The sequence below is a fragment of the Prionailurus bengalensis genome, chromosome C1, assembly GCF_016509475.1.
Source record: "Prionailurus bengalensis isolate Pbe53 chromosome C1, Fcat_Pben_1.1_paternal_pri, whole genome shotgun sequence".
NCBI classification, from domain to species: domain Eukaryota; kingdom Metazoa; phylum Chordata; class Mammalia; order Carnivora; family Felidae; genus Prionailurus; species Prionailurus bengalensis.
The window spans coordinates 163,565,346-163,853,703 of NC_057345.1; the positions used below are offsets into that span (position 1 = coordinate 163,565,346).

Below are 288,358 nucleotides of genomic sequence, written 5' to 3' on the forward strand. Positions count from 1 at the left end.
TTGTTTTAATTTGCATTTCCCTGATGACTTATGTTGCAGAGCGTCTTTTAATATGCTTAATTGCCCTCTGTATGTCTTCTTTGGTGAGATACCTGTTCAGATATTTTGCCCAATTTAAAAATCAGGCTGTTCATTTTCTTATTGTTGAATCTAAAATTCTTTTAAAAAGTCATTAAGTCCCAGTCCTTAAGAACTATCAATGAGATCTTGCTGATCTGCCCATCTGTATCTTATTATAATTTTGCTAGTTTTTTTTTTTCATAATCCCCTTTCTCTCTTTCACCCATTCCGCCCCCACCTCCCCTCTGGCAACCACCAGTTCGTTCTCTATTTAAAAGTCTGTTTGGTTTTTGTGGTTGTTGTTGTTCCTTTGTTTTGTTAAATTCTGCACATGAGTGAAATCATATGGTATTTGTCTTTTTTATTTCACTTGGCGTTATACCTTCTAGGCCCATCCATGTTGTTGCAAATGGCAAGATTTCATTCTTTCCTATTGCTGAATAATATTCCATTGTATATGTGCACCACAGTTTCTTTATCCATTCATCTATCAACGGACACTTGGGTTGCTTCTGCGTCTAGGCTATGTAAGTAATGCTGCAATAAACATAGGGGTGCATATATCTTTGCGGATTAGTGTTTTTGTTTTCTTTGGTTAAATACCCAGTTGTGGAATCAGTGGATCATATGGCAAATCTATTTTTAACTTAAAAAAATGTTTAATTTATTTTGACAGAGAGAGGGGAGGGGAGGGGCAGAGAGAATCCAAAGCAGACTCCATGCTGTCAGCACAGAGCCTGATGAGGAGGGCTCGAACTCACAACCCATGAGATCATGATCTGAACCAAACTTAAAAGTCAGACTCTTAACTGAGCCACCCAGGTGCCCCTCTATTTTTAACTTTTGAAGGAACCCCTGTACTGTTTTTGCAGTGCCTACATCAATTTGCATTCTCACTGACAGTGTAAAGGAACCCTTGTACACTATTGCCTTTTTAAAAAGCTTTTACTCTAATGCTTTTTTTTTTTTTAAGCTTATTCATTTATTTTTGAGAGAGAGAGAGAGAGAGCACAGGTGGGGTATGGGCAGACACACATACACAGAATCTGAAACAGGCTCCAGACTCTGAGCCGACAGCAGAGAGCCCAAGGCAGAACTCGAACCCATGAACCATGAGATCATGACCTGAGTTTAAGTTGGATGCTTAACTGACGGAGCCGTCCAGGTGTCCCTGGTCTTTCAGGGTTTTTTAATGTTTCAAATTTTTATTTAAATTAGTTAACATACAGTGTAACATTAGTGAGAATTTAGTGATTCATCACTTACATATAACACCCAGTGCGCATCACAGCAAGTGCCCTCCTTAATACTCATCATTTAGCCCATCCCCCACCCACCTCCCTCCATCAACCCACCGTTCTCTAAAGTTAAGAGTCTCTTTCATGGTTTGCCTCCGTATCTTTTTTTCTCCTTCCCCTATGTTCATCTGTTTTGTGTCTTAAACTCCACATATGAGCGAAATCATCGTATTTGTCTTTCTTTGGCTTGTTTCGCTCACTACACTGCTCTTTCAAATCCTTGAATGTGCCCAGCTCCTTCACAATGGCTGTGCCCTCTGCTTGCACCATTCATTTCATGTCCTCCTTTTTATGTAAGTAGTTGTTTTTATCCTTTAGAATTTTGCTGAAGCAGGAGTTCCTCAGGAAAGTTTTCCCCATACCACAAGGTCAAGTCTGTTACGTACTCTCAGAGCCACATGTGATCCTGATCACAAGTGTAATTATATGTTTCACATCTGTTTTTCACAGTAAAATAGAAGCTTTATGAGGTTAGGAACCCCACTATTGTGTGCTCGGTATTCAACATTGTGTTGGCACAAGTTAGAGGCTCAATAAATATTTGTTAAATGAACATTGAAGTGCTGATGGAAATAATGTACCCAGTCCTCTGTAAAGTTGAGCAAATTATTTAGACAATCTATCTGTACAACTTGGTAACCTTTGTTAAGTCTCAGGTCAACCTGTTGCTTTTTTGCATATTCAAAATGGGAATAACAACTCCCTAAAGACTGATATTATTATAAGGATATGTGAATTAATTAAGAAAGTTTAGGAGACTTTCACTATGTAAATCCAATATGGTATTTGGGTTTTGGTAATTGTGTGGGTAATTAATGCCTTATAGTATATTTTAGAAAATTTAAGACTTCCTTCCTTTTAAATGTTTATTTTTGAGAAAGTGAGAGAGACAGAGCGTGAGCAGGAGAAGAGCAGAGAGAGAGAGAGGGAGACAGAATCCGAAGCAGGCTCCAGACTCTGAGCTGTTAGCACAGAGCCCGAGCCTGAGGCGGGGCTTGAACCCATGAACCGTGAGATCATGACCTGAGCTGAAGTTGGGCGCTTAACTGACTGAGCCACCGGGCACCCTGAAAATGTAAGGTTTTCTTAAATTTCAGGTGTTTCTTAGGAATAAAAAATATAGTTTTTTTTGAAATTAAGCTTTTTTTTTTTTTTTTTTGGTTAATCCTTCAATGGTATGGTTTATTATTTACCATGATGTAATAAACCAAGGGAATAACCAATAAACTGAGTACTTTAAGAGTCTCATGCTCTACTGACTGAGCTAGCCGGGAACCTTAAGCTGAGTACTTTAGAGAAAGCTAGTTTGTTTGATCTTTGTTGAAAACATCAATTTATATATTAATCTTCAACCAAAAAAACTTTTATTTTTAATTCCAGTACAGTCAACATACAGTGTTATATTTGCTTCAGGTATACAATAGACTGAGTCAACAATTCCATATATTACTTAGTGCTCATCAAGGTAAATATGCTCTTAATCCCGTTCACCTGTTTCACCCACCCCCACCCCCATTCCCCCTCTGAAAATGATCTGTTTGTTCTCTATCATTAACAGTTTGTCTTTTGGTTTCTTTTTTGTTGTTGTTTTGTTTCTTAAATTTCACATATGAATGAAATCATATGGTATTTGTCCTTCTCTGACTTAGTTTGCTTAGCATTATACTCTCTAGATACAACCATGTTGTTGCAAATGGCAAGATTTCATTTTCTTATGGCTGAATAATATTCCATTGTGTATACACACACACACACACCCCTTTTTTTTTTAACGTTTTATTTATTATTGAGAGATAGAGACAGAGCATGTGCATGGGAGGGGCAGAGAGAGGAGGAGACACAGAATCCGAAGCAGGCTTCAGGCTGAGCTGTCAACACAGAGCCCAATGTGGGGCTCAAACTCATAAACTGCGAGATCATGACCTGAGCCAAAGTCAGACACTTAACCAACTGAGCCACCCAGGCGCCCCTACCTCATCTTCTTTATCCATTCATCTATCAATGGACACTTGTTGGCTATTGCAAATAATGCTGTAATAAACATAGGGACACACATCCTTTCAAATTACCGTTTTCGTATTCTTTGGGTAAATACCCAGTAGTGCGATTACTGGATCATATGGTAGTTCTATTTTTAATTTTTTTCTCTGTTTTTAATTTTTTATGGAACCTCCATATTGTTTCCACAGTGGCTGCACCAGTTTGCCTTCCCACCAACAGTGCAAGAGGGTTCCTTTTTCTCCACATCCTCACCAACACTTGTTGTTTCTTGTGTTTTGATTTTAGCCATTCTGACACGTCTGAGTTGACATCTCTTTTGATTTTGATTTCAATTTCCTGATCATGAGTGCTGTTGAGCATCTTTTCATGTGTCTGTTGGCCATCTGTATGTCTTCTTTGGAGAAATGTCTCTTCATGTCTTTGCCCATTTTTAATTGGATTGTTTTTTGATGTCAAGTTGTATAAATTCTTTTATATATTTTTGGATATTAACCTTTCATTGGATATATCATTTGCAAATATCTTCTTCCATTCAGTAGGCTTTTAGTTTTGTTGATCAACCAAAAATTTTACCGTAGAAATAATTATTCAGCCTAGAATTTTGGAAATTTAGTTCCTACTTGTAACGTTTATGAAAAATAGGTTCTACAGAGTGAGTGTGTTCTTTTCTTAATTAGTTACTTCAGGCTTTTCTCATACCAGTCATAGAAATTTATCATTCCGCATTTTCCTGAAGAATGGTGATGATATTTCTGATCCTGAACTGTGTTTCCAACCATCAGACATCACTTGACTACCTATGCCCAGTGGTCTAAAGTAATTTAATATTTAACATCATATTAGAATTGATGGGGCAAACACTATTCTGTATAGCAAACATGTAAAATAATAGTTTTACATCTCTCTTGCTTTTAGAAACTAACTGTCATTAGTCATTATTCTTAAAATGCCAAGCACACTTTACCTTATTCTGAAAATATTGAAGTTTAAACAAAAGCTAGTCATGGAATTATTCAGAACAAAGAAAAGAACAACTGACCGTATTGAATATTAGCCAAAAAGGGGTAGATTTGTTTTTTTAAGTAATCTCTGCACCCAACATGGGGCTTGAAACTCACGACCTCAAGATCAAGAGTCACCTGATTTACCGACTGATCCAGCCAGGCACCTAAAAGATTTTAGATAGATTTTAATCAAAATTCTATCAGATAGTTTTCCCAGCTGTGACCTTGCATATTAAAAATTATGAAATATGTGAAAAGAACCCCAATGTCATATTGATTCATTAATAAAAAGTGCTTACTGAGTGCATAATTGGGCAAGGCCCTGTGCAGATAGATCCCAGAAGGTCATGAAGAACAGAACAATCTCAGGAGACCCATTTAAGAAAACAGTGAAAACTTACAGAAAAGACCTCTATGATGGCTTCTGCGTTTTCCAGATTACTCAAAGAAGATGTTGGCAATGCAAGTTAAAATAGGTATTTTATTGAGAAACTTGCTTTGTCAGTGAGAGTAAAAGTTACAAATATTTTCATTTAATAAAATTAGCATATCCATAACCCTAAAAATATCCCTTAAAAGCCTTTGTTATCTGAAACCGCAGATCATTCTGATCCAGGGTTTTCTCTTAGTGTTTCCCATGGAAAAAGATGCTGCTTATTCCCTTCATGCAAATAATAGAACAGGTGTAGTATGATTTGTTCACAAAACAAATTCTCCAGTTTGAGTTGCCTGCATGCATGTGAATTAATATCCGTATTGTTGTAACTGTAAAAGTCTCCTGGTATAACAATGAGGCTTTATGCTTACTCCTGAGCGTTCTGAGAGTTATAATGTGGTCATAAAAAAAAAAAAAAAGTCTTGCAGCAAGACATTTCTGCTGAAAAAAATCCCCATTCCCTAATCGTAACGTAAAGTTGGTACAGGTTAATACTACACAATAAAGTGTAATTTACTTGTTAAATACACTAGGCTTCCATGCAGGTTTTTTAAAAAATTACATATTTGTTGCATTAAAAGAGCAATGATTTAAGTCTATAAATTATTTTCTAAATGGCTTTTACATGACACACTAAAAGTATGAGAAAAATAAATACTAGAAACATAGTTTAAATAAGGTAAACCAGCACTGACACCTAATAATTAAGTAGAGGTTCAAAGGTCATGTGAATAGATCTCTTTTTAATTTACTGAAGATAAAGCTTATCGGAGGGCAACACTGAATAACTTTCAAGTTTGTAGATTTTTTATACATGGACACTTTAAGAAGACTAAATTCTAGATGTAAAAGTAGGGTGTTAGGCTTAACATTTTTAAATCTTGCCTTGAACTATATAGCTTTTTCTCTTTAACTGCAGGGAAGAAGGGAATGGGGCTATCCTTCTGCACTGTGGTGCTTTATGCAAACACCAGAATCGATACGTGGCAACAGATTTGTTGATAAAATTTAAACAAATCTGCTGAAATTATTTGCAGTACAAATGTTAAAGATTATACCTCTGTGGATGGATTTTGGAGATAATATTTATGGTGGTTCTTATTCGCCTCCTAATGACACAGATTAGTACTTTGGATAGAAAAGCAGGAAAAGATGAACTTTAAAAAAATATTGCTTCTAGTTTTTAAATGAGTACTATTTGTTAAGAAAATGGGGAAAATAGAATAAGAAGGTCTTTTATCAGAATCATTAAAATTCTTTTTCAGGAGGTGCTATCAGTAAGTGCAAAGTTGTCATAATTTAAGGTCCATTTCCTGCCAGCAATATACCTGCCAAATTTGGCAATTTAAAGCAATAATAAATTGGATGTTCATCTTGAAATTATAGCAAACGGCTGTGGGGAGCAATGTTTTAAAATGTTGGCATAACTAGTTTATAGTAATTATTATATTTATTATCAGAACTTTACATTTTGATTTGGTTTTCTCTTTTTCCTGTCAGTTTCCTGTGTGTTTTACAAACACACGAAGTCACAGAATGTTAGCATGGGGTAGGAACACACCTCGTCAAATTTTACAGAAGAGGCAACTGAGGTTTGGAGAGGTTACGATTTGCCCAAGGTCAAATAAGCTCATAAGAAACAGATCTGGGGCCAGAATATGGCCCAGGGTTGTCTCCTTCATAATTTAGGTCTTAGGGGATGGGGATGAATGCTCGATCTCTTTATATCTTTCCTGTGGGGGAGTGTTGGCATTAACAGCAGGAGGACTCTGTTCAGGACTCTTTTGAAGAAATCTGTAAAACAGGTACTCATCCCGAAATTCATACTCATTGGTTATGTGTTGGATGACTCCTCCTTGCACCAGCCTGTCTCCATATATCACAGCTTCCCCACGGTCGGAGGCAAGGCCGACTTCAATGAGCCAGTTCACCAGGTCACAGCCACAGAAGGTCCCAGTAGATGTCTTTGCACCACACCTGTATGTCAAAGGAATGATTCACCCATATGTTCTGTAAACCTGGTATCAGCACTGCATGATAGAGGACAAGCAAGGAAAAACAGGAGACAGGGAAACACAGCCTGATAGTTAAAAGTGTGGCAGGAATGAAACTCTTCTGAATATAAAGGGTTTGTTAACTCATCCGACCCTAGAAAGACCCACCAGGAAAAAAAAAAATGCCGATAATGCTTGTGAAAACAGAAACATGTAAAAAAAAAAAAAAAAAAAAAAGAGACAATGTAAATGCATCTACAAAGAAGCATTCTTTTTTATAGTAGCTGGCTGGCTATAACCAGATCTATTCTGTAGACAGTTGAATATTACTTATTTTATGATATACTCTTAGGTATAATAAGTAATTGAATAGTCTCAGGAACATTAAATGATATGTTTTTACGAGCTCCTAAAAAGTGACTACTTTCACTAAACTACTCAAATCTCACTTCAATATTTTCTGTTTATCACACTGCCCACAAATAGTCTTTCTTCTTGCCTTCATCAGCAAGGCAATCTTACTGATATTTGTCAGGAATTTGGCGCATTAGGAAGGAAGGAAAGAATAAGTGTGATCTGTCTTGCCATAAATCTAAGGTCTTTAAAATGTGCTTTGATTATGAATCTATTTCTTGATTATTTAAAATTTGTCTTCCTAATGCAAATGTGGGGTGCCTCAGGTACGAATAAATAAACAAGAGGAAGAGAAGTGTGAAAGAAGCAATTAAATGAACTCTTAATATTTTCATACAAATATGCAATAGACAACATGAATCTGTCCACAAGCATCAGTCAAGCTGTAAAACCTAAAGTGCTTGACAACAGGAAACAGTGGATGAAAATCAAGACGAGATGAGAAGTAAGTGACAAAAGTTTTAAAGCGTTTAACCACTAAGGAATATAGAGTTTCACATAGAAATTAGAGAAGAGGCTAATATCCATGAAGGATCTTCTCAAGTACGTAAGTCAAAATGTTTCAACATCAGTAGTTTGCTTAGTAATAAGGTATCTTAATTTATGCTTTACAACTACAAACATCACCTGGAATATTATGACCTCTGCCTGATCCTTCTCCCTGCTTGCTGATTTTTAATTTATAGCCCAACGCCTTATATCCCTGACACCAACTGGAGAATATTTGCTTCCTGATGACTGATCAGGCAGCTACAACCACAGCCCACGGAACTGCACAGAGTGGCAGAGAATGTGCCACCCTACAGGTCACAGGGCAGCACCACTACCAGCCAGCGCCCATTCGGCCGTCTGGGCGTGAGGCAGCGTGCCAACTGCAAGCGCCATGCTTCCCACCTACGCAATCACAGTGGGCCTGGCAGAGCTGACGTGGAGCACCCTTTGTTCATCTCATCTCATCTCATTTCATTATTATTTGTTGAAGTTTATTTATTTATTTTGAGGGAGAGAAAGAGATCACAAGCAGGGGAGGGGCAGAAAGAGAGGGGGGAGAGAGAGAGAGAGAGAGAGAGAGAGAGAGAGAGAATCCCAAGCAGGCTCCATGCTGTCAGCGCAGAGCCCAAGGTGGAGTTCGAACCCACAAACCGTGAGACCATGACGTGAGCTGAAACCAAGAGTCAGGTGCTTAACCGACTGAGCCACCCCATCCAGGAGCCCCCCTTTAATTTTAAGAAGCAACTGTAAATTGTTGAAACTGTCCATTAGTGGAACTTCGAAATAATTTTGTTTGGCTCTTTAGCTAACTTTTCTTCATAGTTTACCATTTCCAGAAACCGGGCTAGGACCCTCGTACAGATTTTGCTATCCGATTCAAAAACATGCTATCTAATTTTAAAGAAGAGGAAAATTAAGGTTTAGACAACTGAACTTGCCCAATGATGTCACATAGCTAATAAGTAGCAGATTCAGGAGCTGACTTCTAGTATCAGTGCCCAGTGAGTCCCCTTTCCACTAACTGTCCCAGGCTACCTGTTTCTAAAAAAATATAGTGGCATAGGATATGTGTACATATATCATCCTGAATGGCAATTTCAAATTGGCAGCTATAGACATAAAAGGACAAATTTCATTTCATTTTCTTGACAATGTCATTAATAATATGAAATAACATACCACTAGGAGATGGAGAATAGAAAGTCACTTCTAAATCCAGTGTATCTCCCGGTTTTGTGAGAGACACTAACGGCCAACATGAAGTGAATGTTAATATTTTACCACATTTTCGTTCGTTCTAAATTAGTTTTCACATTTTATATGGAAATCGGAAGTTCTATAACTTCTAAAAAGTGTAAGAATCTTACATATGCTGTTTTAAAACAATTTTTTTTAACATTTATTTATTTTTGAAAGACAGAGAGAGACAGCATGAGTGGGGGGAAGGGAGGGGCAGAGAGAGAGGGAGACACAGAATCCGAAGCAGGATCCAGGCTCTGAGGCTGTCAGCACAGAGCCCGACACGGGGCTCGAACCCACGAACAGTGAGATCATGACCTGAGCTGAAGTTGGATGCTTCACCGATTAAGCTACCCAGGCACCCCAGTATATGCTGTTTCTTTTTTTAAATTTTGTTAAAAAGCATTTTTGTTTATTTTTGAGAGAGTCACAGAGTGCAAGTGGGGGAGGGGCAGAGAGCAAGGGAGACACAAAATCTGAAGCAGGCTCCAGGCTCTGAGCTATCAGCACAGAGCCCGACATGGGGCTGGATCATGACCTGAGCTGAAAGTCCGACGCCCAAACAACTGAGCCACCCAGGTGCCCCAGTATATGCTGTTTCTTAAACTATAAACTGACTGTTTTAACTTTTACATGTAATTGTGCTATTGAAAAAAAAAAAAAAACCAACCATATAGTTAATTACAACCATATTACTTAGCCTGTTACAAACCAAAATTAATCATCTAAAATATAATTATCTGGAATTTGTACTTGCCTTCTTTCCTTGACAATGTTTCGGATACACAGATCACGATGATAATGGATAAATTGTTGACAGGTCATTTTTATTTCCTCAGGAACAGGAGAACCCCTGTTGTCTGTTGTATCTTTATTATTCCATAGGAACTCAAGTCTAAAAACCAAAATTTAAGGAGGTCACTTTTAAGGAATGAAAAGCACTCAGAGAGAACCCCTTCCTGCTTATCACCCCATCGACACAGCTCTTCCAAAGCGGTCATCGACAACATCCACGTGCTGTTAGTGTCCGAAGCAAAGACCTAACCCGCACTTGGTTTCCTGGTCCAAGCAGGTGGAGACTTGAACATTTTATAAGCCATCCAAGCATATTTGATCTATTTCAGTTTCTACCAAAAAAATGAAGTTCTTTCCTTACTCCACATTCTGTTTTAAGTGGCAAAAATAACTTACAGAGATCAAGTATTTTATTTAATCATTCTCCAATTTCAGTACCAGAGAGACAAATACTGGGCTCTGGAATACAGCATCATTCTGTTTCTGCCAGCTCAGACGATACATGTGTTGACCATTTTAACTGATCAACATTATGAGCTGATAACTAAGTTCAATGACTTTCCTATTACGCTTTTCCTCCTTCATGAAATGAAGCAACTATGTCTTAATAGTGTGATGATGTTAATGACGACAAAAAAAAAAGTAGAAGAAAGAACGGTGACCACATACTGGGCACTTTTTTTTTTTTTTTTTTTAATGTTTATTTATTTTTGAGACAGGGAGAGACAGAGCAGGAACGGGGGAGGGTCAGAGAGAGAGGGAGACACAGAATCGGAAACAGGCTCCAGGCTCTGAGCCATCAGCCCCAGAGCCTGACGCGGGGCTCGAACTCACGGACCGCGAGATCATGACCTGAGCCGAAGTCGGACGCTTAACCGACTGAGCCACCCAGGCGCCCCAAATCTGAATCCAAAGAAACTCATCACCAAGCTAATAAAAAAAATTTAGAAAGAAGGGACTTGAGTTTTCTATAAATTGTCAGTTTGATAGAAAGAGAAATCCTATCGTCAAAGGAGAATCTATATTGTCAAATACTGACCTTTGGGGATGCACAATCTACCACTTCCATTCCTAAATATATTTTCACATTTCACTTTACTTTATGTAGTTAATGGCATAGATAGAAGTCCTCATCCATCAGGGCACCTGGGTGGCTCAGTCGGTCAACTTCAGCTCAGGTCATGATCTCACAGTTTGTGGGTTCGAGCCCCGCATCAGGCTCTCTGCTGTCAGTGCAGGGCCCGCTTTGGATCTTCTGCCCCCCTCTCTCTGTCCCTCCCCCTGGTGTTCTCTCTCTCTCTCTCTCTCTCTCTCTCTCAAAAATAAATAAACATGAAAAAAAAAAAGTTCTCACCCATCAATTCTCGTTGAAATGCAAATGACAATGTGGGAGTAATAAGAGTTTTTCTAAAGTTTTCTCTGCAATTATTTATTTGTTTAAAGTTTATTTTTCTTTATCTTGAGAAAGAGGGAGAGAACAGGTGTGAGCTGGTAGGGGGCAGAGAGAGAGAATCCCAAGCAGGCTCTGCACCAGCAGTGTAGAGCCTGACGCGGGGCTCAATCCCATGAACCATAAGATCATGACCTGAGCTGAAACTAAGATTTGGAGGCTTTAACTAACTGAGCCATCCAGGTGCCCCTTCTCTGCAATTATTTACAACAAATGTGTGAATCAACACAATGTTTGGTTTAATCTTTCTGTGGTCTAGCAATTACTATAGGTTTAAAAATATCAGTATGTTAATAGAATGGCCTTGTCATTACTTTTACAGGTATAGATTTCTTTCTAAAATTTTTTAATGTTTATTTTTGAGGGAAAGAGACAGAGCATGAGCGGAAGAGGGGCAGAGAGAGAGGGAGACACAGAATCCAAAGCAGGCTCCAGGCTCTGAGCTGTCAGCACAGAGCCCGACGCAGGATTCGAACCCACAAACCATGAGATCATGAACTGAGCCAAAGTCGGACGGATGTTTACCCGGCTGAGCCACCCAGGTGTCCCCAGATATAGATTTATTTCAAAACTAAATTTACCTTCTTTTGAAAGGTAGAATGATTAAATGTTTGTCCAATCCAAAGATGCCAAAGGAAATAAATCCCTATGGAAGAAGAAAGGTTACGGTCATGAGTTCAACAGTAGAATGTTAAGACTGAGGAATTATGGAAGCCACCATATGTTTAGTGCTGGGGGAAGCTAACCTAGAGTGATTAGAGCAGTATTTTAAATGGACCACACAAGGCAGGTGTGTTCAGTGTCTGGAGGCAGGTATGATACTTGGCTGCCTCTTCTTAGTCATGTGTCCTACTTAGTTAGGTTGGATCATTGACTTAACCCAGGGCTGAGCTGCCACATCTGTATTCTAGCTCACTGAAGAAAAATGAAAACACTTAAGAGCTTCATGTCTTTGTTTTCCCTTTTGAAAAAAGAAAATAAGTGATCTCCCGTTGTGCTTCAGTGTTTATTATATTTCCGTTAACACTTCAGCAAGTAGAGAATTACATAGTGTCTGATTACAGTGAAGTCACTGAACAAACTTTATGTGACATGAAATTGGCTAGGTGCTTAGGGAAAGGGTTTGAGGGATTTGGGGGTGACGAGGAAAACTGGCACCAGAAAGCGGCCACAGGTGAGGACGATTGGAATTGCCTGGGGAGACAGAAGGTTGGCAACTGCCATTTGCCAGGCACAGTGGGTTAAGGATCTCAGTGCAGGCTGGTGGGCGGTAGGGTGGACAAGGCGATATACTGCAAGAAGGACCTACCTTGCTTCACCCCCAGACTATAAACAGCCAAAAAGGAATGACCTTACTATAACACCTATATGGGAGGGGGTGGGGAGTGTTTGTATAACTCTCCCTCTCTCTCTCTCTCTCTCTCTCTCTCCTTTGAAACGCTTGGACCATTAGCTATGGGGGCGTCATCTCAAATGCAACATTCCTGGCATTAGCTTCTTCGTTTGTGAAGCTTTCTCAGTACCAGTCCTGGGGTGACAGCCTGGAGTGGGCTTCTTGAAATCAAAAGGCTGAGTGAGACTACGAGTTCTGAACCTAGGATTTTATGGTTCCTGGGTACAAAAATCAGATCTTAGATTCCCAAAGTGAGGCGGGCGTCATGTAGCCTGGGATGCTCAAGCCAGTCTGTAATAAACTGATTAGGTCACTTATCTATCTAGACATAGTCTTTTTGCCCCCACCATCATGGCACAAACAAACTGGAACTATTTCAAGAAATTAATGTCAGGGTAAAATGTACAGGAATGTCTACTAATAAATGTTAACTGACTCAGGTAGTCGATTATTTCAGGTTTAATAGGCAAAACCAGTGATTTCAAACAGAGTTATTTTTTTCAACCTGATACTTAATCTGTGGGACTAATATTCTTTCTTTATTAAAAAGTAAGAGATTGAAAACAGAATCACACTTTGAAATTTTCACATAAAAATATTTTCCCAATATGTAAAATGTCGTTTATTCTTCAATATCCATTTTATTAGTGACATAAAGACAACAGCACCTATCATATTAGTTATTCATGGAATTTTAGTTCCTAATTTTTAAAACCGGGAATGATAATGTCACTTGGTGGGTGTTCCTGTGATGTCTAAGTAAGAGGACTAATGTAAAATCCTTAATAATGGTTGGCATTTAGACTGTCAAGGAATGGTAACTCCGATCCCTGGCCCAAATGTATTTATCCATCACATGATTTTCTAACCAAGATTTAAGCACCTATCGTTCGAGAAACATCAACAAGTAAATGAAATGATGTTCATCAATTTAAGTGACTCGACTAAGGGACTCAGAGAAGGGAAGTCTTTTTCCCAAAGTGACTTATTAAGACCATAACAAAGTTTCAAAAGAAGTTGGGACATCTTGTCCCTGCTTAACTGATCACTCTTCATTTTAAAACCAAAGCAAAAAACGATTTGGTGTTTGTGACTGAAACACTCAATGTGCATTCTGATGACGAGAACCAACATGGAGATCGGATGCAGCTGTCAGCTGTCACGCATGCCGGCAGCTGGCGAACCAACTAAACCCTTTTGATTTAAAAGAAAACAACAACATCCGCACCACTACCCCCCAAACAACCCATCCAGGAAAACAAAAAAGCCCTCAAAGTTCTCAGTACATAAATACCTGGCCAAAGTTAAACACAGCACAGAAAAACTGTAGCTCAACATATAGCCTTCCAGGTTCTTGGTTGAATAGCCACCATAAACAACTGGAAAGATTCTGTAAAGGAAGGTGAAAATAGTATTTTAAAATGAAGCTAGCTAATCATTTCTTTCTATCCAGAACACAGTACAATAACTTATCTGCTTAATAATTGGGGGGAGGGGGGGAGACTAAAAGGAAAAACACCGAGAGAATATAGAGGCTTTGTCTTTTGAACAAGAGGTTTCAACCTCTCCTCCTGACAGATGTCACTCAAACAGCATCTAATTTGATCAGATCCGAAGCAAGAAGACATGCGCCATAATACGGAAGCTTACATAATATATCAGGACTGCCAACCAGCCTAAGACAGGACTGATTTTAAAATTAGCTCTACACAATGAAAACAATCACATCACTAAGCAGCAGTTCTTGGCAGCATTTCTTACTGTTTGATTTTTGTTCTTTTTTTCAATAATTTTTTTAATGTTTATTTATTTTTGAGAGAGAGAGAGAGACAGAGGGAAAGTAGAGGAGTGGCAGACAGAGAGGGAGACACAATCCAAAGCAGGCTCCAGGCTCTGAGCTGTCAGCATGGAACCCGATGCAGGGCTTGAACCCATGAGCCATGAGATTGTGATCTGGGCCGAAGTCGGACGCCCAACCAGCTGACCCACCCCGGTGCCCCTTTTTGATTTTTGTTCTTAAACAGCAGTTAAAATGGTGCTGGCTGACAGCATTCGATGTAATGAACGTCCCAATGTAAAAAGGTTTCTTCATTGGTTATATATATGGTCCATCTCCCATCTAGGGAGGACCCAGGCAAGGTACATTTGAACCATCTTAAAGAATTATATAATAAATGATAATTCACACAAGAGGACATAAAACTGATTTTAAAATCCCTTAGTAATCAAAGAAACGCATTTAGAAAATAAAGGGCTATATTTCACTCATAAAGTTATCAAACTTTAAAATTCATAACATTCAGGGGCGCGTGGGTGGCTCAGTTGGTACGGACCCGATTGTTGATTTCAGCTTAGGTCATGATCTCACGGTTCGTGGGTTTAAGCTCTCTGTCTCCTTCTCTCTTTGCCCCTTCCCCACTCTCTCTCTCTCTCTCTCTGTGTCTCAAATAAATAAACATTAAAAAAAATAAAATTCATAACATTCAGTGCTGGTGGGAGTCCTTTTACAAATCTATACTACTCCTTCCGAACACAATTTTGTAGAATGCATCCAGAGGCACAGAAATCGTTATACTCTTTGATCCAGGTTTCCCAAGTCTGAGACTCTATCATAATGACATACTGCATGGAGATGTTTATTTGAGCATTTGGAAAAACTAGGAATAATCATCCATAAGGAGGTGGTTGGGTAAATTACAATGTATCTCCTCTACTGTTTACTGAGGAGCCATTTAAAGTAACAGTTACGAACAACTACGTAGCAAAAAGAAAATGACTGACACAAGTGACAAAGCAGAGTATAAATCTCTAGGTACAATTTAGAACCACGAAAAATGTATGAAAAAAGAGAAGGCAGTGATTGTGCAAATATCTATGGCATGAAGTGGTTATGCTCTTTTCGTAATTAAAAATTCTTTCTAAAAGTTTATCTTCTGGGAGGCCACGTAGGCATTTAGTCACTGAGTGGCCCTGCACACAGCGTGGAGATACCCGGTTTTACCAAATTCTAGGTTCAGAGCATAGAATGAGGAAATGACTCTAAGCAACATAGGCTGTTGGGCCATTTAGGTGACAGGGTGCTGTGAATCCTTCTTGCCCCCTTCCCCACCAAATTGCTCAAGATGGGGATTCAGATTGGCCTCGCTGCCACGCCCCGAAGCAGGAACTAAGTTTCTCCCAGATGCCTGAATAAAATCTTTGCCAAACATTTAAAGAAATGGCCCCAAAACAAAATCAGAAGAAACATTTACAGCAAACAGGCCAATAATGAGAAGTAAACACAGCAACACATGTCGAGCCAGTTGCTGGTCTCCACTCTGTAGATACTGCTCCTCTTCCTGGACTAACATGCAGCTCTGGGAGTTACAGCGACTCACACAATGCTCATCTATAAGACAGTAAGTACAACAATTTGTAATCAGAGCTTTTTATTTGAATGCATTTCAAATTCATAATGACTTTCGAAGCAAACCAGCACATATGCACATTCAGCTCAGAATCAGTGTATTATTTTAGATGAAATCTGAGGAAGGCTCCTTCTTGTGGTTTCAGGAGAGTTGTACTTGTCAAGTGTTTTTATCTGAAAACTACAAGTAGTATGCCATAGTTCCCGTCTACACTATTCAACGGTGTTAATATATACATACATACAGACAGACCAGGCTTACTGTATATACTTATAGAATTTTTCTACACCAAGATATACACAAAAAATTTTCATCGACGTAGGATCATACTACACAGACAATTTGGCAGCCTGCTTTCTTTTTCCTTAGCAACACTATGCACCTCCCCCATGCATGCCGTTAGCTGTTGTTACCGCCATTAGCTATATATTATAACCCTCTATGTATCTTAATTTCTTTTTTTTAAGACTAAATTAATAACTTGTGTTTCATCTATAGCAAATCTGCATATTGGTCACGAATATCCTGTTTTGGCTAACTGTAACACAAACTTAATTATTTCCCTTTGCCTTTCATTAAAGAGTTTAAAATCTGCCTTAGAAAAGACCCTTAAGAAAGCAAATAAAAGCTGTTATACACTGTTCTGTTCACATACAGAACAAAGTCCAAATCACAGATACGAACGACCCTTGTGTGGCCTAGAGTAGAGGGGAAGGGCCTTTCCCAAGAAACCTCTGTTCTCCTGCCTCAGCTCCACCATGTACATGGTCTCAAAAGCCGGGGGAAACATTTTCTTTTTACCAAATGGATGTCTAGCCTAACACACAGTCTGATTTTAAACAGCGAAAGATGAAAAACACAATATTATAGCTCTCAACCCTCAAGGTAACAATAAAAATTTGTATTTCCCACAGCCCCTTTTTAGAAAAAGACACATGGCGTCCTTAAACACGGTCTAACATCACAGCTATGGCATGCAGAAGTGTGCTGTGCTAAGTAAAAAGAAAGCAGGCTGCCAAACCATTGCTGTGGTGTGGTCCTATTTTAATAAGAATTATTCGTGTATATCTTGGTATAGAAAAATTCTACCGGTATACATAATAAATCTGGTCTCAAAATACCGTGTACCGATATGACAAAAATGGATAAAAATGAATTTTACTATCTTCCATTTGCCCCTTTTCCACATCATAATATTGATTTTGCCTTTGTGCTGTACCGGTGTTTTGGGGATGAGGAACTAACTATACTATCAGACTCAGAATTCTCACTTGTCCATGGTCTGATTTCTTTTCCCCTTTTTTTGTTTCAGGCTTAGGAATGATACTAAATTGGATGAGTAGACAACGTCCATAGATGATGGCTTTCCTTCTATGTAAGTTTTGCAAAAGAGGATCAGAAAATGTAAGAAGCTCCTATAAAAGAGTTTTTCAGGAATCAGCCTTATTAACGAAGAACATGGCAGATAAGCAAAGCAAAACAATTTTCAGAGACAAAAGAAATGTCAAATTAAATTACATGTTGAATTTGTCTATGGACTTTACTATTAGGTATATTGTGTAGGGAGGAAAAAAAAGAAGGAAAGCCTTGGGAATTATGATGTAAAGAAACATTAGTTTACAAAATTGGCACCCCAAAACTGAAAGACAGTTTAACCGAATGCCCAATGGGGTTTCCTATCAGAAAGCCCGCGAAGGCCCAACATCTGATATATTTTCACTTCTTTCTGGAGAAACGGGAGTTCCACGATTTAAAATCCATTCCTAGCCAACAGCTGGCAGCCAAACATAAACCCTGCTGGACTAATAGCACCTGCTACCACTGCGACCGCTGTTTGCTGAGCGTTTACTATGTACCCCACGTGCTGTGCTAGGTGATTTGCACGCATGTTTATTTATAACCCTCACAGCTTTTATATAGAAATGAAATGCCTTTGGCACCAATACAGTTGACATATGCTTCATCATGAAGAGAGGGCTTTGGGGGGGTTTCCCTTTCTAACTTGATTATAAATGAGCATAATTAGTTGACAGTGCATTGCAATTTCATATAAGTGTGCTTGGTTGTTTTAAATAATTTGAATTCCATTGTGTATGCATGGGGATGGCCAAAGGCGGTGGCACGGGAAGACCCTGAACTCATCTCCCACAGACACACCAAATCTACCACCATCTATGCGATAACTCCCACCTGAAAAGAGCTGAAAACTAGCTGAGCAGCTTCCTCTGCAATGAGGGGAAAATGGCCCCATGGAGCCAGGTGGGAAAGGCAGAGCTATAGTCTTACCAAAACCCTCACCCCAGGGTGCAGCAACCCACAATAGGGAAGGCTCTCACAGGCTCAGAGCTTCTCCCTGAGGAGTGAGGGGTCTGTGCTCCATATCAGGTACCCTGACCCTGGGGACCTACACCAGACAGATGAGGCTCCAACAAAGTCTCGTTCTGGAAACCAATGGGGCGTATTGCCGGGGGACCCAAGGGCTATGGGGAGCTCAGCAGGGACTCACCCGTCTGGGGAACCAGCACTGGTTTGAGAGATGACTGGATTATATGTGAAGGAGATTCAATTGTTAAAGATTCGCTGGAATTTTCCTTGAGGGGGAGAGTGCTGTTGGAGAGTGCCAGTTTTGGCACTCTCCCTCTCTTTCTAGGGCAGGCATGTATGGCTAAAACCAAGGCATGTCTCTCCCAGAATGCTCTTCTTCAGCATCACTAAAATTGCAAGCGTGTCCCCCCCCTGCAATGCTCCTTCCTGGCACAGGCATGCCCCACACCCAACACTCTCCTGCAGCCTTGCTAAAGGCTGACGGATGAACTCAGCCCACAGAGAGGCCACTCTCGTTTGCCTGGCTCTGGTGGCCAGAGGGGGCTGTACTCCTGGGCTCTATGGGTCTATAACAATTGGGAAGACAGTTCTGGACAGGACACCATATCCTGCACAACACACAGTCAGTAGACTGAAACACACCCCCAGTCTGCACGTGGCAAAGACTCATTTATTTACCCCGGAACTTCAACCTGAGGGATAGGATTCAGGTTGGCCACACACCTAAAGGCACTCTCAGAGGATGTAGGCAAGGAGACACCATCTGCACCCACCCCCGCCCCCTACTTGGCCTCACCACAGCTTGCTAGTGTCTCCTAGACAGGATCTTTTACACTGGTCTCAAGCTCTGATTCTTGGCACCTGCTGCCCAGAGGATACCTTCAGATCTCCTGGTCTAGAGATCAGCAGGGTCTATGACTGTGGTCTCACAGAACTGTATACATTTGCATACTTGAAAAATTGCTGCCTGAGGGTCTGGCTTCCAATCAGCCTGAATCTAGGCGGTGACCGAGATCACTCCCTTTGGAATGCTGACGGGACCTACCACACCCTCAACAACTGGGACTCTCAAGAATAAATCAGGCTACTTAGACAATCACAAAGGTTCTAGAGACCACCAAGAGCTAGGACAGGGTCAAACACAGACTTGTGGTTATCGAAGTGAAGGGGGTTAGGGGAGGGTGAAAAGAGTGAAGCGGGTCAATGATGAGCAATGGTAACTAGACTTATTTTGGTGATGACTTTGTGATGTATACAAATATTGAATTATTATGCTGTACACCTTCTACTAATATAATGTCATATTCCAATTTGGGCACAAACAAAACCTTGAAATTCAGACCACAAATGTAATTCGGTCTCTTAGTCTATATGTCAAGGCTTATTACTTTTAAAGATTTTTCTTATTTTATGAGAAAGGGTATATTTAAAGTATACAGATTTAAAATGTAATTAAGCACTGGCCCTGGAGGAAATGAGTTGAGGGGGAGTCTCAGCTGCTAAAATATGAAAAACATCTGAGAAAAAAAATGGCACTTGGGGCAAACTTCTTGGAGTTATCACATGGGTTACATTTATTGGAAAATGTGTGTATAATTCTACCAGTTACTATAAGAACTTTATTTTTCTCATGAATATTCTATCTATGCACAACTTTTATCCTATTAGCACTCTTCCCCATCTTATTTGAGAATGCATAATCAGTCCAGCTTTCTAAGGAGAGGAATCTTCTGTTCCTTAAGCGCATCCTCACAGCCTGGAGGCACTTACTTTTCTCAGACGAAGGAGTCACAAGCCCACTGGTGCTTGTGTTTGCTACCGGCTCGGTGGATGGGCAGCATAATCCACCATTTCCCATGGAGCAGGAGCAGCAACCTATATAAATAAGACAGCATTCGAGAATAAGGACCAACCCCAGCAGAAATGAACAGCTTCGAGAAATGTCAAACAAAACAAAACAAACCCAAACAAACCAAAAAAACCAACCTGTTCTCTCTCTCTCTCTCTCTCTCTCTCTCTCACTCTCTCTCTCTCTCTCTCTCTCTCTCTCTCTCTCTCTCTCACACACACACACACACACACACACACACACATTTCCCACGCAGCCACAATATTTTCACATGGGATCTATCAAGAAGAATTTGCACGTGCTTATACAGAAGTTAACATTTAAATGGTGGCAGACAAAAGCTCAGCTCCTTTATATATTGTCTCCTTGTGGTATGAGACAACTCATGTTGTTTCATGAGTTACCACTATGCTTTGAGAACTAAGCATCTGAACACTTTCTTAACATAGAGCCTTTATTCCATCACTCCTTAAAAACATGCACGAATGCTCTATTGTTTACTGTAGTTAATTCAAACTCATTAGCTTGAATTTAAAAGGCTCGTGAGGACTTGGCCCCTCTCTCCCTATCCAACTGCCCCCACTACTCAACAAGGCCTTTCCCTTCTCTCGGGACAATTCTTCAGTGTCCTCCACAAATCCCATGTCTATCTGGGTCTCCGGACCTAGTTAGAAACACATACAATTCCCACTCTTATTAATTCACTGAAGTCCTCTCTTCCTTTACATTCAGCTCAAGACTCACTTCTTTCAAGAATGTGTTTTCTATGCGTCTAGAAGATGCAGTAAAAACAATTATATTCTTTTGTTTTTTCAAATATATACAGCTGAGAATCTCTTGCTGCTTTATAGGTAGCCTGGTTTACAGAAGTCACACCGAGAGACCTGCTATAGCGCTGTAACTTTTCCTCTACATAGTCAGAGAACACATGCAGTGTCCTTTCAACATTTCACACGCATATAAGACGTGGTGCTCCGTGACAATGGATTCGAATAGAATAATAACTTCAGTGATCAACTGCATTAAAATTTAATATGCTAGAAAAAGGAATAATGCCTAGGCTGAAACTTTCATTGACAATATGTTTCGATTCTTCAGTAATGTTCTTAACCAAAAAAAAAAAAAACTATCACAAGCGTCTTTCTAAATTTAAGATAATGATGCCACCTCTCAAGGTGAAAATAGAACACAGCATAGTAGAAAAGAAAATACAGAGATCATCTAGCCTGGCCCTCCTATCTTCAGAAACTGGAAGGCTTATATCAGCTAAGATAACATGGTTCAGAAGACAGGTATAAAGCCAGCCGGTTCCAGTGACATACACGTAGGGCGTGAATGTACATGCATAATATCGCAGCCACCACAGAAAGTGCTATGGCCGTTTTTATCTTCTAACATACAAAGGATGTATAACTAGCCTGTTAGCTTTTTCTTTGCTAACTAAACCTTCAAGCTCGTATTAAAATAGGTTAATTTTCCTTTCAGTCATGATTCTGCATTCATAACGTGCAAATCACAGGTCTTGGACAAATGTGTGGCAAGAGGTAGAGGTGAACGATCTATGTTGGACTACTAAGGTTTGGGAGGCCAGGCTGGATATGTAATGTGTTATGTGTTAACACTACTGGCGAAGCAGAAGATGGCAGGATTTGGGGAAGGAGAATAACCACATGGATTTTAAAACCTTTTCGCTGTGAACATCCATGAATAGGTAAATAAACACGTACTTTGCCATGGCAATTTGTAGGGCAGCTTCAGAAAATCGTGGTGTGTTTTACGCACCCATCCATCACCCCACCCATTTCGCAAATATTACTAAACACTTACAGTAAGCCTGATACCATGCTAGGTGCTGAGGCCATAACGTTGGGCAGGTCAGTCACAGCTCTTACCGTCAAGTGGGTTATACAGACTATTTGAAAGGCAATTATAAAACAATGTGATACAAGGAGAGGGAAATGTAAACACTGGGGAAGGTTTCCTATGGAACCATGCAATAGTTGTCCTCTGGCTCTTCATTTATTTACATTACAGGGCAAGTTAGTTTTCCTGCCAGAGATGATGATGACAAGGTTTAAAGAATATCTATGGTACACTTTACTAGTTATTTTTAAAATACAGGCATGCCGGCGGGTGGTGAGGGCACCTGGGTAGCTCAGTCGGTTAAGCGTCTGACTTTGGCTCCGGTCATGATCTCATGGTTTGTGGGTTCAAGCCCTGCATCAGGCTCTGCGCTGACAGCTCAGAGCCTGCTTCAGATCTTCTGTCCCATTCTCTCTCTGCCCCTCCCCCAGTGGTTCTCTCTCTCTCAAAATAAATAAATAAACTTAAAAAATTTTTTAAATACAGGTAGAGGTAGCAGCAAAAGGCTCTGGGCTTAAGACACTTGGTTTCGTGTTCCCCGCACAAGTTGTCAGGCTTTCTGTAGCCAGTTCTGAAACAGTCCTGGGGAAAGAAGGCATAGAGAGCCAGCCAGAGTGGTGGTCTTCAGGATCCTTTATAGGATCACTGAAAGAGTCCATAAAGAAAGTGAGGAAGGAAAGGGTGATGGGCAGGATCAGAAAATACTGCAGACTTAGGGAAAGCAGCTTTTAAAATGTTAGTGAAAACATAAATAGAATCCTTGAACCTCCATTTTAAAAGGAAATAGGTCAAGAAGGCTCAAAAGAATGAAATTCTGATGCTGTAATCGCAAAGGTTCTAATAAAAAAAAAATTAGTGAGCACCATTAATAATATGAACTAAATGAGTTCCCGAGTGAGGCAGGGATAGTGTGTAAGTGAGGAGTTGGCAAACTACAGTCCTGTGTGGCAGGACCCTGTCATCCTATGTAGTGACATTGGCAGCATCAGATGTGGGAGCCAAGGCACCGGGAGCTTTGCCCCAGATCAAAGAGCAGGAAACTGTGGAGTCAGGATTTGAACCCAGCCAGTCTGGCTCCCATCTCTGTTTTTAGCTACTGTGCTATATACTTCCAGTTTGGGATGGAGGAAGGAAGAGAGGGAGAAGGGGGCAACGTAAAACGGTAAGATTTGTGGGGTTTTCTTTTTTTTTTTAAGACAAAAATAGTTAAATTTTTAAGATTTTTCTCTTTATTTCTCTCTCTTTTTATTGATATTTAGAACTAATAGGTTTTTTAGAATGTTTATTCTTTTTTTTTTTTTTAATTTTTTTTTCAACGTTTATTTATTTTTGGGACAGAGAGAGACAGAGCATTAACGGGGGAGGGGCAGAGAGAGAGGGAGACACAGAATCGGAAACAGGCTCCAGGCTCCGAGCCATCAGCCCAGAGCCCGACGCGGGGCTCGAACTCCCGGACCGTGAGATCGTGACCTGGCTGAAGTCGGACGCTCAACCGACTGCGCCACCCAGGCGCCCCTAGAATGTTTATTCTTTTTGAGAGAGAGAGAGAAAGAGAGCGAGCACAAGCAGGGGAGGGCAGAGAGAGGAACAGAGGATCTGAAGCAGGCTCTGTGCCGACAGTGGACAGGATGGAGGGCACGAAAGCAGGGAGCCCAGAAAGCCTGGAGCCTGGACAGCGGGGAGCCCAATGCGGGCTTGAACCCTAGAACCACGAGATCATGACCTGAGCTGAAGTCAGACTGTGCCACCCAGCCGCCCCTACAGCTAACAGTTTTGAGATTAGTCATCCCTCTACTCCACAAAGTCTCTGAACAAAATAGGTACTGTCACTGACACTTCCTGGCACACTGTTTTACGTCTATGAAATCTCCACATGCAGCAATGAATCCAAAATGCATACTCTGTTGCTGAGTTCCCTTCATGAATTGAAGCAAATCTCACAACAATTGTTGACACTTATTAACAAAGTTACTAGTTATGATCATACTTTCACTTATACCAAGGATTGGCAGACATTTTCTATAAAGGACTAGATGATAAATACTGTAGGCTTGGCAGGCCCCTGGTCTCTGGTGAATGACTCAACTCTACCAGCATCAGCATGAAAGCAGCCATGGAAAATACACAAATAAGTGAGCACGGGTGTGTTCGAACAAAACATCATGAACACGGAATATGTAAGAACTGGGCCATACGAGAACAGTCAAGGGACCAGATTTGGCCTGCAGGCTACAGTTTGCCAATTCCTACTAACTCTGTTTCATCAGGCCTCCCTTAATTCATTTTATTACGGTGCTTGCCTGATACAAGACTGTCAAGTTAACAAATGTTTTAAGTGCTGGGTTTCCTGGAAGGGGACTTCCTTCAGTTGTTACTTTTTCCTAAACTTTCAGGTCCAAAGAAGTCTTAGGATTTAACACAAGATGATCCTCACAAGAGACTTACAAACGCGAATCTAATGAAGAACCTGCACGCTCTTTCTGCTCTTGACTATGATTCAAGTCCCTCATTTGACAAATACCTGTGATATTCCAGATAGTTCAAGGGAGTTTTCTGAAACGAAACACTCAGGATACACGCTATACAGGCATGGAAGCGTTTCTTTACATTTAAGGATCGTACCTGTTTCCGGGATAGAGCTTGTAAAAGGTTCCGGATCGTTTATCGGTACTGGACTCTCCTCAAAAGCGGTGTTCCCAGGCTCTGCTGCTTTGTGGCTCTGAGACTGGTCGAAGCCTTCATAGCGTCCCGCTTGGGTGGTGCGGTTCATACACATGAGTGATATGCCCGCTATCACAATGCTGCAGAACAGGGTGACTGCCGTGATGATCATCTGCCAGTTGTTGCAAAGACACATTAGGACACTTTGCATAATCCCATCTTTGATAATCTTAGTAGAATAGGTAAAGGGAACTTTTTCTGGTGGGAAATACAATATCCCTACAGCTACAAATGCTTTAGAACAGTTCTCAAAAAAAGAGACTAAGAGTATGAAAGGGATATAGGTTACTTGTAGAGAAACTAGGATTTGCTTGTAATCATGTAAGATTTCTAGATGCTTCTTTCACTGTACATCAGTATCTTGGTTTCTTCTATAAGTAATCTAAATGACTACTCACAGGCCTTTTTTAATTTAAAGTTTTTGCTTGTTTTAATACCTAAGTTCAAGGGTACCTCAGCTGGAGACTCTGTTATGGTAATAATACTAAACATAAATAATTCTGGCTAATACTTATTGAGTACTAACTATATGCCAGCACTAGTCTAAGTCCTTTAAATGTATAATCTTATCTATTCTCACAACAACCCAATAAAGTTCAAAATTACAAAAAAGAAAAAAAGGAGATAGGAAGTCAAAATTTTTGACGGTCTTTTTTTTTTTTTTTAATTTTTTTTTTCAACGTTTATTTATTTTTGGGACAGAGAAAGACAGAGCATGAACGGGGGAGGGGCAGAGAGAGAGGGAGACACAGAATTGGAAACAGGCTCCAGGCTCTGAGCCATCAGCCCAGAGCCTGACACGGAGCTCGAACTCACGAACCGCGAGATCGTGACCTGGATGAAGTCGGACGCTTAACCGACTGCGCCACCCAGGCACCCCTTGACGGTCTTTTTAAAAACACACATCCTTGGAGCACCTGGATGGCTCAATCAGGTGAGCCTCCGACATCGGCTCAGGTCATGACCTCAGTTTGGTTTGTGAGTTCGAGCCCCACGTCGGCTTGCTGTCAGCACAGAGCCCACTTCAGATCCTCTGTCCCCTTTTCTCTGCCTCTCTCCCACTTGCATTCTCTCAAAAATAAACACTAAAAAAAAAAAAAACAAAAACTATTTACAAACACACATCTTTGGGCCCTAGCCCTAGAAAATTCTGATCAGTAGATACATTAATCACTCTCTCCTCCAGTAGAGGAAACATAATTCATAAGTGAGTTTAAGAAGACCCAATAAGTTTTGGGGCACCTGAGTGGCTCAGTTGGTTGAGCGTCCAACTCTTGATTTCAGCTCAGGTCATGATCTCACGGTGTGTGAGTTCAAGTCCCGTGTTGAACTCTGTGCTGACGCTGCTTGGGATTCTCTCTCTGCCCCTCCCCTGTTCACACGAGCACTCGCGTACTCTCTCTCAAAATAAATAAACTTAAAAAAAAAAAAAAAAAAGAAGAAGACCCAATAAGTTTGAAGCATTTGGAAATCCTTAGCACCAATGTGATGTGCAATAAATAAATAAACAGATTTGTAAAATAACTTTTAATGTACGTAGAGCAAAACACAGTAACAAGCTAGAAAGAGACATTCCCAAGAACAGAATTGTCCATAAACTCCTCTTACCTGCTCTTTTCCATAAAAGAAGGCCGAGTCAATGCTATCCCCATTATGTTTTCCAGTTATCAGAAGAACACCAACAAGGAGAGCAGGGATTCTGTAATGAGGGTTTGAGAGAGAAAAAGAGGATGAATAGGAACTGTATATATGGAAACACGTAAGCAAACAGAAAACTATCAACTTACCCCCAGCCAGATATTATGATGATTCCAACAGGAATTTGTACACTCTCTCTCTTTTTTAAAAGAAACAAAGAAACTGCCAGAAGGCCTATGAACAAGAAATAGAGATTGAAAGGCAGACAATTACTCTTGATGTTGACTGGACTTCATAGAACTTTAACCAAACTTATTTCAATGGTAGTCTGTGGGTTTTGCCCTAGAATTTACTCTTTCTAAAGAAATGCTGTCCCCAATATTTTGAAGCAAGATTTCCTCAAAATCATTCATGTTTTCCCTCCCGTGTCATTTTTTTTGCTCAAATCTTCTTGTTTTATACATGAGGATTTTTTCAAAAGCCCAAATCATTTTATTCTTTTGACTGATATGTTTGGAATCTAAGTATATTTGTTTAAAAAAATGTAAGTGGATACAGAACAAGTCTAAAAATAAAAACACCCCCACTCTGCTGGTGGTAAGAAAGTATAGGCAAGTCTCATACAGGTTTAATTTTTGGAAAATGACCCAAGTCTAAATGACAGATCTTAATACAAATATAATATGAACTTAATACAAAAACAAATGTTTTAAAATTCTTGAGCATACATTATACCATAAATCCAATTATTTATACAAGTAAAATTTAATCAATCCTACATGGTTATACAATCTTAGAACTTGGGAGTTGGAAGGGACCACTTTTAAATTAACACCTTCATTTTATAGCTATGGAAGCAAAGGTTTGCCCAAGCCACATAGCCAGCAGAGGGCAGGGCAGGACTACAAACCCAGCCTTCTGATCCAAGGTTAAGTCCAACTCTATCAGTTTCTAAAACTCAGATCCATGGACCCCTAGGGCTCTTAAGACATATCCTGCAGGGTCTAGAAATTTTTACGGGACAGTTTAAATCTATCTGATATATTTTCATCGATAATCATCGAGATGCCCATCTAATAACCAAAGTGTAGTCTCATGATTTTAGAGCTTACATTTGGTTTTACATTAAGTTTGAGCCACATGAAGGCCAAATGATATCACAATGCATGGTCCAAGGGAAGGTTCTGTGGTAGTTTGAAGAGAGAAAAGCAGTGAGATGAACCAGGTCATAAATCCAAACACGAAAGTAAAGGCAAGCCACACTAAAAAAAACAAAAAAACAAAAACCCTCACCAGAGAAATGAGTTCCATTTTTACATTCCAAGCTGTGATTCAGACTAGCAAAACAACATCCTTTGTCATGTCAATGAATGTTGCTAATTAGACTCACAGAGTTTGTAACTGGGACTCTCATTTGTGAATTTGCTTTGGTTTTAAAGTTGTATATTAGCTGTACATAAGGAATCCAGACTCCGATCCAAGATGGTACAGATTAAGTAACACTATGCTACAATAATACAAATCAACATTTTTAACAAATGTGTTAAAAAACACATTTGGACACTCTATAGTTCTAGGTTTTCAAAGTGCCAGGGAAACAAGGTACACAATAGTATGCCAGCTGTGTTACGGTCATGAGGGTACTCTTCATCTAAAGGTCATCATTCCTGCCTTATGAAACGATGGATATACCAATAGGCCCAGGCTAGCCCTGGATCTCTCTTGAGTTTCTGGCAGAAGCTTTGAGAGTTCCTGCCAGAATCAGTTAATCTCTTGAGGCCTTTTTTAACTCATTTGAAAAACAAAGGACTTCAACTAAACTAGGGTTTCCAAACTGTAGAGACTATAGGTGGTGCAAGGTGAAATTTTTTGACTAGTTTTGGGTTGGTTTTTTTTTTAATTTTTCAACGTTTATTTATATTTGAGAGAGAGAGAGAGAGAGAGAGAGAGAGAGAGAGAGAGAGAATATGAATGGGACAGGGGCAGAGAGAGAGAGACAGAGAGGCAGACACGGAATCTGAAGCAGGCTCCAGGCTCTGAGCTGTCTGAGCGGGGCTCGAACTCATGAACCATGAGATCATGACCTGAGCCGAAGTCAGACGTGCAACCCAAGCCACCTAGGCACTCCATATTTATTTTAACATGTACTTGAAAAACTAGCACACAAAACCTGGGATTTTATTTTATTTTCATTTTTTTTAATGTTTATTTATTTTTGAGAGAGAGAGACAGAGTGCAAGCAGGGAAGGGGCAGAAAGAGAGAGAGAGAGAGAGACAGAGAGAGACAGAGAGAATCCCAAGCAGGCTCTGAGCTGTCAGCACAGAGCCCAATGTGGGGCTTGAACCCACGAACTGCGAGATCATGACCTGAGCCAAAGTCGGATGCTTAACTGACTAAGCCACCCAGGCAGCCAAAACCTGGGATTTTAATATAAGGCTCAATTTATTAAAGTAAAAAAAGTGAGTAAATTTTTAGGGAAAAATAAAAAAAGGACAAGTGGTATGCAGATATGGCAAAAATTGTGAAGATGGGAGCACCTGGGTGGCTTAGTCGGTTAAGGGTCTGACTCTTGACTTTGGCTCAGGTCGTGATCTCGTGGTTTGTCAGTTCAAGTCCCACATCAGGCTATGTGCCAACAGTGCAGAGCCTGCTTGAAATTCTGTCTTCCTCTCGCTCTGCCCCTCCTCTGCTTGCTCTCTCTCTCTCTCAAAATAAATAAACGTAAAAAAAATTGCAAAGACAGTATGCACATGAATGAAATTGGAAATGTTGAACAGATGATATACAATGACACTTTAGATTTAAAATTCTGTTATAGCATAATAACAAGGGTTAAGGGGCACCTTCACAGGGATCCAGGAATTCAGAACAAGGTCTCTGGATAGATTTTGGCATGCATGCTTAAATAGGATTTCAAGGACACTTGGGGATTTTTGATATATTGATCTATTTGCTGTTCTCCTATTCATATGATAAGTTTACCATTAATAAACCTAAGTATTCGATATCAAGTTGGTTCATCTGTATTTGTAAATAGAAATCTTTAGGCTCTTTTACTTGACATCTCATGAAAACTCTTAGGTTATGCAAGATGTGCACCAGCTGGATCCCAAGACCTGACCTTACTGCTCACATGCTTGTACTTACCCATGTTTGTCCTACATTTTTCCTTAAACTCTTCTTTCCAACTTACCTCTTAACTCAGGCAAAGGATCCTACAGGCCTAACATCCCATGATGCAAACGAAACTACCACTCAAGCAATAATGACTGCTCGAGGAAGAGCTCTGGTGACCCAGACCACCCACCCAGACCACTTTGAGTGAAACCCCTGACTCTCACTTGCGCAGATGGACCATGGAGTGACCTCTGGGATGATCAACATTTACCTTTACCTCATCATAACATTAAAATCTCCACCCAGGAAGGAGCACAGCCTCATTTACATAACATACAATGTACATATAGACACGTCTCCTGAAGGTGTGACCATGTGCCTGCCTCTACATACCATGACAAGCCTTCCCTATCTAAATTTTTTTTTTTCCAACGTTTATTTATTTTTGGGACAGAGAGAGACAGAGCATGAACGGGGGAGGGGCAGAGAGAGAGGGAGACACAGGATCGGAAACAGGCTCCAGGCTCTGAGCCATCAGCCCAGAGCCTGACGCGGGGCTCGAACTCCCGGACCGCGAGATCGTGACCTGGCTGAAGTCGGACGCTTAACCGACTGCGCCACCCAGGCGCCCCAACGCTTCCCTATCTAAATATGCATCCTAACCCTAAATAAAAGGAACCCACTCACCCCTGCAGGGAGTCACAGCTTTGAAAGTTATGATCTCCTTATTTGTTGCAAATAAAGTTTCCTTTGTGCGACGACTCACCAGGTGTAGTTTCTATCTGTGACTCACCAAGGAGTGAACTCACCTTGGTTTAGGTACAGATATACTGCCTTTAGAAAGCGCACACCTTCTCCTGTTAGCACCAAATTTTTCATTCTATACTTTCTCCTCACATTGTTGCTTCACTTCAAAAGGCTATTGACTTGGAAGGGCCCTACTTGTGATCTTAAAGGCATGAAATCAAAGGCCTGTCCCTTGAAGCCACTTCCTGACACCTGCCTCCTAACAGTGACCATAACCAGTGCTTCCATTCTACCATTTTCCTCTTATGTGCCATTTTATGGGTTCACATCTTTGGTATGAATACAATACAGTCAGACAGAACGTTTCACAAACATACCGGAATGTATGCATCCAAATAAATATTATATACTTCAAAATGACAATATGCTAAAAACAGTTGAATCCCTTTTTTGGAGCTAGTTGAAATCAGAAACCGTCTTTCTTCCCGGGCACTCTTGTATTTCCATATCCTTTTATTCCTTACCTTTTCTTGTTCTCATATAACCACTTTTCCTTCTGTTTAATAATATAGTTCCAGTTGTTGACTGCCTAATATGTAGTAGGCATAAATACCCATATGTCATTCAGTTCTCAAAGTAACTCTGCAAGGTGTGATAACCCAGTCTCACAGATGAGGAAACTGAGGTTGTAAAAGTTAAGTCATTCGCTGAAGGCAGAACCAGAATTTTTCACTCAGTTCTGTTGGACCCTATTGGTGATCTCGGGGACATACCTCACATGCCTCATACTTCTCTGCCATTCCCTCCCTCCTTTCTTCACTTGCCTCCAGTACCTGATCTCTTGGTGTGTCCAAAGGCGAGCTGTGCTGACTGGGGCCGAGAGCCAAAGATCCTGAGGAAAAAGACCACGTGACCGGAAACCCCCTGAATCCAGTCAGGAATACAGTACACCAGGAAACAGCACAGCACTGCTGACGGCCTGTGCTAGTGACAGTAGTGGCCGAGAGAATGCCTTAATCCTATCCTACTAGACTTCAAAAAGGTCAGCTCTCAGCTGAGAGCTTCTAATGACAAAAGACTTAAACTTCCATTTATGATCCAACTCACCTGTCCACAGGTAGGTGCTATAGAGGGAGCTGTACAATAGAACAAACACCAGAATTTGTCCAACAAAATTTTTTTCTTTCACAAAATTCCATATCATCATTCCAGCACAGACAATAGACTGAAGAAATAATTATGAACAAAGTCAGTCATATTCATGAGTCACATAAATGTTTTTATTCACAGCAAATATAATTATTCACTTTAAAGGACTGCTGAATAATTATGCTAGCTATACTAAAGCTTCAAGTTTTATGATAAAACCCCTTTTTACACAGTCTTTAACAATGTACATAATTGAAACAGACAACATTCTAAATACTAACCTTATAATTATTAATGGGTTACATAAAAAATGCTAAACTTTTTTCCATTATAATTTGATATATGCAACGATTTGACTAGAAGAATAAGATTGTGAGAGAATTCAACCTTTAGTGATTCAATTATTTCTATTAAAAATGTGAGAGAATTCAATCTTTAATGATTCAGTTATTTCTATTAAAAAATGCAAAATTATTACTGCCCACCATTATCAGCCTTTATATACAGTTCAAGACCTACTGTGGTATATAATAAATTAGGCATGAATTAATTGTAATCAAGTTGTAACTGACTGCATCCAGTAAAAAATACTTTTGACTTTATAACTGGAAAAACCCAGCGAAATAATTTTCTCCTCTACAGTAGAATAATCAATGAAAAAAGCATAATTCCAAATATCTATATGTTTACTAACCTGAGCGATGAGTAAATTAGTTGTAAGCATATGAGGGAGCTGTTTATATTTCTTACTCAAAAGAAGAATAGCCAGAGACCAGATCTTAAAGATAAAAGGTTCAAAAGTTACTTAGGTTTTTAAAACCTTAATAACTCCTTATCAAATAACTCATTGATTAGCTCTTTTTTGAGAGAGAGAGAGACTGGACACTGGTGTGCATAAGCAGAGGAGGGGCAGAGGGAGGAGGGGAGTGAGGATCTTAAGCAGCTCTGCATCCAGTGCAGAGCCCCATGCGGGGCTCAAGCTCACCACCATGAGATCATGACCTGAGCGGAAATCAAGAGTCAGACGCTTAACTGACTGAGCCACCCAGATACCCCTTATTAGCTTCTTTAAAGGATTCTGTTTATCTTGGTTCAAAAGAAATTCCAGTATTTTACTTACTTTAATCTGCCTAGTTCCCCCCCAAAATATTAAGGTAAATTACTATATCCATGCTATATAAATAGCATGGAGATGTAACAACATAGATGGACCTAGAAGGTATTATGCTAAGTGAAATAAGTCAGACAGAGAAACATAAATAGTAAATGATTTCACTTCCATATGGAATCCCCAAAACAAACCAAATGAACAAACAAAACAGAAACAGACTCATAGATACAGGAAACTGTTGGCCATCAGAAGGGGGAGGAGTTGAGTGGTAGGTGAAACAGGTCAGGGGGACTGAAAAGTACAAATTTCCAGTTATGAAATAAATATGTCCTGGGACTTAATGTACAGCATAGAAAACATAGTCAATAACATTGCAATAACTTTGAATAGTGACAAATGGTAACCAGTTTTATCATGGCGATCATTTCATAATGTATAGAAATATCAAATCACTATGATGTACTCCTGAAATTCATAATTATATATCATTTATACTTTGAAAAAAAAATGAGGAGATCCTATCACAAATTAACTGTTCAAAAATGACAGGGTCTTTAAGAACTAATGCCTTGACCAGGGCCATGTCCTAACTTTGCCTACTTTTGGCGGCTGGGGTAGCACACAGGTTCACCAACTATTCAGGAAAAGATCTTTAGCGGGAGATGCAGTTATAATGCATTATTCTAAGTTTTCCTCTTTTAAATCCCACCATACTGGCTCATAAAGTAACTAAATTCCAGGTAGTCTTATTTGGAACAACACACATTGCCCACCTTAAGATGAACTGTCTTGCATCCCTTATATTTAAAAGAATTGGGTTTCTATTCTCCCTCTAAAGTGGCCAGCTAAGGATGCTGGTAAATTTCCTTCTTTCTTCTGCCCTCATTTCAATCAACATTTATATCATCTCTCTCCCCAATCCTCTTACCAAAGGGCACAGATTTTAACAATGTGTAACAGAAGTGAAATGTCCTAAAAATTACATTAATCACACATTTATTTGTTGTCAGTATACATGTTCATCCCTATCTCCTTTCCCTTAACAGTAAAAGTTGTCTTCCCCCTGCCCCCCCATCCAGAATACCGCTTGAATTCCATAGGCAACGTGAGCTACAGGATACTCTAGCCGTCAAATGTTTAGGTATTTAATTTGAACTAGATTCATCCAGAAAGCTTCATTAACATTAAATGGATGGACAGATGATCCCTTCCAACCATGATTCTACAACAGCTATTATTTGTATAGTGATTCACCATTTGCAGAGGCTTTTCACATATATTGTCTCATGTAATCCTTAAAACAATCCATGGAAATGGGTAAAATTAGTATCTCCAGCTCACAGCTGAGAAAACTGAAGTTTGGAGACACACAGCTAGTTTGTGACAGGGCCACAGTTCAAATCCAGGTCTGACTAAATCTCATGACTTGTCTGCTGTATGACTAACTCTCAAAACAAAAGACACAACTCGGAAGGCTGATATGTACATTTTATGCGTAAGCTTTAGCTTTCTCTATTGCCTAAGAGATTTTTTTTTAATACATTTTAAATCCCTAACTTCCTGTTACCAAGCTATTCTCAAATTCATTCTGTGTGTTTCATTCATTTTTACACTGAGACATACTTACCAAGGAGACAAGGCTGATAATACTTATATCAAAACTAACATTCTGGATGGCATACGCCAATGGCTTAGGGTCCATAGTGGGAAAGGTTAGTAACCAGGCAGAAACGTACATGATTGGTGCAGACACAAATGTGCTTATGACCATCCCTGAGGTTATCTGCAAAAAATGAAATCAAATTGAGGGTCACGCTGTCGATAAACAATTACTCTAAACTTTAAATAGCCACACCACACGAAGACATTCTAAAATAAAAGAGTCAGTAAAAAGACATCACAAATTCCAGCATATTCTCTAATGCTGCATTCCCCATTTCTGAGAGTCCTTAAAAGAAAACACAGTTAAGTTCCTTTGGCTCTTCCAATCCATGCTCAATTAATATTTGTACATAACCAACACTAGACATCCCATGCTGATGGTAATCTTCTAGGTTCTAGACAGTAAACCATATTAATGATCTAATTAAACTGATGACCAGTTTCCTTCCACACTATTTCATAAAATATAGGGCAAAAAAATCGAAAAAAAAAAATTACCATGCAGATTGAATAATGGAACTAACCTTTGTTGAGTAATTTAGTTCCTTTGTTATATTTCAAAAACATTTAGTCTAATACCGTAAGGAACATGTACAATATGCTTAGACAAGGCTAATAATTTGGTATTAATTAATTTTAGCTATTTACTGCAATTCATTATGTGGTGTTTTGCATCTGCTGGTTGAATTATCAGTGAATGAAACATTTTTTTTTTTTTACCCAAAATTTCAAAAGTTACCATTCTGTAGATAATCTCTAGGCTTCAGTATAAGTACAACAATGAAATATTTGAAATTTAAAAAGACTAATGAAAAAAGCAACGGCTGAGAAAAGACCCTGCATTAAATAACTATTATCACAGGATGTTACACGATGCCTCCTTATTTACAATGAAGTAGCTTACACATACCAAATTCTCATAAAAGAATGCTGATTTCTGCGTTTTAAAAATTCATTTTTCTCCTAACTGGACAGTCAAACTTAGAGAACAGTGTATACATACAATCTCGACTTCCATGTTGAACTGTGTTGCAAAGATAGCCACGCCTGGCGCTACAGGAAAGACGCCATACAAAAATGCGTAATTTGATAAACTTGTATGGTTCACTACACTGTCGCCCTTGTCCAGGAGTTCCACCATTTCTCTACACAGAAGTGGCAGCACCAGCCTGAAAAAAACAAGAAATGTGTCATTCACTTGACATCAAAGCATGCTGGTCCCCAAGGGGGAGATTGTTCTAGTGAACTTGGCATTAGGTTACTCTTCTTCTCCTGCCCAGAAGGAGTATCTATTTGCATGCATATATTCTCTGCATGCCTACTTGTGAACATTTTGAAAGAACCAAGAATTCAACTTGGAGCCATTTAAGTGTAATAATGTTCTCTTTTATTTTAGTTTATTTATTCATTTTGAAGGAGAGAGAGAGAGCACATGGGGGAGAGGGGCAGAGAGAAAGGGAGAGAGAAAATCCCAAGCAGGCTCCACACTGTTAGCACAGAGCCCTGATGTGGGGCTTGAAATCACTGGCCATAAGATCAACACCTGAGCATAAGTCGGACACAACCAACTGAGCCACCCAGGTGCCCTATTTTTAATTTTTTTAGAGAGAGAGATTGTACAAGGTATGGAGGGGGCAGAGGGCCAGAGAAAGTCTTTTTTCATAAGTTTTAAAATGTATTTTTGAGAGAGAGAGAGCACGTGTGCACGGGGGAGGGGGCAGGGGAGCAGAGAGAGGAAGAGAGTGCAGGGCCCTACTCGGGGCTCAAACTCGAGAACTATGAGATCACGACCTAACCTGAAATCAAGAGTCAGACACCCAACTGACTGAGCCACCGAGGTGCCCTGCCCTGAGAATCTTAAATAGGCTCCATGCTGTCAGCACAGCCACTGATGTGGGGCTCCATCAACCTCACCACGAATTGTGAGATCATAATCTGGGCTGAAATCAAGAGTTGGATGTTTGGGGCGCCTGGGTGGCTGAGCTGGTTAAGTGTCCTACTCTTGATTTTGGCTCTGGTCACGATCTCGTGGTTCACTGGATGGAGCCCTGAGTTGAGCTCTGCGCGGACAGCACCGAGTTCCCTTGGAATTCTTTCTCTCTCTCTCTTTCTGCCCCTCCCCTGCTTGCTCAAACATACTCTCTCTCTTAAAATAAATGAATAAACATTAAAAAAAAAAAAAGAGTTGGACACTTAATCAACTGATGTTGATTAGGCATCAACCCGGATGCCCCTAAGTGTAACAACATTCTAAAAATACTTTCTGGGCACCTGGGTGGCCCAGTCAGTTAAGCATCTGACTGCTGCCCAGGTCACAATCTTGGGGTTCATGGGTTGGGGCCCCGTGTCGGGCTCTGTGCTGACAGCTCAGAGCCTGGAGCCTGTTGCGGATTCTGTGTCTCCCTCTCTCTCTCTGCCCCTCCCCAGCTCATGCTCTGTCTGTCTGTCTGTCTCTCTCTCAAAAACAAAATAAAAACATTAAAATTTTTTAATAAAAAAATAAAAATACTTTCAACATCAGAGATTAGGAGGAGAAAACTCAGTTTTTGTTCTACAAATAATTTTCTTACAAAAAAATGTGTAGAAGTTGTAGTTGTAGCTGCTGTTTCTTGTTTTCTTTACTAACAAACTGAAATGTTAAAAGAAAAAAAAGATTGATAACCTGAGTAAACTTTTTTCAAGAAAATTACTAAACTTCTTTTTGGAAAAAAACCCTGATCTTTATTATGATTTGGGGTTTAAACGTATTCAGGTATTGATAACAATGCTGTTCAATTAGATTCTGAAAGCCAACAGAAAAATAAGTATCTTACAATTACTTCTGCATCATTGTAGAGACCAAAGGGTTTGGCAAAGGGAACTGAAACAATGAAGCAGAGCAGAGAAGTGGCGAAATCCAGACTTGGTGAAGAGTCAGTGATTACACAGATCCTTCAGGATTCCATAGAAAGACCATATAAGTAAGGGAAGCTGAGCTGATGAAGCTCTTAAAAAGAACAAGGCCAGGGGCGCCTGGGTGGCTCAGTCGGTTAAGTGGCCGACTTCGGCTCAGGTCATGATCTCGCGGTCCGTGAGTTCAAGCGCCGCGTCGGGCTCTGTGCTGACAGCTCAGAACCTGGAGCCTGTTTCGGATTCTGTGTCTCCCTCTCTCTGCCCCTCCCCCGTTCATGCTCTGTCTCTCTCTGTCTCAAAAATAAATAAACATTAAAAAAGAAAAAAAAAAAAAAAAGGCCAGGCAGGTGATAACATTGTCCCAGTAGCACCTAGAGATATGCTCTATATAAAGAACTGCTCTTACATGTATTTTTTAATTAGAAAAAATAGATAAAGATATCTAATAGGGATCAAAGACCAAGAAAAAAAATTTTTTTTAAGGAAAAAGATTTTGGGGACACCCGGGTGGCTCAGTTGGTTAAGCGTCTGACTCTGGATTTCAGCTCAGCCCATGATCTCATGGTCTGTGGGTTCAAGTTCCATGCTGGGCTCCACACTGACCGTGTGGAGGCTGCTTGGGATCTTCTCTCTCTCTCTCTCTCTCTCTCTCTCAAAATAAATAAACTTAAAAAAAAAGACTTTTTAAATGAGAATATTTAAATTCTCCTTATAAGTTGAAGTTGACAATCATTAGAACCATATTTATTACTGTGGCAATACTAATTAATTCTTTATTTCCAAGAAGAATACCACACCATAAATAATTTTCAAAAGTTATATTCATTTTTATTATTTTGAAAATATAGAGGCTATTTCATATTGCACTGCTCTTGTGAATTTAACTGTCTATACAAGAGCTGATTTCAGTAGTTAAGTATGCCCCAAGTGCCTTGGGGTAGTGTCACAGTAAAATTATGTCACCCGCACCATGAAATATAACTCCATGGCCAATGAGCTAAGTAAGCTGAAAAACTGTTGACTAAGAAACTGATAAAGAAACTTTACTTGATAGGCTAGGATCAGAGGATTGGTAATAATCATTTGTACTCACTTACCTATATTTAGAAAGCTCAACCATCCACAGAATTATATTTTCCTCAAATTCATGAAAAAAAAAGCTTATATTCAAAATTATTGTTTTCCTCATGAGTAATAGGGTTTTAAAAGATTTAGAAAACTTAGAAATCCTGTAAAATTTCCTTTAAAAATATGATCAACTGGGACGTTAGTAGATATTAAGTAAATTTATATAAAAGTTAAAGAGAAACCAATAGTCTTCATTCCCTGTCAGGAAAATGGGAAGAATAATCTACACAGAATAAGGAAATAACTTTCCACAATATACCAACATCACATTTTCCTTCAAATCACAACTACTCAGTTAGGAGGCATTATTACTCTCAGATTATTTAAAGGAGAAAATAGTCATAGACACATCTAATGAATTGACTAAATAAGGCTTTCACAGAGGACAGTCCCCAAGTTAAGTAAGTGAAACTTACAGTTTAGCTGTGATGAGAAGAATCAGTACAATAAATGCTGACTTCTTCAGTTTCTTTATTTTTCCCACCATTGTAAGACCAAGATAAAATAGAGCTGATCCAGAAAAAGAGTTTGCAAGTCCATCAAGAAAATTTTCCATATATACGGGCACCTTTTGATCAAGAATAAAATTGAAGGCAATGCCAATGAAAACCATAAATACTATTGGGTTCTGTAAAACACGCAGAAGTCCAAGTCCTACAATTTTCACTTTGTTTTGAGAAGCATTTTGAGTGTCTTTCCACTTCTGGATTTCACAGAAGATAAACCCTATAGGGTTTAACATCATAAGAGATATTGGTGCCACCAAGTAAATGTACTGGAGATATTCTGGGTATGTAGTTTGATATAAGGCTTCAACTGCAAAACATGAATTAAAATTGTTTCAAAAATGATTACCACAGAAATGCATGAATAAATTATTCATATAATGTTTTCCATGATTAATTATAACATTTTAAGTTAATCTAAATAGTGCACAATGACCTCATTAGCCTACTTTGGAAAAGTAAATTTTAATAATAAAGCTGAAAAGAAAAACACATTATATTAAATGATATTTAGCTTATAAAATGATCATAAACTTTAAAAAATTATCATTAGTGAGACCTACTAATTTTTATTATGTACAGGCTAAGAGTAGTCTCGATAAAAGGACAGAATTGTAGAATTATTAACAGAAAACATCTAGTAAGAAATTAAACATTTAGGTAATAAGAGCAACAAGGTACTTTGGTTCCCTTGAGAGAGTTTCACTGGAGTGGGGAACTGAAGCCAGACTACAGAGGGTGGAGGAGAGGGGAGGAGACAGTGAACAAAAATATGAGCAATGAAAGGATAGAGTCCAAGCTATGGTGGAAAAGAAGTAAAGATGGGAGATGGCTCTCAGATAAAAAGCTGAGGAATCAGGGACTGGAGGTCCCTACGAAGTCCTAGAATGACAAGTAGTTGGAAGGTTAGGAGTTCAGAGTAAGTCAGATAGTGAGCTACTGAACTTAGTATTTCCCAGAAGACTAGGTCCCAGATGTGGCGTGGGAATTGATGGCTGAAAGGGTGTAAACATCACTGGAGACAATGAAGTCAGGGAACTGAATGGGCAGAGAACTTAATGGGTAGTTCACACAGATGCTAAAGCCAAAGAAGATAATGGCAAAACTTGGGGGTGGAGAGGATGACAATGAGCCAGATATTAAAGTCTTCACTAAATGAGGAGGAGTGATCAGAATGAGGTCGGCAGATGACAGCAATGAGGATGAACGGTTGAGACAGGCAGCATGAACCTCAAAGAAGCAGTTCTTGCAAAAGAGCAGAGAGTAATGGCCTGGCAGAGTACAAGGAGGCTATGAGAATGCCAGCTCTGCCTCCTATTGCTCATATAGGATGCAGGTGAAGAGAAAATAAGTGGTCTCCATTTGAGAGGAATAAGAAGGAATGAATGAATGCCTTTAGGAAAACCCAGTGTAGATGTTGAAGAATTAGGAATGAAAAGGTGATCTAAGGAATGTTTGGGAGGAGAATACAGTTGAGTACACAGTAGAGCACATTTAATTAACACAAATTCAACTATGCTCTCTTAGGAAAACAAAAACTTCATTTTCTCCCCATTGAGCATGTTCCCAAATGCAAACTAATCACTTCACTTCTTCATTGATGAACAACAATGCTAGAGAAAAAAATCTGGCTGTTTCAGACTTATGAGAAATGGTACAATATATACAAAGTATGTGTGCTGTATTCTGCGGGTGACTTAACAGATTTTCAAGAGTTTGACTGCATGACTTTAGAACCTAACCAGTGCAGAAAATGAGTCTCCTTGGAAGGGGGTGGGTGGGTTGGATCAGACTTCAAGCAGTTCATCGGTGATCATGAGGGATAGTGGTCCGGTTTGGGGGTGGTCGGACCAACACAGAGCCTTAGAATAAGCAACCCGGTCTCCAGGCACATATTTGGCAATGAGTTCTGAAATTCAACCTACCACATATAAAGGTTGATCCATAAATGATTTGAGGTTGAGAAAGAAAGATTAAAAAAAAAAATGAACAGCCACAATCACTCGCAAAGACAGAGGCAATCATGTGCAAAAACGTAAAAGATTAGATTTCTCAATTTACATTAAGATAAAGTTTCACAGGTAGGAAACTATATTTGTTTACTTACTCAGGATACATAAGTTCAGTTAATGTCATGCACCTTTCCTGTTAAAGTTACATAACTAGATTGTATAACCTTTAGAAGCCTACCTGGTTCTCATGAGCTAAAACCTACTTTTTTTGTAGGATTCCATTCCTTTTTTTTTTTTTTTTTAGCTAAGCACTTACAGAGGTCTATAATACCTCTGAAATGAAGCAGTGGCTAAACAAAACATATTTGATTACATAAAACATCACAAATTCTGACCACTAATTTCCAAATCAGATACACGAGCTCTATCTGTATCTCTTGGTGTTCTTTCACATTTCGTAAGATTTTATCTTTTAAGTAAAAAAAAAAGAAAAAAAAAAAGCAGCACTCTTGATAACTATTTCTAGACAGCTACACTTCTACTTAGATATTGCATCTCTAAGAGAAAGGCTTCCATACCTGCTCACCACTCACTTATTAAAACAGAGAGCATATTTTGGAAAGCCTTGTATTTTCAATCTGCATACAAGAGTTTTCCCAAGTGGCCACTAAAATGCACAAAGTGTTTCCTTTGACAACTTTTATCACACAAATCCCCTTAAGTAAAGGCCTTTTTCCAGAAATTTACCATTGCCAGCATGCTAACACTTAATCACCATAGGAAAATGGATTTTAGATTGTTTTACAAACTCAGTGCAGGGGCACGTGGGTGGCTCCTTCCGGTTAAGTGTCTGACTCCTGATTTCGGCTCAGGTCATGATCTCATGGTTCTTGAGTTCAAGCCCTACATTGGGCTCTGCAGTGGCAGTACAGAGTCTGCTTGGGATTCTCTCTCTCCTCTCTCTGCCCCTCCCCTGCTCATGGTCTCTTGCTCTCTCCCTCTCTCTCAAAATGAATAAAAGAACATTAACAAAAATAAAAACTAAGAGCTCAATACAAATTTGAGCAGCAGCTTATCATTATCTATGGCTAAGCAATGACCACGTACTTTCTTCTTTTGCAGGATCTTTTGTATTTTCTCCTCTTGAACCACTAGTCAAAAATCTCAGAATTGGATTAATGTGTTTATCAACTTATATTCTTTTTTGTTTTTTCTTGACCGCTCCCTTGATCCATTTTATTCACTGCCGACAGTATCTTCTAAATCTTATCTTTCAAAACTTAGGATTTTCCCACAGTGCTCACCTTCCACGGGAATCGCTCTAAAGCCTTTCTATTGGCATTCATAGTCCAGTCTCCACCAGGGGTCCCTTCCTCATGCAGCTCATCGTTCACTATTCTTTCGTGCAAAGCCTCCACTGGCGATTAATATCACAGTTTCCCCAGACAAACACCAGGTTCATAATTACAAGTTCTACACGCTGATCATCATTCCCCAACTTGTTGAAGTCTCTCTTTCCTTACCTAAATCCTACCTATAGTTTAAGGTCTGTCTCAGGTACCAATGCTTCCTCCAGGTCTTCAGTCTATATCCTGGGTCTCCTCTCTGGATGGCTCTGGCACCTTGTTTCATAGAAGTTGTTTCTCACCACATTCTAAGTTCCCTGAAGGCACATTGTCATAACCCCCAGTCCCCAGCATCGTGCTGAACAAATTCAAAAAATATTTGCTGAATGGAATTAACATATCAATAAATGTCAAAGTTTTCAAAGTAAAAATGTATTCTGTAGGGGTGCCTGGGTGGCTCAGTCAGTTGAGCATCCAACTTGATTTCAGCTCAGGTCATGGTCTCATGGTTCGTGAGATTGAGCTCCGCGTCGGGCTCTGCGTTGACAGCTTGGAGCCTGCTTGGGATTCTCTCTCCCCTGCTCTCTGCCCCCCCACCACTTGTGCTCTCTCTCTCTTAAACTAAATTTTTTAAAAATGCATTTTGTAACACACAGCAATTTATATCTAATTGTTATCTCTTAAACCTATTTCTTTTTGTACACAGGTTTTTTTTTCTTTTTTCTTATTCCGAGTATTTATAAAGCAGATTACTATTATTTTAAACCAGTTGAACAGGTATATGAAGGCAAAAAAAAGGTACAATCTAGTGGGAGAGAGCAAAAAATTGGGAATGAATAAATAATTGCTAAATTACTAGAAGAATAAGGTTCAACATGGAAATTTCAGTCCAATTCTGCCATTCATTTGCATAATTAAAGTTATATATTTATCTATGAACTGGCAGTGTTTTGTTACCAATTGAAAGATGGTTTTTTTGAAAGATGGTTTTTCAAATCTGAAAAACATATATGAAAGTAGTGACCTATACTAACAAATTTGATTTCTAATAATTATATCACTTATTAAGTTCTAATTAATTAATACTTACAAATAAGGCTCTTGGGCAGGAGGAGAGAATCCCACTATGAGGAACTAAGACAAAATTAGCCACCCACTGTGGCTCCTATTTTGATTCCTGCCAGGTTTCAATCCCTTGAAAATAACACTAAGACCCAGACAAGATCATTCTATTATTTAATGGCATATAGTTAAATGCTTCATTTCCTTTCTGTTTACAGCTCAAGCACTAGAGCATAATTATGATTAGTTGGGGTACTTACACTATCAGCATTGTTTAGAAGAATAAATTATAGGACTTAACTATGCCTTATTAGTATCTTGTAATGACAGAGGTAGGGAACCTTCTGATTTGCTGAAATCAACATTTCTTCTTGGTAGATTCTTGGTTTCTTCTGAGACTCACATTTCTTAAAGTACCTTTGAAAAGAATTGTTCTAAAAATGGCAAGCTTCTCTTTTAGTCTGTTAAATGTACTGTAGCATTCTGTCATTTGAATATAGATAAATCATTTTAATATAATTTCATAGACTGTTATAATTGTCATAATATACAGAAAAAGGAAACATGACTGTCCTTAATTTTCTTTCATTAACTTATACACCTTCTCCTGAATCACCTGTAAATTGGACTGATATTGTGCAACAAAAGCAGTCTTTAAAAGGACATTTTTTAAAACCTATGATGCTTATCTGTTAACAAGAGAGTGGCAATACCTTGGGGGACACCACATAACAAACAGAAAGAAAGGGTCTTCTCTGTAGAGACACAGTCTTCTCTGTTTATCCTGAAAAAGTCCAGAAGGCAGATGGGCATGAAGCAGTAATAAATAAGCCCACTGGAGCACATACACAGCCCTACAGTTCTGCATCATACCTTCCAATCTGCAGATATGTGAGAAAGCACTTTTGTTTATACTATTGGTTTCTGGAAAGGTACTGTCTACAACCCAATGTTACAAGAGATCTTATATTATTTATAATTTGAAAACAAAAAATGAGAACTCAAAATTTAGAAGGATAATCATCAGTAAAATTGGACTAGCACACTGCTAGGAACATGATTATTACCAGATTCAATGATCTAGTGTAGGACATAAGGAAAACAGTGATGAAAATAGCAGACTACATTTTTGATTGGGAGATTCTGTCTTAAAATGAAAATGGAGAACCCTCTTGCACTGTTGGTGGGAATGCAAACTGGTGCAGCTGCTCGGGAAAACATTGTAGAGGTTCCTCAAAAAATTAAAAATAGATCTACCCTATGACCCAGCAATAGCACTACTAAGAATTTACCCATGGGATACAGGAGTGCTGATTCATAGGGGTACACGTACTCCAATGTTTATAGCAGAGCTTTCAACAATAGCCAAATTATGGAAAGAGCCTAAATGTCCACCAACTGACGAATGGATAAAGATGTGGTTTATATATATAATGGAATACTACTTGGCAAGGAGAAAGAATGAAATCCTGCCATTTGTAGCAACGTGGATAGAATTGGAGGGTATTGTGCTAAGTGAAAGAAGTCAGAGAAAGATATCATGTTTTCACTCATATGTGGAACTTGAGAAACTCAACAGAAGACCATGGGGGAAGGGAAGGGGAAAAAATATTACAAACAGAGAGGGAGGAAGAAACCATAAATACAGAGAACAAACTGAGGATTGACTGGGGGGGGGGGTGGAAGGGGAGGAGAGGGGAAAATGGGTGATGGGCACTTGTTGGAATGAGCCCCCCAAACCAAGAGCACATTGTATACACTGTATGTTAGTCAACTTGACAATAAGTTATATTTTTAAAAAATGGACAAGCTCATCTAATAGGTCTTTTTCCACTGCTATTCATTTTATAGAACACTTTTAGATATATGACTATATCCACAATACTCAGGTCCTCACATTATAATACATGGTCAAATGTATCTTTGATTCTCTCTGACATTAATGGGTTACACAGGCTAGTTAGGTCTTCTGAAGATTACACGGGCATGTTATATAACTGTGTGGCATAAGAGAATGCCCCAGGATTTAGAATCAAGAGGCCTAGGTTTGGATCTCAGTCACCTGTTAGCTGTGTGACCTGGGATAAGACAATCAAATCCCTGTAAGCCTGTCTCTTTATTTGAAAATGAGGATTACAAATATCTGCCCTCCCTCAGATGAGATAAATATATGAGAAAATACTCTATAAAGTTACAAACGTTAGTTCTGTTTAGTTATGGACTTACTAATCTATGAGAGCATGAAACTATATACTTCTAGATTATAGCTAAATTAAGATAATGTAATATTTGTTAAATACTTAACACTATGACACCAAGCCACTTGTAAGGTCCTTATGCCATAAATACCTTGACAAATTTACATTAATGCTCCTGAAGAGATTGACAAACACGTTAACTCCTTGCTCTTTTATTTCCAGTTTTTATTTTAATGCTTGGTTCATCCTTAATTTTAAAATTCAGTATCCTTAAAGGAACACCTATATAGTTTCTATTTATAGCCCAGTCATCGAAGAGCCTACTCTCCCTCTCTCACAAACCTCCTGCTTTACTCACAGTTATTTAGTTTCTAAGATTTAGCTCCATTTCTGGTAAGCAAGATGAAGGAGGGCCAAAGGAGGAGAAAGGAAAATATATCCACTAGAATCCTTTTGGTGCCAGTGGTAAAATAATAACAATTTGGGGGGTGGGGAGAGTTTTAAAACTACTGAATAAGGAATCTGAAAGTTAATCGTAGTTTTCAGTTGTCTGTTTCATTACATTTCTTTCGGTCTCTGCTCAGAAGATATACCATCAGAGACGTCTTTACCGACCCCTTCATTCCTATCCAAACAACTTTGTTTTTATGGTACTTGCCATTACTTGATATTATTTTAATTTTAATGTTACTTTCACATTAAAGTGTAAATTCAATATGTACAAGAACTTTGTTGACAGGTGTATTTGCAGCAGCTGGCACAATCATTGGAACCTAACAGGTCCGTATGAATGAGTGAATGAATGAATGACTCTATCCACAATACTCAGGCCCTCACATTATGATACATGGTCAAAGCACAACATTAACTTTTAACTTAAAAATAAAAATATAAAAAGTAGCTACTAAGGAGATATTTGCTTAGTGGTAGGTGTTCTAAAAAAAAAAAAGGATATATTCAAGATAACTCAATATCCCAAATTGATATGTTTTATCAGGAAAACAAACACACATAGAAACATAAAATTAGGCAGCCTAAAGAGTTGGAAAAGTTAAGAAGGAAGAGTTGAAAAGGTCAAAAAGCCTTCACCATTTTTGTTCTTAAACAACAAGTTAACTCAATTGAGGTAAATTGACATTTTGAATAACAAGCTCAAAAACAAGCTTTAATATAAAACAATATGTATTCTAGATGGTAAGAAAAAGTCACTCATACATTTCCACTGATAACATTTAACAATAACTATTTTTATACACACATATATCTATCTTTTTTATATAATTTAAATCAGAATCTGATCCCTTCTGGACCTGAACTTCTTTCATGTGATTATTGAGAAGAAAAAGAATATATTAGAAAGATGATTTATAAAGTTTATTTGGATATGACTACTTATTTTAGGTCGACTCTTGAAGGAACTTCAAACTCTGAAGTTGAGGAAAGATACAATTAATCCTAATTTAAGAAATAGTTAAGAAAAAATATGAGAGATTTTAAAATTTTATTAAAAGATTTATTCCCTTTTGGGTGTAGGCACTGTGGGGTAGTATAAAGTACAGTGGTTTGGAATGAGGCTTTGTGATTTTTTTTTAAGTAAACTCTACCCCCAAAGTGGAGCTTGAACTCATGACTCCAAGATCAAGATTCGCATACTCTACTGACTGAACCAGCCAAGTGCCCTGAGAGATTCTTTTAGATATATGAATAAATATCTATCACTAACAAATGCTTAGATAAATTAAAGGATTAAATTTTGCTACCTCTTAAAATATTTGAATTTTTTAAAAGGTTGAAAAGTACAATAACTTACCTATAGGATATCCCAATGCAAAGTCATTACTTTGTGTAGCAAAAATAGGGAATAGTCCAGCTTTGCTGAATCGACTATCAGGACTGGCAACCAGTAAGGTTAAGACACATACGATGAAAAATACGGAAGCTTTGGCAATCAAGATACTATATAGGAAAGACCAATCCACATTGGAAAAATTAAGTACAACCATATTTTTGAATAATAAAGCTGGAAGTGCAAATCTGGAGACAAAATTTCCCAGTCCTTTGGCCTGTGTTGATGTTATGACATTGGCTCTTCCTGCTATGTAGCCACAAAGGACTATGCCAAAGCATTCTAGTAAGGCTGGAAAAAGCCTTGTTATTGACATTGAAGGTGGGTCATTAGTGGAATTAAATCTATGCATCACTGTGGAGGAAAAAGTTTTGCTCATATTGACTGCAATGGTTAAGTTCTCTGCAGGTAAATTGGAAAAAGAATTCATTTTCGTTCACCCTCCAACTCCAACCAGATCTCTGGAAAGAAAGGAAAAAAGATTCAGCGTGACAATAAATCAGAAGACGAATTCTAGTTGAAAGCCTACACTGGCAAACCGAGACTTATCAAATGGCCAAATATGTACACTTTCTTCAACAACCAACAGCGAAAAATTACAATGAAAAAACAGGGGAGGGGGGGCGAGAGTGTTTGCTAACGATAACCTCTTTACTCTCAATGGTGGGTCAGCTCAAAATACTTATGTTGCTGTCCTATTTTCAGTATCAGACATGATTAAGATAAGATCCACAAATATGAGAGCTGCAGTGATACCCCATGGCTCTCTCCCATGATCCACACTTGAGCTCCACCTAGTGGGTAAGAGCTTGGGGCCCACTGAGTCTCTCCTGAATGTCCACCTGCATCCAAATTCCCTGGAAATTTCAGTTCTCAAGGCTACATACTGGACAGGAGAGTACTGCCTAGCCTGTGGTCATACTTGAGTCCAGGACAAGAAGAAAAATATAGTAGAGTACCACATAACAACTTTATCTCTTCATCTGTGAAATGGCAATAATACTATCTACCTCACTGGGATTTGAGATGATTCAAGTCCCTTATAATCACATCTGGCACAAAGTAATCACTTAACTTTTGGTAGTACATAAAAGAGAATGAAAAAAAAAATGATGGCATCCTACCAGGCTACCCTTAGTTCCTTTTATACTAGCATCAGATATTTGCCTTCTTGAATGCCCCATAGTTCCCTTTGTGTCACAGGGACTTTGTACATGCTGTTCAGTCTAAAATGTTCTCTTCTCTACCTGCCATTCTCTATGTAATAACACCTGCTCACCCTCTAAATCATATAGTTCAGGAGTTTCTTCATCAGGTAAGGCTTCACTAACCCCATAGCCAAGTCTTTTCCAAATAGAATCAGATTCCTTACCCGTAGGCTACTTTTTGCAGTTTGTAATTACGCTATGCATTAGAGTGACTATTTGATTTATGTCTATCTCTTTCACTAGACTTTAAGTGCCACACAAGTAGGGACTCGGCATGTTCTTGCTCACTGTTGTATACCTAATGTCTAGCACAGTGCCTGGCACACAGGAGGCACTAATATATTTATACTGAAATATTTACATATAAATATATATACATATATATATAGCATATATATTACTTTGATGAATGACTAAATTATTAATCTGCTCTTAAAACTTTCACCTTTTATTTTTAATGTTTATTTATTTTGAGAAAGAGAGAGCATGCATGCGGGTGGGACAGAGAGAGAGAGGGGGAAAGAGAGAATCCCAAGCAGGCTTCACGCTCAGCCCAAAGCCTGATGTGGGGCTCGATCTCATGACTGTGAGATTACGGCCTGAGCTGATATCAAGAGTCAGACGCTTAACTGAGCCACTCAGGCACCTCAAACCTTTTGCCTTTTAGTGGACCAATGTTCTCTTTTAGGAACTATCTAGTTCATGGACAGAAATCTTTTTTTTCTGAATGATAAAGTATTCTAAGTTTTTCACTATAGCAACAGGCCATGACCACAAAATATGTTCTAAAATGTTCTAAAGCTATTCTAAAATGTTAAAGAACACAACGTGTGTTGTAAAATGTCCTAAAGATGTTCAGAAAATGCTAAAGCTAGAAAGAATTTGTTATGCTAGCATTACAATACTTAATCAGACTCCCCTCTTGCTGCCAGGGACACGATGAACATGAGGTTTGGGCCACTTTGCAACTAATCAGCTTTCATGAGTAACTCAAAATTAATATGGTGACAATTGCCAATTTCTAAGTGATTATTCTGGGTTAACCATCTAAAGTGGACTTATATAAGGTAGAAAGTAAAAATGCTCACGATTTCTGAAATTTACAATGCCCAGGGGTAAGTTTTCAAACACCCACACGACATCAGAAAGACTCAGATAGCAGGCCAGAGAGCAGCAACAACTAATACACGGGGTGTGGACAGGACAATTTTCTCTGTGCTACCCTCATATAAACTGAACCATTTAAAAACCTTACATGTAATCTGGATCCGGACAAGTGTTGTTCTACCAGGATTAGATAGGAGTGGTCAATATCCACAAAACCGATAATAATCACATACTTGAAGTTTACCAAATAACCATCAAATTATATTCTGGTAAAGCTAATGGTTGGGATAGGTACCATTAGTTGAGGTAAAGAGCTGGTAAACAAAGGTATTAAACATTTGGAGCCCCTAACAGGTGTGGACCTGAAAAGGCAATGCCAAAGAATAAGATGACAAACTTGTCCAGTCTTATGTTATTTCTTTAAAATTCCCTATATTTCTTTGCCTGGAATATTAATAACTCATACTGGTCATTACCCCTTATTTGTACCGCACTCACATATTGATGTATTACAATAATTTTGTTAACAAACAGTTTTAACTAAAATAGTGGCTGTTCTTTTTTTTAAAAAAAAATTTTTTTTTAACGCTTTATTTATTTTTGAGACAGGGAGAGACAGAGCATGAACAGGGGAGGGTCAGAGAGAGGGAGACACAGAATCCGAAACAGGCTCCAGGCTCTGAGCTGTCAGCATAGAGCCCGACGCGGGGCTCGAACTCACGGACCGTGAGATCATGACCTGAGCCGAAGTCGGCTGCTTAACCGACTGAGCCACCCAGGCGCCCCAAATAGTGGCTGTTCAATTAAAAGAGTCAAATAGACCTGAACCCAATTTTGAGCCTTTTCACTTATCAACTCTTTGGGCAAGTTAAGTGCCCTCTCTGAACCTTAGCTTCTTCAACTGTAAAATGAGAGTAAACACCTCCTTAAAGGGATATTGTGAGGAGTGGAGATTTTATTGTTCACACAGATTTTATAAGTTCACACTTCAGAATTTGTAAGTTCACCCAGCTTATCACAGTAGCTTATCACACTGTAGGTCTTCAAGAAATGGTAGCAACTGCTATCAGGAATTGTGGTCCTAAGAACAGTAACAAATTAAATATAATTCATTGTCTTAGGCCAGTTCTTCAAACTTGGTATTAAAGATTCTCCAACTAAAATAGAGAGATGGGTGAGGTTTGTAAGATCGAGCCCCGAGTCAGGCTCTGTGCTAGCAGTGTGGAGCCTGCTTGGTATTCTCTCTCTCTCTAGCTCTCTTCACTACCCCACCCCCTCCTCAAAATATATAAAAATAAACTAAAAGAAAAAAACAACAGAGAGATGGGATGGGTCACAGGTTATCAACTTTTGTTTCATACCAAACTAAGAGGAGTTCACTTTAATTCAGTTTGATCTCAAATAGTTTATAGCAGGGAAGGGAGAGCTCTTCATTTTTCTCAAGGTGATGGTCAAATAGTTGTAGCACTGCCCATGATTAACTGTCAGTTAGTCAAAAATTAAAAGAAAAACTTTGGAAAGTAATCTGCCCCTACCCATAAAGATTCCTTTAATGTTCCTCAATATTATAAAAACAATACTTGCTAACAGAGGTAAGGTCAAAACCACCAAAAAGCACTTACAAAGGTTTCTCATCCCCTCCCCCCCCCCCCCCCCCCCCCCCCGCAGTGGGAAGAGTATATGCTTTTTAAAGCATTCTTTTAAAATGAACAGGAACCACAGCAACGGAAGTTTTTAAAAAATCGCATCCAGTCTTTTCATCTCATTAAAAACAAGGGTTGCTAACAGAACAAACAAGTTGACCTGTCATAGTAAAAGTGCTCACTGGCCACTCACTGGGGTGGGGAGTGGAGAAATGCTATGCACAAACCACTTCTAGCCACTGATATTTGGTTGACAACGTGAAGGAACCACTGAGACTGTAAACAACTGCCACTATTAAGTGAAAATGGGCAAGGGGGCTCTGATTTATTTCCAAGAGAAAGCTTTAAACTCTTAGACTGTGTATTCTCACACACCCAATATCCACGATCCTGTGGGAAAAGCATAATATACTACGGTACTATTAAAGCACTCTTCAACATCAACAGTCACACCATCCACCCACTCCCACCTACTTGCAGAGGACCAAATGTCCTCCCTAGAGACCCAGGGTGGGGAGCGCTGAGCACTGCCTCTTCCCTTGTCAGCAGGCACAGACTTTGGCCCTCCAAGATAAGGATGTGGAGGGACCTTAACCAAACAGGCTGCCCAGAGACCAGCTGCCACCTAATGTCTGGGCAGACGGCACTGGAAACGGAAAGGCAGAATGGGGTCTGTGCCTGGGATAAAAAGTTGGTCCCTCAGCTTCCTCAGGACATGGGATTAACAACGTCATGGTAACTGACATGCTCCAAAAAGGGGCAAGGAAGAAAATTCGGTGCAGTGCTCTAGGTACCTGGGCAGGAGCTACCAGAGCAGATACTGAGGCCACCCCTCGGGATAAAAGGAAGAGTCCGAGAATGACAGCGTGGACGTACGTGCAATGAGGTGCTCCTCAAACTGGGGTATGGCAGTTCTGTCTGTCACTGGAGGGGACAAGCTGTCCCTTCCCCTATGTTAAGTCTTCCTGGGTGGCTCCGGAGGTCCTAAAAGCGAACGCTGCGGGACAGGCGCCGACAGCTGACTGCACGCAGCCAGGGTGCCAAGGGCGGGGCACTGCCCACCTGCCCAGACCCGAGGGGCGGGGATGGGGGCACCAAGGGTACGCAAGGCCGAGCCTGGGCCGGGCAGATTCGCGTCCCGGGGCCCCATCTCACCTGCTATGTCTGCAGCCCCTGGGCCACGAGAAGGGAGTCGATGCTCGTGGTGGGCCAACCAGGGAGGAAATCACCGTCATCTCCCACCCCAGCCCTCTCCACTGAGAGCTGAGGGCTGCTGGCGGCCGGCTACAGCAGCTCTGTCACGTTCCGAGAAAGTGAGGTGCGGGTGTGCGGTGGCCAGGTCAGCTCCTCCCCGCGCCGGCCGCGCGGCCCCGCCTCGCCCCGCCTTTAGGCTCCGCCCCCGGCCTCAAGTCTAAGAGCTGCACCGCCCTGGGAACCTCCGAGCCTCCTGACCCCTGGACCCGCCTTCAAGCCCCGCCCCTCGCCACGAGCCTCCGAGCACACGTCCTCGGCCCCGCCTTAGGCTCCTCCCTCGCCGCGAGCCTCCGAGACGCTGGGTCTCTGGTCCCGCCCTCAGGCACCGCCTTTGGCCGCCGAGAGGTGGGGGAAACACTCGGTCCTTGGCTCCGCCCCCGCGCCGTCGGCTGCTAGCCGCCCAACTGCTAGACTCCCGCGGCGAGACTTCCGGTACCCGGCTCTCGCAAAATGGCGGCTGCGGCGGGCGCCTTTCCAGTCTCGTTTTCATCGTTTCCAATTCAGGTGTGGAAGCATCTCGTCCTACCGCCTAACTCCCAACTTCTTGTGACCCGCTAATTCATGTGTTGGTTTGACTAGTCATTTGATAGCACAGAGTTTAAAATAGGACCTGGGTTAGAATCTTGCCTTTCCCCTTTCCCAAGGCAGTGCGACCTTGACCTTCCTAAATCAGAGCTTAAAATGTAGTTTGGGCACTGTGTTTAATTTAGATACAATAAGCAAGCGCCCAGTCCCTATTTGTGTTTTTGTTGTGTGGGAAAACTACATGCATATTCCCTCAGGGTAGTGAGAGGAAATTCCTTATATTGGTGGAAAACTTCCTGAGCTTGAAATGAAGTGGTCCCAAATATAGAGCTCCATTTTAAACCTGATGAAAGCTTGTATTTGTATTAGTCTTTCAGAGTCAATATTGTTTCAAATTTAAGATATTTATAATATTACATTTAATATCTCCACAGGCTCTACTTTGCATCTTTAAATTTGTTCAGTCTGGCAACTTCAGTGTCTTCCTATCATCTTGGTAGTTTTAGTGCAAAGATACAAATTTGTATGGCTCAACTTGAAAAATCAGTTAGCTAAGGATTGGTTAAAAGTTCAGAAAACTAAGCAGGAAAAGTGAGTGGAAACTGAAACTGTAGAAAAGTCATGCATTCTACTCCTGTTCTCACTTCACCTTTGTTCTCTACCTTCACTCTTAATGGCCTTGTATTTTCCCTTTGAACCTGGCTACTTTTTTTTTTTTTTTAATCTTCTGAATATACTATTTCAAGACTAAAAGGATTTCTGTTTAGCAAGTATGAAGATTCGTTCAATTAAATACATACTGAGTTTTGACTTTTAGGAGAATACATGAAGATATACCTGGAAAGGTAAGTTAAGGTCAACCTCTAGGAGGTTCCTTAGGTTGGTCTTAGAGTTTGGGCCTTATCCTCTGACCACAGTAAAACCATTAAATATGTTTTGACAGGAATGTGTCATAATGATCACATTGTTTTTGGATATGTAATCTGGAAGCTTTCCCAGGATTAGCTGAAAGACTGGAAGCAAGAAAAGCAAAAGACTTTGGGAAGAACCTAGACTCTAGGAAGTAAAGACATATGTACCCTGGAGTGATGATAGTGAAAAGAATGGAAATGGCCTGAGAGACATCACAAAAGGAGAAGTGAGGGGACTGGATTAAGAAGACCAAAGAAGAGTAAAGAGATAATGAACCCAAGTACTTACTCCATTACAGTAAGGAACAGGAATTGAGCCAGGCAGCCTCTAATAGCCTTCCTAGTTCTAAAGTTCCTTTATTTTCTATTGTTCTACTATCTGAAGATGAAAGGAAAAAATATTTCAAGTGAGAGAAGCAGTTACAAGAAGAAAATAATGAATTTGATTTTAGGTCTAAAGTCTAAAACCTTGATAAATTATCTAGTTCAGTCTCCTCTCTTGAAGGAGTTGTCATCATCCTCTCCATCGGAGGTCCTAGAGATTCAGCAGTTGGTCTAAGAACACCCAGCTAGTTGGTGCAAGGGATTGGGAATGTAAGTGCTCACTGTCCTGTAAACTAACTGCTCCTGAAGGTATCAACACATGTAAGTAGAGATTGCTGATAGACACCTAGAGAGAAAACAGAAGCTCAAGAGAGAAAAAGAATAGAGTAGGGGCCCCTGGGTGGTTCAGTCGGTTAAGCATCCGACTTCGGCTCAGGTCATGATCTCGCGGTCCGTGGGTTCGAGCCCCGTGTCGGGCTCTGTGCTGACAGCTCGGAGCCTGGAGCCTGTTTCGGATTCTGTGTCTCTCTCTGTCTCTGACTCTCCCCCGTCCATGCTGTCTCTCCCTGTCTCAAAAATAATAAATAAACGTTAAAAAAAAAAAAAAAAGAATAGAGCTAAACATGTAGTTTGGAGATACCTGTATGGAGTGGATGAGTTTTCTGAGAAAAGCAGCTTGTACAGGGAAATTCTAGGAATAGAATGTATACAGAGATGAAAGACTTCATTAAAAAATCACTCTTAGATACGTAATTACTGAATGCCAGGAGAAAACCATTCAATTTCACTTTCATATCTGCTAATCAGTCTGTAAGATGCTGACCTACATATACTATTAACTGAAAGAAGGGCAGAAAAGCTAAAAGTTATTCAAACTAATGGAGGGAAGCTGTAAATTAATCTTAATTCTTACTTACAAATAAACAGGACCTGTTCCTTCACACACACTGATATGGTAGGAAAAGACACAATTCAGTAGGGAGAGAGGGAAAGGATAGGACCTGAGGTCCCTGGGTGGAGAAAACATATTGGAACAATGCTGGGAGGATCTGACCACAGCAAAGCCCCTCAGGTGTAAGGTTCCTCTTTTTTTTTTTTTTTTTTTTAAATTTTTTTTTTTCAACGTTTATTTATTTTTGGGACAGAGAGAGACAGAGCATGAACGGGGGAGGGGCAGAGAGAGAGGGAGACACAGAATCGGAAACAGGCTCCAGGCTCTGAGCCATCAGCCCAGAGCCCGACGCGGGGCTCGAACTCACGGACCGCGAGATCGTGACCTGGCTGAAGTCGGACGCTTAACCGACTGCGCCACCCAGGCGCCCCAGTAAGGTTCCTCTTAAGAATGTAACAGACATTACCTCCTCCCCCTCAGGTTTCCCTCAGGAATTTGACAAAGAGATCTGACTAAAAAAAAGTAGACCATAAAATGGATGATCCACAAGGAAAGGTGTGGCCATAGACCACACCTCATACACTAGAAATGAGCCAATCAGGAAACAACCAGCACCTAGAGCTATCAAGCCAATAAAGGTAGAACCTTAGGAGGAACAAAAGGGAGGGTAAAGGGGGGGAGGGGGTGACCAGTACCTTATAAAACAAGGACCCTTGCCTGTAGTCACAGGCATTCACTTTCAAATGTCCCATCTGTAAAAAGAGCTTTCATACTATCCTTACTTTCTAATCTTGTACTTTAATAAACTTTGCCTGCTGCTCATTTCATGTCCACCTCTTCATTCTTCAAAGCAGCAAGACAACAAACCCTAGGTATTGAGGTAAAAAAATCCTGCAACACCAATACCCTCATTTCCCCCAACTCTGGTAGATCAAGATTGGCAGGAGGAATAAACCAAGTAGTTTGTATAATGACAAGGGTCATGTAGGATAGATGTTGAGGCAGTGTCATATAATGTAGATTCCTGGCAAATTTTGCTTTTTTCCGTAATGAAGTAGCTCTAATTTTTTTTTCTGATTTTGAATGTAATAAATAATTATGAAATATTAATATAATAGAGAAAGGAAGGAAGAAACTAAAAATCACAACACGTACAGATAATTTCTGTATGCTTTCACATACATTTTATTATGTAAGTACCTTTTTTCTATGCATATGTAGATTAAGAAAATAGGATCATATGATTTTTTTATATGCATGGTTTTTAATAACCTTTTAAATTTAATAATGTATAATTAACATTTTTATCCATATATAGATCTATATAATTTTTTTACCTATCAAGTATTCCCTATTGAAATTTTGAGTATGATCTTCCTTGAAAAAGTGGCACTCTGGGCCATCCATAGAGTCTTATCAAAGATGTGCAAAGAGGAAGACATGTCTAATATGATTTTTTTTTTAGTTTCTTTAAAACTCCATATCACCTTTCCATTTCTCTTTAGGGATACATATGATTCCAGAGAAGTGATCTTCACTTTGTCTTCAGAGGTGGTGTGACTAACCTAGGCTATCCAATCAGTACATTCCACCCCTTTGGACTCGGTGATTTAGTCAGGGTGGGCATTGGCTCTAAGGTAGTTTGATGAATGACTCTTAGGACTTTTGCTGAGAATGCTGTCTCTTGCTTGCTGGACAGGAGGAAGATGCTGGTGGCCATCTTGGGACAATGAGAGGAGCTAGTCTTAGAATGATGCGGACACCAAGGAAGGCACAGCAGAGAAAAGGAAACAAAAGGTCCTTGATGACATACTGAGTTATAGAATCAAGCTTCACTTGAAGCCATGATTGCCTGAAGCCTGTGGACTTCTCATTCATGTGAGCCAATCAATTTTCTTTATTGTTTAAGCAAGTTTGAATTGGGTTTTCTGTTACCTACAATCAAATGTGTAGAAAAAAATTCTAGAAGAAAATGTTAACAGTAAATATCTCTGAATGGTGAAAATAGCCATGATTATTTTGTGTGTGTAGAATAGTTCCCAACATTTCTACCAAAAAAAACAAAAAAACAAAAAACCACATTAATTTTATTAAGAAAAAGCATGGAATAAGTCATAAAGTGTGTATTTTGGCTATGTGGAAATGGTGAACAGTACCTAGTAGTAAATATTTTTCTAAAACAAATTTAAAAGCCACTACTGTATATTAAACTAGGTATACAAAATCCACACATAAAATAGAATAAGAACATTGATACCGTTCAATATATGAATTTATATAAGGCTAAGGCTTAATCTTTATAAGGTTAATCTTTGTATCCTTAGATGTTCCATAAATGGTTTTTGAATGATTGACTAACCCAAATGGCCTACCAGCTATCAGAATGTTAAAATGTTCTTTTATTCAATGGGAACTATTTGATATAAGCAACTGTCATATAGCTTTTTTATAATAGCTGGATTTCTTATTTTTTCCAGCTTTTCCTTTGGCCCAGGTTTATAGCCGTATTTAAATATTCTCCCAAATTGTGGGAGTTTTTTGGTTACTTTAAATGCTATAATTAAATAATTTAATTTCTGGACTACCAAGCTAAAACCCTTAAAAGTACCTTTTAATATGCACATATAAAAAAATATACACATACATATATTATGTATGTGTGTTTGTGTTTTCGCAATTACATAATAACTACCCCCCTTTCAATCTGCTAGTAAAATATTCATACAGAGCTACCAGGTTGGTGAACACGTGGAGGTGCTGGGAGAGTGGCTTTCCCAGAAAGGGCATGGAGCTTGGCACCCAGTCCCACATACCTTGTCTTACGCCTCTCTTCCAATTTGGATGTTCATCTGTATCCCCCTTTATCATATCCTTTTGTAATGAACTGGTAAATGTAAAAAAATATATATATTATATATATAATATGTATATATATATAATATATATATATATATATATATATATTTTTTTTTTTTTTTTTTTTTTTAAACCAGTGAGGGAAGTGGAATGTAAACCTCTCACCTTGTTATTGGTCTTATTTACCTCGGGTAAGGCTCAGATGTGGTTAAATAGGCAGAGGCTTTTTCTGGGCAAGCATTTAAAAAGTTAAGCAGGAAAAGGATAAAACCAGAGTTACTAAGTTATAAAACTGAAAGCTAAACTACTTAGGTAAGATAGGGTGCAGAAATCATACAATAAAAGCATGATGGCTTTGGAGGTCCATCCAACAAGAAGGACTTAGCTTCTTGATACTTGTGGTTTTGTTTCAACCACTGTTTTGTTGTTGTTGTTAAGGGGTTAGAGATCAGAAACATAAAAATGAAAAACAAAAAAGTTACACCTGTTTTTATTACTAGTTTGCTCATTTAAAAATGTTCTCATAGACAACATTTATTTTATAAACTATTATTAAAGAAAGACTCATAAGTGTGTAGAGAATTTTGTAATCTAAGTAATCTCTAAGATGAAAACCTGTAACTCTAAGCAACTTTGTAAAATATAAAGAGGAAGTGGAGAAAACTTCAGATTTAACTTTGATTTTGGAGTAAGAAGATCTTTGATGCTCGTTAATAAATATGTAGAACCTTTACTTGACACATCCCCAAAGGCAAGGGAATTAAAAGCAAAAATGAACTACTGGGACCTTATGAAGATAAAAAGCTTCTGCACAGCAAAGGAAACAACCAACAAAACTAAAAGGCAACCAACAGAAAGGGAAAAGATATTTGCAAATGACATAAGGGACAAAGGGCTAGTATCCAAAATCTATAAAGAGCTCACCAAACTCCACACCCGAAAAACAAATAACCCAGTGAAGAAATGGGCAGAAAACATGAATAGACACTTCCCTAAAGAAGACATCCAGATGGCCAACAGGCACATGAAAAGATGCTCAACATCGTTCCTCATCAGGGAAATACAAATCAAAACCACACTCAGATATCACCTCACGCCAGTCAGAGTGGCCAAAATGAACAAATCAGGAGACTATAGATGCTGGCGAGGATGTGGAGAAACGGGAACCCTCTTGCACTGTTGGTGGGAATGCAAATTGGTGCAGCCACTCTGGAAAACAGTGTGGAGGTTCCTCAAAAAATTAAAAATAGACCTACCCTATGACCCAGCAATAGCACTGCTAGGAATTTACCCAAGGGATACAGGAGTACTGATGCATAGGGGCACTTGTACCCCAGTGTTTATAGCAGCACTCTCAACAATAGCCAAATTGTGGAAAGAGCCTAAATGTCCATCAACTGATGAATGGATAAAGAAATTGTGGTTTATATACACAATGGAGTACTACGTGGCAATGAGAAAGAATGAAATATGGCCCTTTGTAGCAACATGGATGGATCTGGAGAGTGTGATGCTAAGTGAAATAAGCCATACAGAGAAAGACAGATAGCATATGGTTTCACTCTTTTTTTTTTTTTTAATAATTTTTTTTTTTCAACGTTTATTTATTTTCGGGACAGAGAGAGACAGAGCATGAACGGGGGAGGGGCAGAGAGAGAGGGAGACACAGAACCGGAAACAGGCTCCAGGCTCTGAGCCATCAGCCCAGAGCCCGACGCGGGGCTCGAACTCGCGGACCGCGAGATCGTGACCTGGCTGAAGTCGGACGCTTAATCGACTGTGCCACCCAGGCGCCCCCATATGGTTTCACTCTTATGTGGATCCTGAGAAACTTAACAGAAACCCATGGGGGAGGGGAAGGAAAAACAAAAAAGAGGTTAGAGTGGAAGAGAGCCAAAGCATAAGAGACTCTTAAAAACTGAGAACAAACTGAGGGTTGATGGGGGGTGGGAGGGAGGGGAGGGTGGGTGATGGGTATTGAGGAAGGCACCTTTTGGGATGAGCACTGGGTGTTGTATGGAAACCAATTTGACAATAAACGTCATATATTAAAAAAAAATAAAAAAAATAAAAACAAAACAAAATAAATGGGTAGAACTTTTGAGTAAATAACGAGCTCAAGAGAAATCTAACACCTCCTCAGCACAACAATTAAGCACAAACGTCAGAAACATTCTCCCAGTAGAGTATGTATTTTAAGGAGTTCTTGTCCTCTTCCTTCTTTTGATGGATAGGTTCTCTATCTGTGTTGATTTCCGTAGTATCCTCAGTGCCTGGAACAGTGCTTGGCACATAGCAGACCCTTGATAAATGTCTGTTGACCTCCTAACTATTGGAATGCCAACTGTATAAGTTTGTAAAGTTTCTGTTTTTAGAGAACCACTTCAAAGGGAAACACCTGCTCTTATTCTGCTTCTTTCAACTGTCAACCAACATAACGAACAGAGAACAAGTATCAGAACTCAAGTCTCTGTGATCATTTTCGTGACTGACAATGGCTGAAACACAATAAATCATGGGAGTATCATCTTTTGCTCGTGACATAGACTAATTATGATAGTGTCCCAATAGTGAATTCTACACAAATTTAAATATCCCCAGAATTCAAAAACTCATTTAGGAACCTAGTCAGAAAGAGGCCTGGGCACTAGATTTGGAGATGGTTGTTCTTGGAGGATAAAGTTGATAAGCGTAAGCTTCTCAGTGCAGTGTTAAGTGCGCTGCAATCTAGGCTTTTATATCTAATAGCATGATTAACTATATCCTCAAGTCTGGCTTATTAGTTTTAATGGCCTAACTCAAATGCCCTTACAGGGGTTTATTCTCAAATATTTTGGAGACAAGATGTTTATAGTAATGTTAAAATTTGATAAAATTCCCACAAGTTTCTTAGAAATTTCATTTCATATGTTGCCTCAGTAGCTGGTCAAGGACTTTTTTTTTTTTTTTTTTTTAACATAATGGTCTTCATCAAACCAAGAACTAGTATTAAGAGTTTAAGCCCAATATTTGCCATAGTGAATAGAATTGTTTATTTTATTTCATTTCATTTTACCTATTTATGTATGTATGTATTTTATTTTTGTGATATACCACTTGAATATTTTTTTTCAAATTTTTATTTAAATTCTAGTTAGTTAACATATAGTGTAATATTGGTTTCAGGAGTACAATTTAGTGATTCATTACTTACATGTAACACCCAGTGCTCATCATAACAAGTGCCCTCCTTAATGCCTATCACCCATTTAACCCATCTCCCCAACCACTTCCCCTCCAGCAACCCTCAGTTCATTTCTCTATAAGTGAGGACTCTGTTATTGTTTGCTTCCCTCTCTTTATTTTCCCTTCCCCTATGTTCATCTGTTTTGTTTCCTAAATTCCACATGTGAGTGAAATCATATGGTCTTTTTCTTTCTCTGGCTGACTTGTGTTGCTTGGCATAATACACTCTAGCTCCATCCACACAGTTGCAACTGGCAAGCTTTCTTTTGATTGCTGAGTAATGTTCCATTGTATATACATCACATCTTCTTTATCCATGGAATTGTTTGTTTTAGAGGCAAAAGAAGATTATCCCTGAGGGCAATTGAAACAGTTTTTAGAAATCTTCAAAGTACAAGCAGTGGTCCCAGTGAAGAAGCATGTTTGAATATCTCTTTCAACCACTGTAATTTTGCTCATCCAACCATGTGTGTCAAAAATTACAGTATGAAGGAAATGGCCAGTTTTCTTATTTGTCCTAAATTCCTGTGCTAACTTCAGAAGGTGGTGAGCATGAAGGGAAGGTGACCTTTGTTACAGGGAGTTTAGCCTGTGTTGGGAGGTTGGAGAAGAAAAAGCCTTCATGGGAGTAGCTAGACATTTCAAAAAATTGCACTGCATTAGTAGAGGTAATTACAAAGTAACTCAAGTAAGAGAAATTTGTCTGCTTCCCTGGCTCCTAGAAAGGGAAATAGGGAACTTTTGTATCAGTCCTACTGAGATTAAGCAACCAACAGGGCAGCTGTTGGTAAGGAGACAACTGGTGCAGAGATGGTGCTATTGGTAATATTCTACAGAAGGATGAAGGGAGGAGGGATAGGATTTGGACACTTCCTGCAATCTGACGAGAGCTTTCTATTGTTTCCTCTTTTAGGCCTCAATCTTGTGTTTTCAACACTGTGTCATTTTTCTCTTTCTCAGCATTTTCTCATGTGTTCAGTCTTCTCATTTCATTATGCTAAGCCAGAGAGTTGGTGCTAACAGGCTATCTGCTTGCTGTATACATTATTTGTTAATACGATTTGCATGTTAGTATGGGTTACTGATCAAGGACATGGGAGAGTCAAATGATCAAATAAATGGAAGAACACAAGGGTGGGGATCGGTCATAAGGATTGAGGTACAGAGTGTAAAAAAGCAGAATGTTTAATCATAGTCAGTAGTCCAAAGATCTATAGGAATAGTTCTCAACCAGGGCTTCACACCAGAACCACTTGGGGAATATGCAATATGAATCACAGGAATCTACCCCCCAAAACCAAGAGCACACTGTATACACTGTATGTTAGCCAACTTGACAATAAATTATATTAAAAAAACAAACAAACAAATAAATAAAAAATCCTCCCCTTAGGGCGCCTAGATGCCTCAGTTGGTTAAGAGGCCAGCTTTGGCTCTGGTCATGATCTTGCCATCCATGAGTTTGAGCCCCACGTTGGGTTCTGTGCTGACAGCTCAGAGCCTGGAGCCTGCTTCACATTCTGTGTCTCCCTCTCTCTCTGCCCCTCCCCCACTCATGCTCTGTCTCTGTCTCAGAAATAAACATTAAAAAAAATAAAAAAAAATAAAATTGTTATTCTCTGTACTATTTTTCAGATTCGTATATATTACTAAAGCCCCTCTCTAGATTCAAAGTGTGGAAAATTCCTGTGCAATTCAGAGTACTTCCATAGCTCCTGCTATAGAGCCTAGATCAGAAAACCCTCACTGGAGAGTAAAATGAAATAGGAATGTACAAAGAGATAAAAATCTATTAGATAGCAGAGCAGTATCAGCTAATGGAGATATAAATTACCTTACAGTCAATGTATATTTCCCTTAGCAATACCAAAGAGGTGAGGCCTTAGCCTTGAGAAGAGTGAGCAAATGCAGGATGTGTGAACTAACGGCTGCTAATCATCCTGTAGATATGCTTATCACATGTTTGTTGGCTGTCTAGCAGGGATATACTTATCTGTTTGTCAAATGTCTAGCAGGGATACACTTATCATCTGTTCGTCAAATGTCTGGCGGGGCCTTTAGGATACCCTTGAGCAAAAGTCACTTTACAGCTCCATGTCGGCTCTGTTAAAAACCCAACCACCTAGAGGAAAGTAAAATTTTGATTAAATTCCTAGGAGGTGTTCCACATCTGAACCCTGCTCTGACCTCCCATGCCCACCTACTTCCTCAGGTCCTTGGCTTCACTTTAGCACTGGTTGTTGGAATTTGGGCTCCAATTCCTGAAGTCCTTTATGAACATCTATTATCTACTGCCTTTTGCCTGCCTCCAGGATTGCATCAGACACCTGGTTCTGCCCACCTGTGATTGATTTGGCTCACTTGTACACTCTGCCCTGTCTAATCAAAATCATAGGGCCTCCATATAGGATCCTTAATATCATTTCAAGCTGATGAGAATAAGCTTCCAACCATAACCTTCTAGCTGTTACCTGTTGGAGACTATTACTTGCACTCGCAAATCCAGACCTTTTGGATACTGTGCATATACTCAGATGGTCTAATTGACTATCATCCCAGCAAACAAGGCATTTCTATTGATATAAAATACAGTTGAACCTTAACACGGATTTGAGCTATGCGGGTCCACTGATAATGCATTTTTTTTGATAAATACAATATAGTACTGTAAATGTATTTTATGATCTTTTCTCTTTTCTCGTCTTTTGTTTTCTTTTCCCTCTTCTCTTCTCTTCTCTTCTCTTCTCTTCTCTTCTCTTCTCTTCTCTTCTCTTCTCTTCTTTTCTTTTCTTTTCTATAGAGAGAGACAGAACATGCAAGCTGGGGAGAGGGGCAGAGGGGGAGAGAGAGAATCTTAAGCAGGCTCCATTCTCCGCATGGAGCCCAGTGCAGGGCTGGATCCCAGAACCCTGGGATTGTGACCTGAGCTGAAATCAAGAGTCAGTCACTCAACCAACTGAACCATCCAGGTGCCCCTAAAACAATTTTATTTAGAGAGATTGTTTCTGTTTGTATTACTAGTCATTTTTTGTGCCCATAGGGGCCAACCAATTACAGACCTTTCTTCTGTAGTCACATGCCCCTTCTGACCCCAGTTTGGGAAGGTTCTTCGCTCTTCAGGACTCATCTGATTAGATTTGGTCCACCTGGGTAATATCTTTGCATCTCAAGGTCCTTCACTTAATCACACATAGCTTTGTATACTTTTTTCCAAGTCCCTTTTGTCATGTAAAGTAACATGTTCACAGGTTCTGGGAATAGAACATGGATATTTTAGGAAGGTCATTATTCAGTCTATCATACATTTTTTTTTCCATAGGAACACTGACAAACCAGACTATTCACAAACTGAATAAATGCCATTCTGTAGTAGCATAATTACCCTTAATATATGTCTTCCCAACTAGATTATAAACCCCTATTTTTGGTTCCTAGAATTTAGCTCAGTGCCCTGTATAAAGTCAATTCTCAACAGGGTTTTGTTTATAAGAAACATATGGAGGTAAGTAGGTAGATAGATAGGGATATGGATATGTACATACACACAGAAAGCAAACATAAAACAGCCTATTTAAAAAGGATTTTTTTTAATGTTTATTTTTGAGACAGAGAGAAAGCAGGGTAGGGGCAGAGAGACTGGGGCTGGGGGACACAGAATCCAAACCAGACTCCAGGCTCTGAGCTATCAGCATAGACCATGACGTGGGGCTTGAACTCAAACTGGGAGATCATGACCTGAGCCGAAGTCAGATACTTAACCAACTGAGCCACCCAGGCGCCCCTAAAACAACCTATTTTATTTAGAGAGATTGTTTCTGTTTGCATCACTGGTCAGTTTTTGTGCCCATAGGGGCCAACCAGTTACCAGGGATCACTGGGATGGGCCTATCATCTGAGTCTATGGGGGCTGATCTAGAACTGGGATGGACCAGGAACCTGATTTCATGGAGCCAGCCTGGAGACCGGGGTCAGAGAGGCCAGCTTGGCACTAGGGTGAGCCTGGAATCTGGGGCTGCAGGAGTCATCCTGTCACCTGTGGTCTTGGGGGGCCAGCCGGGAAGTTAGGTCTACAGGTCCAGACTAGTGCTAGTGCAGACCATGAGCCTGGGTCTTTGGAGCAAGCCTTAAGGCTGATGCCTTGGGGACTGCCCTGGTGATGGGATGAGCTAGGAGCCTGGGTCTGTGGCAGCCTGTCTAGTCTAGATCCACAGAGGCCAGCATGGTGCTGGGGGTAGTAAGGGGCCTGAGGCCACAGGGTTTGGCCTGGTGTTGGGGTGGACTGAAAGCCTGGGCCTGTGCCGGTCACCTTTGTGCTGGGCCCAGCCAGGAGCTTAAGTTTGTGGGTACTCATTTGGAGCCTGGGTGTGTGCAAACTATTGGGGAGTCAGGAGCCACAGGAACTACCCAGGGCTATGGGCAGTGGCTGGTGCTGGGATATGCCAAGAGTCTGGGTTCTTAGGATCTTATCAGGAGCCTAGGGCTATGGAAGCCTTCTGGGGCCACTGGAACTGGGCAGCACTCAGATGAGCCAGGGGTCTGGGTTTGTAGCATCCCCCTGGGAACCTGGAGCCAAGGGAGTCCCCTGGGACCATTGGGGGCCTAAAGGCACTGGAGTAATGTGGGGACTTGGGTTTGTGAGAGCCTGTAAAGAGGCACCTAAGGCTGTAGGTGTTGACTGGGTGCTGGGGCAAGGTGGCTCTGGCTGGGGTCCACAGTGAAATCATATAGTCACTTCACTCACCTCCCATGGAGAGGGTCTCTCTCTCAGCCTAGGCTGTCCTGGCTTAGAGGAGGGGTGATGGGAACAATATGAATGTATTTCTTATCATCCTCAGTGAGTCTTTTCCTATTTCTCTGCTTCACCCAGATTCTGTAATCTATCACCTGGAATCCTTGGCCCTTGTGAAGGTATTTTCATACATGCATAGTTGTTTAGATTAATGCCTCTGGGATGAAATGAGTGCTAGAAATTCCTATGCTGCCGTTTTGGTGATATCAGTCTCCTCCTGGGTCATGCTTTTTATTATATGTGCTGCCGAAGCGAGCACTGGGTCATGCTTTTTGATCCACTCTGACAATCTCTGTCTTTTAATTAGTGCATTCAGACTGTTGACATTCAACGTGATTATTGATATGGTTGGATAAATAGCTATCACATTTGTTACCATTTTCTATTTGTTACCTCTTTTCTGCCTTTTGTGGTTTTAACTGACCATTTTATATAATTCCATTTTTAATCCTTTTTTTTAGCGTATCAGCTATACTTCTATTTTGCCTTTTTTAAGTGTTTGCCCTAGAATTTGCAATGTAGATTTACAACTAATCTAAGTCCACTTCAGATAACACTATACCTCTTCATGAGTAGTGCAAATACCTTATCATAATAAAATAATCCTAATTTCTTCCTCCTATTGCCATACTTATAAGTAAGTATACGTATATACATATACAAGCATATATCGTCAAATCCAGTGTTGTTATTATTTTGAACAAACTGTTATCTTTTAGATCAATAAGAAGAGAAATAAAAATTTTTATTTTGCCTATACTTATTTCTTCTCCAGCGCTCTTCCTTTCTTTATTTAAATACAAGTGTCTGACATACATCATTTTCCTTCTCTCTACAGAACCTCTTTTAAACTTTCTTGAAAGGCAGGTCACTGGCACCAAATTCCCTTAATATTTATTTGTTTGAGAAAGTCCTTATTTCTTTTTCATTTTTGAAGGATAACTTTGTAGGCTACAGAATTTTAGGTTGGTGAGTTTTTCTGTCAACACTTTATTTTTTATTTTATTTCATTTATTTATTTATTGAGGGGGGAGGGAGAAGGGCAGAGCAAGAGAAGGGGAGAGAGAATCCCAATCTCGTGAACCGTGAGATCATGATCTGAACCAAAATCGAGAGTCTGACACTTAACCACTTAACCGACTGAGCCACCAAGGTGTCCCTCTGTCAACACTTTAAACGTTTCACTCCCATTTTTTCATACTTGCATGGTTTTTGAAAAGTCAGATGTCATTCTTATCTTTACTACTCTGTAGGTAATGGATTTTTATCCTTGGGCTTCTTTCAGGATTTTCTGTAGTTTGAAACTGATATGACTAAGTGTAGTTTCGCAGGGGGATTTATCCTGTTTGGTATTCTCTGAACATCTTGGATCTGCAATTTGTTGTCTGACAATAATTTGGGGGAAATTCAGTATGGTTTAAAATATTTCTTCTGTTCGTTTCTTCTGGCATTCTGTATATGTTACATTTTTTGTACCCAGTTCTCGGATATTTTGTTGTTTCTTTTTTCAGTCTTTTTTCTCTTTGCTTTTCAGTTTGGGAAGTTTCTACTGAAGTATCTTTAAACTCAGAGATTCTCTCTTCAGCTGTGTCCAGTCTACTAATAAGTCCAACAAAGGCATTATTCACTTTTGTTACAGTGTTTTTTATCTCTAGCATTTCTTTTTATTCTTTCCTAGAATTTCCATATTTTTGCTTACATTGCCCATCTGTACTTGCATGCTGTCTACTTATCAGAACTTAGTAAATTAATTATAGTTGTTTTAAATTTCTGATGTGATAATTCCAACATCTCTCTTGTATCTGAGCCTGGCCCTGAGGCTTCCTCTGTCTCTTCCACTTATGTTTTTTGCTTTTTCATGTATCTTGTAATTTTTTCTTGGAAGCTGGGCATGATGTACAGAGTGAAAGGAACTGCTATAAATAGGCCTTTAGTAATGTGATGGTAAGGTGGAGGGGAAGGGAAGTTTTATAATCTTATGATCTGGTCTCAGTCTTTTAGTGTGCCCGTGCCTTTGGACTGTGAACCTCTAATGTGCTTCTCAGTCCTCCTCCCTCCATACCCTTAAGTGAGACAGGATGGCTAGAGGGGGCTGGAAGTGGATTTTTCCCTTCCCCCAGGCTAGTTAGGCTCTGATAATACCCCAGCCGGTTAAGCTGTGATTAAATAGTACCTTCTGAAGGCAGACCTTGTTAAGAACAGAATGCTCTGGTATATTTTTAAATGGTTTCTTTTCCTCTTCCCCTGCCAAAAATGTAGTGGGGAAGAAAGTGTGGATTTTTCTCTGATATTCAGTGTGAGAATGTAATAGAGATCCAGGAATTAACTCACAAAAGTGTGGGAGCCCCCATTGACTGGGTCCCCCTGGAGTTTTTAAATCTCAGAGTTATCCACATTGAGTGCCCAGCAATTTGTAAATTACTGTTCAGGTTTCCCTACCCTGGCACTGGTTTGCACAGTTTGTTGCCCTAGTAAGTTGTGATTCTATGTATTTGCCTGTTGATCTTTCCAGTTTGGGGAACAACATTTTGCCCTGTGACCTCACTTGTCTTTTGGATGTAAGGAGAGCTGTTGATTTTTCAGTTTGTTCAGCTTTTTATTTGTTGTTAAACTTGGAGTGACAACTTTCAAGCTTCTTGTAAGCTGGACTGGAAACCAGAAGTGTTTTATTTACCTTTTCATCACTGAAATATTAAAGACTCAGTGATTCTGTGTGAATCATTGCTAAGCTTCTCCTAGCAGTTCTCATCTGTTTTTTTGGATTCTCTCTATTATTTCACTGGGGCTCACAGAAGTTACATATCAATGGACTACATGTTCTATTGGCAGAATGTGCCCTAGTATGTATGAAAAGTGTGAAAATATGAATAAGTGGAGTGACTTGATCAGTCCTACCCTTTCTAATGAGAGTTTCCCAATCTGTCATTCAGTCACCTTACCCTTCTTCCCTTTGATTCTTAATCTGACCCCTCTTCCATTCCATGATATAACCCAAAAGTTCTCATTAGCTTATTCTATTTTCCCAGCTTTTTTTTTGTTTTTTTCACCATACTTATAGTTTTGCATACTCTTTTATGGACCCTGATTGTACCTTTTGTAGTGAGCACTTTATAGATTTTAAATACTTGTTGCTTTACATCTTTTGTTTTTAGGATGATATAATCTGTTGGACTGTGGTTAGGCTGAGGATTCAAATAAATATCTCTTTCATCTTTAATCTTTCAGTTCCTTATGTTTCATGTCTTTTCTTGTGAGTGGGTCAAACTCCTCACTTTCTGTATTCCTTATTTTTTTCCCCTTAGCTTTTTATTGTATGTAGGAATTCTGGTCAAATCAATATAGGTTAGCCTCACATATTTTTTTCCACATAAGGAAGCATTTATTTGAGGTTTAACATGAATCATACAAATAAAGTTTGTATAAACACAAATCCACATCAAGTCATAACACAGCAAAAGACAAAGTGAAAACAAAGAAAACTAATTGGTGGCTATATACAGTTGGACCCAGTGTGTCTTATACATTAGAAAGTCTTTTACAAAATAGTCATCTTAGATCAACGGAAGATCAATCGTCCTGCAAGATAGGTTACTCTAGTGATCTCCTCTACAGGACAACGTTTTCTGGTGTGTGCCTTGTGCTCTGCCTGTAACATGAGATAGACGTGGTCTGGGTGACACACAACCTGCAGTGAAGTTCCCACTGTTTTCTCCAACATCCTCCTATGGCTGGTAATTGTTTTGGTGATTGCCACCCCCTCAAGACACCTTGCCATAAGTGCTCTGTTGGCCGCTAGTCTACACATCCCTGTCCATATCCATAGTTCCCAAAGTTAAATCCAATATTACCATAGCCGCCATAGCTACTATAGTTTTGAGACCAACATAGGCACTATTATAATTTCCATATCCTTGGGGCGCCTGGGTGGCGCAGTCGGTTAAGCGTCCGACTTCAGCCAGGTCACGATCTCGCGGTCCGTGAGTTCGAGCCCCGCGTCCGGCTCTGGGCTGATGGCTCAGAGCCTGGAGCCTGTTTCCGATTCTGTGTCTCCCTCTCTCTCTGCCCCTCCCCCGTTCATGCTCTATCTCTCTCTGTCCCAAAAATAAATAAACGTTGAAAAAAAAATTAAAAAAAAATAATTTCCATATCCTTGATCATAATAGTTATTAAATCCTTGGCTCCTGTATTGGCCCCAACCTCATCCATGACCCCTAGTACCACCTCGTCCACCAGCTTCCTCCTTTTTGTTGTTGCTATTACTGCCTATATACCTCTTTGGGTTATGCAGCTTTGATTTCACACTTCCCAGAACCAGTTTGTCTTCATCTGTTACAATCTGTTTTCTAACAATTTCTTTACTGGCTCTTCAGCTGTATATGTGATAAAACAAAATCCTCTTCTTTCATTTGTTTTTGTGTCCATGGGAAGTTCAATGTTTTCAATCTTGCCAAAAGCTCCAAAATATTCCTTAATTTGTTCTTCAGGGGATGCCTGGTAGCTCAGTCAGTTAGGTGTCCAACTTCGGCTCAGGTCATGATCTCATGGTTCGTGGGTTCGAGCCCCGCATCGGGCTCTGTGCTGACAGCTTGGAGCCTGGAGCCTGCTTTGGATTCTGGGTCTTTCTCTCTGCTCCTCCCCCACTCATGCTCTGTCTCTCTTTCAAAAATAAATGAACATTAAAAAAAATTAAAATAAATAAAACATAAAAATATTTAATTTGTTCTAAAGAACTATCTAGGCTCAATCCACCCACAAAAACCTATTTGGTGGAGGGGGGTTTCTTCCCTTTTAAAGTTTTGGCCCTTTCAGGGTCTATCAATTTGCCGTCCAGTTCGTGTTCTTTCAGTTCCAGTACCCACCATCCTGACTTTTGCTCGAGTTGATCTTGGATCCCTCTGCAAATCCCTCTGTGTTGCTGTACTTGTTCATGTCCTCCATGGTGGCAGAATAAGTGGGAGGGTGGGTTGGGGGGAGGGAGGGTGCTGGAGTGCAGGCCAGGCCTGGCAGCAGCTGCAGCAGAGCATTGTAAGGAGCTGGATTTAAAATGGTGACTGAAGATGGGGCTCCTGGGTGGCTCAGTTGGTTAAGTGCCCGACTTCGGCTCAGGTCATGATCTCACGGTCTGTGAGTTCGAGCCCCGTGTCGGGCTCTCTGCTGTCAGTTCAGAGCGTAGAGCTTGCCTCAGATTCTGTGTCTCCCTCTCTCTCTGCCCCTCCCCAACTCACACTCTGTCTCTATCAAAAAATGAATAGACGTTAAAAAAAAATTAAAATGGTGGCTGAAGAGCTAGCCTCACCTCACATATTAATTTTCTTTTTTCAATGACATTTTTCTCACTGCCACCTTGTACCTTACCATTTCATGCCTCATCTTCCATCTAGTCTATCTCCTTTCAGTATCGCCCCATTCCATATTATTTTTCTGTAACAATGGAATACTTAAAAAAAACCAAAAACTCAAGTAACAGAAAACTCAAGACAGATTTAAACAATGAAAGTGATTTATTGGCTATTAAGACTAAAAAGACCAAGGTAGGATAGGCCACAGGGTTAGTTTGATTTAGTAGTCCAACCATGTCATCAAAGACCTGGCTTCTTTACCTTTCTCTGTTCTGCCTTCAGTCTTGTCAGCGTCAGTCCAAACCTGGCTTCTCTCAAAAACCAAACTAACTAACCAACTAGCCAAATCCAGAAATCTAAGTTTTATGTCTATATATACCACCCTTCCCAGAAAGGGAGAGTGTCCTCTTATTGGCTCTTCCAAAGTCAGAAGGTTGCTTTCCTAGAAGCTCCATTACTACAAAGGATACAGTGCATGTTACTGGACAAATTTAGTTCAGATGTCCTTCCTGACCCTCCCTCTATGCTGGAGAAATGGCATGCACTATGTGGCTCAGGTATAGGTTAGCTGAACTTACCCTTGCTGAATGGGGGATGGGATGACCTTAGATTAATGAATCTAACATGAATTTAGATTAATATGAGACTACTCCTAGAACTAGAAGTTCATCTGACTTCTCCCTAAACATGTGAGAGAAGTTGACATCTGACTGAAAGTCTGGAAACTGTGAGGAAGGAGGATAGGGGAAATGGATTGCTAAGTGACAAAGAAATGATCCCTACCCTTGCACCTAGTTACTTCAGAAATTCGTAAAACACTATTTTTATTCTGTTGCTCTGCTACCGTAATCCAATGACCGAATCTGGACTGCCACTTGTTTTTATAAATAATGTTTATTGAAACACAGCCATACTCACTTGAAAAGTATCATCTATGGCTGCTTTCAGACCACAGTGGAAGCGTTGAGTAGTTTGTAGAGGGTTTTTTTGTTTGTTTTTTTGAGAGAGAGAGACAGAGAGACAGAGAGACAGAGAGACAGAGAGAAAGGGTGTGCCTGTGAGTGGAGGAGGGAGGAGAGAAGGAAGGGAAGGGAAGGTGGAGAAGGGGAAGGGGAGGGGGGAGGGTCTTTAAACTCATAATCAGAGAGATCATGACCTGAGCCAAACTCAACACTTAACCAACTAAGCCATGCAGGCACCCCAGAAGAGTTGAGTAGTTGTAACAGAGACCATATGACCTGCAGAACCTAAAATATTTATTATTCGGCCCTTTCAAAAAAAGTTTGCTGACCCCTGCCCTAGAAGATTAAATTTAAACTCATCCTTGATGTCAAAACCCTCTATCATCTATCCTCACTTTACTGATTTAATTTAATTGGCATTATTCACTGTATACAAACTCTAATCCATTCAGACTAGTTTATTCACCCACCCCAAACAGTGCACATTCAATCTCTACTTTTTAAATTTGTTCGTGCTTTATCCAAACTGGAATGCTCTCCTTCAATCTTAACATGTCTTTGAAGGCCCATCTCAAGTTTATGAAGTTTTCCTTATTACCTCAACCCACTGGAGCCTTCTTTCCTGCATTTATTATTTCCATCACACTATAATGCATTTTGAGTCTATATATGTTTTATAAATATATGCATATGTCTTATCTGTCCAATTAAATGCAAAACTCCTGGATATTTGAATCTTGGTAGTATCATATTTTTTGTATCCCTTACAGAATTTCAAGCAATGCTGGACCAAGAAGACACTTAAGTAATACTTACTAATCTTGTCAAAGTCTACCTCATATCCAGAATTAGTCCACTTCTTTGCATCCCCAGAATACCACCCTAATTTGAGCTCTGCCTGCTCTCATCCAGCCTAATGCTGCTGTCTCCCAAGTGTCCGGTGCTCCTTCTGGCTCCCTACAATCTTCTCTGCACACAGTGAACAGACTGACTTTAAATGTTTAAATCAGGTGATGTTATTCTCCTACTTAATCTCCTCTACCTGCATGACATATCTCAGAGTAGTTGTGTTCTGCCTCTGCCTAAACCTACGCGCCACCCCCCCCCGCCCCCACATCTTCTTTCACTTGTCAGTGGTCACTCAGCTCCCCTTTCTCTCAGTTCCTCTGTCTGGAATATTTTCCCTCCATGACACAAATGTCTGACCCCTCGTAATGTCTGCTCTCAGTTCTCTCCTCTTTGCCTGACCACCCAGCCTAAACAGCTTCCTGCCTCCTACATTTCACTCTAGAACACATCATCCAGTTTCACCTTCTTCATAGCCCTGATCTCAACAGACTATGTCTTGCTTACTTTTTTAACTGTTTCCCCTCTAAATGTGAGCTCCATGAGTTTACTTAATTTGTTCACCACTGTATTTTCAGCCCCTAGAACAATGCCCAGTGCAGAAGAAGTATTTGGTAGCTCTTTGTGGAATAAACAAAACCGTTCGTAGCTTTATTTCCTTTTGAAATAGCAAAAGAGAACTTTTATTCACTCCCATAAAAATTGCTAACCACCTTCTTCCACAGTGTTACCACTTAGGGTTTTGCACAAAGAAACTGTTCTTAGGGGGTACATTTGTTTCCTAGGGCTGCCATCACAAATTACCACAAGCTGAATGGCTTAAAACAACAGAAATCTATTCTTTTACCATTTTGAAGGCCAGAAGTCCAGAATTAAATTGTTGGCGGGGTTGATTCCTTCTGGAGGCTCTGAGGGAAACGGTCCATGCCTCTCTCCCAGCTTTAGTGGTTGCTGGCAACCCTTGACATTCTATGACTTGTAGATACAGCATTCCAGTCTCTGCTTCCATCTTCACATCACCTTCATCACCTTCTCTCTGAGAGAAGAAGGTGTGTTTTCTTCTGCCTCTGATATGGACACTCTCCCTGGATTTAGGGCCCACCCTAATCCAGTAAGAGCTCATCTGGGTTTTCAACTAATTACATCTGTAATGATCCTGTTTGCAAATAAGGTCACATTCTGAGGTTCTGCATGGACATGAATTTGGGGGGGGGGACACTATTCATTAGGGGTTTTTATTTTTTTATTTAAAAAAATGTTTATTTATTTATTTTGATAGAGCACACGCATGCATGGAGGAGGGGCAGAGAGAGACAGGGAGAGAGAGAGAGAATCCCAAGCAGGCTCCACGCTGCTAGCACAGAGTCTGCCTTGGGGCTCAAACTCATGAACCGTGAGATCATGACCTGAGCTGAAATCAAAGTCAGAAGCTTAAATGACTCAGCCACCCAGGGACCCTTCATCATGGGTTTTTAATACAACACAGAAATTAATAGTCCACTCTTGCTGTAGTATATTGCACATAGGTTGTTTTTTGGTAATCAGCAATAACCTCCTTTCCCGGGAACACCTCTGTTTCCTAGTGGGGAATTCCCTCGCTCCCTCTGTTGGTAATCTTGGTGGGGATGTAAATTAGTATTCTTCATCTCACTGCAACTAAGGAGCCGCATGTGACTAACCCAAGGGAAGACAGCTATACTCCTGGGATGTTTTATTTTTTGGAATTTATAGTTCCTTATATTTTGGCAAACTTTCAAGATATACTTTTACTCCATAGTAAATTTCCCTTGATTTTAGCTCTAGAAATCTGTGAATGCACAGAACACATTAAGCAATATGGATCATGAAACTTTAATCTTGAGAAGAGGTACACAGGATGGGAAATAGAGGGAGGGCATACACTGGAGCTGCAGCGCCTCGGAAAGATCCAGAAGTTGTTCTTGTTGCCTGAGACTCCAGGAGCTGTCCTCATTCTGTCCTGGCCTTCCAGCCTTCCATCTATCCTGTGAGCTCCTGGCTATCGTTCTGTTCAAGGCCCTTTTTGCTTGAGTTAGTCAGACAGAATCCATTCCTATCAATTGTTAAGCTGAAACTTAATTGTGAAACTCACAGTTGTTAAGCGGAGATCCAAGATGTTTTCAGTACTGCTGCAATTTTGCATATTTAGCTCTGAGCTCTGACATGTGGAGTTTACGACTACATGAGATACTACCTTCAAAATGTCAGTTTCATCCCAAACCTACAAATTAGTGTAATTAAAAGACAGCATATTAGCATTTTTATTAATTTATTTATAACCCATCGTGTCCCAAAAGGACTTCATTATGTTAAATTATCCTACAAAGGTATAGCAAGAAAAAATACACTTAAAATAATAAGTGGAAATGAGACAAAAGAGAATAAGCATAGAATAGTAAGATGAAGCCATGAGTGAACCTAATCCATAATGGTTACCGTGAAGGTCCAGACAATAGGTAGGGGCAAGATGCAATAATATGACAGGATCTACAGGCTAAGATTGCCATGGTATTTGGCAACAATATTTTCTACTTGAAATAATACCTTCTCAACCTGCATTTTTGTTAAAAGAGCTTTCAGTCTCTCCATAGTAATGGAGACTGAGATAATGGGGTCATGAGATAATTAAGCAACTTGCCAAATAGGAACTGCCTAACCAAATGCCAGAAAAGAGAATACATTTGCTTAAAGTCACTGTGTTATCACTTTAAAGATGGTAAACATATGCCAAGACATCTGTTTTCAATTTCTTTTTTTATTTTGGTTAATATTACTCAAAAAAATGTATAGTGTCTTTTTAAAAATTAATAATTCATTTTGGTTTACACAGTAGTTGGACCTTGGGAAAGCTTTATTTTATAAAAAAAGATTTATTTTTACAAGTTGAAATGTTTGGCTTTTTTTATAAGTAAGGTCTAGACCCAACGTGGGGCTTACACTGACAACCCCAAGATCAAGAGTTACATATTCTACCAACTGAGCTGGCCAGGCAGGCACCCCACAAATTGAAATATTTTAAGTAGAAGAGCGGACCTAGCTGTTTAAAAAAACACATATAGTCAATTTTTGCAAATCAAACACTACTTTTTCATTTATTATGCTAGTGATGTGGGATTTTCACATGTTATAGAAATGTTGGTTCCTCTCACAGTTTTTATAAGGAAGTGAAGCTCAGATTTTAAATGCAAACACTGCATAAAGATATTACTCATACATAGTAACATAGTAAACACAATCATAAGATACTGATATTCATTATTGTAATGAAGATTTTCCTGTTTCAATATTTATTGCATTCACCCCCACCCCAACCAAACCTTTTCCAGAATCTGAGGTAATTATTGAATACATCACAAGTGCCACCTAGTGCTTTCTTTGAAAATAACTTTTTTTTTTTTAATCTTCAGAAACAAGAACAAAACAAGATGTAGAAGGCCTGACTGTCAGGACAGAACTTGTTTAAATAACTCTGCTTTCTAAAAAGTCTGTTTGTTTTCAGTCAAAAAAGGCTTTGAAAGAATTTTGAAATGAGTTTCTTTGACAGTAGTCAGATCTCTCAATACTGTTTGATTTTAATTTTGCATAGGTATAGATGGAATTGAGTAAAAAATGCTAAAGAAGTGGAAAATGAAGGCATTTCACTAAGGAAGTAGCAGCAATATTTTCAAAAAGTATTTTCTCCAATTCCCAACGGGAGCGGACATCTCACCAGAGCTCTGATTCTATCGTCATTATTTTATACCCCAAGTCACTCTTGCTTCCAATTCTCCTATACTTAAGGCATTGAAACGTTGTCGTCGTCATCATCATCATCGTCATCATCTCACCACCACCACCACCACCACCACCACCACCACCAGCACCCACAGTCATGATCACAAGCACTAGCTGAGAGACTAGTTGTAGCCTCCTGTGCTGGTGTCAAGGAAACAAACACAAGCTTTAATCTCCACCATCAAGGAGCTTAATATTAACTTGGAGGGAGGAAAAGAAGTAGAAAGAAGAGGAGGAGGAGGAAAAGTATGTGTGTAATAATAAAATGGCAATTCTCGATGAAAAGCTGTCACCATTTTTCCAGTTCATAGGCCATCCCCACTCTTTTACCCACTCCTGGTATCTGAGTCCTGTGCTCGGCTTTTGAAATGCCTTTCTGATAGGTTCTCTCTTCCCTCTCTATTGTCTGTTTATTCCTCCGCCTCATTCCTGGAAAATTGCAACAGACTTGTCCTTCGGTTTCCCGCCTCTCCTATTGTCAGGCCAATATTACTAAAATGCTGCCTTTAACTTTTCATTCTTTTCCTCAAGAACCAGTTATGGTTGTCTGTGCTCATTAGACTGTGGGCATAAATCTCTGAGCCTAGCTTCCCTCCCCTGCCTACCCCCCTCCCCAACCGCCCCCCACCCCCACCCCGCAGCTTTGAAGGTTTTCTGTAATTCACACAGACTTTATCTGTTGAGTATACACTCCAACACTAAATTTTCACCCCAAAGGGCAGGGTTCTGTTTACTTTAGAACAAAAAGGCAGGCTGTACTTTCATTTCCTTTTTTAAATTTTGTGGCTTTTTCTCCCTATTTCTACTTGTTTTTCCTTTTTTTCTCTTTCTTTTTTTTTGTCTCTTGTGCCATTTGTCTTTATGTTATGAATTACCCTATCACTTGTTACCACTGCCATTCTTTTCCTCCATGTACCTTTTTCTCCTGATGACCTCTCCTGTGGGCATCACATTCTCACCAGTGTCTCCTGGTTGTGCTTTCATCTTGCTCCACAGCGAGTTACATTGGAACTTCCCTTTCCTGCTCATTGGGTTTACTTCTTTGCTTCCTGGGTCAGTGGTCTCCTTTCTTTTCTCCTTGTTTTGCTTCAGAATATTTTCAAGCAACTTTGCAAAAATGAGCACGTAAGAGGTAAATGTTCCAAGTCCTTGCATGTTGGAAATGTCTTTATCTTCACATTTAAACTGTGTTTGCCTAGGTACAATATTCTAATTTAACTAAAACCATGTTACCAAAACATTTGGTAGCTGGTTTCTTATTGTGTTTTGTTTTATTTCATTCATTCATTCATTCTGTTCTTTCCAGGAAGCAACTTTATTCCTGCAGGTACCGCTCAATTGGGTTTGTACCCAAGGAACTGAGCCCCGTACACCACGTGGCATAGTTTTTTATATATATTTTACTTCTTTGTCTCCCATATATGATAACACACAAACATGTAGTCTGATTAAGTGGTCTCATGTCGTGAGGGATATTGTCACGTATGTGTATAGCCAGGTTACCTTGACTTTTTTTGTTTTTTTTTTCCTTAGGGAGGGGCTCTACCACATTTCCCCCTTTGGTGATAGGACCCCTCTATCTTATTGTGTTTTAGTACCCGGGTTGCTGAAGAGAAGTCTGATGTCAGCTTGACTCTTGTTCTTTTGTAATGTGGAAGATAAATTGTCTCAGTTTCACTGGCATCAAGTCAGATCCTCTAACAATCTATTTTTCCATAGTGAAGCTGAACCCCACAGGTCTGTGTTCTGCTTTTAATGCTGACTAATAAAATTTCAGATCCTGGCTCTGAAAATACAGAACTTCCTAATTTTTTTCAAACTCTAATAAAGAGATGAAAAAGTTGTTTCTTCTCTTCTGCAACAAAGAGAGAGATGACCTTCCTCATGGTAAAACTTGGTAAAAGGGCCCAATGAGATATGGTGTCAAATGTGAACTCTCACAAGGACATCAGTCTTGCTTCCTCTGTGATACGAGCCTTGCATAAATATTCACAACTGCTGTCAGCTCATTCTGTCCTCTGTAATACAAATATGTTGTTGGAATTATTATTTGAACAAAGGAATCTTGTAGATGCTAGATATCTTAGAAATTGTTGCCATGTTATGTGAGTATAACCTTTAATGACACCTGTCATTCTGTCTTACTTGTTAAGACTTGTTAAGATAGTCTTATTTGTTGCTCTGGTGATAATGTTGTAGTTGACACTTATGTTCCCAAGTAGTATAAACATTGTCAGAGTTGTTCTGTCAAATCAGAAGAAGATCCTTGGCTCTCTGCCCTTCCTATTTGCACAATGGACAAATAAAAGTCTACTGTGCTAGAGTGCTTCATGTAACAAAGAATCTCATTTATATTTCCACATGGATATCCAGTTGCTTCAGCACCATGGACCAAAGTGACAATTTCTCAAACCCATAGTAGTTGATTTTATAAGATATTTCAGTTCTGGGGTATCTGGGTAGCTTAGTCTGTTAAGCATCTGACTCTTGATTTTGGCTCGGGTCATGATCTCATGGTCATGGGATTGAGCCCCGCATGGGGCTCTGTGCTAAGCATGGAGCCTGCTTGGGATTCTCTCCCTGTCTCTCTGTCTCTCCCCCATTTGTGGGGGGGGGAGTGGGGGGGGGCAGGAAGATGTTTCATTTCTAATACCTGAGTGCATTCAAACATGTCATCTTTTCAGCAATTTGCAACAGTTATCATTTCAGTATCCTTCTGGAACTTTGGGAGGGGAGAAGAATATTTGATAACAGTATAAAAAGGCAAAGCGGTGATTCCTGTAATTAAAACAAATTTTTACTCTCCCCTCCAGAGAGATACCAAGGTCCAGGAGGACAGTGTCCCAGAATATTCTTCTAAATATGGTGAAAGTCTTTCTGCCACAACCAAAAAGTATTTTTTATATTAATGTGACCACAGTATTAAATCTTTACTACATCTATTGCTGTATAGAATAATCAGCTCTAGGACATCGAACAATAGAAAACAGTAATATTGTGGAAAGGAAACTTTTCTTAGATCCATATGAATGTCCATATCATCTCTGAAAGTGATCAAATGGACAATAGAACAGAATGGAGTCCAGAAATAGGCCCACACATAGAGGATCACTTGATTTAACACGAGTGTGCCAATATATGGTACAGGTTCAGAGGGTGTTTGAATTTTAAAATTGGATATATATTATCAGATTATGCACCAGAAAACTTACACTAATTTATGCTCTCACTAACATGGTTAAAGAGCACTTCATGGCCTATTCATGTAAATGTTCAAGGATGTTTAAAAAGAATGGATATTCTGTTTATTGAATACAAAGTCCTCTTTCTATGTGTGTATATAATGCAATGCATTCATTATTCAAGCAACAAGTATTTACTGAATGCCTCATATGGTTTAGGTACTGCTCTAGGCCTTGGGGATTTGGCTGAAGGCAAGTTACCTTTTTTGAAGCTTACATTCTTGGGGGGTGGAGACAGATAATAAACAGAAAATAATTTTATAGGGTTTTAGTTGCATGAAGGAAAAACCCGGGAAGGTATGGGGTCAGAGAGAGACTAGTCTCGTTCATATAGGAGAGTCAGGAGAGGCCTCTCTGCAGAGGTGACCTTCATGATGAGAAGGAGGGAGCCAAGCATAGTTTGAGGGGAAGGTGTGTCCCAGACAGAAGTTCAGGGATTGTGAAGGCCTTGGGTCAGGAAAGTGGTTGGTGTGGGAGAGACTCAAAGATGGGCCAGCATGGCTGGAGAGTATAGGATTGATGCTCAGAGAGGTAGGCAGGGGCTGGATCATGCTGGCCTTGTTGCTCATAGCAAGACATCTAGATTTTGTTATATTGTAATGGGAAGTCACGGAAGGATCTTAAGCACTGATGTGGCACGGTCTGATTCATACTTCTAAAAGATAATTTTGATTATTGTGGGGAAATGAGTGGGGGAGAGGGGGAAAAAGGAAGTGAACAGACATTTAGGTGTGACCAGAGAGACAGTAGCTTGTGTTAGGTGGTAGCTGGAGAAGTAGTGAAATGTGACCAAAACCGGGGTGTGTCTGGATGATACAACAGGACTTGCTGATGGTTTAGATGTCAGGGTGGGGTGGGACTTAGGGGAGGAAAGGATCAAGGATGGTTCCTAGGTTTGGGGCCTAAACAACTGGGTAAGTGGTGGTGCTACCAGCTGAGATAGAGTTGACCGGGGAGGGAGACAGTGGTGCAGTGGCAGAAAATGGTGTGTGCAAGTGCAACAGCCTAGTGTCCATCAACAGATGAGTAGATAAACAAAATGTAGTATCCCCATACAGTGACATGTTATTCAGCTATGAAAAGGATTGACATACTGATACATGCTACAACGTGGCTCAACCCTGAAAACATGCTAAGTGAAAGAAGCCAGACACAAAGGCTACATGTATGATTCCGTTTATATGAAATATCCAGAATAAGCACATCTACACAGTCAGGAAGTAGGTTAGTGTTTGCCAGGGTGGAGAAAGGGAAACGGGGAGTGACTGCTTAATGGAGGTTTCCATTCGGGGTGACAAAAAAGTTCTGGAGCTAGACCTTGAGGTGGTTGTTACAACACTGAGAATGTACTAAATGGTATGGAATTGTATACTTGAAAATGGTTACAGCAGTAAATGTTATGTATAGGTTCCATTGATCATTCATTCTACAAATATTGTAGGGAGTGGAGTTCCTACTGTCCAGGCATCATTTTAAGTGCTGGGATTCAGTGGTAAATGAAGTGTGATACTGAAATTTTATTTTCCAGTAACTTACTCTCTGAATGCTCTTGTGGTTTGTAGGCAAAATATTCCCAAATATTCCTGAATATACTACATGAACCCCATCCACCTTTTTCTTAAGATGAAAATTTTATTCTGATCTTATTTTCTTTCCAGTCAGGTCTGTTTGTTCTCTTGTTTTGTCTATTAGATTCCCATGATGTTGGTTTTCCTTGATGTCTGGTGATTCGGTGTTACACTTTTACAAAAGGAAGAACTAGGTCGATTACTAAACATAAGTGGCATGGATTTTATCTGCTTTTCTGTGAGTGTGCTATTTGACAGGCCTTTCCTCTGAATGCAAAATCTGACATAAATTCTAGATAGGTAGGTGAGGACTGTCCTCAGGAAGCATTTGCTTAAAGATAAATGGGTGTAGAATATTTTTTATTAGTCGGAAATCTTTTTTCTTTCATTTTTAGATTACAATTTTTATTTTATCTTTATCATTAAGTATAATTGACATACGGTATTGTATTAGTTTCAGCTGTGCAACATAATGATTTGACAATTCTGTGTATTACTTGGTGCTCACTATGATAAGGGTAGTCTCCATCTGTCACCATACAACATTGTTACAATATTATTGACTATATTCCCCTATGCTGTGCTTTTCATTTTCATGAGTCATTTATATCATAACTGGAATTTGTACTTTTAATCCCCTGTATCTGTTTCACCCATCCCCTGCCCACCTTTCCTCTGGCAACCACCAGTTTATTCTCTGTGTTTAATGATTTTAACCTGAACACCTTTATTGAATCACATCACTTTAAATTTACAAATCTAGAAGTTACTATGTAGTGTTATGAATACATATATATTGTTATGAATAAATGATATTTTTCTTATATTTATATGAAACATTCATAAAGTTTTTAAATAACTGCTTTGAATTTGTTCCTTCCAAGTTCTTTGTAGATCTCTAGAAATGTATTATCATAAATCAAATTCTAGTTTCAGAAAAGAACATGTTGCCTTAACTTATCTTTTTTTTTAATTGAACTGTAATTAACATACCATGTTGTATTAGTGATTACAGCAAAGTGATTCAGCAATCCTGTACATTTCTCAATGCTCACCACACACAGTTAAGTGTAGTTACCATACAACATTATTATGATATTATTCACTGTATTCCCTATGCTATACTTTTCATCTTCATGACTTATTTATTTTATAACTGGAAAATTATACCTCTTAACCCCCTTTATCTGTTTCACCCATCCCCCACCCACCTCCTCTCTGGCAATCACCAGTTCTCTGTATTTAAGAGAATTCTGTATCAGTCAGAATTCTTTTTTTTTTTTTTTAAGTTTATGTATTTATTTTGAGAGAGAGAGAGAAAGAGAGAGATAATGAGCAGGGGAAGGGCAGAGAGAGAGCGGGGAGAGAGAGAATCCCAAGCAGCCTCCACTGTCAGCGCAGAGTCTGAAGCGAGGAAGTGAGGTTCAGACTTCACAAACTATGAGATCATGACCTGAGCCAAAATCAAGAGTCAGATGCTTAACCGACGGAGCCACCTAGGCCCCCCAGAATTCTTGATTGTAAGTAGCAGAAATTAGCTCTGGCTAACTTATGCAGAAAAGTAATTTATTGGCTGGCTATTGAGTAGCTCACAGAATTGACTGGAAGGCTGAACATCGGGCTTGGAAAACCAGTAGGAACCCAGGGGGCTGCAGCCAAGGGTACTCCACTAGAATAGCCTGGTTAAGTCATAGCTGCCAGCCTTTGTGAGTATCACCCCAGATTCAGGTTCCAGCTAGAACAGCCAGTACTTCAACTGCCAAACCAGAAAGCAGGGTTATCTGCCAGGTACCCAATAACCACATGTGGTAGGCAGAAAAACGTGTGAACATGTTCCCTTATATGGCAAAAGCGATTTTACAAATTAAATAATTTGACAAAGGGTGGTTATCTTGGATTATGGAGGTGGGCCCAATTATAAAGGTGATTCCTTTAAAGTGGAGAAACTTTTGCAGCTGTCATCAGAAGGAGCTGTGACTATGGAAGAAGAGTTAGAGAGATGTGGCACTGCTGTCTTTGAGGATGAAGAAGGGGGCATGAGCTAAGGCATGTGGTGGCCCCTACTAGCTGGAAAATGCAAAACAACAAATTCTCAAATTCTCCCCTTGTCTCCAAAAAAGAGTACTGACACCTCAGTTTTAGCCTGGGACTTTTGACCTACAGAACTGTAAAGTAATGAATTTGTATTGTATTAACCCACCAAGCTTTAGAACTTTGTTATGACAGCAACAGAAAGCCACTACACCATACGTTTGTGCTATTTCCCTGCCATGATGCTAAAGTAAGTAAAGTAGTTTTGCTCCGGTGGCAGACTGTGCACATTTTCTTCCTTATAGAGTTACCTTGTCATCTCCTAACACTTCCTCCTGCTTTTCTGTTCCCTCCCCAGGCCAAACACTACTGATGTTTTTCTTTCTGTCAGTTTTGGGACATAGGAAGACAATGGGCCCATGTTCTGGATCCACTTCTTTAGTAAATTATCCTCATGGTTGATTCAGAGCCTTTTTCTCTATTATTGCAAATGTCTCTCTGAATTTGTAATCTCTCTGGATTTTTTCTTACCTTCCCATTCCCATTTTAATCACTTATTTAGTTTGTATTCTGTAGCCAGTTCTTGGGATGTAATTTTGCTTCATGCTTGTCAGTGTTGATTTCATTTAACTTCTATCTTCCAGATATTTCAAATTTTTTCTGATAATAGTACCCATTCTTGTTTACCAGAGCTGTGTGGATTTCTTCTTTAAAAACATTGTCCCCTTGTCATTTTCTTTTTTTTTCTTTTTTTTTTTTTTTTAAGTAGGCTTCATGCCCAGCCTGGAGCCCAATGGGGCTTGAACTCACGGCCCTAAGCTCAAGACCTGAGCTGAGATCAAGAGTTGGATGCTCAGGGCCTGCTGGGTGGTTCAGTCAGTTAAGCACCCCACTTTTGATTTCAGCTTAGGTCATGATCTCACGGTTCATCCCTTGTAGGGCTCTGCTCTGACAACACAGAGCCTGCTCGGGATTCTCTCTCTCCCTGTCTCTCTGCCCCTCCCCTGCTCGTGCTCTCTCTCTCTCTCTCTCCCAAAATAAATAAATAAAAATTAAAAAAAAAAAAAAAGAGATGCTCAACTGGCTGACCCATCCACATGCCTCCTGACTCCATCATTGTATGAAAATTGGGGTGGAACGGGACATGGTCTTACAAGCTCAGTTCACCATCTTGATCCAATCATTGCCTATTATTTAGGTTGATTATTCTGTACTTGGGGGCTCAGAATCCAAAAGACTAGAAAGTTCCCTGAAGAGTGGGCTATGTAGTCCAGTTTCAGCAGCATGTAATAGTAGAAATGCAGATTCATGATGGGTTAGCCCTAGGGAAGTCCAAGAGGGAGTAGGTGGAACACAGGTATTGGGAGGATCCAGGTAAGCATCAGGGAAGCTTCTTAACAGGAAAAGAAAAGATAGACCTGGATTCAAACCCCGATTTGCTCATTGCTAACTGTGTAATGTTTAGCCTCTGTGAGCTGCAGTTTCTGCACTTGTAATATGGGGGACAACACCATCTAGGAGACAGGGGTGCTGCAAGGATTAAACGAAGATAAGATTGGTAAAGTGCTTACCGTGGGCTTGGCATGTAGTAATATTGGGTATTTACTGAGTGCTTTCATATCGATTAATCTTGTTTAATCCTCATTATAAAGCCTATTAATATGGATCAGGAAACTGAGGAATAGTGAATTTAAGTAAGCTGCTTAAGGCTTTAACCATTAAGTGGCAGAGCAGGGATTTGAACCTGCGCAGTCTGGCTCTGTCATCTCTGCATCTACACACCATGCTACAGTTTACCCCATGGGTGAGGACTCTTGGGCTAAATGCTCTTCTCTGGCTCTTTAAATTCCCTGTGCATTTATGGGGTAAAGGAGCCAGATTAATTTTAGGAATTGGGAAAGGATTGAGTCAGTAAGAGGTCTAGTAAGAGGACCACTAAGTGGTCCCCGCAATAGGCAAGTTGGATCTAGCAGGTCTTTGTAGGTTATTGTTTTGTCTGTGTTTGTTGGCTTATTTGCTTTATTTATTTTGCAGAGGTGATATGTATATAACAGTAAAGTGCACATATCTTAAGTGTATAACTCAGTGAATTTTCATATATGTACACACCTGTGAAATCACCATCCAGATCAAGATATAGCAAGTTTCTAGCCCTCGAGAAGGCTCCCTGGGCCCCACTCCCAGTCAAAGGCAACTGTTGTACCAACCACTATCATTAGACGAGTTTAGTCTGTTTTTGAACTTCACGTAAACGGAACATACAGTTTGTGCTCTCTCATGGCCGGTTTCTTTTACTCATTCTGTTTGGTTTTTATTTTGATAAAGAACCGAATGCATTATAGGCCATGAACTTGTAAGCAGATGACCACATTCCACGGGCTTAGATAGCTAAGATCTCCAAGTGTGACCCCCAAGGGGTCTGTACACAAGGACAGCTTTCTATGCATCTTGGTAGCCAGCTGCAGGGGATGGGGAAGAAGAGGAAAAACACGGCCTGGTAGGGCTGCCGTCTGCTCGACACCCTGTGAGGCTCTCCGGACTCCCTGGGCCATGGGGGTAAACATTCCTGGTCCACTACAGGTGTAAAGTGCATGTTAGTTCCTTTTCCCTTTCTGGGGTTCCCCAGAAGTCAAGTTTTAAGATGGGACAAGTGCCTGAGTTTGCTTGAGGGTGGCATATTCTTTGCCCTTTGCAACTGTGGTGGAGTGGAAAAGTCTGAACTGCTCTATACACTCAGGTACAATAAATGTCCACACTTCCCTCCAGCCTCTGGGAGTCCATCTTCTCAGGGTAGAGCCCTGTCTGTCTTCCCTGCGAAACTCTGCCTTGCCTCTTCTCTCTTTTTAGGATAATTTAGGCTTCTTTTCTTGAAGAGACAAGACCTCTCAAAGTCCTGGTTGGGGCTTTTTCTAGGATAGCTTTCGAAACACAAAGAAGTTCTTAAAGCTCTTATACCTGAGCATAAGAGTGTTCTGAGCCTCCCAACAAAAAGCTAGGTTTCTGTCCAGAGAGGAAAAGAAGGGGAATAGTACCTTTTCTTTTGATCAAACAAATCTCCACTAGGGGCGCCTGGGTGGCTCAGTCAGTTGAGCATCCGCCTTCAGCTCAGATCATGATCTCGCGGTCCGGTCCTTGAGTTAGAGCCCCGTGTTGAGCTCTGTGCTGACAGCTCAGAGCCTGGAGTCTGTTTCAGATTCTGTGTCCCCCACTCTCTCTGCCCCTCCCCCACTCATGCTCTGTCTGTCTCTCTCTCTCTCTCAAAAATAAATAAACATTAAAAAAAAAAAAAGAAAAAGAACAGGGCACAAGTGACTACATCAATAATCCATCCTGCCCAACAGCACTGGGTCCCTAATCTGCCCTCTCTGACTAATCACAAGGAACCTGGCAAAATTACACACAGTCTCAGCCCACTTCTTCAACCACAAATTGGTGCTGATGCCAACCTGACAAGGACATCGTCATTAGGTAATGAAATTAGCTATTTGAAAGGTTGATTGATACTTAGGGTGTTGATAAGTGTATTTTATTTTCTTTTTGTCTGTAGGAGGAATTGCATACACGGAAGTATGAATATCTTGAGTTGGGTGGCCTAGATTATAGGGCTCTGAGAACAGGGAAGTGATGCACTTTGCCAGGTAGGTGGGAAGCAGGGTAGGGCCACAGAGGTTTTTCTCCCCTCCTGTATGGTTCCGAGCAGGTAAGTGGTATGACTTAGGAGGTACTGGGTGGTACCTCCTCAAAGTAGTGCCTGAACATGACTGATTGTTAGAATTACATGTGCACTGTGAAAACATTCCTACCCCAGTCCTTTACCTTCTCCCACCCTGGCTGAGGATCTGATTTAGTAGGGCAGGGGGGAGATAAAAATGTTTACTTAAAAAAGTCCCCGGGGTGTTCTTGATGATCAGTAAGGTTTGGAGGCTAGTCTTCTAAGATATATTTCTGTCTGAAAGTCCAATAGTTTAGAATATTTCCATATTATCTCAGCAGGGGCATAAAAAGAGGACAGGGGAATTCATGAGCCACCTGTGCTCCCCAGAAGGAAAAAAACTTTTGTGGAACACTCTAAATTACATGAACCTTGTCACGTGCATTGTGACAAGCCTTGTCACAAGCCTAAGGCTTGATTTTTTTTTTCATGACAAAATTTTCATCAAGAAAGAAGAACAAAACCTACCAGTACCTTGAGTAATTGGTATCACCCTCATTCCCAAACACTTTTACTAGGCTACACCTTTAATTGGGAGTTTTTATTACATTAAAGTACATTAGAATGATCAGGCATGCTTGAAACCTTTTCTCTGTATCACCTCCGTAGCTTCTGTTATTGAAGTCATCTTTTTTTTTTGAATTTTTTTTCAACGTTTTTTATTTATTTTTGGGACAGAGAGAGACAAAGCATGAACGGGGGAGGGGCAGAGAGAGAGGGAGACCCAGAATCGGAAACAGGCTCCAGGCTCCGAGCCATCAGCCCAGAGCCTGACGCGGGGCTTGAACTCACGGACCGCGAGATCGTGACCTGGCTGAAGTCGGACGCTTAACCGACTGCGCCACCCAGGCGCCCCTGAAGTCATCTTTATACCCACCTCTTGAAGATGCTCCCTCTGAGCATTCTGATGAGAGAATATATGAGGATGATAGACCCTTAGGACTGTGAGCTGGTAGCTGAGAATGTCTATTAAATGGAGTAGCTTTAATTCTAGCTTCTAGGTTAGATCAGCATGTGAAGAGTATGGGAATTAGAATTTTGATGGAAGATGGCTCAGGAGGATGGGACAATCTATCATTCTAGTAATGTTTTATTACATATTGCTGTAATTGAAACCTTGATTTGGGAATTTGTAATTGAATTTGGGAGCACTGAAAATTTAGAGAGAGGGAAGAAATGAGAAAGGTTTGGGGAAGCTAGAGGAACATGAGCATAGTATAAGCCTAGGTAGGAGATGAAGAGTGACAGAGCCAGAAAGTTAGAAGATCGTGGAGGTAGAAATATACCAAAGATAAACAGTATATCCTTCAGCCTCTTATGGGTCTTGCTGGGCAATTTGCATCCCAACTTTTCTTCACTTCTGGTCACTATTTCATCCTGGTCCAAGAGAGAACCAAACTAGTTTTTTGTGAGCTGGTTTCAAAATGACTCAAAGAAAAGTCTAGGAGCTGCTTAGATATAGCTAGGAAAATAGTTAAATGTATCAGACTACAGTTTTGTCCTATGTTGTTTAGAGGCCTTATTGGGAACAATGCTCATGGATCTTTCACAGATAGTCTGGAGCTTGGAGGTTGTCTTCATCACTCTTTTTTTCTTGGGTGGAGGGGAGTTTGAATACTGGCCTGTGCTGTTTAGTGTGTGTGTGCATGTGGGTGGGTATGTTTTGTATTTGTTTTTTTGGAGGGTTGGGATAATGAAGTCATGTTGGGTCAAAATTGGCTTATGTCTGTTAAGAGGTTTGATTTTTGGTTTTGCTGTCATTTATAGCAAGCAAATGAAGTTTAAAAAATAAGTGTCTTGGTTCTAAGTGCACTAGATTTATACCTTCTCAAAATAAACAGAGGCTTTACTGAACATGAACATACAACTGTAAGGCTTCAGACGCTAGCTTTAATGGCAATGAAACATCACTAGAATGTTATTTTTGTCTAAAAATATTTTCTTTAGGACCGCATGGGCTAGAATTAACACTGTGGCCTAATAACACTTATTTCGATGGGATTAAGTTACTTTTTGGAGGAGTACTTACTTTAGAATAGTCAGGAAGGCTTTTCTCCATTTTCTCATAATAATAATGCAGATAGCAGGAGTACTTACTCCCAGACTGCTATTGTGAGTATTCCCTGAGACATCCTTGGCGAGACCACTCTGCAGAAGCAGACGGTCCATTCCCAGAAGACCCAGGTGCATGTCACAGTCAGTTCCTGCCCTGGACCGTGAAAGCCCAGTAGAGGTTCATTGGCCCAAATGGTTGACTAGTTAGGAGAATCGTTTACCTGACCCTTCCTTTTTTCTTCTTTATACTCCTTTCTCATTTGTTGTTTTAAAAAAATTAAATATATAAAAATTTCTATTACAAACAGAGGGAACAGAAAACAGAGAGAGCTGTATAATGAGCCCCCATGTGCATATCACCCAGCTTCCCAGTTATTAGTATTCACAGCCTGTCATTCCCCCATCCTCACTCCCCACTCCCACTGGATTATTTTGAGGCATTTGAGGCAAACTCAGATATCATATCATTTCTGCTATAAATATTTCAGCGTGTGTCTCTAAAAAATATGGACTCTTTTAAAAAAATGTACCTATAATACATTTATCACTCCTAAAGGTTTAAATTTTCTTGATCTCTTCTGGATTTTGCTGACTACTTCCCTGTGGTGGTATTTAACAAGTTCTTCCATTTCATGTACTTCCTGTAAGCTGTTAGCCAAATTTGAGGATTAATACCAGTGCACCTTGGATGATGGGATGGAAATGTGGGAAGAGTCCTCAGCAAGGCATTGAGCCACTGAAATAGGCAACCACTAGCAAATGCCACACCTCTGGATTTCTTATTATGTGAGATTGTAAATTTAACCCACTTTTAGTTGATTTTAGCTATAAACAATTGATATACCAGTTATATTCAAATAAATCTCTTTTGTGTTTCTGTTTACTATTTAAAGCCCGATGCAGAAAGAGAGGGGGAAAAAACACCTATTATACACCTTGACCTTGAGTTTCCCATAAAGTCAAAGTCTTTCTTATCTATTTTAAGAGAACTAAAATGATGATACAGATAGCACAAAACATTGAATGGTCAGAATAAACTATGATGTCTTATTTTAAGTAAAATCTGCTGTTGATAAGATATAAGTTGAAAAAGTGCGTGACAACTTAAAAAGTAGAGATGGAAGCCTAGGAACTTCTATACTGGTGATAGCAATTGGAGTTAAAATATTTTCCAAGGATTATTCCTCAAGTACGTAACTAAGCGTTGACTTTGAGTGTTGGCAACAAAGGGAAGCTTTTCTCCGGTTACTTTATGCTGAACATAACATTCTTATTAAGTAGGAAAATTGGAATTTCTGAATCTCCTCCTTTGCAACAAAACAGTTCCCAAGTTTCAAATTGAATGCACGAGATTAGAAAGCAGAGTGATGAGGATTTAATTAAAAACAATAATATGATATTTGAAATCAGTTTAAGAACTGAACAAGTAAAGGACAGCTGACAATCTGTCCTGTGCTTGCCCCTGCTTCTTGTATTTTGCATTCCCAGACTGTGTCGTTTGGAAGCAAAGCTTCATTGTTTTTTGGTGAGTAGATTACACCTCTGTCTTTGCAGACAAGGTGATGACAGCAAGTGGTTCCAGGAAACCCTGGGTAACAAAGGCTCTTTGTTTTGTGTGATGAAGCTCTGGCTTGTAAATGGATGACATCAGTCGGCCTCCCATCCACTCCTCTGGATCCCTCAGTGTACAGAGACTCCTTGTTAATGACTTTCACTCTGAACAGCTGCTGGCTTCATTTACTGTGAAGATGGTGATCATACATCCCAGATTTCAAATAATCTGTTCTGTTTTCAGACCATGTGTCAGGCTCTCCATCCTGATTAGAAAAATATCACTTTAAGTATGGCATAACCCCTTCTAACTTCTCTCTCCACTGGAGCTTTCCCCCACATGTCTCATTGTTCGGGATACCTCTTCAGGTGCTGTCCCTTCTCCTTTGCCCAAAAAGCAAAATTCCACATGTATCTTCAATGGAAATATCCTCTCTTTAGGGATCCTGCCTAGAAGGGATTTCAACTTAGTCCATTCTAAAATTATATTACAATTAGTAGGGCAGGAGACTACCTCTCTGTGGAAAGCTGCCTGATCAGAATTTGAGTGAATGAAATAAAGATTAAAGCCTTTAAAAATGCACACAGTGAGGGGTGCCTGGGTGGCTCACTCAGGGCATGATCTTGTGGTTCATGAGTTTGAGCCCTACATCAGGCTCTCTGCTGTCAGTGCGGAGCCTGCTTTGGATCCCATTTGGATCCTCTGTCCCCGCCCCCCTTTCTCTGCTCCTCCCCTGCTGGTTTTCTCCTCTCCTCTCCAAACAAACAAACAAACAAACAAACAAACAAACAAACAAACTTTTAAAAATGCACATGGTGATGCATTTGAGTAGGTGAACATAACTTATCTTGGAAAAGTCACTGAAAGGAAGAAGTCAGGATTAGGGTTCAGTTTTGGAGATTAGATAACAGCAAAGAGCAACTTCAAAGCCCACTGTGGGGCTGTCTGCAAGTGGGGGCCAGGCAGTGTGCTCACCATTTACTCTGATGATGTGGCTTGGAGAACATGCCAGAATCTCTAGTGTCCTCTGTGCACTTAAAGCATGAGCCAGGTCCACCACAGGTGCTTAGGGGATACTTGCTGAACGGCATTGACCAGTAACATTTACTTAGATCGACTATGTTTGCTACACTGGATAAATGCATTTGCAACCATCTTTTCTGGTTCAGGGTATCAGACTATGCCTGAAATGCCACGAAGAATGTTTGTACTTGATAGTTTTTCAGGGAGGTAAGGCTTTGATTTTCCTGTGGCTTTTTTTTTTATTGTTTTTGTTTTTAAACCTGACTTTGTATTGAAAATATTAGAAATAAAACTTAGGACAGACAGCCCTTGGGTGTAAGGAGATTGGTAATGGCTTGGGACAGCTGAATAAATAACATATATTTATCTGGCTCCCTGGGCCTTACCCAAGCCTTTTTACAACTACCAGGTGTTTTATAGACACATTTTTCTATGAAGTAGTCAAACTGTAAACAGAGTGAATCCTGACTGATTATCACGTCTTAAAAGAGAGAGAAAGGGAGAGGGAAGAGAAGCACCACCACCGTTTTCCTAATAGAAATATCTTTTGTTTTTGTCTTTGGAAGCACAGGACCAAGGGGGTGAGGGTGGATTTGGGGCTGTGGACTGTCACATGGCCCACAGCTCTGCTTTCAACCCATCCTGATTATGGCTTCTATGTAGGGATGTCCCACATATGTAAAGATGGTGCCCTGAGAGGAAACTGCACCCACTGCACTCCAAGCACCATCCCAGAGTGTTTTGTACTTACCATGGTAGGTGCTCAGGAAATGTTTCTTGGGTAAAGCATCATGTATTGTTTAACAATATTCATGAACAGTCTAGCTTCTCCTTCATATTCATAAGCTTCTTGGGTCAAGGATGAAATCTTATGCACCCAAGTATCTCCTGGTGTAAAGATATATGTACTCAGAGGACGCCTGATGGCTCAGCTGCTTAAGTATCCGGCTCTTGATTTGGGCTCAGGTCATGATCTCAAGGTTCATGCGTTCAAGCCCCGCATGGGGCTCTACACTGACAGTGCAGAGACTGCTTGGGATTCTCTCTCTCTCCCTCTCTCTCTGCCCCTCCCCTGCTTGCTCTCTTTCTTTCTCAAATTAAATAAACTTAAAAAAAAAAAAGATGTACGCACTCAGTAAATGTGTTTAAGTGGAGGAAGGGAGCCCTCGTGAATACCAAGGGGAGCCTGTGTGTTAACCTTCATCCATACTTAGCAACAGAAATGTTCTCTCAACTTCCTTTCAGGGTATTACAGATTCATGGTAAGAGCGGGAAAAGAACCTGAGAGACTTTTAGGCCAAATTCTTTGTTTCATACATGAAAAAATTAGGTTTGGAGAGATGCAGCAACTTTCCCAAGGTCATATAGCTAGTCTTCAGCAGAGCCAAGAAAAAACTGGAATCTCCCTGAAAGCCATTTTTCCTTCTCAAGTATTTTAAAGTTTTATCTAAAAGATTTTCATTTCAGGGTTATATATATATGTCCTCAAATAGTTGTTATAATCAGTTAGTCCTTAAGAAAACTCTAAAAACTCTAAGAGCTTTTAGCTAGTTATTTCCCATATGACACATTTCAAGATATTAAATAAGAGGTTCTCACTGAGACATCAAGATAAAAAATATGACAAGCAAAAGAGAGGAGCCATAAAAGGATAGAGATCTTCAGAGGGATTATCCAAAAAGTGGTAACATGACTCAAATCCTTGGCCTACATTCAAGGTAGAAAGGGGGCTCAATAAATAGCACCTCAATAGCACCCCGCCCAGGGTCTGAACAGACTGGGAAATAAAACCCAAGGTAGCAAATAGAGGCCAATTATACTTCCTTTGTTACTAAAAGGCACCAAACTGGAGGGTAGGGCTTAGTGTGGCACCAAGTGTGGCTGTTGACCGAACCCTAGGTTTTGGCTGACCTTCTAGGCCGAACAGATACACACCTGAGGGTAGGACCAGTGCCAGAGGAAGAAGGGGGGGCCCAGGCTAAGCTTGCCCAGTGAGTGGATGTCAGTAAGTGGCTCCAGGAAAAGCCCAGGGTGTAACAGCTAGTGTAGGACTCTCCACAAAAGTGGGGAACAGCCAGTCTCCATAGCAAAATATCAGGGGGGTTGAGGATTGAGAGGGAAGACTTGTGAAGAGGGTTTTTCTCACCCCAAAGATGCTTTCTCACTGAAAAGTCTTCATTTAGAGAGCTATACATACATCTCCCGCCGCTTGGAGTAGGCTGGTGACTGAGTGGGCCAGCACTGGGGGAAGTGGGGGTAAGGGGAGGGAGGGGAGGAGGATGGCAGGGGAGAGGAAGAGCAGGGGAGGCAGTGGGCCAGGAGGAAGAGGAGAGGGAGGGAGAGGAAGAGAGGAGTGAGGAAAGGGGGAACTTAGCTCCTGCCCAACAGGGCCACCTAGAGGAGCTCTTAGGCTTCAGCAGGGAGCAGCCTGAGACAGCGGGAGAGGGTTTCAGCTGAGGAAGGAGCTTCAGGTGCGAGGAGGTCCCGGGCCTGGCCTGGGGAGGGAGGGGTCTGGCCTGGGGAGGGAGGGAAGGTGGGGCTCTGAAGCACCGTGAGAGCACCCCTTACCTGGAAGAGGCAGCCTTCAGTTTCATAGCCTAGCTAGTAAACAGAGAAGCCACCCTGAGAGGCCACTAGCAAACGAGGAACTTTTGTCCCTCTTCCCTCGCTTACTTCTCTTCCTCCTGCTGGCTTTGACCCAGGAACAGAGGCTGGTTAGTGAAATGGGCGCAGACAGTTGGAAACAGTAGGTGGAGGAAAGGAGCAGATGGACCTTGCCCCCTTCCCTGGCTCCTCGGCTGCAGAAGGCCCCAGAGGGGTAAAGGGAAAAGTGTCAGCTTTAAATCGGATGCTAGGAGTTGATTATTATGCAAGACTGGATCTCTAACTTCTTGATTGGGAATGTGTTGGAGATTTAAAATGGCTGTAGGACCTCTTATTACCAAAAAATGAATCAAAACAAGTCATGGGATTATGGAGGTTTTTCTGCAGGAGCAGGGGAAGAACTCATCCCCACTAAGTAATTCTAAAAGAGATGGAATCAAAACCAAAGTTACTGTCCAATTTGAATAGGTGATTTTCTTCTTCAAATTAACTGTCTGTTGACTTCTTTTGTTGGTTTTTATTTCTCTAGCCCACCAACATGGGCTTGTTGGTGCTGTCTCTACATTTATTAAGCACATTGCCTAAACCAGGATTGGGGACATGAAGAACATTGGAAGCTCCCAACTAACCCAGGGTCAAATCCCGCTGATGGCATTGCTACAGCTCCCCCGCCCCCCCCCCCCCCCCCCCATGGCTTGGTGCATGCACAGCAGCTCCTGGGCTACTCGTGCAGCAGGTTATGAATTCTAGAAGGAAACAATAAATGCATTCTATTCAGTAACGGTAGTCTTCCTGTGACCTCTTTCTTCCCAACAAATGGCACTGTTAATTACACCTGTTGGTGAGTAAACCGAATGAAATCTGTTGAAAGTCCCTTCTAGTCCTGGCCAAAGCCAGGCAGAGGAAGCCAACTGGAACTCCCGTCACCATCTCCCAACACCCTTTGTTGTTTGATCAGAATAGTTTCCCTGTGTACGACATCAGTGATTCCCAAGGCTGCTTTAAGAAGTTTATTTATTATATGTGAAATGATTGAAAACTGCCAATCACGAATCTGGCAATCCCCTCTCATGAGCTTAAAGACTGTTCTGATTACGATAATTACATTTTTATGAATATCCTACCTAGGGAGTAACAATTTTACTATGTCAGACTACATCACACAAAGATGCATCAATTTCATCTGCAATGAAAAATAGAGCCTAATAGCACAGTTATATTTATATGATAGTCAAACATCAAGATGCAACATAAGTACTTCAACTGAAAGAATTCTGATCATTATTTAACCTTGAGATGATGATTAAGGGTGAAGGCTTGTCAGCTTCCATGAATTATTTTTTCATGATTTTTGCTGTTTTGATTTGATTTTTAAAACTCCACAATTAACACTTATTAACATTTGGATTCTACCCCACCCCCCACCCCCGGGTAACGTTGGCAAGGCAACAACAGTAATAACAACAAAAGAGTAATGGATATGATTAATGGCCAAAGAAAGAGTATTGGGAAATCATAAGACACCATTATGTCTCAGGTACAACAGTGCCATACCAACTGGTTTTCTACTTAGCTAAGTTTCTTAAAGCTGATGCAAGCAATGGACACAGTATTTAGGTTTGATGCTATATGTACATATTAGTTTAATGCAGAGAAAAAAGTATTCTGTTATTATAAATAGTGATCAGTTCCAGTTAAAAAGTGTGGTCTAAAAACCAGTACAACCAAGCATAACATAGAACTCTGTTAGAAATGCAGATTTTCAGGCCCCCTCCTAGACTTGCTGAATCAGAATCTCCAGAAGTGGGGCACAGGGCCCTGTCTCAACAAGCCCTCCAGGTGATTCTCTGAGGTTTGAAACCACTCTTCTAGCAGGTTGTAACAGTTTCCATTGGCTGCAGTGAACCACTGCAGTGCTAGAGGCTGCATTCCCAGCCACAGTGTAGGCAGCCCCCTTAACGCCAGGAGTGTGCGTTCCAGGGGAGCTTAATTGAACAGGCTGTTTCAGTCAAGTCCCTGAGTCCAGAGGTTCCTCTTATGTGGCCTTGGTCTTCTCTTTAGATCTCCTGAGGTCACAAGCCCTAGTGTCTTCCCATTACCAGTCAGAATTGTTAGTCCATCCTTCCTGGTAGAAGAGAAGTTTGTAATACCTTTTATAATGTCAAAAGATTTCCATCACCCAGATCCTTGCTGGTTCCTTTTCTCTGTTACAACCATTTACTTAAAGTCACCTTGGGCTACTTAAAAAATGGTAACATCCAACATGGCGCTCTTCTGTATTTCTTTATGGCACTATCTGTGATACCATCTTTTGATAGCACTCTGGATCAAAATTACTGACCAGAACTCACCAGAAAAAAGTATGGAGAAAGGCCACACATTGCAAGCATACGTAATTCAAGAAAACAGACTAGAACATACATTTAGTAAAGAGTGTTGATGCTTACTGGCCAGGACTATGCAGTGCTCTTGTTACACAATTTTTTCTTTGGGTTTGGTAATAGATTAGCTAGCTAGCTGATTTTTTAAGAAAAGCATTTTTAAGACAAACAGCATTGTAATGAATCAGCATGCATGGGGGTAGTATTAAATGGAGTATTTAGTATGACAAAAAGTGGATGCCATCTCATGATTTAATTTTCATATAATATATATATATATATATATATATATATATATATATATGAATATATTCTTTCAAAGGCCCAAATTCAGGGGTAGCACCTTAGAAAAGAGATTCTGAATCTGGAATGTGCATCAGAATGACCTTGAACCTTGTTAAAAATATAAATTCTCATTCTTGGTTCAGCAGTACAGGTACTGAAATTTGAGTGATACAGAGAAGATTGGCATGTTCCCTGTGCAAGGATGACATGCAAATTTGTGAAGTGGGTCATATTAAAAACATTTTCCTGGGTTCCAAGAGATTTTTATTTGGGTAGGTCTGAGGTGGAGCCCAGGGACCTGTATTTAACAAGCACTCCTTAAGTGCTTAAGTGGTCCACAACTTTCATTTTGAGAAACACTGGAAGCCTTACTCAGAAAGATGAGGGGGGTGCCTGGGTGGCTGAGTCAGTTAAGCATCCGGCTTCGGCTCAGGTCATGATCTCACTGTTCATGAGTTTGAGTCCCGCATCAGGCTCTGTGCTGACAGCTAGGAGCCTGGAGCCTGCTTCAGATTCTCTCTCTCTCTCTCTCTCTCTCTCTCTCTCTCTGCCCCTCCCCTGCTGGAGTTCTGTCTCTCTCTGTCTTTCAAAAATAAACAAACATTAAGAAGAAAAAAAGATGAGGAAAACACACCTGAGTGTGGGGCAGTAAGGCTCAACCAATTCACAAGAGTTGTACCTTCTTTGGGTCCTGGTGATGCATTACTTCAAGCTTTTGAATAGGTCATGTATTCTCCCTTGTCCTAAAGTTATTTGTGTACTTGCCTCAGTCCACAAAGGACTGTAAGCCCCCTGAAACACGGAATTTAGGTGGTCCTGACCTTTGTGTCTTCAACTGGATTCACCCCATGCCTTCTCATTACTGAGAAGGTGCTCAATACTATTTGTCAGATGAATGCAGACAACAATGGCAAAATGCAGTTTGAAGACTGTGACTGAAGTAGTCTTGGCCCCCTTCACTCACCAGGGGTAAGACCTTGAGGTCACTTCCTCCCTCAGTGTGTCAGCCCTGCATTTGTAACATGGGAGATCAGTCTCTTCCTCCGCGACAGGGCTGCCGTGGGTAAACATGAGGGACTGTTTGTGAAAATACTCTGAAATTCTGGAGCCACTTACTTGACTTCTTTTGAACATGGCTGTCTTTTGCTTTACCTTTATTTCCCCTGTGAATGAGTGCTGGGTTGTATGACTGAGGCAAAGAACACAAAGTGTACTTCTGGCCATTATGGGAAAGCAAATTCTATGATTTGGAATTTAAACTTTTCCAAGTTCAAGGAGAGTAAAAAATAAATTCAATACAAAAAGTTTATAATAGGATTGGAAGAAATACTCCACAAATATTGAACAGTAGAAAGCAAGGGAGATACACTGAAGAGCACATTAACTATTCACATTGCAGTTTGGGACTTTCAGAAATCTGTGCTTAATGAAAAATGATGTCTGAATTTTAGTGGCTCCCCTGAGATCACCTTAAAAGGTAGCAAGTGTCTGATAAGATGAGCTGATAAATACAGGTACGTTCTTTTGAAAGTGTCAAAATGGTAGTTATGACCACTCCTTAAACTGTAAAGGAGCAAAGAACCAAAAGAAATTAGATCACTTAGCAAGAGGCAATGTGCCCCAGCTGGTAAATGGTGGGTCTGGGACTAGAGCTAGTGCATAGCCCAGTGAGGAAAATAAATGCAATGTACCTACGAACCTATGTTTGTTCAGTTGAGCCTACTATCTTTTATTCTAAGAGTTTGGCTTATTAAAATGTCCTTGCTTTTATGAAACGTCAGTATTTTTTTTAAACTGGCGTATGGAAAGTTGACAATATTATGACTTCCCATTCAAATGTATTTATTCAACCTTGAGTTTGAATTCTGGATCAATCACAGCAAGTGGCTTGAGGCAAATTTCTAATTGATTCAGGCCTCAATTCTCCACGTGTAAAGTCACATTGACTAACAATGACATATGCAATAATATTTGCAAAGACCTTAGCACAATTTGTAGTACATAGTAGATGATCAATAACTGGTGGTGGTTATATGGAAAATGAAAACAATATTTATGTTGTCATCTAGGTAAGTAAATTAGGCAATGGGTCTTGTGTTTACACTTCTGTGTTAGATATATTTTTCCATTTTTCTATGGTGGCCCCATCTGGGACCTGTCCATACCTTTGCTCTAAGAGTAAGTCCAAGCAGGAAGCACCAAGGGGGAGGGAATTTCCCTTTCATGCACACAGCCAACTAGCCTTGTGTTGGTGGTGAGGAGCATGTCTCTAGAACCAGTGGTAGAGTGGGTTTGTGCCTACTGGCTGATGTTCTTGTTAAATCTAGAATGTAGACCCTTGATTCTAGGACTAGTGCTTCCTATTGTATAATATGTATCTTCATATTCCCTATGCCTAATAAATTGTAGCTACTCAATCAGTGTTGTTTATTTGAATGAATACATGTAAAAATAGATCTTTGGGAATACAATAGCACCATAAGGCATTAGGGTTTCCCAATTATCTGATATTTGCTTCAGATACCTATCTTAAATAGATAGCATTTTGACAGTCGACCTTTAACTTACTAAACTGCTTGGAGACAGAAAACAGGAAAAGGGTGGGAGTTCCTCATGACTAAAACACATTTATGTTGAGTCCATGATGGACACACCAGATGTTCTGGCAGGCATCTTCCTGGGCAGAATTTAAGCTAAATCTGAGCTCAATGTCTAATAGCATCCAGACTTCTTTCCCAGACCCCTCAGAGGTCAAACATGTTATCTAGATGGGTCACATTGTGGGGCCTTTAAGTGACTCTAATGCAATGTGAGCGGTACAATGATTGAATTATTTTAGAAGTATCTACTGACCACTCTGGGAGTACAAAGGAGCACACACTTTTGCTGTCTTCTATTTGTCTGGGACCCTCCTGTCACTGTTATGGAAAGCTGGTGGCTTAAGAAAGCTTTTAAGATACGCACTTTGGTTGATTTCTCTATCAGAAGCTGGGAAGGGCAATAAGGCAAGGACAGGTTTTGTGGGGCTGAGCTTTAGACAATTTAGGCTGCTATATTAAGAAAATTAGTATAAAACCATGAATAAAACATTAGATGTAAAAATGAGTCCTTCCTTATTAGAAGGGATCCTTGCAAGTGGAGGTCCCAAAGCTGGAGCTTCCTTAGCTTCCTGTAAATGTGCCTCTGTAATGCTAAGGAATTCGTGGTAGAGTGTTGATGGGACATTTCAAACATTTACCAGTAAGAGAAATGTGTACAGGTATCCCCCGATTTTTTGAAAGGTTGCATTAGGCCACTTCACTTTTATGGAAGACCTACATTGTACCTTTTTGCTAACTGAAAGAAATCCAAAGAGAGTTTTTGCTTTTAGGAAAAAGGCAAAAAGTGAAAATAGCGTTCAGTGTTTGTTTTGCAGCAAGGCATTGTAGAAACAGTGCAAGCCCCACGCCGTGAGGGTGGCACCGCCAAGCCCCTTCCCTGGAAACCACACTGGGCATCTCAGCGTCAGGCTCTGTAGCTTTGAACCTTGCCTCTGAGCATCTGTGCTTTATCTCAATTTATCTTGCACATCCATTAGCAAGATGTGTCCTAAGGGACCAGAGAAGCCAAAGAGAGATTGTTTTTCTGGGTCTGAGAATGCTCAAAAAATTTTCCATGTGAGTTCACGGTAATTGTTTCTTTGCTTTATGCCATTTTGGCTTAGGAAAGTTTTCATAGGAGCGCTCTGCTTTCGGGTAGTGGGGGAATCCTGCAGCTAACTATAGCTCCAGAGACAGACATGAAGGACCAAGTGCTCAGAGTGCAGGGAAGCCAGGCTGTGGGGAAGACAGCAGAGAAAGGGGCCACTCTAAATTATATGTCCAGGAAGCCTTCAGTTAATCGGAATGTCAGGGAACTGGGGAATCCTTTAGGAATTAATAAAAAAAAAAGCAGGGCACCCGGGTGGCTCAGTCAGTTAAGTATCTGACTTTGGCTCCGGTCGTGATGTCATGGTCTGTGAGTTCGAGTCCCGCATCCCACATCAGGTGAGCCCCTGCTCCACTTCGGGTGAGCCCTACTTCTCCATCTCTCCCTGCCCCTTGTGGGATTCCCTCTCGCCCTCCCTCTCTCTGCCCCTCACTCACTTGCACCCTCTCTCTCTCAAAAAAATTAATCAAAAAGTAAAAAGACATTTTTATAGGCCATCAAAACTTTTTCTAAAACCTTCCCTCCCTCACCTCCAGTTTTCCTGTAGTTAAAAAAAATTTTTAAATCAATTTAATTTGGGGCACCTGGGTGGCCCAGTCGGTTGAGCATCTGACTCTTGATTTTGGCTCAGGTCATGATCCCAGGACTGTGGGATTGAGCCCTGCTTCAGGCTCCCTGCTGAGTGTGGAGCCTGCTTAAGATTCTGTGTCCTCCCTATCCTGCTCTCTCTCCCTCTGTGAAATAATAATAATAATAATAATAATAATAATAATAATAATAAATTTAATTCACCCATTGAGATGAAAGGAGAAAAGAAACCAAATAATCCCTTAAGGGAGGAAAATTATAAAGTATTTACTTTCTCTTCTTGATAGAAAACTCTCTGTTGCTTTGGCACTTGTGACTGGTGGGAGCAGGGGTAACTGCTACTCTGAGACCATTCCTCAGATAGAGTGGGGACACTATTTGGTTGTGGTGAGGCTGGTACATAAAAATGTACCGAATGGCTGAATGAACCAAATGAATGATTCCAGTTTTAACAAATGAGGCCAGTTTTGAAAGCAATTTTTATCCTAAGAGTGTTGCAATTAAATTTTATTAGACTCTTTTTTAAAATGTTTACTTTGAGACAGAGAGTGGGTGCAGAGAGAGAGGAAGAGAGAGAGTCCCAAGCAGGCTCCAAGCTGTCAGCAGAGAGCCTCATGTGGGGCTCGATTTCACAAAATATGAGATCATGACCTGAGCCAAAATCAAGAGTCAGACCCTCCACTGACTGAGCCACCCAGGTGCCCCAAACTTTAACAGACTCTTCTGAATGCACTGAAAATGCCTTCCTGAATATGGCCTCAGTTTGATAGCAAAGGGATTAGAAAATCGAATGGAACTAACTTCCATTGAGCGCCTGACATATGCCAGTTATTTTGCCTGATGTTCTGTATATTTAAGCACTGTAAACATTTTGCAGTTGAGGAAATTAGAACTCAGAGGGCTTAAATACCTTGTCATTGGCCTTCCAGGGAGCAAGTGGCAGAGCTAGGATCCAGATCCAAATTTGCATGTCCTGGGCTTGTTCTCTGACCCTGTAGCTTGTCATTTGGTCTTTTCTTTCCAGCAGATGTGAAAGACACATGAAGCAGAGACTTGCGCTAGAGGTGGGGAGGATCATAATGAAGGGAGCGTTGGGGCACCTGGTTGGCTCAGTTGGCGGAACGTGTGACTCTTGATCTCTGGGTTGTGAGTTTGAGCCCCAGGTTGGGGGTGGAGATTACTTAAAAATCAAATCTGAAGAAAAAATAAGGGGGCGTGTGGTGGTGAGGTGACAGGCCAGGCTGCTTGTGCATTAGTAGTATGTGATTTGGGGTCTTATATACTCATCTGTAAGACCAGAGGGTGGGACTAGATGACCTCCAAATGGGGTGACCACACAGCCCAGTTTTCCAGGGCAGCCCCAATTTGTACCTGTTGTGCCAAAGCAACAATTATCAGTATTCCCTCCTACTCTCAAAAGTGTTCTACTCGTGGATCATAAATTCTGAGGCTGCCCTATATATAGGTTCTTTCCAGGTCTTACTTCCAAATGGAATCTAATAATTTCCTTGATGACCAAAGCAGCATGAATTTTCATTTTTCAGGCCTGTGAGGTCGAAGGGACATCATGTGAGGTGTCCTCTGTCTGGAGGTTGTTTTGCATTTCTGGTACGGATAGTCTGCCTGCTATTGCCTCTTCCTCTACAGGTACACTAGGAAATTCCCTTTCAGGCAGTTTGGCTCCAGTAAATTTGGGATCATTATATAAATATTTGTTGTTTTACCAAGAGTGGCTACCTGGCTACCAGTTACTGAGCGCCAGAATAAGTCAGGCCAAGTACTGAGTGTATTATCTCATTTAATGCATTTATTAATCCTGTAAGATAGTTACTTACCTTGTAGATAAGGAAGTGGAGGCTTAGAAAAGTTTGCAACTTGCAAGTAAGAGATGGACGCGGGTCTTCTAATCTCTTAACTATTATACTGCATTAAGATACGTACACACATGTGCGCAGCAGATAATTAAAAAATTATCGGGCTCCCTAAATTCCCCCTGGCCTTTCCTGTATTTCTCAGTGTCAATTCTATTCTTTGTGGTTTCCTGGCCCATTGGTCCCACCATCCATCTGTACCTTAGAGTCTTAAAGCATCTGCTTCAAGTAAACAGACTGCAGACTTTGGCTATGATGCAGGTTCTCAGGAAAAACAAACAAGGGATTAGAAAGTAGATGTGAGGTACACACACCATGAACCTCCACCACTACCTTCTCCTTTTCTTTTCTTTGAGTTTGTCTTACTTTACCAAAGTATAAAACAGAAAACAGACGCTTGCTTTTTCATTTGTATTTACATAGACAATACTTAAATAAAAACCACCAGTTGACACTCTTGTCATTCTGCTTTTATTTATTGTCTGGCTAACTTACAAAGACGCAGATGTCTAGGGTAGACTCTACCCCGCCATTTAAACTGTCCTAATGACATCGATACCAAAATGTGCATGTTTACATAATGCAGTGGTATGAAAAACATTTTTTTTTCCTTTACTGTCCCTGACTATAAACAGGGAAAAATTAATTTCATGCCAAAAAATTTTGGCCACTTTAACAATCATCCCATTTCTGCTACTAAAATAACAAAATTGGTATTACAAGTTAAAATATAAAAGCCTAACAGTTTTTACAAATATGCAAATAATCTGCTACTTAGACATAAAAAGTCGATTTCTTTCAAATCACAAAGTAAGGCACCATTGGATTAAACATTTCTCTCGGCTTCTACTAAATAAAATGCATAGTGAAATAAATATGGAACACTGAATTTTAATACTGTAATACATTTCAATATAAAATGATATGTGAATATTAAAATACTGTATTGCATCTTGAATACATTTATCTGGAAATATTGTGGAAAAAAAAACAAATGTGAGCCCTGATTTCAGGGAAGAAAATATTCATTTTTGTGATTTGCCATAGTTGAAGATTTTAGCATAGAAATTATTCAGTTTGGGCTGCAATTAGGTTGCCAACTTTCAAAGAAAGGGCGTAGGTGTATTAATGAAACATTTACTTAAAAAAAGACCTGCTAAAACTTCTCTGTCCTGGATGAAGAGCAACTCTGTACTGTGGCTCTGTTTCAGACGTTAGGAGGGCACTATGAGGTTGGGATATACAAGGAAATTGGCCATTCTTACTGCCCCTTATAAAATTCAGATCCAAAATCCTTTGGATCAGACTTTTCTATGCCATATTTGCTATTAAGGCCAGATTCTGTCTTTTCTAAAGTGGGTCATAAGGCTTTATCATAAGGATTTGTATCAACTATTGATATCTGATCAAAGAATCCAAAATAAAATGATGCTATTACCTAAAAAAATGTTTTTTTCGAAAATACTTTGCCACTTTTATATTTCTTAATTCTCTTTGGGTAAAGGGCCCCAAATGACTGTATGACAGACAGATGAATGGTAGAGGAGAGTTAGAAAAACCCAAGTTCTCTAATCTTCTAAGCCCAAGACTTTGGCAAGGAAAGTTACAAAAATACAATATATTCAAATGGGCAACTTCATAATTTATTAGATATCCCATTTATTAGAACTCTAAGTTCTTTTGCTTTTATATAAATGAAACAATTATTTATTCTATAAATAGGAATGTGTCTTTCAAATTTTTCTTTGGATTGATTTCTCGTTAGCATCTCCCAGGAATACATGAATACACTGAAACCAGGATACAAAGTTTAGGTATACATATATATATATATATATATATATATATATATATGTGGCCACGTGCTTTTAAAAAATAAGTAATGGTAATTTTAAACATAATCAACCATATAAAACATCTAAATGGAAATACTCCCCCCCCCCCATCTATAGCTAGATTTAAAAGTCCCAGTAAAGTTTTGTAAACAAAAATCATACAAAAAAAGGGCAAGGCTGGCTCGTCCCTATGGTCCTTCCCATGGAGCTGTATTTGTATAGATCCAAGGCAAGTGATTCCCCCGGCAGAGTCAAGACAAATTCTCTTCGATTTGTAGTAGCAATGTCTCTCAACCCCATCAACATCAGATTTAGATTAGAGTTTTGCCCATCAACCCAAACCTGCTTCCTTCCTCCACATTTCCAATTTGCCACCTTTTCCTAACTTTCTCGCACAACTGTGGAGCCTATGAGCCTCCCTGCCCTGATGTGCAAGCTAGACAGGGGAGGAAATGAAGTGCAAGGCAGGAATCCAACTGATAGGTGAGCTCAAGGCAGCTGGCTCTGAGCCCCAAAGCCCTAGTTGGCTTTCGGTTTCTTTCCCATGGCTTTATTCCACATGACTGTACACCCTGTGAGATCAATTTCTGACCTTGGTATTGTGAAGCAACAGATGTTAAGGCAAGAGGGGGAATAAGGGAGCAAAATCTAAGATCAAGCTGTCTGCCAAACAAGGTGTTAGGTCCTAACCTCATTTTTAGTTACTTTTTGAATGGCTAAAGCTCATCTTGCATTTTCTTTGTTTGTCTGTTTTTGAAATAAGAGGTTTTTGTACCATCCTCTGTCTTCTGGGCCTGTGCTGTCCAATATGGTAGCCGCCAGCCACATGTGGCTGAGCACTTGGGATGTGACTAGTCGGAAAGGAGATGTACTCTCAATGTAAAATATACCTGCATTTTGAAGACTTAGTACCAAAACACAATGTGAAATATCTCCTTAATAGTTGTTATACTAATTGCAGGTTGAAATGATAATATTTTGGGTATTCGGGTTAAATAAAATATATTAAAATTAATTTCCCCTTGTCCTTTTTTAATGTAGCTACTAGAAATTAAAAAACTGCTTAGGTGGCTCACATTGTATTTCCGTTAGAAAGCTCTATCCTAGAGCTTATCTCAGACAGCCAAAGATTGGACATCCTGTAACTGAAAAATGTTACATGAGCCCTGATGCAGCAACTTGCTTCCATGGTCTGTGGTGCATGCAATCGGACAGAAAGCCAAGCATGCAAAAAGGGCATGGAAGCAAATAGCTCTCAGGGACTTTAATATTACAGTCTGTAGCAAATAAGCAGTGAATGTTTGAATTTGGTTGGTTGAGAGCTAGGACACAATTCATCTCTGCCACCTTGCCACAAAAGCCTACTGACCCCTAAGCAACCAACGCTGGCGGGCTGTAGCTGAAGCAAGCAATAGCTTGGAGAATATACACAACATAAAAAGCCAGGTGCATTTCTTTCCTGCATTCCCACCCCCCCCACCCCCCCCCCCCCCCACACACATTCCCATGTTACCCTACCTTCCTCCCTATTGCCAGTATGAAGGGGCCAAGGGAAGACAAGGGGAGGAGGGTTTGCAGCTCTTGGATAGTAACAACAGAAGTAGCTCTTGGGCTCAGATGGAGAAGAGCAGGTAAAGATCACCTCGGGATGGGAGGGAGTGGAGGGGCACCCCTTTCTCTTCGGTTGGATCCACCTTGATGAAAACATAGACAAAATACAAATTTTGGTTAGAAAGCTTGTGATCTCACTATACAAACTGAAGGATGGTTGCAAAAGTACCCACTACCTCACCCTCTATGACCAAGGCTGTAAATAACTGGCATATGTGAATGAGAAGTAACAAGTGAGGGGAAGAAGCAAGTGAGGATCTGAATGAACATTACTAGAGATGGGTGACCCACCACTGGCTACTGAGTACTTGTGAAATCAAGGGAAAAAAATTGTAAACAGTTTATTAAAGTTTCCTTATTTAGGGGTGCCTGGGTGGTTAAGTTGGTTAAGCATCAGACTTCAGCTCAGATCATGATCTTGTGGTTCATGGGTTCGAGTCCTGCGTTGGGCTCTGTGCTGACAGCTCAGAGCCTGGAGCCTGCTTCAGATTCTGTGTCTCCCTCTCTCTCTGCCCCTTTTCTGCTTGTGCTCTCTCTCTCAAAAAAAAAAAAAACATTAAAAAATTAAAAAAAATAAAAAGTTTACTTATTTATTGAGAGAGAGGGGAAAAAAACCAAAACAAAACACGAGCAGTGGAGGGGCAGAAAGAGAGGGAGAGAGAATCCTAAGCAGGTTCCATGCTGTCAGTGCAGAGTCCTATGTGGGGCTCAAATCCACAAACTGTGAGATCATGACCTAAGCCAAAGTTGGACGCTTAACTGACTGAGCCACCCAGGAGCCCCAAGAAAAATTTTAAAAAGTACTTGTCTTCTTGCCACAAACATAGTATGTATTTATGACAGATTCAGAAAATATTGATGAACAAAAACAAAACAAAATCTCACCAATGCCTGTACCACCTGGAGATAACCAATAACATTATGTAAATATTTTCCATTTATTTTCTCTATATAAACAGTTCCCTTTTTTCTTCCCCAAATAGGATCATATGTAGTTGGTCTGAATCTTTTTCAAGAGTCGTTAGTGTTTATACATATAATTATTAATGACACATTACATTCTATTATACAGTATACTATAATCAATCCCCTTTTGTTGGGCATTTAGGTATCTTCTAATTTCTAAACAATGCTTTTTAAAAAAAAGCTTATTTTGAGAAAGAGAGAGAGAGAGAGAGAGAGAGAGAGAGAGAGAACATGCGTGTGTGAGTAGGGGAAGGGCAGAGAGAAAGGGAGAGAGACTCAAACTCACGAACCGCGAGATCATGACCTGAGCCGAAATCAAGAGTCGGATGCATAACTGACTGAGCCAGCCAGGTGCCCCAACAATGCTTTTTTGATAGTAACTATCCTAAAAGGTGTGAAGTTGTATTTCATTGTAGTTTTATTTGCATTTCCCTAATGATCAGTGATTTTGAGCATCTTTTCATGTGTTTCTTTGGCAATATGGATATTTTCCTCAGAGAAATGTCTATGCAAGTATTCAACCCATTTTAAAAATTGGGTTTTTGTTGTTGCTGAATTGTAGGACTTCTTTATATATTCTGGATATTAATGTTTTATCAGATATATGATTTGCAAATATTTTATCCCATTTCGTGGGTTCTCTCTTCACTCCATTGACAGTGTTCTTTTAAAAACTATGCATATTCTGGGCTCTCAGTACCAAGTTTAAAATCCATTCACAATTTTTAAAATTCATTTATCTCAGGTACATTTTTTCTAGGATCTAACAGGTGTTAGGCATGCAGCCAGGTGCTCTGATGCTGTGAGCAGACGTAGCAGGGGCACATGTCAGTTGAGGAAGGCTGCTGTGGCCACCGCTCTGGAGAGACTTCAAGGTGGGCTGTCACTGACAGATTCTTCAGGAGGCATATCAGCAGGGATTTCTGAGATAGAACCAAATCTCTGAGCAAGGAGAGGAGTTAGAAGAAGATACTGGCACCCCATTACCTTGCCTCTTCCTTCTGCATCCCAACCACATTTTTTCTTGGGCCCATACCCAAGCAAAGACTCATCTAGATGGAAACCAGTCATCTATCATGGAGCTCTGACCATCAGCTGACATACCACGGGTGGTTAGAAAAATGAGGGCTGGCCTTATGCAAAGCTGCAATTAGGTGGCACACCTCAGGGCCGCCTGGGTGCCCTCCAGGCTGGTGCCCTACCTGGAGGCCATGGCAGCTATAGGAGCAGAATAAAACCACTCGGTAGTATTTTAGTTAAATGATCCAGAGATAATCCATTCAACACCCAGAATGCTGGAATATTTAAAGCAAATCTACAAAAACATTTTTGGGGGCAGTGGACGTTAATTCAATTTCAGAAACATTCTGAAATGCCTACTATATTTCAGGTTCTGTGCCACTTGAGGAAGATGCAATCATAAGCAGGACAGTTCCAGTCCTCAGGCTGTGTTCAGTCTTAAAGACAGAAGGGTAGGGAAGGGAATGTGTTCAGCTATTAAATTAAAAACCTAGGGGAAGGGGGTTGATTCTGTTACTGACTTAAATACACAAAGAGCACTTCAAGTAGATTAAGAGTGCTTACACGAAACCAGGAAAAATATTTAGAGTCTATGTGAACACCTCCTTAAAGTGAATTCATTTCTTAGTGCCCCCCAAATGAAGAGAAACAAGCTGTTTTCTTATCAGAGAGAAGCCCCTCTTCACGCCACACACACACACAGAACAAAGATACCTGTCCCACACAAAGGCTTATTTTCCACTCTTGTATAAATGTATTACACTTACACCTTTTTAATTAGTTATCTTCTAGGAATAGAGTATTCCACATAAATGAGTTTTTCTAGTAATTATACTTTCCCTTCCAAGCATCAGTATTCTGTTTACTTCTGGCATTTGTTCATGGAAATTTTTAAAAAATATTTTCTAGTGTGCCTGGGTGGCTCAGTCGGTTGAGCGTCTGACTTACGACTCAGGTCATGATCTCACGGTTTGTGAGATTGAGCCCTACACTGACAGCACAGACAGCACAGGGCCCACTTGGGATTCTCTCTACCTCTCTCTCTGTCCCTCCCCTGCTCTCGCTTTCTCTGCCTCTCAAAATAAATGAATACATAACATTAAAAACAAAATAAAATATTTTCTAATTCTTTGAATTCTTCAGCAGAGGCACAGAGCACAGTTTGACCTATTCTTCACAACCCCGCGGAAACTCCTGTATTGTCCTGTGCTATGATACAAAGTACAACTCTGTGCCCCTGTCACACAGCCAGTCCCTCTCAGGACCTGGGACTCCCACCTATCATGTCTCCCTGAAGCCACTGATTTTGCTTTTAACCAGCCTTGACTTCAGCTATGAATCTGCTCGGTGGCTGGGAAACAACCAACCAAAAATTATTTAAGAACTGTGTGTTGGGGCACCGGGTGGCTCAGTTGGTTGAGCCTCTGGCTCTTGATTTCGGCTCAGCTCATGATCTCATGGTTTGTGAGCTCGATCCTCAAGTGGGGATCCGTGCTGACTGCATGGAGCCTGCTTAGGGTTCTCTCTCTCTCCCTCTCTTTCTCTCTGCCCCTCCCTGGCACATGCACGCATGTGCATGCGCTCTCTCTCAAAATAAATAAACTTAAAAAAAAAAAAAAGAACTGTTTGTTAAAGGGTCAACAGGCACCACGTGTGTGTGAGGAGCTCCATCTAAGGAATGAGGACAAGGCTAGGGACGCTTTGGCATTTATCTGAAAATGCTCACTTTTTCTCCATACATTTCTGGTTTGGGAGTTTGGTTCTAAATCTAAGACTGTCACACTCTCAGCACTGAATCTGTATATTTCATGCTAATTCTTTCTGAGTTCTAACCACTTATTGTGTTGAAATTTCAGTTTCACTATTTCTTCTTGTTCACCTTTTTGTTTCAACAGGGGAAAGGAGATTCACTTCTTCATGGTGGCATTACATATTTTAGTAAAACCCAGAAACAATCTAAATGTCCAATAATGGTAAACTAATTACTGTATGCTGACTTGATGGAATGGGCAAGTGTTTTACTAAGCAAAATCATGTGAATCCCACCAAAAAACTGCACTCTATAATTATAACTACAAATCAATTTGAGTTATATGGATAAAAATGAGCAGAGGACCTGGTAAAATGAAAATAAATGTTATGTGGAGATTTTATGAAGATTATGTAGAAAGATTATGGGTGTATTTAAAATTTTCATGTAATGTTCTAGAAGCTAAAATCGTAATATATTTATTTTATTTTACTTTAATATTATTTTTAAGATTTTATTTTTTTAGTAATCTCTACACCCAAGGTGGGGCTCGAGCTCACAACCCCGAGATCAAGAGCATGCTCCACCGACTGAGCCAGTCAGGTGCCTCTTAATATTTTCATTTATTTATTTTTTAATTTTTTAAAGCTTATTTATATTTTGAGAGAGAGAGAGAGAGAGAGAGAGAGAAATACAGAATCCCAAGCAGGCTCCATACACTGTCAGCACAGAACCTGATGAGGGGCTTGGACCCACAAACTGCAAGATCATGACCCAAGCCAAAATCAAGAGTCAGACGCTTAACAGACTGAGCCACCCAGGTGCCCCATCCCCTTATTATTTTTTTAAGTAATCTCTACACCCAACATGGGGCTTGAAGTCACGACCCTGAGATCAAGAGAGTCACATGCTCTACTGACTAAGCCTGCCAGGTGCTCCTAATCCTAATATACTGAAAATATCAAAGCAGTTACAGTGAGTTTTTGTTATAATTATTAAGACATTTGGCTAGTCTCAAAACTGGTAGTAATAGAAGATGGCTCTATTTGTGCTATCTTAGGAAAATCAAAATCGGGAAGGCTGTCCAAACAAGCAAAGCAATAAAATTTAACCTATTAGCAAACCAGTTATTTTGAGCTTGTAATGACACATTAAAATGATCATTTCTCATACGCATTCTGGATATCTCCATTTTTCCCTATTGCTTGTGGAAGGGGAGTTTACCAGAATGTAGACAGCTCCATATGGGGCTCTCTGCCCCACTCTAGGCAAGAGGCCTGGATTTCCTATACAACCCTGAGTTGTATGTAACCCAGGCTATTCCAGTATGAAGCCACCAAAAGTCCTTGCAGAAATACTCACTCCGGGTTTCATTTCTTGCCAGTTTACTGGGATAACTTTTGGCCGTTGGTACATATGGCTCTGGAGGTGGCAAATCAGAAATCGGATGGAAGTAGAATCTGCTTTCCCACTCATCTGAGAGAGAGAAACAAACAGTATCTTCAGTAACAATCTGCTGTAAAGACTTATGCAATGAAAGGAGAGAACTGCAGAGATCACTTCTAGTTGCATGCCTAGAAATTTAAAGCTCAAAATGCTACAAGTCACTGATTAGCACGTCAATGGAATACAAAGCAAATCAAAGACAGATAAATAATCCAAGTGACTTTAATTAGAGTGATTAGGACCCAGCCAGTCCCTCTCAGGAGCTAGGGGCTAAAGTCGGAGATAGCATTCTTCCCGCCAGTGGGCAAAGAAGTAACTGGGGCCCTCTCATAACAAAGGCAGGGGAAACTGGCTTATGAACTGTAAACCATGGTGCCTCTTGACTACAGCCAACTGTTGAGAAAGGTAGATAAGGTAGGTAATAAGGTAAACTACAAAAAAAATTTTTTTTTCAGAGTCCTGGGATCGTCTAGAAAGTTAACCAAAATGAGACTTTAAACAACGAGAGAGAAAAATGAACTGCCTTTTTGAAAAGTGGAGGAGGGAGGATTACTCCTTTTAATTTGAAATTATAGTGGTCTCTAATGGTTACTTAGATCAGAGCAGTGCAGTGTGATAAGAATGAGGTTCACAGAAACAAGAAATGTTAACGCAAGCACACAAACAACAAACACAAATTTACCATTCAGTTGTCCCATAGCCTGAAAATGTTTCCAAGGAGTTGGGACCCCACCTTACCTTCACCTGAAGAGTCTTGGAAGCCATTTCTAATTGATGTTGATGGTGGAGGAGGGGGAGGTGCCCCAGCACCAGGCCTGTCGGGAGGAAGAGGAGGCCTAGGTCCACTCCTGGCACTATCTACTCCACTCCTGGACGGCAACTGGGGGGTGGCAGGCAGGGCCCGAGATGTGCTGCCATTTCTGCTTATTGGAGGGGGTGGTGGGAGAGGGCCTGGAACAAAAAAAAGGACAACATTTAGTGCAATACCTTACATCCTACATTACTAACGTTATGTCACCATCAATGTGCAATTATTGAACACCTGCTGGATACATGCCCTATAATTGGAAATGGTGGAGACTTTCTAAGAGATTTTCATCAAGCAATGAGTAAGCACATATAAACAGAACTGAACTTACATACACATGTTTGTGTATAAAGAGTGCATATTGATAGTTAAATGGCTGTTTTGGTTTTGAGACAGTACTGATACAGTTAGGTTGAGAACAGGTGATAATTAATCCATGTATACTGACAGCTGTATACTTTAAAAAACACTTTATAATCCTTTTAAATAGCTACTGAACTAGTTTCTGTGACAATTATGAAATAGACGCCATTTAAAAAAGAATTACTGGGGTGCCTGGTGGCTCAGTCACTTAAGCGCCCGGCTTCAGCTAAGGTCATGATCTCACAGTCTGTGAGTTCGAGCCCCACGTCAAGCTCTGTGCTGACAGCTCAGAGCCTGGAGCCTGCTTCGATTCTGTGTCTCCCTCTCTCTCTCTGCCCCTCCCCTGCTCATGCTCTCTCTCTGTCTCAAAAATAAATAAAAACATTTTAAAAAATTCTTTAAAGAATTACAAAAAGAATAAGATAGTTATGAAGTTATTTTAGGTCTCTAGAGGGACTAGATTCTTTAAATGCACACTGGTATTGCTAATTACACACGCATGTTTCCATGATGCATACAATCTGTTTCCAGACAAGTGGCATCAGGAAGCCAAATACCAATCATCCTGAGAATGGCAGGAGTTCCTTCTTGGTTCTTCCTCTTTGGGGTGGCAGACTAACAGGGAGCAACAAACAGCTAGTCCCTGTGCATGGCTACACATGCTGGCGTAGAGCCCTGACCCTGAGCAAGCTGGTTACTACATGGAACTTAATTACTATATACCTGAGAGCACCTGATAGTCATCTCACAGCACTCTTGCCAGGAATAAGTAGCCCAAAAATCAAATAAAAAGTACTCTTTAAGTATTTGAAACCATTTAAAAAAATTCAGTGGTATGGTAGAATCAGAAAATTTTAATTTCCTAAAAATAAAGCAAAATTCTTCTTTTTGATAATACAAAAGAAACCTCTCTTGTTTATCACATCTTCCAAATTCAAAGGCTATTTGGGTTATGAGTAAATAAAAAAAAAAAAAAAAAGAACTTGAGCATTCTGATGCAAATCAAAATGGCCTTAGTAATTACTCCTGGTCTTCAGCAGCATGCTTTGCTCACAAGATGCTGGCATTTTATGTAAATACATGTTATAGCTCTATAAATGTAAATATCTCTTATTAATTACAGAATCAGAAACCAACTGGAGGGCCTTAAACCGAACAACCCACCCATTGCAGGTATCCCTGCCCGAAGTCTTGGCCCAAACCCCTGATGGGGGTGAGAGGTGTGCCCAGCCCTGGCTGGCCTCTCAAGGAGTCTTCAGTGCTTTTCCCAGCAGGGTTTATTTATTGCCCCATCTGTTTGCAATTGCTGGAGTCCCAGTCAGGAGGAAATGATTTATTGGGGGGCAAGTGTCTCACATGCTGTGGGTGAACTTCACTGGTACTATCGCTACATAACTGTCACTAAATGCAAACTAGATTTCCAATATTATGGGGCCTGGTGCTATTAACTTGATCAACCTGGTATCTTTCTCTCTCTTTTTTTTAATGTAAATGTTCATGTTCCTAACTCTCCAACCTTCTAGGCCCCCTGCTCTAACCCTCGGCATGCATAACAAAAAACAGATTTCAATTTCTAATAATAAAATAATAATAATAAGCCATCATTGAATGGTACTGCGTGCTAGGGATTAAGATAACCATGATACATACTTGTCTCATTTAACTCTTACAACCCTGAGAAGTGTAGGGACAGCAGATGAGGCCTCTGTTGTTGGAAGGTTAAAAAGCTCAAGTCAGGAGGCTAATGACTGCAAGAGTCTGGATTTGGCTCCAAATATGTCAAATTCTAAAGCCCACACCAAGCCAACCCACCTCTCAAAATACAGATGGTCCCTGATGACCTCTCATGGGATCCTTGTAGGAATGTAAGTTGGTAAGAATTTTCAATTTGGCAAAACCTATGAAATCTATAATTTGTCCTGAATACCTGACCAAAATATTGCATTTCAAGGATTTAATCCAAAGGAAACACATAGAAATGTGCAAAAATATTTAGATACAAGAATGTATTCCTTGCATTGTCTGCAACAGCAAAAATCTAGAGATGGTCCATATGATTAAATAAATTAAGGTACATTTGTAGGCCATTATTATGCAGCCATTAGAAGTTAGGCTGTAGAAGAATAGTTAATCCTATCAGAAAATGTTAATGAGATTGTTAAATAAAAAACTGATTTTGTAAACATATATATGCGTATATATAAATATACACACACATTTTATTTATTTTTCTTTCTTCCTTTTTTGTTTTAGTTAAGCTCTATGCCCAACATGGGGCTTGAACTCAGGACCCCAAGTTCAGGAGTCGCATCTCTACTGACTGAGCCAGCCAGGCACCCCTATAAACCATACATTTTAAAAAGAATGAAAAGGGGCACCTGGGTGGCTGAGTTGGTTAAGCATCCAACTTTGACTCAGGTGATGATCTCATGGTTCATGAGTTTGAGCCCCACATGGGGCTCTGTGCTGACAGCTCAGAGCCTGGAGCCTGCTTCATATTCTGTGACACCCTCTCTCCCTGCCCCTCCTCTGTTCACACTCTGTCTCTCAAAAAATAAACGTTAAAAAAAAAAGTTAAAAAAAAATGAAAAGATTGAAAAGATAGTAAGAAATGTTACGAATGATTATTTCTGGGTGGTGGTAGTGAAGGAATACAGATCATTTTTGTTGTCTTTATATTTTTCTGTATTTTCCATAATAAACAGACGTGATTTAGGTAATCAAAGGAAATAATAAATAGGGGCGCCTGAGTGGCTCAGTCAGTTAAACATCCAACTCTCGATTTCGGCTCAGGTCATGACTCACATTGGTGAGTTTGAGCCCCGCCTCGGGTTCTGTGTTGACTGTGTGGAACATACTTGGGATGCTCTGTCTTCCTCCCTCTCTGCCCCTCCCCTGCTCATGCTCTGTCTCTCTCTCAGAAATAAATGAACACTAAAAAAAAAGAAAGAAAGAAATAATAAATGTTACAGCTATATGTCACAGCCTATCCTATTTAGGGGAAGAATGAATCTGTTGATTTGTCTATTTGGTAGAGTCATGCAAACAGCTCTTCAATCACCTTGGGGGAAAACCCGTAGTGGTTAGATAAGAAGAAAACATTGCACTTCATTCATCCGACTATCTGTTCTCGTTTGTTCTTTGAAGAATACTTAATGAGATGCCATGATGTGCAGGGATCGGACTGAAGGGACTACTAGTAGCTTTTCAGATTTGTAGCCTACTCTCTGTGGCAGAGTGGTTTCAAGTAGTGGTTCTCAGACTTCGCAGAACATTAGAGTCACTGGGGAGCCTCCAGATATCTTGATGATCTGTCTGTAACCCAGACCAGTGAAACTAGAAACCGTGGGGAAGGGACCCAGGCATCCATGTTTTAAAGCTGCCCAGGTGATTCTAGAACGTGGTCATGTTCACGGACTACTGGTTTAAAGAGTGTTTATTAGGTTTTTGAGGTCACAGGGCAAAAGGTTAGCTTCTCCTAAAGAAAAATATGCCCGAGCTCTGTGCCCCGAAGTCTGGATCCTGCTTTGGATTCTGTGTCTCCCTCTCTCTCTGCCCCTCCCCAACTCACTCTGTCTCTCTCAAAAATAAGTAAACATTAAAAAAATTAGAACAAAAAAAATGCCCATTTCCAGGCATCCTGTATATATAATAAGGTTAAATTTAAAATGTAGATGGTTCTCCTGAACCCATCAATAGCCACTGTGTAATATAAAGCACCTATTATAATTAGGAGAGAGTACAAGCTCTAGGGAATCCTCATTTCATTATTTCATTTCATTTCATGGTGTCTCAAAGTTCTTCCCTTAGATCAAGCTTTCTCAGCTCTGGGCAGGGCGGTGGGGGGTGGGCACAGATGAGCTTCAGAAGGGCTTTCAATCCACGAAACAGCTGGCAGATTGTGAGTTTACGCTTATGAGCATTTCTATGAACAAAGGCCTATACCTTTATCTGATTCTCCAAGGGATTAATGTGCCAGAGATGTTAACAAACAGCAAAATGGACTCTAATGTTTGTCTTTAATGAGCAGGGAGGAGGCCTCAAAGTTTGACCGATGAAGAGAGCAGTACGGGAAAAGGTCATTAGCTCTTAAATAACTGCCCTTCTTGTTGGAATAATGGGTCCCTCTTGCAGGAGGTGGGAATTTATTTGCCCAATTAAGACAGCTGAAATTCACTTTAGGAAAGGCAGGGTAGCAGAGCCATGAGCATATTTCAGAACAGAAGGTGAAGGTTCTGGTCTCTTCCAATTAACTAGCTTGTGATCATTTGACTTTGTAAGTTACTCAGTTTCCTCATCTCTAAAATGCAGACAGAAGTAGCAGCTCCCCCTCCCCGCCTTCCTCCGAGGTTTACATGAGGTCAGGATGAAATCGAACGCGATAAGCGTCACTTAAAAGATCCGAGTGGCTGGCCAGAGAGTTCACTTAAGCTTCTATTGGACTCCACTCACTTATATGAGGATTAGTGACATGGGGGCAGGCTGGGCTGTAGGAAGACAACTCACCCCGGGTGTTGCCGTACCTGATCTGCCTGGTGGGTCCCTCACTGGAGGAGGGGGTCTCTCATTGGGCGGGGGAGGAAGAGGGCCCGAACGTCCTGGTGAAGGTAAGGGGGGTGCAGACGAAGAAGTAAGGGACAGATTCCGCTGTGGGAGTCTTGGGGTTTCATCACTGCCACTGGAACCTGGAGGCAGGGGAGGAGGGCCGGGTCTGCTTGGTGGCGGCGGTGGCGGTGGGGCCTGTGAGGAGGAGGAAGGCCTCGGGGTAGAAGGCACTGGGGGCTTGCTGTTCTGAGGGGGAGGGGGTGGAACTGCCTCCCTATGGACGGAGGGCCTGTTGCCCACTGGAGGAGGCGGAGGAGGGGGTTTGTCATCCAAGGCCCTGCTGGGGGTAGGGGGCAGGGGAGGCCTGTTGGAGAAGGGTGAGGAGGAGCCTGAGGGTGTCTGACGTATGGAGCCTCCTCCAAAGGCAGCACCTCGGTTTCCAGGGAAAGGGGGAGGAGTTGGCCCAGGGCTAGGCTGCCTGGGGGCCCCAGGCACTGGTGGGGACCCTCGGTTGTGCAGACTTGATTGAATGGGTCTTGGCGTATTAGGTACTGGAGGGGGAATGCTTTCAGGCTTTGCGCCCACGTCGGGCCTTGGGGGAGGCATTCGGTTCCTCTGAGGCTCTGGGGGACCACTTCTGTGGCCTGGGGAAGGCACAGGAAATCTCCCTGGGCCACTTGGGGGTGAGAAAGGTTTGGCAGATGTGGATCTTCCTCCCGGTGGCAAAACTGGGAGTCGGCTTCCTCCAGAATCTAAAGAACAGGAAAAAAAAAATCCAGTTAGGAAATTAGGACACCTCCCCTTAAAGAAAATCAGAGAACTAGAGTGTATTCTCAGCTACTGGAAGTCCTTTCCTAGATGCCATAAAGTACAGGTAACTATCATTTATATAAATCAGATTCTGTGTGGTCCTTCCTGGAGTCAGAAAGACAGATCCCAGGTCCCTGTGTATCTGCTACTTCCAGGTTCTACAACATGGCAGCTTTCAAAAGGATTTTGGAGAGCTTTCTTGGCATTACGTGTGTACAAGAACCAGGAGAAAGTTGGGAAGGGTTCCGGAGAGATAGCCCTATTCATTATGAGAAGACGCTGCAGGTACATGGGATTTCTGCTAATGATTTTCTTTCTCTCCGTCCCCACCCCTGTCCTCCTGTGCCTGCACCTCTCCGCTTTGAAAAAATAACTTAGCCATGTTGGGTGAAAAATCAGTTTTCCCAGTGTATAAATCTCCATATGGGTGGGCTTACCTAGTCCCTTTGAACAAAATTCCCAAGAGAAAGTGTAAAAATGTAATGGAAGAATTAGAACGGAAATAAGAAAGAACTAACACAAGAAAAAGAAACTGTCAAAGTTTAATTGAAAGACTCAACACCAGGGGTTGGTCTTGATCTGCAAAGGAGGAGGAAACTACACAAGTGTTTTTCCTTACTGAGTCAACTTCCATTTCAGCAGTGGCAGGTCAGAACAACTCTATTATATCATTAATATTAAACTTCTTCGGTTCAACAAAAGGAGCCAAAGTTATGGAAAAAATTCAAACTACCACCCCAGAATTTCTTTTTTTTTTTTTTTAAACGTTTATTTATTTTTGAGACAGAGAGAGACAGAGCATGAACAGGGGAGGGGCAGAGAGAGAGGGAGACACAGAATCAGAAGCAGGCTCCAGGCTCTGAGCCATCAGCACAGAGCCTGACACGGGGCTCGAACTCGCGGACCGTGAGATCATGACCTGAGCCAAAGTCGGACGCTTAACCGACTGAGCCACCCAGGCGCCCCCCACCCCAGAATTTCTTGGAACCCAAGGTAATTCTCAAAAAATGGTTAGTCTAAAAACTTCCACCATCTCACCCATAAGCTTATTAAGGTACTAAATATTTATTGAGGACCTGCTGTATATCAGCCATTATTCTACATGCTAAAAGACAGAGGAGTAAACAAAATAGAAAAGATCCTTCTGTCCTGTGTTTTACATTCTTGTGGGGGGAGATACATAATAAGCCGGCAAACAGAAATATTTTCAGATAGTTGTAAGTATTAAAAAGAAACTAAAATAGGTTGATGAGATGGAAAGGCCAGGATAGATGGGGTGGCTGAGTGGGGATGGCTTTTCGGACAATGTCACGTTTGAGCTGAGGCCAGTCATAGAAAGGTGAGGCAGAGGTGCTTTAGGCAGAGGACCAGCAGGTGCAAAGGCCCTGGGGCGGGAGTGAGCTTCAAGGTGAAAAACTGAGGCCTATGTGCCTGCGGCACAGTGAACATGGAGAACCTAGCATATGGACCCTGAGTGGCCAGCAGGGGTCAGGTCATAAGGAACTTTGAAAACCAGAGGAGTTCAGGTTTTATCCAAGGCACAGTAAGAAACATTTGGATGGATTTATACAGTGGAGTAACATGAACTCTAGACAGAATTTTTAATTTCAACTTTGGTACTAGAAAAAAGGTGTATTTCCCTTGACTGTGTGCTATAATTCTGTGTCACCAGCTTGTGATAAATTCTGTTGGAATTCCAAGTTCAGATTAAAGCTGCAGTTATTAGCCATGTATACATCACACAGCTAGTATTCCTTATGTGGATGGTATACTATGATGATGTATACATCTGGTATACCATTTTGGGCATGAACTTAAATTCCATCTTCATTTTATTATTAAATTTTATTTATTATTTTTGAGAGAGAGAGAGAGAGAAAGCACATGAGCAGGGAAGGGGCAGAGAGGATGGGGGCAGGCAGAGGATCCAAAGTGGGCTCTGTGCTGACAACAGATAGCCCAGTGTGGGGCTTGAACTCATGAACAGTGAGACCATGACCAGGGCCGAAGTCAGACACTTAACCGACTGAGCCACCCAGGCACCCCTTCATTTTCTTATTTTATTTGCAGTTATCTTTTGCCTTAATTTCTTCACCTATTGTTAAAGTACTGAATGTCTGCATTTGTCAGCTGCCTCCTTTTTGAAGTGGGTTTTAAATAAGTAAATTTAAAGGTAAATGCAGGTCTGGCAAGATAGAATCTCTCATGTTATCAAGCCTCTTTTTCGACTTTGACCATTCAACTGCTAACTAGTCAGATAACCCTGAGGATTCAGTGGCTTTATCTTCATATGATTGTGAGAATTTCATACTTTCCCAGCAGACATTAAACAATCACAGAATTAGAAAAGCCTTCCAGCATAATAAACATTAATACAGAAAGTTTTATGGTAAAATGTATCAAGCCTCATGCACTTTGCAGGGTTTTTTATTTGGTCATGACCAGATTTTTCAATTTTTCTCTCTGCCGTCAGGTTCAAAGACAGTCCTGTAGGACTCATTTCCCTGTGTCCCTGCAGAGAATATTTAGAATCACTGGCCCTCAAATGCCAGATGTCTGTCATGCAAAACACCTTTTCAGATTTAGTGCAATATGTAATTATATTGCATAGAACATGCTCCATAGTGTGTTTGAAAAGTGGCCCACAAGTATTTACTATACTAGACAGCTGGGTCAGGCTACCTCACAAAGAAAGGTGAATTTGCCAGGTCACCAGGCAGACTTTCCAGGGACGGCAAGTTCCATTTGCTCCTTCTTTTTCTTCCCACTCTAGCTCACCCTTTAGAAAAGTACAAAAAAGTACAAGTTACCCCAAGGACACTGGGCAAATACTTGACAGCTCAATGGAGCTGTCTGATTTTGATTAAAAAAAAAAAAAAAGATGCTACATAGAGTCTTTTTTATAAAACAGTGTTAACATTTCAAGCCACCTAAAATGTTTGAAAGGGCACAGTGCCTGAGAAGGGCTGCCAAGCCTTCCAACCACCAAACTCTGCCTCATCTTGTTACTAAGTGAGAAAGAAACTGTCCTTACCACTCTCCCTGTTGGCTGTGGATCTCAGCTTCGGCATCCCGGCCTGGAACAGTCCTCCCAAACCAGGCGGTCCACCCCCTCCGAAACTGCCACCGCCACCGCCACCTCCGCCACCACCAAAGCCACCACTGCCACCAGCACCAGCGCCTTTGGGCTCTGCGGAAGGAAGAAAACACAGTCTCTTCACCATGTACGAAAACATCACTGGAGTCCTTCACAGCCTGAGTCCAAGTAAACAATAAACAATGAGGACCAAACTGGGAGCCAGCTCAAACTGGGCCTGTGGGGGCCTACTGGGATTTCATTAAAATGCAGGATTTTAAGGACTCACCCTACCCCGGTCAGAAAAGGGTGGGGTTTCTGTTCACTCCAGGGCAGTCACAGGGTCCCCGGCCGGAGAATCAGTAATAGCTGATGACTTACCCCCACACCCCACCTTGGCGAGCTGCTATAGAGTTAACATCTGTATCTTACGATTTGGTAAATAAAAGAATCTTCAAAGAAAGTCCAAAGGGGGAGGGGGGAGATACAATGAGAGGTGAGAAGAAAGGAAACTGTAAAAATAGAAGAAAATAAAATATCTCATAATTTTACTCCCTGGAAATGGAGGTTATTTTGTATTTTTTCTTGTTAGTACTTACTTCTAAGTACTTGTTAAGAAATTAAAAAGTTAAGTATTTTTCTTGTTAGTACTTATGTCTTGTTAGCTACTTACTAGTGCGCTTGTTAGGACGTATTCTTTCCTGTTAGTACTCTTCTATTTTATGGATTTTTTTCTTAAAATTAGGACCAGATTCACTAAAAAGCTTTTAGCCCGCTCTTTTCACTTAACACTTTTTTGTTAGCATTTCCCGTGTCATTATCTTTTAAAACATGAGTTTAAGGGACTGCGTTGCATTTTAGAACATGAATATATTGTAGTTTATTTGACCATCTACTTATTTGATGGCCTTATGGGTTGATTTCAAATTTTTAATATGATAAAGCCCAACAGGAGGCTTAAACATTAAAAAAAAAACAATCCCTGCAATTTAAGATGGTACAAAGATTTTGTTTTATTTTACATTTATGTCCCTAAAACTGTGGAAGATTCTGAAATGGGCAAACAAACAACAGCAACAACAACAAAGAAAAAGAAAAAGATTACTAAGTATCCTGTCTAGGCTTTTGGGTTATTTTCCAGGTCTTTGAGCTAGTTTACAACTCTTTAAATTGTAGAAAACTGATAATAATTGTCCATAGAAACTTAAATTAGTTGTATTCGGTGGCATGAAATTGATTACTGATGGATTTTGCACCTATTTGTAAACTTCCCCTCTGATCTGCCTAATGAGTGTGGTACTTTGAATTTTCCTTTGAACTGGTAATTATACTGCTTCCCTCATTAATTAATGAGTTAAATGAAATATCTGACTTATGTTCTTTAAAAATTTTTTTTAATGTCTATTATTTTTTTTTGAGAGAGAGAGTGTGAGTAGGGGAGGGGCGCTGAGAGAGAGGGAGACACAGAGTCTGAGGCAGGTTCCAGGCTCCAAGCTGTCAGCAAAGAGCCTGATGCCAGGCTCGAACTCACAGACCCTGAGATCATGACCTGAGCCTAAGTCAGCCACTTAACTGACTGAGCCACCCAGGTGCCCCTGACTTATGTTCTTTTTATATCTGTATGAGAGCCATGATTATACTCTCTTTTTAAAAAAGGATCTCATGACAAAATACTTATGTATGTATGTCTGTATTTATGAGGTTAAACATTGTTGAAAGTTCTATCCCTGGAAAACTTTCTAGAGTAGTATATGAAATCTACAAATTAGTAGGGGAGAATTGATACTTGTGTGATATTTAGACCATCTGGAAATATGGTAGATTCTCCCATGGATTCTGGTTTACTCAGTGAAGATATATAATTTTCATGATATGGGTCACATATCTTCTTGTTAGGGTTCCTTTGATACATTTTTGTTTGTTGAAATTGTTTCCCCTTTTGTAATTGGTTATCACTGGCATCAGAAAATTTCATTTGACATCTAAGAAACCATTTTGTGATATTTTCTAAATTAAAATTTATAAAACATTTATTGGATTTTTTAGTAGTTTAGACATATGGTCTGCAAATAATAAAGGTTTTGCCTCCTCTTTTCTAATAGCGGTGTATCTTATCTTAGTTCTAGTTTATGTAAGTAATAACTCTGATGACTGGACTTCCATGCAATATAAATTATTAATACTGTTAAACTAAAGACAACTACAGTTTGATTTTAATGAGCACACCTTTAATGTTTCAAAGTTACATTCTAACTATTGGTTTGAAATAGTTTTTTTTCCCTTCTAAGTATTCACAGTCAGCAAGGATTCTCTATTTTAGGTTTTTAAGACTTTCTTGAGGGTGCCTGGGTGGCTCAGGTCATGATCTCACAATTCATTGGTTCGAGCCCCATGTTGGGCTCCATGCTGACAGCACAGAGCCTGCTTGGGATTCTCTTTCTGCCCTGTCCCTACCCCTCAAATAAATAAACTTAAAAACAAAAACAAAAAATGACTTTCTTATGGCATGGAATTTTATCAAATGCCTATTCATGATCTGATATGGATTTGATATGACGGCTTAATGGACTTTCTAATGTTAAAAATGAGATAAACCCTGGTCTCGGTGAATTATTCTTTTAATATACTATTGAATTAGATGTTTTTGGTTTTAATTAGTATCTTCTCATCTATGATCATAAGTCTATAATAGGGTTTCTTAACCTTGAAACCACTGACACTTTAGGTCAGATAATTTTTTTTTAATGTTTGTTTATTTTGAGAGAGCAGAGAAGGGGCAGAGAGAGAGGGAGAGAGAATCCCAAGCAGGCTCTCTGATGTCAGTGCAGAGCCTGATGTAGGGCTTGACTTAAGACAAAATCAAGAGTTGGACACTTAACCAACTGAGCCACCCAGGAACCCCTCAGATAATTCTTTGTGGTGGGTGGCTGTGTTGTTCTCTATAGAATGTTTACAGCATCCATAGCCTCTACCCACTAGATGTCAGTAGGAACCCCTCATTCAAGTTGTGACAACTAAAAATGGCTCCAAACATTGCACATGTCCCCTGACACTGATACATAGCTTTCTTTTTGTGTTTGCGTTGCCTTGGTCAAGTCTGAGGTTAGGATCATGCTAGTCTCATTAAGTCTATCAGATAGCTCTCCATCTCTTTCTATGTTTGGGAATAATTTGTATAGCACTTGAATGAGCTGTTTCTTAAAATCTGGAAGAATTTACTGATAAAACTGTCTGGCTCTAAACCTTTTGAGAGAGAAAGTAGCCTGATAAAGTTTTCAACTTTTCTCTTGCTCAGTGAAGCTTCATGAGTGAATTTTGGTAAATTTTAATTTCTTTAAGATTTTAACATGTTTTAGCATATAAATTCATCATAGCATCCTTAATTTTAGAAAGGTTTGCTTGAATCTCTTACTAATCTACATTCTGAGTCCTAAACTTTATTCATTTGTGTTTTCCTTTTTTCTCGATTAGATTGATCATAAGTCTGTGTAGTTCTGTATATTTTCTAGATGTAGAGCTTTCTGGGCTACCTATGGGAGTTCTGCTGATAGAAGAAATAGTCTGATAGTGAACTGATTATTTCACCTAACAAACAAAATTACAATAATAATTTCTAGAAGTGTATGCAAAATTTCTTCCATATAAAAGTACACATTTTAATTAATTTTAATTATTACCAATAATAATATCATTTAAATATTATTCATTAATTAATGATACATTTTAGAATATTGCATTTACATAGGATGCCTTTACATGGCACTCAAAGAGACTGATGATCACTATCAGACATCATACATCAGTCTTCTTAACCAGAAACATTTGTGCACCTTCCAGATAGAGAAGCTGAAGTAGTTGAGAATAACTAATTGGCTCCAGGTTACTTCATTAGTAATCACACTGCAGAATAAGGTTGAATTAAGTTTAGGATGTATGGGGCACTTGGGTGGCTCAGTCAGTTAAGTGTCCAGCTCTTGATTTCAGCTCAGGTCATGATTTCATGGTTTGTGAGATTGAGCCCTGCATCGGACTCTGTACTGACAGCGTGGAGACTGCTTGGGATTCTCTCTCCCTCTTTCTCTGCCCCTCCCCTGCTTCATGCGTGCATGCTCTCTCTCTCTCAAAATAAAAATAAGTAAACTTAAAAAAAAAAAGAGTTATATACAACCATGGTCCACATTTGGACATAGGACCCACGGAAATTTCAGTTGGAAACAAATAAAAAACTATAGATGGATTTTGCCACTTGCAAAGAGCCTGTGGAACAATATAGGAGACCATTAAGTGCATGGACAACAAGGGCATGCATTGGGTTGCATCATGTGTCCACCTAGCAAAGTGCATTCATAAACATCATTGAGCAGCTGGAAAGGAGAAGAACTAATATTTCCATTTAATGGGAGGAGAAGAGGACCTTGAAGAACACAATTAGTTTCCAATAGTGGATTCAGGAATAGGCACTAAACTGTGCAGTCTTCTTCAACATCAGTGGGGAATTCACATCTACCTCTCTCGAGCCCTAGGCCCCTTCGCAGAGTGGAGAGAACAACTGAACTCTGCCCCAGAGGTTGGCAGTTTGTGGAGCTCCTCTGGCCCCACAAACAGGCACCATGACTCACACAGCTTTGGACCAAGGCTTCCCAGAGATGAGTGGTGCCGGGCTCCCCTCAAGGAGAATCTCATGGTACCAATCAAGAGGACTAAGGGGTTATAAAATACCATATCAGTTTTGTGGGCATTTTGACTAAGAGGTAACTGTGTCAAGGGTAAAATACCCCATAGTGGCTTTTGGAGATTGGTGCTCTTTCCTCTGTGACACAGAGCCTGGTAACAGAGCAACATGTAAAAGCCTTGTCTTGGCCTTCCTCTTTTCCATTTTCTCCACACCCATGTTCTCGCCTTCTTTCTTCTCTACCCATTAGGCGCTTTTCCTAGAACTTCCTCCTAAACACTTCTAATCCTCTACTTGGCTAAAATCCTGTATCACTTTCCAGTGTCTACAAGGCTCCCTCTGGTGATTTTGGAAAGTCAGTCTATTTCCTATGGAGTCCAAACGGGATGTGTGTGTAGGATGTATTTTGGGGACATCTAGCTGGCAGTGGAGAGGTCTAGGAACATGAGGAGACAGTCTCGAGGCCTGGTTATTAACTACCAGTGGATTCTAGTCATGGGTACATTTTCATTCTGTTGTAAATGTTAACAGGAGCCCTGTTTGTTTATACATACCCTGCTTTGTTCTAGAAAGTATCTCAGACTTATGATGGATAGATAAACAAAGTTGTGATCTCATTTCCTCTCTCTCTCCCAGCTCCTGAAAATCGCATCTTACACTTGAATGACACATTCCAGACCACAAAACACTTTTGCATGGTCTTGTTTGATGCTCACGGCACGCCCGCGAGAGTAGCAGAACACATATTATCTCCACTTTACAACTGAAGACAGTAAGGCTGGGAGATGGTAAGGGAAGGATGTGCCAGAACTCAAACCTACGTCCTCCGATTCTAGGGCTCTTTCCATATTGCACGCTGCCTTTTGATCTGCGGTGCAAACAGTAACGGGTTAACTTCCAGAAAGTGTTGTGAATAATTCAGAGAATCGCTGCTGTGTGTGCCTTGGACAAAGAGTTATTATACTGGCTTCCTGCAGCATTAGAGGGAACCCAAGCCGGAGCTGTGGCTACACTGAGTGATACAAGTCCCTTATTTTGCTAGCTTTGCAGCTGTTGTTAACCAAAAAAAAAAAAAAAAAAAAAAAAAATCTTTCTGGAAGGGTAGGGTTGGGTTGATGGTTAGGCCATAAATCATGTATCTCCATGGAAAACAGCTTTTTTCACTTACTGTCCAATATCGGTGCACTTCTGTCATTGGTGACAGTCTTCTTCAGTTTCTTCCCTTTGCTGATGTCAGACAGAAGGGCATTTCTCCCAGCCTGTTCGGACTTATTCAAGGTAGGCTTTTCTGTATTGGCCTAAAAGAAGAGCACGCACACTTGTATTCACCTCTTGAATTAAAAATCATGTACCACAACACTCGGTGGGGACAGCTAGAGTATTGGAAGCTTGTTATTGAGGTTCTTGGCAGTAGGCTGTAAATTCTCCACAAGTTTTAGATCCGATGTCATTCTTTTTAAGACCCAGACATTTGGGAACAGATGCAGCAATAAATTACACTCATTTTTAATGCAGGAAGAGTCAGTCCCTGATAAAAGTCTCTAAAAATTCAGACCACAGTCTGGCCGTAACCAACGGAGCCAGGGATGGATGCGAAGAGACGAGGAGGGAATTTTAAGTCTAAGAGGATTCTGCTGGATACTACGAGGCTTCACCCTCCAGAACGTGCCCTGAAGATCAGCTTCTCCTTCACATCTTTTAGAGCTAACCTGATGCAAGGGGCAAATGGCCTCTAGCACAAAGGGTCAGCTCTTTGTTCTTTAAATCCACCAAAGTTTTAGAAAATAATTCCCTCTCTCTACATTGCCGAAGACTTTTTTTTTTCTTTTTAATTTAAGCCAGACCTGAGGTATATTTTACATGTAGTAAAATCACTCTTTTAGTGTAGAGTTCCACCAGTTTGACAACCATACACAGTCATGTAACCATCACCACAATGAAGATATAGAACATGCCCATAATCCCAAAAAGTTCCCAGAAGTCCCTTGCCGGAGGTGTTTCTAATGTCCAATCCCTTTGAAAGCTTGGCTCACAGAGATTGCAGGGTGGACAAAGGTGGTGGTTTAAAATGTTTAGGTATTTTCTCCCTTTTCCAGAATTCCTAGGAAAGATTCTCGCTGTGAAATTGAGATCTCACTTTCTCAGGGTTATTTGATGGAATGTGGACACAAGAAGCCCAGCACACAGGACTCGGAAGTAGGCATGTGCCTGTGTCTGCCACATATAGAAACTGGCTTGGCCTGGCCTGGCCCCAGGGACACTTGGCTTCCCCAAACCCAAAGGTCCTTCCAGCAGACCTGAGAGACCTTCTAGGTTGGCCCCGGCCCTTCTTGAAGGATCTGACTCCAGAGGAGCCAGCGAGGGGCACAAGAGGTAAAGCTGGGGCATTTTAGCTGGAGCCCTCACCCAGCGATTTAGTATCAGAGTCGGAGGCAAAGGGAAAGCTAAGGAAAACCCGGAAGCAGGCTACATGGAATCTCTGTGTTAAGCTGGAAGGGTCTTGAAATAATTACAGAGTATTATTTGCTCATAATAACAGCAGTTATCATTTATATAGTTTTTCCCCCGGGCCAGGCACTGCTTTTAGAACTTTTATGTGTATTAATTCATTTGGTCCTCATCAACCCTGTGAGTCATTATTTCCATTTTACGGACAAGGAAATAGAGGCACAGGGAGGTGGAATCATTTGCCCCAGTCACCCAGCTAGTCAGAGGGGGAGGAGGTAGGATTCAAGAACCCTGGCTGTCTGACCCCACAGCCTTCCTTGTAACTTGGCAGAAGGGTAAATGTGGGATCAACAAATGCCCCTTTGCCCAAATTGGGCAGATGCTGTTAAAAGGCACAAAATCAAACTACAAGATGAATACATCCTGGAGATCTACTGTACAGCACAGTGATTACAGTTAACAATACTGTATTATAAGCTTCAAAGTTGCTAAGAGACTAGGTCTTAAATGTTTTCACCTGAAAAAAAGGAATGATAATTATGTGATGTGAAAGAGAGGCCAGCTAAAGCTAAGGTTGCAATTACACCACAATACATAACTGTAGCAAATCAACCCCTTGTATGACTTAAACGTACACAACGTTCCTCGCCAGTTATATATCTCAGTTAAAAAAATAACAAAGTGCCCCTTCCCCACCTGCCTCCACCACACCCCTGAAGCAAGCCTGTTAACAGCAGCTTCTCAGCGCTCCTTTCCAGATGTGCTTTTTATGTGTACAGTTCACTTTTGCTAATGGAGTCACCTTCCATTCCTCTGAAACTTTTTTTCAACTCAACAACACATCTTGGAAAGAACTTTTATTTATTTATTTATTAAAAACATTTTTTTAAATGTTTATTTGTTTTAGATAGAGAACATGAGCAGGGGAGGGACAGAGAGACAGAGGGAGACACAGAATCTGAAGCAGGCTCCAGGCTTTGAGCTGTCAGCACAGAGCCTGATGTGGAGCTCAAACCCACTAACTGCGTGATCATGACCGGAGCTGAAGTCGGACGCTTATTAACCAACTGAGCCATCCAGGTTCCCCTTAGAAAGAACTTTTAAAATTCCCTGTCTTCATTTTAAGGATGAAAAAAAAAAAAACAAACCAACCAAAAAAACAACGAAAAACAATCTGAGGCCCAGAGAGGTTAAGCACTGGCTCTCTTACCACCTTGGGGTCAGCAGTTTTCACCGGCCTCCTGTTATGCCTCCGAATTTATCTTGGTGCCCAACCTCCTTGGGTGCTACTTCTGCAGTCAAGAACCCTTAACTGAACTGTCCCACTAGATAGTGCCCTAGGATGGCCACCCCCCTTTCCCTTTGCTCATCTCTATATCCGATTTCTTCAGGATCTTGCTTTCAGTCACAGAATAATGGATGGAAATGAGTTAATAGGATACATTTCAGTCACTCTGGTACAACTTGTATAACTTGTGTATCTTAGCTACCTGTATTATTTATTTAGTATTTTTCATTAAGTCAGTCCACTATACTATTAAACTATTTTTCAGGTGAATATTTTCTTTTAAATTAACTCACTATTAAACCCTCAGTTTGAAGTGCTAGTTATAATTTTTAGAACATGCATTAAAATCATTACATGAGCATTAAAATAAAAAAAGATAATTAATCCACGTACTTACCCCGCTAGTGGTATAAAACCACTCTTTTGGGGAAATACAGATAAACAAGCCTGCTATGTTAGCCAGATCGGAACTTTTCAAACTTCTCTGAGTGAGGGACCAGTTAAAAAAAAAATTTTTTTTCCAATGCCTCTTGGACTGAAACTTTTGTCACAATTAAGTTGTAGAAACATGAATTAGTTAAAACAAGAGACACACAACAGACACAGTACTATTGTCAAATTGCTGTGTATCTTCATGCTTACTCTCAATTTCTGTAACTATCTCCTTGGGGCCCCTAACCAGCAGTCAGAGGACCACACTGAGTAGCAACAAGCCAACTAACTGTTCTTCCAACTAGGTTCCAGCTTCAGATGGACTCTGTAAATGTGTCCTGTGGAAGCCTGGGCAAGAGACTTTTCCTCCCCGAGCCTCAGTTTCCTCAAATGAGAAATGAAGGACCCATCGCTGTGAGGCTCCTTAGTGGGGAGGAAGCCTCACAAGCTGAGGGAGTTAATGGGGCGATGGGGTGTGTGGAGGGCTACCGGTTTCCTGTAAGAGGGTGCACTAATTTCTGAGGACAGGTCTATCAAGAGATGAGGAGGAGCCCAGTGAAGATATTCCATTGGAAAGTGGACATTTAAATGCAAGGACAGTTTTAAAGCAGGATATGAGTATGGGGGAAGCGGGGATAGGGGGTGGTGGATGATATCTGCTAAAAATACAGGTGGGAATAAAGGGGAAAAGGCAGAGAAAAAGAAAAGAGTGAGTCTGCAGGAAGCTTTAACGGATGCATTTCATACAGAGACCTGGGTTTCTGGACTGTCCTATCCAGAAGTTAAAGGCTAGAGGTCGAGTCCATTTGAATGGAAACAGTGCACACCGGGCAGAACCCCTGTGAACACGTCTCGGGCTGGTGTGTGGGAAGGAAACCCAGTGAATGCACATCCCACACGTGTACTTGGCATTGCCTGGGACCTTTAACAACCAGCCTTTTGGGATCTCAGGGTCTGGCTCACCCTGCACTGGGAAAACCTGCCGCACAGCACCTACCCAGAATGCGAATACACTGAAAACAAATACATGCGTGGCAGGCTTGCCTTCATCTGGCCTGCTCTGCGCACCAGTGATGGATGGTGAGGAGCTACTCACCAGAGCAAACGTTGGTGGGGGCGGGGGCGCCGGAGGGGGAGGGACGGGCATCTCGGACAGTTACACTTTCAACAGCCTTGCCGATGAATCTGTAAAAACAAAACAAACAGGAACAAAATATGGTCACGTATTAGACTTTTTATTTACTTTTATTATTATTTTTTTTTATTTTAGAGAGAGAGCAAGCAGGAGAGAGGGGCAAAAGGAGAATTAAAACAAAATTTTTTTTTTATGTTTATTCATTTTTGAGAAAGAGACAGATTGTGAGTGGGGGAGGGGCAGAGAGAGAGGGAGACACAGAATCCGAAGCAGGCTCCAGGCTCTGGGCTGTCAGCACAGAGCCCACCCGAGGCAGGGCTTGAATTCACGGACTGTGAGATCATGACCTGAGCCAAAGTCAGACACTTCATCGACAGAGCCACCCAAGCACCCCAAGAATTTTTTTAGATGTTTTATTTAGTTTTGAGAGAGACAGCACGGGGGTGGGGGGGTTGGCAGAGAGAAGGGGACAGAGGATTCGAAGAGGGTTCTTTGCTGACAGCACTGAGCCCAATGCAGGGCTCGAACTCACAAACTGTGAGATCATGACCTGAGCTATAGTCATCTGTTCAACTGACTGGGCCACCCAGGTGCCCGAGAGAGAGAGAGAGAGAGAGAGAGAGAGAGAATTTTAAGCAGGCTGCATATTCAGTGCAGAGCTTGACACAGGACTTGATCCCAGGACACCAGGATCATGACCTGAGCTGAAATCAAGAGTCAGAAGCTCAACCGACTGAGCCACCCAGGCCCCTAGACTTTTTAGTAACACTCTGTCCTAATCTTCCTTCCCTCCTTCCCACCACCAAAGTGACAGCTATTCACATAGGCCAAGTTTTATAAGGGATGGGAATTACCTTTACAACATTGCTAAGATGTTACCCTTCTGGAAGGATCCTAGCAGAGGAGGTTTCTGAGCCAAGATGGACAAAGACAATGGAAGCAAAACTGGCCCCTCACACTTCTTGATTCTTCCACCTGCCAGAACAGGTTGGGGGAATGACACCTGGAGGGATCTGGGCCTGGGGCCTGAGTGAGCTGGAAGGTGGTCTTAAAACTGCTAGAAATGAATCTTGGCAAATCTGATGTTCAAGCGTCTCCTCATCCCCACTCATTTCCATGACAACATCCTATCTTGCTCTCCTGCTCCTGCTCACTGCGTGTCTTCTTGCAGATGGCTGGCATTCGCCTGGGTCTGGGCACACACTGTGGAAATGCAAAGACCAATCTTTTTCTGGTTTTGCCTGCAAAGGTCTTACAGTCTTCCAAGAAAGAGGACAGGGATAAAGTAAAGCAGGCAGGGCAGATGGGCAAGGGGGCTGGATTCCTATCTTTGTGCTACCTGGCATTTCCTTACAGGATCTAAGTTTTTAAAAAGAGGGGGAAAAAAGAGACCAGGTCCCAAACTCTGACTCCCAGGCTGTTTACTAGAAATACACCTCACTAGAAAAGCTTTGTGCACAGTGTGACAGCTCTGGGAACAAGAGGAAAGCCAGACTCTGTGATGGTGTGGGAGAGTGCGGGGGAAAACCCGGCCAGTGGCAGTGGGAAGGGGGAAGCCTGGCAAGCATCAGGAGCTGAAGAAACCACAGGGCAAGGAAGTTTCCCAGGAGCTCCCTAGCCACAAACCCACCCCCCTCGGAGTCCCATTCCGGAGTCTCATCCAAAGCCCCAGATCCCAAGCACGGGGCCGGCCTCACCCACTTTCTCGCCCCTAAGTAATCCCGGCTTCTCCCACCCAGTCCTTGCTACTCAAGTGCGGTCCTAGGTCAGCAGCAAGGGCATCATCACCCTGTGCTGTTGGAAATGTCAAATCTCAGTCCCTCTCCCCACCACTGAATTTGTTTCGGCATTTTAGCAAGATGCCGAGGTGATCCATGTGCACTAAAATAGGAGATGCCGGTTGCAGAATCTGAGCCTTAAACCAGTGGGCAGCCTGGGACACTCACCACCTGAACTACATGGAACATGTGTCCTGAATTTCAAACACCAGAATTCTCTTTCTTTTGTTCTTGATGTCTCTCCCTTTTTTAAAATGTTTATTTACTTATTTTGAGAGAGAGCATAAGCATGGGAGGAGCAAAGAGAGAGGAGAGAATCCTAGGCAGGCTCCACACTGTCAGCACAGAGCCCGACGTGGGGCTCGAACTCACAAGCTGTGAGATGGTGACCTGAGCCGAGATCAAGAGTAAGGTGTTTAGCTGACAGGGCCACCCAGGCGCTCTTGTTCTCAATGTTTCTTAAGTGAAGAAAACGATTTATTTAGAATTAAAAAAATTAATTCCATTCAGGCACTAAAGGTTAGTGTGTAAAACTTACACCCTGAAACAAATACTTTCTCTTCAAGTATCGCTAGATGGCTTGCTTTCTGTGAGCACAAAGGGAATGTAAGAGCTAAAAGGACATGGCTGGATGTATCAGAGGCGCTGGATGGCGGGAATGAAGACAGTTTGGAACAGTTCCGTTCCAAGTGGACCACTGAGAAAATGAATTTTTAGAGCCTCCACAGCAGCAACAATAGCTGTCGGTTATTGACCATCAAGTGGATCGAAGGCACTTAGAACATCTCTAACTTGTAACAGTGACATTGCAAGCTAGCGTGATTCCGCACACCTTCCAGAGGACACTGAGACTCAGGAAGTCTAAGGAACTCACCAAAAGACAGAAATTCATTCACATCCAATCCTTTCAATCCCTGCTGTTTTTAGATAAGCATTTTTAGGCAGGTTAAGGGCTGACACCTGTAGACTAGGTCAGAATTTGTTTTTCAATAAAAGACGGTCTCAGATTCTTTTAAAATGTGTTCCTTAAATTGGCCTTTTCTGGATGACACCAGCCAGTCACCTGTGGGGCCAAGTGAGCGGCGTAACCAGTGCTGGGCGCCTGTGCTATGATGCCTGTATTGGGGCAGGAGTCCCCTTCCGAGGCCTCAGTGTCACACGTGTCTTAGCTCCAGGAGGAAGGATGGGGATCGGAAATTGGATTCAGGAGCAACTTACTGTGAAAGACACTGCAGCCAAAGCAATGGTGTTAACAGAGCCGGAGAAAGCAGCTTACCAAGGAGGGGGGGGTGGCCAGGTCCGCCCACAGGGCCCCAAAGATGCTCTCCAGGGAACAGATCATCTGTGTGCTTGGTGGATGAAATGCCCCTCAGGCCTCAAAATCATTGTATCAGACTCCCCCTTCGCCAGCTAACCTGTCATCCCGTTATCCTAACACCGAGCAAGGAAGGGCTAGATTCTGGTCAATTACCAGGAACCCTTCTTGTGAGTTGGTCCCCCGTTGCAAAGATCACACTGAACTTCTGTCCGATACCTCTCAGGGGCCAGGCTGTGGTACAGGGACCCTTTCGGGGGACTGCCACCCTGTCAGGCTTCTTTCATCTAGTTGTTTTACAACTTTCTGTTGTTGCTATTATGCTTCTGTCTGTGCACTAACTGACTTACAGATAAACCTGTGGACCACAGAGGCTCAGCCTCCCTGCTCCCCTGTGCTCCCCACCCCGGCCACCCCAGATAAATCTCGGAAAAGGGCTACATTTAGATTCAGATAGGCTGAGCGGTATCCTTAACGTCCCAAAACCTCAAACGAAGCCCCATTATGAGGTTTTCTCAGGCTACCTGGCTACTATCGAAATTGGATTCCAAACTTTTCTCCTGTGGCCCAACCCCTATATGTTTTACTAAAAAACAACAAACCATGGGGGTGCCTGGATGGCTCAGTTGGTTAAGCATCAGACTCTTGATTTCAGCTCAGGTCATGATCTCACAGTTCATGGGATCAGGCCCTGCATCGGTCTCTGCACTGACGGCATGGAGCCTGCTTGGGATTCTGGGATTCTCTCTCTCCCTCTCTCTCTGCCCCTCCCCTCCTCAAAATAAATGAACAACACCATACAGCATATACATAAATAAAAACACCAACAACAAACCTGACCCTAGTATTTGGGAAGATCAGGATAACACAGACTTGGGGACCTTAAAGAAAAGCTTAATAAAGCTCCCTGCCCTCGGATATCAGGGAGGTTCTTTTTTCCCCCTTTTTGTGAGAGAGAAGAGAATGCCCTTGGAACACTCACCAAAAAATATGCAAACCGTCATGGATCCATAGGGCATTATTATAGCCAACAACTGGACCCTCAGGCATGAGGATACCTCCCTTTTCTCAGAGTCATTCCTGCCACACTGCCTTCTTGGTTGAGGCCACTGAAGAAACAATCATGGGACCCCCTCTAACGATCTTTGTCCCATGCACCAGAGGCCCTCCTGAATTCTCACCACACAACACCTTTCAGCCAGTCGCTTCATCTCCCGTGAAATTCCCCACTAACCGCTCATCATGTACCTCTTTCTCACTGCAATATCCTTAGCCATGCCACTCTCCTCTCCCTCTTCAATGATGGAGCCTCTCACAACTGCGTGAGGCTGACACAGCACCTTTTGCCTCCCCGTGATAATTTACAGAAAACTTCTCATACCAACGCAGATCTTTCATGGTTTACTGATGGGTCTTATTCAAGGGATGAAAATGGTAAATATGCCGGGCACACTATTACAACCCTTTTTAAAAGGGTTTCTTTACCTTTACCCCAACAGGCTGAATTATAGGCTCTTTATTCAGTCTTGAACCTTAGCCAAAGGCAAACTCAACAAACATCTACACGGACAGTCAGTATGCCTTTGGGGTGGCCCATGACTGGGATGTTATGGAAACAGCAAGGTTTCCTTACCTCTAATGGGAACAAAACTAACAATTTTATTAGATGCCATACTTTTGCCAGCTGCCGTAGCTAGTATTAAGATAACTGGGCATTCCAGACTTGACTCCCTGGAGGCTGAAGAAAACCGATGTTTCTGTCAAAAATGCTGGTCTTCAGGGAACAAATAAGCAAACCTCTCATGGTCCAAAGGGATGTTCCTCCAAAAGAAAATCCCCAAAATTGACAAGAGATGCCCAACAATTGGCCCCAGAGAGGAAAACACGATATTGGAAATCTGATAATTGTTGGTTTAGTAGAAAGAGAACTCTGGCTTGAACCAAATAACAATGCAGTCCTGCCAAAGATTCTCAAATTCCCATTACTAACCACTGTACGTGCATGAAATCATTAGTCTGCTGATAAGATGATAGGCTTTATGGAACAATACTGGTGGGGAAATATTAATAAGGCTGCAAAAAGTGCCTACCTTGATTGCCCTCCCTGTGTAAAATACAAGCTTGGGAAATACGTCCATGCTGCTCCTAGGCATTTTAAACTGCCCGATGGACTGTTACAGGCTTGGCAAGTGGGTTTTATTCAGTTCCTCCCATCTCATGGATAAAAATGTGTTTTAGTCTTGATCTGTGTGTCTTCTCACTGGACTGGAAACTTTCCCTGGTAGACAGGTTATGGCTTCTTTTGTGGCTAAAATCCTATTAGAAAAGATTATCCCTACCTGGGGAGCCCCTCTCAAGCTTCACAGTGACCCAGGAACTCACTTCACTCATCGAGTGCTTCAACAGGTCTGTGCTGCGTGCCCGGTTCTATAGTTCTTCCATGGTGCCAAACACCGTCAATCCTCAGGGCTAGTCCAACGCACTAACAGCATTAGTAAGACTCGATCGGCAAAATTTGTAGAGACCTTTCAAATAACCTGGCCAAAAGCATTGCTGTTGGTCCTTCTAGATCTCAGATCCAACCTTTTGAGACTCATAAGCTCTCATCCTCTGAGAATGTCACAGGGTGCCTGATGCATCTGGCTCCCATGTCTTTTGACAGCTGATAAAAGGAGATATACTCTAATACTGTAAAGGCTTACTTGCTTCTATTGAAAAGGACCATGTTTTAATAGAACAATGTTTTTTTCACTGCATGCTCCCAGGAGGTGAAGACCTTAAACATCACACCTTACAACCTGGAGATTTCATCTATTAGAAAAAACACCTCCAAAAGTGTCTCCAACCTCACTCGAAGAGCCCCTACTAAGTACTTTTAACCAACCCTGTGTCACCAAACTTCAAGGAATAGACCCCTAGATTCTCATGTCACATCTAAAGGCACCAAACCCTGACTGGAGCTGCACACCAATTGGTCGGAAACTAAGATTTTGAGGCATGGAAGCCGATGACAGCTTTCTCAAGATGGCTGGAGCAGGCCTGTAGGTCCTTTATTCATTGTTGCTTCTTACTCTATCTTCTCCCTTTCTCCCTTGGACAGATAATGCTCTTATCTACATTTCCCAATCCATTACAAAAGGGGGAAACTCCTCTGGTTGTTGCATTTGTCACCAGAACCTTCTGTCTGTCAGGACAACGTGACTCCTTAGCTTATCCTGTAAGCAATTTTGCTGGAATCCCAAATGCCACTGCATGCCTAAACTGTTCCTCAGGTCCCTTTCATAAGGTTAGATTATTATATCCATACACCATTTCTCCCTGCCTCAATCTAACCCAATCTTTGGTTGGAGAAATGAGCTCTCTCGTATATATATGTACAGTAAAACCTTCGATTGTGAGTAACTTATTCTGTGAGTGTTCTGCAAGACAAGCAAACATTTCTAAGAAATTTTAACTTGACAAACGAGTGATGTCTTGCAATACAAGTAGTACGTGATGCTGAATGTCACATGATCACAACTGAGCCAATGGTTCTTTTCTCTCTCTCTCTCTCTCTTTCTCTCATTGTGGGATTGTGGGTGGCAGTCTCCCATGCTCAGACACTTGGTCTCAGGCCACGGTGTTTGGCAGAAATCAGTGATTTTTCAGAACGCTGGAAGGTGCCCACAAATGGCACTAGTGTATTTTTTGTCACTTCAGAGCACCTATGGACAGTCCGTTGCTTTTCCATACAAGATAAGCTTAGGAATGCTTTGCTTCATTCTAGGTCAGGCTGCCTGTAGACACACACCCTTTCCTCTGCTGTCTTATTGCCAGTTACATTAAATACAGTATGTGACAAGAGTTTGTTAATACTATACTGTAGTTAACATCTGAGGGAGCATCTACAATGGCCCCCACGCAGAAAAAGATTCCATTGAGCCAACAGATAGCAGTGATTCTGTTAGTGAAAGTGAAAATCGTCCTACACAATAACCCTCCTCTGGACTCCCTCACACCAGCCAGGAAAGTTTTCAAAGTTAAGTGCAGGTTAATTTGTTTATTTTTATTTATATTTTATATTCTCTTTATTATTTTGTATTATATTACAGTACTGTAATCATTTTTATATGAATATTTTTGGATTGTGAAATGAATTATCTGAGTTTCCATAATTTCTTATGGGGAAATTTGCTTTGATATACAAGTGCTTTGGATTGCAAGCATGTTTCCAGAACTAATTATGCCTCCAAACCAAGGTTTTACTATATATATATAATATATATATACTATATATATATAAATATACTATATATATAAGATATATATATAAGATATATATATTAAATATACATATATATATATCTACACACACACACACACACACACACACATATGAGAAAGACACTGCGGACAGCCAGTGTAAGTCAGACCATTTGTAAGCTGGCTGTCATACCCATATGTTTAGGAAGACTTTCAGTACGTGATAACATGGTATTTGAGTCTTGGTTGCTAATGCCTGCACACTGACGAATGAGTTCATAAATGCTAATCCTTATGAGGGAGCCCTATGTGCAGTCCTGGCTGTATTCACCACTCTCTTTTCTCCTCATAACAAAAGAGCAGCTTCCCAATGGTCCACCTTCCTAAACCTTCATGGCTTATTAAATGAGAACTTCTAGGGGCACCTGGGTGGCTCAGTTGGTTAAGCATCCGACTCTTGGTTTTGGCTTAGGTCAAGATCTCACGGTTTGTGAGTTCAAGCCCTGCATGGGGCTTGATGCTGACAGTGTGGAGCCTGCTGGGGATTCTCTCTCCCCCTCTCTCTCTGTCCCCTCCCCTATTCACTCTCTTCTGTCTCTCTCTCAAAATAAATAAATAAACTTCAAAACAATTTTTTTTAAAAATGAGAACTTCTAAGAGGCATGTATGACTTGGATTTGTCTCCATAGAGACAGTCTTCACCCTTTGGTTGAGTAAGTGCTAATGAATGCTTGATGAGACATCTCTCCCTAAAGTCAGGAGAGCTGCCAGGTTCCATAGTCAAAGCAGGGGCAGCCCAACAATGATCACGTAAATTGCTGGCTAAGGTAGTTTTGGATAATCACATAGCTTTCGATTACCTACCTGCTGAGCAAGGAGGCATTTGTGTGATAGCAAACACCACCTACCGCACATGGATGAACTCCTCTGGGCAAGTAGAAACCCAGTTGCACAAAATTAGGAAACAAGCACATTGGCTACCATGAGCTTTGTCTAATTCTCCACGTTCCTTTGATTTGTTCAGTTGGCTACCTTCAGGCCCAGGGTCAGCGTGCAGAATCATACAATTTGGAATTGTCACGTTTTTGTGTTTTGTATAATTATTTTTAAGTTTCGTACCTGATGCCTGTGAAAACTTTGTAGTAACGATATGCAAGAAGGTGATGCTAACCCAGTGTTGCAAGATGGTCTCCGATGTGTACAACCTTGACAAGAGACAGGAAATGCCTGTGAGTTCTCCCTCTTAACCTTCCTTGTTACTCAAATGTGGATTTAAATGGTGTCCAACTGCTATGCACTTCCCTTCTGATATGGGACACAACACCCAGGAAAGCTCCTTCCTGGCAGTGAGGGATATGGACGAGGCAACTCTTGATCAGCGATACTTTTAAGGAAAGATCTTGATCAAAAGGGGGGAAATGTGGAATCAAATAATGGAAACCTCATTTAAAACGGAGTCAGGGACACCTGGGTGGCTCAGTCAGTTAAGTGTCTGACTCCATCTCAGCTCAGGTCTTAATCTCAGGGTCGTGAGTTCAAGTCCCATGTTGGGCTCTGCCCTGGGTGTGGAGCCTACTTTAAAAAAACTAATAAATAAATAAATAAACCAACAAAATAAAAAAATAAAAGGGAATCAGGAGGCCAGAAAAGGGAGCTCTCAGACCCTACTGACATGTCCTCAATTGCAGACCCCAACAGGAAGAAGCATTTTTCAATAGGAAGAAGCCTGCTTTACTACCCCAGCAGGCAGAAGGAAGATTTTCTTGCCCAGCCAATGAAAAACTGCCACCACCTGAACTGCGACTTTCCTCCAGCGGGCTTTCGATCAAAGCAGCCCCTTCCAACTTCCTCCTTTTTCTCTGTAAAGTAACCTTCCTCTCCTTTGATCTCACGGTTTGCCTATGATTTTGCCATAGCTTGCATGTGCCCAACTGCAATTTTTCCCAAATAAACCCAACCGGCTGTTTTAGTTTCAAGAGTGACAACACAAAGATGAAAATAAAACATGACAGTTGTATTTAACCACTGAAAGAAGCGTTCGATAAAAACTAAATTTTAGGTGGGGAGCTTGGGTGGCTCAGTCGGTTGAGTGTCCAACTCTTGGTTTCGGCTCAGGTCATGATCTCATACTTCCTGAGTCCGAGCCCTGCGTCGGGCTCTGCGCTGACAGTGCAGAGCCTCCTTGGGAATTTCTCTCCCTCTCTCTGCCCCTCCCCGGCTCACATGCTCTGTATTTCTCTCTCTCAAAATAAATAAATAAAATTAAAAAATAATAATCATTAAATTATAGGTGAAAAAGCGTTGGGGTTAATAATAAGGCAGATAATTTACAGATATTCTAAACATTTTCATGTAGGTCCGTCCAGCTTACGAACACACACATATGCCCCCTCCCCCCTCTGTCTCTATATACACACATGCACATTTGTTTGACCAATAAATATTAAGTTATAATATATATAACTCAACAGTGTTTTAATAAGAAAAGGCTCTTAAATTCATATTGAGTTATTACAACCATAAAAAGTTATTGTAGAAGCATTCATTATAAAGGCAATGAATCCACTCCAAGTTACACTGTAGAAATAAAGTCATTTAGCCAACTCAAATTGCTACTAAAATCCTGAATTTTGGGGCGCCTGGGTGGCGCAGTCGGTTAAGCTTCCGACTTCAGCCAGGTCACGATCTCGCGGTCCGGGAGTTCGAGCCCCGCGTCAGGCTCTGGGCTGATGGCTCAGAGCCTGGAGCCTGTTTCCGATTCTGTGTCTCCCTCTCTCTCTCTGCCCCTCCCCCGTTCATGCTCTGTCTCTCTCTGTCCCAAAAATAAATAAACGTTGAAAAAAAAAAAAATTTTTAAAATCCTGAATTTTAAAAAGCCCATAGTGTGGGGATGCCTATCATAATTATTATGGATTCTATTCTTTAGAGACTCTTGCATGATGCAAACTTAGTTGGATGTGCTTAAGATCTGAAGACCATTAGAACTAATTAAGATGAAGTTGGCTTTGTTCTTCAACTTCCTGTAAAAATGCTCAACAGGAAAATTGATGCTCACAGCAAACCACAGCCATCCTGTTTCTTCAGCACAATCTTTTCACAGCTGCAGTTGCCTGTAGTTTCTATTTTCTGATACGAGTCACAGCGCAACATCTCTGTTGCCCCACCCCACCCTCACCCTCCAGCAGGCCCAGGCTCAGAGGGCTGTAGGCAATGAGGCAATTAACACAAAGAGGAAAAACAAAAGACTGCTCAACTCAAGAGGAAGCAAAAGGTAGAGACAAGAAACGAGCTTTAAGCAAAGCAGCAGCAGCATCTAGTTAGTGGTCTCTGTTATTCGCAATCCCAGCTGGTCCACACGCTGTCTGTACACGGAACCCGTCATTTCTCAAAATGTACTTGCTCTTTTCTTGATCATCATTTAAGACGATAAGTGAATTCTGCATATGGGTTGTCTTCTCAATGGTAAGGGTTTGTGTCTTGCTGTATTTAGAGCGTCCTTGGCTAGTTCAGAAAAACTTCCTTTAGAGTTCTTTTAGATAAACAGTTAATTTTGGAGGGGGGAGTGGGAAAGGCATTTTTCAGAGAAGACGTTTTGAAACATCTACGATGTCATTGTGATCAGTAGCACACAAATGCACAGTTTCACTGTAAGAGTAACTGGTAGGGAAATAAAGGTTGCTATGAAGTCAAGTAATTTTTTAAATCCACTGTCATACATGCTTCATTTAAAAATGAATGCAAATTTATAGACATCCAAGCCCTTTTAAAAGTGAGAAAATGAAGATAAGTTGAACGTTCCACCTGTCATGGTTTAGCTGTGGGAAAGGGAAAGGAAGCCTTTCTCTGCCTTATCCACATAACTAAAAGGTATCGAGTTTCTTCCCACTACTTCCCGTCTCTTCTAAGTTTTCTCTTTAAGGGGATCAAATTTTAAAGCCAGACTTTTCCTAAATCTTCCAGCATATTTAGTTTCACTGGAGGATTAAGATCTACCCATGTGCCCTTACCCCCAGCATATATGTCAACACACTCAATATATTTTATTCATGTTATCACTGAAATGTAGTCTTACAATACAAGCAAAAGTATCACCAAATTTACTTCTAAAAAGGCCAAAAGACCTAGGAAGGAAAATGTCTTCCTTATGGTTATTCACTTTATTTTACTTTTTTTTTTTTAAGCTTATTTATTTAAGAGACAGAGAGCACCAGTGGGGGAGGGGCAGAGAGAGAGGAAGAGAGAATCCCAAGCAGGCTCTGCACTGTCAGTGCAAAGTGAGATCATGACCTGAGTCAAAACCAAGAGCCGGACGCTTAACCGACTAAGCCACCCAGGCGTCCCCTTTAAACCTTTTTAAAAATGTTTGTTTATTTTTGAGAGAGAGACAGAGACAGAGACAGAGAAGCGAGCATGCGTGAGTGGGAGAGGGGCAGAGAGAGGGAGACAGATATCTGAAGCTATGTGGGGCTGGAACACATGACCCATGAGCCCGATGTGAGGCTCGAACCCACGAACTGGGAGGTCATGACTTGAGTCAATATCAGGAGTCAGACACTCAACCGACTGAGCTACCCAGGTGCCCCTGTTGCTGTGACATTTAAAACAAAGCATTTGTAATCTCAGTCTTAGGACTGCAAGAGGGCACCTAGTGGCCTCTACACTGCATTTATGAAAGAAGCTCTTGGAATTCTAGAAAACTTCACATTTAGTTGTTAGGTGGCCTTGGGCAAATTGCATAGTCTAAATCCAGTTTAGACTAAATCCATTTTATTCAAGAGTGAAATAAGGCAAATGCGTAAAAATATTCACTATTTTTTTAAAAATAAAAGAAGGAAAAGAGCCTAACATGTAGCAAGTGCTCAATAAATGCTATTGTCTCCCCCCTCTATTTAACCATAAGAAAGAAACCAGGAGTCGATTGAAACCTTAGCCCACATGTCCATATCCATGCAAACCTCCATATTACAAATGAATGGTGAAGGGAGATGTGTATAGAGTGCATTTTAAATTTCTCAGAAAAGGCGTACTAATTAAGGCATTCCTTATTCTAGTATTTTTTTCAGTTTTAATTTTTAGGAGTGAGGGTTGCAAAATACAGACAGAGGTATTTATGATAGTTCAAGAGAAATGCTCTTTTCAACAAGACATAAATGTATAGCAATTGAATTAAACAAAAGTGAAATGTTTCACAATTTAAACAGCCAGAAACTTAGAAAGTAAAGTGACATGTTCATGAAATGTTAAGCAGACTTCCAAAGGGCATAAAACTTGAAAGCTCCAGAAATTAGGGAGCTCACTTCCTCTTAAATTTTAGCATAGGTTGGACAACTTCCAGACTATGGGCCAGATCTAGAATCTGATTTCATCAATGAGCAGGGTGAGATTGCTGCTGGACCCCAGGGAATCCTTTTTATCACGGACAGTTCTCGGAACACTGCACTTTATCCGGTGTCTGTATGATCCTTAAAAGTTTAAATATTAGAGTAATTAAAGAGCTGTGAACAATGAACTCATGTATGAACTTCTCAAAGAACAGCAAAAAGCCTGATTGGGATTCTAGAGAAATCATTTAAACCTCTTTAGACTACAAAAGGAAGGGTTTTGACTAGATGACGTGCCAGATCAGAAGCAGCATAACTTTATGAAGTTAATGGGTAACACTTAAGACCCACAGTCCAAATGAATTGGAAGGACGTGGCTTCCACACTGACTGACTAGCCTTTCCAGCCTCTCACCTCCCTCTCTCACTATCCTGTCTTCTTCTTTCTCTTGCCTTCTCACTTATCTATCTTTCTGTATACCAAGCTGTTCTACTTTTCTTTTTTCCTTTTTAATTTTTTCTTTATGTTTATTTATTTTTGAAAGACAGAGAGAAACAGAGCACAAGCAGGAGTGGGGTGGAGAGAGAGGGGGACACAGAATCTGAAGCAGGCTCCAGGCTCTGAGCTGTCAGCACAGAGCCCGACGCGGGGCTCGAACTCACAAATGGTGAGATCATGACCTGAGCCGAAGCTGGACGCTCAGCCGACTGAGCCACCCAGGCGCCCCCTGTTCTACTTTTCTTAATCACAATCTTCCTGAACCTTTTCTCCATTTTACCACTTCTCCATTTTCTACTGCACACACTACTTATACCATTAAATTATTTAAAAGAACTTGTCCTTATTGTCCAACTAAAGTTGTATGGGCCCTCTTAATATTTTCAAGCTTTATTTTATATTTCTCCATGGGGAAAAAGGAGTATGTCAGGTCACTTTTTCATATGTGCCCCACAGGGGGGAAAATGTTTTTTTTTTATACAAAGTTTCCTTAATCCTGTTCTATAGGTCTCTAGGTACATTGCTTGAAAATGTTAAATTACAGTATTTTATGACAAAGTGTTAATCATATTAACTGTAAATAGTTATAATGAATGCTACAAAATTTGGTTAGCAGTATTTAGGGTGTTAAATAGAAAGGTTCTAAAGACAGACTGTCTTTTTCCTAAAATACTCCTCTTTGAAATGGTTTAATTTGGGATTTGAACTTAAGTGACATATCTGTAGCAACAGAATGGCAACAGCTTAGTTCCATGGTACTTTCCTTTGAAGTTTCCAATGACTCCCTTTACGTTAAAAGCACCTAACTGCTGCTTGCCAAAACGATCACTCAAAAGCAGCGTGTGGACAACTGTACCATGCACCGAAAGGATATACTTACAGACATCAACCCTTATTTTAAATGGAAAAAAAAAATTCTTGTAGATTCAAACTTGTCCAGGGGTCAGGAAAAATTCTACTGAAAATCTCGCTTATTTTTTGGCACAAAACACAAGTTACAAATTGCCCACAGTCACAATAGTGTTGAAACTAGCATTCTGTGCAACAGGAATCGATTACATGGTCTCCTACTGAGAAATCAAACTATCCCAACATACTACGGCCCACTAAAAGCCATTTAGTTATTCCCTCTAGCTGATAAAGGAAATACATTTAGTTTGAATATAATTTTTCTTACCGTTAGAGGATACTGTAGGAAGGCATGATCGGGGACACAGGTAGACAGACAAGCAAGATGTGAGCCCAGAGAGAAAACGGTCCCTGAAAAAGGCATCATCTTCTAACGCAAGTGTGGGGTCGTTTTTAAACAGCCATTTTGGACAAGTTCTGGCCTCTTGTTAAATGTGACATACTGAGTCAGAGGCAGACGTCTTTCTGTGGTTATTCGCTTCCTGTCTGATTAATTTGTTGTTTGTTCCTTCCTCCTTTGCTTCAGAAAAAGAAACTAGATTGGTTTTACTTATGAAGCAAGCAAGGAAAAAAAACAACAACCCTAAATTAAAAAATTAAATGTTTCTCTTTCCACAAGGTATAACAAATCTGTTTGGTACAGTCACAAGAGATCAGGGTGTCCATCCAGTTGGCAGGCCAATGTTATTCTGGACACCTGCACAATTATAATTGTTCACAGAGCCTGAGATTCCTTCAGGAAAATGCCGCTTGAAAGTATTACTCTCAAGGACTATATCATTCGGTATTACTCTCATTGACTCTACCATTTAGTATTAAGGAAAAGAGTCACCCAAGCACTTGAAGCTCTCAGCTACACCAATGATTAGGGTAAGTGATTCTTCCTCATCTACAGAGCGTTCAAGTGTGTAAAGAGAAAGTCAGAGATGCAGGTGAAGAGAGCTGGTCAGGTGTATGAAGGCAAATGAGTTCTAAAATGTGATTCTGGTGCCCAAGACAGGATAAATGATACTCAGCTCAAGTCCTATGAAGATCCAGAGCTTTGTGTTCAAAAATGTTTTGTTTCTGTCCTTCATACTTAATGGGATAACAATAACTCTCCCAGAAGATGCTTGACGAAAGCAGAGATAATGAGTGCAGAACAAGGAAAGGCAGATTTCTCGTTACTAAAGGTCTCTAAGAAGTGGATAGGCAACGGGCTACATGTAGAAAATACTATGCCAAAATCTTGAGTTATGTATAAATAACCTGAAAATGCTCATAATTCTTGCTTGATCCATCTGAAAGGTTCAGACTTATATTTGCAACACATAGCATGTAACTCTGAGAAAAAAAACTTTGAAAACAAAAACATAGAATCTGTAGAAAGAATGAAAAACAGAGGCATATTTCAGAAACTAACTTCATTGTAAAATGAGAACTTTGGATCCTGATTCTGCTGGGTTCAGAAGGAAAAGGCATGAAAAGACCACAAGTTGCCTAATATTCCCTTCCCTGTAAAATGACAGGACTGGGTAGACCAGTGGTTCTCAATTCGGGAGGCGGGTGGAAATGTGTGGATTCATTTTTAGTCGGGGGTGAGAAGCAGTGGGTTGGAATGGGGAGCCCTGTGGGATTCTTGGGTAGAGCCCAGGATGTGGAATTTCCTATGATGCTTTGGATGGTCTTACCCAAGATACTGACAGTGCTCCTACTGAGGAGTACTGGGATAGTTGATGTCTAAGGCTCTTTCAGACTCTAAATTCTTTGTGATATGAATCTAGCTGTATGAGTAGAGTTTTATGACGCTGGGCCGTGGCAAAATTCCTGGAAGTAGAGCACTCAAGGATTAGTAATGGAGAGTCCTCCACTTTGCCTGGAGTCATCTAAAGGCAGGAGTGCATCGGTCTTGCCTAATATAGGATCTAGAGTCCAGGGGACATGCAGTATGGGAATAAATACATGCAGGTATGGGGCACCAGACAGAGGTGGAGGCCTGCTGCTGGCATCTCCTTCCCTCTCCACTAACCTCAGGAAAATAGAAAACTTGGTCAGCTACCAAGGAAATGCTTGAGTGAACCTTGGGGAAGTCCAAGTATAGTCTAACTAGGTCTAAAAAGGGAACATGGGGATTGTGATGATTTCTCTCTGTATTTTCAGAATTATTTTGAAGGTCTCTAAGTAAGGCATCGCAAATACACACACGCACATAAATACACCCACACCCGCTCAGTACACAGGCAGTCCCGTCCATTCCCATCCGTCAGGGATGGTTCAATTGTTAGGGAGAATCACTTAGAAGGCTTCAGCCCCCAAGACGCACAAGGGAGTAGTTGTCTAGATTTCGGGTCTGTTTTCATCTTTAATGAAAACTTATAAATACAGTCAACTTTGGACACATTTATGAGGTATCTATTAGGTACCCTAGGACATAAATCAGATAATGTTCCTCCCCTGCTTAAAATCCTGCAGTGGTTTCCCATTTCACCTAGAAAGTCCAGAATCTTTCCCTGGGCCCATAAAACCCCACAATATCTGGCCCTGCCCTGGCCCTCTGACCTCCTCTCAAGTGACAGCCCTTCTTGCTAATTTACCTTCCAGTTCTTTCTGTTCCTTAAACACATTAAGCTCATTTGCATCTTGGGGCCTTACACTTGTAAGCCCTCCTCTCCCCTCTCCTACACTCATCTCCTGGTTCCTTTTCATTCTTCAGTTGTCAGCAAAAATCCTCCTCCTCATGCCCCATCTCTGTGCCTATTTTCTTTTATGCACAGCACATGTCCCCACTTGACATTCTTTTACTTAATGGTTTATGTACTTGTGCGTCCCCACTAGAATTCAAACTCCATGAGGACGGGGACCTTCTTTCCTATGGTCACCTCAGCATCTATAACAGCCTCTGACACTTGGTAGGTGCTCAGTAAATGTGTTGAGTGAAAAAAAAAATCAATATCTCCTAAAAATTCTTCCATAATATAACATTCCCTTAAGAGCTTCAGATTGTTTCCTCTCAAATAGTGAGTGAGAAATGCCAAGAGGAGACTTGCACCCTCTTCTTGGGAAAGTTCAAGTTAAAAGGGAACTTTCTGGGGTGGCTCAGTCGGTTGAGTGTCCAGCTTTTGACTTCGGCTCAGGTCATGATCCCAGGATAGTAGGACTGAGCCCTGTGTTGGTCTCCACGTTGGGCGTGGAGCCTGCTTGCGATTCTTTTTCTTTCTCCCTCTGCCCCTCCCCTGCTTGTGCACACAGGCATGCCCACGCATGTGCTCATGCGCTGTCTCTTTCTCTCTGTCTCAAAAAAAAAAAAAAAAAAAAAGACATGTAACGGGAACTTTTCCAGAGGAAGGATGCCACAGATCTTCAGGGAAGCCTGTTAGCCCACCAGTGGATGCAGTGCAGGTAGCTTATGTAATTGGGCAGTAGGGAGAGAAAAATGGGCTTAAAAAGTCAAAAGTAAACAATCCGATCAGAAAGGGAGAGGAAGAAAAAAAAAAGAAAAGAGGTTAGAGTGGGAGAGAGCCAAAGCATAAGAGACTCTTAAAAAATGAGAACAAACTGAGGGTTGATGGGGGGTGGGAGGGAGAGGAGGGTGGGTGATGGGTATTGAGGAGGGTACCTGTTGGGGAGAGCACTGGGTGTTGTATGGAAACCAATTTGACAATAAATTTCATATATTGAAAAAAAAAAAAGGGAGAGGAAGAAATAAGATAAAGGAAATGAGGCCAGAAAAGATCAGGGAGAGGTTGTGTGGTGGACTGGGGAGAGTTCCAGCTGCATCGAGGGCTACAGGAGACTTGAAGGCCACACTGCAATGGTGACACACAAGTCTGGGATGTGAAGGTGCTTCCTGCCCTTCCTCCTCAGTGAGCGGTCTCAGATGGGTATCAACTTCTTGAAAGAAGGAAATTTAAGACTGCATGAGACTGCAGAGATCGAAGTTCTCACTGTCACTTACAGATGAGGAAATGGGGGTCCAGGGAGGCTAAGCGACCTGCTCATATCACACGGCTGGCAGCAGCAGAGCAGGAGCCACAAGCCCGGTCTCCTGCTCTGCAGTCCAGTGTCATTACCGCCGTAAGCTTCATTTTAGGTTGTAAAGGAGGATTTCACTTACTTCCTTTCTATAAGCATAAGGAGACAGAAGAAAGAAAAGGTGTAGGGAGAAGGCTGTGGTGTGGAGGGAAGAAGGTGAGGGAGGGTATGATTTGTGTTGCTGTCGGGGCCATTATTATAATCAAAGGCCAAAGGTAAATGGATTAAAAATCCACAGCAAAGAAAGACAATCATAGTTCTGGACTTCAAAGAGAATTAAAAAAAATTTTTTTTAATGTTTTGTTTTATATTTGAGAGAGAAAGAGATAGAGCGTGAGCAGGGGAGGGGCAGAGAGACGAGACAATCTGCGTGCTGTCAGCACACAGCCCCATGCAGGGCTCGAACTCACAAACCACGAGATCATGACGTGAGCCGAAGTGGGACACTGAACCAACCCAGCCACCCGGGCGCCCTGAGAATTTTAAATGTGTATTTCATCCCCATTCAAAACACAGACCAACTGAGCTTAACGGTAGAGTAAAACAAAATCAATAAGCTCTTGAACCAATCAGGTAAAGAATCCTCCATATTAATGTACAGGAAAAAAAACAAAAAACAAAAACACCACCACAAACAGACAGAAGATTATAAAACAACAGCACAGTTTTTACCAGTCTGGGAAAAGCAGTAAAGGACCACAGCCCACGACCCTCCCGTGGCAACCCCAAATCAACACAGAATGAATCAGGAGAACAGCAACATGTATAAAATATGAGAAGCCTTGTTTGCTTATAATTCTGGTTTCCCAAGTTGTGTTTCCATGACTACCTGTTATAGTATAGTTTTTGCCCTGATAGTAGAAAGATGTTTTAGAATACTGGTTCCTCAATTCTCAAACACCTTCCTCAATAGCAACATGCCCTCCCTTATAGCTTCTTAGGGGGAATGAGAAACCATGCCAGGTTAAATGTGCGCATTTATTGTGTGAGGAAATCTACTTTCAAAATGTTAAAATATGAGAATTACATTATTTAAAACAGCAGAAACAAAGAAACTTCCCTCTTCCCCCAAAATAATGAGTACAGTTACACAGGTTTGATCGAATTTATTTTTTTTTAAGTTTATTTATTTATTTTGAAAAAGAGAGTGTGTGTGAATGGGGAGGGGCAGAGAAAGAGGGAGAGAGAATCCCAAGCAGGCTCCATGCTGCCAGCGCAGAGCCTGATGCGGGGCTCAAACCCATGAGCCGTGAGATCATGGCCTGAGCCAAAATCAAGAATTGGACGCTTAACCACCTGAGCCACTCAGGCACCCCAGAGGTCTGATCATTTAAAAATAATCTCAGAAACACAGGGAAATTAAAAGCAAGTTTTGTACCGTTCGACACCCTATCAATATAAATTAGTGTAATCTTACTGGGGACAAATTTGCAATATATTTCCATACGTTTTGGCAGCTTGGCATTCATTCATCCTTCTTATACTGATGCCCTTCAATTTTTGTTTGGAGACCCCTCTCTCCCTCACTCTCAGAGCTGTGGGTCTGAGGCGTGTGCTCCCACTGCAGAGACAGGAAGAGCATGTGATTCAGGGTCAGCTAATCAGAGCCTTGCATTCATTTGGCCCCACATGCTTTTTTAGTGACGGCCAGTGAACTCATTAAAACCAAGGGAGCTTGTGGTCTGAGGCGAGGCCATTTCGGCTGGACGGGCTGGAGTTGGATCTGTGAGGATACGGGGGCTGGAACAGCCACACTCATCCTTTGACGACATGAGGTCTGAAAGTGAAACCAACGAGTGGGGAACTGGGGGTGGGGGAAAATCAGCTACTGATCCTGTTGGTTGAATACATCTGTACCACAGGTTAGCCCTGTTTCTGGGCTTTTATTTTGTACTAACAAACAAATTCTCTATTTTGTTTGAGATAGGACAGTCAGGTTTTCTATCACTGGCAATACAAACACTCCTGGGATGTGGAAATCGGTACTAGAAGCGAGTATTGCATGTGGCTAACCCTAAAATGCGCGGGTACCGATTTAAGGTCAGGTGCAGGCTAGTGCAGGCTCTCCTGGGCTAGTTGGCGTCCTTGTTATGTGATGGCAAACACCACCACTGCCACCTGTTGAATCCTTGGCCTAATACGTCCATGAGCCTACTGATGGTGCACCCCTAGAGGATCTGGAGGAAACATGTAGAATGTTGGCATGTGTGGGCTGTTTCTTGCAGTCTTCAGTAAGAACCACAGAAGAGAGATAATTTAGGCTGAAGCTTACTGAAGGCACAGAGAGGCAAAAAATACAACTCTCTGTTAGAGGCCTTTTTTTTGCCTGTGATCTGTAACGAAGATGGTTGAGGGTCAAATAATCTGGAACCTTGTGGTTTGGAAAAATCAAAATTTCTATGCTATGCTAACATTGGATAAAGTAGGGTCGAAAGGTAAGAACCCTATCAAGAAATACACCTGGAACACAGAAGCCCGATACCCCAGTGTCCCTCCAAAGACATTCTGTTAGGTCCTCTCATCTGAACATATGGCCAGTTACTTTCTTTGTGATACACTGGGATCCATTTCAAGAGCGAGGAGTAAATTATGAATGGTTCTACCAGCTCAGGACATTGTTTCAAATTGTACCTAATCAGAGACTAAGATTGAGGCCACAAAGTTGGAGAGTGGAGGATGGTTCATTTGGTGGGAGACAGAAGTGCCCAGACTTGGTCCCACATTTAAAGACTATGACATGTGGCCCCTGGGTGGCTTAGTTAGTTAAGTGTCCCACTCTTGATTCCAGCTCAGGTCATGATCTCCTAGTTGTGAAATCGAGCCCTGGGTTGGGCTCCGTGCTGAGCCTGCTGGGGATTCTCTCTCTCCCTCTCTGTGCCCTTCCCTAGCTTGTGTATGCACATGTGAGCATTTTCTCTCTCTCAAAATAAATAAGTAAACAAATACTAAAAACAAAAACGAAAACAAAGACTATGACTCAACACAATCTTGAGTTTTGGTTACATGGAGTTCAGGGATTGGAGACACCTACCAAATTTTTAAGGGCACTACACTAGAGGATAAAGTCCAAAACTAGTTAAAAACAGATTATGATTGGGGTGCCTGGGTGGCTCAGTCAGCTGAGCAACCAACTCTTGATTTCAGCGCAGGTCATGATCTCACAGTTTCATGAGTTTGAGCAGGGAGGAGCCTGCTTGAGATTCTCCCTCTCTCCGCCCCTCCCCTGCTCTCACTTTCTCTCTCTCTCAAAATAAATAAATAAACTTAAAAACAAAAAACATATTATGATTGCTCAAACCCTAAGGCAATCCCTAGATTCCTGATGACAATAGGTGGGTTGAGGAATAGGGGGAGGCCTGCTCTTCGAGATGGCTCTGGAAGATGGCAGAAACGGAAGATCCTCGCAGAGAGCAGAAGCAGGGTAAGCCACTGGCTGGCCAAAGTTCTCATCCCACTGTCAGCATGGGGAGAACTTGCTTGGTGGGTTATAAAATATGCTAGAGACTGGCGACCGATGTCTCATTCTCTCCTTGCCCAAATGGGAATTTAACCACAAGATTCCTCTACTGTTCTCCCCGCCGCCATTGTACGCTGGGTATCACACCATATTGGAGCCATACAGGCAGTTCTATATTTTCTACCAACTACGTTATAAAGAGTTTAAAATGGGAAATTATAATAATATCTTTAGGGGTGCCTGGGTGGCTCAGTAGGTTGAGTGTCCGACTTGGGCTCAGGTGATGATCTCGCCGCTCCTGAGTTTGAGCCCCACGTCGGGCTCTGATGACAGCTCAGAGTCTGGAACCTGCTTTGGGTTCTGTGTCTCCCTCTCTTTCTGCCCTTCCCCCTCTTGTGCTCGGTCTCTCTCTCTCTCTCTCTCTCTCTCTCTCTCTCTGTCTCTCTCTCTCAGAAAATAAACATTAAAAAAATAATATTTTACTTAACACACTATTTCAAAAATATCATTATAACATGTCCTCATAATAAAAAGTATTAACTAGGCATTTTGCATTCTTTTCTTTGACTAAGTCTTCAAAAATATATATTTTACACTGGCAACATTTCAGATGCTCAAGAGCCACTACCATACTTGACAACACAGCTCTAGATGGTGCACCCTGGTGGGAAGGAGCCCCGTTTTACTCCTCCTTTTCCTCGGTAGGATACACTGATGACACTTTCACACATAATCAAAATCAGTCCTGGGGAAGTCTCGGGGCTGCCCAGACACAGCCCCGGACTCTAGATTCAGGGCTAACAAGAGTTTGTCCTGCTTGGAGCCATCTCTTAAAACTTCTCGGGCTTGTGGCCAGAAGAATTAAAGACCCCAGTTGGCTTCTCCTTCCTAGACTCTTAGCGCTGACAATCCTAGCACAGGACTTGAATCCTCAGCCAAGATATACTGCATATGATACCTTCAAAGTGGGGGCTCAGAAAAGATCCGCAGACTCAAAAGCCTCCGTGGCTTTCCACTGTTCACCAGGTAAAATCTAGAGTCCCTGAAGTGACTAGCAAGGCCCACGGGGACCTGACACTCGCCCACTGATCCGCTTCCTGGACCACTGCTCCACCCCATCCCCCATCCCTTGTCCTAGGGCATTTAGGACCATTTTCTCCTGGTTTTGTGGCTTGCTCCCCTCACCTGTTCACATTCTGTGTTGCCTGTGCATGGTCTGCTTTTCCAACTAGAGAAGGAGCCCATGGAGCATAGTGTTTGCCTTGTTCACTGCTGTCCCCCCAGCTGCTTTAGATCACTATCTGGCATATCACCGGGGCTTGAAAAATAGTTGTAAATGGATTTTAAAAGCGTCCAACTCCAGGGGCACCTGGGTGGCTCAGTCAGTTGACCATCAGACTTCTGCTCAGATCATGAGCCCCGCATTGGACTTGCTGCTGCCAGTGTGGAGCCTGCTTTGGATTCTCTGTCTGCCCCCCGCCCGCCCACCCCAGCCTCTGCTTTCTCTGTCCCTCCCCTGCTCGAGTGTTCTGTCTCAAAAATAAATTTTAAAACATTAAAAAAAAATTAGGGGCGCCTGGGTGGCTCAGTCGGTTAAGTGTTCGGCTCAGGTCATGATCTCAGGGTTCATGAGTTCAAGCCCCACGTCGGACTCTGTGCTGACAGGTCAGACCCTGGAGCCTGCTTCGGATTCTGTGTCTCCCTCTCTCTCTGCCCCTTCCCCGCTCACGTGCACTCTCTCTCTCAAAAATAAATACATATTAAAAATACATTTTAATAAATAGATAAAAACATTAAAAAATTAAATAAAAGTGTCCAAGTCCAAGTTTAGTTTCATCCCTCATTGAACCTAAGGTTGGGGTTAGGCTGCCACAGGTTTGGGTGTAGGTCGGGAAGCACCAGGGTGGGGTAGGTTTGTGCTGGATTTGTTCCTCCCAAAGGTCCTGGGAAGGCTCTTGCTTCTCCTGTCATGTGGTGACACAGGACAGACATTTACAAAGACAACGTGGGGACCTGCCAACACATGTAACAGCTCTTTCTCAAGCAGGGCTATTTGCCAGTGTCAGGGATATGACAGAGCCTCTTACTTAAGTGAAAAAATGGCGAGGTGACTCCCTTGGTAAGAAGAAAAGGAGAACCACATCCAGAATGGAAGAAAGAGACCCAGCACCATCCAGAAAGAACATTCCCATAATGGTTTCATATATTCATACTCAACCAATCAGTATTTTATCCCCAAGGACCAGCTGTCCAGTACATTAGGTTCTGAGGACAAAACGGAAGGCCCTGTTTCTCTACACTGACAGTTTGACGTTTTTATTTTTTAATTTTTTTTAATGTTTATTTGGGGCGGGGGGAGGGAACGGCAGAGAGAGAGAGGGAGACACAGAATCTGAAACAGGCTCCAGGCTCTAAGCCATCAGCACAGAGCCCGAATGCGGGGCTTGAACTGGGAACGGCGAGATCAAGACCTAGGCCAAAGTTGGACACCCAACCAACTGAGTCACCCAGGCGCCCCCCAGTTTGACAGTTTTATACTCAGCAAATAACAACAACAAATGCTGAAGTTGGAACATCACTGATTTTATGTCTTTGACGGACAAATGCTTTTTATGTGTGGAAAGACCATTCACGTTTCCTTTGAAAGCACTCTCTCGTCTTAGGTAATTTAATTAAGATGCAAAAATTTCCCAGTTGGTCACCAACATCCAATACAAGTGGCCCCCAAGGGGAAAACCCATGTGAAATATAGAGAGAAGTTTCTTACAACCCAAGGGGAAAACTAGTGGAAAGCCCCATTTTCACATCCTGCTGTGTATCCACTTGTATACACAATAGGGAGAATCTACTGCCATATGGATAGCCCTGGGTTCCTTTTGGTTGCTAATCATTAAGCATAAAGCCTAGGCTGGGGCCTTTATGATTATTTCTGGGGTGGGACAATAGCCATATTGTTCTTCATTCAGACTTCTCTAGATGGTTACCCAGTGTCTGTAGCTGAAGGACAGAAACCACGGGGACAGGAGAGCCTGTACTCGGGAAACAAGAGCCTATGTAACTCTGCACCTTTGGGCCTGACGTCACCCATCTGAACACTGCAGGAAGGGCTCCATGACCCAAGACTTCCCCTGGGACCCCTGACTGCACAGAAGCCAGGCCTGGCTGGTGCAGCTGTTACCTGGAAAAGGCACGCCCAACCACTCTGCATGTGGTCAGGAAATGGAGGCATTTGTGGGTGTCAAAATAGTGGGGGCCTTTGGGGACTTCACACCTGGGGACCGGAGACGCTAGACAATTTGCAGTGTCCCCGACTGTCCCACTCAGTGAAGAATTGTCCCATACAATTTTCAAAGGTCCTCTTAGAGACTGATGTAGGAAAGAAAGTGTTTCTAGTGATCTGATCCCAGACCTTGGCTCCATGTTAAATATAAACTCAAAGTAATTATGGCACTGTTGTATTAGCCCCTGAATGTTCCAGTAATGCAACCGTCCTATAAATGAAATACTAGGTTTTGCTCAGTTTTACTAACAGGTCTTCACCCCTCTTGGCAGATCACGTGCCCAAAGGCATTGCCCCTGGAGGTACGTAATTCTCTAACCCTTATCCAAGTTAGTGTGAAGGTGCAGTTGCCCACTGACGGTGGTTACAGGTGGAGATGTAAACACCCAGCCAATTACTTCATTTTGTTTGCTAATGAGTTGTATCCGATCCCTTACAAATTGAAGTTATTTAATAATAAATTATGTTCCTTTTATTTCTCTCTCCTTTATAAATAAAGTTTATGTATTTTGAAAGAGAAAGGAGAGAGAGAGAGAGAGAGAGAGAGAGAGAGAGAGAGAGAAGAGAACGAGTGGGGGAGGGGCAGAGAGAGAATCCCAAACTGACTGCGGCACCAGCATGAAGCCCCGCTCGGGGGCCTGAACTCACAAACCGTGAGATGACAACTGAGCTGCAGTTGAGAGTCAGACGCTTCACTGACTAAGCCACCCAGGCGCCCCTAGGTCTCGTTTTAATTGCAGGTAAAGATAATATAGATTTTGGAGGAAATTATCTGTCAGGTCAGATTATTTCACTGATGCAGTTTCACTGAAGGTTGTGAAGTTGGCACTGGAAAATAGTGGAGTCGGTGCAGAGTCAGACAAGGCTGAGGGCCACTGTTCCTGGGCTTATGGTCAGGGATGCAGTTTGATGGTTCTGCTCATCTAGCCCAGGAGGGAGAGAAAGGAGCCACGGGGACCACAGCCGCTCACCTACAGTCCAGGGAGGGAATTGTGCACTTATTTCCAAACAGGTCACAGACGCACGGTGCTTCCTTCTCCTGTTTCTTAGCTGACTCTGCTTCTCTCAGTGGCTTGGCTGGAACAGAATTTATTCTACTTCAGTGACCCCAGATTCTGCTACTCCAAGAACTTTCTGCCTCCCATTTGGCTGCTCTGGATTCTCCAAATGCCTGGGAAAACAGACTGTCGGGAAAACACGTCCAGGTTGTCTCTGGTGGGATGGCTACCCTACCAGGACATGGGAAAGACAATGGAAAGTGATTCCTATGGGACCAAGTGCATGCACGTAGTTCTCTCAACTCCAAATATGGGTGCAGGGGCCATAGGATCAGGAAAGGGCATGATCGCAAGGGGTGTGTGCGTGCACACGTTTTGCTTTTGTTTTGTTTCGTTCCCTTTGCTCAGTGCTGACCACATGACTCCTTCCCCTGGCTCATGGAACTGCTTAACTCAGCCTTGGACCATTTTATTCTGCTTCAGGACCATTCTGACAGTATGATTGATCAGTTGGCGGTTTATGTAAAAAGCAACTCCACAACTACATTGAAATATCGACTAGTGCACCTGAAACGGTTACAAGATTGCACGTCAATTATTTTTCAGTGAAAGAAAAAACAAGATAAATAAGTAATGACTAGTTTGGGAATAACAAACCACAAAGATTTGAGGTATAAGAACTATGTGTGGTTTATATTTTTGTAGGACACCCTCAGGAAGATAAATGGGCAGAGTTAAAAAAGAAAAAAAATACCTCCATGGCCTCTCCCTGCCTCATCCCGACCACCATTAAAAAAATAAAAAATAAAACAAAACAAACAAACAGCCAAACCCCCCCGAGCCCAGGCTGCTTGTTACTCTTGGCTCCTAGGAGGCAGTTGTGTTTTAGGCAAGGCAAATAAGTAGCTGCCTGGGGACTGTGGCTAAGGTCAAGAACAGCGTGCTAGCATAACCTCCACTTCTGCTAACAGCCCCTGCCAGGCTGAGCGCGGCCCCTCTCCAGCCCCGGGGCTGTCTTCCTTCAGATTAGCTTCTCCAACTTGACCCTGTGCCATCACCGCCTTTCTTACCCTTGACCTGGCCCCACACGCAACATCTCAGCCGGTCTTCTCAGCCAAAAAGAGAGACACGAAACAGGGACTTGCTTTCTAGAAATAAAAAATATTTTCTACGATCCTTTTATCTGCTTACACTACGTGTGTGTCCCTGCCTGCGTGGCTCCCTAGTGAGCAGGGCCATCGCTAGGGCTCCGATGCACAGCAGTCATCCAACAGAGACCTTCTACCCATCACGTGACAAGGGCTGCCGGTGACACGAGAGCGATCAAACAGACAACGCTCTCCACGCACGTGGAGTTCACATTCGTATCTGAGCTGATGACACGGTGGAAGGAAAACGAATTTATCCCCTGAATCGTGCAGCCCAGGTGTTCATTTCTGCCCGGCTCACCTTACACGGAGTAGCCTCACGAGGCTGACCTCCTGAAGGAGGCCTAATTCGGGCCCACTCCAATTTAAGTGCACAGTGCTCTGAAGTCCTTAGGTGGGGGTAGGCATTTTGGTTTGAGAACCATTTCCATACAATCATACTTGAGGGCATCCTGCCAGGCCAGCCCACAAACGTCTACTTAATTCATAGCGTGACTAACCAGACTTCATTTCCAAGCCTTCAAAGGAACGGCCTCAGAGATGATGGAGGGGTGAGGGCTTCATTACTCTGGTGCACGCTGGCCTCAGCCTCTACCCCCTGCCGCTAGGCTGCCCTGCAATTTCCCCACTCAGGACCCTGAGTGGCTTCTGTCCCTTCCCCACGATAAGATGATCTCACCAACATGGAAGGAAGAAACATGTTGTTTTGAAAGAAAGAGGAGCTGTTCACCCAAATGATGTTGAATTAGTGGGCGTTTTGTCGAGACAAAAGAATACAGAGGCACCTGCGTGGCTCAGTTGATTGATGTCGGGTCATGATCTCAGGGTTGTGGGATTGAGCCTAGAGTGGAGCCTGCTTGAGACTGACTCTCTCTCTGTCTCTCTCTCCTCCTCCCCCCCCCCCATCATTCTTTCTCTCAAATTAAAAAAAAAAGAAAAAGAATATATAGGGCTGTAGTGAGATCCTATGGCAGAATCACACTGTCTGGGGGGTAATTTCCTTAAGTTTCTCTTACCTTTTTTAGTTTTCTTCCTTCACTTAATATATCTTTTTCCTTATTAAAAATTCATACATGGAAATGTTTAGAAAATATAAATAAATTTTTAAATGACCCATAGTACTCAAAGAAACCAGTTAACATTTTGGAATTTGCTTCCAGTCTTTTTTCCTGTGTGTGTGTGTGTGTGTGTGTGTGTGTGTGTGTCTAAAATGGGATCATACTGGGGTGCCTCAGTGGCTCAATCGGTCGAATATCTGACCCTTGATTTCAGCTCAGGTCATGATCTCAGGCTCATGGGATTGAGCTCCAGATTGGGCTCCATACTGAGCATGAGCCTATTTGAGATTCTCTCTCTCTCTCTCTCTCTCTCTCTCTCTCTCTCTCTCTCTCCCCCTCAGCTCCTCTCTCCCACTCACATTCTCTCTCTCTCTCAAATAAAAAAAATAATAAAATGGGATCCTACTGTATATATGTAGTTTTATATCCTTTTTTCACACTTGCTCATATTATTAAATATTCTCCTAATGCAATTTTAATAGTTGAATATTTCATTTTATGTGTGGTCTATTACCTACGTAGCTAATTTTCATTGTTAAACATTTAAATTGCATCCAATTTCGCTGTTACAAATCCTACCAGGTTAACAGACTAAATATTTGTAGTCATTTCAGATTATTTTCTCAGGATACATGTGTTACAGTACAATTACTGGAATGGAAGATACAAAGTTTTCTCTTTTAATGATCCTGATACATATTGTTAAACTGTTTTCTCACAGCGGTAGCATTTCTTACCCCATTAGTACCTACTCCATTTCTTTTAAAAAAAATTTTTTTTATGTTTTTATTTTATTTTTGAGAGAGAGAGAGAGAGAGAGAGAGAGCGAGCACAAGCGGGGAAGGGCCAGAGAGACAGGGAGACCCAGAATCCGAAACAGGCTCCAGGCTCTGAGCTGTCAGCCCAGAGCCCAAAGTGGGGCTCAAACCCACAAACCATGAGATCATGACTGAGCTGAAGTCAGATGCTTAACCCACTGAGCCACCCAGGCACCCCCCTGGGTGCCTTCATTTCTTTTCAATATGTTCTATTATTAGCACTTTTAAAAATATTTACCAATTTGATAGATGAAAATTATACATATGGACAGTTTTGATTTTCATTTCTTTTATTAGTGAGGCTGGCAGTGTTTCATATATTTCTTGTCTTCTCCATTATTAGCAAATATTCTTCCATTAATTGTCTGTTATCCGGATTTTTTAATCACAAGGTTTTATTCTTTTCCTTATTTCTTCCATTTTTGAACCTAAAGATTACTTAAAAGTTCCACGACTTTCCATAGACAAAATAAAATGTCCTAACCTTTGAAGGACTGGATGGGTAAACAGTGACCCTTTCTGTACACCAATAAAGCAAATTTCATAAATTAAGGACGGCCTCTATTGCCGACAGATATACGCCTTCGTAAGAATTTTCTGAGATGGCGACAGTGGCTGATTTTGTGTGGCCTGTGAGAATTTTCACCATTTCCAGAAATGTCTCCATCTTAAGTCGGGAGGAGGGTGCCGGAAGTCTGGGCCCATCTCACTGTGACACATCTACCTCAAAGGCAGAAGTAGGAATGCTTGCTTATTGTTACACACATGCATCCGTGTGCGAAGCTCTAAAGTCCGAGTACAGAAAACAGTCATGATGACCCTGAGTCACCTCATTCCATCTTCACAAGACAAAAGTTCCCAGGAACTAAGGAGCGATGTGGGCTGACCCAATGAGTCTCCAAAGCTTCCTTTATCTTCACTGTCTTCACCAGCCATTAAACAAATATTTCGGAAGAAGTCAAATCTAGTTTAGAGGGACGCCTGGGTGGCTCAGTCGGTTAAGCGTCTGACTCTCGGTTTCAGCTCAGGTCATGGTCTCTCGGTTCATGGGCTTGGGCCCCGCATCAGGCTCTGCACTGATGGTGTGGAGCCTGCTTGCGATTCTCTCCCTCCCTCTCTCTCTGCCCCTCCCCTGCTTGCTTGCATTCTCTCTCTCTTTCTCAAAATAAATAAACACTTAGAAATCTAATTCAGAATTTTTTTTTCTTTAATGATTAAAAACTTGGTGACCAAAACCACTTCTGAGCATAGATCATTCAAAGTAACCACAGTTCGGTACCTCATGATTCACCCGAGGACCTGGGCTGGCATGCCATCCTCTGGCCTCCTTTCCACTGGGTCTTCCCAAGTCAAAGGCTCTTGCCCATTTCCTAAAGTACCCTCTCCCTCTCCTTGCCAACTTCCTACAGTTCCACTCAGAAGGTGTTTGATGCATCTAAGTGAGAAAGGCAGCCACTGTGGGGTAAAGTGCCTGGAGCATACTAAACACTCAACAGTGTCAGCTATCATGACTAAGTGAGCTAAGTGTCTCCATGGTTAGTGCTGCTTCATAAAGGAGGAAACAGAGCAGGAAAAGTGGCTCTTTCTGTTCACAGAGGGATAATTCAATGCAATGTGAGAATGAAGAATTTACCCTATTTGACAGTTGAGAAAAGTTGGGTACTAGTAATTCCAGTAACTCTGTTTTATATCATTCTACAGCTAGGTTTCAAATCCCCTCAGGACCATTTCAAAAAGCTGGTGTTGATCCACCTGATTTGTGACGGTCCCATTCTCATTCACCAGTGCTGCCGCATTTTTGTGCATTTCCAAACATCGCTAGATTCAAGGAACACAAATTCAGAAAAAAAAAATGCCCCAGCAACTTCCTAAAAATACTGTTTCTCCTAAAATTTAAAGAGAAATAGGGATTAGTAAATAGATTTTGTGCTCACTGCTTTGTCTTCATTCACCCGGATGGGCTCACTGCCCATCAGTAGGCTTGTCGCCATCCCTCCCAGGAGGAGGATAGGAAGCCACTTGTCTCAAAACCCTCCAAGGCAGAGAACAGGACTTCTCTTCTAGGGCACTAAGAAGATGCCCCAAAGCCCTTTGGGGTGGTCTCACCCACCTGGGGAATAGAAAACAGCGCTGATTTTCCAGGCTGCTTTATTCTCGCGGTTAAGGAGCAAACAGAGAGAACAGCAATGGTCTGAGAATGTTTTCGGAGGGGGTGCATAGTGAACTGAAAGAAAACAGGCTTTGAAGCAAGGTCTGATTTTTCTCTGAGCAAGTGAGGAAACAAAACCACGATACCTATCATTATGCCCAAGTTCGGTCACCACAAGATGAGGATGACACTGTGACGCAAAAGACAGCCGTGCCAAGAGTCAACTGAAGCTTCAGCAAAACTGAACACCACACCGAAAACACTCTGAGTATCCAGCTCTCGTCGGCAGGGAGCTCACGGAGAACCAATATGAAGATGGCCAGTGTGAAAGTTCATTTTCCAAAGTACAGTGGCTTCTGTACACACACCTTTCTACTCCTCTGAAACTTCTTCCTGCCTTGTACAAAATCCTCTGTGGAGGCACATGTTTAGCATTCTTCCCTAGCAGTGTCCGCTGAATTCCCTTCAACCTCTAACTGCACACCGCAGAGATAAGGGTTCCTTCTTTGGCTTTGTTCCCCCCTCATATCTTGAAAATATAGATGAGCTTCTAAATAATGCTGAGAGATACAAAAAGATGAAGTATCTCAAAATCTTTACAGGCATAAGCAACACACAAAAGGTTAAGCAATGGAGAACAAGAGCAATACACGTTCTACTCTGGAGTCGTTAAAGATTACTGTCGGTGACGTGTATATCCTCAGTTTCAAAAATGCCGACTTGAAGGGGTACCTGGCTGGCTCGGTCGGTGGAGCACGCGCCTCTTGATCTTGGGGTTGTGTGTTTGAGCCCCAATTTGGGTATAGTGGTTACTTAATAAAATCTTGAGGGGCTCCTGGGTGGCTCAGTTGGTTGTGCGTCTGACTTTGGCTCAGGTCATGACCTCATGCTTCGTGAGTTCGAGCCCCATGTTGGGCTCTGTGCTGACAGCTCAGAGCCTGGAGCCTGTTTCAGATTCTGTGTCTCCCTCTCTCTCTGACCCTCCCCTGCTCGTGCTTTCTCTCTCTTTCTCTCTCTCTCTCAAAAATAAATAAACATTGGAGTGCCTGGGTGGCTCAGTTGGTTGAGTGTCCGACTTTGGCTCAGGATCTCACAGTTCAGTTTGTAAGTTCGAGCCCTGCTTCGGGTTCTGTGCTGACAGCTCAGAGCCTGGAACCTGCTTCAGATTCTGTGTCTCCCTCTCTCTCTGTCCCTAACCCACTCTCATTCTGTCTCTGTCTCTCTCAAAAATAAATAAACGTTAAAAAAATTAAAAATAAAAATACAATCTTGCAATTTTTTTTTTTACTTAAAATGCAAATTTTAAAAAAGATTTAAATTATAATATGACTGTATCGTACACAACGTTACTCAGGAAAGTAACCGGTACACATTACTGCGCTGCTAGAATTTTGGGTTTTTACAAAAATAAAGTCCATGAAAGGACTAGGTCACCTCAGTGATTATTTTCCTTAAATGTAACTCCTCCCACCCCTGCTACTCCCCACAAAAGCACTCTTAAAAATATAAGTTCAGAATTTAATAAAAGTGAAATCAATTTTGTAATGCGTAAGTCTGGGAATATTAAAAATCACTATGAACTTAACAAAGTTATATATTTTAATTGTTTAAATGTTTACTTAATTTTGAGACACAGCGAGAGACACGGAGTATAAGCATGGGAGGGGCAGAGAGAGAGAGAGAGAGGGACACATAGAATCCAAAGCAGGCTCCAGGCTCCGAACTGTCAGCACAGAGCCTGATGCGGGGCTCAAACTCATGAATGGTGAGATTATGACCTGAGCTGAAGTCAGACACCTAACTGACTGAGCCACCCAGGCGCCCCAATAAGATTATATATTTTATTTTTATTTTTTTATTTTATTTTTTATTAAAAAAAATTTTTTTTTCAACGTTTTTATTTATTTTTGGGACAGAGAGAGACAGAGCATGAATGGGGGAGGGGCAGAGAGAGAGGGAGACACAGAATCGGAAACAGGCTCCAGGCTCCGAGCCATCAGCCCAGAGCCTGACGCGGGGCTCGAACTCACGGACCGCGAGATCGTGTGACCTGGCTGAAGTCGGACGCTTAACCGACTGTGCCACCCAGGCGCCCCAAGATTATATATTTTAAATCTCTCATTCTATTTTCCTTAACATAAATACAAAAGTAAAGTACTTAAAGGTTTAGGATTTACCCTTGAGATACTATAAACTATTATTATCTTCATGATAAAAGAAACTTATGAATCTATGGAAAAGGGAATAATATTTATAAAACATATTAGTAAAAGCACTGTATATGTTTGTGTATTGACATTCACAGGTCGTTCATTAATAAAAATATTTAAAGTATAATAAAAGGAAAGTTAAGAGTGGTTTTACTCAAACTTGCATTTTCCAAAAGGTATCATCTGAAAGTACCAAAGATTAAGTAGAAATCCACTCAAAAAAGAGTTCCATGGAATTCTCAGAAAGAGACAGTCGCAAAGGGTCATCTGAGGACATTATTTTAGCCTCAACTTTGAGAATCATTCAAACGGGGGAGTCAGTGCCCGATATTGACAAAGTGCAGTTTCTGGCTGGCAAGCTCAGATGCCAGCCCACCCTATCTGCCAAGATGAGTGGATGAGAAGTCATTTCATGAAGTCCTGCACAAACATGAAATGCACTGTAAAGGTCTGCGGCCATCCCTCCATCATTGCTTTGCTTGCTTAGGCTGCTGGCCAGCAGGTATAGCTCCCTCTGCAAAACTGTTTCAAAGTAATGACCCGGAGGAAGTGGTGTGCTGATACCATGAAAAAAAAAAAAATCCCTCAAACACAAAGATAGTTCAAAAAGCATCAGTATATGGCTCAGAGGAAACAAACAGCTCAGCTAATTTCAACTCAAAAGAAACCTGAGAGACCAGTTTACCTTGGCTGTAGCTACACACACACGCCGGAAAACTGAAGGGTGGCGATTATCTAGTGATTCTGTTTTGTGCCAAAGGGGATGAAAGGGCAGAGTTATCCATCCTGGGGTCAAGATGGAATAACAGAATATATCCCACTCCACAATGCTTCAGACACAGAATGACGTGTATATAAGAGGACTTCTTCACACTGTTCTCTCCTTGAGACAGGGAGGGGCGCCCTGGACCTCGGCCGGAATGGTTAAGTCTGATGTTCCTTCCTGAAGCCACTGGGAAATCAGAAGCTAATTCTGAGCCTCTCACACATGGTCTCTCCATCACTGGAGCCTTTCCATGGGTTTTCCTTCCACAGTGGTGTCTTTACAGAGCTAAGAGAGGAGCAGGGCATCTAAAACAGTTGTTTCCTGTGTGCATCGTGGGCTAAAATCCATCTACAATCTTTAAAAGATGACCAATACTGAATTTTCAACTCCCGGGCACTTAACAATACTCTTCAAATGAAGTGAACACATCATCGACAAAGATCACATTCTATTTGGTTTTAAAAACCATTTGGAGCTTTCTGTAAAAACAGCTACTTTTCTGAAAGAATAGGCAATGGTTGCTACCAAAATCTTAAAATGATCCTTATTTTATTTTCAAATAACCTTATTTGAGAAGGTCACTAGAGGTAGGTATCAGCAGAAGGCTAAAACTGTTTTCTCCGTCCTGTTTTGTACTGCTATTTTGACATCTTTGTTGCTAATTGGGTCAGGATGCCCAAAAGCCCTTTGGTTTTGGTCACTCGAGGAAATGCACCTCACAGCAGAAGACCTAGTTATTTTATTTGATTTCCAGTTTTGGGAAGGGAAGACAGGAAAGAGTGACGACCTTTAGTATCAGAAGTGTGTGTTGTTGACTTTCAGTTGGGTAGTGAGATTTTCAGTTCAAAACATTCAGTACCCAGATCACATGTGGTGACAATTAAAATGTTTTAAATGATGCTTTTCCTTCTTCCAGTGCTGGCCATAATATTCAAGCTGGGCACAGGAAGCAGAGATTTTGTCTCAGCTCAGTAGCCGACTTACAAGGGCAGCTCCAAGCTCTGCAGTTTTTGCCATTTGTCTTTCTAGGTGGTGCACCAGTCAGCAATCCTCTGCAGCTCATAAAACCCAACATAACCTTTTGGGACGCTCTGGAAAAAACACATTGGGTAATAAGGGATAGAATGCTTTCTGTTCAGTGTTTCCAGTGCTATTTTCTGGCCCAAAGAAATACCAAATCATAGGCATCTACAAAAAAGAGAGGTGGCCCAGAAATGATCTTGCATAGTCTGTGAGTGCTGACTACCCCCCCATCCCCACCCAAAGGTTCATCTACCTGTGTCCTGCTGTGTGTTTCACGCAGAGCTACACAGGCATTGGAGCACACAGCCATTTCTACCAGACTTGGCTCAACTCAACTTCTAGGGTGGTCTTAAAGTGAAAATAAAAGTGCCCAGAATGATCCTTAGCACATAGTAATGGCACAATAAATGTTAACTATTATTATTATTGTTCCAGGAAATGAAATGGCATTGTCCTGATCACCTTGAGGACACGAGGAGGGGTGAAAAGATGCAGATCCATGGCAGTGACAGTGAGACAAGTATGGTCTAGGAGAACGTGAAACTTTGACATTAATGTCCTCCCTGTGAGCTTTCCCCAAAGGTATCCTTCAGCTATGGAGCTAATCAGAAGGCCCATCGGCATTTCCATGTGTAGTTTACACACCACACTGTGGTTTCTTGGCCGGTCCTTGGCACAAAGGGAACTGAGCAAGACATCACGACGTAGACAAGCTGCAACGTGAACGCCACAGAGGTGGGAAGGTCATGGCCCACAAAGGCAGAGATTTGGTGAAGGCCTCTGAGGTTTCACCTCATCTCCACAGTTCTTAGTCACACAATTTCCTTTATGGATCTGAACAGTAACAAATGGGCCTTAGAAAACGAATCAGTGTGCCAGGTGGAAAATGCCAAAAGTCATCTTGTCTCTCCAAAGGGTTAAGCTGCTTTTCCGTTTTGTTTTTCTACCCTTTCTTTATTCTTCAAGCCCTCTTTGCTGAATAATTTAAAATTCACGGTTACAAGGGCTTCCTTTGTGCCCACATTCCCCTGCTGAGATGAGATGCAGCTGACCCCACCCCAGTCAAGGCCAACTGGATGAGGGCAGGACCCCGGCCCAAGTCTTCCTGCTGGAGAGCACGCTGTGAGATGGCCGGGTGTGAAAAAGCCTGCTCTGCTGGAACAAGGCAGTCTGTTTCCTCCTCGTCTCAGAAGTATGAACTGGGAATCGTGGGGACAGGTAGGCAGTCAGTCATACCAGAGAAATGAGAGGAGACAGGAATAGCCAGTTAACTGGTGGACATAAGAGAAGAGATGATCCGTCTCCTGGGACTGAGGGCACATCGTGATTTTTCAGGTACCTAAACTGTACTGTAGTCTTTAATAACTCTAACAGTAGCAAAGCTAATGGTAACAATAATAGCTAGCATTTATTGTGCCCTTACCATGTGCTAAGGATCATTTTAGGAGTTTTACAACTATTCATTCATTCAATTTTCACAATGACTCTTGATGATGATGATGATGATGATGATGATGATGATGACGCTGATGATGGCACTGAAGCACAGAGAAGCTAAGTAACTTGACCAAGGCTACACAGCTCATAAGTGGCCCAGACACAATTTGAACTCCAATGGCAGGGTTCCAGAGCCCATCCAGCGTGTGCCTCCCTGTGGGGTAGTCCTGAGTATCCTGTGTTCTTTATTGCCCAGCCTTACAATAAAGCTCCCCTATTAAGGAGGCCTGACAGGGGGTCTATTGCTTGCTCCCTATTGCCTCACAACTAGCATTTTTCTTGGCTCCGCTCATTATGAATCTTAGTAACGTAAGCATACATTTATTAATCCAAGAACTATTTAATGCTTACTGTGTGCCAGGAACTACTACTGAGCTCTGGAAGCTGACGAAGACTCCGCCCCGTTCCAGCTCTCAGGAACCTCTACTAAGTAGGGAAAGACTCGGTCTGCACACACCGCCACGCCAGAAAGAGCTTCCAGTAATTATACTGTATAGTCATACTTCTACGACCTTCTGCAGAATCTACGGGACATACTGTCTTCGTAAACACACCGTGTCCTATTTTTGCATAATGATATATTGTATCCCGAGCTCATCGTTAAAATAACGCCTCAAAAGAACATCTTAAATATCACCAAAATAGAAACAGACACGGCAAAGATGGCTTCTTGGAAGGTCTTCCCAGGATTCTGTGTCAGTCAGGCCAAGGGATGGCAACACGCATGCGCACACTGGCTGACCTATAGGCGGCGCTGCAGTGTCCCCCAGAGCCTGAAGGTGCCTGAGAAATACGAACCATGGCCTCCTCCTCTGTCCGATCATATTTCACTGCTGGCAACTTGTTCACGGCATCAATCCCCATTGCCGCCAAGTGGGTATTTATTTATGTCTACGGTACTTGCAAGACGGTGCTCTCAGACACCAGGTGTCACTCTTCTCATCTTTCCAAACCGACAGCACCAGCACACTGCTTTGCACCTGACAGGTCTTTAACCTGTTTTAAACGACCGTTTTGTAACAGTATTACACCAGCACCAGTCTATTGTGGGAAATGCTGAACTCAAATTTAAAGGAGAGAAATTATGTATAATCCTACTAGAAGTACACGTTAACTTTTTTGGAGTATTTCCTTCTGATCTTGATACATATAAAATGTTTCAAAATGAAGATGATGAATACGCAGTTTTGAATCCAGGTTCTGTTAGCCTTTCCTACCACTAAATACTCTTTGAAAACGTGATTTTTTAATGACTGCATGGAATTTCAACACCAATTTATTGAACATTCTCCCGTGGCTGGTCATTTACCATATTTCTTACTTTGCTAATTTTGCTTTGCTAATTTGTTAAATGTGCTAATATCAACATCCTTATACACAAATTCTTGTGTTCAGTTAGGTTTATGCAATAGAAAAAGAAGTATTGGATCAAAGAGTTTGAACAATTTAAACTCTCTTGATACGCAGTGCAAATGGTCCACGGAGAAGGCTTATACTCCCTCTGGCCTCATGAAAGAATGAATGCCCCATTCACCATACTCTCGCCAACACTGAATATTACAGTTTTAGAAAATCTTTACTTTAATTTGGTTTCTTCAGTGGGCCGTAACAGAGCCTACATTTAAACTCTACGTTCCTAAGAAAAGTGCAGATGGGTCACTTACAAACAGGAGCAAAAGAGCCTATGAGCAACAGTCCCCACCTCAAGCCCTTGAAGCCATAAAATACTTTAGGATTTTAGAAATGGCAAGTACTTTAGAGGTCACTGAGCAAACTGTTTCAGTTTATAAATAAAGTAACCAAAGCTCAGAGAGATGAAGTGACCTGGGAAACATATTTGAGTTCGAACTAGAATCTAGTTGTCTGGACCCGTGGTCTGGACGCATAAGCCATTTCTTTAGAATGGGCTGATAACCTATGGAAGCAACAAACCATTGTTATCAGAGTGAAAAAATAAAGGGAAAAATAGTATGAGAATGTATTTGAAAACGAAACTGTTGTTGGTCTAAATTGTTTTATCTTCATGACACCAAGTGAGAATAAGCTGTTTTATAGACAAAGGCAAAAACTCACATGTGAGTATTACTCTATTCTTAAGATCCCTGCTTACATCTAGAACAGATATTTTTTTTTCCTGGAACCATTAAAATATTCAGCATTGATCTACCATCCTCTCATCGAGCCAACATTTACTAAGAATGTACTGTGGCCAGGCACGGTGCCAGGTACTGGAGCAGCCAGGGGGAAAGAACCAAGGTAAGAAATGAGGGATTCATTCTGCGGGGGAAGTGGGCAGGAAGGCATGTGAACAAATGCTAATGCATGTGACTGGGAGGTGATGGGCTACACAAGGTGCCGTGGGAGTGGGCAGAGCAATGGACATGGAAGACGTCACAGAGGAGCTGACACATGAGCTATGCCTGTGCTTGAAAGTAGTCTACTGGGCAGGGTGGGGAGAACAGCATCCCAGTCAAGGCTGCTCATCGGATGGGCCTGAAACATGGCGGCTGCACACCTGAACTCATCGAACCCTCACCCTCCTATGAGCAGACTGATGCTGTTCACTGGATGTTTCTTAGGCTCGTGTATATTCTGACTGGTTAGCACTTGTGCCTATCAGCTGTTTGATATTTAGATATCACCTCTGCCTATAAAGACATTATTGTCTTCACTTAAATTTTCCAGAGGTTACAGAGCTGATTAGTTTGTGATTTGAGCTTTTAACTACAAACCCCACAAGGCAGAAACAACTATAACACCTAACATGAGGCGTTATATTTCTTATTAACTGGTCAATTTTCAATTATGAGCTTATATTTCTTGTTAACTGGTCAATTTTCAGTTATGAACTTGAAAAGCCTGATGACTTTAAGAGATAAGAACTGGTAGATTTCGGGGGCACCTGGGTGGCTCAGTTGTTTAAGCATCTGACTCTTATTTCAGCTCAGGTCAAGATCTCACGGTTCGTGGGTTTCAGCCATGTGTTGGGCTCCACACTCACAGTGTGGAGCCTGCTTGGGATGGATTTTCTCTTTCTCCCTCTCTCTGTCCCTCCCCTGCTCGTGCTTACACTCTCTCTTTCAAGATAAATAAACTAAAAAAAAAAGAACTGGTAGATTTCTGTGGTGGGGATGCATGGCATCAATATGGCTAAAACAAATGTGTTATAAATCAAAATATGTGCTTTTTTATTAATGCACTAAACAGTACGATCTAGTGGCCAGTCTAATAATGACTATGATTTTGAAGTAATAATGAGGGCAAACGATATTTGGAGATATCTGAATATTGGACTGTATAAAAGTTACTCCTACTTTTTAATTGAATCATATTTGACATATAACATTATATAAATTTAAGGTGTACAATATGTTAATTCACATATTGCAACATAACTGCCATTGCAGTAATAATTAGTACTTCTATCACATTATACAATTATCCTTTCTTTTTAGTAGCTGGAATAATTAATAGTCTCTTAGCAAGTTTGATAAGTATAAGAGAATATTGTCTATATTCACCATACTGAGTATTACATCTCTACGACTATTTACTAGTCATAGCATAAGTTATCTATTCTTATGCAACAAATTACCCCAGAACTCAGTAGCTTAAACAAACAAATATATTATACCAAAGCTTCTGTGAGTCAGGAATCTGAATACAGGTTAGCTGAGTGTCTTTGGCTCAAGGTCTATCACAGGACTGCAATCAAGGTGGCAACGGGGGCTGTGTTCTCATCTGAAGGTTCAACTGGGGAGAATCTGCTTCTATGCTTATTTGTGTGTTGGCAAGAGGAAGAGGTACTTACTTGTTGGCTATTGGTCAAAGGCCTCCTTCAGGTCCTTGCCATGTGGGTCTCTCTTCAAGGTATCTTAAAACATGGTAGTTGGCTTCCCTCAGAGTGAGCAAGAGAGTGACAGAAAGCCCCCATCATGGACACCATAGTCTTTTTATAACTAAATCTCAGAAGGATATCTTATCCTCTCTGCTGCATCTCGTTCACATGAATCACTAAAACTAGCCCACATTTAAAGGGAAGGGTTTAAACACAAGTATATTTAATTCCAGGAGGTAGGAATCATTGAGGGCCATCTTAGAAGCTGCCTACCATAGGGTTACCTGAGTGGCTCAGTTGGTTAAACATCTGACTTCGGCTCAAGTCATGGTCTCATGGTTTGTGGGTTCAAGCCCTGCATCGGGCTCTCTGCTATCAGTGTGGAGCCTGCTTCAGATCCTCTGTATCCCTCTCTCTGTCCCTCCCCTGCCTGCATGGGCACACACTCTCTCTCCCTCTCAAAAATAAATAAACATTAAAAAAAAAAAAGAAGACACTGCCTACCACCTAATGACAAAATATCTATGACTTCTATCAGTGATGATACCACAAGTGCTGCTAACACTATTGCGGTTTGTGGGTACATTCACAATTGAAGGAAATGCAAAATTTCAGTTAGAAGTTAGTGAAAATAAAGACGTTTTATTCCCCCCACCGCCAACTCACAGACTTTAGGTTAAGAACTCCTGTGTTAAAGGATGCAGCGTATCTCTCACCATCTAAAAATCAGTCTGATGCTTTGTGGATAGGCACAAGGATTCCTCACATACCCCTGGAATCCACTATGTGTGGGCATTTACTGTGTTTGCAAAAGATTCCATTTTTGTTTGTTTGTTTTTAAACCATGCAGTACTGTTAGTCCAGCTCAGAAATAAATCGACTTTAAAAACTGTTCCCACAGCTGCAAAAGGCAAGTGTTTGGCACTAATAAATCAGGATTAGTGGAGCTTGGCTTATAATGAACCCTTCACCTCCCCTGGGCAGGTGGTCACCAACTGATCTATGGGAACAAATAAGCCATGCTTTGAGGTAATGACCATTTTTCTAATGCTATGTAGGACTCGAGTAGAAAGCAAGTAGAGGGAGATATTGTATTCCTGCAAAATTCAATCTTCTTAAACTTGGAGGCCTCTGAAAACATGAATCAAAATTATGTTTCCAGGGCCACTTGCTTGACCTCTGCTTATTACTACCTTTCCCTTCATAACTACTGTGGGGGATTTTCCTTCTAGATAGTGAAGGATGCTATCAACAGGCCCATATCAGAGAATCAGTGAATGGGGAGCCCAATTATACGTTTAAATTTTACCCTCTTGGACCCCAAATGAAATTTGGCATCACCTGCTCACAGAAATGCCTTCACTGTTCCATTTTTGGGGGGTGGGGTGGGACAGGGGTTATATTCAAAATATGTAACAGCCAATAAGGCACAGTCACTAACCAATCAGAACGATGTCTCACAGTCCTGGGCACCCCATGCTGTACTAGGCACTAATGCTTAACTACTGAATTATGAGACAGGTCTTAGGGGTTGAAGGGTGCACTCAAGTTTCTGAGATCAGTGATGATTCATCAGCTGGTACTGAAGCTTGTCAATATTTTAATAACCAGCATGGCTGTACCACTGCAAAGAGTATCAACTGCTGAGGTGGGTGGGAACTGTTCCTCCCCCGGGTTCCCGTGGAGGGTTACTAGTGTGGGAGTTGACTCTGTCACCTTTCAGCACTCCATGTGGCTTCTACTGTGGGGACAGAGCCCAACCCCGCTTTCTGAGCCTTGAGCTGAGGTCTTGGAGTCTCTTGGAGTCCCCCACTCAGGTCTCCTCAAGGCTCGCTGGCTGTAGTATCCCAGCTCTCAGGCACCTGCTAGGAGCAGCCTGGGACAGCTGTGTCAAGCTGGTACTAAAAGACTTCTGTGCAAGATGGGGTTGGGTGTTTCCCTGCAGGTTTGATGGAGGCGCATGTTCTCTGTCCACAGGTGTCATACCACCCAAGAAGTCCCACCACTGTATGGGGTATAGGACAAAAAAAAAAAAAAAAGAGACTTCTTTTTTTTTTTTCCATGTATCCTCTCATTGCAAGGATTAGTTTAACAGCTACCTGAAATTCCTGATTGGAGCCCCAGTGTTTTAGGTGTATCTGGATACATCTAAGAGGTCATTCTGCATTGTCTCTTGGTCTACATTATTTTACTAAAACGCTCTGGTTTGTTCTACTTTGCTCCATGCTTCTGGAAAGTGGATTAGGGAAGGCTTTAGATACAGACAGGCTTGGGTCTGCATTCTGGCTCTGTGGGCTGTGGTCCGGTCACTTCACCTCTCTGAGGCAATGTCCACTTCATACAGTGCCTCCCTCATAGGCTGGTCAAGAGTCTAATGAGATGAAGACATTATTTGATAGATGCTCTTCTTATAAACCGAGCACAAAATCAAGAATAAAAACATTTAGCGCGTATTTGGGATAGGAAATGCCAGTGTACCAATCTAGGTACTTTAAAAATAGATCCTTGGGGCGCCTGGGTGGCTCAGTCAGTTGGGCGTCCGACTTCAGCTCAGGTCACGATCTCGCGGTCCGTGAGTTCGAGCCCCGCGTCGGGCTCTGGGCTGATGGCTCAGAGCCTGGAGCCTGCTTCCGATTCTGTGTCTCCCTCTCTCTCTGCCCCTCCCCCGTTCATGCTCTGTCTCTCTCTGTCTCAAAAATAAATAAACGTTAAAAAAAAAAAACGTAAATTAAAAATAGATCCTTTTTGTTCACTCAAGCTGACTAAAAAGCAGACAAAAAGTGAATTTAGAGATTAAAATGGAAGTTCTGCGCAGACTTACAGCCAACTCATAAGAACTCAGAATTCCTCCTATTGAATGAAGATAACATACCTTCTTTTCCCCCAGGAAAATAGCTAGCATAGGTTAATTCATTAATACTTACATAACGATCTAACATCTGTCTCAATGGCAATAAATGCAATTTCAATTATCAAGATATTTACGTAAATGTAAAAAGATGAAAACCATAATATTTTCTCTAATTATCTTGACATATATGCAAAGAAAAGCTTGATTTGTTTAGATATTGAGCATCTGAAAAAATAAACCTTGCTTTTGCCCACTTTGCTAACTTTTTTTTTTTTAAAGTAATTATGAAATCACTGGGGCTTACGCAGCGAAACGCAAGGCCTAAAACAAAACTGACCCTTCCACTCTTGTTTACCCAAGTGAACATTGTCTGATTTCAGCCCCAGAAATCAGTCACTGAATAAGTCCTTCTGCAGAGTCTCATTCTGTGTTTTTTTTAAATTAAAAAATTGTTTTTAATGTTTATTTTTGACAGACAGACACAGTGTGAGTGGGGGCGGGGAGGGGGGCGGTAGCGGTTGGGCAGAGAGAGATGGAGACACAGAATCCGAAGCAGGCTGAGCTGTCAGCACAGAGCCCCAGGCGGGGCTTGAACCCACGAGCTGTGAGATCATGACCTGAGCTAAAGTCAGACTGAGCCACCCAGGTGCCCTCCATTCTGCATTTTTAATAGGAGTTTTAGAAGCTACAGATGTATTCAGGAGTAAAATGACACCATTAAGACCATTAAGAAAGATGAATTCTTCTAGGAGTCTAACTCCTACGTTCATACGTGTATATCCAACTGCCTACTCAACATCTCCACGCGATGTCTGTTTAGCAGACCTCTCGGACCCAACAAATCCCCAAATAAACTCCATATATCTCTCCCCTACCCCTACCTGCTCTACTCACAGCCTCCCCCAGTCGGGTGGCATTTCCTTTCTTCCTTTGCTTCTTTGTAGTCTTTCTTGACTCCTCTCTCATGCTTATTATTGTTCAATTTAACAATTAATCTTGGTTGGTTCTACCTTCAAAATAATCAAACTCAAGGCACCTGGGTGGCTCAGTTGGTTGAGCGACCTACTTTTGATTTCGGCTCAGGTCATGATCCCAGGGTCATGGGATTGAGCCCTGTGTTGGGCTCCGTGCTGAGCATGCAGCCTGCTTGAGATTCTCTCTCTCTCTCTCTCTCTCTCTCTCTCTCTCTCTCTCTCTCTCATCCCCTCCCCCCCTTGTACACTCTCTAAAAAAAAACTTTTAGTGAAAAAATTGAAAAAACACAAAATAACCAGACTCTAATTACTCCTCACCACAGCTAATGCTGCCACCCTGGTCCAAGGCACCATCATCTCTCATGGGAAGATTGCAACAGCCGCCTAACTGGTCTGTACCTTCTCCTCTTGCTCTCCTACAGTTTATTCTCAGTATAGTAGCTGGAGGGTAAAGGCCAGATCATTGCCCTCCTTTGCTGAAGTCCTCCCAAAGCTCCCTCCTACAAAGGCCACAAGGCTTTCCAGAATCTCACCGTCCTCTTCTCCCCGCCTCACTTACTCTGTCCTCATCACACTGGCTTCTGTGATTCCTGGAATATGCTAGGCGCGCTCCCGCCTCGAGGCCCTTGTGTTTCCCCCAGTATCTGCAAGGCGAATTCTCTCACCTCTGCTAAGTGCCACCCCTAACCACCAGACTTTGATCCGCATGCACCACGGCATTCCTGCTTCTCCTCGCCCTGCTGTACTTCTCTTCCCACCGTGCTCATTACTTCCTCACATAACATACTATTTCATTATACGTACATAAATGTATTGTTATTGCCCACGTCCCCAACGAGAACAAAAGATCCACACGGAAGTTATTCGGTAAATATTTCTGAATTAAGGGAAAATGCCCTCCTCACAAAAAAGGCCAAAAGAAAACAACAACAACAACAACAACAACAACAAACCCATAAAACAACCAGTATCCAAAAAGGGTCTTACAATGTCCAATAGGACCCACATATTATATATCATTTTCTTTTTATAATGCTTGTGGCTTTAGGAGGAGGAATGAAGAAGTAGGACCGGCACTGGGAAGAGGCTGCTGGTTTGCTCAGGGAAGACCCTTAAGAGGGGCATTACAGGGGAGGGGGAGAGCACCACACTTTGAGCACAGGAACTTTGTCATAGAAGTCCTAAAACCTCGTTTTTGTTTTTTTTTTTTTTTAATGTTTATTTCTTCTTGAGACAGAGACAGCGTGTGAACAGGGGAGGAGCAGAGAGAGAGGGAGACACAGAATCTGAAACAGGCTCCAGGCTCTGAGCTGTCAGCACAGAGCCCGACACGGGGCTCGAACCCATGAACTGTGAGATCGTGACCTGAGCCTAAGTGGGACGCTTAACCGACTGAGCCACCCAGGTGCCCCCTAAAACCTCTCTTTTATCTGAGAGCTAGAGGCATCAGACCCAAAATGACCGACCCACATTACAAATTCACAGGAGGCTGCCAGGCACACTGGAATTTATAAATAATGGCATTTCTTTCCAGTGGCCATGTCCACTCTCCAGAATATACTCTTCTGAGGTGATGGTACCCAGGAAACTAATTTAGTGTGCAGAAGGCGGTTTAGGGATTTTGGAATCAGGGCTAAGGACGGGTAAGCCTCCCGAGGGCTACTCAGTTTGGGCCACGGTAAGCCATGGTCTTCATCTACGCTTCACAATGGACAACCCCTCTCAATCCATATTCATGTCCACATGACTCAGAGTCCCTCCTCCTGGTCAATCGTGGGCAACCACTGGGAATTTTTCCTCTATGGATTTTGCTCTATGAGGATTTTCACTGTTCACTGGGCACAAACTTTCTCTGGGTAAGCTGGATTAGTTGTTTATATATATATATATATATATATATATATATACACACATACATACATATACTGAATCTCATACATATACTGAATGACTTCCATGTGGATCTTTCGTTCTCGTACATATATATATATGTACATATACATATATGTATATGTACATATATATATATATATATACCATCTGTACTATAATACTTATATTATGCTTATCTATACACTATCCATGTTGCTCTGCTGTTTTCCAGGAATTACATAAAGGTCACTTAACTGGAGTTTTGGGAGTTCATTAACTCCTCAGTCTCTTGGTCCACTCCCACTTGGCAGGAGTGTGGTCCCTGTAGATGGTGTCCCAGAAGGGCACCGATATCCAGACTCCCCGTCCTTGGGGCCTCTCAACCCTGCAGCGGGTGGACCCACGCTGCAGTCAGGAACCTTGGTCTATGCTCACTACTCTCACTAATTAGCTATTTTGACCAAGATAAATCACCTCTAACCTTTCCGGGCTTCAGCTTCCAAATCTGAAAACAAGAAGATTGAACTCTTAAAGGTCCCTTCTATTTCGAAAAAACCCAGGATTCTATTTCTGACCTACCTCTTTAAGTTTTAAATAACGACAACGGCATCTGAAAGCCTCTTTTCCTAAACTTTTCCCAAGGCCAGATGTTCCTGGCACTGACTTAGGAGAAAAAAATAGTTTTTGAATAACCTAACATTTTTGTCTTTCAGAGCAAATTATCCTCTGGCCTTTTCAATTCTTTTTCCCCTACTGCTCCCTCCATATGAATCTTTAACAGAAGTTTTAAAAAAGTAAACTATCTACTCTTCCTGATTTGTCAGGCAGGGTTTATCTTGTAACAGCATTATTTTTTTTTCCACTTTTGTATTCCTATATAAAACCTCTCCAACATTGTTAGTCCGGTAACTGTGCCTCAGCCCCAATTTGTCCCTGTTTTGCAGGAAGGTTATTAAATGCTCTGGGGATGAGGAACAAAAAGCTGAGAGACCGGGCTGGAGAAGGAAGCAAGCTGTCCATACAGGTAAGTGCTGGCCTGAATTTTCACGAGGTGAGGGGCAGGGAATGGAAGGAGAGTGAGAGGAGAAAGAAGAGGAAAGGCAGAAGGAAGGAGAGAGAGAGAGTGAAGGCACACATTGCTGGCTTTGAAAGAGGTTTTAGGCAAAGCCCTCGTGGCAGTTCATCAAGAATGTTCATTTAGTTAAATGACTTCTGGAACTGGGACTTTCCTAAGAAGCCACACCGCAGTTAGAAGGCAGAGTTGGAACTCCAATTCCCTTCCTCCCTGTGTAGCCTTCTGCACGGCAAGCTGGCGAGGTGCAATGCAGCCCCTCTACTGACCCCACACCCCGTTTTCAGGACTCTGGATCGTTCTACAGGCCTTTAAAGCCTATAAGAAAGACCAAATCTTTCTACAGCTGGCCTGGAAATCAAAGGAGTGGCTTCCGAATCACCATGTAATCACCATTTAGGGTAAATCAGTGATTTACCCAAAGAGTAGCAGTTCGTTAGCAAACCTCCAAATGAACCTATAGGTGTAATATATGCACAACCTCCTGGTCTAAGATTAGCTGCATATTCCAAATAATTGTAGGTCCCAAGATATCATCTAATGACTTTTGGTTGAGGAAATATATGCCCTAAAGAATTTTTGCCCTGTTTAAAAAAAAAAAAAAAATATATATATATATATATATATATATATATTTGTATGTACCTGTGCATGTGTGTGTGCAAACATGTGTCCTACTGCAAAGAAAAACCTCTTTGTTTTTAAGCCACACTAGGATTACAAAACAGTACAGTGCGAGAGCTTAAAACATGACACATTATTAAAATCCAGACACAAACAAAAGTAGAAAGGAAGCCTAATTCCTACCAGAAAGTATCAAAACAGACTCTGGTAAGTAACTTCTAATTAGTATTGAGAAATTACAGTGTTAGTGATATGTAAGCACCAGGTAGTGGAACCGGCAGAGTCCTGTAAGCCAGGAATAGGTGCCTCTTAAATTGTGTGGAGTGCACCATACAAGGTTGCGTTCAAGGGCTCATCTTTTCCCAGTTTATTATTATTAATTTCTGAAGTTTATTTATTTATTTTGAGAAAGAGAGAGAGCGTGCGAGAGAGAGAATGAGAAAGAGCATGAGTAGGGGAGGGGCAGGGAGAGAGAGAGAGAGAGAGAGAGAGAATCCCACTGATAGTGTGAAGCCTGATGTTGGGCTCGAACTCATGAACTGCAAGATCACAGCCTGAGCCGAAATCAAGAGTCGATCGATGCTTAACCGACAGAGCCACCCAGGCGCCCCACCCCGTAGTTTATTATTATTATTATTATTTTTTTTTTTTTTTTTACTTTTGGGACAGAGAGAGACAGAGCATGAACGGGGGAGGGGCAGAGAGAGAGGGAGACCCAGAATCGGAAACAGGCTCCAGGCTCCGAGCCATCAGCCCAGAGCCCGACGCGGGGCTCGAACTCCCGGACTGCGAGATCGTGACCTGGCTGAAGTCGGACGCTTAACCGACTGCGCCACCCAGGCGCCCCACCCCGTAGTTTATTATTTTTGAGGAAAAGCCTTCTCTGTCCTTACATAAACAAATAAATGCAACCCATTCTTGTCATCTTCTGATGCCTTTTTGGTGGGGAGGGGGACACGTAGAGGCTTTTTTGGGCAGGGGGGAAACAGCACCAACTTTCCAACTGGTGAAGAAAATGGGAAACTGAAAGGGCACAGTGAAAAATCAAGCAAGCATGTGGGCAATCCCTTCCTCAGAAACATCAGAGTACACATAAGTGTTAATGATGTTTTATTTAGAAGACAGCACCTTCAGCCAGAGAAGACCACAGAGCAGTGCATGAGGCTGTCCATCATAACTTCCCTACCATTTCCTTCCAGAAAATCTATAATCTAAACAAACAGCATGGCCATGGCTCCAGAATAGTCTTACTGCCTTGCTTCTTTTCTGGGACAACAGGCCAAGTCGTCTTTGGGTCCTTATGACCCAGAAGAAAAATACAACATTTTGTTGGAGGCATTCATGAAGGAAAATGATACTGATCTTGTAATCTGAGGTGTCTTCAAGCCTGTGGGTTTAGAAGGGAGGATGGTATAAGAAGACATAATTACTGGATGATTCTCAGAAAGTGTGTTTATTCCTGCATGAAGTCTGGTTTAAGTCAACAGAACTGAGGAAAAGGCTTTTTCCTGAAGATTACGTAGTCAAAAAGTATAAATTATGGAAAGAATAAAAAGCATCACCCCATGCTATCTCTTCTGTTTCCTTTATTTTCCTTGCCTTCATCCTTGTCAGCTCTTGAAAACTGAACTGCTTATAAGCTGAAAATCACAGAGATTTTGTCAAGCATTCCAGAGTCAAGATAAAAATCAATGGTGTTGAAAAAAATTGCATTATTGAACCTCCTGGTCTTTTTCAAGAGTGTATACCATGAGAGCAACTGGCTCGTAGCAGATGATGTGAACATTAGAGCACATACAATACTTTAAAGAACTATTTATACTTTATAGTTCCCTAATGGCTACAATATGTAAACAACTCCTATCACTCAACAACAAAAACCAAACAACCCCATTTAAAAAATGGGCAAGGGACTGAACAAACATTTCCCCAAAGAAGATATACAAATGGTCAACAAGCATATAAAAAGATGCTCAGTGTCGCTAATTGGTACGGAAATGTGGATCAAAACTACAAGATATCATCGTACACCCATTAGGATGGCTGCTATGAAAAAAACCAGCAACCAGTACTGACTAGGATGTGGAGAAATTGGAACCCCCGTGCACTGTCAGGGGGACGGTAAAATGGTTTAGCCGCTATGGAAAACTGCATAGCAGTTCATCAAAAAATTTAAGACAGAATTACCAGATGATCCCTCAATACCACTTTTGGGTATGTATACAAACAAATTGAAAGCAGGGTCTTAAAGAGATATTTGTAGATCCGGTTCACGGCAGCGTGATCGACAAAGGCCAAAGGCGGCAATAACACAAATGTCCTCCACAGATGAATGGATAAAGAAAACGTGGTATATACACATCATAGAGTATTAGTCAGTCTCAAAAAAGGGCGGGGGTTCTGACACATGCTACAACATGGGTGAACCTGGAGAGCATTACGCTAAGTGAAATAAAGCAGTCACAAGAAGACAAATTCTGTATGATTCCACTTCTACAAGGTCCTCGGAGTAGCCAAACTCAGAAACACCAAGTAGAATGGTGGTTGCCAGGGGCTGGGGGAGAAGGAAATGGGAAGGAGTTGTTTAACGGTTTAACGGTTAACGGGTTAACGGTTTACAGAATTCCCATCTACACACTTAATGATTAAGATGGAAAATTTTAGGTGATGTCTGTTTTAACACAATTTAAAAAAACCCGGGGCGCCTGGGTGGCGCAGTCGGTTAAGCGTCCGACTTCAGCCAGGTCACGATCTCGAGGTCCGTGAGTTCGAGCCCCGCGTCAGGCTCTGGGCTGATGGCTCAGAGCCTGGAGCCTGTTTCCGATTCTGTGTCTCCCTCTCTCTCTGCCCCTCCCCCATTCATGCTCTGTCTCTCTCTGTCCCAAAAATAAATAAACGTTGAAAAAAAAGAAAAAAAAATTTAAAAAAAAAAACAATTTAAAAAAACCCACCACCTGTGGCTCCCAATATTTCCCAGCATAATTGTGATGACAAAACTGTGATACTTTACCCACATCCAGAAACATCTCTCTGAGAAGCCCGGGGGGCTGGGCCTCCAGACTTGGTGGTGACAACTCAAAAAGATGACCAATGATGAATTCAACTGTGAAAGCTGCACTCACTCATCAAAGTTTTATTTTTTCTTTTCTTTTCCCTTCCAGCGTGAATGTTTTGTATATCTCACCAGCTTGTCCTTCTGGAACCCAGGCAGCCCCATTATCCGTGGAGGCTGGCTCTGAAGTGTTACTCTACTACCCGGCATCCTGGGGAGAAGAAGCCTGCCTATATGTCAGGGTCTAGGAGAAGAGGAATTTGCAAAGTCAGTCCCCTTCTTCTTATTTAGAGAGTTCAGTAACATGCCTATACAGTCCTCCTTCCTCATAAAATTCACAATTTTCTCTCCAGATAAAAGGTGACTATTTATCTCTTCCTGCTTTTGACCTTCAAACTGAACTCAGTGTTCAACTTGGCAGGACTTCCTGCTTAAAAATGACAAGCTAGAATAATAGTCCAGGTGCTCTCCACCATCTGACATGATCTACCACCCTGTGCTGTTCCATGTCCTTTTTTTCCAGAACCACTTCCAGGTTTGGGGCTCAGAGGCACTACATCATAACCTCATAAACCTTTTCTTGCACTTACAGCACAAAGGAACACCCCAAAGGTGGAAAGCTGGAGAAGGGGGTGAGAAATTGGCTAGGGAGAGAACAGACGCCCCCAGAATAAATGGAAACAGCTTTTGGAAGGATGCATTAATAAAAGAGACATTAGGTCCATCTGGAAAATATTCTAACAAAAAAAACACAAAAACAAAAAAAAGCCCTTTTCTACTATGTGCGGCAGATTAGCAGAATGCAAAAGTCCCTGAGCAACAAAGCTCTATGACCAACTGAAAAAGCAAAGCAAAACTGAAAGAAGAGCTCCTTCTAGGGACGTCCAGCCACCACGAAGTCGTGAGCCTCTTTTTGGTCTCAGGGGCACTCCTAGTGCCGTGTGCAAGAGACCTTCCTGGTGTGTGTGCAGTTCCCCCCTGGTGTGTGTGCGTCTCCTTCAGGCACTGATTTGTGCACAGGGCTCCAAACACCAATGGCGTCCAACCTCCCCTCCACCCCCAACCCCGATGGAAAGGTGGGCTGCCTCTCCGAGCGAGTGCAGGGGTTCTGAAGCCACTGGGGCCGAGATCTCCAACTTGGAATCCAGCCCTATTCTGCGAGCCTCCCCTCCATTTTCTTGCACAACATGGTAGTAAAAAATGAAAAAAATGTGGCCATCTGAGGACATAATCAACAATGATTTTTCTCTTTCATCACTGTTCTGGTTATTTTGCACTACTGGGATGTAAACAACACGTGAGTCCTCTAACCCCTCACCCCTTTGTTGTTTTTTCAGTGCAGACACTCTGGAGAACACGGTGGGCTAGAACGACAAGAGGAACCAAGACGCTCCCAACTCAGCCTCTCTTCATTACTCTCCCCACCTCTATCAACACGCAGCCACGGAAGAAATCTAGTAGGTTTTCAAAAACATCCAGAAAAAGACTCAGCACCCTCTCTGGCCAACCTGTTCTAGTGCTTGATAACAATCCAAGAATGCAGTAACTTCCTCCCTCTAACTCAGATTCGAGACACTCTCCTTTTTCGTACAGGTCTGAAAGTATCAGGCCCTTGCGGAAGAGCCTTTTATTGACCTGACACTCTTCATTAAACTGTCCCTCACCGGCCAGAGGATGAATAACCTTGGACCACTGAGCTGTTTCTAGGCTCTAATTTCCAGTGCTTTAACCGTCCCTCTGGCTCGGCTCTAGACTCTTCAAGTCCTCCTTCGTACAAGTAGCACGGCTTGTGAAGACACACAGCTCTAGTGATGGTCCCCACCACATGGCTTCTTCGGGCGCTGTGCGGTGGGAGCCTGGGGCCATGCGCGCGCAGGCAGGGGACTTCCTCACCTCACATTCAGGCTGTCCCTGACCCCCTCTTCTCTACCCTCGCTTTAAGTTAATAGAAGAAAGAAAGGAAGAAAAAAAAAAGGGAAGGAAGAAAAGAAGAGGGCAGAAAAAATACAAAAGGGAACTAAGATGTATAAAAATATGAGAAATGCATTGTAACAGGAAATACAAGCCAAAAGATTCATTTTACCAGATGAAAAGTACGTAAAAACAACATTTTTGCATTCAGACTCGCAGCATGTTTCTACACATTTCAGTATTTTCCACCGCCCTTTGAACACCCCACGAGTGCCCGCAAACACAAGCTGATTTGTCCTGTTTCAGCTTTATGCTAATAGGTAAACGTGAGGAGAGGCTTATAGCTGAATTCCATGAAATAAGTTATTGCATGAACATCTGAAGGTTGTTTTTTAAAGGTAAAGAGGGAAGCAAGAGATTTTGAGAATTTCATTTTCACAGTAATGGCTCGATGTTTGTTCCTCTAACAAAGTGTGGCTTTCAGCTATGCCCTGGCTCTCACATTCAAAGCCAGAGCAATTTCTTCGCATTACAGAAAGACAGTTTAAGGAAAGAGAACAAGTTAGGCAGTTTAGAGTGGCTATGGAAGATTTTTCAGGGGGGGAAAAAAAAGCACTAACCTGTGTTGTTTTAATCCGCCGAAACGACAAGTTCTCAAGTTCCCCTGCAATCTTCTAGCCAGTTTCCTGTAAATGTCGCATGTGACATTATACTTCCTCACTGCACCGTCTCTGCCTGCCTCTCTAAGTGGTCAGAGGCATGTGATAAGATCGTCTCGTTGCTTGCTTCACACTGGGGTAACCCTGCTTCTAAAGGAGACTTTGTCACTCCAAAGGGGTCCCCCAGCTTGCTTGAGGCATCCCTAGGACACAGGTAAAGAGGAGATAAGCTTGGGAGAAAGGCAGAGAAGAATAATGTCTGGACTCCTGGCACTTGTGATCTGGCAAGGATCAGGGGTAAGGGAGAGACGGGGAGTCTGGAGCCCCAGAGTCGTGGGGTTGGGGCAGCAGCTGAGAAGAGGCAGACTGCTCACAGCGCAGCCCCGGGGGGCTCTCCAGTCATCTGGACAGGGCCCCACTATGGCTGCTCTCAGGACTCCCCAGGAAGGGCCAGCTTTGGGCCATGGCGCTGAGCCCAGGAGGTCCCCAGGCTCCTCTCCGGAGGGCACCACCACGGAGAAGCACACCCAGGGCTCAGCTCACACTTCTGGATCCTGCAGTGACAAGACCCACTCACCCTGAATCTCCCCAGCCAGTCTCAAGTTCACATCCAGTCTTTTCAGTCCTGCTGTCAGGCGGTGTGCCCTAATTCTTGGTTCAGCAAACAAAGCCACGGTCCTCTCTGCCTCCCGGGCGAAATAACTGGCAGACATCCCCCACTCCCCACCCCGGATTGTCTCCGAAATATGCCAGGGTTTTGGTTTCCCTGTGGGATGGTAGTGGGTTCCTGGAGGTATGTGAGTCCCGGCAGTGGGGGCCTTGATGCTGGCCAGGCAAGAGCACCAGGCAAGTGCCCTGGTGTGAACCTCTGTGCCCCCAGCGGAGGGGCGACTGGAGAAGAGCTGAGGCAGGACGGTGCCAGAAGCCAGGGTGCCGTTTCTAGCTTTCTTGTTCCTGTGGTCAGTGCCTTCCTTTCTCCTTCCATGATTCCTCTAGCTCTGTGGAGGTCCACACACATGGAATTTGTGGATGTAGGAAGTGGTGCGTGGGAGTTAAAACCATGTCCTGGACCGAGCGGAATATTCTGCAATTTGTACAACCTGACTCAGTACAGAAACCCCAAAGTTGTTTCTATTTGGCTACCCTAGCATAATTCTTTTCTTTAAAATGCTTTTAAGAGGATTTTTTTGTTTTTTAGAAAGGTAATTGTAGAAAACCTCACTGTTCCAAGTCTTGAAAATATCACCCTCTAATTCCCCAATGAAGTTTTCGATGTGAGAACACAGAGTAAGGAAACGAGTCCTGGGATCAGGACTCTGGACAACTGCGAAGCTCTTATGTCTCACCACTTGATTGCATTTCTGGCTCTGAAAACGCGCATTAACTGGCTCACCGGTGTGACAGCTGATGGCTGGTTTTCTGACTGAACTGTGCAGTTAGAGTAGCCAGTTGAGTCAAGACGGCTATAAGCATGACAGTGGTTTTTAAATGGGAATGATGGTACAATTTTGCTATCTTAGAAAAACAAAATACTACACAGATGATAAACAATGATGACTTCATTTGAACGCATTTAGAAGTGTCGCATTGTGCGTTAAACTGCCAGTTCCATTTTTCAACTAAGCAGTGACATATGTTCTACTTAAGCCATGCTGCGTGGAATTTTTAAAGGTCTTAACAAAATGCTTTATAATTTTCCTTTAAAATCCCTAACCTGGCCTCCTGTCTGTGAATTTTTTTTTTCATTTGTTTTGGCATTTAACAAATTTTAGCAGACTTTGTTTTTTAGAACAGGTGTGAATTTACAGAAAAATACAGAGTTCCCACTCATCTGCACCCAGTCTCCCCACTATTAAAATCTTATATTTAGTATGGTATATAAGTAACAATAAAACAGTACTGAATTTTTTTTTTTTATGTGGGTCACTTTTGTTTTGAGAAAGAGAGAGAGAGAGATAGTGTTCAGGGGAGGGGCAAAGAGACAGGGAGAGAGAGAGAATCCCAAGCAGGCTCCACACTCAGCCCTGAAGTGGGACTCCATCCCACGACCCGGAGATCATGACCCAAGCCAAAATCAAGAGTTGGACACTCAACTGACTGAGCCACCCAGGCACCCCGATACAGTGTTATTAACTGAAGCCCACAGTTTATTTAGATTTCTTTAGTTTTTTTTTTTTTCCTAATGTCCTTTTTCTGTTCTAGGATCCCATCCAAGACATCACATTACATTTACTCATCACATCTCCTTAGGCTATTCTTGGTTGAGACCGTTTCTTAGACTTTCTTTATTTTTGATGACCTTGACAGTTTTTTGTTTTTTTAAAAAATTTTTTTTTTCAACGTTTATTTTTATTTTATTTTTGGGACAGAGAGAGACAGAGCATGAACGGGGGAGGGGCAGAGAGAGAGAGGGAGACACAGAATCGGAAACAGGCTCCAGGCTCCGAGCCATCAGCCCAGAGCCTGACGCGGGGCTCGAACTCACGGACCGCGAGATCGTGACCTGGCTGAAGTCGGACGCTTAACCGACTGCGCCACCCAGGCGCCCCGATGACCTTGACAGTTTTGAGGAGTACCGATTAAGCAGTTTGTAGAATGTCCCACAATTGGGTTTTATCTGATGTCTTTCTCACGATAAGAATGTACTTACAGATTACTTGTTGGGTTTCTCCTCCTTCCTTACTGGATGCTCTGCAAGGAAAATCTTGAGGGTGGAGTATCTACATACATTATTTAGAATTCTTCTGCATGGAAGATTTGTCTCTTCTCCCCATTTACTAATTTATTCAATAATTTATTTATATAAGTATGGACTCAGAGATACTGATTTTATACTTTGGGTTACAATTCAGCACCACTTTATTTATTTTGTTGTTCAAAGCGTTCTACTCTTGACCACTGGGAGCTCTTTCAGTCGCTTACTGGGCTCCTCTGACATACTCCTATCAGTATTTTTTGAATTTTGTTCTTGTCTTGACAAGAGAATGAAAGAAAATACATCTATGGCCCTGAAAAGGTTTTTTTTTGCCTTCAATTTTCCTTAGTTCTGCCCCATGTATTAGTAAAAATCTTTTAACTGCTTTCATAAAATTAATCCTCGCCTCTACCAGCCAAGAAAACACCAAAACACCAACTGAGGTGAAATTCTGCATTTCCTTAATTCCAAGATGCATGTTTGTGTTGGTAGTGGTTTTTTTCCTTCAGATTTTAACATTCCTGGAATCCGAGGGTACATTAATATCATGTCTTCTTTCCCTGCCTCCTCACCTGTCATTAATTTGATGGTACACCTTATAGTTGATGGTGTCTTGGGAATGGAGAAAGCAGAGCCATCAAGTAGTTCTTGTTTGAACCACAGACATCATTTAACTACTTTCACAGATTCTTCCCCCCACTGAACAAATATTTTGATTAAAGTGGTTTGATTTGTGGCATCTAAAGATATTTTTAGGGCGCCTGGGTGGCGCAGTCGGTTAAGCGTCCGACTTCAGCCAGGTCACGATCTCGCGGTCCGTGAGTTCGAGCCCCGCGTCAGGCTCTGGGCTGATGGCTCGGAGCCTGGAGCCTGTTTCCGATTCTGTGTCTCCCTCTCTCTCTGCCCCTCCCCCGTTCATGCTCTGTCTCTCTCTCTATCCCAAAAATAAATAAAAACGTTGAAAAAAAATTTTTAAAAAAAAAGATATTTTTAAAAAACCCAAGATTTTTATCTACTCCTGGACGCATTCTAACTTTACATGAAACCACAAAATCTCATCAAGTCCTAAATACAGATAAAGGGGGGGGGGTGTTCCCATTTTTTTCTCTGGGTTTACTCTCTGACCCCCTTTGTGTTTACCATGTCACTTTTTCAAGACTTCTCAAATCCATCATCGTTCCCGAGGAGCCCAATGTTGATGCCGAGGGGTGGGAAGGACGAGGTTTCACATTCATGGTGATGATGGGTAATGGTGCTTACCGGTCAGAGGCAGGTCAGGAAGGATGCTGTGATTCTGCCTTTCCTACTTAGGGGAGCCAACCAACTGCAGAATGGAGAACTGACCATTCCTTTCTCTGTGCCTAGGATCTTCTCTCCAGCTCAAGAACCACTACTGCTTTAGCAGTACCATTCTTTTTTTTTTTTTTCAACGTTTATTTATTTTTGGGACAGAGAGAGACAGAGCATGAACGGGGGAGGGGCAGAGAGAGAGGGAGACACAGAATCGGAAACAGGCTCCAGGCTCCGAGCCATCAGCCCAGAGCCTGACGCGGGGCTCGAACTCATGGACCTCGAGATCGTGACCTGGCTGAAGTCGGACACCTAACCGACTGTGCCACCCAGGCGCCCCTAGCAGTACCATTCTTAACAGATTTTTTTTTTCCTTTTAATGGATGGAGACTTGTTCAACCATTCACCATGGGCATAGTTCCCAAATAGTCACAGGTGAAATGCCCCATCTCTTCATGCAGGTAGGCAGAACTTGGACACTCTAAACACTAGTTTCTGTCTCACTCCTGGGTGCGATGTACTAAGATACTGATGGTGCCCTAGTGATCTCAGTAGCGTCCATAAGAGACTAGAAGAGATGCTATACTGACTTTTTTTAGTCAGCCATCGACTAAGCCCTTGCCACCAGCCACTTCCCAGATCCCCACTTTACAGACAAGCTAACCAAGTTAGAAAGGCTAAATAGCCTGTCCAGGGCCCCTTGATAACTGTGAAGCCAACATGTAAATTCAGCTCTGCCTGAAGCCAGAGACTCAGGGACTAATGCTACTCTTGCCATAGACAGGTGTACCACTTATAACTCATAAGTAGGCACGTTACTCAACACAGTCCTGTTCCCTAATTATTTTCTGCACGTGCTTTTCACCTTGACTAAACCGAAGTGGCAATGAGGGCAGGGACAGGGTCTTCTATTAACTCAGCCTTCCAGCCTTAGCCCAGTAGCTTTCCTGTTAATCCTGTACTTTTGCTGTCCTGCCAATCTTTTTTTTTTTTTTTTCTAATTTATCAGAACATTCAGACTTTTTCTTTTTTGAATTTTGATTTTTTTGGGGAAGAGAGAGAGGTGGGGGGAGAGGGGCAGAGGGAGGGAAAGAGAGAGGAGAGAGAAGAGAGAGAGAGAGACAGAGACAGAGAGAGAATCCTAAGCAGGCTCCATGCTCAGCACGGAGCCCAATGCAGGGCTCAATCCCACGACCCCTGGGATCATGACCTGAGCTGAATTCAAGAGTCAGACGCTCCACCGAATGAGCCACCCAGGCACCGCTAGACTTTTTCTAATAAAGGTAAATAATTTACCTTCTATATTTCCCTCCACTACTTTGTTTTACTTTGTTTCACTTATTAACTTCTAAAATACAAGCTTGTCTATTTCCAGTCCTTTTAAATAAAATCCTTAACTTTTAATCTAAGTATATTTTTAATCTTATCTCACACATTTCAAGGCATCATATTCTCACCGTTAATTTTAGAAGAGCCTATAGTTTCAGTAGTGATATCCTTTTCGACCCAAGAATTAGTTAAAAGGGTCCTATTTTAGTTTCCAAGTGCTTGGATGGAGGTGAGGGCAGAAGCCATCTTGTGTTAATTTTCGATGCTATGTTTTTTGTTATATGTGGCTAGTACATCTACTCTTTGGTTAATTAAAAAGTTTCTTTGTGGTCTAATATTTCATCTATTTTTGTAAATGGTTCATGTCCTTCTAAATATTTGTGTGTCTTTCCTACTTGTTGGTTTAGGTTGATAATGATAATGATGTTATTAAAATCTTCTTTTCCTACTTATTTTTGCCTACTTGATTAAATTCTGAAAGCATCTTGTTAAAGTCTCCCACTATGATTATGGAAAACTTTACGTTTTGAAATTTTTATCTGTTAATTGTTTTATTTGCATTATTTATTTTTTTTAACAGATTTTGTTTTCTCTAACTCCATGCTAAGATGTTCAGTGCACAAAGGTTCATCATTATGGACTCTTCTTTGATTTGTATCTCTTATTCTTCTATGTCTTGTTTAGTATTTCTTTTTACATTTAATGCTACACATTTTTTTAAGATTTTTTTTTTAAGTTTACTTATTTGAGAGAGAGTGAAAATGCGCACGTGTGCACAAGCAGGGGGAAGGGCAGAGAGGATCCGAAGCAGGTTCTGCGCTGACAGCACAGAGCCAGAAGCGTGGCTGGAACTCACAAACCGTGAGATCATGACCTAAGCTGAAGTCGGACGCTTAACCGACTGAGCCACCCAGGTGCTCCAATCCTACACTTTTTTTTTTTTAATATTTTTTTTTCAACGTTTATTTATTTTTGGGACAGAGAGAGACAGAGCATGAACGGGGGAGGGGCAGAGAGAGAGGGAGACACAGAATCGGAAACAGGCTCCAGGCTCCGAGCCATCAGCCCAGAGCCTGACGCGGGGCTCGAACTCACGGACCGCGAGATCGTGACCTGGCTGAAGTCGGATGCTTAACCAACTGCGCCACCCAGGCGCCCCCTTACACTTTTTAATATTAATGCTATCATCCTTATTTTTGTTTTGTTAGTTAGCATTCACCAGCCTGTAGCCCTTTATCTTCTTCCTTTCTGCATAATTTTGCTATACATGTGACTCTTGGAGACAGCATATAGCTAGGTTATCTTTTTAATCAATGTGAGAGCCACTGATAGAGGAATTTAAGCTAGGCACTTTTACTGTTGTATGTTTGTCTTATTGTTGCCATTTTATCATTTATATTCTGTTACATTGTTTTCTTCTTGTTTTTTCCCCTATTCTTGACTTTCCTTGATTGACCATGCTTTTTATTATTACAGTACCCTCTACTCCTGGCTACATATGTGTGTGTTTTAATGTGTAATGGTTGAAAAATCCTACCTATAAACTTTGCTCTAAAAATCAAGTATAGATGACCTTTCCTGGTAAACATCAGAGAACTCCATAGTAGAACCCTGTTAATTGGCAAGGTCAGTCCATTGTTCTGGGAAATTTAATGGTAGTTTCATGTTAATAATAGCAATTTGTGTGTATGGGAGGGAGATAACATTACACAGATATCAGAAACCCTTCTAAAAGAGTATGTTGCCAGGTGTCCATTCATTTTCCTCCCGCCCTTCCTATAAGAAGGACTAGCTAGCCATAGCTCTCACAAATCATGTGGGGAAATGTGGGGTAGTGGGGCAGCCAAGAACCCAGTGTCTGGGAGACAGCTAGGAATATCCCAGGGAATGCTTCTGCAAATGCAGGGATCTGAGACATGCAGGCATTTTGGAGATCTGTAGAACGTTATCTATAGAAGGGAGGCTGCCAGTGTGGGTTTCCAGCAACCTCACTTCCAAGCACTGGACTTCATCATTAGCTAAGGAATCTATCCTAGAATTAGGTTAAGAGTCCAACAGTAAGATCACAAGAATGTACACATATCCTCTAAAGAAGTGAGGAATTCAAAGGAGAAAATAACGTTGTTAGATATGCATAGAGGCAATAATTCTGTTTCCTAATGTCTAGTTACAAAGCACAGAAATCAACAAGAATCTACATCTTTCCTTCTTTGAAAATTAGGTAGTTTCTACTTTTTTAAAGCCTTGATGTCAGGGCAGGGCTGATGGGGAAATTCTGTCCACAAAATATCTAAGTTGGCATTGTTTTTATGTATTGGTATATGTGTATGTGTTTGAATGAAGGTTAACATTAAAATTCCATATTTGGGGTGCCTGGGTAGCTCAGTCGGTTGAGCATCCGACTTCAGCTCGGGTCATGATCTCGCAGTTCTTGAGTTTGAGCCCCGTGTCGGGCTCTGGGCTGACAGCTCAGAACCTGGAGCCTGTTTTGGATTCTGTGTCTCCCTTTCTCTCTGCCCCTCCCCCACCATGCTCTGTCTCTCTCTCTGTCAAAAACAAATAAACATAAAAAAAAAATAAAGTTCCATATTTAATTTCTCATGGAGAAACGCAGGATAGCGTGAAGGAGGGAACAGGCATAAAGCTGTGGCAACTGTTTCAAAATCTGCCCATGACTCTCAGTTTACTGGACTAAGATCCTGGTTTGGACTACAAAAAAGTGATAAAATACCGAAGTATTTCTGTTCTTTTTTTAAAAAATTTACTTGGCTGAATTTGTTATTTAAAAAAAATGCTTAGCTATTATTTTGAGACAGAGACAAGAGCATGAGCGGGGTAGAGACAGAGAGAGAGGGAGACACAGAATACGTAGCAGGCTCCAGGCTCTGGGCTGTCAGCACAGAGCCTGACACAGGGCCTGAACCCACGGACCTCGAGATCATGAGCCGAGCTGAAGTCAGATGCTTAACCGACTGAGCCACCCAGGCGTCCCAAAGTGTTTCTGTTCTAACGTAACATATTTTAAAAAATTAATTTAGCTTCATAAACAGTTTATGAGTTAAATATTGTTTGTAATTATTCTCATAAATCAAAGGGGAGACTAAGTTCCCAAGAGTTGAAAGGATTTGTTCAAACGAGTAAATAAGTGATAGAACTGGGATTTAAACCCAAAGCTTATGACTGCAAGTCCAGTGTCATTTCCAGTATCCACCAAAACCGTCTCCTTGTTGCTCTATCTCTGAAAGAAACGTAACACATGCACACCACACGTGTGTTGTCCAGGGAGGAACTGCAATGAGGCACGCCCTTGGCAGTAGGTGTTTCACAATGTAGGTCAAGCAGTCCAGCTAGACCCCAGAGCAATTGTTTCTACACTGACCCTGGGGGATGTGGGGAGCATTATGTCATGCCAAAGGCTTTCCTCATTAGCAATCATGCAAAAAGATACCATGCACCATGTTTCTGAGCCATTGGAGCAGCTAAAGGGAGATGAAAGGTCAAGAAAGTTCTCTTGCGGGAGCACTGCACTTTGGTACGTTTGTTTATGCCACTGTAATGTAACCTAAGCCAGGATGATCAAGACCCCTGAAGATCTGTCTTCAAAGCCAGAGCCCTGCCCAGCATAGTGACTCTTCTCTGGCATACCTCAGGGCCTGATGCCAACAACCAAACTGGCCCTTTCCAACATCATGCAGTTAAATTCCAAATAACTCCTCGCTCATCTTCTTGTTGATCAAAACATTGAAAGGATCTGGAAAAATCCCTTGTTCATAAAAAGAACTGGCTAGGGACACATAGGAAGCCTTGCCATTCACCCAGGATGAATTTTTTTTTATTTTTTTAATGTTTTTTTATTTTTGACAGAGAGAGACAGAGCATGAGCAGTGGAGGGGCAGAGAGAGAGGGAGACACAGAATCCGAAGCAGCTCCAGGCTCCGATCTATCAGCACAGAGCCCGACGCGGGACTCAAACTCACAGACCGCGAGATCATGACCTGAGCCGAAGTCGGACGCTCAACTGACTGAGCCACCCAGGCGCCCCCACCCAGGATAAATTTGAAGAAGCCTCATAAATACGGAACTCCAGAGGTCGTGGACAGAACCAAGATACTCTCACACATTTGTTGCTCCTTCCTTTTAGGCCAAATAGAAAATAGAAGAATACAAGGCTATGTAAACAATTCAAAAGTGTACTAAGCGTATTGGGAGAGACCATGAATGGATATTATGCAGACTTGTGGCTGTGATTCAGGATCTGCGTTTCCCTCTCACACACACATAACATGGGACCAAGAGAACAACTAATTCATTGGCTATTTGCATGATCTTCCTATTCAGACGCATCCCTCCCTTCTACAGTTAAGAGCACAGAGAATAGGGGAGAATTGGTAAACAAGATCATGTCACTCCTAAAAGGAGGGATTCTGGAATCAAACTACCTGGGTTCAAATCCCAGATCCATTACTTACTAGTTGCAGTGAATTATGCTTTCAGGACCCAGTTTTCTCATCTGTAACATGGGGATAATTTTATGAGCATTAAATGTGATGCTGCACTCAAAGAGCTTAGCCAGTGAGGGACGTAAATGGTGGCTTCTATTGCTGTCAGTATGTGGAAATTCTATTATTAGGAAATTCTATATCAGAATTTCTCATAAGGAATGCAACTGGAGTCAAGCAATGAGCTTTATTTCTGAGGGTGCTGTGCAGGCAGGAAATAAAATTCAGGATTCAGGGGCAGTGGAGCTACAGGTCATCCAGTCATCCTAGAGAGGCACAGTCCATCCAGGAAGCAGAACAGAAAATCTAGATGATTACTTTGAGCCTGGACATGGGATAGCACGTATGCTTCTAAATTTGGAAGAGTGGGATGCATTTGTGTCTGATCAAAAATTAGGAGGAAAAGGGGATGTGAATTTTATCTCCATCATTTTTTTTAAAAACAAGGAAAGTTTCATGGCCAGTGAAAAATGATGTGGATGAGAGAGACAAAAGAGTTTTTGCAGCAGCCATGAGTGCAGGTGAAGACTAGTCCATATGGAATTTTGGAGAAGCTATTTATGCGGTATGAAGTATAAAACCTTTACGCCGTGCCTTTTAGAAAAATTTCAGTGAAAGAGATGTTATTCTTCAAGGCTTTCTGGATTTCTGATGTCTTCTTTCAATGAGACTCTGGGCAGAATCTGGACCAAGTGGGGTCTTAAGATTTATTCAGGTTATAATTAGAGTGTTGGTAATACCCAGCTGAGCAACATCAAACTCAACCACATGTGTTTATCATATATTTTCTGAATTATGATTTGGATTTTGAAGTGCCTGGAGACAGGATGAATTACAGGATTCTGTAAAGGAGGTAAACTTTCAAAAGATAAACATCTCTTAAGATTTATTGATTAATTACTCACAGTCATTCTGAACAGGTAACTCTACATTTTGTTATTTCAATATCTATTATTTTCTTTGCCTTTGAGCAACTTCTAGAAACAAAGTTGGTGCTCTGGGAGGTACCTAAACTAAAACAAGGTGCTATTTACTAAACTACCGTTGCATATCTCTCAATGATATACTGACTTACAGTGCTAAAAGCAACGTGATATCCACCAATTAACTTCCAAGGCAAATTTATGTACAAAAATGATCAAATCTCTCTGTGTTTAATAATACATGTGTTGGGGCGCCTGGGTGGCTCAGTCGGTTAAGCGTCCGACTTCGGCTCAGGTCATAATCTCACGGTCTGTGAGTTCGAGCCCCGCGTCAGGCTCTGTGCTGACAGCTCAGAGCCTGGAGCCTGTTTCGGATTCTGTGTCTCCCTCTCTCTGTGACCCTCCCCCGTTCATGCTCTGTCTCTCCCTGTCTCAAAAATAAATAAACGTTAAAAAAAAAATTAAAAAAAAAATACATGTGTTTACTGACATAGGTTTCCTTAACATCTTACATAAACTGTGATTTAACCTTAGGGGCACTGTGGATCATTAATAACACTACTGAAAGTGTAGGCTAAATAGGAATTAATGGTATATTACAATAAGTTGATTTTTTTAAAAATATACTTCCCTTTTTATTGAAAACCACCACCCAAAACTGTAAAATTCATCAAAGCATGGCTGAAATTCTTAGTAACTAGACTTCATAGGCGTGATGCCTTCCTAAGCAATAAGGATTATGCAGGGGGAAGAGGGGTTGTGACAAGTCGTGTGCTACTCATGGTACAGCTAAATATATAAATTCAGCTTTAAAAAAAATTCACCTGACTTGATACAAGACAAGGATGTAAGATTACAAAAACAAAAACAAACAAGCAAAGCAACACCACCACCGCCCTGGGTTGTCATTAATGACAAATGCCTTATATTATCCAAATTGTAAAAAAAACACAAAAAACAAAAAACAAACAACAACAACAACAAAAACCCAGGCGCTCCCAACCAGACTGCAAACTGTGGCCTGGCACACCTTGGGATTACGTCTCTCATTTGTGTGGTTGCGTAGCAGGCACATCTTACGTGAATCCAAGTCTTTATGCTTGACGGGGAAACAGACTTAGAAAGTTATCTACATAGCGGCCGCCATTTCTTCCGGCATTCTGCACCAGTGCGCCCCCAGAGTATCCTGAGATGAGAGGCATGGATCTGTGGCTGTCACCAGCATGTCACAGTGGGTGTGATTCCAGTCTTTAAAAACACGTATTTTTCATACGCCAGGGCCCATAAATGGCAGCCAGCCACTTCATCTGGACGTCAGGCAAGGAAACAGCGATCAGGAGTAATTCTGAACAGCTGCAATTTCTACCTTAGTCACAACTGTAAATCCTAACCTTACTCAACCGCACTGTACCAGATAAGTCTTTGTCTCCACATGGCTGCTCCAGCTCTGACAACGGTAGCTCAGAAACTCTGCTGCTGGAGTGACTTTAAGGCTCAGTTATAAACCACCGTTCCTTCTGCGCAGTCCCTCCCCCGCCATGCTCTCCTGCCAAGTTGATGAGGTCAAGATTTGAAACAGATTTTTTTTTGGGGGGGGGGGGTGGAACAAAACTCTTTTATTGTTGTCCAGCACCTGTGACAGTTTCAAGTCTCTCTAAAGGAGACAGGAAGTTGAAGCATTATTGGCGCGGAGTATGGCAGCATGTTGGCAGAGTTTGACATGCTCCCCACCACAGTCTGCTTTGTCATCTCTTTTAAAAAGTAGAGAACAGGGGCGCCTGGGTGGCTCAGTCGGTTGAGCGTCCGACTTCGGCTCAGGTCACGATCTCGAGGTCCGTGAGTTCGAGCCCCGTGTCGGGCTCTGGGCTGATGGCTCAGAGCCTGGAGCCTGCTTCCGATTCTGTGTCTCCCTCTCTCTCTGCCCCTCCCCCATTCATGCTCTGTCTCTCTCTGTCTCAAAAATAAATAAATGTTAAAAAAAATTTTAAAAAGTAGAGAACAATATGTAGCAAAACAAATACATTGCATTCCATCTTTCGGTACATCTCTGAAGTAAAGACTGACGCCTAGAGCATTGTCTCCTGTGATGCCAATCTTGGCCCTGGGTCAGGGGTCAGCCTCTCCCTTCCAGACTCTCCCAGATGCAGCCATGCCCCATCAACTCCACTGTACCAACTGCCTACTACATACGCCTTCATGCGCCCATTTCCTCCTGGAGAAAGGGGCTTGGCACCATGTGGGTGTTTACCGAATGAATGAGAGATTACAGCCTCCCAACAATAAAGAGAAGGGGAATCCCTCTGTCTCAAATTCATAGTCCAGCTCACCAGCTTTATAAAGGGTTCACTGTGTATGCACAAAGTAGAAGAGCTTCAAAATACAAAAATGCTATTCCGACTCCAAATTAACTAGTCTAGTAATTTATATAATCTATAAAGACGATCTTCAGGCTGAAACTGGATCTGAAACTCCTGTTGTCCCTACGTCTACAATCTCCTACAACAGAGGTGTTTCCGGGCCTTTCTATGTCCACTGAATCATGACGCCATCCTGACCGCTCTTCTCAAAACGCATGGACTCTGTTTTTTCAGTTTTCTTTTTAGTATTAAGCACACACAGCACACCTCCTGACAATATTTTTAACAGAGAGCTAGGTACCCAGACAAGAGAGAAAGTCTTTGACAAACAGAAAGCACCCAATCTATCTTCAGTCATACCCGGGCTGTGGGGTCTTTTGTTCTGGTTTAACATGCCCATGGGCTCTCTTCAGAAGGATGGGTAAGTGAGAAATCCCGAAGCAGGTATCTGCTGTGGGAACTCATGTGTGACTACTGCACAACTTGGAAGAAACCAAAACCTTGGTGAACTTAGGTGTAGAGAGGCAGCCTAATTAACTGGTGTCGTATGTGCTGTGGATTTGTTACCCTTAACCCAGGAACTTGACTTCTGACCACAGGGGGCTGGCTTCAATGTTGCTGGCTGCGCTGAAAAGGCAGCAATTGGAAAGAATAAAGATTTCTCCATACACCCTGTCAGAAGGGGTCTGCCCTGTGAACTGCCACTCCTTGATTTTAAAATTCAGACTGAATTATCTGTTCGTTAAAAGACCACTACACTGATTCCAAATGGGAGTACGAAGACTACTTACAGTTTAGTTGCTTCTACAGCACTAGCTACCTCAGGCCCTAATAATCTAACCTTTCTGTATTGCTTTGTAAATATTCTTTTTAAATGTTTTTTTGTTCTGTTTTTTTTTTTTTTTTTTTTTTAGACAGAGAGAGAGCATGAGCAGGGGAGGGGCGGAGAGAGAAGGAGATACAGAGTCTGAAGCAGGCTCCAGGCTCCGAGCTGTCAGCACAGAGCCCGACGCGGGGCCCGAACCCACGGACTGTGAGATCATGACCTGAGCCAAAGACGGACGCTGAACCAACTGAGCCACCCAGGCACCCCGTGCTTTGTAAATATTCTTTTTTATTTATTTATTTATTTTTTTTTTTTATTTAAAAAAAATTTTTTTTTCAACATTTATTTATTTTTGGGACAGAGAGAGACAGAGCATGAACGGGGGAGGGGCAGAGAGAGAGGGAGACACAGAATCGGAAACAGGCTCCAGGCTCTAAGCCATCAGCCCAGAGCCTGACGCGGGGCTCGAACTCACGGGCCGCGAGATCGTGACCTGGCTGAAGTCGGGCGCTTAACCGACTGCGCCACCCAGGCGCCCCTGTAAATATTCTTAATAGCAGAAACTATTAGTGTTACCCATTAACCTAAAATAATTACTACATTAAACGCTTGTATGTATCAACAGTGTTATCTTTAAAAAAAAACAACACCTAAGTGCTTTTTAATGCAACGTCTAATTCATCATCATTGAGGAGAGCTGTTATTTCTACTTTGGTGGTGGTGACACAGAGTTACTGCTAAATGAAAAACAACAGGAACACACCCTTCCAAGCAAACTATAAAATCAAGAGGAGCTCAGTTTGTCATCTTTCACCTTCAGTCAGTCAGTATCTGCTTAGTCATTAACTAACTCTCCCATGTTTATCCTGTATGAAAAAAAAAACCTAGCAGTAATACGGCACATTTTGATGGGAACCAGGTGGTTCTTACAGTCAAGATCTCACAAACAATATGATGTGTCATATGGTGACTACCCAAGATACAAAGCCAGCTGACTTGTTGGGTGAGTACAATAGTTACCCATTGTTGTGTAACAAATGATCCCAAAACCTACTGGCGTGAAACAACCATTTCATTATCCTCATGGATTCTGTAGGTCAAGAATTCAGAAATGTCATGATGGAGACATGTTCCTCAACACCTGTGGTCTTATCTTAGCTGGGATCATTGATAAACTAGAGGCTAGAACACTGGGGCTGGAAAATCTACTTCCAAGATGGTTTCTTCATTTATTTCTGATACAAGGCTGGGAAGGCTAAAGGAAAGGGTCAACCAGAGCACTTATGTGTTGGACTTCTTGCTTGGTGGGTCAAGCCTCCAAAAGCAGGCATTCCCAATGAACAAGGCAGAGGTATGGCCTTTTCGGGCCCAGCCTTGGAAGTTGCATGGGGCCACCCTCGTCACACTGTCTCTCAGAGTAGTCACAATCCCTTACTCCTATCAGATTTAAAGGAGCAAGACACGGATTCACCTCTCATTGGGAGAAGTACCAATGTATTTGCGGTCATGTTTTCAAACACCTACAGTGAGTCTTCAGTTTCCCACTGTCTGATGTACCAACAGTTTGAACTTGAACTTTTACTGATAAGCATGTATGTTGACAGAGTGTCAACCATAAATGGCTGAAATTATTTCTGTAGACAATCAGCTTCTGAATCGTGAGAGGTCATAGTTCCAGGGCAATAAAATGCCTATGTGGGTGTTAGATAAATATTAATTTGGGATAACAGCAAAGTAAAAAAACTGGTGGAAGATTTGTTGGCACGTTTGGCTCTTAATTTTATGAAAATTATTCAGTGGTGCAAAAAAACTAAAGACTTTTTTCCCCCATCTCCATTAAGTTTATATAGCAATCTGATGCCCCAGTTAAATTAAAACATTTAAGAAGCTAGGAAGCTTAGGGGGAAACAATTTAACTTCATAGAACTAACTCTTCAGCTTGAGGTGATAAACTCAAATTCCTGTCAGGGTTAGGAAGGTAGAGAAATGAAAGCAGGCTGGGGTAAGACAATGGAAATATTGGGGACTGGGATTAACTAAAGCACATGTGTCCTTGCCTTAGGGTATCTGAATTTGTTTTGTTTTTTTTTTTAAATACTGAATTTTCTAGAATTGGCTCTTAGACCACAGCTTATGATCTTTGATTTCGTTACGTGATGGCTATTTCCTAGGTTTATGGTTTTTTGCCCTGGTCCCACTGGTTTATTTTGCACTCCTCTGAGACTGGAAAATACACACTCAGTATATATTTCTGTAGTTAATAATAAGCATTTATTAAGCATTTACTATGTTCCAGACACTGAACTAAGCTAATGACATCTGTATCTTAATTAATGCTCAACAGTCTTTTGGGGTATTACTGAACGCATTTTACCAATAAGGAAACAGAGCTTCAGGCACAAAGGTGATAAAGCTAGTAAATGGTAGAGTGGGTTCATACCTGGATAGGTTTGACCCCCACTGCATGTTATAATGTGCTGGTTTTGATGAAGATGGCTCCCCTCAACTATAGAGGGGTGGCCCACAAGAAGGAGGCGTGCCTTTGCAGATGCTTCTTTGGTTGTAACCCATCTAGCTACTCTAATTTGGGGATGGAGATGGCAGTTTGCCTGAAGCAATGGATATGCAGGGACAGTACTTCTTCCCAGAAATATGAGAAGCTTAAGAATATATAAGAAACAGAGATCACTGTACTCCTGTGCCCTGACAAAGTTCCTCTGGATACCTGAAAAGAGACCTTGAGTCTCAGTCTTCTAGAACATGGGCAGTGCCTGCACCATTGATAGCCTGATAGAATATCATCTACCAACAAGGCACTACTCATGCATTAATCAGAGAAGCTCAAGATACAGGATCACGGAAGTTGACGTTTCTGTGCTTAACAACCTCTCCTGGCAGACCGCGACACAATTTTTTCTTTTAAAAATTGGTTTTGAAAAATCCCCTTTAAAAAATCCTCCATTTCCTTGCAGAGAAAATTCAGATAGAGTTCTCATACATCAAACATATGACAGAGGCAGTTTTTAATCATTTAAATTATTTATCCTTCATTGTTTAATGCTTTATACCATTCCTCCATGCATAATTTATTATACCATTTATGTTTATTAAAAATTGATCATGGGGACATGCTCTCTCTCCATTCTCTCAGGCTACAGATATTTCTTTGTCAGATCACTTGGGAATAGACAATTTTTTAAAAAATTCACTTAAACAATTGTATGTCCCTTTCTTTTCTTAGGGTTCCTTTTCTTCCACAAAAGGACTACCTTAGTGTATTAACTGCTCATTTCCTTTTTATATAGCAAGAAAGCTTATCTGAAGGCCCACTGAGGCTTTCATAAAAAAGGTTTACCTTACTTTCCTAGCTTTTAGAATGCAGATGTACAAAGGAGGCATGAAAAAAAAAACAGATTCCAGAATCTTCTGTGATAGAGATCACAGCCTGTGGAGCCATCTTTTTCTCTTTCCTTTTTAATTTTGCTCCTTTTTTTTCCCTTTCTTGTATGACTCATTTTCCTTGCCTTTATTATGTTGTTAGTCACTTCTTAACTTTCTTCTAGTTGGCCTGGGTCTTTCTCTCTTCTCCTTTTCCCAATTTCTTCCCAAATCCCTTGCCTTTGCACTTCTCAACCCCATGACCCGAATTGCTCTCTGTAAGCCCTCAACCCCAAATCCTGTAACTCTCCAACACCAGTGTCTCCAACCCACCACCCTCAAAGTAAAAGATTCAAGAAGGTGACATCCCGGGACACTCCTGCCTCAGACCAAGTCCATGGGATGCAGAGGAGAAGTAGAAAGGAACAAAGTGTGTCACAGAGATGTGGAAGTTGAGAAATTAAGAAGCACCTAGGATATCATTATATATTAGTCTGAAAAAGGTCCGCAGGGAACTAGGACCCAAAGGAATCAAACTTGGTATGTTCCACTTGGCTCCCCTTGGTACTTCCTGCCCATCCCAAGGGGACCCAACCCTGCCCCTCTTCCATGGTTCCCTACTGGAGTGGAGGAGACCATCACGAGCTGCCAAAGTCAAAATCCTGAGGGTCACCCTTGCCTCTTCCCTCTCACTCACTCCGGTAACCAATCAATCACCAAGACATGGAGATTCTACCTTCTAGTATCTCTGGAATCCATGCCCTGAGCTAGATACCCTTGTGCACCCATCATTCTGTCTTGCCTGACCCCCAGTTTTCTGGGGATCTCCAGCCCAGGCCCCTTTATTCTCAGCCTGCTGTAGCTGTGATCTCTCTGAAAGGCAGATCTGCTTCAAATCCTCTTCCCGTCATGACTGAGATCAAGTCTAATCTTCTTAACACGGCTTACCAGGCCTTCAATATGTGATGAGGTTCCTGCTTAATTCCCAGGCCTTTTATTTTGCAAACCCTCGGTGTGACTCCTCCTCGCCCCTACCAAACACGCCCACACAACTCTACTGTCTACGCTGCTCTCCAGCTGCACAGGACTTCTTCCAGTTCCACAGAAGGACCATGTTTCCTCCTGTCTCTTGGCCCAGGAGCATGCTGTTCCTTTAAGCCTCTTCACCCACCTCCAGGATGACTCCTCCACCCTTCCAGCCACGCTCCCGAGGTGCCCAGCCTGCCTCCCATCCTGCACTCACAGCTCTGATGCTTGCTTTCCTGTGCTCCCCACAGACTATAAACTCCATAAGGGCAGGCACCATGCTTTGTTTGTTCACCACTGTATACTCACTGCCTGGCACATAGCACGCACCCGAGAAGTATCATGTGTCTGAAGAATGACTCGCGTGGTCTGTTCCACTGGTGGCCTCCAATGAAGCATGCCTCCTGGTATTCACACGTTGTATTCCCCTTGAGTCGGGCTGTACCTGTTACTTGCTTTAACCAAAGAAAGGCTGCGGAAGTGACACCCTGGTAGTTCTGGGCCTTAAGAAGGCCTGGCAGCTTCCAATTCTGTGATCCTAACCACCATATAAAAAGTCTGGAGACTCTGCTAAAGAGACCATGTGGAAAGATCACATGGAGAGGCCACTTGGAGAAGGAGAGGTCCCGATACTATACTATGGAAAGCCATCTCTGCTTTCCAGCTAGGTCCTGACCCAGCTCACCTGCCACCTGAAAGCAGCCTCAGTCTGACCACAGCCAAAACCAGCAGAAAGGCTCCCCAGCTGAGCTCAGCCCACACTGCAGCTTTGTAAGCAATTAAATGCCTATTGTTTTAAGCAGCTATGGTTGGGGTGGTTTATTACATAACAGCATGTAATTATAATAAACCAAATATATAAGTAAAGGGGAATAAAGAATGATTTCACAAATACATTTCATGTGAAGGCAAGTCAACGTTTCTAACCGGTAGATCCAAGAATATAGCAATAGAATTTAAAGGATATAGAGGAACGCATATCACCAGCTTCCTTTTACAGCACATCACAATTTTCCTCTGCCATTTTCTTTGGTTTTAAGATATTTTCCAATGAAAAGATTTTCCTACTTTTTTTTTTTTAAAGGATTCCTGGTCTGACATTAAAGTTAAGGAGTCCAACCAAGGATGCAATGTGAATGTTACCACATGAATGGAAAGTAGCCCATGGCCAACCCATCCCACTGTTCCATTTCCTCTTAGTCACCAGCAGGGCAGATCCACAGCTGTGGATGAGTACAGGGGGGCTGCTGTGTTTAGGGGGCACTGGAATGCTGTGGGGGCTCCTGGCATCAGACTGGGCATCAAATGTTCACTGTGAAAAATCACCCAAAGAACAGAATGGCCAATTTTTACTGGTAGGCTAATATAATTAGTTGAAGTAAATAGCTACTCATGCCTTTAGCTGTAGGCATCTAATCAATTACACACACACACACACACACACACACACACACACACACACACAATATTGATGCCCCATGGAGACAGCTGACACACACTGTTACATAATCCAGGATATGGCAAGATTATTTAAAAAAAATAATAAACCCATGTACATTTGCAGAATGAGGAGAAAGACTACTAAATTTATACTGGCTTAGTGGAATTTTGGATTGCTACTTCTAATAACTGCTGCTCTTTCAGAAAGAAAAAAAAAACATTATATAAGAACTATGGCCTTAGCAAAGTATGTCTCTTGTGAAAATACAAAATGGAATGCCAATTATCTTTTCTAACAGTTTACACTGCACTAATACTTTGAATTTTCTGAATGGTTTTTAGTAGGTAAAACTGCCAATGTATTGGTTGGAATGTATCATTTCTTTTAAAACGATATCTAATTAAGAAACCTTACGTGATGGAGAATAAAGATTTAGGAAAAATCTGGCAGTGTGAATGATACATGTTTAGAAAGAGAAGGATCTGTTCTCAGTGTTTACAGAGCTCCAGACACTAAGCAGAGAGAAACAGAACCTGAAGCATAAATGTTACTGTCCTGTCAGCTGGTGACACTGACCATGAACCCCCTTTTTTTAAAAAAAAATCTTAACATTTTGTATTTATTTTTGAGAAACAGACAGAGAGACAGAGCACAAGCAGGGGAGGGGCAGAGAGAGAGGGAGACACAGAATCCAAAGCAGGCTCCAGGCTCTGAGCTGTCAGCACAGAGCCCAATGTGGGGCCTGAACTCACAAACGGTGAGATCATGACCTGAGCTGAAGTCTGACGCTTAACCGACTGAGCCACCCCGGCATCTGACCATGAACCCCTTTTAAACACTGCTGAGAGGGGTATCTGGGTGACTCAGTCGGTTAAGCGTCCAACTCTTGATTTCAGCTCAGGTCATGATCTCATGGTTGGTGAGATCAAGCTCCTTGTCTGGCTCACTGCGGATAGCTCTGAGCCTCCTTGGGATTCTCTCTCCCCCAACTCTCTTTGCTCCTCCCCCACTCACATGCTCAAGTGTGCTGTCTCTTAAACTTAAAAAAAAAAACGACACTGCTGAGAACAAAATAAAGAACTAAAAAATGGAAATATTTCTCATTCTTTTTTTTCTTCCCTAGGTAAGGGTGCTCTTTGAATAGATGGCACTCGGCAGCTTGCTGGGACCCAGCGCCCCTGGAGAATGGAAAATCTTGTTCTTAAACTTTTCCTCTTCCAGGGGGTAACTCCTGGCAGAGGCAATGGACTGTGCTTCGATTTGAGGGAGAGTAAAGGATACACAGGCAGTGAAAATGAGCCAAGCAACCCAGGGAAGAGAAAAGGCTGGCATAGAAACAATAGGATTTTGCAATAGAAGGAACCTGGGAGATCATCTCAGACACAAGGAAGGGGCACCATACTTTGCAGTAATGATGTGGGCTCATCAGTCACTAGGCTGAGCCTTCTCACATGATTTTATTTCATAGGTATTTAGTGTTTATCGGGTAAGGGGCTGAATATGATGAAGGCAGCCAAGGAATATCCAGAAAGGACACATGGTTCTGTTGGTGGTAGAGGTGGGGCTGGGAGGAGCAGGGCAAGGTGGGAAGACAAGGTGGAGAGGGTCCTGACTGAGCCACGGGAGTCAGAGGAGAGAAGGGAGAAAGAGGGAGACGATGTTGCTAGAGATGACCGTGTTCATACAACCGACACAGGTCCCGTGACAGTTAGACCAAGCGACTGAGAATCACCAAGAAGTTTATTAAATGCAACCCGTTAAGTAGAATGAGCTTCTGCAGAATCCTGCGAGCAACCTGTATGCTTGAAAGGGGCAAAGACAGCGTGAGGCACCTCTGAGAAGTGCGCGGTTGTTCGAACCCCGTTCTGGGGGAGGTTCACGGAGCCCTTCACAGGGCACCACATAGGGCGGTCCACTCCACTTCACCTAGAAAAGCTTTGCTTCTGTTTGGAAAAAAAGACTCCTCTGCTTAACAAACACAAACTGCAACCACCAGTGCAGCACAAGGACATTTGGACAAGGATCCTGCAGACAGGAGTCAGAGCCGCAGCCCCACCGCTAACTAGCTGTGGGTCCTCCCACGAGGTGCTTCGTCTCCTTGGGCCTCTGTTTCAATATCTGCAAAACGAAGACAATACCCATCTTACGCAGCCATTTTGAGGATTTAATGAGATACACTGTGTAAAAATACTTCGAAATTATTTCACAGATGCAATAGACTGTGAAATATAAAAGGTAAATTAAAAAATATTTTAAAAATTGTTATTTGAGAGAGAGGGGGGGGGATTGAGAATCTGAAGCAGGCTCCATGCTCAGTGTGGAGTCCAACACGGGGCTCGACCCCACGACCCAGGGGCCACCACCTGAGCCTAAATCAGGAGTCAGACGTTCAGTCAACTCAGCCGCCCAGGTGCCCCAGTAAATTTTTTTTATGTTTATTTATTATTTTTGAGAGAGAGACAGAGCACAAGCGGGGGAGGGGCAGAGACAGAGAGAGGGAGACAGAGTCTGAAGCAGGCTCCAGGTTCTGAGCTGTCAGTACAGAGCCCAATGTTGGGGCTCAAACCCACAAACCACAAGATCATGACCTGAGCTGAAGTCAGCAGCTTAACCAACTGAGCCACCCAGGAGCCCGTAAGTTTTTTGTTTTTTTTTTTAAAGAAAGTTCTAAGTCAACAGGTACATTTAATGGGGGCCATTTCCTGTTTCCTGTATTTACACTGACAAAATCTAGGGCTGTCTGAGAAGAAAAGCATTATTTAAAGAAGATTCTTGGTGCTTGGCACAATTTCATTGACTCTCTGCAAGTAAGCTATATAAGATCTTTCTGGCACTCTAATAATCTACCTCTAGGGCTTGACAAATAATGCCGGCAGGAGAACAGTTAAACTGACAGAGAATGGATGAAAAACCTCATGCTCCGTGTTTGTGGCTTTCAAGTGAGGATGGACACCATTGCTTGCATCAGGAAGGCTGACACAGGATCAGAGGCTTAGCACTGGAAGGGACTTCCAGATTACCAACCTCTATTTACAGCTGCGAAAACTAACAACTTGGGAGGGGAAGTGACTCCTCCAAGATCACACACATTAGCAGTTGTGGGACGCAACCTGACATCCAGCACTTTTCCACTGCAGGAAGTTTGACTGATCATGGCAGACTCCTAAAACCTAATCTCTCATCAATAATATATCTGTGTGCCATTAGCTCAACTTTCCCATAATCCACTTGGACAGGCTTCAGAAGGCATTCCAATGAATGAGATGTAGAGATGGTGGCATCTCTACCGTGGCCCGGGGGTAGGGTGAACCACATCCTGGTTTGCCTAGGACAGTCCCCATTGATGCCTGTTGTCCCAGCATGATTATTAATAGTGCTCCCTTGCCTCTCACAAGTGTCTGATTTGGATGGAAAATTATAAAGCACTCTTTGTGCTTTTCTGGGAGCAAGAAGGAGACCCAGGGTGGAACTGGCCCTAAGAGCTTGGTGTGGTGGTTTAGAACCAAGAGAGAGATGTGATAACTGTCTTCAAATATTACACGTCTGTCCTATGTTAATAAAATTACGCCGTTCTGTGGCTATAAGGACTAGAATGTGAACCACCACATGGAAACCACAGGGCTGGAATTCTTCAGTAGAAAGAAGTATACTTTATTTATTTATTTTAATTTTTTTTTAAGTTTATTTATTTTTGAGAGAGAGACAGAGAGAGTGAGAGGGGAGGGGCAGAGAGAGAGAAGGAGAGAGAGAGTCTCAAGCAGGCTCTGCACTGTCAGCGTGAGCCCGATGTGGGGCTCGAACTCATAAACCATGAGATCGTGACCTGAGCCGAAACGAAGAGTCAGAACGTTTAACCAATCGAGCCACCCAGGCGTCCCAAAAGAAGTGTACTTTAAATAGTCTCTGGAGTCAGACTGCCTGGGTTCAAATCCTGATTCTGCCATTTACTGGCTCTGGGATGGTAGGCAGGCTGACTAACATTTTGTGCTTTAGTTTCCTCGTTGGCAAAATAAGAATAATAAAAAGAGAGCCAGATACACAGGAAATGCTCCATAAACATTTGCTCCTACCATTATTACTACTATCATCACTGACTGTTATTTGGCAGGTGGTGGGTGTTCCCAAGAGTGAAGGCTGCAGAGGAGTGAGGTTTGGGGGCAACTGCCTAGGAGGGGTGAGTTCAACTCTACTGGTCCAGTGGGAGCCTGGTGTCTGGTTGGGTGCGGATGTGGCCGCGACATGAATGGTCTTCGTCTTCTTGGGGAGCCGGGAGCTGAATTACCCTGCCTGGTGCAGAGCACCCAACCTGGCCCCAAGTGGAAACTGCACATACCCGTGGCAGGAACAGGCCCACATGCTGTCACTCATCTCCTGGATTGGTGCTTCAGACCGTCAGCATCTAGCAGACAGGAGGCAGGTCAGTTGAACTTTCTTTGACCAGCACTGAAGAAAAGCTAGCACAGAGTCCTACAGAGATGGGGCTCAAACATTCTCGACTATGGTTCCGCGGAGTTTAGCCACTCTGAAACGGGCAAGAAACCCACGAGGGGGGAAATGTATGTATGGAATTATAATCATATTTGTAGCCGGTGGAGCTAATCTGAGTGTCCTGAAATAGGGCGAGCAGACAAGCGAGTTTCCGATAAGTGTTTCTATCTTCGTGTCATGTTTGATTTCTAGCCCTCCACGGCGGCAACCCGAGACGAAGCAAACCAGTGGTGCACAGGCGCTCTCCGGGAATGAGAGGTATGCTTTAACCAGAGAAGGCTCGGCACTGGAGACCCGGCAACAAAACAAAGTGTGGTCTCTGCTAAGTGTCTTTTGGCATTTCTCAGCCTACTGTCTTGATTTTGAGAGATTTTTCCAGCAAGTATTTGGAAGGGATACCTCAGATCTTTATGAGAACACAGACACAACAGCTTTACCAAAGGTCGGTATGTACATTCATAGATCCGTAATCACTCAGACCTCATTTCTAGGAAGAGCATTTCCATTTTACAAATTAATTTTTAAATGTTTGTGTCAGTGGGGGGGGGGGGGGGTTAGGCAGTAGAGAAGTTAGGGGCTGACTGAAAGGGGAACAAAAAGCATTTCTCATATAAACATGTCCTTTTCAGTAATCTCCTTCCCCAAGAATTACGGTCAGGAGTGAAAAGAGGGAGGGAGGAAATAAGGTCCTTAGGACCATTTATGGGGACCAGGGCCACAGATGAGGCTTTGTGAATAAGGTCATGCTCTAGGAAAAATCATTTTCCTGACCTGAATCTAGGAGTAAATGCCCCAGTGCCTCCAGTTTGTAAGAGTTACCACTCAACTGCTACCAAAACCCCCAGGAGTTCAGAAGAGGAACTAATAAAACATTTTCCCCTTCAAAGCACTTGGCTAATGTTTCCCACTTCAACTTTACAAAGAACCTTGAAGGCAGCCATTAATAGTCATTTTAACAGACCAGAGAGAAAGATTACAAGAAATGTGGGAACAAAACTCAGGAATTCACGGTCCTCCCCAGCCCCCAGCCTTACCCTTTCCAGGGGAGAAGGGCAGAGAGTGGCCTTTGGCTTCCGAGGAGAAGCAGTGAGCTCAACACTCATTTTGTTTTTATCGGGGTTTTATCTGTGAAATTCCCCAATCCCACTGGCACACCCCTGAGATATCAGGGAAGGGCAAATTGCAGGGACCGTTGCAGATACGACAGGGCACGGTGGTAAGAAAACATGTGCAGGTTTTTTTCTTTTTTCCACTTTCCACCACTGAGCTCCTCTGTTTCGGTTGAGCTCAGCAGCACAAGTGCCTTGGATAATCTAGAAATTGCTTCCATATGTGGGCACAGGAAAGAATGTACTCACTGGCTGCCTGAGAAGGAAGCTCTGGACAGCCTCTCTTTCCTGCCAGAAAATGTTTCTCAGGCTGAAGACAGCCACAGGGTGTTTGAGCTGAAGGAGGTCAGAGCGAGCATCTCCAACCTCCCCAAATAATGGATGAGGAAACCGAGGCCCAAGTTCATAGCGACAATGATGGAGTTAAAACTAGAATCTGGGGCTCCCTGCCTGCCTTGTGATTTGCATGCTCTTTTGCATTTACATTTGGTCTTATCCAAGAGAATTCTTTACGTTAAATACGAGTAAATAACTGAGCAATGTATTAAAAACACAGACAGAGTCTGCTAGGTGGGCCCGCCAGTCTGTGAAGACACATCTCCAAGGTCCCAAAGCCTATGTCCATGTCCCAGAGCCAAAGAGCTACCTGTTTAAGGCAGAATCCCAGGGGATCTTTTGAAAAGTGCAAATTATCCTCAGTTCCCAGCCATTCCTAGCTATTTCCTCTGGGGTTGGGCTATGTGAAACTTGAGCACATGTCTAAAATTGACAGCAGTCATCTTGGGGTTGTATCTGTTGTATTTGCTCACTTTTAGGAGGGAAGCCACCCTTTTAGAGTATCTTTCCCAAATCATATCATGTCTTTGCCTCTTCTCTCAGGAAGCAAATTCCGGCTTCCATGCCTACCTACTCCCCTCCTCCCTCCCAGAACTGTAGCTGATTTAGTACAGCGGCAGGAATGGCAAGAAGTTGGGATCTGGACCAACAGACTCAGGTCCTGAAGGCCCCCACCCGGGGCTGGAAGCTTACACGGAACCCAGCTCAGGGGGCTCCTTTCACTCGCTGCATCAGGACCCACGTCAGGGTCTCCACAGCCCCAGACCACTACTTAGCTCCGTGCTCCATTAGTGCTGGGTTGCTCTGGAACTTAAAACAGACTCCACAGAGGATCCAATAAAGAGTGGTCCCCAAGCACCCTCCTCTCTACAGAAACTTGGGTGATTTAAGCCTAAGTCACATCATCCTGGACTGCCTGACCCAAGAGGTAAACTAAGGGCAGGCTCAGATTCGCAACCGTGGAAAGTCTGAGTGCCCTCTCTCCTGTTCCCTGGTCGGCCAGGGTCAGCTTGCTCCACGCCACTTGAACTTCTCTCAAAGCCAAGAGCCAGAGCAATTCGTCCCAAGGCCTGCCTCAGAGTCAAACCAGACAAACCTCAACTTTTTAAAGGCTTGCTGTGTGGAGGACCTGAAACTCAGATGGGGTTTAGCAGTTCTGCTACACAACCCAAACTTTTCTGGGCCTTTCTTATCTGTCCTGTCCCATTTATATGACATTATGACTCAAGTGTGTTAAAGTGCCCTTCAAATAATGTTGTGGGTTTGCTTTTTTATTTTTACTTTTTTTTTTTTTTTGAGAGCAGGGGGAGGGGCAGAGAAAGACAGGGGGGGAGAGAGAGAGAGAGAGAGAGAAAATCTTCAGCAGGCTCCATCCTCAGCATGGAGCCCGACACGGGGCTTGATCTTACGAACCGTGAGATCGTGACCTGAGCCGAAATCAAGTCGAATGCTTAACCGACTGAGCCACCCAGGTGCCCCCAAGTCACGTTTTTCTAAAATACTACCATACATAATTAGGATTTTTACTAGCCTAGTTGCAAGCACTAATGAGATAACACGGTCTCTGAAGAAACATTGAATACTTAATATAAATGAGACCCAGAACTAGGGATGTAACACTGAACACAGTCCTGTAATATGGTTCCTTCTTTCAGGGAACGCGGGACGAAGGGGTGTCTCAGGCTCCTGTGTGTCAGTTTATGCTTCCACTTTTCACTACAAACCTTAGTGGACAGAAATCCTTACATGAGGACCCGTGCACTGTGAGCACGGCCGGTCCTCTCCGTGCCAGGACACCACATCGCAAGCACTCAAGCGCTTGCGGTGTGAGCGGGGCCTAACTCTGCCTCCGGCCCCTCCCTCAGCCATGACCTCCTCTCCCTTCCTTGCTCCTGCCTCGCCATCACTTCTCCACCAGCTTCTAGTGATCAGAAAAGTGAGGGAAACCTCTCCTGGGGCCAGGAAGCCAATGAGACCAGTTTCTACATGTCTGACACATTTCTGTTCAAATCCGTATTTTTCAAACTGCCGGCTGTTGCCTATTCTCGGACAGACGAGTCAACTGAGTGGGTCGAAATGTGCTTTTTAAAACACATATACATACACACACGCACACACACACACACACATAATGTATCGCATTTAGTACGAATGGGAATTGTTTTATAAAACATTTGTTTCTCTTATCTATGTATCTACGTGTACTAGATCTCAATGAAAAATGTACTTCTTACTGTGAGTCATGGTCAAACAAGGCTTCAAAACGCTGGCTCGGACAACGCTTCTTTATGTGGTGTACTCACTGTTCACAGAGAGAGAGATTGCTTTTCAAATACTGCCCAGATGCCACATCCCTTCACGTCTGTTATTCAAGTATAGGAACAGGGCTACCCTCTGAGCATGTCTCTTGTTCTTCAAACTCAACACCACTCATTGTCTCTGAAATTTTACCTTTTGGAAGTATTTTGAGTCTGGAAAGAAGGGACCCACCAGACCCCTGAATCTATACGGGGGAAGTTTCGTCACCTGTGGCTTCTGTATTAGAAATGAGTTGATTCGTGAAGTTCTTCAGCTCTGGGCCCTTGTGTTGCACCTTGTGGGGGACGAAAGGAGGAACTGGCTGGGCCGATTTATGCAATAGGGCTAGTTACGGCATACTCTGCCCCCTAGTTCCTCCCAGCAAGCAGGCCGATACTGGTCTCATGAGAGTTCATCCCTTCACACTGCTACTGGGAGAGTAAGGTCAGGAGAAAGTGGGGCCCGCTTGCCCACAGCAGCCCCCTCAGTACCCCCTGACCCCTCGGAGGAGAGCTGGAAACCACTTTCTGCACCATCTAGGCTTACAGAGGCAGACGAACAGCAAGGGGGCAGGAGTAGCCAGAGGGGTCCGGCATCACAGGAGGCTGGCTGACACTGGCACGGCACAAAGGCGGGACGTGTCACCAAAACTGTCATTCTAATCAAGCACAAGGCAGGGAAACCACAGACATGGGAGTCAGACACTTATAACTTGGTATTTTTTAAATTTATTTTTATTTTTAGAGCATGCGAGCAGGGGAGAGGGGCAGAAAGAGAGAGAGAATCCCAAACAGGCTCCACACTCAGCATGGAGCCCAATGCGGGGCTGGATCCCATGGGCCTAGGATGATGACCTGAGCCAAAATCAAGAATTGAACACTTACCTGACTGAGCCGCTCAGACGCCCCTGTTTCATTTTTTTTAATGTTTATTTATTTATTGGGGGTGGGGAGAAATCTTAAGGAGGCTCCACATTCAGCATGGAGCTCTACGCAAGGTTCAATCTCACAACCGTGAGGTCATGACCTGAGCCAAAATCAAGAGTCGGACACTTAACTGACTGAGCCACCCAGGTGCCCCCAAAACTTCTAACTTTGAATCCTATCTCTGCCTCTGGTTTCTTGCTTAATTCTAGAAGGGGGGGTTCCAGGTCATACCAGATAAACAAAAGATCCTGTTATCCTCTGGTCAAGAACAAGGACCTACAGATTTGAGGCTAGAAAGGCCCCATGGGCCTGGTGAACTGTGCCCCTCCCTGAAAACCTTTCAGATCACATCCAGCTTAAGAATGAACTTGGTTTTGGGGGCACCTGGGTGGCTCAGTAGGTTAAGTGTCTGACTTCAGCTCAGGTCAGGATCTCACAGTTCATGAGTTTGAGCCCCACATCGGGCTGTCTGCGGTCAGCATGGAGCCCACTTTGCATCCTCTGTCCTCCTCTCTCTGCCCATCCCTATTCCCCCACCTCTAAAAAAAGAAAGAAAGAAAGAAAGAAAGAAAGAAAGAAGAGAAAAGAATGAACTTGGTTTTGTTTTATCTGTTTCTGGGGACAGCTTTTTTTATTTTGTCTTTCCTGGGCTTGAAAAGATGGCCAGATAAATTGCCACAGAAGTCCCCAAGGGGACTGACAGAACTGCTTGAAGGGAGGGAAGGAATAATTTGTCCCACACCCCTTGGCGGTCCACCAAGAGGGTGCTTTTGAGAACTGCTGGTCAAGGTAGTTTTAATTCCCCCCAAATGCTCTTGTTGTGGGTGGGATCACACAAGACCAGGGATGAAATCAGCCCCAGACAAAGTTACTTTACAGCTCCCTTTGGGCCCAATTTGAGGCAGAAGAGCCCAGAAGTGGGAAACACAGCTCTGGATGCCCTCTGAGTCTCAGGTTTCTGTCTCTCCCGGATGCAGAGCTGACTTCCTCTCCATTCTTGCCTGTGGGGATTCCCAGGCCACTGCTCTGCAGGTACGAAGGTTACCTATAGTTGTCCTTGTCAGCAGAAGTGTCTGTTGGGCCCCTGTGCTTCTGACCCCAGACGTCAGCAGTCTTGCCCAGGTTGCCAGTGGTGCAGAGGTCCGCAGGGAGGCCTCCACAGGCTGCCCAAGCCTCTTCCAGGAAGGGCTTAAAATTCTCCATCTCAGTAATGTAGCAAGAGCCCTGCAGCCTGCAGGCCTCTGGGACCCAAATCCTGGTAGAGACCTGACTGCCTGATAGTCACTCTCAGCAGAAGGGTTTTGAGATACATCTTCCTTCATGGTAAAGAAGTGACCATTTCCCTCTTCTTCCCCATCCCTCTCACTGAACTCTGCTATAAACTGAGCCAGTTCAATTCCTTCACCTTCAAAACAACAGACTTGAGCAGAGTAGTGGGGACAGATAACTGCTCTCCTGGCCAGGACAGTCTAGAAGGCAGAGGCTTGGCCCTGTGAACTCCACACGAGTCCCTGCCCTGAACACTGCCTTGCCTTTCCTCAGCTGGGCTTTACTGTGGTTTGGACCTGAAGGAGGTTTCCAGCTGTACCCCTCACACTTTAGGGCAGTGTTAGCTTTGGCCTTGTCCAATAAGGAAATGGACCATTCTATGTTCCACCTGTAACTTAAAAAGAAAATCACTTAGGGACTATTTTATCCAGGGCGGGGTGAGCATCACGGTTCAGAGCGGGCTCTGAAGCCACATGGACTGGACCGAATCTGGACTCTGCTAAGTGAATGGTGTGAACTTGGGCAAGTTTGTTCCCCACAAATTCCTCATCTGCTAAATGAAGATAACAGTGCCTGCCTCATAGCATCATCATATGGATTCAGTGGGCTAATTTATTAGAGCATTTAGAACATTACCTGGTACATAGTAAGCAATATCTATGTTAGATACTATTATGATTATCACTTGTAAAAATGATTACTGGAAATCTGGAGGAATAATTCATTTTTTACTTCTGCGAGTAAGCACGCGAAAAGCAGGCAACCTCTTATTTCTGTTTCTGTTTCCTAAGGAGTTCTTTCGAAGAGCAGACCATCGCTTAGGCCAGCTCACCAAGAGTCCCTATACTTGCAGCCCCCTGCCCAGAAACCTCATTAACAGGGGACCTTCTTGGAAGGGTGGGGGAGGTTAAGGATCTCTCTCCTTTCACTCCATGGCTCCCTGCCCCAAGCTGAGGCTTCTCCCTGCAGCTTGAAACCACCAGATTCTTTTCCGTGCTGTCACTGCTGACCTCTGCACTCTGTCCACCACCAGAAGCCTCTTCCCTTTTCCTCTCCCCCTCTGTGTTGCTGGAGCCAGAGCTGAAGGGGAGCACAGGGGAAGTTTCCACTAGGACTTCATCCTCTCTTGGGCCTCGGGGCTGAAACTCAAAAACATTTTCTCCTAGTCACAACCTTATCTAAGATGGTGGTTAGGCTCTCTTGGGCACCAGTCCTAAGGTTCAGTTTCCTGGGTAGACAAGTTTGTCTAACCTCTCTGTAAAGCAGAAAGTCCACAGGGGCACCATTGACCAGCCTGTTGGCCCAGGATCTTTCCATGCATAACTGGAGATCCTGTAATGTTAGCACCAATCTCAAGAAGCAAAAGCAGCACACAGTTTCTTGGAAGATATCCAAGATGGTCTGCCTCCGAGCCAAAATAGCAACGTGTTGTTCCTCAGGCCACGAGTAAGAAATGCAAACAAGAGACTCAACCAGCAATGCTCACAACCACCAACCAATGAGCATGACAGAACTCTTAAGGTGAAGCCCCATCTGGGTATTTTTATCCGTTCCCAGGAATCACCACCATCACAGTGAAGCAACACACAGTCACCTGCATATGGTGTTTTTGTCTGAGCCTATACAAAAAGCACTTTAGTGAGCAATGACCTCTGCCTTCTAAAAAGCCACAAAGGCTGATGCATGTAACATCCCAACAATGGGGGCGTCTGGGCGGCTCAGTTGGTTAAGCATCTGACTCTTGATTTCCACTCAAGTCACATGATCTCACGGTTCCTGGGTTTGAGCCCCGCACTGGGCTGCACACTGACAGTGTGTAGCCTGCTTGGGATTCTTTCTCCCTGTCTCTGCCCCTGCCCGGCTTGGGCACATGCATGCATTCTCTCTCTCTCTCTCTCTCTCTCTCTCTCTCTCTCTCTCTCAAAATAAATAAATAAACATTTTAAAATTTAAAAATAAATAGAAAATAAGCCCCAGCAGTGGACTTTCCTAATGAAGTTTGGAACTGGTGCCTTGTGGTTATATCTGAAGTGCTCCATAAAAGGAGTAAACAGATGGGGGCGCCTGGGTGGCTCAGTGGGTTGAGCGTCTGACTTCGGCTCACGTCATGATCTCACAGTTCGTGAGTTCGAGCCCTGCGTCGGGCTCTGTGCTGACAGCTTGGAGCCTGGAGCCTGCTTTGGATTCTGTGTCTCCCTCTCTCTCTGTTCCTCCCCTGCTCGCGCTCTGTCTCTCTCCCTCTCAAAAATAAATAAAGGTTAAAAAAAAATAAAAGAAAAAGGGTAAGTAAATGATGCATGCACACGTGTATAGTAGATGGTGAGGACAGGCGGTTTCAGGGTTATGACCGTGTGTGTCCTAATGGAAAATAAGGGTCAGTATAATGGATGTGTATACGCATATAGTGAGGTAGTGTGATTTTCACTGGATGTAAATAAAACAAGATCTGCTAGGCATACCTGGACAGCGTCTAGCGGAAATCCCACCTCTACCAATGACATTACAAAGAAAATCTCAGGGTAATAGCTAATGTTCTTTCTTCAGCAAGTACACAATGAGATTCAAGCATAAAGAACTCAGGGGGTTTGCTGAAATATAACTCTATTTTATATATTACACATAACACACATACACTATTTTAGCTAAATGAGAGATGCCACTTGTTTATCAAACATATAGTCAAAACCAGGCAAGGTGAAATTTCAGAGTCATCGGGTCTCTGACTGATAAGTTAAAATGTTTATGAGTGCACTGTTTATAGACGGTGCCCAATGGGGAGCCGCTGTAAGCCCCTGAACAGGCATCCCAGACATCCTCCGAGCCTCAATCTCCCCATCCCTGCAGATTTCTCCACTCAACTTCCACATAGTGTTTTATTGTTGTCAAGGTCACAGGACTACTGGCATTCAAGCCGGAACTGGAAGTGTTGAGCTCCTATCTTTCTGCTCTGTCCACCTTCCCACTCTACTTTGACCAGAGGATCCAATGGAAAAGACATCAAATACATGAGCTGGTTGATAGCAGGACTTAACCTGAAAGTGGCTTAATTTTCAAGAGTCCACACTGCCTCTGAAGATTGAAAGGCATCTAAAGGCAGAGGCAGAGCGAAAGGAAAGGAGAGCACAGGGGCCACATGCATCAGTACATGGGGGCCCTCAGAAGATGCGAGCGTTCGCAAATCCCAGCGCTGAGACTATGGTAGATCTCGAGAGAAAAGCTGCCAATTCCCTGGGGGGGACCTACTCTCCCTCCCCATTGACCACTCACCAGCTAAAACCTAATGGCAGCTGCCTACCAAGGTTAGCCCTACCTAAAGCCACCCAGGCAACAGGAACCCAATCCCACCTCAGGATTCTGGGAGTCGGGACCAGTGGACTTCTGGCCTTGAGCACGACTTGTATTTTTAAGTGGTGGAGGGAGAGTTCAGGGTCCCTCAGATTGGGCCACGCGGGGAGACACTGGGTCTAGAGACTTCCCCGTTCTCCTCAGACGTCCTGTCTTCCTATAGCGAAGTCTCCAGCAAGGCTGACTGCGAGAGCCAGAACACGGGACTGCGTTCTCGGAACCCACTCAACTTTCATGGACCTTTGGGGCTCTGCACAAGGACACCCACCCTGAGGAACTGCTCTGGCTACATCAGGTCAGGACTCCAGCGTCCGCCTCTCTTGGGAACTCATGTCCTCTGCCCGATTTAGCTCCCTCTAGTCAGACATGTCAGTTCGCCTGTCTGGTCTGGGGCGCTTTCCCAGCATGAGGCCCTTGGCTTGTCGCAGCTCTGGCAGTTTGGGCAGAACATACAGACTTATCTTTCAGGGGACTCTGATCTGGACAATTCAGACTCGTTCAGGAGACTCCGTCCTTCGAAGGTATGACTCTGATGTGTTCTTTTTCTGAACAGGACATCCCTTTCTGAAGCATCTGAGCCTTTAAAACACTAACATTAGAAACAGAGTAAAACTTGATGAAGGCAGATATCAAGGACCCACAGGATTTCTTCATTTTCAGTTCGGACTTCTGCTGCCCAGACACAATCTTCCTGCCATCTGCGCCAGGTTAGCTACAAAGCCCTGTTATTATTCTGGGCTACACAATGCTGGCCCGACCTCCCCGAATACAAGAAATTGTGCTGATTGATTTAGTTATTCTGTTCCTATAAACGACCCCAGTTGTGCAGATGTTTCTGATTAACCAATGTACTGCTGGAGTTATATACAAATAATTTTCTAATGAACTCAGCAACTAGCAGAACAGGAGACGTGGGATCTAGTCCCACCTCCCAGAAAAACAAGCAAAAGCAACGGTGCAGGGGCTTTTCAGCAATGTTCCAGGTTTAAATTCCTATCTGCTGTGATTCACTTTTTCCTCTTTTTAAAAAGTTTTTTTTTTTTCAACGTTTATTTATTTTTGGGACAGAGAGAGACAGAACATGAACGGGGGAGGGGCAGAGAGAGAGGGAGACACAGAATCAGAAACAGGCTCCAGGCTCTGAGCCGTCAGCCCAGAGCCCGATGCGGGGCTCGAACTCCCGGACCGCGAGATCGTGACCTGGCTGAAGTCGGACGCTTAACCGACTGCGCCACCCAGGCGCCCCTCACTTTTTCCTCTTGATGTAATCCGCTATAACTTAGAACGAATGCTCTCAAAGAACCTTTGTCTTCAGATTTCTGGACTCGAAAGGGAAACTCCGTTAGCTCTGCGTGCTCCAAACTCCTTTAAAATTTCCCATCTTTTGTATTTCATAAATTTCTGTTTTTATTAAAACATTTATATTTCCGGAGACAATTTCTTAAATAATATACTTTTACCAGGAGAAAATTGGGACTGAAGAGTCTACATTGACTTTATTATAAAGAGAAATCAAGTGTTTTGTTTCACTTCAATACAGAACGATTAGGCTCAGTGGGGTTAGGCTCAAATTTTTCTCCTCCAGTTCTAGAAGACAAATCACATGCACATTAGAAAATTAAGGAAAAGACAAGACATGAATAATTCAAATGAATGGGTTTTTTTTTAAAGTAAAGATAGTGACAAGTGCTCCCTGCAGAAATCATTTGAAACAAAACAGGAAAAAGAGATTAGAAAGCTTATCCTTCTAAAATAAATTATGCTGGCAAGGATATGGGGGAAACAGATATTTTCAAGTAGTGTTAGTGGGACCGTGAATTACTACAACTTTTGGAAAGTAATACCACTTTGGGGACTCTGACAGACAAAAATAAAAGCTTCTGTGTGTTAGCTCGTTCGAATTTACACACATGGATGTTCAGAGAAGAACTGTTGCTATATATAGCACAAAACTTGAAACAACCTGAATGGTTAAATTGTGGCGTGTGAAGCAGCCATGATATAAATAAATGAGTTTTTAAATTTTTTTTTAATTTTTTTTAATGAGTTTTTTGATTTGGAGAGAATGTCTATGATGCTTTGGTATGTTAAAAAAATCTGTGGATCTCAAAAAGATATCTGCACTCCCATATTCACTGCAGCATTATTCACAATAGCCAAGAGAAAGAAACCACCTACGTGTCCACTGATAGATGAATGCATAAAGACCATGTACTATATACACACCATGGAGTATTACTCAGCCAAGAGAAAGACATCCTACCATTTGTGACAACATGGAAGGACCTTGAGGCTATTATGCTAGGTGAAACAAGTCAGACAGGGAAAGACAAAATGCCACGTGATCTGGCTTAGTGGAATCTAAAAAGCCAAACCTGTAGAAACAGAAGGTAGAGTGGTGGTTACTAGGAGCTGTTGGGGGTTGGGGGGAATGGGGAGATGTTGGTCAAAGGGTACAAACTTGTGATTAGATGAGTTAAGTTCTAGGGATCTAATGCACAGCATCGTGATTATAGTTAGCAATAGTGAAACTGCGTACTTGGAAGTATATATTTGCAATCATAAATGTTCCCCACAAAAGAGAAATGATAATTATGTGACAGTGATGGAGGTGTTAAAGCTATGGTGGTGATCATATTGCCATATATAACTGTATCAAATCAGCACACTGTACCCTTACACTTACACAATGTTATATGTCAACTGCATCTCAACAAAAAAATCTTGTAGCCTAATGTGTATGTTCCTATTTTTAATAGAAAAAAAATATATGTGCACATGCATTTGTATATAGTTATATAAGCAGAGACAGAGGAAGGACACATCCTGAACAGATAATATTACCTTGAGGAGTTAGAATCTGAGTGAGATAAGAGAAAACTATTAGCCTTTTCTTCATATAGTTCTTCCGTTTTTGTCTTAAAAATTTTTTTTTGATGTTTATTTATTTTTTGAGAGAGAGAGAGCACAAGCAGGGGAAGGGCAGAGAGAGAGAGAGGGAGACACAGAACCCAAAGCAGGCTCCAGTCTCTGAGCCGTTAGTGCAGAGCCCGATGCAGGGCTCGAACTCATGAACCATGGAGATCATGACCTGAGCCAAAGTCGGATGCTTAACTGAGCCAGAGACTGAGCATTTGGTCTGGTGGCTTTCTGAGCTCCAGGACACACAGCACTTCATCACAGCAACGTAGAGGTGATGCACACAGAACTTCTGTACAGAAAGGCATTTTATGATTTAAATAACACCACAGTAACACATTGTCCTTTAACCAGTTGAGAATTTTTTCCTTTGCTTCTCCCACTTTCTTATCAAGAAAGAAAGGAAGGAAGGAAGGAAGGAAGGAAGGAAGGAAGGAAGGAAGGAAGAAAGAAAAAGAAAATTAAAGGAGAGAGATGTTTAAATACAGAGGTTTTAGTTCCAACATCTTATAAAATGTCACTCAAGACCTGCCCTAGTTTTAACAATAATCTAATTTCTGAATGTGTCTCAAATCACAAAACAAAAAAAAAAATGTTTTTAAAACAGTGCTTAAAACTCTAGGGAAAAGAACAGTATGAAATTTTACTCAAAAAAACCTGAGATATTTTAAATTGACGCTTTGGGTTATTTCTTAACCCATGCATGGCAATCAAATCTTGGCTCTCATAGATAAGAATAGGCACTGCTCAACATAAATTGCTATACTACTTCCTAAAAAGGTTTTTAAAAGGTCTTCAACTACTCTGCCTTTTTTCCAGACCCTCAAAAACTGAATTGGAAATTTTAGTACCATCTGAAATCCTGTCTTAGTGTCTCTCAGCCTGCCTTCTGGGATGTGGGAAAGCAAACAGCTTAGACTTCTCTCATTCTCCCTCTCCACCCCTTTTTCTCTCAAATCCATACCACAGTCCTTCCAGAAAGTCCCTCCCTCACCACCTACATGTGCTGCTTATGACAGGGGCCTGTTCAAGAAGAGCCCATTTTTTTCCTCTTATATCTCAGGCTGATCTGACTGTCTCCATTATCTAAATATCCATCCCCACAACACAAGACGACTGTGGTTAAGACACTGATCTCACTGTTTACATTTTCAGGAAAAAAAATAGCTAGCGTACATGTTTTCTCAAGATCTTCTCCAAGGTCTAAAGGTTCTCTACTTTTAAAATCTATTCTGCTGTGAGAGTGGGAGCAGGGAAGTCTCAGCATTTCTTGAAATATTACTTGGTAACATGTTTAACATTTCAACATTGCATCACTCTGGGATGTGGCCACATTTCTCGTGTGGTCCTTCTCAGGCCTAAATTCTTCGGTCAACAGACATAATCTCCTGCATATGTCTATAGAAAAATGCATGGAAGGTTTCAGAAATGGGTTGGGGAGACACAAGTGGTTGAAAAGCAAGAAATTCAACCAACTGCCCATTTGGTCTGTGTATGCCAATTAAATGACTATAGTTATTCTGTTAGTGAATGATTGGTTGTTGGACTTGACTCAATGGATTAATTATTTGGGCATCATTAGCAAAAGCCAGCAGGTGAGCTGATGGTCACTGAACTGTGCAATAAGAGTGCAAATTCTAATGAGTGACTGTGGACACCAATAATGCACCAATCATTATATATATATATATATATATATATATATATACATATACATACATATGTGTATTGTATACATACATATATGTATTGTATATGTATGTATATGTATATATACATAATATATACATATAAAATACGTAAAATGTATATATATGATATATACATTATTGCTACAGTAGAATTCTATGCAGCTGCGAGAATACAGTAGTCCTAGGGGCACTTGGATGGCTCAGTTGGTTAAGCATCTGACTCTTGATTTCAGTTCAGGTCATGCTCTCACGGTTCGTGAGTCTGAGCCCTGCATTGGGCTCTAAACTGATGGTACACAGCATGCTTGGAATTCTCTCTCTTTCCCTCTCTCTCTGCCCCTCTCCTGATGGTGTTCTCTCCATCTCAAACTAAATAAATAAACTTAAAAAAAAAGAATATAGTAGTACTATGTCCAAGAAATACTAAAAAGGTAAAACAAACAAAATGCAAACAATATCCATGTAACACAGTCTCAAATATGCAAGTAGATGGTGGTGGGGGGGAAGGCAGAAGGGGGAGAATAGGAGAAATGTAACCAACTGCATTTAGGTGTTGTAACGAGGTAAGGTGTACATATTACACATATTTAAAGTAGTCAAGTATTATGAAAGAACAATTTATATATTTAAATAATATAAACATATATAGATATAAACTAAGTGGAGTATGTATTGTGTAGGTAAGAAAATAGAAAATAAATAAAAATAAACTTTTAAGTTGTAGTGGTCTCTTCTTTATTTTAGAATACTCTCCTTTTATTGACTATTAGCAAAGTCTATTATTTTTCTTCTTAACAAGTATTTGTGGCCAAGTTGAGGAATCTATAGGATTCAACATCAGGTGGAGAGAAGGGGCAGCATGGAGAAGAAAAGGCAAGGCAAAGGCATACAGATGGGAATGGAATATAATAGTTTAGATGGAGCCCACCATATGCAAAGCAGTATATAATATGGATGAAGGTGAAATTGAGGGTCAAGGGTGCAGAGTTTGGAATCAGAATGGCGCGGGTTTAAATACTAGCTCTCTCACTAGCTATGTGACCTTGGGCACATTACCTAACTTCTCTCAGCCTCGGGTTCCATGTATATGAGCAGAACCTACATCACAGGGTTGTGTAGCTACTAAATGATTCAATTAAATGACACACGGTAAGTGGTAACATTAAAGAAAGCAAGTGCAAGAAGGAGGGAGAATGGAAGGAAGACAGGGAGGAAGAAAGGAAGGAAGGAGAGATTTTTTTAAAGCTTAGGCCAAATTTAAAGAATTTGATTCCCTTCATGTAACTAAGACATACAAGAAAATTGAAAAGAAGAAACTGTGTTATACTGGAAAGATGGCGTACTAGAAGAGAAAAAAAATATATCCATAGTGAGTAATGCTAAAATGTTAAATCACATAACACCACAGTGACATGTTTTTACAATGTGAGCCATGCTTACTGAAGCTTCTAAACTAAAATTGTAGGTGACTGTGTCTCCTGTCTATCTTAGCTAAGTTCTTTTATTGAGTATTAGCAAAGCCTATTTTTTGACTTCTCAGCAAGTATTTACGACTGATCTGAGGACTGTAATGCTAAGCATGCATCCCAGGAATCCACACAGGGGCCACCCCACGGTTTTAGGTGCTATTCCTGTGACCTAAGCAGCCCAGCCTTGGGCAGGCAGTCTAATCCACTGGTCACCCTCACACTGGTGATGGCCACCATGATTGTTACTATCTGCCACTGCCTAGTGCCAAGGGACCAGGGTATAGTGCGTCTTGTCTTTGCTTTCCCACCCTTTATCTGCCCCAATAACTTCAGCAGAGTAGGCTTGACTGGGTAAGCAGATCACAGGCTGCTGGCCCCCAAACACTGAGATTCTGCTCTGTGAGATTCCTCCTTCTCCAGCTGTTAAGAGAATACACGAGGTGATTGGGGTGAAAACACTCAACAAATTACAGACTGTTAAGGGATTATTATATGTTAATTTATACAAAAGGCTGTTGCTATGTTTGGGCTGTTTTTGTATTTCCATTTGACAAAAGGAATGCCAACAGTGTTTTGCATATACTAACACTGGTAATAGTGATAATAATGGCTCACAAATACCAAGCGGCAGCAGCAGCACAGTCCCAGACAATCTGCTAAACAATCCACGACCATGACTTCACTGGACCCTCGCAACCCTACAGGATGAGGTGGTTACTCTCATTTTAAAGGCAAAGAAACAGAGGTCAAAGAACTTGCAGAAGACAGAGCTGGCACCAGAAGCAAGATCAGCCCAACCTCCAGACCCATGCTTTAACCTTGCACGTGACAGTGTATCAGCACAACCGAGGGGAGGGGGCTCTCAGAAAACAGATTCTGGGCCTCACCCAGATTTACAGAAGCAAGTCTTTATAAGCTTCTAGTGACACCCATGGCGAAGGACCAGAATATTTCGATACTAGTCCATGTGTGTTAAGCAGAACAGCATGACTCAACTAACTGTATTACTGTATCAAATAACTGTATTATTACAAAGTATTCAAGCGACAGAATTATTCTGACCTGACAGTAATCCCTACAGGGTAGGAACAAGTGACAAATGTTGGGCTGGGTGATACAATGAGGCTGAGGGATGAAGCATTAATTTGTCACAGCGAAGTGGAACCAGAACTGTTCCTCACTGGGGCAGGGAAGGGGGACCGCAATGGGAGACGGGCCCATTAGCCTTCCTATGCCTGGCCCATCAATATTTGTTAAATGGGCAAATCAGTGAAGGATGGACTCCCCCCAGCTGGAAGCAATTTCATTCTCCTCGAAATTCCTTGTATTTGACCTGTATCTTTTTTTTTTTTTTTTTTTTTTTTTTTTACCTTATTTACCACATTCTGACTTGCATTTCACTGTTTGAAAGCTGCCTCATCTCTACCAGAAGGTAAGGGTCCAGGGGCAAACTCCCATCTCTTTCTGAGCAATGTCTCCCACTCCACTGCTGTGCCCTATGGCACAGCGGCGACCCCTAGCAGGGACCCTCAATGCTAAATGAGTATCTGGCTGGATTCCAACTGAGATTGGAATCTTCACTGATGTGCGTCCTGGCTATTCTCCAGGCTATGCCTCCCAACCTTCCAACACTTGGTGTAACTGTGGACCTGCTGGGACACACTGCAGTGGGACACGCTGGCGGAGAGACCTCTGTATGGGAATCATGAGGAATTTGGTGGGCCTCACCGGAGGGCAGGCTTCAGGAAGACCACAACTCTGGGAGACAGAATCCTGAATACGAGATGCTTAAAAACAAAGGGATTACAGCCAACAAATAAAAGGTGCTTTTCTTTAGTTTTGTTCTCCTGATGTGCACTGCAGAAACCGTATGTTTCCTAAAATTACAACCATAGTTAGGAACACCCTGAAATATCAGACAGTGACACGGACCCAGGAATCAATGCTTCCCACAAAAGTAAGCTCATCCCTGGCCAGAGCACCTGAGACAGTACATTTGAAAGGTAAGAGCATACCAACTTCTCTCCCCCCCTTACCACTTGAGCTCTTTATCACTCTTTTATCTTGGTGCTATACACTGCATGGTGTCCGTCTGATGCCTTGTGCTGTGCTGCCTTTTGCTGTTTCCTACTTCATCACCCTACCTGATCCTCACACCATGTGATGGACAAAGAGCAAAGTTTATCAACCCCATTTCTTGGATGAGGTAAGTTGAGTCTCAAGTTGCATGATATGCCAAGGGCACACGAAAGTGGCTGAACTCCCACGAGAGATTTAATTGGGGAAATAAACAAATGGAAGAAGGCATGAATGTCTCCAGTTGTAAGTAATTTCCTTGTCTGTAAACGTCCCAGAATTTTATCTGACCTTGCTTACAAATCACTTTGCTCTATATTACCAAACCCAAAAGAGTTCATGTGCTGGCCAGGGAGCCAAAGTGATGGCAGGGTTGGGTAGGTCCCAAGGAAGAAGATGACATGACTAAAATGTTCAATAACATCTTCCAATGACTGATAAATGGAGACAGAAGATGTGGTATATACACATATATATACATGGTATACACACACACACACACACGCACACTGAAATATTACTCAGCGATCAAAAGAATGAAAACTTGCCATATGCAATAAGATGCATGGAACTAGAGTGTATTATGCTATATGAAATAAGTCAGAGAAACACAAATATCATATTTTACTCATGTGGAATTTAAGAAACAGAACAGATGAACATAGGGGAAGGGAAGGAAAAATAAGATAAAAACAAACCGGGAGACAAACCATAAGAGGTTCTTAAATACAGAGAACAGGGGCACCTGGGTGGCTCAGTCGGTTGAGCGTCCAGCTTCGGCTCAGGTCATGATCTCGCGGTCTGTGAGTTCGAGCCCCGCATGGGGCTCTGTGCCGACAGCTCAGAGCCTGGAGCCTGCTTCGGATTCTGTGTCCCCCTCTCTCTCTGCCCCTCCCCCACTTGTGCTCTGTCTCTCTCTGTCTCAGAAATAAACATTTAAAAAAATAAAAAAAAATACAGAGAACAAACTGAGGGTTGCTGGCAGGGTGTAGGGTCAGGGGATCGGCTAAATGGGCGAGGGGCATTAAGGAGGACACTTGCTGGGATGAGCACTGGGTGTTATATGTAAGTGATGAATCACTAAATTCTACTCCTGAAACCAATACTGCGCTATATGTTAACTAACTTGGACTTAAATAAATTTTTTAAAAAATCTGCAAAGTCTAGCCTGCACACTTCCACAACAGCTAATGGGCTCCTACAGATGGATGGGGTTTTTTGGTTCCCGAGAACGTCGACCTTGAGGGGATAACAGGCAGGTAAAGACACAGAGCAAGAGCAGAAGGCAGTGTTGTGAGCACCAGAAGGAGAGGCAAGACGCAAAATGCTGATGGCGTACAGGGCTCTCTCAACTCAGAAAGTCAAAGGGTAATTTATACAAACTACAAACGAAACCAAACAAAACCTCCTTGGAGTTACTTTATCCGTTATAGGAAAAGGCATTTTTGAGGAGGAAAAATATACCAATGACTCAAAGTGAAGCTAAAGTATTGTTTTGAAATTGCCTTGGGAGACTGGCAGAAGAAAACCCACCCAGGGTGGGACTGTGTCCAGGGACTCCGCGGCAGCACTGCCTCGACACACAGGGCCAGCGATTGAGGGTGGGGTCCAGGGACTATCCGGGGGAAAGCCGTTACAGGCAACTTTAAGAAAAAGGGACAAAGTCTACCCGGTCACTGCTAACAACTTGAGAGGGTTCCCCAGAACGGAGATAAGGCCAGAAGCCAGAGGCCCAGGAAGGAATATTCCTCTGGGATAACGCAGGACCAAGAGCGGGCACAGACACACCCTTTGTTAATTTCAAAGTCTAACCACCAGTCGAAGTCGCCTCCGACTGGGTCAGCTGGTTTCTTTTACGCTTGCAACGTTCTTCAACGGTTCTTTTTTAGAGAGAAAAATGTGTTAGCAGAAAGAGGTAGGGGGAGTGAGACTGAAGTGAGGCTGTCCGGAAAGTCCGGGAGAGGCCCCGGGCAAGGGGAAAGGCGCTGACGGGGACTGGAAGCGCCTCTAAGGTCAATGCGCACATCTAACCCGCGCGTCTATACCGACCACAGAGCGAGCAGCGAGCTGCAGGCGGGAGCCCAGTTTGGGGAGCCGCGTTGCGAGATGAGCTCGATTCCGCCAGCGGAGAAGGCGAGGCGGTTCCTGAGCATGAACCGGCCCGAGGATGCCCGAAAGTCCCCATCCGCCCGAGCTGGGGGTGTAGATGCGGCCCCAGCGCATCCCCGCCAAGCCCCTGCCGCGGGGAACTACGGCCGCCGCAGGTCCCGAGCCCCCACCCCACTCCTCCCCGCCGCGGCCCCGGGGTCGGGGCAGCCCAGGAACGCGCGCGCCCAGGCGGGAGGCGCCCCGCGCCCGCGGCCCCGCCGTCCGCGGCCCCTTCCTTCCCGGCCCGGCCCCTCCCGAGGCCGCGCGCCCGCGCCCACCGCCCGCCGCGGACGCAGCCCCGACGCCCCCGGCCGCCCCCGCCCGCTGCCGCGCGGCGCTCCCCACCCCGCCGTCCAGCCCTGCCCTCCCCGGCGGCCGCGGGCGTCTCCCCCGGAGCCGCCTTGAGACCCCGCGCCCCGGTCGCGCGTCCCTTACCGCGCAGCGGCTCCGGGCGGCTCCAGGGCCCCGCGGCGCGCGGGGCATTTTTTTCCGGGAAACTTCTCCCGGGTCCGTAGGGCTGAGCCGGCCGGGCAGGAAAAGCGCTCAGCGCCGGGAGGCTGCGACCATCCGGGAACTTCGCGGAGATGTAAACCCTCCCCCTCGACTCCCCGTCCCCCCCCGCCTCCTGCGGCCCCGCCACATGTGGACGCGCCGCGAGGCCGCCGCCGGCCCTTCGCCCTCTCCTCCGGGCGCCGCGCCCGCCCCGCCTTTCTCCCGAGCTCTGCGCCCCTCTCCGCCCCCGGTCGCCCAGAGGAGCGTGGCGAGAGTGGGGTGCTAGGTGGCTGGGGCTCGTGGGTCCCTGTGTCCGCTCCCTGAGCAGTGAAGGCACGCGGCGGTGGGGTCCAGGACGGGCTGCTGCAGAGCAGCGGGAACTAGAAGGTGTGTACGACAGAGGGCCCTTTCCCCGGGACCCCGCATCCTCGCTCGCCAGCTCCCCGCCGCTGGGGGTCCGAAGGAAAGCCTTCTCCCATCGCCCTCTCCTCTGTTCTCAAAAGAGGGGGTCCAGCTTTGAGACACCTTAAATTAAAATTGGTGTTAAAAATGAACTTCAAAAGAGAGTGGAACCCACAGGGGCCCACGTGCAAGTGCATCCGTCTCCCCGTCCCCTGTGTGGGGACAACGGTGCGGCTCTTCCCGTGGGGAGATGTCGTTCCGCCCCTCCACGCGGGTGGGGTCCTTTCAGTAGTTTCGCCTCGAGAGGGGATGGGCTTATCAGGTACCCACATCCTCAGACACGGCAGGATCACAGTAAACATTTGGAGAAAGTGAAGAAGGTTCTACTCCATCGCCAAGGCTAACTCTCTTTACCAGGCTTGGACCAGCTGAGAAAGCGCCAGGACTCTTAAAGAAAAGTTAACACACACCCAGACGCCCCAGGTACTAGAATGTGTGCATTTGAAAACTACCACAAGGTATGATCAATGTAATAACCACTTGATCATAGGTTAAAATATCAAGGTTGTGTATCCCTCTGAATAAAAGCAAAAAGGGTGGGAATATGCACTCTCAGGGATTGATGTCCTAGGCTGAGGAAGTCATTCCTCCTTGACTTTAGGCTGTTTCTGTTCCTCCACCGTTCCCATGCACACATTTGTATCTTGACATACTCTTAACAGGGACAACAGTGCTTCTGGAAAAAGGTGAAGTAACGTGTAAACCCGTCCTATTGACAAACTTTGGTTCCTAAGTATACCCGTCTTTTGAAGGTTTATTATATATTTGTCTTTCTTTTTAAGCCATTTCTATGGTAATATGCACGGGTTATGTTTTATATAAAACAGGGACCAGTGATTTCCTGTATCAATATATTATTCCAGACTTGAAAACATACCAATAGCAGTTATCACAGTGTGGCATGGAAGTTAAACCAAGGAGCTGCCTGGTTTCCTTGCAAGCTCTCTAAAGCCTCTTTTTTTTTTTTTTTTTTTTTTTGCTTCGAATAGGCATAACGAGAATTCTTACCTCCTAGGGTTGTTGTAAAGATTAAATGTGATAATCCCTCTAAAGAGGAGCAGAGTAGTGGCACACAAGTAGAACAGGAATCTTATCTTTGACTCCCCAAAGTTCAGCAGAGTACCTGTGCCCTGGGACCAATACTTGCCAGAAAAAGAACTCTCTTCAGTTTACATCTTTCAAAGATCCACGTAAATTTTAGCATTGGTATACACAAAAGGAAATTAGGAAGGTAACATACATGCCCCCACCCGTTATTTCATCATTGGAAAACCAAAATTAATGATATCCTGAATTGTCCACTGGTTTAAATCGCCCTTGAGGCCAGTGTCCAGAATGCGTCTGGCTCTCTCTCAGTCACCAATACTTCTCTCAATGGTCAAAACCTGAATAATATTTCATATTTCATCAGTGGTAATTTTCTAGATTCAATAAGTGGGCTATAATTGTGTACAATGTTAACATTTGGGAAAGACGAGTGAAGTGTATCTGGAAACATTCTTTTTTAATTTTTGCAACTTAGTTGTAAATTTGAAATACTTTGAAGCTGAAAAAGTTCCTAATATTTTTTAATTAAAAAAAAGGATGGGGCGCTTTGGTGCACAGTCAGTTAAGCATCTGACTTTGGCTCAGGTCATGATCTCACTGTAGTGAGTTCGAGCCCCATGTTGGGTCTGCACTGACAATGCAGAGCCTGCTTGGGATTCTCTCTCTCTGTCTCTCTCTGTCTGTCTGTCTCTCTCTTCCTCTTCCTCCCTCCCTTCCTCTCTCTCTTTCTCTGGCTTCCTCCGCCCCCCCCCCCCCCCCCGTGCTTTCTCTCTCTCTCAAAATAAATAAATAAACTTAAAAACAATGGGGGCACCTGAGTGGCTCAGTGGTTAAGTGTCCAACTTCGACTCATGTAATGATCTCACAGTTCGTGAGTTCGAGCCCCACGTTGGGCTGTCTGCTGTAAGCACAGAGCCTGCTTTAGATCCTCTGCCTCCCTCTCTCTCTGCCCCTTCCCTGGTCATGTGTGCTCTTTCTGTCTCAAAAATAAATAAACAAATAAATAAAATAAAAATAAAAGAGAGAAAGAAAGAAAGAAAGAAAGAAAGAAAGAAAGAAAGAAAAAGAAAGAAAGAAAACCTGAGTGCCTAGGTGTCTTGGTTGCCTGAGCGTATGATTCTTGATTTTGGCTGGGGTGGTGATCCCAGGGTAGTGGGATCAAGCCTGTGTCAGGCTCTGTGTTCAGCGTGGAGCCTGCTTAGGATTCTCTCTCTCTCTCTCTCTCTCTCTCTCTCTCTGCCCCTTACCACCCTCGAGCACTCTGTCCCTCCAAAAACCAAACCAAAACAAAAAAGAAGAAGAAAAAAAAAGAAAACCTAAAATTCTGCAAGAGATACCCTCTTCCTTGGGTAATGCCAAGGTGTAGCTTAAAATGAAGATACTGGTGTTAGTCGTAGGCAAAGGTACTCTGCTCATAAACCTTTGCCGTCATGTATGCTTTGATATAAATGCGTTAATAAGAGAAAATGGTTCGTTGAGTTTTGTTTGAAGATGAAGGTGGTCTAGAAATGTCATGGTGCGGGAAGTAGGGAGAAGGGAGGGAGGTAGAAGGACATGGAGATTGACTAGATAAAGACAAGTTTAGCAGAGCAGAATATTGTTTAATCCATATATCTGCTTACCATTTCATAGCTACCGTGCTGGGAACTCTAAACTAGGCTATGGTGGCTTAGAACTTCCCTTGTTATAACGATTAGTTAGGTACCTTAAGCACTCGTTTAACACCTGTCTTGGCCCGTAGACTGTGGTAGCCCCAGTTTAGAGGGAGAGGCACGTGGCGGGAACTGCTTGCTTCACCACCGTGTTGGCACATTCTTCGTACTCATTACCACGTGATAAAGCGAATGCCATGACTAGGCTGGGCCCTTGCACATATAGAACCTCATTTAATTCTCACAGCAACTTTGCGAAATAGATAATTGTCCCCATTTTATAGGTGAGGGAGCTGTGACTTGGAGAGCTTAGGAAACCTGCCCCAAGATCACTCAGCTGGGGAACCCCAGAACCCAGATTATCCTGACACTGACACCCTTGCTCTGGTATGCATGCCGTCTCTTGACTTGTTCCCGGGTTGACTCCACCCCTGAGCTTCTGCTGGTGTGAATGGCCTCAATTAACTAGCATCCGGACTCCGTGGTGCCAAATAGCAAAAGAAGAAAATATTATACTTACCTTTGTAGAGAATTTTTGAGGTTCAGGTAGATCTGGTTAAAGGCTGTAATGTTACCTTGAATGATTTGGGTTCTCTCTTCTGAATTAATGCAGGGAGGAAAGGGAATGCTATGTAGGATAACATGATTGGCCAGGGGGTTGTACTGGAAATTAGGGTGTATGTGGGGAGGAAAAAATCTGATTCACAGCTTTGCACTCAGTGGGTGGTCAGTACATAGTTAGTGGATTTACTGGCTTCCAGAACTGAAAGACTCAGCTTTTTTTGTTGTTTGTCTATTTTTGAAAGGGTTGGGGACCGGCGGCTCGTGGCACGGAGAGGAAGGGAGACGGAATCCCAAACAGGCTCTGCACTGTCAGGGTGGAGCCTGAGGTGGGGCTTGATCCCTTGAACAGAACAGTGAGATCATGACCTGAGCCAAAATCAAGAGTCAAGGCCGCTCAACTGACTGAATCACCCAGGCACCCCTGAAAGGATTCAGCTCTTAAAAGCTGAATATTTTACTTATTTGTACCACACCTTATTCCAAAACAATTTAAAATAGTAAGAGTTGAATATGATGAAATTTAAATCTTAGCGTGGGGCTGCAAATTTACTAGAATGTTTTTGATCTTTATTTTATTTTTAATTGAAATATAGTTAACATAGGTTATTAGCTTCAGATGTACAAGGTAGTGATTTGACTTTTATACACATTACAAAATGATCACGATAAGTATAGTTACCATCTGTCGCCATATGAAGCTGTTACAACATTATTAACTACATTTCCTTTGTTGTACTTTACATCCCTGTATTTATTTGTTTTAAAACTGGAAGTTTGTATCTCTTAATCCCCTTCACCTATTTTGCCCATCCCCCTACCTCTCAACCCTCTGGCAACTACCAGTATGTTTTCTGTATTTATGAATCTGCTTCTGTTCTGTTTTGTTTTTTAGAATCCACAAATAAGTGAAAGTATATGGTATTTGTTTTTCTCTGTTTGACTTATTTTACCTGGCATAATTCCTTCTAGGTCCATCCATGTTGTCACAAGTAGCAAGATCCATTCTTTTTATGGCTGAATATTTCATTGTGTGTGTATGTGTGTGTATGTGTATGTTTATGTATATATATACACACACACACATATAACCACATATATACATACCACATCTGCTTTATCCATTCAACTCTCAGTGGACACTTAGGTTGCTTCCATATCTTAGCCATTGTAAATAACACTGCAATGAACATAAGGGTGCATATATCTTTTTGAATTAGTGTTTTTGTTTTCTTCGGGTAAACACCCTGAAGTTGAATTTCTGGATCATACCATAGTTCTGGGGTTTTTTCTTTGTTTTGTTCTTTTTGTTTTCAAGATTTTAGTTTTAAGTACTCTCTACACCCATCGTGGGGCTTGAACTTACAACTCTGAGATCAAGAGTCCCATGCTCTGCTGATTGAGCCAGCCGGTAACCCCTGTAGTTCTCTTTTTAAGTTTTTGAGGAACCTCCATGCTGTTTTCCACACTGGCTGCACCAATTTATATTCTCATCAATAGTGCACAAGGGTTCCATTTTCTCCACTTCCTTGCCAACACTTGTTATTTCTTATCTTTTTGATAATAGCCATTCTGACAGGTGTGAAGTGGTATTTCATTGTGTGTTTTTTAAAATTTTTTTTAATGCTTATTTATTATTGAGAGAGAGAGACAGAGCATGAGTCGGGGAGGGGCGGGCAGAGAGAGGGAGACACAGAATCTGAAACAGGCTCCAGGCTCTGAGCTGTTAGCACAGAGCCCAATGCAGGGCTCGAACCCACAAACCTCAAGATCATGACCTGAGCCGAAGTCGGATGCTTAACCGACTGAGCCACCCTGGCGCCCCTCGTGGTTTTGATGTGAATTTCCCTGATGACTAGTGGTGTAGAGCATGTAGGTTGGCCATCTGTATGTCTTCGTTGAAAAAATGTCTATTTAGGTCCTCTGCCCATTTTTTAAGTTGGATTGTTTTTTTGGTGTTGAATTGTGTAAGTTCTTTATATATTTTGGATACTAACCCCTTATCAGATACATCATTTGCAAATATCTTCTCCTATTCAGTAGATTGCCTTTCCGTTTCGTTGATGGTTTCCTTTACTGTGCAAAACCTTGTTAGTTTGACATAGTCTCATTTGTTTATTTTTGTTTTTGTTGCCCTTGCCTGAGGAGACAGATCCAAAAAAATATATTGCTATTAGCAATACCCTGATATCTAAGAGTTTACTGCCATGTTTTCTTTTAGGAGTTTTATGGTTTTAGGTCTCACATTTAGGTCTTTAATCTATTTTGAGTATTGTGTATCGTGTAAGAAAGTGGTCCAGTTTCATTCTTTTCCATGTAGCTGTCCAGTTTTCTCAACACCGTTTACTGATAATACTGTCTTTTCCCCATTGTGTATCCTTGCCTCCCTTGTCATAGAGTAATTGATCATCCATAAGCTTGGGTTTATTTCTGGGCTGTCTGTTTTGTTGTATTGATCTATGTGTCTATTTTTGGTTTAGTCCCATGCTGTTGTGATTACTGTAGCTTTACAGTATAGTTTAAAATCTGGGATTGTGATACCTTAGCTTTGTTTTTCTTTCTCAGGACTGCCATGGCTACTTGGGGTTGTTTGTGGTTCCGTATAAATTTTAGTATTATTTGTTCTAGTTCTATGAAAATTGCTGTTGGTATTTTGATAGGGTTTGCATTGAATCTGTAGATTGCTTTGAACAGTATGGACATTTTAACATTATTAATTCTTCTGATCCATGAACACAGGATGTCTTTCCATTTGTTTGTGTCATTTTCAATTTCTTTTATCAGTGTCTTGTATTTTTCAAAGTACAAGTTTTTCATTTCCTTGGTTAAATCCATTCTTAAGTATTTTGTTTTTACTGATGCAATTGTAAATAGGATTGTTTTCTTAGTTTCCCTTCGTCCTAGTTCATTATTAGGGTATAGTAATACAACAGGTTTCTGTATATTAACTTTGTGTCCTGCAACTTGGTGGGGTTCATTTATTAGTTCTGATAGTTTTTTGGTGAAGTCTTCCAGGTTTTCTATGTATAGTGTTAGGTCACTTGCAAGTAATGACAGTTTTACTTTTTCCTAAGCAATTTGGATGCCTTTGATTTCTTTTTCTCATGTGATTGCTGCAGCTAGGACTTCCAGGACTGTGTTGAATAAAAGTGGCCAGAGTGGGCATCCTTATCCTGTTCCCGGTCTTAGAGGAAAAGCTTTAGCCTTTGAGTATGATGTTAGCTTTAGGTTTATCATATATGACCTTTGTTATTTGAGGTGACATTCCATTACTTTGCCATATTCTAATCATTAGAAGCAAGTCACTAAGTCCATCCAGTGTGAGGGTAACGTAGGGTGTTAATATCAGTAGACAGGGGTCATTGGGCTCATCTTTGGATCATCTTAACCCACCACTTTCATGAAGGTGTTCTAGGTTAAAGTGAATTCATTTGTGTAAAATAATGCACACGGTATCGGACTCTTAACTCAAGAAAAGCTCATTGTCGTTATTGGCGGCACCAGCAGCAGCAGCAGCAGCAGCGCGTCCATTACTCACATGCATTTTCCTCTTTGGTTTTAGTGTCATATCAGCTTCCAAAGAGTGGCATTCACACCATAGCTGCTGTTTGGCCAGGATATCAGGCAGTTTCATCAGGAGACATATCTTCTCAAATGAGATCATATAGGAAAGCCCAAAAAAGGAATTATTTACAAAGGTGTTTAGGAAGAGGAACAAGGAATGGTGCCATGCCCCAAGGCTGAAACAGCACGGAGTTATTACTGCTTCTGAGCCTGAAGGTGAAGGAATATGAGCCCGAGCCAGGACAGGGTAGTTTCGGTTCCAGGAGAGACCTCTGGCAGGAGTTGTGACCTTCAGAGGCAGAATGATGCCAAGCCGTGGTGACCCAGTGGGGTGAAGAATGAACATCCTGATTTTACTCCTCTCCCTCCAGTACCACCCATCATCTGAGCCCAGTCAGGAGCCATAGGACAAGGAAACCCACCCTCTTGCCCATACAGGTCAGCCCCTGGGACTAGAGGGGTGAATGGAAAATATCCAACATGGGCAGGCACACCTATTCTCCGTTGGGATATTTCCTGGGAACATGACACTGTGTTCTCTTCATATAAAGGAGGAACTGAGAGGCAGTCAGTTAATCATGAGTTTCCAGGATAACCGTCAGAGAGAGGTGGTAGAAGGGAACACAGTTCCAGAGGAGTTTGATGTAATTGTTGGTTTATGGTGCCCCTAAGGAGCTTTCATCTGGGTGAGTGAAGAAGGCACGGCAGTTTAAATTCATAGCTGGCAGGTGAGCTCAGAGTAAGTGTCTCGGGGAAGTTCATGTGGGCTGTAGGTTTTATTTATTCAGGGAATGAACTTAATGACATGGAAGGTGTTTGCTCTGCTCACTCTGTCTGATGGCTCTGACTGATGATTAAACCTTGCTTTATTGGTCAGGTACCAGTTCGGTTACCCTGTGAAGACCTTAGGTGCTTCCAAAGGCAAATGGTTTTGCAAACATCATTCCCCTCCTATAAAAGAGATCCAGGAATTTCACTTCGGTCAGACAAGGCAGTACAGCTGGAGAAGTGAGACCCTAATGCCATAACCAGGAAATGGGGTAAACCCAAAGACTCAGGTGGTCCTGACCCTGTCTAGTCTCTGCACCCACAGGAAACCCCTGTGGGATCTGGTTAATTGTGAATGTTTGTGTCCATGCTTTCAGCCTGCAGAAGTGGGGGACACTGGAAGGGGGCAGGAAAGGCTACATTTCCTGATTAATTTCTTTAGTTTTAAAATAAGTACTTTATGAAGATGCTGTTAAAAATATGATTGAACTGGGGGCACGTGGGTGGCTCAGTCGGTTAAGCATCTGACTTCAGCTCAGGTCATGATCTCGCGGTTCGTGGGTTCGAGCCCCGTGTCTGGCTCTGTGCTGACAGCTCAGAGCCTGGAGCCTGCTTCAGATTCTGTCTCCATCTCTCTCTGCCCCTCTCCCTGCTTGCGCTCTGTCTCTCTGTGTCTCCAAAAATAAACAAACTTTAAAAATACATACGTGATTGAATTGGAAGACCATTCTTTATTTTATTTTTTGGAAGACCATTCTTTAAAAGTTGACAGGGGTACTTGCTAAAATATCCCAAGAGTGTTTTTGAAAAATGATGATGTGTCATAGACCCTAACGAGTCACGAATTCAACATTCTGCAGTATGGTCTTAAAAATGACAAAAGTCGGGGTGCCTGGGTGGCTCTGTCGGTCAAACGTCCTACTTTGGCTCAGGTCATGATCTCACGGTGTGTGAGTTCGAGCCCGGCATCAGGCTCTGTGCTGACAACTTGGAGCCTGGAGCCTGCTTCAGATTCTGTGACTCCCTCTCTCTCTGCCCCTCCCCCACTCTCTCTCTCTCTCTCTCTCTCTCTCTGCCCCTCCCCCCACCACTCTGTTTCTCTCTCAAAAATAAATAAAACATTAAAAAAATTTTTTTAAATGACAAAAGTTAAATATATATAAAATGTAAAATATGTCAAAACAATAATAAAATTCATAAACAGAATCTAGGAGATGGGGAAGACTATGAAAATCTTTAATTTGCAAAGACTTGTTTATTATCTGTGTTAAAGTACTTAAAGATATCACTAAACTTAAAGCTTTTTAAAACATTGAACATATAGGTATGCCTGGCTGGCTCAGTGTGTGACTTTTTTTTTTTAATTCATTTATTTTTGAGAGACAGAGACAGAGTGCAAGCGGGGGGGGGGGCGGTAAGAGAGAGGGGGAGACACAGAATCCAAAGCAGGCTCCAGGCTCTGAGCTGCCAGCACAGAACCTGACACAGGGCTCGAACCCACGAACCATGAGATAATGACCTGAGCTGAAGTCGGACGCTCAACTGACCCACCCAGGCGCCCCATGGAGTGTATGACTCTTGATCTCCAGGTTGTGGGTTCCATCTCCATGCTGGGTGTAGAGATGACTTAAAAATAAAATCTTTAATAAAAAAAACCTTCACGGGCACCTGGGTGGCTCAGTCAGTTAAGTGTCCAACTTTGGCTTAGGTTGTGATATCACAGTTCGTGGTTTCGAGCCCCACGTCAGGCTCTGCACTGACAGCTCAGAACCTGGAGCCTGTTTTGCAGATTCTGTCTCCCTCTGTCTCTTTCCCTTCCCCACTTGTGCGCCCTTTGTTTCTCTCAACAATAAACATTAAAAAAAAAAAAAAAAGAAAACTTCCAATGTATACTCTTCTTTTTCGGAAAGGCAAGTGTTCTAAATTTGCTCATCTTTTCTGTGATAAGTGGCAGTTAGCACTGTGCTACCTATCCAATAGTTTAGAACTATTAAGTTCCCTTAAAAAACTAATAAGTTCCCTTAATCTGTCACTTTAACGTACAGTGATATTTTAATGTGAGAGAGAAACAGACTTTGAAAAGAAATTTGTACTATGGGAAAAGTATTGTTGAAAATACTTTAGAAATGTTTAGAAATGTATCAGCCAGTGGTTTAGTTTTAAAGAAAACAAGTTTTACTATCTATAAAAACTCCTGTATCTGTACTACTTTAGAAAGTTGGAGAGGAATTTTGAATCTGCTTGAAATCGTCCCAAGTATTTTAGAATGGGGGGCACCCATTCTAAATTGGTAAAAGTTATCAGCCTCTAATAAGCCTGTATGAGTAAATGGTTGACTTCAGGAGGAGAGAAATTTACCAGCCAAATTTCATAAAGACCTTTATATAACAGATGAACGGCACGGAAACAATTATTGTGATTTGCTAAATGCACCCATTGCTGCCCTTCCCCACCTGTAGTCGCTAACCTTTGTGAGGCCACATCTTCTATAATGCCAGTCAGGTGGTTCGTAAGCAAGGCGTGTGGGGCGCCTGGGTGGCTCAGTCAGTTCAGCACCTGACTCTTGATTTCAGCTCAGGTCGTGATCTCACGGTTCATGAATTCCAGCTATGCATCAGGCTCTGCCCCTGCTAGTGAGGAAACTGCTTGGGATTCTCTCTCTCCCCCTCCCCTGCTGAAGCTTGTGTTTGCTCTCTCTAAACAAACAAACAAACAAACTTAAACAAAAGCAAGGCATGAACTTAGAATTGGACCTTTACATCCACTTTTTCCATAAAGGGTTAACCAAGGTTTTTTAATGGAGCAAATGATTAGTGGGTGGGAGGCCGGAAGAGGGATGACTAGACGGAACCCAGGGAATTTTTAGGGTATGAAATTATTTTATATGATGCTGTAATGTAAGGAGACTGTAATGGGCATTTATCAAAGTCCGTGGAATGTGCAACATAAAGAGGAAACCCTAAAGGAAACTGTGGACTTCAGTTAATGATAATGTATCAACCTTGGCTCAAGTTTTATAGAAAATGCATCACCCTAATATGAGACGTTATTAATAGGGGCCACTGGGGAGGGGAGAGCGCTGAGCAGGTACATCTGAACTCTGTATACTTTCTGCTCAAATTTTCTATAAACCTAAAACTGCTCCCCAAGCTAACGTCTGTTAATTTTTTTTTTTAATGAGGCATGTTTAATTATAGACCTCTAAGGACATTTCCATCTTTTAGTGACAGCAGAAAGGTACCATAAATAAAAGTGTAAAAATATTGTTTAATTCATTTGCTTTCATTTATATTTGTGTATATTTAATAATGTCCGTAACAGATTATTCCAGTAATACCTAATTATAATTTGTAAGTAAATCAATCTCAGTCTGGGGGGGAGGTTGCCTTCTCAGACACTTTTATTGATAACTGTGCACATTCAGAATGTTTGTTGCCGTCCGGACGATGCTTTCCCACAGAGAAAGTAAGCGTCAGCTGGCGCAGTGAATCCCTGGTGGAGGCTTGATAGGCACCCTCAGAGGGTGGTGCTGGGGGGTGATTTACTGCGGCTGCCTTCCCGGGGCCCAGGCAGCACCAACCAGGCAGCATGACTGGGGAAAGTCTGGCCAAGCAGCAGCCATGATTAGGGGCTGCGGGACTTGGTTTATGTGGCCAGATTAAAAGAATTGGAATGCTCATGACCTGATGGAGTGACAGACAGCTGAAGAGCCGGGCTGGAGCCCGGAAGAGCCAGGTCCTCTGGCAAGACTGGCCGAAGCTTGCTGTTAATACAGGAGGTAAGCAACGGGCGACCAGGGCGTAAAGCTCCTGGGCGACCGGGAGGCCCAGCAAAGCTTTAACATGGGTAGACTTTGTCAGCAAGGTCAGTGCTGGCAGCACGGTGGGGCCTGACAATTCCCGTAGTCACCAGCTTTGTATCAAAGGTCCCTGGAGTGGTAAGACCCTGCAGGCTGGCCTGGAGAGGATGGACGTGGAGGGCTGTTGGGGACTGACGCCTGTGGGGTCCAGCGAGGAAGGAAGGAAGCAGCTCCCGCTTCCTTACTCACGACAGAATGGAATTAGAAAATGAAACAGCCACTTCCTGGCCTGTGGAAAGAGGATGTTTCCGGGGCGTCCACCAATTAGACAAAACCCCAAAGGCATCCTCTTCCTAATTCCTGAAATCCTGAGTTCTCTGAGACGGTGTCCCATCAGGAACAGATGTCACGCATGGGGCTTTTGGCAACCAAACTTTTTCTTCGCGCAACATTGTGCCGAGCACTGAATATGTAAAGCAGACATGGGGTCTGAAGGGTGGGCGCTCAGAGGTCTGTCCTTGCTTGGCCTTCCAAAATGGGCCCTGGGGCATGATTACAGGACCACTGCCTGGAGAAGCAAGTCCAAGCCCCTTTGATGGGGCATTTGGGGACTTCCTTGACATTACCCTTATTTTATTCTCCCATCTTATTTCTGGCCACTCCTTGCTTTATATTTCATGCCCCAAAGTCTAAAATAACCTGAGCTGTCTCTGCTCATGCTGTTGCTTGTGCGTGGAATACCTTTGCACCGGCTGCCTCTGACCTAGTCTTCAGAATTCACCTGTGATGGCATCTCTTCTGATGCCTCTGGGCCCCCACAGTGCCCTTGGTGTGCCTACATCTGAGACATTCCCTCTCTCTGCTGAAATTCCTCCTGTATCTGTTACCTCCGCTAAGCTGTAAACTTCCCAAGGGCAGGAATCTTTGCAATCTCTGAAACCTCTGTCCCCATTCCCTTCTCCCAGCTCCTGGCTTAACTGATGCAATTGTTTGAACTTTATCAGGCATCAGTTTAGAATTCAAAGGATCCTTTCTAAAAAGCCAGTTTCAGAAAAGAAGGGAGGAGTTCTTAATAAAGGGAGGGAGCTGATACCCAGAGGAGAGAAGACAGTAGCTGGGGACCGAGGGAGGGAGTTGAGGGGGGTCGGGTCAGGAACACCTCAGAGTCACTGACAGTTGATATCAGGCCTTGGGCTTAAGTACTTGGCCCCACTGCTGCTGAGTTGAATTAGTGGTGGGTAGCTGGGAAGATGTCCCCTGGCCTGCGTGGATAGCAGGGCCTCTCCAGGAGCCCTGGAGGCTTCTGATTACTCCTGAGATGCTTCGGGTCTCCAGGGACTCTAACCAACATAATGGCCTTTGAAAAGGGGGACAGCTGAGCCAGGAAAGTTAGCTCAAGTCCCTGGGGGATGATGATGGCTTGGTTAAGGACTCCTTCAGTTCTGTCTGAAGGAAGAAATGTCTCATTAGAATCATTTGCTCGTGGTTAAGGAAGGAAAGATGGATCTTGTATTACGAGAACCAGATGGATTCTAGGCCTCGTTTTAAAACATTGAACACTCTCCACCTGGGTGTTCTCCACAGACAAAAGGAGCTCGCAATGCCTGCCTTCTCCCCTTCACAGACACACTTCAGGAACAGGTGGAACCGGCTCTGGTACTTGCTGGCTCTGTGACCTTGAGCGAGGTCTTTAAACTTTCCGGGCCTCAGTTTTCCTCATGTAAAAATGGGGACACTAATTGGATCCTGCTTCATTAAAACAATGTTTTTTTAATCTTTATTTGTTTTTGAGAGACAGAGTGTGAGCAGGGGAGAAGCAGAGAGAGAGGGAGACACAAAATCCAAAGCAGGCTCCGGGCTCTGAGCTGTCAGCACAGAGTCCAACGCGGGGCTCGAACCCACGAACCGTGAGATCATGACCCGAGCGGAAGCTGGACGCCCAACCAACAGCCACCCAGGCGCTCCTATCCTACTTCATTTAATCAAGGAGATAATCCATAGAAAAAGCTCTTAATACAGGGCCTGATGCGAGTAAGCACTCCATGAAAATTAGCTAAAATGATTACTGCTAACACGGAGTCCTTTGGAAAGGCTTAATTGAGGATAAAACAGCTGAACTACCAAGAGGCAAGGTGTCATACTTGAAGCCATGGACCGGCAGCCTCAGCATCACGGGGAGCTCATTAGCAGTGCAGAGTTTGGGGCCCTGCCCCAGAGTCTGAACCTGCAGTTTAACCAGATTCCCCAGGTGACTCACATGCAGGTTAAGACTCTGGAAGAGCTGAGGCAGAAGCATGGACATTTCTACCACTTGCTCATTGTGTCTTTTGGGCACGTTCCTTTTCTTCCTTGTGTTTGTCATCTGCAAATCCCTACCCTGTAGGGTCGCGGTGGTGCTCGCAAGACCGTCTGTGCCCAGAGCCCAGGATGGCTCCTGCGTTTTGTAAGTGCTCTTCAGGGTTTGCTGTCCCTGCTCCCCAGCCCCGGGGTTGTGCCACCTTGGCCTCTCACGGGGCCCCGCTCCTGAGCCAGGATTCAGCAGGAGCCAGACTGCCAGGCTCAGTCACCAGCGCCCACACCCGGGGCAAGTTCTGCCTGTGCAGCCTAGGTGGTCACTTCGCTGTTCCAAGTCTCCGTTTCCCGTGTGTTAACATTGTAACAATGACTGTGCCTTAGCTCTTGGGGACGCTGAAGCATTGAGCAAGGTGTGCTGCAAGGGGCCAGGCCGAGGCTAGTGCTGCAGGCACATCTCGGCTTTATCAATGGGTGTGCATTGATTAGAGGCCACACTTCAGGCTCAAGTGTATCCCTGTCCTGCGGGAGGTCTGTGCCTTCTGCTGTCCAACCAACAGGTGCGGGACCTCCCTGGGCTAGAACTCAAGTACCAAGGAGGATGGGATGTACACCCTTAGAGGCAAAGGAGGGATTGAAGGCAGGCTGGGCCATGGGAGTAAACCAGCCTAACCCCTCCCCAGGACACTCACCTGATTCCCCGCTAGACCTTAGCCCTGTGAGGGTAGGGCCACTTCTGTCTAGCTCACCATCAAGTTTATGGAGTGTCTAGTGTTTTGCCTGCCATATAATAGGTGCATATGCTGGGTGTTGTGTAAGTAATTAAAATAAGAATACTATAGTTATAAGTGTGGTGGCCAAGGGGAACCCCTTCCCTGTCCTCTGTCTTTCCTGGGCAGCCAAGCTGCCATATTAAGACTGACGGGAAGACCAGCATCTCACTGCTGCCTCTATCTAACACCCTCTTACAGATCCTCATGGTGACTCTGCTGTCACCATGAGAAGCATGTGCTTTAAAGGTAGGAACAGTCTGCCCAGTCCCCAGCGGGTTTTTTTCTGTGAGGTTAGTGGACAATCCCTCATCTGTTTCAGCTAAATTTGAGTGGTGGGTGGGCGGAATCCATTGCTTGGAGAAGAATCTTGTGCTTAAGTTTGGTTCCAAGTCCTGAAGGGACCATAACTCGTGAAGTTATCCAATTTAAGTGGATGTGCTGTACTTTAAGAGCACTGGGTCACAGGAAGTGAAATGATAAAGGTAAAACTCCGTTACAACTAATGCCACCGAAGGATGGCCTCCTGGTAACAAACTGTTGGCCTTGGTGTTTTTCTCCACAATAGTCGCGGGTGCTATTTTGAGGCTGGTCTTTGGAGAAGGGGAAGAGCAGCCCATGAGGGTGAGGGAGGATGGTGGAAGGAAGGGAGGGCCTGGGAAAACTGAGGGAAAGGTGGCTAAGGTCCTGCTGAGGAGCAAATGAGGACCCGCTTAGACCTCCTCAGGGCCTGGAGGTTTACTTAGATTGAGGAGAGAATGATCCCTTTGGGGGGAAGGATGAAGAGGAGATTGGAAGGCTGAGGGTCAAGGTGATGAGTTGCATTTTCAGTGCCCTGGAGGCGGGAAGGTATAGACTGGTAACTGGTACCAAAGTTTGGGTGTTGTCTCTCCGAAACCCGACATTCTCAGCAGAAGTTACGCATCTGGTCCGACTTCAGCCAGGTCACGATCTCGCGGTCCGTGAGTTCGAGCCCCGCGTCAGGCTCTGCGCTGATGGCTCAGAGCCTGGAGCCTGTTTCCGATTCTGTGTCTCCCTCTCTCTCTGCCCCTCCCCCGTTCATGCTCTGTCTCTCTCTGTCCCAAAAATAAAATAAAAAAACGTTGAAAAAAAATTAAAAAAAAAAAAAAGTTACGCATCTGGAGTGGGCAGAGAAGACTGGCAGGCCTTTTTCTTCATCTTCTCTTTTTGTCAGCTCAAAGGTGATTTAAGAGTTTTCGCTCTCCTGTTGGCGTGAGAAAAGATGGTGAGAAAAGGAGGGAGATGAGCCACGGCCACCCACACCCTCGGCCGCGCACGTCTGCGAAGCCTGAGGCTGCGGGAAGGAGTGGACCCTGGGGAGGGGCCGCTGCTCCAAGGCCTTAGTCCTGTCTTTCTGAGTCAGAGGGACACCTGCCCTTTCTGGGACACAGCAGAGCCGAGACTAATGTGAGTGCCAAGGCTGTCGTTTTGTCAGAAGGGCCCTGGGGGCGGGGGGTGCTGGGGCTGTCAGCCCCTTCTGACCCCCTCCCAGAGGGACTCCCTCTCTTGGGGAGGAGGTAGTGTATGCAAGGCGATTTAAGGAGTGACCTGAAGGGTGCAAGCTATTTAAGGTCATTTAGTGCTTCTCAGTGGGTTTCTTTCCTACTGCTGCCCACAGACCTTCAACCTGGGTTAAGTTCCTGCGCGCACGCGCGCGCGCACACACACACACACACACACACACACACAGATGCAAGCATCCCCTCAGTCTGGGTCTGAGACGAGCCCCTGAGAGCCCTTCCTTCTTTCATCTGAGTCCTGGAGTGGGAGGGAGACAAAGCCAATCTCAGCCCCTTGCTGAAATCAGCCCGCTCGGTCGTGTGGAGGTGATCAGATGGAACAGCTATCTGAAAGGCTTTGAAAAAGCGAAGCATGAGGCTGCTGCACGCTTCTACTCTGCTGTTTACCTTGTGGTCAGGAGAAGACAGAAATGCCACTCCCAAAAGCAGGGCCGATCTCTTTGTCTCTCTTTCCCCACCTTCCCCTTAACCCACATGAGGCCATCCCACAAACTCCCCTTCCGCCCAGCCATCCTTGGACTTAGACACGAGGGAAGGGGTGGGGGATGGACGTAAGGGCACGTGCCTGACCCCATCTTCTGCCCTTTTCCCTCGTTTGGGTTTTGGCATCAGCTGGTTTCCATTCTAGTTCCTGTTCTTCAGGGATATGATTTCGTGCTCATTCTCACATAGTGCAAGGCAAACCTGAGAGAGAATGGTCAAATGAAAAGAAGCTCTTGAATCCAAGAGAGGAAAAAGGTGGGCAGAGGAGGGGTGTCAGGGGCGTGCCTTCAAGTCCACCCTCCACATTCTCCAACTACTTGATCCAAGTGCCTGGTCCAAATCTAGAGTTAAAAGTATTCAGTACAAAAAAATTTGGGGGGGGGGTGCCTGGCTGGCTCCGTCCATAGTGTGGCTCTTGATCTCGCAGTTGTGAGTTCGAGCCCCATGTTGGTTGCAGAGATTGCTTAAAAAGAAACTCTTGGAAAATTCTTTATTCTGAGATTATGACTTTTTTGCTTCTTGGTGTTAAAGTTCATTTTTTTCCCCCATAAAATGAAGATCATAAGTGATTTTAAAAACTATTCATAGTTAGCAAAATAAGATATTGGCAACCTCATGTCAGTCAGTCCCTAGGAAAAAAATTGTTTTTTTATGTGACATCCCAAAGTCTGGGAACCACTGGTTTCGAACACTGTCCACCCCAGATGGCTTGGCCAGAGCGACCTTTCACATTTCTGACGCGGTGCCCACAGGGAACACCTGCGCAATGAAGCATCTTTTCGTGACAGGTAGGGAAGTGATGGAGCAAACTCTTTCTGACATCATGGATTCTAGGATAATATAAGTCTTATTTTCCATTGGCATCCTTGCACCACAGAAAAATGATTAGAAAAAATGCACCATGATTTTGGCAGCAATGAAACAATGGCTGCATTTCCATTTTTGAGAGTTATGTGCATAGAGCAGCTGAACTACACTTCTCCATTAGAACCTGTTTTTAATTAGCTGTGGATCTCTATTGCTTCCTGATTCTGTTGAATTGAATTAAATTGAACAAATATGCATTTGGATACTAACTGGACCCGTGCAGAATGAGGAACACTGCGTGGATCAGATGTGGCTGCTGCTTTCAAAGAAGTTCCAATCCAGTAGCATGATAAGAAAAGAAACTGCTTGATAATGGGAAGAAGAGGGGAGAGGCATGAGAAGACTCAATCTTAGGGTGGGAATCGGGGGAAGTTCAGAGGAGACAGAGGTCATAGTTGACAGGGGACCAGAAAAAGCATGATGAGAAAGGTGGCATCTTGATGGACCAGCCCTTGTGAGCAGTTTGGGGGCAGTAACTGTTAATTACCCTAGCATCCCTAGTAACTGGCACCCAGTAAGTACTCAATAAATGTTTGAAGAATTAATTAAATATTAATGGCAGTGGGTGTTCTGGCTAAAATAAAGAGTTACTAAGTGCCGTGCTTTTCTCAGACTTAAAATATTTGGGAACAGCTCTTCGTTTAAGCAAGTTTTATGTGTATTGAGGGATGATTTTCCAGGTTTTAATTCAGTGGCTGCAGTACTTACTTTTCAGCACAAGAGGGAGCTGCTGCCTAGTTTATTTAACTGAAATAGCATTTCTCTAGATTTGCCCCTATCTTCTTAAGTTACCGTGTAGTCTATTGTGCCATTTAACCACCCTCCCCCAAATACCCTACCAACCAAAAAAATCCTATCACGATACAATACAGTTATTATCAGTGGTGCATTATTTTCTGAAAGGAATTTCTCCTAGATTACATGATTAGTAGGGGGAAAAAAAGTAACATTTAAAATGTGTTATGAACAAGATACCTCAGACCAAGCTGGAAGGTTCTTCAGAACCCTAAGTAAACTCAGCACTTTCTGGTATCGGCAGTTCTGCTTAGAATCATGCCTGAGGGCCCCATATGTCGACCACAAATCTGAGGTAACAGATATTTGCAGGTGCCCAAGTTTTCCTGAGGGTCAAAGTCTAGCTGAGATGTTGGCTGAGTCCTGGCCTTCAAACTTGGTATGTACATTTTCTGTTGCCAAGAGGTGCAAAGGACAGACTATGAGGTAGCCTAAATCCAGGTGTATATCTTGAATAAGAACACATGATATTGAGAGTTATCAGAACTTAGGGGACAGCTAGCAAGTAATGACAATTTTGAAGGAGTTTTTGCTAAAGGATGCGCTACAGAATTTTCCCCATGGCACATTTAAAAAACAAAAACCAAAAAACTTGAATTACCAAAACCGAATCCACATGGTACTTTTCAGAGACAGCATTTCTTTTTTTTTTTAATTTTTTTTTTTAACGTTTATTTATTTTTGAGACAGAGAGAGACAGAGCATGAACGGGGGAGGGGCAGAGAGAGAGGGAGACACAGAATCGGAAGCAGGCTCCAGGCTCTGAGCCATCAGCCCAGAGACTGACGCGGGGCTCGAACTCACGGACCGCGAGATCGTGACCTGGCCGGAGTTGGACGCTCAACCGACTGTGCCACCCAGGCGCCCCTGGAGCTCCATTTTTTTTTTTAAATTTTTTTTTTTCAACGTTTATTTATTTTTGGGACAGAGAGAGACAGAGCATGAACGGGGGAGGGGCAGAGAGAGAGGGAGACACAGAATCGGAAGCAGGCTACAGGCTCCGAGCCATCAGCCCAGAGCCCGATGCGGGGCTCGAACTCACGGACCGCGAGATCGTGACCTGAGCTGAAGTCGGACGCTTAACCGACTGAGCCACCCAGGCGCCCCAGAGACAGCATTTCTATCAAATACAGTGTGTGCTGTTATCTGAAAACAGCCCCTCTGTAAATGACAGGGAATAGAGAGTTTAATGTGGGAGGTGGTATTATGAAGGTAAACAGAGATCAGTGTGTTTTTAGCTGTCAGAGAATAAAATGACTTAAAGGGAAGGAGCATTTGCTCAATTCATGAGCGGCTTTTCCCACTGCTGAATTTCATCTTAAAGAAAGAAAACAAGCCATTGGTCTTTCCAGAACTATTTCATTGCTTATGGTTCTTTTTGGAACAGGAAGTCCCAGCTTTCCGCCGTCACCAATAGCCAGACTCTCCCATCTCTGAATGCCGTGTTTGTGTGTCGCCTTCTCCCTGTACTGTGGGTCCACACTGTTCACTTCTGGGGGGTGAGGATCAGGGCTTCCGGACTTTTGTGTCGCCGACGCAGCGACACAAAGGTCCAAGGTCAGCAGGGGACAATTCATTTGTGTTTAGAAAAAAAATCACAGCCATGGGTGATTGATAAAGGAGGAAGAAACGGGGTCTTCATACTTAAAGGTTGTGTCTGTTGCTTGTTTTTGGTTGGTTGGTTGGTTGGTTGGTTGGTTGTTAAATCTTAATGCTCCAGCAAAGAGGTAGCAGGAATGGTGAGGAACCTGGACTCAGGCACCTTGGGTTCAAGTGGCAGCTCAGTGGCCATGGGCAAGATTCCTGCCCTTCAGCGTCTCCGCTTCTTCGTGAGTAACGTGGCACGTGGCATGATGCCGCTGCTGTAAACTTACCACGTTGGACTTATTGTGTATAAAGGACCCCAAACAGTGACTGGCACATAGTAATGTCATAAACACTATTAGTAATTATAAAGTTGAACAATTATATTTACTGACAAATAGTCAAGATATACTTTGATTTATTAAAAGCCAAGGAGATGGGTTGATGAGAATGTTCTGCAATTGTATATCTGGAATTGATGGTCACAGAGCCTCATGAATATACTAAAAACCACTGAATTGTACACTTTCAAATAGTGAATTTTATGGTGTGTGAATTATATCTCAGTAAAAAAAATGTAATAAAGACAAATTCAATAAATATTTGTACTCAACCGTCTCCTGGGTTTGGTGGAGGAAATACCGCATTTCAGGACATAGCCTCTGCCCCGGAGGGTGTTACTTCAGGGGCACCTCCAGAGCATTGGCCACTTTTCCTAGCACCCTGGAGAAGACGTTGCTATCCACAGTTTTTACTCGGAGAATCAGAAGGGTTAAATAACTTGCCCAAGGTCCCACAGGAACTATGGGTAGCAGGAACCCAACTACCTTTTTCAGGTAGGGGCAGTCTTATTGAGGACAGACGATTTACATCCATAAAGTAATTAGGGAAGCAGACATCACGGGAGATCATCAGGCCCCTTATATGTGATGAGGAAAATAAAGGAGAGCATAGGTCTTGACCAGCCGGAAGACGGGGGTGGTGGGGTGGGGGGTGTAGGTTCCTGGAAGCAAAGGCCTTTGAGAAAGGGCCTTTACAGGTGGATTTGGTGTTAGTGTTGCAGATCAGTTGCAGGGCGGGTAGATGTCCTTAGAGATGTGTAGGAAGGGCTCATAGATCTGTTTTTCCTGGAACTAATGTATATGCTCATGCCGAAAAGTCTTATGGTGTGCATATTCACAAACATGCGTATATATAGAAATTCATAGGCATTGTGTGGGCTAGTTATACCAGGGCAGGATGTTAGGGAGTGAGGGCAATCTAAAGACAATTTAGGTTGCTAAACCTTTCACCCCCTTATCTCCTAATTGATTAATCAAATTTTTTGAGCACGTACCCAATACCTGAGAATATAAACATAAACAAAATACCTTTTGGTATTTTGTTTGGGAGGATTCCAAGGTAGGAGTTGATAGCAGACAGGTATGCAAGAAAATACTATAAAGTGGCAAGTGGTTATCTAGCAAAAAGCTAGGAAAGGGAATGGAACCATAGGCTTAAAAGCCCTTTATCAAACGGATGTTCAAGAAATAAAGGCCGCGTGGGGCGCCCGAGTGGCTCAGTCGGTTAAGCATCTGACTCTTCCTCTGGGCTTGGGTCATGATCTTACAGTTCATGAGTTCAAGCCCCAAGTCGGGCTCCTCGCTGACAGCATGGAGCCTGCTTGGGATTCTCTCTCCCTCTCTCTCTGCTCCTCCCCACTCCCGGTCTCTCTCAAACTAAAATCAATAAGTTTTATATATATATATATATATATATATATATATATATATATATAAAGGATATAAAGGTTGTTGTTCAAGAGGTTTATTTTTCTGACTAAAAAATACACTCTGTTACAAAGTACTGTAGGAGGGTCTTTGCTGGCTGATCAAGCGAGAAGAAAGATTTGGGGAAGAGATGCTCAAAGAGCACTCCCCTCACGGTAGGCTCCCTGGGTGCTGAGTGGCCACTTGCCTCAAAGTGGTTTAAATTTGAAATGGGGCAATTCCCCTGTTCTACCCGTCCTTCCTTCCTGAAGGAAAATGTGCTGGGAGTTGGTTCATGGAGGGAGCTAGGAGCCTTAAGGATGTTGGTGGAGAGGGGTGTTAACATTCCTCCAAGAGGCAACTCATTTCTCTATCAGTGCCCTGTTTTCACCCAGTCCTCACCCAGGGACCATTTTCAAGGTTAAGAAAAGGGCAGTTTGTGATTAAAAAAAAAAACAACACTTTTTATTGTGGTGAAATCTGCACAAAATGTATCACTTTAACCACCATACAGTGTACAACTCAGCAGCCCTAAGTATGTCTGCAAGGCTGTGCAATCATCCCTCCTCTCCGTTTCCCAAACTTTCCATTATGCCAAACTGAAACTTTGTACCATTAGATAATAACTCACCCTTCCCCCCTGCCCCTGTTCTAACCACTGGTCTACTTTCTGTCACTATAGATTTGCCTATTCTAAGCATCTCATATAAATGGAATCCTACAGTATTTGTTTGTTTGCATCTGGCTTATTTCACTTAGCACCATGTTATCAAGGCTCACGTACGTTGAAGCACGTGTCAGAATTTCATTCCTTTTCAAGGCTGAGTAGTATTCCATTGTGTGTATATACATTTTGCTTATCCGTTCATCGTTGTTGGACATTTGAGTTGTTTCCACCTTTTGACTATTGGGAATAGTGAACATTGGCGTACAGGTCCCTGCTTGAAATTCCTTCGGGTTTATACCTACAAGTGGAATTGCTGGGTAATACGGTAATTCGATTTAGCTTTTTGGGGAACCACCAAACTGATTTCCACAGCAGCTGCACCATTTTACATTATCAATAGCAATGTAGCAATGTGCAAGGGTTCCAATTTTTTTTAATGTTTTATTTTTATTTTTGAGAGAGCGAGAGCGCATATGTGAGCAGGGGAGGGGCAGAGAGAGAGGGAGACAGAAGATCTGAAGCAGGATCCAGGCTCTCTGCTGACAGCAGGCAGCCTGATATGGGGCTTGAACTCCCAAAGCGAGATCATGTCCTGAGCTGAAGTCAGATGCTAACCGCTAACCGACTAAGCCACTCAGGAGCCCCAAGGGTTCCAATTTCTTCATGTCCTTGTCAACAGCCACCACAGAAGAGTGTGAACTCCTGAACTCGAGATGAAAAAAGTCAAGTACCGTTTCTGTTTTGTTTCTGTTTTTTTTACTCCACTCCCTTCCCAGCTTTGCTTTTTAACAAAACTTTTATCTTGGAGCAATTTTGGATTTCCAGAAAAGTTGCAAAGATAGATGTCTACGTTAAGGACCTTATAATAAGATTATTCTGGGTTTAGGGTAGGCCCTAAATCCAATGACAGGTGTTCTTATAAAGTTTTTATTTATTTTGAGAGATGAAGAGAACGCGAGCAGAGAAGGGGCAGAGAGAGAGAGAGAGAGAGGAAGAGAGAGAATCCCAGACGGGACAAAGCCTGACACGGGGCTTGAACTCATGAACCGTGAGATCATGACCTGAGCAAAAACCAAGAGTTGGACACTTAACCGACTGAGCCACCCAGGTGCCACTCCAGGTGTTCTTATAAAGGACAGAAAAGGAGAGGACGCTGAGAAGAAGGCATGTGAAGACGGAAGCACAGGGTGGGGTTATGCTGCCACAAGCCAAGGGTCACCAAGGGCTGCCAGCAGCCAGCAGAAGCTACAAGTGAGGCACGGAACCGATCGCCCTCAGAACCTCCAGAAGGAACCAGCCTGTTAACACCCTAATTTTGGACTTCTGGCCTTGTCTGAGCTCAGGCTGCCATAACTAGATACCACAGAATGGGTGGCTTAACCAACAGAAATGTATCTTCTCACAGTCCTGGAGGCTGGAAATCTGGATTCCGGCATGGCCGGGTTTGGGTGAGGGCCCTCTTCCTGACTCGCCGACGGCCATCTTCTCACCGTGTCCTCACAAGGCAGCGAGCAGAGAGAGACAGCAAGTGTTTCTCCTTAGAAAGTACTCATCTTGGGGCACCAGGGCAGCTCAGTCTGCTGAGTGCCCGACTCTTGATTTTTGGCTCAGCTCTGTGATCCCAGGGTCGTGAGATCGAGCTCCCTGTCAAGCTCTGTGCTGACCGTGGAGCCTGCTTAGGATTCTCTCTCCCCCTGTCTCTCTGCACCCTCCCCTGCTCATGTGCTCTCTCTCTCTCTCTCTCTGAAATAAAAAGTAAATAATACACAAAGTTTAAAAAATCAATATTATTCTTTAAAAAAATAAAAAGGCACTAATCCTGTTGTGGGGATCCCACTCTCATGACTTCACCTAAACCTAAACTCCCAAAAGCCCCATCTTCAAATACCATCCCATTGGGGTTCAGGGCTTCAGTGTATAAATTTTAGGGGGACACGCTTCAGTTCACGACAGGCCTCCAGAACTGGGAGAGAATAAATTTCTGTTGTTTGAAGCCACCCAGCTTGCGGCACGTGTTTGTGCAGCCTTGGGGCACTGAGGCAAGGCTCTTCCCCGATCCTCTAGGCCGCCTCCTCGCTGAAACGCCAATCCAAAAGAAGACTTAGGGGCCACGGTCGGGGGACTACGGCCGGGGCACCGGCTCGGGAAGGCTGTGGATGCGCATGAATGGTGTGACAGCGGCCTGGGCTGTCGGGGTCCGGACTCTGTGACTCTGGGAGCACCAGAGCGGGGCGGAGGCGGGCCGGGGCTGTTGTGGGCACCGCTCACCCTTGGCTGTGCCCCTGAAGATGGGGACCGGCACCGCGCTCGGAGGTGATTCATCACCACGAGCCTTTCCCGGATTTCCTGCTGGGCTTTACAGCTGGCACCGAGTCCCTGCACCTGCAGGATGAGCTGGGCCAAGCAGCCCGGCACTTGGCAGACAGCCTGGGGAGGCGTCCATGGTGCAGAGGTTGTGTGTGGCACGCACTGGGTTGCATGGCAGAGCGTGGGCCGCACGGTGCCGGTCCAGCCCCCACTGGGTGCCCCGAGGAGCCCCTGACCCCTACCTCCCGCGGGCCCCAAACACACCCCCAACACCGACCCAAGAACCAGCCCGGAGAAGTTAGAGGAAACTGAGGAGGACCGGAAGCTGCAGTTGCCGGTTGAAAATTACCAGGACCCCCACCCACTCCACGTGGCCACCATCCTGGAAGAGGCAGACTTGGTCTGGCTGTTCCAGAAGGCCCCAGCCGACCTCAGCAAACCAGAGCCCGTGTGCAGCCTGCACTTGGCAGTGGAGGTCCACGCGGCTGACTTGCTGGAGATTCTCCTGAGGGCAGGCTCAGACCCCCCTGTCGCCATGTCCGTGGCTGTATGCCATGGGGCGGCACCACTGTCTGGCCCCACCCCATCCTCTCCGGCCTCCTGCACACGCGGAGCCCCTGAGCCCGAGGACGAGGGCAGCAAGCCTGGCTCCTGCAGCAGTGGCGACAGCGACAGTGACAGTGGGGATGAGGGTGTGAGTCAGGAGGAAAGACGGGGTGGCCCGGCTGGGGGGTCAGGGTAAACCAGCAGGCAGGAAAGGGGAGAAGAGCTCCGGGGCAGAGCGTTGAGACTGACCTTGGGCTGCCACAGTTGCAGCACTCGGGCTGCAGTCAGGACAGTCCTAGGCAGGGGTAGTGGGAAGAAATCAAGGCAATGGCAGAGCTGGGACCCAGGCAGAAGTGCAGAAAAGAGCATGGTTGTGGTGACTGGTAAACACAAGCAGTGGTAGGGGGCAGTGTGGGGTGACCTTGGGGGTCAAGAATTGGAGAACCGGGCTGTAGGAAGATAACCTCGGGCAGCAGTGATCAGACCATGGATGTTGGTGGGGAAAGACCTTAGCTAGCAGCGAGGAGGTTTGCGTGGAAAACCCAGGAAGCAGAGACACTCCCTTGGGCAAAGGACAGCGTTGAGTGATGGGGCTTGAGGAATTTGGGTAGACGCAGGGCAGGGGTGGGGGGCAGGGAGAGACCGCAGGTGGCTGTGGCTGCCCAAGAACTGGCATGGGGCTAGAGCTCAAGCAGCAGCTGTGGCGAGAAACGACCTTGAACATGGTGGTTTGAGAACCAGGAGCAGGGAACTCAGGCTTGAAGGCAAGACTGGCAGAAAAAGTTGGGCAGCGGGCAAGGGTGGCATCGTGGTCCCCAGTGGCTGGAGCCAGCACAGCTACCTCCCGACAGACTCAAAAACTCTCCTGGATGACCCCGTCTGATTGGTTTAAACGTTAACATAATTTCTAATTTTTCAAAACTTGGCGGTTCTACACAAAACAAAACTCCCGGTTGTGACAACCAGGGGCAGAAAAAGAGACCGCTTAGAGATCTGAATCCTGAAGCGTTTCTGTTTGCACCGGCAGTCATAAATGCACCCCCATCCACACTTACCTGCCTGTGTTGTGATTCCAGGATGCTCCTGACATCCCAAGAAGTCCTCCTGCTGTGCAGACACGCCCATCTCATGGATGGGGCTACATGGGGCAGGAGGGTCGAGCCCTCAGCAAACACCTGTAGGTGGGGAGACGGATCCCAGCACCCCCTGCCTTCCCTCCCACTAGTCAGTGGTCTCCTGGAGAGCGGGCCGGAACTAAGGGAAGAGATTCCAAAGGCGGAAACCTTCGGCTTGGTGACAGATTGATGGAACAGATATTTAAGGGCCGATGGAGCTACGCGCAGTAACACTGTGGTGTCCACTCAAACTAGTTCTGCTGGGCGAGGAGGGAATGTGTCACAGGGCCTTGCTTTGCGGGGCAGGGGGCGTTATTTGAGGTAATGGCAATAGCACAAGAGCAGAGTGAGGAGGTCTGGTTTGTCACTAAATTGCCCTGTGACCAGAGGGAGGTCATTTCTCTAAGCCTTAGTTTCCTTATCCTTAAAATGAGAATGGAAATGACTTTTAAGTTCCTTCCCTGAGTCAATAATCAGTCCTGGGAGATTAGGCAAGCAGCAGATTCTTTTTGGTCCTTCTAATTGTGGTAAAATGTATATATAACACGAAACTTACATTTTTACCATTGTTTTCATTCTTTATTTTTAGTTGTGGCAAAATATGCACAGAATGTACCGTCGTAGCCATTTTTAAGCGTAGTGGCATTAAGTACATTCACAGTGTTGTGCAACCATCACCACTGTCCATTTCTAGAACTTTCCCATCATCCCGATCCGAAATTCTACCCATTGAGCAATAACTCACCCCTCCCTCTAAACCTCGGCAATCTCTACTCTACTTTCTGTCTCTATGAATTTGCCTATTCTAAGTACTTCGTTTAACTGGGATCACAAGATTTGTCCTTTTGCGTCTGGCTTATTTCATCAAACATGTTTTCGGGGTTGACACATACTGTAACACACATCAGAACTGCTTTCCTCTTTAAGGCTCAGTAATATCATATGTACACACTGCTGTTCCACCGATGGACGCTTGGGTTGTTGCCATCTTTTGGCTGTCGTGATTATTGCTGCTGTGAACACTGGCGTGTAAGCTCTCTGTTTAAGTCCCTGCTTTCAGTTCTTTTGGGGTATATACCTGGCAGCAGAATTACTAGATCCTCTGGTAATCCCGTGTTTAGCTTTTTGAGGAACCACCAGAATGTTTTCCCTTGGGTTTTCTCTAAAGTGAGGGCACTCTGCCGTGCCACGGGTCTGTGCTGACAAATTACTTTGGGAAGTAGGTTGAAACCAGCTGAGTTCAGAGAGGCTGCCCAGCAGTGCAGTTTACCACTCTCCCCAGTACTCATATGGGTCAGGCGTGTTCCAGTGCTCTGAAGGCCACGATGAGCCCAGGGCGCACGCTTTCTCCTTCTGAGGTGAACTAACTACATTGTGGCTGGAAAGTGGCTCCGAAGGGAAATTAAGTTTCTGTCCTGTTCACTTGCCTGGAATTTCAGAAACGGTGAGGATATGTGCATACATTTCTGATTTCATTGCTAGAACTAAGCCCCCCACACCTGACTGGACGAGGACTGGGGAAGAGGGCAGAAGACCTAATTGGGAAGGCAGGAAGGGGGTTGGCACTAAGACTGAAGCTCTCAAAACCCTGATGGGAGTTACAGGATGGCCTGGATCACGTGGGGCGTGTCCAGGGGAGCAAGGGAGCAGGAGATCCCACCCAGCCCCGAGCTGCTGAACTCAGACTGGGTCTTGGTTCACATCTCAGTTCTTCTGCTTGCTAGTGTGGGCAGTGAACTTGAGCTTCTCGAGTCCAGCTTTCTCATTTGTAAAATAGGGACATCATAAAGTTATGAAGATAAAACAACCACGTATGGGGCGCCATTCGCACAGTGCCGGCCCTCACGCCCAGTACAGCTTAGGAAACCAGCTGGCTGTGTTCCTCAAGCCCCGACTACTCAGGCGCTGTGTCAGAGTGGGAAGCCCTTCCCTCACCTCCCAGTTCTAGAAATCTGCTTTAAAGCATGGGTTTTTTTGATGCGCTTTGCATTTTGGTGGCCATTTCCAGAACTTATATGTTGCCTTTCTACGGCTTCCTTTCTCTCCAAATCAAACGCTTCGTCTTTCGGGGACTGGCAGGTGGGTTTTACTTGTACGTACAAAACTGACTTTAAGCAAAGGATACGTTCTTTGCTTAAAAAAAAAAAAATTAAAAACAAACCAACAGAAAACCTCAGTCATTCTGGGCAAAACTCTTCCAGACGCCTTTGGACGTGAATATGTCTCATCAGTGACCCCATTTCATTTACTAAAAATGGTTTCACTCTCCAGGCAGCCAGAGCAGGATTAAAGGGAGAAATGATGTGAAAATACTTGAGGCCATAACCTTATGTAAATACGAATCATTATCATTAATCATAAATACAGAAAATGAGATGTTTGATAAGTGAGCTGTATTCTTCCTGTCTTCCCTGCCTTTCCCTGCTCTGCCTGGTGCTGGGAGCAGAGGTGGCCTCAGCTCTGCTCATCCTTGCTGATTTAATTCAATGAGCCGACCTGCAAACACAGCCAGGGTTCCAATGATACAGACAAGCATGAAGACTCCAAGGAGAATGTGGTCCATCACCATTGCAACATACTTCCATTCCTCAGCCGCCTGGGAGAGAGAAAAGTGTTAGAATTTCCTTACGATGGTTTTTGGACTCACCATGTTCATGCTATGCATCAATTATGGCCCACTCAAAGCCCGTAACATCCCTTGGCTGGCGTTGTGGTCTTTATTATTCGAATAGATTATTCACAATGTGTTGGCCCACTAAGGTGGCTTAGAGGTGGTCACCAATGCTGCCTCTTGAATGCCAGCCTACTCCTCAGGACAAACCCATCCATCTGTGTTCACGTATTGGATCATTGAAACCCGGAGGTGTGGGTTTCAAGTCACGAAGCTTACGTTATTGGACTCCTGGTCTGACTTCATGGTCTCTGCGATGTATTTGACTCCTTCAATGGCACTTTTTACCTCGGGGTGTTTGATCAGGGGAGAGTGGAAGCCCATGGGTGGAGGCCCCGGCTTCCCAGAAATGTCAGAAATATCAATGTCTTCTGTAAAAATCTTTTTGTCTTGTTTATCTCTGGATGGTCTTTTCATTGTGGAGAAGAACATGATATTTGGGATAGTGTCGATAAAAACCTAACACGAAAAAGAAATCCATGCATGAATTAATGCCAGTAGTGCAAGTATCAAACTCTGACTTTGAATTAGCCGTGTGACTTTAGGCAAATCAGTCAGCTTCTCTGGACCTTAGGGTCTTTGTCCCTAAAACACAAGGACGATACTAGATTTTCTCAAAATTTCCTTCAGACTTACCCCGTGGCCTGTCAAATTACTATGGTTAATAGAGCTGATTTTGTCATGTGAACAGTTCACCACGGGAGGGAGCCCGTGCGCAGCTGTTGGGCTCGAGAAACCAATGAAGTTTAAGCCTCCAGCCTTCAAGGAACCGGCTTCCTTCAAAGCCTTGTGTTAGTTGGATAATATGATTAAAGGAAAAGCCCTTCTGGCTAAAAAAAATATATGAGGGTCCAGCCTCAAAAACAGCCACAGTGTTTTTTTCTCCCCATTTCTTATTCCTGAAGAAATGCAACATGGGCGTTGCCAGGAGTCACGTAAGTCTTTATAGATACAGGGACTGATTGTCCTCCCAAAAGAATACATTGCAAGCAATAGTTTCTCTGTTAATTCATGACAAATCTTTTGCATTCTGCGGAAAACACCCTGACGTCAGTGTCTCTGTGAAGTTTTACCTAAAAACTGACATATTTGAAATGCTAACACTTTTTAAATTTCAATAATGCAAATATCTGAGACCAAGTTCCTCACGAAAACTCACTTTTTGACAATTTCTCGTCAAGCATCCTCTCTATCTCTAGCCCTTATTCTATTCTCAGCAGATGATTTGACCAGCAAAAAATAAGCAGTCTGTTCACAGATTGGGAGACATACAAACAGAGACCTCAGGAATTTCACAGATTCTGAATAAAAAGTGATATATTCACCTTCTCTAATCAAAGAGACTCTTTAAACGTGAATTTGGAGTGGGCTTTGTTAATTCTGTTTTTCTTCTGTGTCTGGGAAGGCTATAGGAATTACTTATCCCTAGCAAGAGGCTAAAACAAAGTTTCTTCTGGAAATCCTCTAAAAATCCCCGGAAAGGACAGTTCCTAAGGGCCCACATGCATCAGCCAGGATTCCACCAGCCAAGTGAAGGAGAGATGTTCGTGAGGGCAGTGCTGCCCCACGCGGGGGGGGGTGGGGGGGTGGGGGGTGGCAGGGCCCTCGCTCGCTCACCTTGCGTACCCAGTCGGGCATGACGTGGGTGCTGGGGGAGCGGTGGTGTGTGTTGATGACAATGACCGTGATGATGATGGACGCGATGACAAACACCATGGTGAACAGCATGTATTTCCCAATCAAGGGCACGGCACTGGAGGTGGAAGGGATTAGCTCCACGATGACCAGGAGGAACACGGTCAAGGACAGCAGGACAGAGATGCTCAGAGTCATCTTCTCTCCTGCACGGAATGAAAAAGAAATACAACCCATTCACTGGTTATGGGCTGAATTGTTCTCTTCGGTTTTCTGCATGGAAGTCCTAAGCCTCATGGCCTCAGTGGCAGTATTTGTCGATGAGGCCTGTAACGAGGCAATTAAGTCAACATGAGTTCATCAGGGAGGGCGCTCCTCCAATGACTGGTGTCCTGAGAAGTAAGGGAGATTGGGGAGCGCCTGGGTGGCTCCGCCGGTGAAGCGTCTGACTCCTGCTCAGGTCACGATCTCGTGGTGTGTGAGTTCAAGCCCCGCATCTGGCTCTGCGCTGACTGTGTGGAGCCTGCTTGGGATCCCCTCTCTCTCCCTCTCTTTCTCTCTCTGCCCCTCCCCCACTTGTGCTATCGCTCTCAAAATAAACTTTAAAAAAAAAAAAAAAAGAAGGAGATTAGGGCACGGACACACACAGAGGGGAAAGACCAGGGGAAGACACAGGGAGGAGACCGCCATCCACAAGCCAAGGAGAGAAGCCTAGAGGAAACCAGACCTGCTGACACCGTGACCTCCAGGACTGTGTGGACAAAATTCCTGTTGTTTCAGCCACCCGGTCTGTGGCACTTTATTAGGGCAGCTATAGCAGACTAATACGCCACAAAACCCAGGGGGTGAGAACCATGTGACCCGCATACAGCTGGGGGCATTTGGGGGGCAGAATTTCGTCCTCTGGGACCTTAGCACCTTAGCTCTACTGACCATGGCAAGTGACAGACACTTCCACTAGAGGCCGCCAAGCAGCCGAGGGCTGCTTTGTCTCCTGTCCCAGCATTCCACTGCTTGGTGGAACTCAGGGAGCCAGGTACACCAAGCTGAGTGACAAGCTAGACTCCAGGTGGCAGTTTTTCTGTCTGCAACAGACTATCATCAACCTCACAAAGCTGAACCACGGTCTGACCTACTCGTGACCCAGCAGGTGGATGGGCAACCCAGGAGCGCATGCTACTTTTCTCAGTATGGGAGGGGGCTGCAAGACCAAAACCGAGAAAAGGACAAAACCAGTGAACTTTGCACATTCATTTAGAGGACAGTTTGGTTTTCTTCTTGTTCTGTCTTTCATATCAAGGGACCAGGGGTTCCCCTGCCCCGACCTCTTCTCACCAGATCCTATCATTTCAGGGTGGATAATTCCCCGTTCGAGTCTCGGTATGGCAAGCCAGGAGGGTGGGGGACTGAATGGCCCTGGAATATTTTTGTGGGCACTGACGGCCTCGGAGGCAGCTCGAGAGCCTTTGGAAGGGACTTCCCTTGGGCTGGTCTTGCTGTTTGTCTCGGGAGACCCTTGTGTTGTCCCGTTCTCCAGTATGGAGCTTTTTCCCGTACTGGATGCTTCCAGATGCTAGGAGTGTATACAGGAAATGGAGCGGATGCAAACAAGAAATGATCAATTCCACCTAGTGAGAAGAAGTCTACCGAGTGGGTGGGAAAGTCTTTAAAAGTGAAAAAGAGGGGGCACCTGGGTGGCTCCGTCGGTTGAACATTTGACTCTTGGTTTCGGCTCCGGTCATAATCTCACAGTTTGTGAGCTGATAGCACTGAGCTTTCTGGGAATCCTCTCTTTCCCTCTCTCTGCCCCTCCCCTGCTCATGCTCACTCTTTCTCTCTCTTAAAATAAATGAACTAAAATAAAGATAGGTAATTTTTTTGTGAAAAAGATGTATATATGAAAATTGATCAAGTTACATCAGATTTCTTGAGTAATAATGATAATGGCTAACATTTATCAAGCATTTTCGCTGTTCTGCGTGCTTTTCAAGCATAAACCATTGCACATTTATAGAGATTCTGACTAGTTTCCATATTGCCCTAACTAGTAGTCTCTTCACTTTAAGGAGCTTAATTTGTTAGAAACTCAAAAACAAATTGTGTTTGTGATCATTTGTTTAAAAATAAGTACAGTCATAAGAACAACGGGCATTCTGTGGGGCAAGTTCTGCCTTATTCTCTACTGTATCCGTGCCACATAACAATTGTTCAACAAATACATGTCAAATGAGTGAATTCATAATCTTTTTTCCCCCTTGTTATAAAGTTAGACTTTGTGTGTGTGTGTGTGTTTATTTGTGTTTATCATTTTGATATAATTGTTCCCTGTCATAAGTTTGAGGACTGTCTGTATCCTTTCTTTGTCCCCACTTGTCTGCCCTAAATTGTTTATGAGCAGTGACTTCTCACAGGCACTTGTGTGCCCTCTTCCCCTTTTCTGGGGATTGTTGGTGTTTGTTGAAATTATGTCACAGATGTGATCACTCAGTAGGAAATAAGGAAGTTGTCCAGGCTGATATGTGAGAAAGAATTGCCACTTGGGAAGTATGGTCGTGTGTGTAAAGATAGTGCCACCTGGAAAACAGACATGCAAAAGCGATTTTCAAATGGCAAGCGGTGAGCAAAAGAGGCAAGACCTGGGAGCACCTGGGTGGCTCGGTTGGTTGAGCGTCCAACTTCGGCTTAGGTCACAATCTCGCGGTTCGTGAGTTCAAGCCCCGCGTTGGGCTCTGTGCTGACAGCTTGGAGCCTGGAGCCTGCTTCCGATTCTGTCTCCCTCTCTCTCTGCCCCTGCCCGCTCATACTCTGTCTCTCTCTCTCAAAAAAAAATAATAATAATAAACGTGATTTTTTTTTTTTTTTTAAAGAGGCAAGACCTGGCTTGGTCAGGATATAGCAAGTGGCTTCACAGGGGAAGTGGCATGAGGGGTGACCCAAGCCTTACCCAGCATGTCTCTGGGCACACAGTAGGTATTCAGCAAGTAAGCATTGATGGTTATTCGCTTTAACTACACTGAGCTGTGTCTGTGCACCTCCAGGGTCACGGTCAACTCTCTGCCTGCTCCATAGTCTGCTCTAGCTGTGAGCTCCCCCCACCTGTGACTCACCACTGAACATGGCCTCTCAGTAAATGCATCCTCCCAGCGATGATGATTTGGGCCTGTCTGCTCATCCTTGTTTGTTAGCCCATAATTATTTCTGGTTTTCCCCAAAATAGCCGCACAAGATCTGCCTGCATCAGCAGCCATGGCACCTGCACCCACCTGAGTCTGTGGGCAGGTAGAACACCAGGCCGGTTAGGAAGGAGAAGAGCAGGCAGGGAATGATGACATTGACGATGAAGTAGAGGGGCAGGCGCTGCATGACGAAGTGGTAGGTGATGTCCAGGTAGGGGGTGGTGGGGCAGCAGGCGTAGAACACCCAGTGCTTCCAGCCTCGGGACTCCTTGATCACCCATTCTCCGCTTTCCATGAAGTTGCTTAGGTCTGGTTGGTCGCTTTCCTGAGAAGATGAAATGAAACTTTGAAAACCCAGCCACATCACCCTGAGGAGGGGTGGGTTGCAAAATCAGCTGTAATAAAGCAACAGGAGGCGGTGCTGTCGTGTACCCCGGACAGGCCCCACGAGGGTCACTTCCGGTTTGGGGCCATAGAGTCCTTTCCTGTGAAATAAGGGAGCTGGGACTATTGGGATCCTCCATGTTGACTACACATTCAAGTCACCTGGGAACTTCAAAACATATTGGTGCCTTAGTCCCACCCCAGACCGATTAAGCCAAAATTCCTAGGACGGAGCCTGGGCATAGGAATTTACATAAGCTTCCAGGTGGTACTCATGGGCACACATCAAGAACCGTCCCCATATCGAGAACCACTGAACTGGACGATCCCAAAGTTCAAATGGGCGCTGAGAGCCTGTGACTCTGGAGGCGCAGAGTTGGACACCTGAATTACGCGTTTCCTGAGACCAGCCGCATCACACGAGGGCAGCACCTACCGGGTTGATGGCCACCACAGAGCCATCGTAGGTCCAGGTACCCAGCTTCATGCTGCAGTTCTGTTCATCAAAGGGAAAGTGGGTGACGATGATCTCACAGTAGCTTTTGAAGATGGCTGGAGGCGTCCACGTGATGTGGCCAGTGTAGTCCAGGAGCACTTTGGTGAACTTGACAATGGCAAAGTCACCATCTGCACTGCAATTGGGATCAAAGAGGAACATGACTCCAAGTGACGGATGAGCCTTCAGTTCAGCTCCGGGATGTTAGCAGGAGACAGCTGTTAATTATTCAGGTGCTAATTATAGACGCTTTCACTGGGACAGTGTCACTTTTTATCCGTAGCAGTGTTTCCCAGGTTTGTCTGATAATAGAATCGCTGGGGTGCTTGTTCAAAATACAGGTTTCTGAGCACCATCTGAAGCACTAAATCAGAATATCTGGGGAAGAATCTAGTTTTAAGGAAATAACAGGTAATACTGTATACCAGATTTTTTTTTCCTTCCCAGTCCCCAGTAGTATTTGTAATGTTAATTTCCATCTATTCCTCCCCCAATATATCTTGAAAGTTAACTGGGGGAAAAAAGCAGGAATTTAAAATAAAAACAGGTCCAGTGGCTCGTTACTGTGGTAAGCAGGTTAAGAAGGGCTCTGTTACCTCTTTCAGAACTATTTAGAACTCGATAGGGTGGGGCTACAAACCCAGATGCCTCCATGGCCAAGCAGGTGAGGAAGGCGGTAAGGGCAGGGGAGAGCCCTCTCTCCTCTAAAGAAGGTGACACTCCGCTTTGCTGTGGCTTCCTTGTGTGAGTGAAGGCCCCAAACTGCCAGATATTTGAATTTTCCCTCGGAAGCGGGAAATCTAGATTTTTTAATACAAAGTTTCCATATTTTTGAATGTTGGATTTTTCTAGAGAGACTAAAACTCCAGAGTTTAATGTGATATTTTTACATTTCGGAAAGTTGGCACCAATTTCTCACTACAAAAATCCAACATGGTAGATACTAAAAAAATAACGAGCCACTTCTGCAGGCCTCATTCAGTGGGCAGTCCACTTGACCCCAAATGGCCTGTGTCCTGGGGCCTTGGCCAAAGGCATTTGGAATAGATGTTGAACAAGTGGGTGGGGTCTGCCTTGGTGGGCTTTCGGGGGCATATGGCATATATTGGAGTCTCACTTCATTAACCAAGAGATTTTCTTCCCACTGATTTTTCCTTGGGATGGAGGTAGGGCTCTATCCAGAGAACTATGCAGTTTTGGACCTTCCCCAAAGAGACCCAAAGAGCAGAGGGCCACAGGGTCATCTGGGTCCATCTCTATAGATAGCGATAAGTAAAACAGGGTTCTCCCCCCACCAGGGTGTTCCCGAGCGAGTTTGTCAAAAGGAGGAACGGATTTTAATGGCTTCTCTTAGATTCTTGCTGAACGAGAAAACTAACACAAGACACTCTGCTCCATCAGCGTATTTGTCCGAAAAGGTTACACAAATGATTGGATAATTTGGCTCAAGCTTGAATCTCAGGTGCCGCTGGGAAATATGTAGTAGAAAATCAAAGTAGGAGGACCAGCCTTAAATGAGGGTGTCATTTCCATTCACAAGCCCCTGCCGCCCTCCCTGGTCAATCTGCGAGAAGGCACAGCCTGCTCACACAGACACATGCTGTAGAATGTCAGGCCGCACATCCTCTCGGCCGATGGCGAATGCTCCTGCCTGGGAAGGATGCTCTTTGAAACGAACGTTCCCTGACAAATGAAGGGCGTATGATAATGAACCTGTCATTAAACCAGAGTGTCTTGAATCACATTATAATTTCACAACATGCAGTCTGTCACGGAGCCCGGTGGATGGGCTACGCAGGCATCCCAGGCCATCAGCAGCACACGACGCCCTGGGAAGCCGTGACGACGTGATGGATAACAACCCCGGGAGGTTCAGACCTATTGGTAGGAAGGACATTTAATTCCAAGGAACTCAATTATATGAATTTGGGTTCCTTGGATGGCTGCCCTACACCCTTCAGGAGCTCTCAGGGATTAAATGTCCCCCACCCCACAGCCCTGATTCAATTTGGCTCTGATAATTGTTTCTATTCATAACATGAGACACCATATGGCACCCCTAGCATGTCAACTTGGCTCTTGGTTTTTAAGGGTTATTTAATGTGAAGGGTGGTGAGAAGCATACTGAGAGTAGCAGCCCTTCCAATAGGGCTTGGGCTCCACCTGCCCCAGGAATGTCGCCCTCCCCAGCCCGTCTGTTTTGCTTACTTGTTATAGAGAACGAGGTCTGGGCGCCAGATCTTTTCCGAAGGAATGTGAATTTTTTTCACGCCACCATAGTCCTCTGGATTCCATTTTAGGTTGTAGTCTACCCATTGCTAAAACATGGAGACGACATTTTGCTGATAAAAAGAGCTAAACACATTTTTCAAAAACCCAAGAGTTCTGATGGGTATGATAGTTCAGATGTGGACAGGAGTTGTGCTCCAGTAAAAGAGGTTTGATTCAGAATTCAGCTTGCACGCTAGTAAACGATAACACCAAACGCCTCTATAGTACTGACTACTTGTAGACACTATTACGAGCATTTTACGCATATTCATCTCGTGGTCTTCACAATAGTCCTATGAGGGAAGAGCGATTATTGGCCCCATTTTACAGATGAGAAAACAAAGGTACTTCAGGGTAGCCCGTCTACCATGCCATCCTGCCCACCCCAGGAAAGGAGCATGACCTTCTGGTAAACATTTCCCCAAGCAGGCAACATCATTTTATAAAAATGGTATATTTCTTTCCTACCTTATAAAAGTAATAAATGCCCAACGTAGCAAATTCAGATGACACAGTGTTATGACCTGAACTGCGTCTCCCCCAGAATTCACGTGTTGAAACCCCAGTTTCCAGTACCTCATAATATAACTTCGTTTGGAGGTAGGGTCTAATTAGGTTAGAATTAGGTCCTGAAGAGAGGCTCTAATGCAACACAACTGGTGTCCTTAAAGAAGGGGACACGGGAAGGCAAACATTTTCAAGAAGAATGCCATGTGAACATGACGTTGGCCAACTACACGCAAAAGAGACAGGCCTGGAGCAGTTCGTCCCTCACAGCCCTCAGACGGAACCAGTTCTGCCGAAACCTTGACTTTGGACGTTTGGCCTCAAGAGCTGCAAGAGAATAAATTTCTCTTGTTTGAGCCACCTCGTTTGTGGCTTTGGTTATGGTAGGTGGCCTAGCAAACTAACATACAAACACAAAACACGAAGTAAAAAACACACACACACATACCAACAAATACGACCCATAATCTCACTACACCAAAATATTTATACTTCCACGATGTTGGTATGTAAACCGTGTTACCCAGATTGATTCCCTTTGGGCTCAGGTTAAATTCCGGGGTGAATACCAGCAGCATCAATGCAGTTATCTAGCTGAATACCTGTTTCAGTCGCACATTGGTTGTCACAATCTGATTTACTTCATCCTGAAAAAAGAGAAGACCCCATCTTTAGGGGTAAGGACGGGAGGAGGGGGGAGGGTGCTGCAGGGTGAGAGGGGCGGGGAGCCCAGAGTGCGGCTGTCTCACCACGTTGATGAGCTGTATCAGCTGCAGACCCACGGTGACCTCCACAACCTGGCGGTGGTCTTCCACGGGCCGAACCACACTGTTGTAATCTTCAAACAGCTTTGCCACCAGGCGGGTCTCATGTTCGGAGCCTAGGACGAGGCCAGCTGAGACAGCAAATGACACACACACTGTCAGATTCTGCTCCCCGCCCTCTACAAACACTCGCATAAGTAACTGAGGCGTGACCAGCTAATGGAAGGCACACAGGCCCCCTTGTTGAAGGGCTCCCAGTGCAGCTTCTATTGCCCTAAGTTCTTTTCCAATCGCAGCTGCTGGTGCGGTCCCTTCCCTGGTGGGGTGTGCCAGATTATCCTGACACTTGTGCTCTGAGCAGATGACATTCCTTAATACAGCCTCTGGCTGAATCAGGCTTGCCGCTGCGCACACACAAGAAGACAAGTCCACACAAAAGCCCGTCTTCGTATTTCAGAGACTACTCATGGGGCGATGAAATCTCAGGTTGGCTGGCGTCAGATCTCACGATGCGCTGAACAGCCGAAAATTGATGCCGGTTCATACCCGCTGGGATGACCGCCATTCACAGAACTGAAGACGGTGAGTGTTGGTGAGATTGGGGCACGGTACAGCCACTGTGGGAGAGCGTTTGGCGGTTCGTCACACGAGGTGCATGCAGCGTGACCCTGTGACCTAGTGATGCCACTCCTAGGTGTATCCCTCAAAGAACTGGCCACACAAAAACTCGTGCACCAGTGTTCACGGCAGCGTTATACATAATAGCCAAAAGATGGAAACAACCTGAATGCCCATCAGCAGATAAGCGGATGAACAAATTGTGCCATATACATGCGGTGGAATATTATTCACCCATAAAAATGAATGAAGAGTTGACTCATGCTACAACATGGTTGAGCCCTGAAAACGTGCCAAGTGAAAGAAATTGGACACAAAGGGGCACATAGTGTATGATTCCATTGATATGAAATATCCAGAAGAGGTAAATCCGTAGAGCTAGCAGATCAGTGGTTAGCAGGGGCTGAGGAGACAGAGGAAGCGAGAGTAACTGCCGATGGGTACAGGGTTTCCTTTTGGGGTGACGAAAACATTCTGGAACTAGATAGCGGTGATGGTTGCACAACACCGTGAATGTACTAAATGTCACTAAATCACACACTCCAAATGGTAGTTTTATGTGATGTGTATTTTCCTGTGGCAAATTCTACGTAGTGTGTTTTTTCTTGTAATTAAAAAAATTAACTGCTGGTGGGTCCGTGTCCCTGTTAACTTAACGTTAAGTAAACACCACGTGCTTTTCTGACCTGGGTTTGGAGCTCCTCCTGTCTGGAGCACGAGTGACTTCTTAGGAATCTTTACTGCATTTTCCCTCAGGTGGGTGAAAAATAGTATCTACTACTCTTGGACCCCACAGCTTTTCTATATCCAATGTTAATGCAGTTCTCACCGGCCTGTGATGAGGCAGGCAGACGGTCATTCTCACGTGAGATCTGAGAGGCTGGAAGACTTGTCCAAGGTCCTGCGGCTGAGGCGGGGCTTGGGAGGAGCGCTGTCATTCTGCGCTGTGCTCCTGCACTGACTTGTGAGGTTACGAGTGTGCCGTGGGCTGTCTTAGAAAGTGCACGAATGCACCCACCGTTCTAACCGTGAGAAAAAGCGTTCCAAATTCCAGCAAGTGCCTTATGAAGGATCTTTGTAACTCCAGCCTTACGTGGGTTGGGGATTGTCTGTTCAGGGTCATGAGAGGAAGCAGACACATGATCCATTTGCCCTAATTCATGTAAGCAGATCTCCCCTTTCCGCAGGTTATTCCTGAAGCCACCATACCTTTTCCCTGGGCCGTGACAACTTGAAAAATCGCATGAGTGAGATGCTTTCCCTTGTCCCCAGTAATGTTAACCTCTTGCCTCTAAGACAGGTCATTATTTTTCTTTATTGTTTTTCTCCTTGAATCCTAGGTTTGAAAGAGTTTGTCAACCAAATAACTGTAAAGTTAAGCAATTACCTTTCTATTTTTATTAATAAAAATAACTAGCGTATCCAATTTGTTATGTGGCAGACACGCTTTATACGTATTGACTCTTTCTTTTCTCGTAACTGGGTGGGGTAGGCACGGTTCTTGTCTTCACTTTACAGAGGAGGAAATTGAACCATAGGGAGGTTGAGTGAGTTGTCCAGATTTCATAAACGGTGGAGCCCAGCGGCCATGCTCTCCACCACAAAAATGTGTATTCTGTTAGGAGAGCTTCATTGAAGGCCCTGTATTCGTATTACCTTATTGAATCCTTATAACAATCCTATGAGATAAGTCTTTACCCCTAGTTTACAAGTGAGAAAATGGACATTCGGACAGTCGAAGCATGTGCTCATGGTTCCCAGCTATTTGGAAGTGGGATTATAAATGCAGGCAATCTGACCCCAGGGTCTGTGCTCTTTGTCACCTCCCTTAGGGTGAGTGTATCTTTTCCATTTGGATTTTTGAAGCTTTCCGCGTAGCTTGTTAAGTGTCTTCATTATGACCTTCCTGGATTCTATGTATAGAACCCCTGACCTAGCCTACCTCATTTCTAGTTTCCCCAATTTTCTGAATCCCAAAGCGTCCATGCAGCACTTAAACACAACGCCTCACCCAAACCACTTGCATTCAAGGACCCTTCAAGGGAATGTGTTGTCCAAAGACCCAGTTTTTGCTGTCACCCCATTGAGCACCTGGGACACAGCAATGCCCTGTCTTCCACACCTGTCTCTCTTGGGCCCCTCCTGGCTCATGGGCAGGGCACTGTCATGGGTCACTGAGTGCCTTGGCTACAGAGTGTGAAGCTATTGCTTTGGCACTAGCTGGGCTGCTTATCTTTAAGTGACTGTTTATTCCCCTTTGACAAGAAGACCATACTAGAAAGCAACAGATAGAGCAGATGGTCTACATTATGTAGCAGGAAAACTATGCAGTCCAACTCTATGGTCCACTGGGGAGAAGGCAAGGACTGGGAGACAGGCCCGGTCAGCATTCCAGTGACATTCGCTTCCTCCTCTCTCAGTCTCACTAATAACAAGGAACCTTGTTCTTTCCGTAATGCATTTCTAAGGAATTTCTAAGGAGGTCTCCATTTCTTAGATTGGGTTCATTGTTTGTTTCTTTTTTTCCTGCCCAAAGCAGGGTGGAGTAATAGAAAACATACAGGACTTGAATTCAGAATTCTGTGATTCTGTTCCCAGCTCCAATGTGGTCCGTATAATTAATTGGACCAGTTTTTCATGGAATCAATGAATCACAGTAGATACTTTCTTAAAAAGACAGGGTGTAAATTAATAAACACACGCACAGAAATAATGTCAAAGTCTTTCTTTTCAGCAAAATCATAGGCGTAATCTGTATTCGGATGGTAGTAACATTAATTCATTCATTATTTGTTGAGCACTTACTATATGCAAAGCATTGTTTTAAGAGCTTTGAGATATTCGGAGATGAATTATACGAATCTTGTCTTTCTACCCTCATGAAGATTGACATTTGTCATTTACCCAAAGAGCTAGGAACAAGTTGCAAAGTAATATGGCGTAAGAAAAGTGGCAGTGAAGTACTTGGGATTCTGGAGACGGAAGAGAGGAAAAGGTTGTGATGAAAGGTGCTATGTAAGTAGAACAGAAATCATTATGTCCCTGATGTGAATGAGAATTTTGGCCACAAAGAACTGATTCTAACTAGGGGAACCCAGCCACAATTTCCAAGTGTTCTTTTTGTACTCTACTGGGTCGATTTGCATTTTTTAAAAAAATTTTTTAATGCTTATTTATTTTTGAGAGAGAGAGAGAGACAGAGCATGAGCAGAGGAGGGGCAGAGAGAGAGGGAGACAGAATCTGAAACAGGCTCAAGGCTGTCCGCACAGAGCCGGATGCAGGATTCAAACCCGGGAAATGTGAGATCATGATGACCTCAGCTGAAGTCAGACAACCGACTAAGCCACCCAGGCGCCCCTCAATTTGCAGTTTTTATGGAGGAACAGTACGATGGATTGGGCAAAAGGAGTTCTGAAATGTTACTAGTCGCTTTAGGTAATTCTCGTCTCAACGTGGTGCCGTATCTCTTGCTACCTTTGACGCTTGCAGGCTGTGTTTTCTAATGAGGCCCACAATAAACAGTCTCCGACTGATCTCATTCCAACCTTTATAAATTAGGTGACCTCAGGCAGGTCAGTTCATGTCTTTCAGCCTCAGTTTCCCTATAATAACAAATTTAAGTTGTGGGCCTTGCCTCATCTAGCTCTGAATTTCTCTGAACTCCTATGTGAACTGATACCAGGAAATTCTAGGTTTGATCTAAATATATATCACATGCTGTTTTAGATGGGTAAACACGCATTTTCAGGGGTCTTTGGTATCCTAAGAGATCACCTGAGGATTTTCACATGTAAGCATATCACTTAAGAATTTTCATTGAGTGTAGCGTTTGCAGGCACATACACGCTTACACACACACACACACACACACACACACGTGTGGCACACCCACTGCACCACCGTCACCAACGCTATCACCACCAGGCCAGTTTGGGTTGGATCAAGTCCAAGTCCCGCAGACTGGAATTTATCAGAGCTCAGGCAATTTCCCTGAATTCTGCTGTTGAAAAACATGAATAATGAAGCTTTTTACCATTGTTGCCCAGAAGGCCTGCGTTTGTCGGAGCAATATTGGAAAAGAGAAATCACAGAATGTCAGCCGTCTCGTTTCTCCATTGGGATGATATCACCAGTAAACTTTTATGTGAAGCAATCAGCAAGCATCTCCTACTTCCCCCTACCGGAAGTTTGGGATCAAGGCTAGCGTTTCAGCTGCTGTGTTGTGACACATTCCAGAGGTGAATGCAGGTCAAGGGCTGTGCAAGGTTTTATAGTTTCATTTCAAACCCAAACTTACATATGGTAAAAAAGTAGGCAGAAACGCATTCATAGGGCCTTTTGGTTTTTAACTTTGGACGTTAAAAAAAAGAAAAAAAGAAAGAAAGAAAGAAAGACCAAATATGTAATCTCTCACGGAAAGAGTTTAGTTACAATTATTAATAGGATTCTCTTTCCAGCACATGGAGCTGTCAATCAATCTCTTCATTATCAGAATTCTCCCAGAGCAGTAAAAGGACTTGTTAACCAAATTGTCTGTAATTATAAGATGCCACTGTAAGTGCTTAGGGTTGTTCAGATATGAAAGCTGCTCCGGGAGGGTGGTAAGGCTGCTGAATCTGATCATAAGGGCAAGTCCGATGCCAGGCACTGATGGAGTCAGAGACCTGCACATCTACTTTGCAGGCTTTGAGCCCGCAGCTCCTATTTTAATTGGATAACACAAATTAGAAATCTTTATCCACAAACCGAATCAAGCCAGCAGGAGCGAGAAACTGACAGAGTATACTGCCTCGGGCTGACAAAGCCCTACCACTCTGTATTCCCCTCAGACAAGCAACGTACTGGTCTGGGGGCTTCCAATGCTTCAGCGTCACAGGAGAGCCCCATCGACCCTGGCACTTACCTGAGCAGAGCCCAAGGAGCAGGAGGAGCGGCCAGGGCTCCATGGGCTGTGGGTGCTGGTGTGGATGGGTGCCGCTCGTGGGGACTCTCTGGCTGGAAGCTTGGCCGTTAGAGGGCTTGGAAAGTGAGTCGGCTCAGTGGAGCTATTGTTTCACACCACCTGTTTGTGGTAAGTGACAGCTGGGCTGCCCAGAGCCCTGGGAGCCCAGGGAGTTGCTAAGGGCCTAACAGTATTACAGGGTGCCTCACTTTACATAATTGCTATACCCTTGACAAGTTGACTGTGAACCACACTGTATGTTTAAATGCACCATGAGTCAGGTTCAGGTAAAATAATTTATAGTAGGGAATGAATTCTTTTGAATGGTGAGCAATCCCTTCCTTTTTGTGTAAACCAGACCCCCATCTATGTGGACTGATTTGATCAGGGTCACTAGGTCTGAGTAGATAGTCAGCTGTTAGTGTAAAACACTGATCATCCTGAGTCACAGAAGTCCACATTCTACACGTAGGACAGTTTGAGTTGCTGTGGCTCGTTCTGGGCTGAGAGTGCATGGGGCTCTTGTGCTGAATGACTTTGAGAAGAGTGTGGTTGGTGCTGAATCTGCTGGTGGAGACTTCCACCAGACTTGGGTTTGGTTTTTAACAAAGATGGCTTCTTCCATAAAACTGGTTTTGTTGCCCCCCCGGAGCGGACTCTGACTCAGGCAAGCAAAGAGCAGAGTGGTTCAGCTTTTCAATTTCCTTGTTAAAAAACAACAACAGCCCTAGAAGCCAGCAGTTAGTGACTGCTCAGTCTGAAAAGTATTTTTACCAAAACAGGGAAGGAAGCAGTTATTTAAAAGGAGACCCTGCCTGCTCCTTTCCTTTTTCCCAGATAGAATCAAGTGAGGAAGGTCCCTCGTCTCAAGTCCAAGGACAGTATCCTGACACATCCACCCATTCTGGTGAGTCAAAACAAATAATTAGGGAAAAGGCTTGGAAGGTACAGGAGATAGCTGCAAATTCACATTATTTATATATATATTTTTTCTGTTTAATTTGTGGGAGGTCAGCTCTCTATCCACTAAAAAATTGGTTCTCTCCTTTCCGGAGTATAGCATTGTGACTGCCTAGCCAGGAAAGGTCATCCTTCTACCGAATTCTTGTCTCTAGAAGGAGCCATGTGTTTCTGGGGTTTTTTGTTTTGTTTTTTTTTTAGGTAGGCTCCAGGTCTAGTGTGAGCCCAACTTGGGGCTTGAACTCATGACCCCAAGATCAAGACCTGAGCTAAGATCCAGTTGGACGCTCAACTGACTGAGCTACCGAGGAGCCCCTAAGTTTATTCATTTACTTAGGTAATCCAACACCAACATGGGGCTCAAACCCATGACCCCAAGATCAAGAGTCACATGCTTTTCTGACTGAGCCAGCCAGATGCTTTGTTTTGCTTGTTTAATTCCACATATAAGTGAACTCATATGGTATTTGTCTTTCTTTGGTTAGCTTATTTCACTTAGTATTATGCCCTCTAGATCCATCCATTTTGTTGCAAATGGCAAGATCTCAGTCTTTTTTTTTAACTGACTAATATTCCATTGTTTAAATATACCACATATTCTTTACCCATTCATCAATTGATGGACACTTGGGCTGCTTCCATAATTTGGCCATTGTAAATAATGCTGTGATTAACACAGGGGTGCATACATCTTTCTGAATTGGTGTTTTTGTGGAGTTACTGGATTGTAGGGTAGTTCTGTTTTTAACTTTTTGAGGAACCTCCATGTCTTTTCCACAGTAGCTGCATCAGTTTGCATTCCCACTGACAGAGCAAGAGGGTTCCTTTTTCTCCACATCCTCGCCAACTCTTGCTTTTCAGTGTTTTTGATTTTAGCCATTCTGACAGGTGTGAGGCGATATCTCATTGTGGTTTTGATTTGCATTTCCCTGATGATGAGTGATGTTGAGCATCTTTTCATGTGTGTGTTGGCCATCTGTATGACTTCTTTGGAGAAATGTCTGTTCATGTATTCTGCCCATTTTTTGGTTAGATTATCTGTTTTCTTGGTGTTGAGTTGTATAAATTCTTTATATATTCTAGATGCTCTTTATTGGATATGTCATTTGCAAATATTTTCTCCCATTTATTGGCTTGTCTTTTAGTTTTGCTGATAGTTTCCTTTACTGTGCAGAAACTTTTTACTTTGATGTAGTTCCAATAGTTTATTTTTGCTTTTGTTTCCCTTGCCTCAGGAGATATATCTAGAAGAATGTTGCTGTGGCTGATGTCAGAGAAATTACTGCTTGTGCTCTCTTGTAGGATTTTTGTGGTTTCAAGTCTCCTATTTAGGTCTTTAATCCATTTTGAGTTTACTTTTGTGTATGGTGTAAGAAAGTGGTCCGGTTTCATTCTTTTGCATGGAGCTGTCCAGTTTTTCCAACACCATTTTTTGAAGAGATTTGTTTCCCCATCGCATATTCCTGCCTCCTTCATTGAAGATTAATTGATCATATAACCATGGGTTATATGATCTGTTCTGTTCTATTGTTGTATGTGTCTCCTTTTGTGCCAGTACCATACTGTTTTGATTATTGTAGCTTTGTAGTGTATCTTGATACTTGGGATTGTGATACCTACAGTTTTGTTCTTCTTTTTCAAGATTGCTTTGGCTATTTGGGGTCTTTTGTGGTTCCATACAAATTTTAGTATTATTCTAATTCTGTGAACAATGCTGTTGGTATTTTGATTGGGGTTGCATCGACTTGGTAGATGACTTTTGGGAAGTATGGACATTTTAACATGTTTGTTCTTCTAATCCATGAGCATGGGATATCTTTCCATTTGTTTGTGTCAACTTCAATTCCTTTCATCAATGTTTTATAGTTTTCAGAGTACAGATCTTTCACCTCCTCGGTTAATTTTATTCCTAGATATTTTATTATTTTTGGTGCAATTGTAAATGAGATTGTTTTCTTAATTTTTCTCTCTGCTCTTTTATTATCAGTGTATGGCAATCAACAGATTTCTGTATGTTGATTTTGTATCCTGTGACCTTACTGAATTCCTTTATCAGTTCTAGTAGTTTTTTGGTCCTTAGATAATATCATGCTGTCTGCAAATAGAGAAAGTTTTACCTCTTCCTTATCAATTTGGATGCCTTGTATTCCTTTTTCTTATCTGATTGCTGTGGCTAGGACTTCTGGTACAATGTTGAATAAAAGTGGTGAGAGTAGATATCCTTGTCTTTTTCCTGTTCTTAGGGGAAAAGCTCTCAGCTTTTCACCATTGAGTTTGATGTTAACTGTGGGTTTTTTATAAATGGCCTTTATTATGTTGAGGTATGTTCCCTCTAAACCTACTCTGATAAGGGATTTTATTAGGAATGGATATTGTACTTTGTCAAATGCTTTTTCTGGATCTATTGAAATGATATATCATTTTAATCCTTTGTCTTGTGTTTATTTTTCTTTAAGATTTGATTTTTAAGTAACCTCTACACCCAACATGGGGCTTTAACTTATGACCCGAGATTAAGAGTCACATTTTCTACCAACTGAGCCAGCCAGGCCCCCCTATCCTTTCTCTTGTTGATGTGATGAATCACATTGGTTGATTTGCAAACATTGAACCACACTTATATGCTGGGAATAAATCCCACTTGATTGTAGTGAATAATTTTTTTAATGTATGGTTAGATTCAATTTGCTAATATTTTGTGAGTATTTTAATCTATGTTCATCAGCGATACTGGCCTGTAGTTCTCTTTTTTTGCAGTGTATTTATCAGGGTGCTGCTGGCCTCCTGGAATGACTTTGGAAACTTTCCTTTCTCTTCTATTTTTTGGAGTAGTTTGAGAAAAATAGGAATTAACTTTTTAAGTGTTTGTTAGAATTCACCTGTGAAGCCTTGTGGTCCTAGACTTTTATTTCATTGCTAGTAATTGGTCTGTTCAAATTTTCTAGTTCTTCCTGACTCAGTTTTGGCAGGTTATATGTTTCTAGGAACTTATCCATTTCTTCTAGGTCTTCTAGGTTGTCCAATTTGTTGGCATATAATTTTTCATAATATTTTCTCATAATCCTTTGTATGTCTGTGGTGTCGGTTATTATTTTTCTTTCATTTCTGATTTTATTTGAGCTAGCTAGTCTTTCTTTCTTTCTTTCTGTCTTTCTTATAAATCTGTCTACAGGTTTATCAATTTTGTTGATCTTTTCAAAGAATCTACTCCTGGTTTCATCAGTCTTTTCTTAGTTTTCTCTTCCTCTCCCTCCTCCTCCTCTTCCTCCTCCTTCTTTTTCTTCTTCTCCATTTCTATTTCATTTATTTCTGCTCTAATCTTTATTATTTTCTTCCTTCTAGTGGTTTGGGGTTTTGTTTGTTCTTCTTTCTCTAGCTCTTTTAGGTATAAGGTTAGGTTGTTTATTTGAGATTTTTCTTGGTTCTTGAGGTAGGTTTGTATTGCTGTAAATTTTCCTCTTAGAACAGCTTTTACTGCATCCCAAAGATTTTGAACTGTTGTGTTTTCATTTTTATTTGTCTCCACATATTCTTTGATTTCTTCTTTTGTTTCTTGATTGACCCATTTATTGTTTAGTAGCATGTTATTTAACCTCCATGTATTTGTGTTCTTTGCAGATTTTTTCTTATAGTTGATTTCTAATTTCATAGTGTTGTGGTCAGAAAAGATGCATGGTATGACTTCAGTCTTTCTGAATTTGTTGACATTGGTATTGTGGCCTAAGATCTGATCTATTCTGTAGACTATTCCATGTACCCTTGAAAAGAATGTGTCCTGCTGTTTTAAGATGGAATGTTCTGAAATATCAGTTAAATCCATCCGGTTCAAAGCTACTGTGTGGTTGTTGTTGTAGTTTTTAATCAATTTTCTGTCTGGATGATCTATCCATTGATGTAAGTGGAGTATTAAACTCCTGTACCATTATTGTATTACTGTCAATTACTTCCTTTATGTTTGTTTTTAACTACTTTATGTATATGGGCATTCCTATGTTGGGTGCATAAGTATTTACAATTGTTATATCTTCTTAATGGATTGTTCCTTTTATGATTATGTCCCTTGTTATGGTCTTTGTTTTAAAGTCTATTTTGTCCATATAAGTATTGCTACCCCAGCTTCCTTTTCACTCCTATTTATATGATAAATGCTTGCCTATCCCTTCACTTGCAACCTGTATGTATCTTTAGGTCTGAAATGAGTCTCTTTTAGGCAGCATATAGATGGGTCTTGCTTTTTTTATCCTTTCCTGTGTCTTTTGATTGGAGCACTTAGTCTATTTACATTCAAAGCAAGTATTGATAGGTATGTACTTAATGCCATTGTGTTACTTGTTTTATGATTGTTTTTATAGATCTCTGTTCTTTTCTTCTCTTGCTCTTTTCTCTCATGATTTGTAGGCTTTTACTAGTGATATACTTGGTTTCCTTTATCTTTATTGTTTGCATATCTATTGCTGGTTTACTTTTTGTTACCATTTGGTTTATATATAACATCTTATGCCTGTAGCAGTCTACATTAAGTTGATGGTTGCTTACGTTTGAACCCATTCTAAAAGCACTAAGTTTTTACTCTTTCCCCCCACCATGTTTTAGGTATATGGTGTCATACTTTATATCCTTTTATTTTGTTAATCTCTTGACTGATTTTTATAGATATAATTAATTTTACTACTTTTGTGTTTCCTACGTTTCTTAATCCTGCTTATGGTCTTTCCTTTATACTCACAGAGTCTTCTTTAACATTTCTTGTAGGGCTGGTATATCATATTGTTTTAATCATTTCTCTTGGTTTTTTTTTCTTTTTTCTTTTTTCTTCTTTTTTAAGATTTCATTTTTAAGTAATCTCTACACCCAACGTGGGGTTGAACTTATGACCCGAGATCAAGAGTCACATGCTGTACCAACTAAGCCAGCCAGCCAGCCCTGTCCTTTTTCTTGTTGATGTGATGAATTCCTTTAACTTTTGTTTATCTGGGAAACTCTTGACCTCTACCTCTCTTCTGAATGATAGCCTTGCAAGGATAGAGTAGTCTTGGCTGCAGGGGTTTTGTTTGTTTCTGTGTTTTGGTGGTGTTTTTGTTTTTGTTTTTGTTCTGTTTTAGCATTTTGAGTATATCATGCCACTCCCTTCTGGCCTGCAAAATTTCTGCTGAAAAATCAGCCAATAGCATTATTGGGTTTTCCCTTAGGTAACTGTTTTCTTTTACTTCATTTAAAATTCTCTCTTTATTAGTACTTTTTGCCATTTTAATTACTATTTGTTTTGGTGTGGATCTCCTTGGAGTGATTTTGTTGGGGGCTCTCTGTGCTTCCCGGCTTTGGATTTCTGTTTCCTTCCCCAGATTTGGGAGGATTTCAGCTATTATTTCTTCAAATGAATTTTCTGCCCCCCTTTCTCTCTTTTCTCTTTCTGGGATCCCTGTAAGTGAATGTTATTACACTTGATGGTGTAACTGAGTTCCCTAAATCTATTTTTATTTTTGTTATTCATTTTTCTCTCTCCTGTTCAGCTTGATTGCTTTCCATTACTCTGTCCTCCAGGTTGTTGGGGCATTCTCCTGCTTCCTCTAGTCTGCTTTTCCCTCTAGTGTATTTTTAATTTCAGGTATTGAGTCATTCATCTCTGATAGGTTCTTCTTTATGTTTTATTTCTCTTTGTTGAGGGTCTGAGTTCTCCACTCTTTTTCCAAGTCCAGTGAGTGTCTTTATGACCATTAATTTAAAGTATCTGTCTGGGTCGCCTAGCTGGCTCAGTCAGAAGAGCATGTTATTCTTGATAGTCTTGATACTCTTGTTTGAGCCCCATGTTGGGGGTAGAGATTATTCAAAAATAAAATCTTTTTTAAAAAATTATCTGTCAAGAATAGTACTTATCTCCATTCCATTTAGCTCTTTTGCTGTGTTTCGGCCTGTTCTTTCATTTGGGACATATTCTTTTGTTTCCTCATTTTGTCTAACTCTCTGTATCTATTTCTGTGTGTTAGGAAAGTCACCTGCATCTCCTGCTCTTGAAAGTATGGCCTTATGAAGAAGAGGTCTTGCAGTGCCCTGCAGTGCAGTGTCCCCTCTTCACCAGAACCTGGCACTTCAGGGGCTTCTCCCATATGTGCTGTGTGCACCCTCCTGTTGTGGTTGAGCTGTATTTGCCTTTAGTCCAATCATCTGCAATGGCTCTTTGCCTATTGTGGGTAGGGTTTGGTCCCTATATTGCTAGTGGGTCAGTCTGGGGCCACCTTGGGCTTGAGCTGCCAGACCAGCTGTTTTCCAGAGATGCAGTAGCACCAAACTTCAGGGAACTCTCCCTGTGTTGTCCCCTGAGAAGCTTCTGTTGGTGGACCAGGGCTGCAGTCAGAGCAACGGTCTGCCCACAGCCCACTGCTGGGGCCACATTATGACTGGTGTGTGTAGTTATCTTCCCCTCTGCCAAGGGCAGGAGTCCCTTTGCAGTGGAGCCAGCCCCTGGTGTGGCTGCTTGCTCACTTTCAGGCTTGTGGCACTGCTTTGCATGGGCTGTGGCCATGCTGGAGGATGCAGGTCCCCAGGAGAACTCGGGGCAGGGCATGCAGTGCCAGAAGGTTTGCCTGATCCCCTTGTGAGGGGAGCTACAACTGCCTGGGAAAAGTGCCCCGCTGGGGTGGAGGGGCAGGTCTTTGGGAAAGTGTGGGGTGCAGGGGCGTGTCATTAGCAAGCTAGGTGGAAAGTGTTGGCACTGCACTGGTTCCCACAGGTGTCTGTGTATCTAGGCTGAGGGGCGGGGTGGGGTGGGGGGAATGGTGCCCATCAACTCTTTTGTTCTTGGAGAAGTCTCCCTATGTGTCCTGCCCCTCCAGCACATGCTATGAGATTACAAACAAATCTCCTTTCTGTGTACCCCAGGCATTTTCAAACTGCTGCTCCTGTACTGTGTCTCCTCAGGGCTGTTGGTTTTGTTGCCTCTTTGAGGGTGGAGACTCAGTTTCCTATCACTTTCCTGGCTCTGCCAGAGCCAAGCCCTCTCTTGGCTTGGCCCAAAGTTCCAGGTGTTAAGTCCCACTGACTGTAAAAAACTCATGAAGCCAGTCCCCTTTGGCCTTCAAAGCCAAATGTTACAAGGATTCGTCTTCCCCGTTCCTTGCCTGAGGTCCCTGGTGTGAGAGTCTGTTTCTCTCCTCTCTCCACACCAGCAGCATCTTTACCTCTTGTGGGTACTCCCAAGGGTCCTTTTGGCTCTCAACACATCTCTGCCCTTCCTATCCTCTTTGATGAGGCCTCCTCTCTACATTTAGCTGTGGAGTCTGTTCTGCCAGTCTTCGGGTCATTTGCCAATTTATTTACACTGATGTGGGTGTCATCTAGTTATATCCATGGGATGAGGTGAGCTCAGGCTCCTCCTGTTCTGCCATCTTCAAACCTCACGCTCTTTAGTCTTTTGACTAGCCAGAATGGACATGACCCCCTTGGAAACCACATGTTGGAGGTGACTTTACTTTTGACATCCTGCATCCTTGAGTGACTTCATGGAGGAGGGTACCCCATTGACCTGGTCATCACTCGGCTCTATTTCATGAGTAAGAACAAAACTTTCATTGAGTTAAGCCATTGAAATTCTTGGGTTTATTTATACAGCAGCTAGCGTTATTAGTGTTAATACAAAATTTACTCCCCTCCATTGAGGACTTGTGGTTAAGAATAAACCCTAAAATATATAGCACTGCAGAGGAAAGCAAGAAGATTGGTATTGGAGGCTGAAAAGATGAAAACCCATGTTATAAAATAGCGAATTATTTAATAAAACTGTTACCCCAGTTACTTGGTGAGCAAAATGTCTACTGAGCCTGTGGCTGTAAAAGAGCTTAGAAAACCCAAAGATAGCCCACAGCAGTTATTTGCCTTGCTTAGTGTGTCAGTATAAGAGTCAAGCTTGGGAAAGAATTGGCTGTTTCAAGAGGACCAGTGAAAGGAAATAGAACGAGTCCAGAAATTTGGAGCCTTCTGCTTTGAACCCCCAAATATAAGTGATAACATAGAAAAAAGGCTTTGAGCAACAAAATCTCATGAAGACTTCTTATTAAACAGACAGTTTCACCACTGCCATTAAAGGATGTTTTCTTCACACTCAAGACTCTTCTTTTCCAGATAGCTTCAAGAGGGTTGCCATTAAGTTGAAGGAGAGAGATATGGGGTTTGGGATGCAGAGAAGTAAATCAGGTTTGAGAGTTAAATCTAGTAAAGAACCCTGTGTGCGCATACTAGCACATAAAAAATGACTGCAAACAAGTAGCAAAACATTGGTTTGCGAGCATAATTCATTCCAAAAACACACTTGTAATCCAAAGCACGTGTATATCAAAGTGGATTTCCCTCTAAGGAATCATGGAAACTCAGATGATTGGTTACACAACCCAAAAATATTCTTATATAAATGGTTACAATACTGTGATATAATACAAAATAATTAAAAAATACAAAATATAAAGAAAAATAAATTAACTTTCACTTACCTTTGAAAACCTTCATGGTTGGTGTGAGGGAGACAAGAGAGAGGAGGATTATTGTGTAGGATGACTTTCACCATAATGGAATCACTGCCATCCATTGGCTCAATGGAATCTTTGTCTGCATGGGAGTCATTGTACATGCTCACACAGATGTTGACTATAGTACAGTATTAATAAACTGTACTTGCTATATACTGTATTTAATGTAACTGGCAGTAAGGCAGCAGAGGAAAGGGTCTATATCCGCCGGCAGCCTGACCTAGAATGAAGCAAAGCATTCCTAAGCTTACTCTTGTATGGAAAAGCAAAGGACTGTCCATAGGTGCTTTGAAGTGACAAAAACAAAAATAGACTAGTGCCAGTTGTGGGCACCTTCCAGTGTTATGAAAAATCACTGATTTCTGCCAAACACCACGGGAGCATGGGAGACAATCACCCACAATCCCGTAGAGAGAGAGGGAGGGAGAGAGAAGAACCATTGGCTCAGTGTGATCATGTGACATTCAGCATCACCTACTACTCGTATTGCAAGACGAGGCTTGTTTATCAAGTTAAAATTTGTTAGAAATGTTTGCTTGTCTTGCGGAACCTTCGCAGAACAAGTTACCCACAATCCAAGGTTTTGCTGTATTTCAGAAGCTTACTAAGTTGGAAGGAATTGTATTACCAAAGAGTTTTTGAACTCAGACTACAAAAACTTAGGTTGTGCAAGCCTTAAAATAGTCCTTGGGTGCTGGAACATGCACTGACAGAAAGCAGGCTACAATATCTGCACAGGCTCCCAAGGAGGGCACTCTCCCCACTGCCCACTTCAGATGTGGCCGTGGAGGTGAATGGACAGGTGAGAACCTCGCAGGGGCATAGCGAGGGGCCACAGAGAACAATAGACGAGGGAGCTCCTCCCAGAGAGCAAAATCAGGGTCTAATCAAGGAACCGTAGCAGACCCTCTCAGGGCCCCCTCCCCTGCCCCATATCCCGTCATCTCTCACCTCTACTCCGAAAACTCTGCCTACTGCCCACACCTGCCTGAACGATTTGTTTTCTGGCTATAGGAATGCATGGGACAAGCTAGAAGTACAAGAGAGTTAATGGCCCCAGAAACAGCCCTCAGCTGCCGTAGGTGGAGAAATACCCCAGCTTCCTCACCCTTCAGATGGGGTAACTGAGGCACGCTCTATGCTGTGACTCAAAGTTCATCCATGGGATTGAGTTCCTGCCTGTGGTAGAAATGGCTTGACAGCCCTTCCTTCATTGGCTTCCTTCTCCTCTGTGCCTCACTTTGTTCATGCCGCACCTCTCAAATAAACCCCTTATAGGGTCTGCTTTTGGGGGAACCTCAAATCAAGACAGAGTTTCTCCCACTGTCTGGGCAGGGGCTTCCCCAGTGGCTTCACAGTCATGTAAATGGGTGCCTTTCCCGCACATCTATCATCTTACCAACTCTTGTCTATAGATGAACAGTTGAAACTGTAGACTAAAAGAAGAAAATTATTAAAACTGCTATTATCCTCAGTAGTCAGCCTATTTTCTCAAGATGTTTATTTAAGTAATTCACATTTATTATGGAAAATGAAAGCCAGATGAACAAAAAGAAAAATGTTTGCCTTGTTATTCCTTTACCTAGAAATTTTCATGGTTTGTGGGTTAATTTTTATGTTTATCTTTGCATGCATGCCTTCATTTATTTATCCATTCATTTTTCACTATCCTAAATCCTTGCTTCATGTTACTTAAAGTCAAGAGCTTCTTTAATTTTTAGGCTTTCATGGATTAACTACTGTTAAGGAAATACTACTTTCAGGAGAATATTAAACTTTTGTTCAGCTTTATTGAGGTACAATGGACAAATAAAATATACAATGTGATGATTTGACATACATATACTTTGTGAAATTCATTTATTAAAATTTTTTTTCTGGGGCACCTGGCTGGTTCCGTTGGTATATTGTGCACTCTTGACCTCAGAATCATGAGTTCAAGTTCCACATTGGGTGGAGGGATTACTTTATAAAAATAATAAAAAAACATTTTTTTTCTTGGGCATTGCTTTGTGCAAAGCACAGTTTTAAGTATTTGAGATACATCAGGAAACCAAACAAAGATTTCTGTTCCTCGGGGAAAATGAATTAGAGTTAGTGAAAATGAACCATAAAAAATATATGTATATAATTAAAAAATAAAATTTGTAGTATCTTATTGTGAAAATGCTATGGAAAAAAGAAAGGTAGGGACGCCTGGGTGACTCAGTTGGTTGAACATCTGACTCTTGATTTCAGCTTCGATCATGATCCCAGGGTCATGGGATCAAGCCCTGAGTTGGGCTCCATGCTGAGTGTCGAGCCTGCTTAAGATTCTCTCTCTTTTCCCCTGCCCCTCTCCCCCTGCTGGAGTGCTCTCTCTTTCGCTCTTTCTAAAACAAATAAAATAATAAATTAAAAAAGAGAAAGGTAGAGCAGGGTGAGGGGAACTAGTATGGCTGGAGTGGGGATTGCCTGCAAACATGGCAGGCTTCAACAAGGGTGAGGCATTTGAGCAAAGACTTGAAGGGAGTGCAGATATCTGTGGGGTGAACAGCAATAAAAGTCCCGAAGGGGAGTGGACCTGCTGTGCTCATGACTTAGCAAGGAAGCCAGCCAGGCTGGAGCAGAGTGAGTGACAGGGAGATGGCTAAGAGATGATGTCCGAGAGCAGCCGGGAAAGAAGGGACCCAGCAGGTCTTTTAGATGTCTGCTCTTTGCAAGATGGGGAGCCTCTGCAGGGTTTTGACCAGGAGTGATGTCACGTGACATACGTTGTTAAAGGACAACTCTGGCTCCTGTGGTGGCAGGAGACTGTAGGGGAAACAAGCGAGGTGCTTCTGCAGTAACCCAGGTGGGAGGTGGTGGCAGACAGGACCACAGTGGTTGCAGTGAGGGTGATGAGAAGTCGCTGGATTTGGGAAATACATTTTGATACAAGGCTAACAGATTTCCTGAAGGAGTGGATCTGGATGCAAAGGGAAGAGAGGATGATGATTGCAGACGATTTGCAGGGGTCTGGCTTGAGGTTAGGAAGGATTTAGGTGCTAAGGTGCCAACAAGTGGATGAAGGAAGGCTACGGCTGGAGCTGGTTAAATGGGGAGGAGGGTCGTGAGTTCTGCTACGGACATGCTGAGTTTGACAGGTCCTCGAGAAACCTGAGTAGACAGTTGGATTTAGGAGCTAGGCGTTTAGGGGAGAGGTCTAGGCTAAGGCAGATGGTGTGTACAGCCGTGGCTGGATACCGTCAAAGGAGTGAGGATGGGCAGGAAAGAGAAGAGAGCTAACATTAATAATCTGGGAAGAGGAGGAACGCAGACAAGCCTGAGGAGGCAGAAGCAGTGAGACGGGAGACCCCAGGGGTGGGGTTCTGGAAGCCAGAGGCAGAATTCTACAAGGAGGAAGGAGTGACCTCTGTGTTAAATGCTGCTGATGGAGTCCATGACAGGAGGATGGGAATGTCTATGGGTTTAGCAATATGGAGGCCGCTGGTGACCTTGATGCATACCAAACCTGGCTAGAGTAGGTTTACAAGGGGAGGAATCGGAGTGGCTTTATTGCAAAGGGTGACAGAGAAATGAGGTGGTGGGGAGATAGGGCCAACAGAAATTGTGTGCCTTTTTTTTTTTCTTTTTTTGGTTGGGAAAAGTAACAGCATATTTGCATGATGATCATAATGATCCAACAGTAACAATCAAATAAATAAATTGATTATGTAGTAGGGAGCTGGAAAAAAAAACACCCATAAAACGTTTTCAAAAATGGGATTTACTATACGTACTTTTCTATAACTTCCAACATATATAGTAAATATGTTCCTAGTCAAATAGTGTAGCTGTACATTTTCATCTTTTTTAGAGAGAGAGAGTACATGCACATGAGTAGGTTTGGGGAACATAGGGAGAGAGAATCTTAAGCAGGCTTCATGCCCAGCACAGAGCCTGATGACTGAGATCCTGACCTGAGCCGAAATCAAGAGGAGGTCGCTTAACGGACTGAGCCACCCAGGTGTCCCTACATTGGCATTTTTAACGGCTCTGGGATATTCTGGTTTTTGATGGTGCCATAATTTGTTTAACCAACCCCTTATCATTGGCCCTTTGGATGGTTTCCTTTTTTATTTTCACCTTTTCATTTTTACAAACAGTCATGCAGGGAAACATCAGTCCTATTTTTCTGATTATTGCCTTAGGATAAGCTCCTGAAATTGGAAGTGCTGGGTCTAAGAATGGAACATTTTAAATAATTTTAATGCATATCAAATAGCCCAGATTTCCATTTTAGAATTGATCAAGTCATTTAGGCCACCCTTCGTCACAGTTATATTTTTCTATTACGCCTCTTCCGTACCGTTACATTTATTTGTATGATTATGTGATTAATGTCTGCCTCTCCTGCTAGACGGCAGACCAGTGGGTGGGGAGACAGTACCTGTTTTTGCTCATGGCTGTCTCCTCAGCTTCTGGTGCAGAGGCTGCCATTAGAGTAGGCATTCAGTCAATAAGGGTTCATGAGTGAATGAATGAATGAATGAATGTAAAGGCTAATTCAATGAATAGGGTAGAAGATCGCACTGGATAATGTCATGCTGGGGTAGAATGAGGTGTGATTACCAATCATCCCCAGTGCATATATAAAAGTGTTTGTAATTGACTAAATAATGCATGAATGAGGTTATCACTTTTATAAAAGTCCACCTTCTTGTGTAACTTAATGAAATAGTAATGGATCCTCCCAAGGTCTCTTTGGAGAAAACACTCAGTCTGTGTCTCTATTTTGGTGCAGCTCTCAGTAGCCTGGCCACCCCTTAGCCAAACAAATCCTCTCTTTTCCAGCTCTGAGCGCCTTATTCCAGTGGCCAGCAGGTGGCGACAGCCGGTTATAGAAGAGACAGCGGAGCACCAGAGGCCCACCGGGTGGAGGCTATGTGGGCTGGAGCGTAACCTGTTGTCCCTGCGCTCTGGCAGAGCACTGCCCACCCGAAAATGCCCTGCATGCCGGCCCAGCAGGCTCTTTCCTGGGAGACAGGCTGCTCGGATGCATTCTCGGGGGCCCCTGGAGCCCTGGTATTCCCTCAGAAGTGTCAAGAAAGAGGGGTCAGTTCTCAGCCCCAAGTCTGCTTTTCCATGTTAACAGGGTTTACATTTCCAAGGACTCTGTACTGGACAGCTCAAGAGCCAAATGAAATTCATTTGAAAATCTAGACTTCTTCAGGCTCTGAGATTTTTTAAACTTTTTAATTTAATTTAATTTAATTTAATTTTTTTTTCAACATTTATTTATTTTTTGGGACAGAGAGAGACAGAGCATGAACGGGGGAGGGGCAGAGAGAGGGAGACACAGAATCGGAAACAGGCTCCAGGCTCTGAGCCATCAGCCCAGAGCCCGACGCGGGGCTCGAACTCACGGACCACGAGATCGTGACCTGGCTGAAGTCGGACGCTTAACCGACTGCGCCACCCAGGCGCCCCTATTTTATTTTATTTTAAAGAGAGAGCACAAGTGGGAGAGAGGGGCAGAGGGAGAGAGAGAGAGAATCCTAAACTCAGCGTAGAGCCCAACACAGGGCTTGATCCCACGACCCTGGGATCATAACCTGAGCTGAAGTCAAGAGTCGGACACTCAACCGATGAGC

General features: G+C 42.7%; 3 protein-coding genes, 1 non-coding gene and 1 pseudogene across 9 annotated transcripts; 2 read left to right on the forward strand and 3 right to left on the reverse strand.

Moving 5' to 3' along the window:
• Positions 1–4,824: 4,824 nt before the first annotated feature.
• Positions 4,825–52,413, reverse strand: GPR155 (G protein-coupled receptor 155). Of its 2 annotated transcripts, none has more exons than XM_043577082.1 (16): positions 52,210–52,413; positions 47,061–47,557; positions 38,603–39,002; positions 35,170–35,335; positions 34,132–34,287; positions 32,088–32,171; positions 31,352–31,469; positions 26,529–26,613; positions 26,350–26,440; positions 24,643–24,853; positions 20,079–20,183; positions 15,828–15,964; positions 13,871–13,966; positions 11,765–11,829; positions 9,696–9,833; positions 4,825–6,776 (listed from the first exon to the last, which is right to left on the reverse strand). In XM_043577082.1, exons 2-16 carry the CDS (start codon positions 47,524–47,526, stop codon positions 6,485–6,487), a joined length of 2,610 nt encoding a protein of 869 aa, XP_043433017.1. In that variant the 5' UTR covers positions 47,527–47,557; positions 52,210–52,413; the 3' UTR covers positions 4,825–6,484. The 2 variants fall into 2 exon arrangements, with proteins under 2 accessions (XP_043433017.1, XP_043433018.1); XM_043577083.1 differs by having other exon boundaries at positions 6,721–6,829.
• Positions 52,414–97,352: 44,939 nt separating this feature from the next.
• LOC122482278 lies at positions 97,353–97,459 on the forward strand. The gene has a single exon (XR_006297078.1). It is a non-coding gene; the product is annotated as a U6 spliceosomal RNA (small nuclear RNA).
• Positions 97,460–103,816: 6,357 nt separating this feature from the next.
• WIPF1 (WAS/WASL interacting protein family member 1) lies at positions 103,817–229,377 on the reverse strand. Of its 5 annotated transcripts, XM_043577086.1 has the most exons (9): positions 229,178–229,366; positions 184,866–185,107; positions 131,535–131,623; positions 127,439–127,568; positions 121,557–121,712; positions 117,691–118,464; positions 112,735–112,947; positions 111,913–112,026; positions 103,817–106,897 (listed from the first exon to the last, which is right to left on the reverse strand). In XM_043577086.1, exons 3-9 carry the CDS (start codon positions 131,583–131,585, stop codon positions 106,842–106,844), a joined length of 1,494 nt encoding a protein of 497 aa, XP_043433021.1. In that variant the 5' UTR covers positions 131,586–131,623; positions 184,866–185,107; positions 229,178–229,366; the 3' UTR covers positions 103,817–106,841. The 5 variants fall into 5 exon arrangements, with proteins under 5 accessions (XP_043433021.1, XP_043433024.1, XP_043433023.1 ...); XM_043577089.1 differs by lacking the exon at positions 184,866–185,107 and having other exon boundaries at positions 229,178–229,377; XM_043577088.1 differs by lacking the exons at positions 184,866–185,107; positions 229,178–229,366 and adding an exon at positions 209,002–209,062.
• Positions 229,378–243,236: 13,859 nt separating this feature from the next.
• Positions 243,237–254,883, forward strand: LOC122479495 (annotated as a pseudogene).
• Positions 254,884–256,354: 1,471 nt separating this feature from the next.
• On the reverse strand, positions 256,355–273,375 carry CHRNA1 (cholinergic receptor nicotinic alpha 1 subunit). Its single transcript, XM_043577090.1, has 9 exons — positions 273,229–273,375; positions 267,692–267,837; positions 267,545–267,589; positions 266,373–266,482; positions 264,105–264,300; positions 263,372–263,609; positions 260,091–260,314; positions 258,693–258,932; positions 256,355–258,398 (listed from the first exon to the last, which is right to left on the reverse strand). The coding sequence occupies exons 1-9, from the start codon at positions 273,269–273,271 to the stop codon at positions 258,267–258,269; spliced, it is 1,374 nt and encodes a 457-aa protein (XP_043433025.1). The 5' UTR covers positions 273,272–273,375; the 3' UTR covers positions 256,355–258,266.
• Between the last annotated feature and the right edge of the window lie 14,983 nt (positions 273,376–288,358).

What these genes read in the sequence shown, in the direction of transcription:
- WIPF1 (XM_043577089.1), bottom strand. Translation starts at nt 131,585, where the DNA reads ATGCCCGTCCCTCCCCCTCCGGCGCCCCCGCCCCCACCAACGTTTGCT. An exon ending in CCCCACCAACGTTTGCTCTG is followed by an intron (nt 127,569 to 131,534) that starts GTGAGTAGCTCC and finishes CTCTTCTTTTAG; the next exon opens with GCCAATACAGAAAAGCCTAC. An exon ending in AAGTGCACCGATATTGGACA is followed by an intron (nt 121,713 to 127,438) that starts GTAAGTGAAAAA and finishes TTCCTTCCGCAG; the next exon opens with AGCCCAAAGGCGCTGGTGCT.
- GPR155 (XM_043577082.1), bottom strand. Translation starts at nt 47,526, where the DNA reads ATGAATTCTTTTTCCAATTTACCTGCAGAGAACTTAACCATTGCAGTC. An exon ending in CTAATTTACTCATCGCTCAG is followed by an intron (nt 31,470 to 32,087) that starts GTTAGTAAACAT and finishes TTATTTCTTCAG; the next exon opens with TCTATTGTCTGTGCTGGAAT. An exon ending in AACATTGTCAAGGAAAGAAG is followed by an intron (nt 6,777 to 9,695) that starts GCAAGTACAAAT and finishes TTTGACATACAG; the next exon opens with GTGTGGTGCAAAGACATCTA.
- CHRNA1 (XM_043577090.1), bottom strand. Translation starts at nt 273,271, where the DNA reads ATGGAGCCCTGGCCGCTCCTCCTGCTCCTTGGGCTCTGCTCAG. An exon ending in TGATACAGCTCATCAACGTG is followed by an intron (nt 267,590 to 267,691) that starts GTGAGACAGCCG and finishes CTCTTTTTTCAG; the next exon opens with GATGAAGTAAATCAGATTGT. An exon ending in CAGACCAGGAGTCCAATAAC is followed by an intron (nt 258,399 to 258,692) that starts GTAAGCTTCGTG and finishes TCTCTCTCCCAG; the next exon opens with GCGGCTGAGGAATGGAAGTA.